The 288,358-nt window shown below is 42.2% G+C and overlaps 2 protein-coding genes across 18 annotated transcripts in view; one reads left to right on the top strand and one right to left on the bottom strand.

The window, feature by feature from the left end:
* Nucleotides 1-107,964, bottom strand: part of AIG1 (androgen induced 1) — a 125,731-nt gene extending 17,767 nt beyond the window's left edge. The window contains exons 1-3 of one of the 2 annotated variants that reach the window (XM_030498947.1): nucleotides 107,597-107,964; nucleotides 70,123-70,278; nucleotides 61,697-61,798 (exon numbers count right to left, since the gene is read on the bottom strand). In XM_030498947.1, coding sequence (XP_030354807.1) covers nucleotides 61,697-61,798; nucleotides 70,123-70,278; nucleotides 107,597-107,737 — 399 coding nt within the window. In that variant the 5' untranslated portion in view covers nucleotides 107,738-107,964. Of the gene's footprint in view, nucleotides 1-61,696; nucleotides 61,799-70,122; nucleotides 70,279-107,313; nucleotides 107,514-107,596 lie in introns of those variants that run through there. The other variant, XM_030498948.1, reaches the window with a different exon arrangement.
* A 26,447-nt stretch (nucleotides 107,965-134,411) lies between these two features.
* HIVEP2 (HIVEP zinc finger 2) lies at nucleotides 134,412-276,655 on the top strand. 16 transcript variants are annotated; one of them, XM_030498943.1, is made up of 12 exons: nucleotides 134,762-134,846; nucleotides 170,954-171,059; nucleotides 198,671-198,732; nucleotides 223,899-223,996; nucleotides 251,045-251,089; nucleotides 251,285-251,972; nucleotides 252,387-257,996; nucleotides 258,751-258,905; nucleotides 263,274-263,449; nucleotides 266,065-266,166; nucleotides 266,703-267,613; nucleotides 274,157-275,841. In XM_030498943.1, exons 7-12 carry the CDS (start codon nucleotides 252,594-252,596, stop codon nucleotides 274,973-274,975), a joined length of 7,566 nt encoding a protein of 2,521 aa, XP_030354803.1. In that variant the 5' UTR covers nucleotides 134,762-134,846; nucleotides 170,954-171,059; nucleotides 198,671-198,732; nucleotides 223,899-223,996; nucleotides 251,045-251,089; nucleotides 251,285-251,972; nucleotides 252,387-252,593; the 3' UTR covers nucleotides 274,976-275,841. The 16 variants fall into 16 exon arrangements, with proteins under 16 accessions (XP_030354797.1, XP_030354787.1, XP_030354803.1 ...); XM_030498938.1 differs by lacking the exon at nucleotides 251,285-251,972 and adding an exon at nucleotides 229,069-229,137; XM_030498929.1 differs by lacking the exon at nucleotides 251,285-251,972 and adding an exon at nucleotides 211,712-211,890.
* The last annotated feature ends 11,703 nt before the right edge of the window (nucleotides 276,656-288,358 follow it).

Below are 288,358 nucleotides of genomic sequence, written 5' to 3'. Positions count from 1 at the left end.
GCCTCCTGGAAGTGCTGGCACTCTCTGCAACAAGGAGGCTGTAGATAAGTCTTCACCCCCAGTACCTGTGCAGCCAGGGAGCCGGAGGGCTCACCTCCCACCCAAAGCTGTGTCCGCATCAGAGCCTCTGCTCTGGCCGGGCAGCTGCTCCAACATCTGCTGAGGAAACTGCCCTGCAGCACACCACCCCTGTGCCCAAGACGTACGCTGGTACAGCTCTGATGGAGGCCCCCTTCTTTGCACCCTGCGGCGTGAACTGTTGCAAACTGCCGCATGTGCTGGCTGCCTCTGCTTTCTGCCTTTCTAACATTCCTCTAAAGAATCTAGCTTCCATCAGCAGGATGCTACCCTTCACTTTTTTTTTTTTTCCTCAGCTCACAGCCAGATTAGATGTCGTTAAACAGCTGCTGCATGTCAGAATGAGTGAAGCAATCTGTCTGCCTCTCGTTTTACCTTTCAGGTAAAAAGCACCTTGAGATTAAAGAAACAACCAGCAAAATGACCATTTCTCTTAATTTAAAATCACTACTGGTGTATTCACCTTAGAAACCGATGCTAATAGGCCTAAAAATCCCTACAGCTGTAGTCAGGGCCATTTGCAGAGTAATAGCAGTAGTAAAGCTGCATTTTCTGCATGCTCCTAGAAGAATAACATGGAGAACCAGATCAGAAACTAGTAAACCAAGAGCACCACTATGATTTACTCGTTGAGAAACTTCTGGGAAAGAACAGCTGGCAAGAGAGTATTTATGGGTCATCTGAAGGATGATACCTTCCACCAAGGCAGTCTAATCCATAAAGAGAGCAGCAGGATATCAGAGCTGGGTGCATAATAAATTGGAATCCTTGAGTGAGTCTGAGCCCTTCTGAGACTGAAAGCGCTAGTAGCACTTTTCCTCTTACAAATGAGAAATTATGACTATTAACTGAGACATGCTGATGCACAGGATGCACTCCAAGGCAGCCACAGATGGCTCGTTAATTGTTATTGTAGGTTGGAAGGAGGAAGAAGTATTGTATGAGCTAAACAAAGACCAATACCCTATAACGCCACAAAACACACAAGAGCCAGAGATAACCATTTTCAATCAATATAAGACTGCAATGTTCTTTGACAAGAAAATTAACACTTCTTTAATGTTACCCCTCTTTTCTGTACATAAATACAGTGGACATGGCATACCTTATTTAACAGGAACTGTACCACTTTCTCCACACATACCTAATGTTGATGGATTTGTTCTGGTTGTTTATGATGCCTGAAGTACATACTACATATTGAAATAGCAGTGTCAATCTGATCTCACCCCTGTGACTGTACTAGTGTCAGGGAGGTTATATATAGGTGTTTATCTATAGAATTTCCACAGTGCCAATCACTGAAGCACTTCAGCACCTCAGAAGCGTTGCTAAACATACCCTCACAGCAGCCCTGATCTGTAGGGGTAGGATATCCTATCCACATTTTGGAAGAGGGCAAGATGGAGATGAAATGCCTCACTTGAGGTCACGTAGGGTAGCTATGGAGGAATGGAGAATCACATCATATTCCTCAGTTCCATTCCTGGGTGTCAGCCTAAGATGAGCAAGCATCAAACTTGCAGTAGTAACAAAATTTGAAGTAACAAAGTTTTGGTATGAAAGCCTACCTCCTCATTCAAGTTTATAGTTTTGAGACATCTTGGCCCTTTCAGCACGTCTCAGCTTTTACCTTGATTGCCCCTCTGTCCTGGTTTCCCTCTGCTTTTGGAAGCTTCTTCACTTGCCTCCCTCTGAGATGTCTCTCTCCCATCTGAGCTCCTGCTGCTTCAAGCTGCTTCCTTGTAACTCCCATCCTACCAGCCCAAGTGACGCCTCTGTGCTCTCCTGGCCCTGATTCAGCAGCTCCCAGGGCAACACATCCTTGCTCCCGTGCTGGCCTCTTTCAATCACCACAGGTCTCCCCTCACATCCATCAGTACATTTGGCAGACACAGATAATGCCTTAACTCAACACATCAAAATCTTGGTCACTTGGACTTGAAACAAGATGATGGCAGGGATGGGACGGGATGGTATGAGGCATATCTGGAACAGCGAAACTGCAAAACCAGTGCTGCGTTGCCAAGTGTAACAGCATTGCTACATGTTTAATTTTCTTTAACTTTCAATTTTCTATTAACGTCAATATAACTGCTTTTAAAGCATGCCATACATCCAGATACCATTAAATACATGCCAAGTCCAATGTCACATAAGTCACCTCTCTCCTTTTGCTGGGATCCCTCAGCAAGGCTTTCTGTTCTTTCTGTGCCATGCCCAAAGTCCCCAGCCAGCTCCTGACAGCGAGCACTCGGGTTCTTTGCACTCAGCCATAGCTGAACAAACCCTGCGGACCCGAATTTACTTTCAAACTCAAGTCCTTATTTGTGCCACAAAATCCTTAGAAAAAACTCACCACTAACGGTATGGAACGCAGACACATGTACATCCTGTCCAAGGACCACTCATTAATCACAATGTTATACAAAGTAATTTTTCTATATATTTTGTTTAGCTTATTTGCTTCTTACCAGTTAAAAACCACTTGCACTAGAATTTCTCAAGCTACCATTTTGCAAAAAGGTTTATCTAGGCAAAGAAATACATTCTTGTCATTGTAATTATCCTTAAAATCAATGTTTATACACATGCACCTACATGTATCACCAAGATTTCATTCGCATGAATGAATGTTGAGTGTTTATGCAGGTCATGCTGAAAAAGTGCTAGTAAAGTTATTGAGCCTCATGGATTCCGAGCACAAAAATCTCTGAAGAAAGCTTGCAGATGTATTTTAGCAATGGTTCAGAACAATTTTACTCATATGGAAAACAGTATTGCTCTCCTTGAAAAGCCAACTCCTTCCATATCATGAACCCATATCTCAAAAGGAGAAAAAAATTTACACCAATATGTTTTCTAAATCTCTTTAACTGACTTGAAAAATATATCTGTACCTAATATGTGCCATGTTCAATTCTAGTATTGGCAATCTCCCAGGACTAGCACTAAGGCTTTTACAGAAGGACATTTTTGGCTTCCTGATAGCCAAAGTATACTCTTTCTAACCTGAAGACATTGGACTCTGAATCTGTCACTGGTCCAGGACTGAATATTGCTTGTCCTGGGCTTTGGGCCAGTATAATTTGAGGAAAGAAATTCCACATTTGGGAAAATCAAAAAACCATTATTTGGCAGTTTCCTTTTCAAATGGTGGCTCTTTGATGCTATTTGGAAATTTAAAATCTTGGAACTGGTTACTTGAGGAGATGGATTTATTGGGTGTTGCGCAGGTGAGGTAGCCAAAGGTCAAACTTTGATCTATCACGTGATGACTGCAACTATCTGCAACTTGATACAAACAATTTACCTCACAGATGTTGTCATTATCTTTATTTCTTTCTTTATATTATACAAGCAAACTCCTTTAATAAATAACTCCAGAGGATGTAACCTCCTAAGCTTTTTTGCCCTCATATTACAGAAAGCAGTAGCAGACTAACATGAGCATGCAGCCAGCGATCTGTCTGTAACCAGTTTTGCCTGAGGTGCATTGCCCTGTGTCTTCTAAACAGCATGTACTTCACTGCAAGGCAGAGGGGCATGAGGGAAGAGCTTCTTAAGCAACAGTGCACAAACCCCTGGACAAAGCGCTGCATGAGCATCAGCTCCGCACTCCTCCAGCCTGCACAACGGCGCAGGGCTACGCTGTGCGGCAGCAGGGACACCAGCAGCTACTGCCGCCTGACCTGATCACCATGGCCAGGCACCAGAGCAGCTCTCAGCTCTGCACTCAGCTTTGCTTACAGCACCTGCAGCAGGAAAAAAACCACTTCTGGTCTTGCGCTCTGTGCTCAGGATGCAAAAGCCAGGCCAAAGCAGGGTCTAGAGGCACCACAGTATTAGTAAGACCAGGAGTGATGTGCTTTCAGTGGGTGCGTAAGGCACTAACATGTGCTGGGGTGCAGGGAAGAGAAGGTATGTGGTGGGAGTACAGGGAAGGCAGGAGGCATGGGCTGCGGTCCTGCATTTGTGGAGGGGTAGATGGGGCAGCAGGTATGGTTAGAAAACTTGTTGAGGGGGAAAATGAGTTTGTGCAGGAAGGCAGGGGAAGAAAAACAAAGGTGCAGCCCTGCTTGTGTGTCTCCTAGAGCTGCTGCTTCTCTGAAAAGAAGGCATGTAAGCAAACAAGCCTGGGGAACATCCTGAACTTTTGGGACGTCTTCTGTCATGAAATCACAGACATTCCCTACTTGTTTTACCCGCTATATGACATACTTTATTTAGGAGAATCATTCTGCTTCAAATACAATTAGTTCTAAATGCTCTTGTTCATGTTAAAACAATTGTTATTTTGATTCATAGTAAATGCCTACACACCATAGTAAAGGCAGCAATGTCGGACACAAAGACATTACAAAATCTATAACCTGACCCTTTAAAGTCTGACTTGAACCATCAGATTTGACTTACGAGACTAGTTACAATAGTGCTTCATGCAAAAAGCATTAGTTTAATGCTGGATCAGGCAAAGTTGCCAAACACACCCTGGCATAATTAATCAAGAATATTTCAAAAACAGATCACCTCCAAGAGGTTATTGATTTCCTGTCACGACACGTTTTCCTCATGAGGTGCTACAATGCTATGTATCTGAGATGTGCTGGCGTGTATTCTTCAGTGACTAAGCCTTGATCTATCTTCCTGGATTCTTGCCACTGGTGCACTGACATCTGCAACTACTCATGTTTGACAGTCTCATGCATGAGCTATGTGGCTTCCAACTTGGATGGGATTAGTATAGGAGACTTTCTGAATACTTCAAATGTAATTGAAAGCAGATAAATACAAGGGTCTCAGGAGGGTGGCATACTTCTTACAAATGGAATCACATTAAATCACGCGTATACATGCTTAGACTGAGAAAGATCTCAGTGTTAACCAGTATAGTATGCAAGAAAGTGTTTGCCCTTGCTCTTAAATATGTATGAGTCCTGATAACATCACATCTTCCTAAAATCTAAATATACTGCATGGCTGAAGTGTGGTTTAGACAAGTGTGAAAAGGTACACGTGTGGGGAGAAGAGTTGGGGAAGAGGAACATATTCGGAGACTGTCAGGTGTTTTGCCTTTCACCCATGCTTGAACTACGATATTCATGTCTTCCGTGAACCATCTCTGCCAAGTGATGAGAGCTGAAGACAAAATATACATCATGTAACACAAGATTATGCGGTTCCAGTGTCAAATGTCAGAAAATAAGAAATAGTGTTTTGTTTTAGAGCAAAATTCAACAACATTCCTTACATAGAACACATTTCTATTTACCCATTTTTCTTGGTAAATGTGGACATTGATCACTGATATCGTAATCTGTAAATGTACTTCTGTACATATTTACTGAATACTGTAAAATAGAGGAGGTAAATAAAACTGACATTAACACTCCTTACAGTGCTGTACATTTCCTTAATTTTTTAGACTCTGAACTCTGCAAACATATGTAATCTTGCTTTAATGCAGATAATGCAGAGCTCGATAAATCTTTTAATGGGAAACGGCCTGCTATTTCCTGCTGTCAAATACCTGTTTGAGGATTGCAGTGATTGATGGGCAATATATGAGCATCACAAGAGGACAGTGATACTGAACATATGTCATATCAAAGGGCTCCAAGATGATCAGATGGCAGTGGAGCTGTGATACCCACACTATCAAAGCTATGGGCTTCTCTGGCTTGTCTTGCAGAGCCTGGCCTGATTTTTTTCTGTTCAGCTTAACTTTCATATGCCTGTCACTGCTTCCCTTACTAACAGCTCTTTCACCAGCTAGGCTGATTTCAGTGAACTACCAGTGACCTACATGGCTCTTCTATTTTGGATGTGAAAAAGGAAGAGCTGTAGATGAGATACGATTCTTCTTACCACATGGTAGCATTTTTCATAACAAGGAAGGGAGCAGAACTGTCACATGTGTAAGGTCAGTGGTTCCTGGCAGAGCAGTAGGTGAGTGGGAGGGTTGCAATGGGATGAGGTCTCATGTCTCCTATTCTGGAGAATCCTGAAGGAAAGAGGGCTTCTTACTCTGCCTGGTATCACAGCTCCTGTCATGGAATAAGGTCCTTGAGAACTTCTGCTGCAGCGTTCCAGCAACAGAAATCAGCTGAGATCTTAAGTAGTTAATATGAGGTACCCCTTGGTCTCCTTCTCAGGACCCTGACAAATGCGGTCTGAGAAGTTCATCAGTTTGGTGATACTTGTGTCATAATGCATTTTTCTGGTACTAGAAAATTTATCTGTATTTCCCTATTGCCACAGGGATTCAAGACAGAACCTCCTTTGCAGCACCTGCTCATAAAGCTGTACAATCAGCCATCTGTAAAATTTTGCCATGTATCCTTCAGCTGGTCTGATCTCTTCCATGCTGGGGGATGGATGCCAGTATTGAGGCTGAGGTCACCCACACATGCAAGTGGTTCATGACACTTTCTTTAAACACAAGAAACATCTTTGTTAACTGTGAGGGTGATCCAACAATGAAAGTGGTTGCCCAGAGAGGTTGTGAAGTCTCCAGCCTTGGTGATATTCAGACTTTGACTGGACGCTGTCCTAGGCCACTGGCTCTAGCTGACCCTGCTTGAGCATGGGAGTTGGACAAGATGATCTCCATAGTTGCCTTCCCACCTCAGCAATTCTGTGATTCTATGATCCTATGTCCCTAATAGCCTGGCTGCTACGGTCATCAGCCTTTAGAGTCAGTCTTGTCAGCGCTCAGTACCTCTTCTTCCATCTCCCCTCCCTGGCCAAGGCTGGTTCTGTAAAAAGTTGCTGCATTTTGTACTTAGCCTTTAATACTGTCCACTTGGTTCTCCGGGGTGAGAACGGAAAATGAAAGCTGAACCACCCTGACCTGCAGTATTTCCACCCTGTGCACTTCAGAAGTCTCTCTTGATCTCTGAGTATTTTCTAAATAGCCCTGTAACTGTCACCATTTGTAGCTGAGGAGCAGACAGATGACAGGACGGCCGCAGTTCTACATGTGGTTTCCTCATTGTTAATGATCCCATTGTGTGTCAACGTGTGTTTGAGGTGGAAGATTATGGAAATGCCTTTCAGATGGGAATGGACTGGACAGTCACTATTTCACACATTTCCTAGTGTTATCTATACCATTGTTCAGTTGCAACTAAAAGAGTGACTACAAGTGCAAGAATTGCAGAGTAAATGCTTACAAACAAGCAAGATCACTACATGTGTCGCTGAAGAGGGGTAACAGTGATCCTGAGACTACCTGATTGACAGAGGCCTTATACTGCAGAACGGCAGCTGTTGGGAAGGGGAAAATGCACATTTAATTAAGAGCAGTCCAGCTGCAGAGCAGTGATGTTTTCCACTGGTCTTTCCCTTGCTTGCTAAGGGAAAGACCAGAGAATCATCCCAAGCACACACGGTTGGAGTGCAGGTGTGGGAGCCAGCATGCTGGGCGCAGGAAGCTGGGGAAGAGAAGATCTCTTGAGAACAGCAGGTTAGCTGAGAAAGGCTGGTTAGGGCCTTCATAGCCAGCGCTAGAGCTGTGGTGGCTGAATGGCAGACTTGCTTAGATCTGAGCCTGCACCAAGCCAGGACAATGATATGGTGGAGTAAAGCAAGGACAGCAGCTACTCTCCCAGGCCTGGTGAGGAGGACTGAGTTAAGAGCATTGCAAAGGCATGCCAGAAGGAGAAAAGACTTATCTGATACTGCTGGTTTATTCATCATGGGCTTCCCCGGGGTCATTTTTTTTCCCCATCAATAGGGTTGTCTTTCCTGTAAGCCCTCGGAGCCGCTCACAAGCAGTTAAGCACTGCTGCCTAGGGGCACCCACGTGTGTAATTCTCTTCTGCAAGTTTCTAGGTGGGGTCTTGTGCCGGTGTTATTTTCAGCAAGAACAGCTAAGTGATCAAACCTGGCCCGCTTGACTGGCAGCAGCACTGGGTAGAAAGGGTACATAATGTACACCCACACCAGACTCCGTGCCCAGCACTCTTGGTTTTCCTCTGCTGCTGCTGCTGTAGGGCATTCTTAGTGGGTTACTAAACTTTGCATTGGTGTTTCTGCAGAAGGTACCTGGCAGTACACTGGTATTAGTATTTTAATACTTGACCTATTAGCCCACCTTGTTGAGCAGTCTTCTTTAGTCCTATAACCAACTTCTTAATGCTCCCTCCTATTGAACAAAATTAAAAACATAAAGAAAAGCCTGCTGCACTGGTGAAATGTCCAGGAGCAGTGGAACTACTATAAAAAGGCTTGACACTATATTATGGTCCTTAGATAAATCCTAAACTTTAAACAGCTCTCTAATACATTCTCCAGTGCATGAAACTGCTTCCTCATCTCAGGAATATCACTTACCATTTTGCCATTTCACTGCAAAAATAAAAATGGAGCAAAATAAAACCAAAACCCCAGACTTTTTAGCAAACTGGGAAAAAAAGTACGTGAAGAGACCCTTGATAACCCAGAGCCACTACAGAATGAGCAGGAATTGCCACAGTATATTTCCTTGATGGTGGTATGAACTTTAGTCTTATTAATAATTAAAATAACTTCTAATTGTCAGTATGCTTTATAAAAACTTCAGTTAACCCTCATAACATTTCTGTGAGACAGTGGAGAAAAAATAAAAGCACTTTACCAGTGAAGAAATGCACACAAAGCAAAAATAGCATCTTGTCTAAACCAGGGCAATAGGCAATCACTGATGGATTTTGTACTGGAACGCGGGTGTTGGTGATGCCTTTGGCGCTCAGCCCACGTCACCACACTGGCCCCCTGTCAGGAGGTCGAAGTCGGAACAGTCCTGGTGGGAAGTCCACAGCTACTTATAGGCTTGAATGTACTGACCTCATACATTCATGGCAGCAAGAGAAGAAAATTACGCAGATAAAATCCAATAGTTTAGGCCCCCAGTCAAAGCAGATTATTTCAAACCTTTTTATTAAATGTGAACCCATTTTCCTCTCTAAATGCCAATGTAGACATGCTAGAAGGAACACAAAAAGGCCACAGGAATACTTGGGCTGTTGCCTGTGAAATTTATTCTTGTTCTGACTCCTCTCTGCTGGTGAAAGCAGAGAACAACTGCGAGCTTAAAACTAATGGACTTCAGCTTCAAGGCAACTTTAGCCAGGGTCCATGAATTTGAGCCCAGGCTTAGCAGCATGCATCCCAGTGACTCATACAGTTGAGATTCAAGGATTCACGGCATGCCTTCAGCTAGGCATATCTTGGGAAGCAGAAAGGATGCAGGAGTAGGTTTGGGAGCCAGGAGCATCACAATAATATTTGGGAAGGAGTTCCTGTACAGTTTCCAATCTTCCCTTCCCAGGAAAAGTCAACAATACCTTTAGGAAAACATACAAGCTTCTTTAGTCTAAAGAAGCTAATAGAAACTGCATTTTGGTGTCCTCCTCCAGTCTGCCTTCAGATGGGATCAAGGGTCTGAAATGACTCTAGCCACATTAGTGGATGACCTCATGGTGGCTATGAACATACTACAAACCTCTATGCCACAACCGCTGTCTAAACAAATACTCACTCCATCTCTCCCACACAACAGCTGGGAACCTAGCAAACACCAGTAGGCCTCTAGCACTCCTGTAAGGCAGGAAAGCACTGCCTGTGTTTTAAAAAGAGAACTCAGCTATCAAAACTGTAAATTTACACAGTGGCGGCATTTAGAATTGCACCTGGATCCTTCAGGAAACCTCCTCTATGAATCCTTCTCCTCTTCTGGTAGCTGAGACACAAGCTCCTTCCCCGAGGCAGAAGGTTCTTCCTCTGTGTCAGGGAGAATGAGCTGGTGGTGGGGCATGAGGGCACCCTGCTTCACAGCTGGATGCTGGTGACCAGGGGGCATAATGCTGCAACCACTTCCTTCACCTGAGCAGGACTGAAAGAGCTCTCTGATGTACTTGCCCCAATGTACTTTACTGATGATGGATTGTTTTGGCCAAAAAGTGGAGAGGTCTCATCACTCTGCACCTGGGAGACGTCAACAGCTCCTCTAGCCAGTAAATCCTTGCCTGAGAGTTGAGAATTGCAGACATGGTATTAAATCAATTATTTACAGCTGCTTTTGTGGGGAGAGGGTTAAGACAAAAGTCTTTTATTTTTGAGAAATAAAATATGGATTTATTTAGGCTTTTTTTTTTTTTAATCTTTAAAGAAACCCACAATTCTAGTTTTTCCCCTTAAAATAAAAGATAGTGGAAGTATTTATTTGATTCCACCTGAAAAGCCATTTTTCTTTAAAAAGTAGTCTGAATTTAGTATATGACCAGCTCTGGTGGTAAAGTTATTGACCAGTGATGTTGAAAAAATGTCCTAATACCGACCGGTATTCCTTTGTGGAGAACAGATGCATCTAGTGAGACTGAAACATATGTGAAATAGGAGAAAATACTTGGAAGATCTTTCTAAAACTCATTTTTCATCAAGGACATTAGCACTCTATTTGTCAAAGCATTTAGAAAGCTCCTTAATTCTACTGGACTCATTGCTAATGCTGCTGCCTATACTGGGGCAGTAATAATCTCCCATTTAATAGGAAGCGACATTCTTTCATTTTGTGTGAGGATTTGCAAATGGCAGTCTATTCATTCATCTATCAATTCCAGATGTATTTAATAGTCTTTCAAACTGAAAGTGGGAAAACAAAAATTAGATTAATTGTAATATGGCAACAGTCTTCAGCATATTATGCGATGCTTTCCGCCCTCTAAGGACTCCTAAATCACTTCAACTACCATTTTGGTGCCTTGTTTGTGTTGAGTTCAGGGAAACCTCCAGTCCTGACTTTATTCAGGATGAGCCACCACCACCTGAAGGGCTCCCTCTTTTCCTGTTTTTCACCTGTCTTTTCTCTACAAAATCTCTCTTTCCATTTCTGCTTCCAGCCTCATATTGCCTGGATGTTACGCTGCTTCTCCATTCTCACTTCATTTGGACTGCACAGCCCAAAGATGGTGTTAACAAAGGCTTCATCAGTGCATGTCCTGCCTGGCTTTTGGTAGGGAAGAAATTCCCTGTCCTGTCCTGTCTTCCTTCTCCATGTTCTATTCCAGTACCAGACACAGGAGAAGCTACTGCTTCATTCATATCCACAGCGAAAAGCAGGCTTTCCAGAGACAGTGCCGCTATGAAGTCCTCCAAGGTGGATAGATCATGGAAGTTGGAGAAAAAGCATTCTTGGTTAAGGATACTTAAGTTTAAAATGTGGAGTGGGAGAAAAGTAAATGAACCACGTCATTTATTTTTTTAACACTGTGAAAGGCAGTATTTTCCCAGTCTTCCAAGGACAGGAAAAAAGAAAAAGGAAGCAGTGGCAAAAACCAAACCAACCGACCACCCAGAGCTCAGGGAATATAAAGGGCAAGGCAAAGAGCAGAAACCACGTAGAGACAACGCACTGCACATCACAAATGCTGTGCATTGCAGTTAATATGGCAGAAATACGCAGTTAATAGAGCATTGCAGTTAATATGGCAGTTCTTGCAATTAATATGGCAGAAACTATTTCTGCTCCCTGTTTGCTTCTCAGTGAGAGATGGGCACCTTACCTTGTATCTCAAGCGGGTGTATGTGAGGCAAAAGCATACAGACAGACATAACAGAACAGATGGAGAACATATGAGTCAAAGCAGGCTCTGTAAACAGACGTTACAGAAGAGGATAGGTGGAAGAAGACTTTTTTTATTAAGTGCTCTTAGCATTTCCTTAGGAGCTTATTCCTTTAGCATACGAAAACAGTCCTTCTTGTAAGGAACTGAAAAATATTTGTTATACTGATCGCTTTGGGAGGGATGTTAAGTTTTGGGAACCTGATAAGATGAAAGCTCCGCACTGCTAATGATATTTGCGTAGGATGTATCTTAGCCTGGAGGCTGACACAGGCTGAATACGTAACATACAAGCTGTATATTTCGAAGAGAAGATATACAGATTTCCAGCATTTTCTCATTTCTGTTTCAGCTCCTCATTCTTTTTTAATGTCTTTTTAAGAAAGAATGAGTAAAGTCCATGGATATCACTTTTTTTTTTTTTTTGCATTTGCAGATATGAAAAAGGGAAAATCATGAGCAGAAGGATAAAACGGGAGGAAAACACCCCATAATTGTAAAAATCCAAACCACTGAAGTTTAAGTTTTGATCAAAAAACAGATTTAGACAACAGTTAAGAAAAAGAAGGTTCTAGCTAAAGACAGAAGTTCATTTTTTGTTGGAATAGCTTTTAATTATTGTATTCAGCTTTTGATACCTTACACCTATAAAGTGCTATTCAGTACAAAATTTTAAAACTCATCATGTTACATAATGAACTTTAATGATGTACCTTATAAATGCACTTTAATAACGTCCATACAGAAATACATTGGTGTATCTTCCACATATAAAACTCCTACCATTTTAAACCTAAGATAGCAGCAATCTTAAAACGTCATGCGCCTGCAAATAGCTTATGTTGTTGTTTTCACTATAAGCATGTATGTGAGAGAGCTACATGGATCTTCTTAAGATCCTGATGAAGTATTTTGGTTTCTTGAGGTACAACACCTCTTTGTAATATTTTCAGAAAGAAATGTGATGTAAGTTTTTGTTAAAGCCTCCACGCAACCACACAGTAAATATATGTGCCTCCTGGCAGGTCAATTATTCTCAAGGTTTTCACTCAAAGATGAAGTCCTCTAAGATTTACTCACCTTTCCCTCCTGTCTCTTCATCATGTTTGAATTCTGACATTTGCTTGCTGAAAGGATGAGTTAACTCAGAGGCAGTGTTGCTATATTTTACCTACCTAAGGAATGGCCAGCAAGGAAGGCTTTCTTTCTTTCTTTCCCTCAAAGCCATGTTGCCACAATATTGTATTGCATTTGGTACAGTCAGATAACTCTTACAGTCCACATACACATGGAAAAGATGATGCCTCTTCTCAAATCATCTTTTTCACAATGGCTGGATTACCTAAAACCACTTAGATAACCTTGGTGCAGTTTAGCTATACAAGAGAATTCAGCACAGCAAGTGTTTTTTGCCAAATGTTATTTTTTAACACTTCCTCCTATGAATCCTAAACCAATTTTTGTTATTCATCTCACTAACCATTCATGGATGAATGGCAATTGCTGAATGTCTTAGAAACAACACCTTGAAAATGTCATTCAAATCAATTTTTCAACAGCATGAGAGGCTAGGAGGTAATTCACACTTCTTTTATAATAACATTCTATAAGAGGTACTGTAGTCATCTGCCTTCCCGCCACCCCCTCCAAAAGTAAAGGATTATAAATTCACTCTGATTTAGCACAGCCAAATGTACCAGGCACAGAAAAACACTGCAGACGGAATATGCTATTAAGACCGGTAAATTACGAGAACAGCCACCTCCATTATTGCCCCCAAACTAACCTGTGCCTCCCAGCTCAGCAAAAGCATGGGAGAAGAATTCTGCAAGCCAAATCCAGAAGATGTCTTTCCTTCTGTAAAGGGCATTTATCCATGGCCAGCAACTCCAGAAGCATCCAAGCCCAGCATCTTCAACACTTCTTTCTAGTACAAGGAGCTCAGAACCCTGCTTTGGCCTCCTAAATACCAGCTACTGATTAATGCCAGTATAGTCCCTTTTCCTGAAGTGGTGTATACACCTTAGGGTTTGCTGAACCTCTCCTGATCCTTAGATGTCAAGACAGCATTATTCCAGCATTTCCTCATATCCAACTCTGCCATGACTCTAAAACCAGCAGCAACTCAAGCCCCAAAGCTGAGACAAAGGAACTAGAGACCCTGCGGCTAAAAGGCTGTTTCATCTTTTCAAGCGGCAAATGGTGAATAAGGAGATACCGGCTAAGAAGATCATGGCACAAGATCCGTCCTGCATATGACACTTTAGATCAGTTTCTGCTGTTGTCACCTTGTCCCCAGAGCACCCTAAACCAAAGCAACAGCAGATTTGAACCATGGCTGAGGAATGCGTGAAGCAACCAAACCCAAACCATCTCTTTTCAAAGACTGCCTGTGTGACTGAAAGCATATATAAAAAAGCACCAGCACTGCTATTGCTAAGCTAATATCCACGGCATATGCTACGTACACAGAGTAAGACTAGGCCAAAGGAATAAAAAAAAGAAGGGGAAATATTGCCTCTTTTGTCTAATCAGACATGCAGACCAGGCATTTTCCTGTAAGTCAGTTCCTTTCAGGCAAAACCTCTGATAAATCTTACAGCTAAGGGCGAACCCACTTTTTAGCATAACATTTGAATCTAAGCTCATTGCTTCTAGTGACTTCATATGAAGGATGCTGGCACCACACAGTCAAGGACACCGTAGCTCAAAGTCCTCTCAAGGTGGACGCTGCATAATCTCTCTCTCTCGTTTGATGTACAGAACTAACGGCACTTGCTGTAAGCCTCAGCCTGACAGGGCTGCTGGCAAGGCTGCAAATACTCTGCTGTACAGAGGGCCTTCTCCAGCTCTCCTGGTCAGAACAGTCTAACACTGTCAGCCTGACCGGCGCCTCATGTAAGGAAAGATTCCTCTTCCCTTCCATCACACCTGGAAGCATGAAAGCTGACTTGAAGGCCAAAAAAAACCCCAGCCTGTTTCGATCTTTCTGGTTTTCAGCACATTCCAGACAATTCCCACAGTCTTCATCACGGGGCTGAGGAGCTCATCTCATGCTCACCTGAAGATACCCTATTCCTCATAGCTTATGTGTGAGCACTGTTGAGCATGACCACCACTCTGTGTGCCACCTCCCATGTGGTGGAAGACATACCCTGAGAGAGAAGGGGAGCTTCTATGGTGCCTAGTTTCTGGGCTGCTGCAGGGCCACACAGGTCCCTTGGGTAGGTCAGGGGAGCTTCAGAGCCTGCCCAGCCTGAAAGTGAAGCTATGATGTCTCAAGAGTCATCTTTAAAGTGAATTCCTCATATTGTTTATAGGTTTGGACCTCCCCATTTTTGAAGCAGTTGAAGGTTTAACCTCCCCATGGTGCTCCCTAGCAGCATTGCAGCAGCTATTGAGCTGCTCACACATTGTCTATCTGTCCCATCGGAGAACATTTCCTGTTAAAAGAATTTTTGGCACGGCTGCTTCATTCTGCACAGGGAGCAGAAAGTTGACGCACAGATTAGCAATCGATTTTCTAAGAAGTACCCCACAAATCAGGTCTCCTCTCTCTGCTTGCCTTCACATTTCTGCCGGAGCCTCTATAATTAATTTAAACAGATACAAGCACTTCTCCTCCTCCTCTCCTTTTTGATGAGAGCTGTTCCAACAGTCTGTGCAGTGAAGCTGCAGCAATTTCAAAGGCTTCCGCTCCCTGCGCAGAAGGGAGCAGCTGCAGGAATAGCTCTTTGAAGAGGAAATGGCACCCAATGGGACTGGCAAGCGGCTCTGAGCTGAGCTCAAACAGCCCCCAAAGTCCTTGGGAGCATCTAAGGACATCAAAAGAGGAAAGATGGAGGCTGGGAGAAGCCTGAGGAATTAATTTAAAAGACTTCCCCCCCCAGCACTGAAGCTTTCTCCTATGCAAGCAGCAGGGTCTAAGAGGAAGAGTCTTCCTCACGTTTGGCTCAGATGATCCTACTCATATTGAAACGCTGGAAATGAGAGCTGAATATGAGGGGTGGCTGCATTCCTGGTTTATTTATTAAACTATAAGTGTATAAATATGTATACAAACACAAACATATCTTTAAAAATTTTGTATTCCTGTGCATTATTAAAAAGCTGCTATATACCTATTAATATAAATAACCATACTACCATATTTCAAAGTGACTATAAACCACTCACAGGGCTTCATGCATGTTTAACTGGTTAACTGATGGACTCACTGATGTGATTTATCTCAATGAAACGGTACTCTTTTATGATGATTGCAAATATATCCCTCTGTTACTTACAGCGCAGGACACACTTTCCTACTATTCTATTTAAGTGATTGATAGCAAATCCAGTAGACAAAATAAATAAATAAATCTTTATTTCATATATATGAAATTGTGCACTGGTACATATGGACCCTCTCTGTCCCCAAAGTGTGTAACATCACTGACTTAGAGCTGAATTTTGTAATTGATGGAAATTTCTAGTGCTGATTTAACAGGCTTCAGATCTAATGGGGATATATCGAGTGAAGCCTGCGCCGCTCCTGCTGGACTACCCCAGCTGAGGGGTAGTTCAAAGAGCAGTCAGTTTTTAGCGGCAGGATCACAACAACAGTATGAGACTAAATGCATGTTCTTTTCTGAAAGTTGCATGCTTCCCTAATTACTTACATATAAATAGATGCCATTTTACTACACTCTGCTACCGTGTGTAACCAACATGTTGTCTAGAAAAAGGACTGACAACACATCCTGCAAATGCTGCTTCTTTGTCAGATTGCACTATTTATATACCCATGGCATCAAACTTCTCCATCTTTGTCCTCCTAACTGGCAAATTCTGCCTTTCCCTATCAATTTCACACTGCTTTTCTCTCTTCACTTTTAAATGTTGCTTTTGGAAGAATTTAGGTTCATAGACACACAAGCCTGAGTTAAGCTGTGCACAGGCCTACTGTGCATGCCTGTTTATGCTCCCATTTCTGTACATCCACTGGCAGAGATGTGGAAAGCCTTTTTTTTGAGACCACGCTGAGTTTGGCAGGACAACCCTGCATCCTGGCAGGAACTGCCCTCAAACAATTTTGCTCTATTAACAGTTTTGCTTTGCTATTAACATTATGCCTCATTGTTCTGATATCACCCAAGAAATTATGATAAAGCATTGCATTGTGGCTATTTTATTATATATTGGAATGAACTGAATAATGAACTTTATTAAAACACTTCACTTTTCCTAAGCGTATAGGCTACTTAACTGAGTTACTAGATGAAGTGGAAAATAATATAGGGAACTGAGATGAGATGGGTGGAGTAATTCTCGTTTGCACTTTTCTCTAAAGCACAAGGTTTGCTGATAATGCTTGACACCTCACATCTTAGTTGTACTTTTGACTTCTGACAGGGGTAGTTGTTAAGAGACAAAAACTCCACAGCCAGTTGTTTATACTTCTGACAGCAAAATTAAAATGCAGAGCAGGAAATAAACTGAAATGGTCTCATACTTGAATAGAATATAAACATTCTGCTTAATTAGGTCACTAAGCATATGTTTGTTTACTTGGATATTTTCTCTCTGGCAGTTAATTTCTGGGTAACACAACCACCTCACTGGAGATAGTGGAATTCCCATGGCAGATAACATGAAGTTGGTAATTTTGGGGTCATGATTATTAGCAGTATTTCAAGTACCTCATAATGAAGAGAGCTAGAGTGCGAGAGCAATACATGACTTCCATGTCAGGTTGGTATCTGCACAAAAGACAGCAGAGCCATTAGAGAGCTCGTTACAGCTCTCTGAATTTCTGCATGTCCCTGATTTACCTTAGTTGATTGCAATGCAGAGGAGGGTGTAGAAGCTAGTGAGGCCTCTTCCATACATATGGAAAATCTTCCCGTGTTGCAAACCAAGAGGCACAAGCAATATTGCCGCCTACATTCACCTCAATCACTGCATATTTTTTTTTGGAAGGGCTGGGGGGGAGAAGCTGGAAAGTCTTGTGTTGTTCCCCAAAAGCCGACCAGGGAATTAGAAAACAATTACAGCTTTTAAAGAATTCAGTGCAGTTGATCTGAAGAGAAATGGTACCAACAGCTTGGAGTGCCAGTCTGAGTTCAGAGTGACCCTTTCCCTAAAGCTGCCCAGAAGCAGAGTTCCTAGTTTTATTTCAGCTGACTCCAGTTAGTCCACTGTGCCCTGAAGGCATGAAAGCCACCTCCCAGTTTCTCACTGCTGGTGCATGGGGCCTAGAAATCCCTGTATCAGTAGGGCACAAGCTATCTAACGCAGAGCCTTTATTCTAAGAGGTGAAGAAGGCTGGTTACTAGGAAGAGCTGAAGAGGCACACTTTTCTGCTGTGATTCACAGCTATTTGCTACTGTTGAGGCTGAGGAAGGAAATGCTGAATCCTGGGATTCAGTCCCAGAAACTCTGGAAACCCTAAGCTTGACCCCTTCTGCCTCTCACCTTGTTGCCAGTCTGTTCACAGGCTTCAATCCTCACCTCCTTTTTGGCTCTCTGTCAGAGACTGCCCTCTCCACTGCCCTTTTCTTCCTTGCATGTTCCAAGATCCTCCAGCCAGTCTTTTCCTCCCCCAACAACTCACAGGGTACTCTAGATCCATCCCTTAAAAATCTCTGTGCTGCACCCTTATCTACCTGCTTCCATGCAGTTGTTCCTTTCCTGTCTTCCAGAGTCACTGGGTATCACCAAGGAAAAGGTTAAGGACACAGAAGAACCAGGTTTGCAACAATTCAAAAGCAACAGATTGTCATGTGTCCACCTCTAAAAGTTCTAGATTTTGGGTCCTATGTTTAAGCTTGGCTTTCCCAAGGAATATGGGACCAACACTCTGGCATGTCTCAGTGCCACAAAGGCATGAAATGACTTGAGTCCTGCCTGGGAAGAGATGCCTCTTGCCCAAGGTTCACAAGAAAATCACTTGATATTGATATTTCACTTGTCATAGGCAACAAAGCTGGTTGCCTATGCACACATCACATCAGTTTAACCTGCTGCATGTTGCAACAAAGTTGCAAATAACTTTTTAGAAAAGCATGCTATTTTAAAATTCTGTAGATGTATTCGACCTCTGCTACTCTGAGATGCTACAAGGAAAAATGTGGAGATAAAAAGGGAGAAAAAATGGACCATTAACTCAAGAATAGCATTGGTCACCTTGCAAAGAAGACAAATCCGTGTTGCTTAATGCAAGGTCTTGAGCTAAATTACTGAAAGGCATGCCTATACAGACAAATGCACTACTTGCAGTTCCTGTACACCCACAGAAATCCCCAGCAGTCTGGAGAGCAATGTCATCAAAAGTTGCCCTTCCTTCTCAGTCCTTCTGAGGACTGGATGCATGTGCACCTTGGTCCTCATCGAGGCTGGGGCTGGGGTGGCGTTACCTCTGCAGGACAGATGGAACCAGTTGCCCACTTCTAACAAGCCTGCCCAGAGTCTGGGGCAACTAAGGACTTCAGAAGCTTGCAGCTTAGCCAAACCTCTATAGCTTGAAAATAAAAGACCAGCAAAAGACATAACCCTGTACAACACTATCTCTTTGCCCAAATGCGGCCCCTTGTTCTAAGGATGAAGGTGTTGGAATAATTCTGATGTCAAAAGATATGGTTTCTGATGATCCAGATTTTTATACATGGCTGATCTGTGGTTCCACAGTTACGTCCTGAAAAATTCAGATAGGAAGGTAACTCCTCACATGGAAAATTGCAGGCTATAGTTTTTATCATGATTAAGTTAGAAGTAATGGAAATTGTTAGGCAAACTTAACTAAAAGCATTTTTCCATACAAAATCTATCTTTATAAAAAAAACCCTGCATTTTTCTTGCTTTGATTTTGCTCATATCTCATTTTCTTCTACATCCATCTATGCTCTATTTTTCTTGTTTGTTTTAAGAGCACAGGCTGCTTGGAACATGTATCTGGCCTTTTTTTGCCTTCAGAGGTCCAAGCACGCTTCTGGTGGTGCATTAAAAAGTCCAATGGTTTCCATTTCTATTTGCATTATAGGCCCAAGCTGCAACTGAGAGTTAAAAAAGACCTTCTGAGATGGGCACAGTACAGACAAGTCAGCACAGGCACCGTGGAGGCAGCAGGTCGCTACTGCAGACCCTCCTTTTATGGGCCTGTGAAGAAAGCAGGATGGGGCTTTCAGAAAGCTATCTCTGGTGTTCCCCCTGCTCCCAGTTCCAGGACACGGGGCTTTAAGGACAGGCGTGTTTTTCACAAATAGCCAGCGTATGACTCCGCTATCAGTCTCACGTCATCTCCTGGGATGAGTTTTTCTGATTTCTCAATAGAGATTACTTGCACCTGGATGGGAATGATAGGGTGTTGGCAGAGGCACAGAGCAGACAGAGCAGAGGGGAGAAACGTTGCCAGCCTTTGTGTGTGCAACTGCTGAGTCAGTCCAACAGCCTCAGATATGCCCACCCCCACAAATGCAGGTGCAGATGGCCATATAAAAGTAATCTTAATTTGGCTGCTACCCAAATTCCACATTCCTCTTGGCTCCACCGGACCCGTTTTCCCACATGACCTCATCCCCCATGCCCTCGCGGCGGACAGCCAGGCAGGCAACGTGCAGTTGATTCCCCAAACATCCAGGAGTTGTTGTGGAAGTGGGAAGGAGATGAGAGTCCGATACGGGCGAGAGGAAGAGCGAATTAGCATGCCTGGGTCTGAGCCTTTGACCCACAGACTTCCCCCACACCCGCGGAAGTCTGGGAGCCAGATCCTCGGAGCTACCAGGCTGCCTTTGTGTTCTTCCGCTCCTGCAGTAACGCTCAGGCTGCAGGAGATCCCTCCATGTGAAGGATTCTGCCGGTGTAAAGCTGCTTTGCACAGAGCCCAGCAGTCCCTGCTCTGCTCCTGTCCAGGACAGGATCAGAGGCTGCTCGGTGGTGTCAGGATGCCCTTGTGGGAGGCTCAAGTTGCTGCAAGCCAGCCTCAGCTGCTGATGGAACCGGCCAGGCCCCGTCCCTCTCCATACTCGGCTCCAGTAGCCGAGGTCTGAGATGTAGTGACATCAGCAACTTCAGCGCCAGCTTGAGGACGGAGGGCTAATTCCTGCACCCATGTTACAGTCAGTTAACACTGAGTATAGCTACAGCATCTGGAGCTGATAGACATACTGAAACACAACCACTGAAGATTAAGAAAGTGAAGTTTAACTTATGCAACCCTTAAGAATGCTCTTGACTACCATGCAAGGTTTTCCTACAGTGACTGTATTCACTCTAAGAAGAGTAAATCATAGAGTCACAGAATGGTTTGGGTTGGAAGGAACCTTAAAAACCATCTAGTTCCAACCCCCCTGCCACGGGAAAGGACACCTTCCACTAGAGCAGGTTGTTAACTTCAGCAAAACAATCAGCAAGTCCACACATTGACCATTTGCCAGGGAGACTAATGAAGCCAAAGCCAGTGACAATGAAACACATGACGTCTGACCAAAGGTTGTTTCCATGCTGTGTTTCAGTTTCTAAAATGAAGCCACTCTGCACGCACAGCTAAAAAACTTTGTAATTTGCCTGATTTGCTTTTGAGAGACTCTTATTTTTTCCCCTCTTCAGCAATTTTTCAAAGAAAAGTGGGAATAAGAAAACTGGTTGATTTTTTTTTTACAGTAAACCAGACACAAAGCCTGGAGTATTTCAGATAGCAAAAGTTTCAGGAATTCACAAGCAGTTTGAAAGAGGAAAGTGGACTGGAAACCATGACACTTCACTGGAGGGACCACTGCTTCAGCTGCTATGATTTGTGAAGGAAAATCAAAATCTGTATGTGTATCATATTTCATGACGCATATCTAAGAACCACCCATTCTCTCATCTCATGTTTAGCATATCCCATGTGTTAGTGCAAAAAATAAAAGCCTGAGCAGTAGGCAAGAGAATGACAACACCATCGGGAGCCTCCTGCTGTTAGAGGCTATATCGAGGGGAACTTTGACTGTCAGCTTGGCAGAGCTTCAAATTTGCCCTAAATATGGTGCAACTGGCTGAGAAGAGCTGGGACAACAGGGTGAGAAAGCTTGCCACTGGACAACTATCAACATAAGTGGGTGACTACCTTCCTCTTTGCTGGGCTCTCACACAGCCTGATCACAAAGGGAACACTAATAAATACTACCAAGTGTTAGGCACAGTGTACGCCAAGCTCAAGCAAGGCTGTTAACGGAGAGCAGGAGCTGCAGCCTCGCAGATTGGGGTAGAGGCATGGAGGAGCACAGAGGTGTCTGCACGGGCACTGTGGAGCTTGTGGTGGGAAGGAAAAAATGAATTGCAGGAGGCATCCCGTTTTTAACAAGTTGCTAAGAGGCACTCTGTGCCTATTTAAATCTGAACTGTGTCAGCAGTGGAAACAGAAAGGGAAGGGTTAGCAAGGTTAGGACTGCCCATTAAATTTCCTGGATTGGCTGGGAAAGAATCCTATTTGGCATCTGAATATGCTGCAGGAAGCACTCTTGACGTTGTGCTACACTTTAGCCTCCTTTAGGGCTATGACCATATGGCAGAGACCTTCTTCCCATGGTAGCCATGAAGTTGCCTCACAATCTTTGCTGGATCCTCGGAGAAGTATTGAGTGGGAAGCTTTACTCTTTCTGCCAACCTGGATCACGGTCACTGCAACTTCCCATGGTTGCAAACTGCCTCCAGACATCCTACGGATGTCCTCTTGCACATGAGCTCTGGGCTAGGCTTTAGGTTGAAATCATGCTGTGAACCTGGGAGAAGGGAGGTGTGTGGGAAGGAAGAAATGAGAACAGAACGGAAGGACACTGCAAGCGCCAGCAGCAGGATGGAGAAATGGAGATTCACAGGAAACTTGTCCTTACCAGAAATGCAGAACAGAAAATCGTTGACATGATACCCTACACAAAATAGAGCTACACAAAATAGTGTTAGCAGATTTGGAGGTGTGCATGATCCGAGTAGCAAGGAAAAAGAAACATCCTGAATCTGAATCACTATGTGTCCCTGAAACAGCTAATTAATTTTTGGTTGTAAAAGTTGGAAGAGATCACTGATCATTTGAGCGTGTTTCAGCATGATTGAAAACAAGTAAGGAAAAACCCAGCTTACAAGTACCAGCAAGCCATGTTTGGGATGATTTGTTTTTATCAGAATTTTTTTAGAAAGAGCATTTATAAAAATCCAAATACAGATTTGTGGCTCCATATGCACAGTAAGTAGAACATTTGGTTGCACTGTGGTCATCTCAGTGGTATTAACCTGCAGCCTCATGATTCATTATTTATAACATCACTCTCTTTGTGAAGTTCTAGGTCATAATGATCATAAACCCCAGATTTTACGTCAGTCCTAAAATTTTCATCAGTCCATAAGAATGAAAAAGCAGGAGAAATTAAGTCACCCAAATGGGCAGTATAATTAGATTCTGTGGGAACACACAACAGGACAAGCAGATCATGTCAACAAGAATTTCAGCTGTAGTACGCTGAAGTGTGAATAGATGCTCTTATGTCATGCAACAGCTCGGCCATGTAAGCAATTACCATAACCTTTGGTGGACCTGTAAACAGCAAAATAATTCAAGCAGTGAACAGCACTACTGATCTCAGCTGGTAAAACTCAGCCCCGCTCCCCCTTCTGCAAGTTGTAGCAGTCCAAACTGTCATTAGACTGCAAGACTGTGGGGCAAGGATCATCCTCTACTGTGTGCCTTGTACAGTGCCAAGCATGAGCGGGTGGAGGACTCTAGCTGCCACACAATATAAATAATAGCAATTCATCTTTCTGGTGCCTCACTATTAGTTTGATTACCTGGCTTGATTCACTTGAGGTCTGTAATGGCTTCTGTGGGCTGTCAGAAACCTTATTTCCTTAAGTTGTTTATATTGGTGAAAAAGAACGCAAAACCAACAACACACCTGCCTCCTGAGAGGATGGGTTTGAGGCAGAACACAAGACAGCCTTTCCTCTTCGTGCCAGTGAATGCAAGCTTGCCCTAGCTGCTCTTCAGGTGATGAGGAAGGGTGGGAATCCAGGCTCTGTATCTGCAGCCAAGAGCAGCTTATCTGTAGCTCAGGTGAGAGTTATGTTTGGGGGAATCATATGTCCCACAGCTGGCTAACTCATTCTCACCTCTGCAAGGGACTGAAGGTTTCTTCTGTTCCCTGAGTGCACAGGGCACATGCAGGATGCAAGTCCTGGTGCCCTTGCTCCACTCTAAACCAAGTCCTTGGCTCACTTGCTGGTGCACAATTTTGGGGAAGCAGGTATTTGTTCATTTTAATAAAGACTTGTCTCTATTAATCTATCCTGTCCACATTCTCATCAAGATCCAGACTCTTACTGTCTGGGACTCTAAATGTCTGGGATGCTTGGAAAAAAAGCAATACTCTGTTACTCCAGTCATACTCATCTAGCATTTGTTTTTACAATGACCCATGCTACCTCCTTTGTTTCTCTGTGAGCCCTTGTCACAGCTTGATCAACCCCTATCTATTTATACCTGTCCTCTCTTTATTTAGGTTTAGGTATTGTGCTTTTACCTGCACCGGACTAGAATTCAGCAATTTTCAGCTTGTTCAGGGCCATGGTCTTTTCAGATTTTATTTTTATTTAGGCTAGAAGTCAGCCATGTGGTTTTTCAGCATGTCCCCCTGCAGCTGTTATTCCCGAGAGCTGATGATTGCGCTGACAGCAGCATCCTTAATCTAAGAATACTGTTCTTCTCAGTGCAATGAACAAACTGGTGAGGAAGAAGTAAAAATACCAAAAATTAAGATTTTTCAAACAGTCTCCATGCCTGCCTCTTCTCCCTAAATGCTAACAAACTACCCACCTCTGCAAGTCTAAGTTCTGAAACATTTTCTTTCAATAACTGGTCTGATTTCGCTGACCAACTCCTCCACGCCAAAACAAGATTCCCTTCTGATTCCTATATCGTTTCAATGGATGTTTTTCTCTTCATCCCTTCCTGGCATTGTTCTTTAAACATGCTTATGAAAAAATATTTGTGGAAACATCACACCTCTCTTTGGCCTCCACTATTTCCCTTCTCATCCCCTCAAGACCCATGACCAAACCCTTTCTGATTATTGAGAAGGCTTCTAAAGTGTACAAATAACCAAAGAAAGACAAAGACACCTTTTCAATTACACCACAAAATTAAATCTTGTAATCTACAGCAGTGACAGGCACAGTACCAACCTTAACTAATAATATAGTTATGAGCTGTTTCAAATGCCTTCTTTCAGTGCAAGTAATCTCTCACTGGTGGAGTTCAGTCAGTCACAGTACAAATTGCACCTCCAAAGAGCTGTTAAACATTGACAATGTGAGTTAGACAGGTTATATCGTGCACTCATGAAGAGTAAAGATCATAAATCTCTCGTGTAGCCAGTGAGAAGCAATTCCCCGTTAACAGACACAAAAGAGCAGATATGAAGATAACCTCTCCCTGTCTGTGTTGCAGTAGCCTCTGAAGGCTGTAAATCTCTCTAGAGTGGCCATTACAATGATGGTCATGCATGTTGTGCTTGAAGAATAGTGACATTTCATCATCTGCCTACTAGAGATGCTGAATCAGTGGAGAAGATTTCTACAGTTTTCCAAGGGCACACAGGGCCAGCAATGCATGCTGCTACTACATCTGCTAAAGCTTTTTCTACTGCCCACTCAATTATTAGTAATTTTCCCATGTGCTTATAATGAACTTTTCCTGACACCTCTGCCAGATGTACCTCTGCAACCTACCTAGATATGCTGCAGAACCTCTGCTCAAATAACCTTAGGTTAGCAAATGCACACATTGGCTTCTTGCTTTCCTGGGCTTGCAACAATGCTGATACTCACCACTTTTCTGCTTCTCCATGTCAGAAAAGAGCAAAAAGCCAAATGACAGCATTTTAGGTCATATGCAGTCAAGCAAAGGTCACCTTGAATCAGGCCTGATTTTAGCTACCACTTTGCTCTATGGTCTCCTGAAAGATCCATTTTCTAAGTCATAAGATAGACTTTTACAAAGCACTCTGTCCACATACCACTTCCACATGAGGGAAATACTTATGAGCCTAAGATTCACCCATGTTTGAACAGGTCACTTTTAAATCAGAGGATCACTGAGGTGGGAAGGGATCTCTGGAGGTCATCTAGTCCAAACTTGCTGGTCAGACAAGGTTTAACTAGAGCAGGTTGCACAGGGCAATGTCCAGTTGCACTATGAATATCAGTAAGGATGGAGACTCCACAGCCTCTCCAGGCAACCTGATCCGGTGTTCAGTCACCTTTACAGTAAAAAAGGTTTTTCTTAAGTAACCTTAGCTCAGTATACCATTGGAATATTTTTTTCTCCCCTCTCTGAGGAATCTGAGAAGTTGCCTACACGTCTGGGGAAACTTCCTGCACAGAGGGTGGGCTCCCTGCCATCCATCCATCCATCCATCCATCCATCCATCCATCCATCCATCCATCTAACTTAAGTTTTCAAGATACGAATTTACAGCATAAGTTGTTAACAATGAAAAGGGATATTTATTATTGCATCTATATTCTAGCTCAAAGCCAGGAGGAATTACACACACAACATGGAGTCAACCTTAAAGAGAGTCTATCACAGAGCAGTCACCATTTTTTCCCCCTTTGCCAGTTTCCTGTTACCACTGCTGATGAAGTTTAAGGGTGAAAGAAGATTTATATAGGATACCGATGATGCCATCTGTCTCTGAGGTTCATGAGCAGAATGAAAACAATGCTGTTACTTTATTCTTGGTGCCTAGTGTTCAGCCTATGCTCCGCATATCACAAGAGGAGCAGGGCTTTCAAATGAGAATTATCCACCAGAGTCGGCCACCAATGTCAGTGGGATTTTTCACCAGCTTGTCCATCACATCTCCACCCTCCTCCTCTAAGGTTATTTTTTTCAGCATGCTTACTAATAGCAGGATTGACGAGGAATCTTCCACATCATAGCTGGCATTTTCTTCATCAGTGGTGTTAACTTCAGGGACTTGTTGCTCTATTTTACAATACGTAGCAGTGCATTATTGGTCCCAGTTATGTTTCACGTTAAAACCAACCCAAACCAAAAAGCTGGGAAAGAAATCCTCTGAAGTTTGAAAGCAAAACTCCCAGGTATGTACAGGACCACTGCTAAAGAACCAACCGACGTGATCTGTATACTGGTAGGGTTGTTTGGCTGAAGTTGTATCACTTGTGTTGCCAGTATTCCCTGAACCCTAAAAAATACCTAATTATGAAACAAGCATAGAAAATGATGGGCTGGCATGAACATAACTAACTTCCAAGTAGTAATTAAGGTAATGCTACAAGATAGGCCATGGCCAGGGAGGGAATTATGGGTTTTAAGCTGGTAAAACTGAGAAGTGGATGTGTCAGATCAGCTATCCAGCACAGCAAAAATAAGACAGCTTCCAAAGTTAGTACAAAGTGTAATGGATGTAATAGGTTATTGTCTGAAAAGGTTGGAGACATCTGGGCTAGGACAGGATTCTCTTCTCTGAAATTTTATACTGAAATAAGAAAAAAAGTCAGCTGAAGTCAGCCTTGTCTGTGCCACAAAATTATTGTCTATTAATATGTATAAAATAACTCCACATGAAAAGATTAGGGCAGACAAAACCTACCACATTTAAAGGACCTTGATGCTAACTGGAACAACAGATGATGATATGAAGTTAAGGATGACAGTGCTACTTGCCATGTCAAATTTAGCTCATGTAAGCTAACATGATAGTTAAAGGATGTTCAAGTATAGCTTCCAGATGGAAAAGGGAAAGAAGTCAGAAAAAAACTTGCTTAAGATGATTTCTGGTGACTTTCTTACTGGAAGGACATAATCAGCCAGTTAAGGCTATGGTAAAAAGGGAACGTAGTCTCTTCCAGGAATTTTATCCCACCAAACAAAGCAATCTATTTCTACATGTATGCACAGAACTGATGGCAGATACTGTGACAGAATAAATATAAATACAGAAAGTTATCCCACATTTGTACCACTTTTAAAAATTCTGAAAAACTCAACTGATAAATGGGCATTATTGAACTAAAGCACAACTCGCCAGTTTCGCGGTCCGACCAGCAGTAGTTCCTGACTTCATGTGCTCTTTCATGTTCACTGTTGCTTTTTTGATAAGATTATGTTCCATACTGCTTTTCAAGTAGAGATTTCAGAAAATTTCTAATTGCAGAGGATGATACATTTACAATGTGTCTCAGTAAATCCAAAATACTATACATGAAAACAACTAGCACTAAGATATTAATGTTTGAGGTACAAAACTTCAGAATTACAACTTGTTGATCAAAAGATATGTGCTTTCATTACAGACAATTATATTTATGTCTGAGTCTTTAGATGGAATTTATCACATTACTCCAGCAATTGACATACAATAATATGATTGTCAAACATGTTATAAGTTAAAATATGTATACCAGAAACAATCTCACTTCCACAATATAGAGAACTCACTCCATAAGCAGGACAAAGTGGTTTTTAAGCACTTCAAGCACTAGAAATGGGTATTAGGTAATTTCTATCTTTGAGTATGGGTATTAATTTCTTTCAGATCACAGTTTTCCACTAATAAATGCCACTACTGTACCACCACCCTCATTACAAAGTAGAATTATAAGGGGAGGACAAGACCTATGAAGGAGAGGAAAACAGAAATGCTGTATCGAAACATTATGATGCCTGACCTTCTCTCATCAGGCTGAGAGATGTGTTTCAAGGCTGCTCATGTTACGGCCAAGCAGCTATGCTGAAGGTGAGAGTAACGGTGCTGTACTGAGTTTAAAGGTGATAGTAAGGGCTCAATTCTCACTCAAGCACTAGTCAGCATAAACACAGAGCAAAAGCTGGCGTGCAAACATACAAACCCTTCCCTTTGGCACTACCTAGTCATAACTAGAGCCACTAGTGTCAGCCTCCCAAAATGTAATGTAGACTAAGAGATGTATCTACACAGATACTCTACTAAACCCTAACTCTGCACAGACAGTTTATGTTGGCAGAAAGTTCCTTGACCAAAATACCCTGCAATGACAAAAATACTTTTGTAGTATAACCACATCCACTTCAGAATAGAAGGGAAGTGACATCAGTCAACCTAAACCAACACGGTCACAGCAGCAAGAGTTTCAGAGAGACAGCTTTCACATATGTCAGCTACCACAGATTCTGCCACATTTCTTCTAAATCAGTCTCAGACATAAACTGATGCTAGGGGCTGGCAAATGGTGGTTGTAGTGGAGAAAAGGTGTTTGTAATCCTCTGCCACAAGGTATTTCCTTGCTGCAGGAGGAATGCTCCAACAGCCTTGTCCATGTTCAGCTTCTCCCACTATTTGGCCATTACAGCTGAAAACAAGAGATCGAACTGGAGAATGCACACTCTCTTCCCTCTTTTTTCTCAACAAGCATTGGCTTGGGGCAGTGGGGAAAGAACAAAGGAACTATAAAAAACGCAGTAGTAACAGTAGCATTTTCTTGAAACTCTTCAGGAAAAAAGGCAAAGAAGAGCAGTGATTTTACCCTCTTTTTCATGTTCCTTTTCCACACATCCCATCCCCAAATGCAGCATACAGCAAAGCAATGAAACTAGTGAGCTATGGTTTCCCTCCCTCTGCCACACAGCCATGTGCTTACCCAGCTGGAAGTCCTGCACCTTGTTGAACTGCACTGGGCCCAGAGAGGCAAGGTCAAGCCCTTAACCAGCACTAGTGGTATGGGACATTTTAAAGGCAATTGCTTGAAACACTGCATAGGCATGTAAACAATTTTATTTTTTCTTTCAGAGGATACAGAACTGGCATATTATGATCTTCCCTTGTAGAACACTAAATACCCATTTTTTGTCTTTCCCAGATTCTTACACATTTTCAAAATCCACTAATGCAGTTTGCTTGAGGAAAAACTGAAAATGTGACTTTTATATTAATTATCAAGAGAAACTGACAGTTACACAAAGGTTTTCATTTTTGTTCTTGTTGGGTTTTGGTAATACCTTTGTGTGTTTTTGTTTCACGCACAATGGGAAGGAAATAATGTGTTTCCATAACTGGCCAGCGTTTTCTCTATCACATCAGAATACATTTTTGAAGCTTGCATAAAAAGAGTGTGATCAAATGTTTAACTAACTTTCCTGCCTCTCCTTGGCAAAATTGCAGGTATTTTTCTGGGACACCCCCTTCTCACCTCCCCTTTCCCACCCACCCCCCGATTTGCCGTTACTTTTAAAGAGCTGGCAGAGGCTTGGCCACAGATCTCCCATTAATATTAAGAAATAAACAGATGTGGGCAAACCTTTTTGTGCAGTTCTCTGAATATCTCAATCTTTGATAAAACAGAATGCCAAAACAAAAGTAGTAATAATGTGGTTGACACAGCTGGAATGGTTTAGTTGTTTAAGCTTTATCTGATTCTATGCTTGCTGAATATGGATAGTTTGGTTTCTGGGGTAATAGCAATTTGGATAGTTATTTAATTATTTCATCTCAACTGGGTTTTTGAGGAAATGTTAGTTGATTTGTGGGTATGTTGTTCCTATTTACCAATGAAATACTATATTCAATACAGAGAAGACTTTTCCCCATTTGTTTTATACAAAAATAATAACGATGCAGATGTATCCCTGGAGGATTTATAATTGACAAAATTCTTAAAAGGGTTACTTTATTTTCCCTTTTTTGTTCATGCTTCCAGTTTGTCAGCAACTGAATCAACAATTAACTGGGACTGTCGTATTTTCTGTAACATAAATAGAACATTTAAAATAACAACCCTGAAAAGCCCTATTTTCTTTAGGTTACACAGCATCTCAAAATAAGCAGGCAGCTGAAAACCACTATACAATTGATTTCAATGTTATGAGTCCCAGCAGAGAGCCAGCTGCAGGACATCCACATCTGTTTTTCAGAGGCCCAACGTGATCGAAAAGTGAGCACTCTTCACAGGTTTTCTAAACAAGTGTATGACAGTCCTCTTGCTTTTGCATTGCCTAGGAAAGCGGCAGGTTATCCACAGCCTTACAAACACCTTTGATCCGGGTAAGTGAGGACCCACCAAAGAATCTACTTTCTTAGGGGCTCGCAAAAGATGACAACAGACAGGAAGGCAGACAAGGCATCCAGAATGCAAATTCATGTTGACTGCTTTAGCAAATAAATATTCTATACAAATGTATACTTTATTAATTAAAAAAAAGAAAAAAAAAATCCTTACTCATGTCCCCTCCCTCCAAATCTCTGTAGCTATAATAGCTGTGCTACGCTGTTTCTTGAGAGAGTTGGGACAGTGTATGTCTTACTATTTTAATGAGACAGGAAGAACTGTGATGTGACATTAATGGATATAAATGCAGATGCAACTAAGATATTGTCAAAAACCTCTTGCCTTACAAAGACAGTTCTGCTCAGTTTCAGAAAGCTTGGATTATTGTGCCTCGTTATTCCTGGTATTTTTTTTTTGGGGAGGTGGGGGTGGGGGTAGGAAATACACTGAAACCAAGGAACCTGACAGAAATACTGGCCACAGTGCGCCGCATTTAAGTATGTGGCGAGGTGTGATCTTGTTTCTGGAGATATGCTGTGCTATTTGGTCGAAACCCAACGAGGTACCACTGTCAAAAAGACAACGAAATAGAATACCGAGAAGGCTCTTTTGCAAAGGATCACAGAAAGATAACATAAAAGCAGAAAAAAACTATTATTAGGCTTTCAGTTTTGTCACTATTTGCTTTTCTGTGCTGAATACAATTGACTACATTTCTTGCCCCTACAAGTTCTCAAAAAAAGAGGGGTGAAATTCTACTAAATCCACATTTCCTAGATTAAGAGACGAACAGCACAGCACACCACACTTCACCAACTCCAATGTGGTTCTAACAGTTTAATAATCCTTTCCCCAGGGCAAAACTAACACAGAAAAAGCACCAAAATGGAAACAACACTCTGATCCAGCTTGAGTTAGGGATTTTGCTGTTCATTTGGAACACAGGACATCAGTTTAGGGAAACCACCTTTTTATGAAGTAGCTGTTTAATAAATGGAAAAAAATGTTCCCTGCTGGAACTGCCTGTGCAAATATACACTTAAGACTTTAGTATCTGCAATATGTTGTCCTCACTACTGGGGACCTGGCTGCCCTCTCCACTCCCATCTCGAAAGAAGCAGCTATGCAGCCCAGCAATTTGATGAAGCTCTTTCTCATGACATTCTGGAAAATGATTCAACTAATGTCTTGGTGGGCAGGTCCAATTTTTTGCCTCATTGTCTGTGTTCTGACTCCAACTCTGTATAATATTTTGGAGAAAGTTTGCCTTTTCTGCACTGTACCGAGTAAATATTTTGTCAGTTGTTAGGGATGAGCTACAGAGTAAGACCCGGCAACGTATCCAAATTCAGCAGCAAGACTTGGAACCGTGTTAGAACTTTTTCCAGATTGTGATTTGTAATGCAGTTCAGAAGCCAGCAGAAAACCAACCACTTGAACTAGTACAGAAAGGCTGAATGAACCCTTTTCAGAACAGTGAAAATGTTTTTCCCCACAGCCGAAAAGAAAAGATAATTAAAAAATCATTAACACCAGCAGAAAGGGCTGAGTGACGAAGGGAAAAGTTTACTTCCTGCTCCATGGTGTGCCATGTCGCCCAGTGAAGAGCACTTATCTGTGCTGCACCAGAGAGAAAAACCTCACCGGGATGTGGCAAAAGGGCCAATGCTAATATGAGGCTGTGACACCAAACTGCCCATGTCAGAGACACATTCACATGACCTGCTGGGGAGGGATGAGCAAGGAAAACGCAGAGGCTGCCCTCCTCCCTGTTTCCACAGTGGAGCTATAGAAAAGGAGGCACAAATGAAGACTAAACAAAGAGTCGTTTCGGGAACATAATTATTTGATCTCTGCTGCAGCCAGGCAATTACTAGAAGTGATGATCACTAAAACTGAATTCCAGTACTTAAGCTAGAAAAACAGTCAGCCTATAAATTACTAAATAAAGAGAATGAAAAGTGAACACAACTATGCGGCTCAGCATAGATGTACAGCAACGTCATGGTAACCACTTGTTTGTATTTTTTATGTTATGCCTAACATAAAATCTCTACAGTAATAATCTGTAGAAGAAAGAAACAGATAGACTCATATACCTGGTGGTGTTGTTTGGACCAATGAAGAAATAAAATAAAAAAGCACCTTCCTTTCCAGTAAAAAGTCCTTCACATAATTTTGCTTGGAGTTGTATTAAAATAATCGGTACCTTGGGGCACTACGGCAGAAAGATTCCGTCTCCTTTTTAACTATTATGATTGAAGCTGAAAAATAATTTTTACAGTCTGCATGGCAAAGTACAAACCCCCTGAACTGCTGAGAAGAATGCAAAGGATGAAAAGGGCCACAAGGAAAGCAGAGACAGAGCAGGAAGACAGAAACTGAGAAATTATGCTGGTGTCCTCAGTGGTAGGTGTTCCTGAGGAAATCTCTGTCACTATCCCAGCTACACAATAGTAATAAAAATGGCAAGCAGTTTAATCCTGCTCCTTTCTCTCTCCTTCCCTTTCCTTCTCCATCTCCCTCCTTTTCCTCTTTCCCTCCCGTCCCTCCTCTACTTCTTTTTTTTGTTGATGCTTTTTTTTTTTTTTTTGAGGTACAGAATTTACATGGGAGATACTTGTAGATTTTTCTAGCAAAGGAGAGAGTACCACTTTCTCAACAAGGAAAACTTTTTGGACAGCCTTTACAATCAAGCCTGGCTAATGGTTCTAGTCCCTGACTGACCTCTGCTACTTCTGGCATGCTCAAAGCAAAGAAAGCCAGTCCTTGAAGGCAGGCCATACCAAAAAGATACTAGAAGGCCAGAAGGATTTAATTTTTGTTGCAGCTACACTTTGCTATTGGCAACAGCATCCAAAATGTCTGACTGAATCATCAGGCAATAAATTGAGGCATAAACTGATAAAATCTACAAATTTCAATTTGTAAGAAGAGTAATTCTTGACAAAATCTGCAATTTGCGCTACAAAAAACACTTCCAGTTTTCTTTATTTTGCACATTCATAAGCTTACCATCCCACTCTCCCTTTCAGCTTCAAGGACATCATGTCACACAAACATAAGCACAGGCTTCTTCTCCACACCAGCGTGTCATATGTACTTGTTTATCCCTGAAGTCCTTTATGTGCCACCCTCCCATCCCACACGATTTCAGAACCTTCCTGCCACACTCTTAGGCCAATGGCTCCTCTATATGACCACTCTCCTTCTCCCCATCTGCTGGGTTGGACACATGGCCTCTGCTCAGCTCTTCCCTGCAATGCCCCAAGATCTGGCTGCCCTCTCCCTGCCATTTCACAGCCCTCTCTTTCCCCTTGCCTGTGTCTTCCTATGCTCTTCTCCCCCACTCTCGTTTCTTTCCCTCCGGAGAACTGCTCATCTGTCAGTCTTCTCTCATTCATCAGATGTGAAGCAGAAGTGACACAACCAGCTGAAGAAGCCACAGGCAATGTGCATGGTTATGTCCTGCCTTTCTTCTGTATCCAGTGTATCAGGGCCTGCCCATGACTGGGGCTCTCCAGCACGGCCAAGGGCAACCCGTTGAGCAGAACACTGTTCAGGCATGGAGACACATGACGTGCAGGTCTGTAAACACTGGTCAAAAAAACTGCTGGAGGAATATGAAACTTCTGGGGCAAGTCTAGTGCAGAACATTTGGGTGCCTCATGACACATGCTGGTTTGTGGTTTCCGAAGGGCTTTTTAGTCACCTTTCAAAAGCATTCAAAACAACAGATAAAAAGAAAACTAGTAAGATTCTGACCAGACATTCCCTTTTTTCCCTCCCACTTCTCTTCTGGCTGTGCTTTACAACTCTGCTGCTGACCAACCAGAGAACAGAAAGTCAATACAGACTGGAAGATCCACCCAAGCCCCATGGTGCTTCAGCTCAGGACACTTGCTAAATCCCACTGGGTTCCTGGATAGAACAACACAAAAAAGAGGAAGGGACACATCTTGGAAAATGCTAACCCAATTAATTCCTGCATGACGAAGAGAAAACATGAGGTGTCATAAAGATCTCAGGCTGCTCTTTTAAGGACTGCTGAAGCAGGTGTGAAAAGAAGCTCTTTTAAGATGGTGATTTCCTCATCTAAGCAAATGCCACAACAGAGATGGGGCAAAGCGTTAAACCTGCAGACTCCTTTCAAGGTCTTGTCCGATTTTCAACCCATATTTACATCTACTGTCAACCTAACTTTGCCCACTTAGGGAGGTCCAGTCCCTCCCATGGGGCCATTTACCTTCTCTCAGCTGGTGGAATTCAGGACCACCACGCAATGGGACATGTTATTTTACATACACAATTGACCAAATCCAGGTGGCCTTTATCAGATGTTATTTTTACTCATTGCCTTCTCAGGCAAATGTCAATGTCGCTTCCTGAATGTAAAGAGAGTTTGCCTGAGGAAAAAATGAATAAGGATCTCATTTCCACCAACGTTGTACTCACTGGAAAACTCTACTGCTGCCTCAAATGATTACAAGAGGCATGACAATTTTGCAACTACTTCTTACATTTTAATTATTTGTTAGTCTTGAGGAACCATATTAACTCATATACCATCAGAAAGGAAGGGACGTGACATAAAAACCTGCCATTGCCTCTTCCTGGTATGCAGACAATAGCTTGGTGAGATTACAGGTGCAAATCTTTCAGCATTTCAACATCCAAAGTCCTTTCCTTTTGTGTCAAAATTGTTACATCAAGAAGAAACATCACTGAGCTCCTAAGCTCAGTGTTTATACACGTGTTTCTAACTATTTTCTTTCAGTCGGTTATCCCAAATTAGAAATTACATTAGTATAAGAACACAAGTTTTCTCTGTCATGGTTTATCTTTTCATCTTTCTGTTGGATCAAGGAATGAAGTCATAAGAACGTACTTATATATGTTAAAAATTATAGCCCTTACATGTATTTTTTTTTCACATAAAGCTAGTAACTATGCTTAAAAACTAAGTACAGTCCAAATAAAAGTTATTGTTTCAACAAAAAATAAACGGTGTTGCTTTCCTCAGTAGTCTGTCTCCATAAGGTGTTCCATATGTTTACCAAGTGTAAAACTTAACTGAGGTTAAGTGAATGAAGGGATAGAATCAGTGACTAAGTGAGGAGCTAGCAGTTAACAGAATCAGGAAATCAGGTATAAGCCAACACAGGATTAACTCTACAGACCCAGTCCTCCCACCTACTCCGTTTGGCACCTGGCCTAGAGGAATGCACCGTGTATGTGTGCTCCCTACCTACATCCAGTTTCAACTGTGTACATGCACTGCTTATCCTTCACTTCTGCCACATTTCTGAAAACATACCACAGACATCAATTTTTTCAGCATGTGCCATGTTCAAGTCACTTGCTTAGGAGAAATACATAATTTTGGGGGTATTTGGCAATTCAGACTGCAGTACTTACTTTTTTAAGCCCAGTGACTGAAAGCAAGTTTCTGCAATTTTGTTTACTGCCACAAAGAAATTCACACCGCATCTTGACAGCACAGAAGATGACATATGATGAGAAAAGAGCTTAATAAGGCAGGCAAATATCAAAGAGCAATTCAATACAACTTGAGAAAAACATTTTAAAATTTTGCTTAGAAAAGTTTAATTACATGTATTTTTAAATCTGTGAATGTGCTTCTTAAAAAACAAACCACTGGATAATTCCTCACTGCACTGAAAGGAATGGCCTAACTTGATGTCAAAGGGATAAGATTTCATTGCATGTATCAAAAAAAGAAGCTACATCAGATAATAAAATTAAATTGTAATATGTTTTGCAAGGTTGACAGAGTTCACATGCATAAGAAGGATAAAGACACAATTCAGTACCTTTCAGAGACAAGAACCAAATTTGTCCACTTTTGTAAGCAAGCCTTTCCTTGTTATGTCCATTATCTAGCATTTTGAAGGATGTATACTTGGCGCTGCTTAGGAAGAGAACTAACTTGAACTTTATTTCAAGAACAATCCAAGAGAACTAATGAGGCTTTCCTAATTTCACCAGAAGGAAGACAATATAGAAGATGTCCTTATTTATATTTTTGTGCTTTTATGCTATGTGAAAAGAAGTTAAGCAGTAAAAAAGGGATGCTAGAAGCAACTGGAGAAAAGATACCTCTAGCATAAAGCTCCATGAAGACAGCTGTATGACTATTCTTAACATAACGTATTCCAAAATAGAGGTGTATCTCACAGCCATGACTGGAACTTCGCATCACACTCAGCCCAGTAGGTAGCCCGTGTAAATCACTAATTCAGGGAACACAAATCACTGCACAAGTCTTTTCAGCATATGGTACAGAAAAAATGCGGGAGAGCCTTAGGAGGCACCCATCTGTCAGCCTGACCCTGGATTTGGAGAAGGCTGAGGTTCTCAATGACTTCTTTGCCTCAGTCTTCACTGGTAAATGCTCTGACCACATTGTCCAAGTCTTGGAAGGCAGATGCGGGGACTGTGAGAATGAAGACCTTAGGCCCACTGTAGGAGAGGATCAGGTTCAAGACCATCTTAAGAACCTGAACGTGCACAAGTCCATGTGACCTGATGAAATCCATCCGCGGGTCCTGAAGGAGCTGGTGAATGAAGTTGCTAAACCACTGTCCATCATATTTGAAAAATCCTGGCAGTCAGGTGAAGTTCCCGATGACTGGAAGAAGGGAAATATAACTCCCATTTTCAAGAAGGGGAAAACAGAAGACCCAGGGAACTACAGACCAGTCAGCCTCACCTCTGTGCCTGGCAAAATCTTGGAACAGTTTCTCCTGGAAAACATGCTCAGGCACATGAAAAACACCAACATGAGGTGGTTGGTGACAGCCAACATGGCTTCACTAAGGGGAAATCCTGACTGACCAATTTGGTGGCCGCCTATGATGGAGCCACGGAACTGATGGACAGGGGCAGAGCAGTTGACGTCATCTACCTGGACTTGTGCAAAGCGTTTGACACTGTCCCGCATGACATCCTTGTCTCTAAATTGGAGAGACATCAACTTCATAGATGGACCACTCGGTGGATAAAGAACTGGCTCGATGGCCGCACGCAAAGAGTTGTGGTCAACGGCTCAATGTCCAATTGGAGACCAGTAATGAGTGGTGTCCCTCAGGGATCGGTGTTGGGACCGGTCCTGTTCAACATCTTTGTCGGCGACATGGACAGTGGGATTGAGTGCGCCCTCAGCAAGTTTGCCGACAACACCAAGCTGTGTGGTTCGGTTGATACGCTGGAGGGAAGGGATGCCATCCAGAGGGACCTTGACACGCTTGTGAGGTGGGCCGATGCCAACCTTATGAAGTTTAACCAAGCCAAGTGTAAGGTCCTACACCTGGGTCAGGGCAATCCCAGGCACAGCTACAGGTTGGGCAGAGAAGAGATTCAGAGCAGCCCTGCAGAGAAGGACTTGGGGGTGTTGGTTGATAAGAAACTTATCAACACAGCTTCAGTGTGCGCTTGCAGTCTGGAAAGCCAACCGTATCCTGGGCTGCATCAAAAGAAGCGTGACCAGCAGGTCAAAGGAGGTGATCCTGCCCCTCTACTCTGCTCTTGTGAGACCTCACTTGGAGTACTCTGTGCAGTTCTGGTGTCCTCAACATAAAAAGGACATGGAGCTGTTGGAGCAAGTCCAGAGGAGGGCCATGAGGATGATAAGAGGGCTGGAGCACCTCCCGTATGAAGACAGGCTGAGAGAGTTGGGGCTGTTCAGCCTGGAGAAGAGAAGGCTGCGTGGAGACCTCAGAGCGGCCTTCCAGTATCTGAAGGGGGCCTATAAGGATGCTGGGGAGGGACTCTTCCTTAGGGACTGTAGTGGTAGGACAAGGGGTAATGGGTTCAAACTTAAACAGGGGAAGTTTAGGTTAGATATAAGGAAGAAGTTCTTTACAGTGAGGGTGGTGAGGCACTGGAATGCCCAAGTAAGTTGTGAATGCTCCATCCCTGGCAATGTTCAAGGCCAGGTTGGATGGAGTCTCGGGTGACATGGTTTAGTGTGTGGTGTCCTTGCCCATGGCAGGGGGGATGAAACTAGTTGATCTGAAGGTCCTTTCCAACCCAAACCATTCTATGATTCTATGATTCTATTATTTCACCCAAAGACCTACTAATCTGGAAGGACCAGAGTGTTGTGATTTTTTTGCTAGAAGATTGCATTTGGGAGGGATGAGAAACCAAAATTAACAGTGGTGTGAACTTTAAAAAAAAAAAATCAGTTCTATGTCTACTCTCTGCCCTTCATCTTGAGAACTGTAATGAATTAAAAGTCTATGGAGGCAAACCTGACAATATTGTAATCATTTTTTTCCTTTTAGAGTATAATTTATTATTGTTTCCAAAATTATCTTCCACAGACTAATGCAACAACAAATACAAGTCCATGCTGATCAGAACAGCATCTCACTGGTTGATCTAATCTCACTGAGAGAAAGGGAGGCTCATAAAAAATGTTTAAAAACTAAACAGTACAACTAGTGCCAAGTTTCGCTTGACTCACACGATATGGAAGCTGAGGCCCAAATAGCCTATGTTCTTGTCTGCCAGAGGCCCATGTTCTCAAGTTCAAACACATTTTATATTTGCCAGTAATACTTCCAGTAATCACCAAGTTTTCCTAAAGAAGACATTTAGTAACTTGTATGACACCATATACTACATTTAATTTTCTCTTTAAAAATGCATTAAGAAACATTTTGTAAAATACAAGTTCTTTATAAACAAAATGTAGTCAGTATGGTTGTGTGCACCCAGCTGTCTATGTGCGTGAAAGATTTTGGAAACTAAAGGCTCTAATTCATGTTTTCTGAAAGGCACTAGATTTTACAAGGTCAGACCAGGAACTTTCAAATAAAGAAAAAACCATGAATGCACAGAAGGAACACACATCTGTTGTGCTGCAGTTCATACTGCAATCCAAAAGCAACACAAGGAAAGGCATGCAAACAACAATTTTGGTGGTTCTGGCGGGATTTTAGATAACCAGGAAATTTTTGGTTAAGAGCAAACTAGAAAAAAAGACCTATGAGAACTCAGTGTATTCCAGCTCTATCCCCTCCAGCTGCATTGCTCTGAAGAGGCTGCTAAAAAAAAAGGCAGAAACCTCTGACATATCTAATTCTCCTTCTAGAGGGAAGCAGAGAATCTGTCAGTCTTCCTGTTCCAGTTCGGAGGCTGTGCAAGTATACACCGGTGAATAGGGTCGTACCATAGGCCAGAAAATCCCTTTCCATACGTTGTCCTATGGAAAGCAGAGCTGTGGGCTGAAGGCGAGAGGAAGCGGTCTAGGGTGGCAGCTCATGGTTTGGGATGGAATCCAGGCTGCTGAGCGCCTGCAGTGCCCCAGAGCGAAGACCACGGCATGGGCAGGGCATGGCTTCGCTCGATCTCATCTAGAAGGAATCCTGGAAAACATAATCCCAGATCTGCTGAGATTTGCAGACCTCCATCGAAAGTCATAGTTGGAAGGAGTGCAAGATAGAAGCAGCGTCCTTTCTAATAACTTAGGGAAGTGTGAAAGAAACTAGAGATGATGCTCATCTCTCCTGTAAGCAGGAAAAAAACCCCTCCTTGTTTGACTTGCAATGTCAAAGCTGAGGAGGCAGCCAGCGACTTAACCACAGCAACTCCTGGGATAGTTTTAAACTCTGTGAACAGGGTTGGGTTTTTTTTTAACTTACTAGAAGTGTTTTTAGTTGCTTGTTTGTTTAGAGTTCACCACTAGAGCTCTGGGGAGAAATCTCTCTTCAGAGAGAAGCTGTATTGTTTGTTTGTAATATCACTTGATAGGCAAAACCTGCAGGGAAGAAAGGAATATTGGACTGTAATGTGCCGCAAAAGAAAAGGAGTGGTAACGGATACAAAGGTTAATGCCAAGTCAGTGAGGAAATTCATCAGGTTATTGAACACCTTCAGCTACCCACTCACCCCTTCATCCAAATATAATGGCGTAGCTGTGCCCCAGCTCTGAGTACATCCTCAAGAGGGATGAGAATCAGATACAGCAAAACAGTGTGAGATGCTACATATGGGAACACTTGCAAACTCTGTGTAACCCTGGACAAGTGTACCTATGCATGTTAACGCTAGCCTGCAACACTAATACCTTGCGTATTGACTGACTTCAGACCAGGAGAGTCCCTGCCATTAGACATTCATTGAACAGGCCACAGAATTTTACTCTGCAATTGAAGGAAACCATTATTTTCAAACATGTGTGCGTCACTGAGCCCAATGGGGTAAGGTTGATCTGCAGACCATCGTTCAGGTGGAAGACTTACCCATTTCCCAACCTATCTTTCCCAACCTATCTTTATAGCTGGATTTTTTCACGCTAGCTCCTGAAAAGCTTACAAGGAGCTAAATTAACTTCTCAGCGCAGCTTAAATTTATGCAACATTTCAGATTCCTTCATTTCTGAAAGTGACTCCCCAACCTTATTTTCCCCAGTTTGGGATTTAACAAACTCCATCCTAAATTCCAGGTCACACTTGGTAACCAATTTACTGTGACTGGCTTATATAATATCAGCCCTTCTGTACTTCCCTTTTATCTTCAGGAACTACAATGAAACTGTAAGATGCTGTAAGGAGTGTTTATGTAAATACAACAGTAAAAGGCTGACAAGAAATTCTACAGTATGCTACCAAAATAAAACCTCAAGGTACTTCATATAACCCCCATAACCCCAAAGATGAGGCTGAAAAAGCATCACAGTTAAAATAGTCACAATTCTTTCAGAATGAATTTCTGACAGAAAACAGTTTGGGTATAATTGAAATTTTGTCATTTTCGATTTGACAAAAATTTTCCATGCTCATAAACAATCTAAAAGATCCATCAGGCTACTTCACCACAGCTGCACTGGGGGCATTCTGCCTTCTCCCAGCAGCTCTCCAGAACAACGTAGCCTTGGGGGAATTCTAGTTCTCAAGCACCCGATGGACAAGTTAGCAGCTGGTGGCTGAGCTTCTGGCTATACCATACCTCCCACAACACAGTTTTTCCTCCTCTCAGACTGACCACTTTGGAGAAACACAAGTGCAATCGTGAGGTACCACAGGAACATGCAGTTCAGGTTTGAACTGATTCAGAACAAACTATTTTGTGACTTCCAGATTTTAAATGTTTGAAATAGATGCAACAGTAAGATATCTTGGTACAAATAATGACCACCCCCGCCAAAAAAAAACCCCTACACCCATAATCCCACCCCCTCCCCCAACCATTACTCCTTTTTTTGCTTCTGTTAGTGATATAAAGACTAAATACAATCTATGGAGATATGAAAAACTGGTGAATAATGGCTATGCAGACTGCTGCATGTCTATAGAGTGAGTTTGGGTCTGTCAGATGTGAGACCTTGGAAAGCCCTACCTGTGCTGCATTTCTAAGTATATCCTATAAATCTCTGGTAAGCTCTACCATTCAATCCAAGTAAGAGAGAAACGGAGACTGGCTTGTTTGAGCTGAACAGGAAAAAAAAGATAATAATTAATGCAAACTTCCAGTCAGGTAAACTAAGCTGCAGAATTTGCTGCCCTTCCCGGGGGAGACATTTTTGAACGCAAGAAAAATAAGGGATTGGAGGACTTTAAAATGAGTGTACGGCCAGGGAACTGTACACAGACATAAAGTGGCATTAACAAGTGACAAACTCACGTCTGTCTCTAATAGCACCTTAAGTGGTTGAAGCGTTGTAGCTAGTCAGCCAGGTCAACTGCATGTAAATAGTATATAATACATGGCATATTTTCTCTGCCCAGCTTTGCTCCTAAAATAAACAGCACTGTGCTCCATGAAGGGTAGGTAGTGATCGTCTCATCTTGTGTGCATGATGATTTGCTAGGGATGATCAAAATGACCTTTGAGGGGATGCTGGACCGATGGGTCTGTGTAGATCACAGCATGCTGACAGCCCGGGTGCCCCCTGTTAAAAAAACACTGGAACAAGGGCAAGAAGAGCTACTAGTGCTACTGAGAGATTGCAGAGAATCTCCTGAGATGAGACTCTCAGGGGTCTTAACCTGATTGGTTTATCCAAAACAAGACACTCACAAGATCTCTGCCCACACAGTACACAGTGATAAAAACCAGCCAATAAAGGGCTCTTTAACGTAGCTGTGGAAAGCATAACAAGCTGAGGTTATTCAAGTCAGAAATTTGGAAAAGAATTAGCAGTGACAATGAATGATGACAGGAGCAAGCTGCTAAGGAAAACAGAAGATGTTTATCTCTTCAGATCACGACCAAATGCCTTTCTGGAAGATAAACTTCAGCAAAACAAAAATTACTGGGCTAACTACAGGTGCAAGCAAAATGTTATGGCCTGTGTTAAACAGGAGGTCAGATAAAATGACCTAATATTCTTTTCAGACCTTAAATGCCATGAACATCTGGGTTTGTCTGCATGGTGTTTTGCCGGTAGGTGAGGACTCACCCTGTTTCTGAGTCTGGATGAATCCATGCCAATAGTGAACCAGCAGCTGTGTAGCTGCGGTTAGCACAGTGCACAATCCAACCCAATAACTTGCTCCTGGCCTGGAGCTGGCTGATGCCTGGCCAGCTCATAACACAGAATGAAGTTGCATCTGTCTGCAAAATACCGTGCAGACACACCTACCCCTACCCAGAAAGCCAGCCACCCTAGCACATTTTTGCAGATAAGGACACAGGAGGCATGCCTGTGCCGTGTCCTGGAACACAGTGCAGGGATTTCCGACAGCACCCACAGTGCTCGTGCTGGAGGCAGCGACAGTACAGCCACCTCGAAAAAGAGCCTGGCCAAGGGGTAAGGCCTGTCCCCTGGGACCCAGTGCTAGCTAACTCGGCCATGCTGCCTTCAGGACCTTCAAGTCAGCATCTTGGTGCAAGGGCTGTACCACACCGTGCCAGGACTCAGCTGGGCATGGTGGACTACCCCTATGGCAGGGAAGATGAGGATAAGGTCCTCTTTCTGTATGTGGTTCTTAGAGGCAAATTGTATCATGGATTCTTGTCTTCTGTAGCAAGAACAAGGGCTCATGATGTGCTCACTGGTCATGGCTGGAGCTTAAATGCTCCAAAAGGACACCTTGCATTCCCTTCCATCAAGTTCTCAGCATCTGCTTGGTGACTTGTCTCTTTTTTCTCAGCATAAACTGAACCAAAGCAGTTCCAACTGCAAAAGAAGAGATGTGGTTACACTGCTCTCTGTATTCGACATTTAAGAGTAGAATAATGAGCAAGGTGATATGAATGTGGATTGGTCATACAAAGAAGGGCAAATAAAGTACATGGTGCTAATATCCTTGCCACCACATGGCTTGCATTTATACAAAGTAGAGTGAGTAACACACTAAAACCCTTAATTTCTCAACACAGAACTCTACGCTGACAAGAAAAGCACAGCTTTAGCAGTGAAGACAGAATGTGGTCCTGAAGGAAGAATGTTCTCCAAAAGGACTTATGCCACAGGACTGAATTAATGCTCTGAAGAAGGATTGAAGTAAAAGCGCAAACCAAAAGTGAAAGTCAAATGTTTACTCCACTCGCGACAACCTGACCCAAAATGGTAGGTGCTGGGAAGGAATTCATATGGGAGAAAGGATTTACCACTTCTCCAGAAACATAAATGCAGAAGGATACTTTTGAAAGTATCTTAGGATTTGAAAGAAGCAGAAGAAAAATAGTTTCTATTATACACAGAACTCAAAAATAAGAAAGACAAAGGTCTAAACAATAAATATAAGCTAATGTTTCAAGCAAAAACTCCTTCGTAGAAAGCTGTACTTACTGAGACACAGTCTCTTCCAAGAACGGCTGACACTCTCCCTTCCCCCTTTTTTTAAGGCATCAGATCCTCAGTTACAGGACTAGTTGATAATCTCAGCTTTTATCCAATAAAAAAGGTTTTCCTTTAAGATCCAAGACCTTCAAACTAAGGCCCTAAGGATTAAACTTCCAAGACAAAATTTCAAAACATATTTCTGAGCCTCTGCTCTTTTTAATCCTGCCCATTCATATGTTAATGCTTGCAGGCTTACTCACTGACACCTGGTGAAGAGCCCCAAAATACTGACACCAATGCAGGATGCTCAGGGTTTATCTATGTATTTCAAGGAGATTATGTAAAGAAATATACTCAATAAGAAGAGCTGGTGCATACGTAGTACTAGCACATATGACTTATTCCACAGGATAGCTCTGAAAGCATCCTGTGTCATTAGTTTCTGTGGGTAGACAGTTCCTTGAAAGAATAATGCCTGGCTGAATGGGCAGAGTATTTGGAAAGAGGCACTTGGGGTGGGATTTAAGCAGTATTGCAGCTACTGCCTATAAACCATACAACATGGTAAACATTTAAAAAATGTATGTTAATTGCAAACCAGAAACATTTAGGATGCTAACAATGCCCGTAAGTTTTTCTCTAATCATAGGTCCTTGAAAGTTGAAAACTCTCCTTCTCTCTTTATTGTGCACCATCAAGATTCTCACGAGCACAGCACTTCAGTTGCTGTACTAGGAACAAAAACAGGATGGATATTAGACATTGGAAACTCTCCATTTGCCTTTACCACAAGGGTTTTTTTCTTTTTTCCCATGGATCATAAGAAGGGCAGACGGGCATTCCCTTGAGGCAAACAGAGATGTTTTCAGAACATCATGCAATGGGAATACTCCCTGACAACATGTCTATAATAATATGTTCTAAGTACAACTTTCTGTACTGCACCTTAGGCTATTTGGTGGTGGATATATTTTTATGCCCATTCATTTTCCCTGAACTTCTGCAAGGACGAGCACAACTAAAACCCAGCCTTTTAAAAGCAGGACATCCCATTTAGCCACACAGATGCTCCCAACAAGTAAACAGGTCCACAAAGTTTTCTGAGAAAGGATCTGTGTATCATCATTATCCAGTTTCTCAATCAGCAAGGTGGAAAAGGTTACGATGAAAGAAATGCACTTAGTCACAGAGTATCTGGCAAGCGGACAGATTCCAACCCACTCCTTGCCCCAGCATCCAGTTTCCTTACAGAGCTTCTATGCGGCCAGAGCTTGATAAAGATGTGAAAAATGAGACAGTGCCAAATGTCATCCAAGGTTTCCCTGTGGATACACTTGCAAAAGAAAGGAAAGAAGATTCCAAGTTTGTTCCAGTCCCACGAGGCTTCGCTCAACACACAGCTAATGTAAATGCCACCCTAGGTTGCATATCCCCAAGCACCAACAACAGGTAAACACTGATCCTTGTCTCCAGGTGTGTGCTAGGCAGCTCAGCTTGGTTCTCGCTGCGTAGCTTCCCAGCTCCTTCCCTGCATTTTTAGTAGAACATCAGGTTTCGTAAATGCCCTGCCATGAACACAGGAAGAGGAAGATTGTTGACTCTCTCATGTTCTCAGAGCAGCAGCCTTCTCCTTGCATCTCCATCAATCCCAGCTCCAGTAGCCCTCCTCACTGAGAAAAGCATAATTTTTCTGTGCTGCTGATGGCCCTTTCTGTTTCACATCTGGAGATTGTTAACTGTTTCCCATGTGGTCTGAGTTTTAGCAGCAAAAACACTCCAACAAATTCTAGTAAAACTGATTTATTTGTATTAACTGGACACTGGATACCCAGATAATACCGCAAGGGAACTTTATTCTCCCTTCCTCTTCCCATTGACATTTCACCTCGACCTGTCCTCTGACATAAATACTAGGGAAACCTCATGTTTTAGTGGTTGGAAGTTCAGAATTGAAAAGGTCAAAAGCTGAAAATTATTTAAGCATGTCATCTCCTCTGTTTAGGAGAGCTTAAGTACGTATGAGTTGCAGAAGCCCTAGCTAAAACTCAAACTTGATGCTGTGAGGCTGCAACTTCCCCTTGGATACCAACAGCTTACAGCAACCTCTGTTTTTGCAAAGTCATAACTTGTGGCCATGGAAAGAATTGTATTAGTAGAAACTGAATGTATTGCTTCAAATCTTTGAGGGACAGAACACTGCAGGAGGGAAGAAGATACATACATGCATATGTATTTTTGCAACTGCATAAGAGAAGAAACCAGGGGGGACTGCTGAGTGGAGCTGGTAAAATGGTTTTAAGTTGCTAACATGGTGGAAAAATTACTCAAGTCTTGGATAGTAAAATTTACTACCTTTCTGGAAGGTGGCCAGTTACAAATTTATCAAAGCCTTATTTGGTGCAAAAACACTTCTGTGGAAATACCTTTGTTTAACATTCAAGCTACTCTTAGGTGAAAGCAAGACAGGTAAGTTAAATGCTCTTCGAAAGTAAACTAGAAGTAACTAAAGAAACCAAGATATTAATTAAAAAATCACCACTAGCAGGGAAAAGAAACTGTTTAATAGTGGCAGAATGCTTTCCACTCTATTCAAGCAGGAAAAACATTCTCCCATGAGATCACAAATGTACTTAAATCCTGTGGCAGGGAAATAATCTGCACTGAGAATGTGAGAATGAAAGAGATGATGGTTTATATCAAATACTTGTGCTGTTATTTTACTTTCTACTTTTATATAGTTTTGAGACCATTGCTGCAAATTTACCAGCTACCAGAACTTTTTGCTGCCCACAGTGCTATATCATTGTGCTGCGTGAGGTGGCAGAAGACATAAGGAACCCCAAGGCTGCAGCCTGAGTCTTGCTGCTACTGGTACTGTGTCAGAGGAGCGTGCTCTCACTCAGACTCTGCCAGGGAGTGTATTTCATTTCTGGATTTATGTTGTAGATAAAGGTGGTGTAGTGCAGGACGCAGAAAGGCTGGCTTGTACCTAATTTATGGATGGGTGTATGTAGGCATGAAGTGTTAAGAGAATGGTGCAGACCACACGAGGCTCCAGCCGTGCTGTGGCGCAGCGAACTTAAAACATTATCTCTGCCCCAAGCAAGGACTGGCTCTTGGGGAAAGGGTTTACTGCCCAGCATTCATCATCAGGAAAATGAAAGAGAACAGGTTTTATTTCTGCTATAAATCATGCACAGCACCAAAACACTCTGCTGCAGCAGAAGGAAACTACAAGTTTGCTGTGATCTCTGACAAAGAAGGACCTTTTTTTTGAACTGAGACAAGTTGTAGCTGTGAGATAATGGAATCAAATATTGTTTTTAAAGAGTTTATTATACCATTCTTACTTCGGAAAAGGAGGAAAAGATGTGAAAATCAAAAGATGATGGAGAGAGTCCTGTAGTGTAAGAAATATTTTTGAAGATTTTGAAAACACTGCAACCGAGCCTTCCAGCTTGTAGACTAATGCAGCAAGAGCTCTGGCAGGGAGACACCGCCTGCCAAATTCCTACTAATTGGTAATAAGGGCAGCTGAACAAACTGGCCTCTGAAAGAAAAAATAAGCTTGAAACCTCAGACTGACTTCTTCAGGAGCACAACTACTTCTGAGGAGAGTAGTAGATCTGTGTGCATGGATGGATATAGGCTAATGCCTATAAATAGCTCCAAGTTGGCAGTGCTACGGCAGTAACAGAAGCCAGACTGTGGTAACAGCCGGCTTCGCTATAGAAATTTTCATCTTAATGCCATCTTCCTTCTTGCTATGGGAGACGCACTGAAAACAGGTCTGGATAGTATATTTAAACTCTACCATGCTTTCAACAAGGTTTCATAAGGCTACGCGAGTAATTTTTAAATTTCACTTTAGAAATTTGGTTCAATCTCTATGCAATACCTATAAAACTCTTAGATTTCACTGTTCACATAAACTTGTCCAGGAACATGATCTTTCAATGCCATTTTTATGTTTAGTCCAGTCAGTTTTCTCTACAACAATAGCAACAGCAGTAAGGAACCTTATACTGAAAGCATTCAGATAAATTTGCCAGATTAAAGAAGCAAATATCCTTTATTCCTTTTGCTGCTGTAATTTATATGGAGATAGGTGATTTTATTCCTACAGAATGAATGCCACACCTCTCAATTACAAAAAGAATATATAAGCCTAAGTAAACTGCCTTTAATATTCTCGTAAAGTTTAATTCATTTGTTCGCAAAGTGACCTGAGTTATCTGGAAGGATTAACTACTGTTTTATTTTCTTAGTAAAGGTTAGAATATGGTTGAGAATTCTGCTGCAGTAATACTGAAGAGACTGGTTTCCACGAACATAATGAAAATACTGGATTCCCAAGCACATCATATCTGCATTGAGTTCACCGAGTTAGATAGACAAAAGAAAGGGGAAAGGAGTAAACTCTTAGCACTTTTCTACCCTTCTGATACCGCTGGATTGCTGGGCCTTGGCATTTACTGCAGGAGTAAATGAGAATAATTTGCTGTTCTAACCTGTACTGACAGGAACTGCCTGGTCCGTGTCACCTGTGACGGGACCAAGCATGGGCTAGTTCTATTTAAATGTTGTGCAGTTAGAACACTGTCAGGGACTTTTTAATGCCAAAGAATTTTACATATTCCTATTTAGATTTTGAAATTGCAGCCACAAGAGTGTTCAGACTCGCCTAGCAATGTATAGGTGGGATTTTCCATGTACAAGCCAATCTGATAGAATAGGCTTTCAGGTTTACCACAAAATGTTCTTCCTCACACTGTAAAACCTACCATGAGGCTGTACAGTATTATATTACATGGTAACGATATTTCCAGGGAAAAAAAAAGAATTACACATGAATCAGGCAATGAAAGTATGCAGGTAACCATGGCTACTGTTGTGAACCAAATAACATTTTTTATACAGCTGTGAATATTTGTGTTATTGCCAGTTAAGCTGCAGAGTTCAGATTTGAGACAGAGCCGGTAAACACTGAATTCTTGCCTGAAGAAAGGTACTTCCCAAAGTGGATGCAGGCCTCTACATCGTGCCACTGCACATTCTGGTGTAATTTTTTTGTCTAGTAAACACACAGTCAAAATAAACAAAGTACAACTCCTCATGGCCACTAGTTACACTTCACTTTCAGCGACACACTTTTGCACAAGCTATTTTCTGTCTTAAGGTATTTTTATTTCCTCTTGTCATATACCTGCAATTGTAACTCTTGACATAGCTTTTGAAATCACTTTGGCCCCATAAGAGAGACTTTTGAAAGATCTTTAAAAGATTTGCAAGCAAAACTCTCAGCTTCCCTTGATTTTCATTAGTGGTAACACCCCCCTCTCAGGTCCCAACAGCATTCCTGGACAACAAAAGAAAAAACAATTCCAAATGAGAGGGCAAATGAGAGGGACCTTTTCTCCTTTGACATCTTTTCAATTTCCAAGTTCATACCTCTTAAATCATCCTTCTGTTTACATGTCAGAGCCTCTGTTCTCAAATCAATCATCATCAGAGAAGGAGTGGAAACCTAAGGGATTTTTCTCCTTACAGAGAAAAGGTACGCCCAAAATCAAACTATTTGGAGTAAGTTGACACTAGTTGCTATACTAAAGGAAAATACAAACACAAAAGCAGTTAATGAGATGAACCTGTGCTTCCAGTAATATAAACAAAACAAAAATAATGAAACGCCTAGTGTAACTAAGTGAAGCAGGACTTAGAGCAACATCTCTCTATTCAAAAATTGAGTAGAGCATGAGTTTGAAACCCAAGTGAGTGCTTGTTCATTCACTGTGAATTTTTCCTCTTTGCCTGGTTTGGAGAGAAAGGATCATTTCTTAATAAAAGCACTGGCTAATGAAGCAAGCACAGATTCATTTTGCAGTTCGATCTTTAACAAACTGCCTCTAGCCTCGGGCAAACCACAAATTCCGTGTTTTAGTTTCTAGTCTCTAACAGGGGGAAAATAACAACTCTCTTCTGCCAGTCTTTACCTATGCAGTTCATATAGGCTAAAAAGAAATTGGAGGGCTAAATGTTTTGTATCTATCTGTATCAACAGTGCTTGGCTTAAATAAAATTATAGGAGAAGTTCTTTAAAATGGTACTAGGTACCAATATCATTATTAACATATGAATAGTAGCATATATTTTTATACATTACTATATATATACTGTATGTAGTGTATATATGCACACATTATACATACTGTACAATATATTATACATATGTATACAATATATATATTACAAAATATATAATATATAGGCTAATCCCACCACACTGCTGTCACGGAGAATAAAACTGGGGGTCTCACAGAAGCATAGTGCTCGGGCAGACAACTGTGAGGTCTAAAGATCCAGAAATGCTGGGGATTATTAGAGGCAATGAATGTACAAAGCAGTGCACTCTTCTGACATCTGCATAGACAAAAATGTTGGAAAATCAGTCTGCAAAGAGTGATCTTGCACAGTGGTCACAAGAAACCAAATGAAGACAAATTTACGCATGTTGGTGGGTCTAGAATAAATGAAGGGTCCTATTTTCAATATACATCGTGTGCTTTAAACTTCCTTTTCAAGCTTTTTCTCAGTGATGTACAGTACACACAATTATCACCTCCATGTTCTATAGCTCTCTCCAGCTGACTACTATTATCACCTCTTTATTTTGTTTCCTCTACTTTGCTCACTGTCTTCTCCTCCTTAACAACCTCTAAGGCTATCACTTTTTCTCTTAGCTTCTAACACATGCACTTCTTTCTCCTTCAAATTCCCTCTTCTTTTTCATCTTTTATTCCTCTGCTTCAGGAGCAAAGACCAAAATGCCATCCACCTTAGTCTCAGATCTAAGAATACATGTATTCACCTCCTAAAATGATTTGCAGCTGTATGCATTTTTAAACAACTTGCAGCCAACACAATTTTGTTCGTTAATGGAAACATCAGTAAATCTGTGTATTGGTAAAAAGACATTTTTGATGGATGTTTCCTTTATAGCAAATGATATCATTTCCCGTTTATTCATTTTAAAAAGTGCCTTAAAATACAAAGTTCAGTAGACTGACACACATATTTCATCTGTCCCATAAATAGTTCATAAAACAATTTCTACATTACATACTGTATTTGCAAAAGAAGCCGCAAAAATGTACATAGCAATGACTCAGCAAGTTGGAACCTGCATATAGGGTTTAGAGAGAGCTGGTAAAGCTTGAAGTAACAGAACAAAAAGCTAAAAATCCCATGATGCAAATAAAATTGCTTCCTGTTGCAAACAAACTTAAGGATGTAATTTGAATATTGTAGGCATTTTTTATAGAGAACTTCCTTTCTAATTATATTTGAACTTTCTATAGCGTGCACCATGTCAGCCTAGAGTATTTTATGAGATACCAGGAGCACTACATTTGGTATATAACCATAAGCAATGTCATTATTTGATGTGGAGGTCACTTCTGTTAAGCAGAAGAATGCACAGCAATATCAACTCTGTTACTTGCATTTGCATCCATGAACCTCACAGTAATTTGCAAAATGCAATTCACCTTTTCATTCCAGCTGAAGGAATGGGAACTGAGGCACATGAAAGGCAAATGCCTCTCAGCAGCCAACAAGGACCCAGCACGGTGAAGAGCAGAGCACCGGCACACGCAGTCTGGGTTGGCGCAGTAGCTGCCCTGCCTGGGACGCTTCATAAGCAGAATCTGGCACAGTGCTATAAGCCCAGTAACAGCTAGCACTGGTTTTTGAACCAGCATTACAAAACCCCACAAAATGCAGACATTAGCTAATTAAGACTTATAAAAAATTATTTCAATCGAACATTTCATAATTTCTTTCAAGACTAGGAATAAAACGGGAATTTAAAAACAGAGTTTAAACAGCACTTCAAATCTGCAGTGTTACTTGTTTTGAAGACAAAGCATGCTGTGAAGAGTTAAAGGGCACCAGTTAATACCGCAACGAAGACGTAAGAGCATACATTGGCCACTCGTCTGCCTTTTGCCATTTTGAGACACCTCCACGCCCTGTGCTATTTCTCCATGGCTGGAGATTCTTCCTGTTCAGATAACTGCGGTGTCAGAGGGAGGAAAAGCGTCACCTTAGTCATCCTTACGGTCTCTCTGAGAGAAAGAGACATCTCTGAAAGGTGACTGCTTTTCCTGAGTAGGGCACCAGCCTGGGACTTTGGTGATTTTGGTAAATGTCCAAAAGTAAAAGGGCTAACAGTAGACCTGCATGACTAATGGCAACGGCTTACACATCTGTCAAAAACATCCTTCATGCTACATCCTGAATTTGAGTCTCTTGTATTTGAGGAGTTACTAAAAATGGACACTGTTTTTACTTATTTTTATCTATGTGGGAAAATAAAAATATGGCGATTGAACTGAATGGCAGGGCAGATACCAGGTTATGTCAAAGCTCATAGCCCACCATGAGCAAAAGTAATTCCCAAGGTTGTCCCCAAATCCTTGATTTCCGCTGATCAGCATGTATAAAGCATTAGTGCTGTGGCACTACTTCAACATATTAATCATCTGAATATGAAATGATTTCTGCAGAAATGATATTTGTTTCCAAATACAAAGGCACGTAAGAAGACAGCAATTAACAAAGAAAAAAGTTACTTTTAAAAAGTGGTAATTTGTTACAAAAATAATGTCAAAATATTTCCCTGTATTAGTTTTCCTGTAGCAATAATGATCTCAGGATACAGGGAGAAGTAATATTTTTTATTCCATCAACTTCAAGGGCTGGAAAAAGCATATAAGCTTTTGGGCTTAGACTCCCTTCATCAGGTCTGCTGATTCTTCTGGTACTGTTTCCATGTGAAATAACCCACTTTCCAACAATGATAAATAGGTAAAAATCTGGTCACTGAGTTAGTGCATATGCCTTCAATTGAAGGAAAAGCTGTCCGCCAAGCTTCACCCAAGTAGATCATAGGTCTGTGAAAAAAGAATCTAAAAGGATGGAATCCAGTTGCTATAGCAGCAAATTAAACAAATAAATGAGATACCATGGAATGCTACAAAATATTTGTGGTCTGATTAAGTCATATTTGCCACATGTGTGAATACTAACAGCACAGTTTAGTAAAGTGGGTACGATATAGTACAATCCTACTTTTATTGTATGTACAGTCTGATTTTTATCTGAGTGCGAATGAGTGGTAACCAGCATGTCGAAAGGTACGTAACACTGCATTTTACTGTAATCACAAGGCATAGTCCCTTACACACACAAAGATAGACAATAAATGCATATTAAACTACTGTAACTTCAAAGAGATATTTGCATCCTTCCCTGTGTTTGCATTGCCTGCTAAAGACACAAAAGTTTTTCTAGTGGTCGCCTCTAGGATGACTTGCATATAGGGCGCTTTAAAGTACACATCCTGTAGCTGGCAGCTGACATATTAAACCTTCTTCAACATAAGCAATCCTCCCCGTAGTGCATTATTTTTTTCCAGTGAAAACTTCTCTTTTCTTCATAGAAGACACCATTTTAATATACTCATCATTAATCATAATGATATATCACTTACTGATTGATTCTACTATCTGCCTATGTTCTCTGGAAAAAAAAAAAAATCAGGAAACAACCACAAGTCTGTTATGCCAAAGGATAAAACAAATGTCTGATTTAACTGACAGACAAGAGAGGAAGGTACATAGATTTTTATCAAAAATGTGTACCAGTTATTAATGTATTTTGCACTGGTTTTAAAGTTGAACATTCATTTACATTTATAAGCTGCAAACCATGTATCTGATAAATTGCGCACTAGCGCCACAGAAATGTACCAGCTTAAGCTCTACAAAAGAGTTGTGCGTGACCCCAGCAGTGACTACAGTGAGCAGTATGAGCTGTACAGAAAGTTAATCTTAAAACAGGCATTCCTAATACTGTCAGAAACATGGGAATGAACCAAGTATGTTTCCATCCCACACCACTGCTGGTTTAACAAACAGACGTAGCAGTCCAGGACCAAACACAGCTCAGTATGTACTCCACACCCAGAGAAAGGCAGATAGTCTAAAGGCTCCCTTTGTATGTCTTTTTGGGGATTTTATTTGACCATTTGTTTTGTGCCCACTGTAATCACTTTACCAAACATTTGTATGAACGACTTCGGCTGAAAATCTGGCTTTGAGCTTTTTTTTTTATCAGTATTATTACTACTACCATAATTATTACTTCCCAAGTTACACCTAACTTTGTTAAAGCAGGGTGGTTTGAAATACAGACAGTGCACCTCCTTACCTCTGGTGCTTCAAATATGTGATCTTCCAGCACCCTCAGCAAGAAGCACATCTATTTGAATATGCAATGCAACTCACACTTCACAGCTGACATGAAAAAATAAGGCACACTCTGAACAGACCTGGTTTCAACAGCAGGACTGAAGTTTTGAGGTCAGTCAGTCAAGATAATGCACAGCATTGTCAGGTAAAAATAATGGCAGAGATGCAAAGACACCAATGCCATTCTACAGATATGACACAGACACAATTTGTATGAACACAGGCCTCATACTGTTGCATGGTTGCAGGTGGTTTTAATCCTAAACATTTTACAAGGATTTTAAGTTCCTGGCATGACACTGTGCAAATATTACTTTACATACCCTGTAAACCTACATCCAACAGGAACATAAGCAATTCTCCTCCTCTCACAGCAGCATCAGTAAGCCATCTCCTTGCTCTCGAACCTGCTAATTAATAGATTTCAGAGACGTCTTCCCAGAGAAGTGATGGAAATATGGTAAGAAAACATACTCTTCACTTCTTCTTTCTTACTTTTCCTTATCTCCTTACTTCCCCTTTCCTCATCCTTCACCTCCTCCAGGTCCTCTTTAGCATTTTGAGTCTCTTCCAGCTTGTCTGCATTATTCTGTGGCACTTTTTTTCATTCACTTACCTCATCTGTTTTGCCTTTTTTTTTTCCTTTTTTTAGGTAAGAGTTGGACCAGCATCAGCTGACTTTTTGGTTCCTCCCTTTCCTCCCAGCCATCTTTTCCTCTCATCCAACTATCTTTCCCTACCTCCCTTTTTGCGTGTCTGACTCTCTTCCCTTCTCCCCTGCTTTGTTGGTCACTCCCGCGGTCTGGTGTTGACACTACATGCTCTCATCCTCTGTGCTAACACACCGAGTTACGTGACCTTGTCAACAGAAGAAGGCAAAACATGAGAAAAAGATCTCATCTGGGGATTTCTGTTCTCAGAACTTTCATTTGCAATGCAGATGGCTAGAATAGGGCTTGCCTATTTAGCTGTTACTAAGTACTCAAAGATATTTTAGAAAAGGTCCCTCTTTACTAGGCACTGGGTTCGCTCGTACCAGGAGGAGCTTGTGTGTATGTTTTCTCCAGATTACTGGAAATAGCTAATAATCAGGAACATTCAGACCTGTATTAAGTTAGAAAGCTGTCTTCACCTTACCCTGATGAGTCTCCTCTGGCAGATACGTAACATGGTTAAGGCCAGCTTCCTACCACACGAAAACTGTAGCAGTAATTGTACTGTTACTGTATTAGGTAAAGGAGTTTTTCTAATGCTCCCAGAGGATGTCACTCAGATAATTCGGTCTTCTTCGCCTAGCAGCCTCTCTCAGTTTTCAGGTGCTATGCTATCAGAGGTTTTGATCCACTACCAATCTCCAAGCCCTTCACATAAGTAACAGAAAATCTTCTAAGCTGCTGCTGTTTTTCTCCCCAGAGCGGAGGGATAATTGGTACTACTGCATTCATGCTCCCGTGGCGGAACTGGTAGATAATGAGGAGAGGTACCAGACAGAGCCATGTAACTGCAGCATGCACATGCAATAAGTGTACAAATCCAACAACAATATTTTCATGGGTTTTGAAAATATTCTGAGCCCCCAGGCAGTCAGCTTTAGTTGCCATTCTCTCCATCAGACAGATGTTTAAATAATAGCCATCTAGGAGTGGGTATTCTGTAGGAAGTTAAATTACAAATTTTCCCTGATTTTTATCAAAAAACTTTTCAAGTTATGACAAGTGGTTCCTGGAGCACTGAAGATTTTATTCACCCCTAATATACGAAAACATTCACCCCTAATATACGATAAATTAAGAACATCCCTTGAGTTGGAATACCCTTGAAAGCCTTATATTGGATTTAGAAACAAATCTTAGAGAAGAGTACATATCTTCTAGACATAAGCATGAGGCATTACTAAGGTACAGTACATTGTACAAAAATAGCCCATACATGGGATGTTGCTGTATTAGGAAAGCATCTACAAGAAATATAACGCAGTGTTTCAAATGAGTCGCTTCTGAAAAGGATTTTTAGGGCAACATGCTAGATGGAAACACTTCGCTGACAGAAGGGACATCTCCTTGTTTGTACAGCAGAGCGAGTACTGTGCAGCGACTGACCCAACTAATGACGGAGAGACGGGTTGGTCAAAAAACTCATCAGTTTTGGACCGTCCAATCTTTATATGTCAGGTTACTAGGAATTTTGATCTTTACAGGGATTTTCTATTTTTCTGTTTGTCGACTCATCAAGGAAAAGTGCTTTCCACCAGAAAAACAAAGAAATAAACAAGCCAAGGCCACTGGACCTAAGGTAAGGCTGCCAGGAAGAACAACAATTGGAGAGATGGCCAGAGGGACTCTATACCACTCTCCAGTGAGCTGAGCTTTTCAGCTGACCCACCAGCAGTAAGAAAAGCAAGCCAACTTGTGAAGTAAGTAGAGATGTATCACTTGGACAGGCTCCTTCCTCTCCATAACTTGTCTTCGTCTGCTATTTGCCCCAGTTTTTATGCATTCTCTTGAACGCAGGGACAAAGGGTATGTCTTTCTAGGAACGACTTTGTTTCCCAAAAGCAGCATGAAAAGAATAAAGTACAAAACTGGAAGAGCTCATATAGATTGTAGTGGCACAGAACCCATACAATAATCAATTTTCCAACTCCACAGAGGCAGAGTGTATTCCCCTTTCCCCTTCCCTGACCTCTCCTCTGGAGTTTTCATATGAAGACAATGCTTTGTTTCTGACCTCCAAAGCCATTAAACTCCTCGGTAAGTAACTTCTCTCTCTGTATTTTACTTTCCTTGCCACAAACAAAAGAAGATTAACATTTTTAAAAGGAATTTGGGACAGTGTCTGTGAAAAACAAAGGAGGACTCTTGCTGAAATGGTATGCTAACTTGGACAGATACTGCATGCAGTCCTGCCATGTAACCTGGCTCAAAATCAGCAATGCTCAAGCTTAAATTAATTCAGTCTACAGATCTGTTTATGTGGGCATCGGTTAAAGTAGGGACAACCTCTAGTTTTATAGTCTGTGCTAATATTGAAGAGAGTATAACTTCTGGAAACAAATGTAATCCATGTATCATCCTGTCCAGTCCCAACACAGAAAGGTGCAATGAATGATCTGATAAAAATCCTATTACTATGACACACTAGTTTTAAACACTAAAGGGTAGCCTTTAATTAAAAATTCCTAATACTGACAGAGATCAGCTAGACAGCCATCAGAATATAGGGACAAATATTTCCCATGGAAAATATGCCTGCGGAATGACAAGTTGATATGGATCCAAAGTGCAGGACAGTATGAAGAACATAAACAACATCTCTGATAGAAGAGTTCAGTAATTTGGCAACTAAACCTGTAGCCAGCAAAGATGAATTCATCTGCATAACTAATAAATACAGGAAGTGCACTCAACACTTCAGAAACAGGCCAAGGCTGAGACACATTCCTCTTCTTCAACAGCTCTCTTTAGAAAGGTAGTTATTTCTACCGACAGAAGCTTAACCTCAGCTACTCAGATGTGCTCCTTCATACAATATACAGAGATGAAATCCTTGCCCTACTGAAATAGACAGCAACCCTGCCATTGATTTCCCCACGTCATTTCTCGAGCTATAGTGATACTGTTGGTTATGAATGAATTGACTGACCGAGATGATGAAATATATCAGTTTTATGGCACAGTACAACTCTATTAGTGATGCTTTTCACAGGTGTATGAATCTGTACGTATGAGATACCATCTGGCACCACAAGGCACTGCATACTACACAGATATTTCTGTAGACAGGAATTATATCTTCAACTATAATGGGGGGTGTGTGTCTATATATATATGTAAAATAGAAATACAGTTCTTGACACTATATGCACTTTTATGGCAAACAGTTTGTGGCTTTTATCTTTGTGCACAATTATGAGCCTCTTTCTGTTTCTACAAAACTTTATAAACAATATTAAGACTGAATTGGTAATGGGATTGTGTAGCTCTGAGGTTCATTTCCCTCATGTTTTCCATTTATAGAGAAGAATTTTTTTTATAACTAGGAATTTTTTAGATGTTGAAAAAGTGTTGCTATGAAAGAATGATATCTCAGAGTATTGGCAAGACATTCTTACGCATTCAAGAAAACGGGGGTTTTTAACTATAGATAAGATCGTAACTGCAGAAAAGGGATGGAAAAGGGTGAGAAGGAAATGGGGAATGAGAACTGATTATTGTAACCTTACAAAGCAGCAGACACTGCTGTCCAAACCACTTCTGCTTAAGCTAATGCACTGAACTGCACCAACCCTTCAAACAACTTCTCCGTACGGCCTTCTAGACAGCCACCTTGAAATGCTTCTGAAGTATGAATACTCCCAAATATTTTGACACATGCCCCTATTACTAATGGAAATATGATTGCTATTATTACAGCTAGATTTCAGGACTTTTCATTCCTTTTCTACATGTGGATTTTGCAGACTGACGTTGACAGTTGAGCAAGTTGTTACAGCTGGCCATAATACATCTGTCAGGAACTTTTTAAAATACGACTTTTCAGTAAAAGAAGGGCATTTTTTTTACTGTGGAAAATGTACAGTTTAAATTTTCCACTTTTCTGTGGCTTTTTTGGTGGTAAATACATTTTTAGGGAAACTGCTGTGAAAACAACTGGACAAAAGGTTCACAGGTGAAGTAGCACTTGAACTCAGATCCTTAGGAGCTGAACCAGGCACTGCAGGGGAAGCTCACAGAGAAGAGGGATTCATCAGCAATGCTGCAGAAGCAAAAGGACCCGCCTCTCACTGATAGATTTCACTCTGACAAGGGTGATGAATCTCTTGTGTGAGTTTTGTTTTACTAGGTTAGGCTCCAGCACAGCCACCCTTGCATTCTGAGAAATCACCACCGAACGTGCACAGCTGCTGTCAAAATGTGCAGGGAAAAATAGGAATCAATGTTTATTCAACAGAAAACAGCAGTCAGGATCCGGACTTTTCTAGAACTGTATTCCCAGAGGTCCCACCCTTTCACCAAGGGGACCTCTATCATATTCTCTAAAATCTGCCAAATCAAAATTGTAACTACTACTAAGTGAGATGCTAGCATCCTCAAGGTAGTTTAAGAACCCCTTCATATTACAATAGGCAATGCATCAGAATTAATAAGTATGAAAACTGGTAAGGACAAAACGATGGCTAAAACATCAGAAAGAATTAGACCGAAAGGTCCTGAAAAGCCCAACAGCCGTAAACTTCCTCTGAGTGACTGAGGTAAAGGAACACTTGGATAAAGGGAGACTGACACAGCAAACAGTTCCTTTACAAAAGACTTTCAAAAATGCCTTCTACAATATTTCAAGTTGAAAAAAAAGTCTAAGATGCTTGCACACAATTCATTTCAGCAAACTCTATTATGTCAAAAAGTCCCAAACAAAAGCCCTCTTCAAATATTTCAGTAAGTATACATTTCTACAGAGCAACCTGAGCTTGAATTGCCTTTCAGTTATGGCACAGAGGAGACTTCCTGAATGCATAGGGCTGTTTGTTGTCAACTGCTTCACAGTGTACATTCATGAAAAATGTTATAGGTTAGGCACTTTCAGTATGTGGAATGTCACCTGGAAGAAATGTCATCAGAGCTGGCACTGATGTGGTGTGGGGTAAAAATCAATGTATGCATGGCTTGGCACTGTTTGCAAGTGTTCAGTTTGTAACCTCAAAACCCCAGGGAGGACAGTCTGAACAAACGCAGCAGGAGTCGTTAGGCCTTTTCCTCAGCTCTACACACACATAATATAATGCTGCTCCTTTCAAAACCTTGTAAACCAGTACAATATCTAGCAGAAGCTGACGCTCCTCTTGTCAGTAGTAACTCTCATACTGCTTCTTTAACACACAAGGAATAAACAAATAGCAATGCCATCTGCCCCGCACCACAAAGGACCAATTTATCAAGCCCAGCAGCAGTGGACAAATCTTAGTCTGCTGTGGTGATACAGTATCCACGCCCTGAAGGATGAGCTCTGCTGTCATCTACTGAAGAACAGCAGTGCCAAATGGTTTGCCATGCCTTGATGTGGAAAACAAAGTAATAATGAAACATTTTTCACATATGCAACTACAGAAGCAAACATGATGCTTTTCAGCTCCAAATGCTGCATAAACAACAGTAAGCGCTTGATGGCAAAGTGTGGCCTTCTTTCCCTTAGTATGTAGACATATAGTCGAGAGAAAGAATGTTCGACTTGTCATACCAGAGAGGGATAAAAAGGTCAGGTTTATTCTCAAGAAACTACTTTTATGATTACCAACTCAGCAATTTTGAAACTTTGTGCTGATGCACATAGTACAACATTATTAAAAATACTCAGATACAGGTTCTGCTATACAAGTTTGGTGTGCTTGAGAAATGAGTAATTATTTAATTGTTTTTCTAAAAACATACAAGTCCAAAAAGCATAGGGAGATTTTCTGAAAAAGCATTTTAACCGAAAGGTTTTCATTACAAATTCCACTTCGGTAGAATGGTAAAGAGCCATTCAATTAAGTGTTTCTGTCCTTTTAGAGCAAGATTTGTTGAAGTAGGAACTTCTGTTTTGTGGAAGAGTCTCTTTTGATTAAATTTCTTCAGGACCAGGGTGACACTGCTCTGACAAAAGTACCTTATCACAGAAATCAGCCGATCCCCACAACCAGCCTGGGATGTAGGAAACACATGTTCCTAACAGCGATTCAAATATGACTCAAGGAGTCAAAGAAGAAAAGATGTTACTGCTTGCAAACAATGTTCCTTAATCACTTCGGAGGGGATTAGCTGTAAGTGTACACAGAGTCATGCACAGGGAAATCAGTGTCTTCTTACACTTTTGTTAATGGCAGGAAGTGTTTGTATTACTTTACTCACCATTCCATGATTTAGCCATGCTGGTATAAAATTATCGAGCAGCTTTGGGTAAACCAGTTCCCTGTCATAGATATAGATGCTCCAAAACATCGTCACAACAAACTAAGAAGGAAAAATAAGGAAAGACAACACATTTCAAAATACACGCTTCTGACCAATTAGCATACATTTTAATAACATTTTAACAAAATTTTAGATAGCAAAATGGGGCATTTAGCTAATGATCTATGGACAGACACAAACATTATTGTTCTTTGACCGAATCCTGCTTTAATCAACAGTGTGAATCTGGGTTATTCTTTGCATTGACAGGAGTTTTAACTTTTCTTCTTTTTTTCTTTTTTTTTTTGTCTTTCAGACTGGAAAAAATCTCATTTTTGGACTTACAAGCCTATGGCCAAATTACAACTGAGCAGTATACTTTCGTAGCAGATGTGGCACATAAGTAATACTTCACCACTTACAGGACAAAAAACCAAATGGAGAATCAGGTCAAATATCACTCGGAATTCATAGAACATATAAACATGAAACATTTATCTCTGAACAGAAGCCTATAAACTCATCTTTGCACTTTGTCATGTCAGACATCAAAATAGCATTGCTTAAAACCAAAACCTTTAACCCTTTAACAACTACTCTGCAAACAATTCATGGACTGGGATCCACAGAAAAGAGATCTAGTATCCTGCTCATTTGTCAGTATGAAATTTGGCTTGGTTCTTGTCAGAGACTATTTACCAGGAGCTCAGAGAAAGACCATTATTTTCTCTAGACTGAGGACAGGACACACATCCCAGATAAAGTTTGCACTAGGTTAAATTTTTGCCAAAGTGTGCACAAATTCTTTAAATAAAGACCCTGATATCTGAAAAGCAAAGACAACATAAAACCTCAAAAATTTACAGAAATAGTAGTTTCAGCTTACCTTAGCTGGGGAAAAAACAAAGTAAGCAATCTTCTAATTAAAACTCAGTTGCTTTCTTACCTTGAGTTTGAGTCATAGTTTTCTAGTAATAAAAGGCTTATTGTTTAGATCAGTAATACCCAGTACTTGGGCCAGGAGCTTTTCAATGACCATTTTCAAGGGATTTTTACATGGTAGCGACAAGTCCAAATTTAAAAATTGAGAAGCAACAGATAGGACTTTCACTGAGATCAGCAGGGAAGTATTCAGTTACACTTAAACTGATGTGACCCATTAGCCATCTTATGGCTAATTTGGGGGGTCAGTAAAAGAAAGTGCAAGAAATATGAGGTGAGCATAGCAAGGTCAGCAAATTACTAGTGTGTGTGACAGTGTAGGCATAAGTTGTTTCATATGCTTCTGACTGGAAAGTTAAAACTGAGGTTGCAGTTTATCAATGGCACCTTGTTCTAACCACAGACATGTAGACTTTGGCCAGCCAGTTATGTGAATGACCTGAACTAGTACACTGTTCCCTCCGTGTGCATACAGTACATAGTTTCTTGGTTTCCAACACACTTGTCCATCTGCTATGATAGCTATTGGTGCCCGCTCAGAATAAGCTTGGACTATTTGACTAGAGCACAGAGGCTAGGATGAAAAAAAAAGGAGATATGATGGACAGTCTGAAAAACATTGCAAGTGTAAAGTATCCCACAAGAAGTCTTGCTGCTGGGCCAGTCTTGGCATTGGCACAGCACAGCTCTTTACGCATCTGCTGACACGTAAGTGCCAAGATACGAATAGCTGAACAGCAGGGAAAATGGAAGCAAAGTATCCTCTTCTCTATAGGCTTCCTAGAAGTCATGTATTATCACAGTGGGTCTCTGAGAACCTGCTAAGACCAACTGGGACATAAAAACATATTCTCGGACGCATGAAGAGCAAGACTGATAGTGCTTTTTTCCAAGGAAGTCTTACAGCAAGAAAAATCACCCAGGATTAGGTTGAACCTTATCACATCATGGAATACAACAGAGCTGTCATGTTTTGATCTTTGATTTTTGTGTGGAGCAGAATAAAACAATAGACTTTGCCAAGGAGGTAAAGATAAGAAAAGAGAGGACGTGCCATCTGTCCCTTAACCAAAGTCAGCCAATGGATGGAATGGTATCAGCCTAGCTGGTTGCAACCATCTGGAGCTACAGACGGCAAAGGCTGCTTAGCAAAGCACTATCACAAGGCAGACATAAGGTAAAGGAAGTGCGCAAACCCCAAGGTGTTACAGAACTGACCTGTCCCAGAGGACAGCCGACATGAGACTAATGCAACACCCTGGGGAAGATCCCTTCATGTGGCTGAACGGTTCACCTCAACTTCCCTTTCAATTAGTTCATTTGCATAAAATGAACTATAAAGATTAATGTACTATCAACTAAAATGAACTATGAAAATGAACTACTTAGATAAAAAGAGCTATAACGAGGACTTGCTGCTTAGCTACCTTGGCTCCTTCCAAATCTGTTTACATTGATTAATGAGCAACTGTTGGTCTGATAGTTTTAAATCACCTCTACTATGCTTACATTTGGTACAGGTAGACTTGTATTTGGGCTGGGCTTTGCCAAGATCATACATGGTCATGCAGTGCCAGATCACGACACAACCGAGCTGCTGCTTTACACTGCCTATGTAAGGCTCAGTCAGAATTGCAGCCCTTATGCTCATGCTGCCTTCCTTGTGGCATAATTCATCACTACTGTGGAGACAGCCATGGTACTACCCTCACATGCCAGGCTGAACAGGCTGTTCATATGCAGCAGACACATTTCAGGGAGACAAATACTTTTATTTTCTTTTGTTCCCAAAGCAAAATGTCACAAATGTCACCCTTCCACTTCCTCTTTAGACAAACTCGAGGCCTGGAATTCAAGGAAGAAAATAGACACCAGCAATTGCATTCCCAGGAGTCTCCTAAGATTGCCAACTTTCCAAAGACAGCGATTACTTAGTTAAGCATAAGGTTAAGCAACATATAAAAGAACAGATGAGTCCTCCATGTGCTACTTATCCTATCTATGGTCACTGCAGATCAAAGGGAACCTCAAATTTGCAAGTAGACCTTGGAAACTGCTTGAAAATACAGAGTAGCCCACTTGTCACAGGCATCTAAAGTATTGCTAAACAACTACAGAGAGAAAAAAAGTAAGGCTGAAAACTCCTCTGTTTTCCCACTAAAGGAGATATTCCTTGAGGTTTTGTCCTCTGTCTCTGAAGCTTCAGACGACATGAGAAAAGCATGTGGTGCTGCCAAGGGAAAAAATTTAAAGGACAAGATGGGAAATGGTTGGTGATTTGAAAGGGAAAACAAGTGGCTTTATCAAAACACCACAAATGGAAGCAAAGAGAAACTAAGAGAGGAAGGCCGGTGAAAAGAATTGCATAATTGGCTGTTTCACATAAGCCCAACCAAGAAATGTTATGCAAATGAAGAATGAACTCAGTGGAACTTTATTTTCCTGCATTATGTGTTTTTGTTTTTGGCTGGGCTGCACAGTTCAGTTCACTCATTTCCTGGATGGCCTGACGACAAAGGGGAAAAAAACTCCAACAACTCGTTGACCTTGACAAAATTTCTTCTATGTACAGTCAAAGGTAAGCTTTCAGGCTAGCTCCCAAGACATTTGCGGTTAACCGAGAGTATAAATATATTGTTCGTGAGCATCTTTGAGGGCTGAAGGCATTACATATAGAAGCAAAGTGTTATTAAAGGCAGACCACAGTAGGCACATCTGGCATAGTTCTGGCTTCAGGTGGGATCTAATGCTAGCACTGCATCACACCAAATGAATTTGAACATTGAAGGCCAATGAAGGCCAATGAAGGAAATCACAAAGGGTAGGAAGTGAAAATCAGGGACAACTGCCCTTGGAGAACAGAGCTCAGGAGGCAATTGCACCACTGCTCGCCAGCCACCACATCACCACAGATGTGTGCAAAATCTAGAATAGAGCGATTTTGGCATCATTGAATCAGTCATGCAAATAACCCCTTTCCTCTCTCTTCCTGATATTGGCTTTTCTCTGTATAGCTCTGGAAACCTTCTGCATAGGGCCCTCCCTATACCCTGATATGGTCCAGGAGCACTTTCCAAGTGAGATATCCATTAGTAATAAGAAAGAAGAAGGTACACCTATTTGGAGGCCTTGCCTGAGCAGGACAAAATGAACTTGAAAAGATGCTTTTAAACTGCCAGAGGGGAGATTCAGATTAGACATTAGGAAAAAAGGCTTCACTCTGAGGGTGTTGAGACACTGGCACAGGTTGCTCAGAGAAGTTGTGGATGCCCCATCCCTGGAAGCGTTCAAGGCCAGGTTGGATGGGGCTTTGGTCAACCTGGTCTAGTGAAAGGTGTTCCTGCCCGTGGCAGGGGGGATTGGAACCACACGATCTTTAAGGTCCCTTCCAACCCAAACCATTCTGTGATTCTGTGATTCAATAAAAGTATTTTGTAGTCTGGTCAAATAACAAGGTAAGTAGGAGACTGCAGCAAATGCCTATGCATCTTTTCTTTGGAATAAGATCCTACAACAGTATTACTGATGATCTACAGAAGAGGGGTGATCGACTTTTCTTTTGACTATACCAGTACAAAGAAATGGGAGATAAGAAAACATGCCTGGCTTTCTCTCTTTTGTATCATGGGTTCTTAAAAAGATAAAAGTATAATATAAAGAATATGAGATCATTCTAGCCAGTTTAGACTCAGACCCCAACAGGGCTATTAGAGCTACATGATATAAAATATGAGCGGTAGAGTTTGTGATTTTCTATGCAGCAATCTCTTTCCTAATATGTAAGAATATCAATTTTCTTTCTTCTTCCCATTTCTATTAAACACAGTCTTAAACAACTACAAATGCCTGTTTTATCTCTTCTTCGCCTTGTTTGGTACAAATTACAAGAAACATATTGATAAAACTATATACAGTTTACACAAAACACTAATTAACCACAGAAACTTGGCAACTTTATCATCTGTGTCAAACAAAGAAAAAAGTAGGCATAGTCTAAACCACTGGTGTAGTCTCTGACTTTTAAGTGTCTCACATTTCTCTAGCAGTGTAAATTATTCCCAATATGAATCTCCTTTACACTGATAAATGGGAAACAAGCGCAGCCCCAATATAGATGAAAATTGGTAATGAACTTCTAAAAGGTCTGTGCAAGCATTTTTCTTCAGTGGATGATTCCTGATCTCTCAGGCATTTGAATAGCACCCCAGGATTATAATAAACCAAGAAAAGAAGGACTAGGAAGTGTTGCCCACAGACTTGTTGTGGAATAAGGCTTTACTGCATAGAAAATTGGTCTATTGATTTCTAATTTCATTCTCTTAAGAGTCGTATTAAAAAGAGCAACAATAGGTAAACAGTAGTCATTATGTCCTTCAAAGAGGTTCATGTTTATTTCTTTATGCTACTAAACAACATGGTAGGTTCGCAATTCGGCTTTATCTGAGCACCCTAAAGATACACAATGCAAAACACAACACTGGAGAGATCTGATTTGCTGCAAAGATTTTGCAAGATTTGATTTGTTGCAAAGCCACCCAAGGAGTTTGTTTGCACTTGGGCTGGTTCTTTCCCCTCCTTTAGAAGGTGGGAGGAGGTTGGTGGTCAGACTTCCCAGGTGGTTTATATGCAGTGTTTTTTTAGGAAGTACTAAAAATGAAATACTTTATTATTTTGTTACTTTTTTTTTTTTCCCCCACACATTATTGTTTGACTTGGGAGTGAAAACCCCTTTTCTCATCTGTTTTTCAGAACAAGTCATCTCAAGGGCTTCAGTAAGCAGGAAATACAGAAAAAATTCTGTTGAATTGCTCCTGAAAAACTACCGTTACTGGGCTTTAAAATGTTCCCCTAGTATTTTCATTATTCCCTAAACATGCCCTGTGTAAAACACTGAGCAGTAAAAACAATTTAGATGTTAAGGTAACTGACAAGTTACATTAGAATCCCAACAAGGATTTTATTCACATCCATCCACTTTTTACGTGTGAAGTTTCCCTTGTGTTGCTACTGAGAACCACTGAGAAGCTCCATGGAGAGCTAGGTGAGTCTCAGAAAGAAAGTCTGCATTTGAACTTCTTTTGTTCTTTCAGTTGTTTTTTCTTTGGAGCGAGGAAGCTGTTGAGAGAATATGGGAAACGAGGGAACTTTAACTTTTTTTGTCCTCAGACACTCTGGTGTTTAATAACTTCCTTCTAACAAGCACCTCCGGCATACAAAAATTTCACTGGGTATTTTCTTACACATAAATAGCTCTTTAGAGAATAAAGCCAGCCTTAGACATGTGCTACTTTTGGGCCCTGAACTCAAGCACTGGACAAGGCTCTGGCAAGTGGTAGCTGCGGTGTGGTGGATGCTGCTGGAGAGGATCAGCTTTCAGGAAGGAGCTGAGACCAGTGTTAAGTTATGATGTGCTGCTGTTTGTCTCCCACTAGCCAGAAGAAACAATGAAAACAACCTTTTCAGGCTTTCTTTGTCAGAAGCGAAGCAATATGTAGCAATCAATTGCTCCCCCTCACCACTTGAAAGGTTACCTTTGGAAATGGAAAGCATCTGTCCAATGAGCATGGCCATTTCTTACTATTTTTTGGTATGTTTGTGTTTTTTTTGTTTAAGACAGAAGTGTTTCTGTATGAAACCCTTGGGAAAGCAGCTAGCTCCAGGTATACGTGTCTCTTGCGAACTGATAACTTGTAGAAGTTTCAACAGTACATCTAGTGCAGGCAATGGCTTGCTGGGATTGCTTGCTTACTGGTGGCAAGAGAAACAGCACCTAAAAGAAATGCATAGAGTTGCCAAGACAAAGTGAAGCTGAAATTCTCCAAGATCTTGAAAAGTTTCGAGGCCGGGAACACTGCAGGGGTGGAGGAGCACAGAGCCAACAGTATGGAGCTATAACAATGGTAGGAGAGAATCCCTGAATCCTGAGTGGTGCAAGAGAGCGAAGGAGGATGTGGTTTGATGCATGTGAAGGCTTACACTTCTAGACTGAAAAAGGCACCTAAAATCTTTAAATAAAGACTAATAATAATGTGATGATGTTCTCCTTCTTCACTTCTCCTATCAACACAGCAGGAAAAGGGTCTGCTGCCAGCCACAGTCACAACTACTTTTAATTCCCAATCTTCCGTAAAATACAAATGTAACATACAAATCTCTGGTCCCATAAAATACATATATGCAAGCCTCTTTATGCACAGATTTTTTAAAAACTATCAGTTGATCCAGTTTTTTCTACCATGGCTGGAGAACTGCAGTCTGTTACCCTAACAGGAATTGTGGCAGCTCCAAAGAGGCAAGCCAGCAAGTACAGTAAGGGAAGGCTACCAGCTGGGTTTTTATGAAAGAAATACCTTCACACATGCTTTGCATCTTCTAACTTTGCAAAAGCATTCTGCATTTCTTCACGTATTGTGAAATCCCACGTAAATGGTGCAATCACATTTTAATGAAGCATCTCTGAATATATAAAATTATAAATGGTAGATCGATGTGTTAACTGCTGTTAATTGACAGTAAGTGATTAGCTTTTGTGAAACAGTACAACCTTAGAGGCCTCACAGTTTTGTAGGAGTCCTACCATGAGAAAAGATTTTGCTTCTAGTGAATTTATTTTGAACTACAATTTCTAAAGCTGAAGGTTGATCCTGAATTACAATAAAAGTGATACTTTAATGAAAGGTTCACCTTTTTTTTTTTAATGTAACCTAAACTTAGAACTGGACTGACACAGATCACACTTTCATGTAAAAACCCACGAAATTCTGGATTTTCAGCTGCTTTCAGAGTGTGGTATGAGACATGTAAAGACACTCAGCACCTTTCACCATTGAAAACGATGTTAAATGTCCCTGTGGAGCAGGACCTGATCCAAAGAAGAGTTTCCTTTAAAAAGGACATTGTAAACCCCCAATTTTTCGCTACCTCTGTGTGCTTTTTTACATTACTGACACACCTCTTTTTCTCCTACTTCATTTATTCTGTCAGCACTGAATGCCCCATGGGATCAAGAGGGAGTAACCTGGACTTTTGCTTCCCTTCTTGCCCATGACAAAATGGCTTACCGCCTGAACTCTGGTCATGACATTAAAGTGTGAAACATGCCACAGTCAGCACACTATGCCTGATGATGACACATGGTGCATGCAGAGGAAGTGAAATTCACTCTCAAGATGCTGCTGGTACAATTCACATTTGAAATCACTTGTACAATCAAGTTCCTATTGTAAAGTACATTTTTTGTAATGGACCAAAAATTATTTCAGCAACACCAGTGCTCCCTTACACCTGTGAAAAACAAGAGAGTAGCAAAATCACCTCTACCATTTTCTCTTTCTGCATAGTCTTTTGCACAGAGGGCAGAAAGCCTCTCAACCAGAAAACAATCAGTAAACACCACCACTCACCCAGTTTGCAAAGACATGCCAGATTAACACCGTACTTACCACTCCAACAGGGAAAGCTAGAACAGCCATCATCCAGTCACGGAGGGAAATGAGTTTTTTCAGCTGCCTCTCTTGCTCTTGACTGTCATTTCCTTTAGTCAGCAGACTGGACAGGTCTGTCAAGACGCATATCCCAAAGAAGACTGCCTGGATAACCTGCAAGGAAGGGGAACACACTCTTGAGCACAGAGAAGACTAGTCCTTTGTCAGAGAGCAGGTTGGACACAGGCAGGTGTAAAGAATATTTGCTATGGAATTGACATGGGAATGGGTAAACATCAGTCCCTTAAATATGGATGGAGTTTGTTCACAAAGAAGTCACCTGTGCTCCTAGACTGAAAGCCCTGCATACACCTTGCTCCTTACATGGGGGGAATCAGTGCGAGTTCCAGAGGTGGGACTTCCCACCTCAGACATGTGCCACCCACCCGCTGGGGACTGAACTTCAGCAGTCCGTTCCTCCTTCACTCCACACAACCCAGGTCCAAAGCCATAGCATTTGCCTCTGAGGCAGAAAAAATGAGTGCTCCCTGTAAAAAGAAAAGAAAGAAAAAAGATGAGCGTTTCTTTCCCTTGCACCAGGAGGTCTTCCTTGGAGACCCTGCCTGCCCCAAACACTCCATCTTCTTCATCAGGCAACAAAGGCTCCTGAAACTTCCTGAGTCATGGCCTGGACTTTGCAAATCTGTCACTACTTCATCTCAGGTAGCAAACAACAGAACAAGGAAGCTGCAGGAGTTATTTGAGCTTTCTTCTTGTGATGGTAGACTGGCATGTACCTGCCTTTTCCTTTTTTTGCACTTACGTGTTTGTGTGCAGTATCGTAAGATTACCTGTTACATTAAGTTGGTAGTTTAATCACCCGAACCCACTGATTTGGTGCCAACTTGACTTGATCTTGGTTTGATTACTGCATTTTCCTTCCTTAATTAGCTTAGTAAAATTGCAGTACATTAGCTCAGGAATGCTCTTGCCTGAGGACCTGCGCATCCTTTCTCGTACAGTTCAGAGGAAGTGCATGCAGCTTGTTTACTCCCCGAGCTGGAAGCCCAGGTCACAAACCCACACGCATCAGGTAATCTCAGGTAAAAAATTAACAAAAGACGGGCTTGGCTCCCAAATTGCACAGTGATTCATCAAAAATCATAAACATATGCTTAAAATACATACTACATGTTTTTCAAAGACAGCATGGAGTACTAGTGTAGAAGCCTTGTTTGTACATCTAAGTGTTGCTCTGACTAGGAGTCTCTGACTAAGCAGCAGACCATCCATAAGAACCCAGATTTTGCAAAATGCAATTTATTATGTGCACACAACTTTGCACAATTTAGACTATAATAAGTAATATTAAAAAAACCCACCTTAGGCTAGGGGACACTGATTGGGAGGGAGGAAGAGAGGCCGAAGGAAAGGCAGGAAGGCAGGAAAGAAGGAAAAACCAAACAGATGTTGGCTACTAGAAAGAAATCCAGAGATGTGTAATGGCTGGATGGGTTAAACCACATTCCCTTCCTCAACAATCCTTATATGACCCAAATTCTTGTAAATTCTGGTTGTAAAGCTGTGAACAACAGACATTCAAATGGCCCCTGGATCTGCTTGCAATTCTGCTGCCGTTGCTCTCCCCTCTCCAGACTGTAGCTACATATCCCTTGCTTGATAAATAGATGAAGCAACATTATAAAACATTCCCTGAAGCCATGAAATGTGGCAGACTACTAGTGCTAGAGCTGTATATTGTGCTAGAAAAAGGTATTACCACTTCAAATGACTGCCTGGAAAAGTTACCGTCTTTTACAAAATTTCTGAAAAACTTTTTATATGGAAGTTGTTTCTCCTTAGAGCTACATAATCATGAACTCCTAATGCACTTTTTCATATTATTTGTTTGAAACAAGCACTTACTAGAAAAAAATGGTCCCATACTCAGCCCTGTTTTCCACCAAACAGATGGCCTATTTGGAGAGAAGGAATAGGAAAACTAATCATCCATTTGTTTGACTTGAGAGGAGATATGATACCATCTACTATTCACTCAAGAATGTGAATGCCAAAGAAGGAAAGTATTTAAGATGACTGGAAAGAAAAAAAAAGTATACCTAACAGTAATGAGATCAATCTGGGTGTCAAAAAGTTTAGGCTGAGTACCAGGAAATATTTCCTAACAGTGAGCTCTGTCAGACCATAAAATAGTTTCTCAGAGGAAGTGGTGGAAGCCTCGTGGCTTGAGTCACTCAAACCGATATTGGACAAAACACTCAATAATGTACTGCAGGGAACAGTATTACACTGGCAGGGCTTGGACCAGTGACTAATGGATTGTTTGCAGCTCTAACTATGATTCCCTGAAATGGTCTCTCTCCAAAGAAACACAGATTCAAACAATTACACACCCACTTTCCAAGGGAATTGAGATTGTATATCCACTAATCAATCACAAACGGAACAGCTTCTCTCCCCATTATCCTGTTATGAACACACCACTTCCAGGGAAAATATAATGGTATTGTCAGGAGTAGCTGAAAACTCCTAAAGGGAAAGAAAGTACCCAAAGATTTCAAGAGCAGGTATAAAGTAAACTATTCCACAAAAAGATTAACAAATAAAAATCCATATAGGAAAGAGAAAATTACATATTTATTGAGAAGGTTCAGAGCCAATGAAAAAATCATACAGTATTCAGGGAGGAACAGTTCCAGCTTATTGATGCAAATAATGCCCATACATTCATTCTAATACTTCCTTTTCTTCCTAGTGCAAGACAACTCTTCTGACACCTAGTAGCCATTAGGATCAGACTGGGGACCTCCAGAGTTGCATGAGTCTCTAGCAGAAACCGAAGAACAGAGTCAGTAATGATTTACGCCCTTTGTTGGTCTGGCATCGGAAAAGTGTAGCATGCAACTACTGGTGGTTTATGGTACGAAATGAATTCCTGAAATCCATGCTTCTCAGTGTGAATGCTGCCTAACAGATGCAAAAAGTTCACAGCAAGGGAGTAGAAACTCTCTCTAACCATTTTCTCCAAAGTGCCCTGGTGTTATCTCAGATTTAGGATCACATTTTTAAAACAAGGACCTTCTTTTGAAAATCTGCAGGTGGTGAATCTGCAAGTGAAACATCCCCGAGATGTTAAACAGTTAACTTCCCCCCACCCCCGCCTTGGAAATGTAAGCAATAACAGCATTTCAGAGGAAATACCTTCTAATTTTGCCTCTAACTACTGTTTGAAGGAGAACAGTGATTTACAAGACGACAAATACGAATTTGACAGAAAACAGCCATACCATCTTTATACCATGTAACAGTGATAGAGTATGCAAAACCAAGAAAATCATTAAAACAGGTATAAAATACTAGCTTACTGCTGACCCCATTTTCTCCATTGAAGCCTGGAGAGGCTGCTGCTACTACAGTACCCATAAGCTGTGGTAATGTAATGACAAGTAATGGAAATGGCCATCTGCAGGTATTTTTGTAATGTAAAACTCTGAGCAGAAAAAAGACTTGTGAAGCTGCTGCAGGAGAAAACAGCTATGAACAGAAGATGAATCCTAGCAGCCCAGAAACCTTCTCAAACAGTGAGACCTATTCAGATTACATGTCAGAAAAGATTGTTCCTTATGAGCGATTAGAATAAAGTAAACTAATTGTACATGTCTGTGTCCTACAAGAAAATAAAAACTTGCTTCAGTAGAACACTTTTTCCACAAGGTGCAGCTAAGCATAGCAGCTAACGACTTCCTGTACTCCCCCTCATTCAATTTCTTAGAGTCAGACAGAAAACGTATTTCCTCATGAATCTTTCTTCAGGGCACAGAAATCCCTTCTCCTCCATGCCATGGGGCTCCACTGTGCACACAAAATCTCTGCACAACTGAGGTCAATGGAAATTCTGTCACTACTCTTACCAAGGCAGAAAATTCCCATTAAATTCACTGAATCTAGGATTCACCTGCTCGTGGACTCTATCTCTTTCAAGCTTCCTCTCCTAATCTTAAGTATTCCTTAAAGCTCAGGGCAGAAAAACTGGAAGTATCTGTGCAAGCACTAGTATTACTCGGAGGTATTTTTTCCTCTAAAAACCTCTGAAAATGAAGAATTGACTGTCCTCAAGTGATCGGTTTCAAGATCAGGAGCACTCACAAATTATTTCAAGTACCCCTCTATGAAAAACGGCATCTAAATAGGCTGGCAAGTAGACAGCACTGCCAGAATAAAACACGGAAGTAACACTCATGAAATTAACAAGAAATAACAAAAGAACATAAAAAAATAAGTAACTTCTACATATTCCAAAATGCCATGTTTGCACACGAAGTGCCTACACATGGCTGTGTGTGCAGGTGCACATGTATTAAGTACCTGTACTTCACTAATCAGTTAACTTCCGCTGTTTAAAGGTAAGACTGCATTTAAGAAAGAGACAAGGGAGTCTCTTAGGAAGACTAATTCTCAGTCAGGTGTCAGGAGGCCTGCCTGATTCCTGGGGGCTGGGGAGCAGCAGGGTGACAGCCAGGCCCCATCCCACCCCAGCCAGGAGCAGGGCAGCCAGGGGCACTGGGGCAGTCCTAGCCCTGGGCATTGGGCACCTCCCAGGGGACAGGCCATCGGCCCACAGTGCGGGGCAGACGGAACCTGGTTCATCAAAGCAACACTCATGGTTAAGACAACCCATGGCTTTCCACAGGAAGATGAAAGCTGAGCTCCACCAGCATGCAAAATCAAACTGCTGAAAGTTGCAATTTCTCATGTATTTCAGATTTTACAATCTGCCATGTACAGAACGTGATCTGATTTTCCTTTTCAAACAACAGGAATATGATTTATAACCTCAAGAGTATCTGTTACTACTCCTTGTCACCTTGTGTCACTTTAGCTTTCATTCCTCCAGTCTCTAGACATTATTATTTGACGTACAAATGTACTATGCTTCAGCAATTAAGATGACTGTATTTTAAGAAACTCTGAAGTAATTTAAGTCAGATTTTTGCCTCTTTGCCCACTGTAAACACAACTGATTGGATTGTTTTGGGACCGTGCTTGATTGGGTTGTAGTGTAGCAGGCTGTATGCAAGCCCATGTGGGCGGCCTGCATCCTGTAACAACAGTTCAGTTATCTATAGTTGGAATACACAGAGCAAGTCCAAGGTTAAGTTGAGAATAAAAGGTATTTTTGATAGAAAACGCACTGTGTTTACAGAATGAAGCCATGGGCTGCAGCTGTTTATTAAATGTTACTGCTCTTGACTGCACGGAGCTACTGATTCTTCTTGTCCATCGCCATTCCAGCATTACTCACAGGCACACTGCTTTATTCTTATTGTTTCTCCTCCTCTCACTGTATCTTAGTTATAATAGCAAGCAGAAGCTGGACAGCACATAATCAACTGCTAAATCTTTGTATCAGAAAAGCTACTGAATTCAGAGAAGCTACTGACTTCAGACAAAGAAAAGGCAAATTATTTGTGTCTACAGACAAATGAGAGACATAAGGAAATAGAAGAAAGAAGCATTAAGTACTAAAGTACAAGCTCGTGTAACATGTCTAATCACCAAATCTACAATTAATTAAAGTTGAAGTGCAAACACCATGAAAAAATACAGTTTGCTACACAGAATTGTTACTTCTCTGTAAGGAATAGGGAAGACTCGTATTTTAAAGGCCAGAGGTAAAAGAGCAGCATCATCCCAGGAGATTCATTGACAGACGTTCAGTTGGGCATGCAGTCAGACCTCATACCACAGCTTCTTCCACACCGGCTGCAGTGCCACAGCTGTTTTAGTTTGTTTTGTTTGCTGAAGCAGGTTTCAACATTATAGGCCACTTCAACACAGAAAAGGAACACAGCCTCTGCCCATCAAAAGCTAGTAGCTTGAGAAACCAAGTACAGAACATACAGTAGAAAAGTAAGAGACAAGGGAATGAAAACAGAATAAGCCAAAGGAACACTTAATGGAAATGGCATCTATTTTACATTGAGCTGTTTGCTGGTTAGGAATCTTGAAATATATATTCATCCTATTTCTCCTTTCTCTTTCACTTACACAAATTAGAACTTCTCCGGTAGTAAAACATGATACTTATTTCTATCAGAAGAGCCATTAGAAATTCGGTAAGCGCATAGATGGGTCCCCTTATAAATACCTAGCACTGCCCTCATCCAAAACAATGACTCATGTCTCCCTTTACAGCCTTCAGTGGGGAAAAAGCTCCTCTAACCAGGATGTTGCACACGACGACTAGTCCTTATGAGGAACTTTAACTTCATTTTCATGGTTCAGTTGTATGACATGAATTAGCTTATAAAACATACCTAAGCCCTTACCATATGATCTAAGTTCAGGGACTCCTTTAAATATCACAGAATCACAGAATTGTTAGGGTTGGAAGGGACCTCTGGAGATCATCTAGTCCTTAGCATCTATTACAATTAACAATTTTCAGCATATGAAATAATAACACCACCCCCCCCCGATAAATAATATAACCATACTGCTTGTACCTCTTCCCTTCTTTATCCATCTTTCCTCCACTTAACCCAGGAAAAACCTTACTGTTTTACACTTAATGGAGAGGTTAAGTCTCAGCACATTCTGTCTTAACATGATTCTTGACTGTTTTGTAATGGTTTTCAAAAATGTGCAGCACAGTTCTTGGAAAGGTAATGTGGTTGTGCTAACATAGTTTTAAAAGCAGTTAATATTTTTAGTACTTCCATAACGACATTCCTTCCTACATCAAGCTAAGCTGAAATTCAGTAAACTATCAAAAGTGTTGTAATTTTTAAAGGCAAAAAAAAGGCATATAGGGTTCTTTTAACATGGGTAAAATACCACCACCAAAAACACTGCTGTAGTGGACAACAACTCAGAAATCCGTTTTAAAGTGCTACTGTATCTCAGCTGTGTTGCATGGATGGTATTTCCAACATGATCTCAGCATGACAGAGTGTATGCCACCTGGCTCAGAAGTGCCAGGAGCATAGAATCCACTACCACATATCAAATGAAGAGATGGAGTGGACAAACACAGAATATATCAAAGCAATATGGACAAAAAATTGACCAGATGCTGAGAAAGTGTTAAATTTTCTCAAATCTTTCGTGTTCTTTTCAGCTGTGTCTCCAACACCACGTCAACCCAGCCCTCCTTCTTCCTCGAAAAGCTACAGTTATTTTCTGGATACTTTTGAGTTATAGACATCTGGATATCCTACTTTGATCTCAGCTAATACACTCAAAGAAGCACTAAGCTCATTGTTGCATTATTTAAGAAATTATTATTCTATTTTTATCTTTTGGATTTTAAATTGTTTTGACTAAACTCATTTTCTAACAATCCCATCTTCTTCCTTACTCTCTTCCATTGTGTATAGAAAAGCTGCCACTTTCTGTATCCTGCATATAAGACAGTGTAATTTCATTAAACTTATATAATCCATTCAGCAAACATGTATAATACAGTTTCTTCAGAATAGATTATGATTTTATTAGGTTATATCTTTTATGTTTTTCTCTGCTGATGCTTAATCTTATTAGGATTATACACTGCACAGAAGGTTATGTCATTATTTGGCTTAAACGCTAATTTTACACATTTCAGCATGATTGGTACGCTCTATGCAGCAGTGGCCTTGCAGTCAACCAGGCAGGAATGGCAGCTCTCTAGACAATGTTTGAGATAGCTAGCTAAGAAGGTAAGACTTGTTCTGCAGCTGTCTGTGCTAAACTGAGCTTTAGGATAGGGTTTCCAATGCTGGAAAGTCCCTAGCACTTTGGAAGTTAATTAACTCCAAAAGAAATTACATTTTACTAAATACAGAACTTTCTCCAAGAAATGGCCTTCTTCAAACCTCAGAAACTTCTGCATTGCACCAACTTTTTCATGTTTAGAAATACAGTTTGAAAACCACTAGAGGGAAGCAATTCTGCCACCACATTTGAAAACGAAACTACATACAAGTTTTTCAAAGTCAGAGTGACTGGGTTTGCTTTTTGTTTCTTTCCTTTTTAATGAATAAGGTAACAGCTGCCTTCTAAATTGATGAATTTAGAAAAGGCCATGGCAGATGTATCTCAGCCATATGGTGACAGAGCTGGAAATGCAAGTAAGAAAGGCACTACAATCTTCTGAGACGCACAGCAGCTTCAGCGCTGCCCTACCATAGCTGCACAAAATAAAAGGTTTTAATCCATTTCCCGAGCACAGTGAAAGCAGTAATGAATGACTCCTCACACCAGTCCAGCAAGACAGGCTATTAAGTGATATTATTGCTCTCTACAACTACCTGAAAGAAGGATGGAGCAAAGAGGTGGCTGGTCTCTTCTCCAAGAAGTAAAAAGTGATAGGACAAGAGGTAACGGCCTCAAGCTCCACTAGGGGAGGTTTAATTGGATATTAGGAACAATTTTCTTCACTGAAAGGGTAGTCAGGCATTGGAACAGGCTTTCCAGGGAAGTGGTGGAATCACTGTCCCTGGAAGCGTTCAAAACCTGTGTAGATGAGGCCCTCAGTGACATGGTTTGGTGGTGGAATTGGCAGTCCTGGGGTACAGTTGGACTTCATCATCTTAAAGGTCTCTTCCCACCTAGTTGATTCTGTGATTCTATAATCGTCTCAATTGGGCAATTCTCCCTCTCCCCAGGAAGGGGAGGAAGGGAACGAAAGGTAAGGGAAGGAAACAGTGAGAGCTTTATCCTGTCTCTTGAGCCATCCAGCCTACCAACAACACACAAACCAAGTCAGCTGCAAACCCACGCTGTGAAAAATAGCTCAAGTCTCCAATCGGGCTCATCTTCAACATTTGCTTAAAGCAACTTTTCTTCCTCAGCTCACTGTGGCAGCAGCTGGAGGATAATTTATGAGGGCCAGGTAAAGTATATTCATAATTACTAAGATAAGGATGTTCTGTAATTAGACCACAGCAAAGGATGCTGCTATTCAAGATTGAAAAAAAGAGAGGGCATAATTTCATACATTAATTATAAAGCACGTGGTTCAATGAAAGCTGATCTAACATGTTGTACTGTCCTCAAAACAAGGCTGTTCTTTACACAACATTTCAAGCAAGGCACTGCGTGTTACAGAGTTGCAGTTCATGAGGGAAAGAAAAAAAATGTTCTCATTATCTTACATCTGTAAAGAAAACTTGGGAAAAACCCTGATAGAAGCTAACTGCATTTAAATTACATAATACAAGGGGGGTTGAGAATTCACTAGGTGTGTGGCATTTCAACCCCAGATGATGACACTTCCCTGCTTTCACTGCCCTCCTCATGAATAAATCTCAAAGGGAATTAAGGATTTATTTCCTGATTGCTGTGGGTGAAAGCGAGGCAGGGAGAAACAAGCTGTCTGAGGTCAGGCAGCAAGGCAGCAGGAGACCGAGGGACAAACTCAAATGCCCTGATCCCTAGGCATTCTCTAGGCATAAGATCTGACTGTTCTCCACACATCTGCACTCACTCTAACTGTGATAGCCATTTCTACTGCTGACTAAGGAAACATTCCTGGCTTTCTCAAACAGCACAGACCTTTTCATTCCCTCCAGATGCAGCCATATCACTATTAGCATAAATCCAAAGATTTTTCCTCTTGTATAGCTCATATTGATCATAGTTGCCAAAGACCGTGCTTGTTTTACTGTGTCTAAGTTTTCTAATGGTTAGATACTGCTATTCTGACTAACTGATCTATTTGTGCCAACTGACTTAAGTTACCAAGGTCTCAAATATAATAGTTTTGGAGAACTTGTCTATTATGCCATTTCCACCTTCACTTAGTGAAGTTACACCTTAGTTCATAACAGCAAATATTGATTTTGAGCAACACTAGCACTGAATAAATATTTTAAGTTTTTCCATCACTTTTTCTACCCTGTATGAATAAGTTCAATGAGCTGCAATTTCAGTGTGCTGCACACTTGGCTTCCCAGCATCCCTGTAGGACAGAGCACTGGGTGGAACAAGCACAACCATCCCATCTGCTACCAGAAGACTGTCTTTGGAGAGGGTGGCTTGAAAAAGAAATGGCATGGAGCCCTGTGTTGCATTACGTGCTCATGAAGGCAGACACAGCTCAATCCTCTCTCACTCTTTCTTACTCTAACCAACATTTAACCATTTATTGAGTTTCCAAATTAATCTTTCAGACATTTCTGTTTACTGCATTTCTGTTTTGCTCACTACTTTTCATTTCACTCGCAAAAGGAAGAAAGAGATTAACTGTAAGGAAGTTCAAATTTACAAACCCCTCCATATTGTGGGAAGCCACTTTACGACATCTACCTGGCATCACACCAAGTTCCAAACCCATTAGATTTAGATGCTCTCCATCAGGCCATTGCACACTGGCTGCCAAACAGTAAATATATTTATTTAATCAGTAAACACCACAAGTTCAGTAATAAGCTGTCCTTTCTTCTCAAGAGACAGGAGGCTTAAACAAAACCTGTTGTAGCAGTTAACAAAGTAGCAGATGATGACTTCTGAAGAGAGACCTTTGCTTAAGTGTGGTACTGATGACCAGTACTGTTGATGGTGAGCATGCTGTTTTGGATTCTCCATGGCAGGAAAAGCATTTTGCAAGTAGTAGCTTTTAGATGTGGCAGTCCAACCCCCCCAAGCCCCCTTCCCAAAAAAAGCATCTGTGCCTATCAAGGGACATAGCCTACTGGTCAGCTGGGCAGATCACATCAGAAATGCCTAAGTATCAACTGTCCTCTGCTAAACCTGTGGACAGGCTGAAGAGACTATAGAGAAGGGCCACAAAGATGATTAAAGGACTGGGAAACCTGGCATATGAGGAAAGGCTGAGAGAAGCGGGTGTGTTTGGCCTAGAGAAAAGAAGGCTCATGAGAGACCTTATCACCATGTTCCAGTATTTAAAGGGTGGCTGCGAAGAAGACAGACTCCCTTTATGCAGTCACATGGAAAAGACAAGGCAAGGGTACATGGAAAAGACAAAGGGACAATGGGTACAAGTTATTCCTGAGGAGATTCCAACTGGACGCAAAAGGAAAATTGTTCACAATGAGAACAATCAGCCATTGGAATACTCTCCCCACAGAAGTGGTGGATTCCCCAACACTGGACACTTTTAAGATTCGGCTGGACAGGGTGCTGGGCCATCTAGTCTAGCTCATGCTTTGCCAAGAAAGGTTGGACCAGATGATCCTTGAGCTCCCTTCCAAGCCGGTGTTCTGTGATTCTATGAAACCTCTTAGTGCTCCAACCCTACAGCCTCCGTGCACGGGGCGGGTGCGCACACGTGTGCTCTGAACTAACCCTGTGGCTGTACTGGTAACGCAGCTGGGGACGAGGGCCGTGCCCCTGCACGAGCTCCGCGTGCTGAGTCACCCCAGGAACTCCCAGGGCAGTCCCGGGAACTCCTCAGCCAGTTTCTGCCGAGAGGAGATAATTGACTGATAGCCACGGGAACCCGCCCATGGCAGTCCCGGCTCCTCCAGAGCCGTCCCAGGGATCGATGGCAGAACTCCCCAGGCAGTCCCGGTCCCTGTTAACAATAATAATCGACTGTGCTAGCAGGACTGGGGAGGAAGGGAGCTCCCAGCAGCCCTGGGAGCAACCCAGGCACGTCCTGCTTGTACACATGAAGTAAATGTGAATTGATAGACACTGTGTATCTATTTGGATATATGTTCATCACAGGATAGGACAATTTTTTGCACATAGTTGAGACGATTTTACATAGAAACTCGTCGTACACACACTGGAGTGTTGACACGGGACTGCAGGCCAGCTGGATAGTAAGAATTCACCAAACCACAGTTAGGGGAGCCTGATCCAAACCAGCTGAAAATGCTGTTACAAGGACATTTGCAACGGAGACTCCTATTACCACTTGGACAGAAACTGGCCATACTGACACAACAGTGACAACAGTAACAGAGGAGTGTTACCTCATGCAGAACATCCAAACAAATCTGTTTCTTTAGCTTACGCTTGAGCCAGTGTGTGTATAACACGGACCAGACCGGTCTCTTAAGACAGTGAGAGCATACCACCAAGTAAGCTGGCAACAATGAAATCACACACAGATTTAAAACATTACCCAGAGTATAAGGACACTGTATCCAACACCACCATCAGATTTAATGTAAGGTACCTCTAATTCTGACTTGCAGAATACATACTCTTTTCCCAAAATAGTTAGCAAATAAATTCATTCCAGTATTCTGCCCTGTTCCTCTCAATACAAAAATGCTGGTTACACAGACAGCGTTCATAAATGTTGGTGGTATCTGGGCCATGCTCACTCACTTATGATCTGGCTGTAGCCCACTGCAGCTCTAGGCACAAACACCACTGCAACAGAACAAAGACCTTTCCTGTCCTGGTCATCTGTAACCATGCAACACGAAACCTCACACCAGAGTCCCGGAGCAGAGCCAGTGACCAGCTCTGCTGGCATGCCTGTCCCGAGACATTCAGTTCTGACTAACAGTGAGACCAGGTCACGTTCAGCCTCTAGCTTTGTATCAGCCAGAAATCCCGTCTCAGAAACCTGTCACAAATTTCACATGACACAGCCTGAGCAGGGATCTGGACCCCTCCACTCCCCTATCATGAGAGCAAGGGCCACTACCGGATGCAGAGCTGAGATGAGTCCCACCTGGATGCTGCTCTATATTACCGGCAAAGCCAAAGTGTAGGATGTCCACATGTTAAGTTGGGCTAGCATAGGGGAGAGCCCACAGATGTCTTTGGAGGCTTATACTGAGGCTCCAGTCCTTTGCTTAGATTTCACAGAGGAAAACTATCTGCTAAAATACTTCATCTGGAGCAAGAAATAGGAACCAGAAACCAGGACTACCGCCCACTGTCCCATTCGCCTCCACACAACATGCAAGCTGGACAGCCACTCTTTTAAGTACAGCTTTGTGGATGCTCGGTCTCCTATTCTGCTTTTAAAATAATTGTTTTTATTGGCAGAAACCCAATATATATTTCAGGTCTCACTGTAGAGCTCAGATATATCACATTTCTTCATGTAGTACTGCAACCTCAAGGAAGACACATGCCAGAGGTGTTTTCAGGTTCCACTTGGCTCCATCAGTTTACCTTGTTCTACTCACTCCACTGAAAGGAGGCAGCACATGTGAGCTCTGGGCATATCCAAAGCTCTGTATTATACTGCTGTCAAGACCTAACCATTTGACTTCTTCATTTCTATTTATAAACACAGATAGGTATTACAAGAGTCAGACTATTTAACCATGAAGACTGTCAAAGTTGATAGTGTATTGTGTCTCACTGAATTACAAACTGGCTGAGCGCCTGGCCTTTTGACTGCAAAGGTCCACTCCATCATAGCTCCAGCAACATCTCCTATCTACTTCAAAATTTTTGAAAAACAGACAACTGTGAAATGTCTATGTGGATCATACAAATTATTTGCTAATCTTTCTATTGGTTAACTGCACCTAGTTACTAGATCTGATGCCAACTTAGGAAGAGTAATACTTTACTGGAAAATGTAACTGATGACCTTCATTATAACGAGATACCACTTAGCAGTGATCTTTCATGATATCCACATGGATGTATGCTCAGAGTAGTAAGGGTGTCAACTTACTCTACTGGAAGTAGTTCTCTTGTAAATTGTTCTCCTTACGCACTGTTCTGGTTTAATCCCAGCTGGTAACTTAGAACCACGCAGCTGCTCGCTCACCACCCCCCCTTCCCTTCTCCTCCAGGCGGGATGGGGAGGGGAATTGAAAGAATGTAAGCCCAGGACATGTATTCAGGGAGCACATGTGCATCCACAGTATGATCAAAATTAGTATTACATTTCAAAGATCCGAGTACTTAGTGTAGTAGCAGCTACAACACAGTGACTGTTTTTATGAGGACCATGACATTTTATTTCATTCAGTGAAGGCAATGCTTGTATCTGCTTCCAAAATACCCAAATCAGAAAACTAATGGCATTTAAATGAGTTAATACTGGTTAATAAACTCATTTAAAAAACTGTAATAAAACCTACACCAAGTATGGCAAATCTAATATGAGTACAAAAACATCCTTTTTTGAGAGGAGAACACTGAAGCAAAACAGTAACCTAGAAAATGCACATTGATTCCAAGTTAAAATACCACAGCTCGCTTTCCTATGAAATTGTATTAGCTAATCTTTTGGAGGAAAATATAAATTAAATACTGCTTTGATTTACAAAATGCTTGACATTCAATCATTAACCTGCACACATGCACTAAGTAAAGTAAAAGCACATTCTGTTTCCCTAGGAAGAGATTTCTTTTAAAGAGGCAGGGTTTACCCAGCTATGGGTGTGGTGAAAGCATATGCTTCATTTAAAAGCAAAATACGATAGATCATCTCAATACAACAGTACTGTCATTAACATAAAATTATAACTTCAGGAATTTCATGTCTGTAGTTAAAACATTTGTGCTGATGCCAGGATAAGGACAATACACCAATGCATGGTCAATTTGAAAAGTAAGTGCGAAAAAAATGAACAGCAGAAATGGTCATATTCTAATCAAGCTTCTATCAACCATGTATGCTAGAAGGTAAACCACCATATCATGCCTTCCTTATTGTCTTTAACTTAGAAAAATTAATCAATTTGCATATGGCGGTATTATTACAGCATTATAATTGTTTCTCTACAGACATTTTCCTACCCTTATTTTGCTTTTTGCCATTCCTACTTTCCAAGTTTTCAGACTGAAGATGGAGAGAGTATTAGAGGGCCTCTTGCCTTTCTAGGCAACTACTCAAAAAATCAGAGGAGAGACCTGAAAGGATCTCACATACTTCGTTCTGGGTTTGCCTTCACTTTATAGCACCTAGACACTTTGCATTTATTTTGCTGCTAGAGGCAAAGACAGCCAGCTTCAGATAGGGGCTTCCTCTTTGGCATTAGCAGATCTTTACCACCTTTTGGAGAAATATGAAACTGCTAAGGGATCACAGAGATGATCTAATTGTTTCTTATCCATCTCTTATTTATATGATTCTAAACGTCATACAGAAAGGGGAGTTTACATGGAACTGCCATAAACCAGTCAATTTAATGGTATCATTATACATAACTTGGCAACATAAATTGATTGTATACCATAACACTTATATTGAGCTATAATTTAAAAAAAAAAAAACCAAGAGAAAATCATAAAGCAGATACCAACTGATTGCTGGCTATATTTAATAAAATTTGGCTCTGTCCTAAAAAGAACATGTTGTGTTACCCTGGTTTTAATGTCTTTATTGTTCTTAATAGTAATCTTTTTTAAATCACTAATAAAAGAGGTTTTCCTTACAACATATTTATTCGGATCAAAGAGAGGAGTTCCCTCATGTTCCCTATCAGTGGCTATTTCATCAGAAGGCAGAAGAGTACATCTGTTAACTTCAGTGTTGCATAATAGCACAGGACGAGCAACCCAGAGCAAAGCAGGCAAATCCACAGCAATTTGCTGCTTTGTAACTCAAACCAGCACTTCAAATTCAGCTTGAAAAAAACACAGGAAATGCTCCTGTAGCTGGACAAAACAAAAACAAAAACAAAAGTAAATTCTTTGTGGCCAGATACACTTAGTAAGCAGACTGCTACATTCTGCAGGACTTTCCACTTTTGGATGAAGCCCCTGCTGAAGAAAACTGCAGAGAAATAAGGCCTAAGGCGTTACTGCCATGTGAGCATCACAAAAACATCACACTGAATGCATCACACCGAATGCATCACACCTAGTCAGCTACAGGCAGAAAAAAGGACTCGGTAGTATTCTGGAGCGTACCCAGGTTTGTAAGGGCCAAAATCAAGTAACAGAATGGCAAACATTCTCCCTGAAGAAATAAAATCATGTCTTTTTTAACTATACTCCTTATGTTTTATTATATCAGAAAATGGTGAATAAAATGGTGCATTTATTTTATCTCTGATAAGATAATTATCATGACTGGCGACATGCTGGAATATGCAAAAATTTCTCCAAGCAGAATTTTGAAGAGTTTTAACTAAATAAATGAACTTATTTAAATGAGTTGCACATGTAAAGGAAAGCTTAGAAGACCACATTATGTATTTAAATCTGACATACTGAACACATGAAATGTTTTCTGTAGTATGTAAAAGAAGATTTAGTATTTCTTTTCACCATGCCCTACAAGATTTTAGAGGTAGTAGATATTATCCTCCCACACCTCATTGTTATTTGTGGGTGAAGAGGAGAAAAACCAGCTTTCCCACTTCTCGACTCCCAGTTGGTTTCTCAGTGAATTGATTTCTCTTCAGTCTGTGTGAATGAAATAGTTATTGAACTAAACTAATGAATAACAGGAAGAAATACTTTCTCTGCATCTGCAGAGACTAGTGTTGTCCAAAACCACCAACTAATACCGAAGCAAACTCTATTCCCTTCGGTAGTTCTGTGGTGTGGCTTCTCTTAAAAACTTTGTAACACTCCAGCTAGATGTAATAAGAGTTATTGAAAAACCTGCATGTGTAGGCCATGCGGATAAAAGAAACCAAAATTGGGTTACATGAATTGGGACACATGACAGAATATGATATTGGGATACATGACAGATAATGACTGTGTTACATTACCACAGATCCAGCAAACAGGATTACCACCAGTGAGATCCTTAACTGACAACGTGATTGAGCAGTTCCACAATACAACAGAAAGAGGTGGATTCATAACTGTAGAAGAGTATTAACGTGCCAAAGAGGTTTTCAACCTATTAGTCAGGACTCCGGTGGACAAAGTCCTAGGAAACCCGGGTCAGTGTTGAGCGTGATCTGGGCAAGGGCTGGACTAGATGACCTCCTGGCTTACCTTCCAACCTGAGTGATGCTATGATTACATCAAGCCTGGGGCTTCACGTAAGGGGAAGTGTTTAGTCTTGTCAAGGATCGTGAAATCTCTTCCTTGTTTGCAAAACACAGGTATCTCTGGAACAACTCCAGCTGATCACAAAATCTTAAACACTTCTGAAGTGTTCTCACGATTTACTGAAGGACTTTTCTTATAGTTGTTATACGTTTAAGCTTCACATGAGAGTACTGGTGCATAAACACTGCAGCAATAGTACTTGCTCTTGTACAAGTGCCTCCCTGCTGCTAAGACTTCAAACATGTTACTCGATTTGTGGGGGAAAAAAGGAGTCAGGGGACACAAGCCCCTGATTTGAAGATTTTAACTGAAATTTGCATAATAGACTAACTAATATGTACTCGGTAGCGTCTGATTGCTATTTCACATGTTCATATAGAAATAACCCCCTACTCAAATTTTGTCATCCATCTAAAATTGGAGATCACTCTGTGAATGCAACATCTGCAAAGACCAGCTAGGCTCAGCTCACCCATTCGAATAAAGACAAGCTATTTGTGCACATTTAGGCATGTATCTGTTACTGACAGAAAGAGTGAAGAAAAGTAGCTGGTTATTTCATTGCCATTTGCTGTCTGAAGAGGTCAGGAAGTTCTTACAAACACACTTACACACCAGAACTGCCTTTTAAAGCTCCTGTTCCATTTTTCAAATGTAATCACAGATTGATCTCTCACCTCAAAAACTGTTTTTATCTCCATGAAACCAAAAGACATTGAAACCAACAGTTCTGTCTTTTACATGTAATTTTACAGATCACTGTTTCCCAGGCATATAAAGAATTCTTACTCATATCCTGTGTCCAACTTTCAGTTCATGTTAAAGTGATGCTATGCATTCTCTGGTGAGGTCCTCATCATGGCATTTTTTTTCCTGGATCTTTCCAAGTCTTGGTGTCAAGCAAACTAACACCAATTCAGCTCTTAACCAAGATGCACAGTGTTGATAAAAAATTGTCACTTAACTATCTGTAAGGCAAGTTGCATGTGAAATGCAGCACTAATGTATTTTCCTGAAAAGGCTTATTAAAGTTTTGCAGGTAGTCTTTCCAGTGGCTAATGGTATATTATTAATGAACTTAACAACTGCAGGAATGTTTTAAGGACCTGAATTTCCATAGGTTGTTGTTGGCATCTGTGTGCTATGTATGCATGACACGAACAAACTAGGATGACAATGGTTTTTTTCACTTTGTGGAGTCTTCAGTCAAAACATAAGAGCAAGATGTAGATATAGTTGCAGAGTCATTTTCTCTGTTGCTGTAAAGGCTGAAATCAAAGCTTCAGTTTGTCTTGGGATATTGGAGTCTTCCAAGTTAACACCTTCAAAAATTGGCTAGCCTCAAAAGGAGTCTACTATTCCTCACCATCACTCCTTAAAACTAGAGATAGAACCCTGAATCTTAGCAACTGTTTATGGTACTATAATCCCATCTATTGTGGTCTGCAGAGATATATTCAGCTAGGAGAGAACAAGGAGGCTGTGGTAGGAGGGATTGTTGCTACCTCCCCCTTACAGTAAATCCTGCCCTACATATCCTACACATACTCCACAAAAAAGCTTCAGCCATTCTCATTGCACGCCAGTACCTTCTCAGTGGGCTATTACAAGTATGCAATGTTCTTTGAGCTTTCTACTTGTGCTGGTTTTGGCTGAGGTAGAGCTAATTTTCTTCAAAGCAGCTAGTACGGGATTTGTGCTGACAACACTGTTGATAACACAGGGATGTTTCAGTTATTGCTGGACAGTGCTTGCACAGTCAAGGCCATTTCTGCTTCTCACACCACCCCACCAGCGAACAGGCTGGTGGTGCATGGGAAGCTGGGAGAGGACACAGCTGGGACAGCTGACCCCAACTGACCAAAGGGGTATTCCACACCGTATGGCATCATGCTCAGTATATACAGCTGGGGGAAGAAGAAGGAAAGGGGTACATTCAGAGTGATGGCGTCTGGAACCGTCACCCGTGATGGAGCATTGCTTTCCTGGGGATGGCTGAACACATGCCTGCCAGTGCGAAGTAGTCAATGAATTCTTTGCTTTGTTTGCATGTGCAGCTTTTTATCTGTTAAAACTGTCTTTATCTGAAGCCATGTGTTTTCTCACTTTTATTGTTCTAATTCTCTCCCCCATCCCACCGGGGAGAAGTGAGCAAGCGGCTGCATGGTGCTTAACGGCTAGCTGGGGTTAAAGCACATCACCACTCCACTAACGCTGGGGGCTACCTAACTATATCCACAGCAAAGATTTGGAAAGATCTCACTTTTTCTAACCATATGTGGCATGAAATGAATATGCAAAGCCTATATGAACTACTTTCAGGTAAGTCACACTGAAGATCCATAACCAAGTCTTATATCCACTGTCAGGTGAAATCTGGTTGCTGTTTTGTTTTCTTTTGTTTTAATTTTTCCCTGATGTTCAGAACATTTGATAAATACACGGGTGCTAGCTTCATATCCTACATTTAAATGAAAAATATCCTCTAGTGCAAGTAAGCAAAATTGTATTATCAGTTCATTTGAAGAAACTGAAGAAAAATTTCAGCTAGTAAGTATTACAGGTAAGTCTGTACAGCCTTTAACATTTGCAGCAAGGACTTCAAAATAAACTGAAAAGGAAACCTGCTAGAATCCATAGCACAAGTTACAAAGCACTGGAAAGTCATATTTTATTATACCTCATGGCATCATCGAGTGAAGCAACAACAGCTAATTTTATTGTCACGTTTTATAGATAAACTGAAGCCCACTGAGTTTACTAACTCTCCTGTGATGACATGTTAAAGCTTGGGACATTCTGGAACAAGAAGACAATCCAAACTCGACTGAACAAGACCCACTAAATAATCCTTTTGCTCTTGATAGAAGACGGTTGGCAGAAATTCTTCAAGATTCGAATTCCTCCCTCCATTATAGACATCTTTGAAAGGTCACACTTAAATATAGATGTACACATTTCAAAATAAACACAACTTGCATCTTCCTCTTGCTAATAAAGCTATGCCCATATGATAACTTGCAGATCCTGGCAACGAGCGGAAAAGTTGCACTACAAATTTAAAAGTCATCTCCGTGCTTCTGCTTGTCTATCTATCGGATTAAACATGCATTTCTAATTGGCATCTGCCTCATGGAAGAAAGCTTTCATTCAGCCTTGGTCTAATTTTCTATGCCTTGAACCTTCAATCTCATCTACATCTACATACAAACTGAAGATGCTAGCAATACCAAATGATAATGATGTGCATTCATATTACTAAGATGCAAATGGCAATACAGGATGCAAGCTAGAGGCCTTAAAACTGGATGAAGAATGCACAGAAGCTCAAGCACTATCGAACCTAAATCCTCACTTGGAAGAGAGTAGGACAACAATAAAACTAGCATAACTTTCAAAGTAAAACCGTCAAAAGCAAATTTGGACTACGATTAATCAAGAATATAAACACCTAAAATTCTTTTGCTGCCATGATTGTTTACTACTAATTAAGCAGATAATTTTTTTCGCACTCCATTTGCAGCAACATCTTCTGTTTGAAGTGTTGTAAAGATGTTGTGTTTGTCCTACACAGAAACAAACACTTGTAAATTTCTTTTTGATGGTTCTATACTTTGATCAATTCAGTTCCTTTTATGACTTCAGGAAAACTGGCATTTAGAGATTTATTCAATTTCCTGAGAACTGGACACATGAAACATTTGATGACCACTAACTTTGGCTCTTTGCATTGTTGTCCTGTGTCACAGTAAAGGCAAGAAAAAAAAAAATAAAGCTGTAGAAAAGTCAAATTAAGGATGAGTATCCATATTGCTTCCTTTTGTTGCTGCGGTTCTTTATAAAATATTTGGACACACTTGGTGAATGGAAAAGGTCTGAAGCACGGTTTGTGCATAGACCTGCCAGAAAATGAAGAGGGAAGGAAGATGGAAGCAGATCTGACTGCTGTAAGCTTAAAGCTCAAATCAGAAATCACTTAGGATGTAGATTTTCAAATGATAAAGGTTTGGAAGTCGTTGCCATAAAATTACAGATGAAAATGGCAGCTACTCTCAAAATTAGGTGTGTCTGGGAGCTATCTACTATCTGCGGAAGCAGATACACAACCTTATCTGAGTGTAAAGAGCAAAGGTAGCCTTCCAGTGCTGAGTCCAGTGCCAAACGAACCAAGCAGTAGCACAGAGTAAAACAGCAGACACCAAAACTGACTCCTGACTCTACAAGGTTGTTATTAAGGTTCACTCGTGCCTTTTTGCTATTCTTCTAATAAATGACTCTGTACCTTCAGACTTTCTTTTTAGACCCGTTTTCTTTAATAAAGTCAAAGACCTTTTTAGACCAGATTCATAGTAGGGAATTACGCAGAAAAGATTAATGTCATGCTCTTGGATGGGAATGCGAAAAATGTGCTCATAATAAAACACATTTGGAAAACATTCTTGTGAGAAAAAGAATAAGCCATAAACCCTTATTGTCCCCAAAGAAAAGTGTTAATTAATGAGATTACTGAAAACCATAAACACAAATCTAAAGAAATATAAAACCCCAAAGAGGTCGTGAATTAATCAGACACAAGTTCCACTTCACCACATGAACACAATACTCTTTGTTGTATATGCCATGTCATTCTTTCCTGTATATTTAATTGTAAGTACCTATACACATACTCTCTCATGTATCTCACTGGGCTAGAGCTGGCATTGCCTTTTTTCCTGAGGGAAGGCGATGCACCCCACAGCTATGAAAGCTGGACCTCCTCATGGGCTGCCCTGGCCCAGGGACCACAGGCTGCCTTTACAAACAGGGAGAGGAAGACCTGCGCAGCCTGACCCCTGCGCAAAGGCTGGTGCCCAGGAACCTGTAGGGTTTGGCTGTGAGGCCTCATCGATCTGCCCACTACTGCCCCATCGCACCCACAAAGAAGAGGGTGAGCTGCAAATGCCCCTCTGGCCAAGTCGTGCCTGTGGGCTACTCCTCAAGCATTGCTGTCAAACAGCAACAACAGGGACCCAACACACAAATGCCAATGGAACACAGGCTTAAGTGTTTATGTAACTGCAGACTACAAAATACACTAATAAATAAGGGCACACACAAAATTCAGGCTCAGGAAGGCTGCCAGAATGATTAGTTCCTCTCCAAAGCATGCATGCAGCCACCTTAGCCCAGCTTTCGAGAAAGACCCTCCAGGCTCAGGAGAACAGGGCCTTGATCTTTAAGTGTCCAGAACTGTTGAAGCATACTTCCTTGCCATCTCCCTCAGTGCAACTCACTGATGCTCTATGAATTTTCAAACAACGAGTACTGGAGGAAAAGCTGTCCAGCACAGCAAAGCAATAATACACGGACACAAAACGCATTCCTCATCTCTCCCCATTCAACTCTGCAGCTACATGAAGACAGTAGCACAGTAAACAAGCCTCCTCCTCCTCAACACACTTCAAGTCATTCTTCCCACACACAGCTGCCACTATCATACATATTTCAAAGCCTCCATCTGGGCTTGACAACTGTACCTTCCTTTCTTCCAGCCAACAGAAATACACTTCCTACTCAAACAGGCATGGATGATATCGCGCTGTTTATTTCAGAAAAGAAGCTGTTCCACAAGTAGGTCATGTGGGTGGAAGCCCCTATGCTAACCTACATGTTCACCGTGGAGGTTAGAGCTACCCTACATTCATTTTTCCCTCTTTCCACTTAGAATGAGGATTCGTGGTACTTGTCCAGACTCCTGAATGCCTGATACTTCTGGATAAACACCTACTGCTCACACAGGGATTAACTTCACAGTATACACCCAGCAGGTTCAATATTTCACAGATTCTTCATTTAAGCTGCATGTGCTACACAGTGCAGGTACACCTCCTTCTGTTCAGAAATACAGCAATAACCCCCACAGCTGTTGCAGTCTGAGGTCATCCTGAACTCGGCATACACAGGGGCCAGCCTGAGGCCTCCTCTTTTTCTCCTGAAGGTCAACTCTCCCTGCTGCAGCTATCCCTCTTGATGCTCTGCTGCAGTACCGCCTACCCTGCACCCACAGCAGCAGCCTACATTCTACCATTTAAATAGCTGTGTCTCTTCCTTCCTTCCTCCCTCCCTCATCAGCAGCCTGAACTCAGCTCACTCTTCCTGTATTATCAAATACACCTTCCTACATCCATGATGCAAACAAGCACCCTGTCTCCTCCCATCTCTTGCTCTACAGCAGCTTGGTAGGCACAGGCTGAGGACAGCATCTGCTGCAACAGGAGGAAGGGCTGAGGCCAAGCCAGGCTAGGGCTCTTGGAGAGCAGAAGAAGGTGGAGCCAGAGCCAGCGTGGAGCCGGATTGCTCCTGCTCCACCAAGGGGGATAGCATGTGCCTTCATCACCTGATGGCAATGTCCACACACTTCCCATCTCTTTGCAGATAGCAGTTGCAGCAGGTGAGTCGCTGGGTGAGATGGGACAGACTGGAGGTGATGCCTGATTATCTCGACAATGCTGCTTCAATGGCCAGTCTCAACTCCAGCCCCATGCCACACTGCAAAAAAACCCCAAAAGCTGAATAGGAGTAATCTATGGGCAGCCTCCTGTCTCACAAATCATCTCCTGGATCACCTCAGATTAACGATGTTTTAACATACAGATTACACAACTAAGATAATTCCTTAAGGATTTTAGTGACTATATTGTCCAGCCAATTTCAGTGTCTTGCATGCTGGGCTGGCATTAGGTCTGAATCATGCCTCTCTGCAGAGATATTGTGAGGCTTAGTTATCTAATATTTCCTAAGTCCTTTGAGATCTTGTAATAAAGGATCTCAATATGCAATGGTACTACAAAGCAATTTTACTCTTCGTATGATACTTGCTACCAGAATTTATTATTTTTGTCCTAAAGAGAAATCAGAAGATCTCCATCTACATGTGCATTGCTTCTTTCTTGGAAGATGGGAAACGAAGGAGACGGTACAAAAATAAGTATCCATAAAAAGATGGACAAGAGCAGCTGTTCGTAATAGGCAGTCTTCAGTGCTTTCTCCTGGGAAGACCACCAAGGAAGAAAATTCCAAACTCCAGTGCAAAGATTCTTTCTGCCTAGAGTACTTATTCATTTTAGGTTGTATGGAAAGAGATGTGGCCTAGATCTTCCTCCCCTTTGCAGCTACTACCTGTCTTCCTGCTTTAACAGCATTTCCAACAAACTGAGATATGGCCTTAATTTTCCTTTAGCTGATCATACAGGTTTTAAATTTTTTCTTTGATATTTGTCATAGTACTTTGGAGGTCACCCAGGCATTTTATGCAGACCTCTGGTACACTTAATCATTTCAGTGGCTTCCTGCAGTAAATCAGGAGACATTATATTAACAAAAGATGGGGCTGTTCCAGGTCTGATTCATAATGCTGAATCCCTGTCTACCTGGCTTTAAAAGAGTCCTTTAAAAAGGTCAGTTTACTCTATGGAATTCTAAATATCAAAGATATGTCTTCTCTCACACAAGATATATACACTTGAGACTAGCACCCTGAAAGGTACAAAAGACACTGGAGTGATTCAGAATGAGAGCTCACGGCTGTCTGCACCATAACCTAGCCAAAGAGACCTTGTCTGAAAACACACCACTGAGATACAGGCACACCACACAAACAAGCATCTCAGGTTTACCTCCATCACTGCACTTCGTTGTCTGGCAAACACTGTTTAGTCACATTCATAGAGCACAAGACCCATGACAGGCAAAATACCAGGTCTAAGAGGAAAAGACAGGCCAAAAGTAGATTTTGCTTGTACCATCTTATTAATATTTGGTTAGTTCTTCAAAATACTTATTAATTCCTGCAGTCGGCATGTACGTAATAAAAATTAATAAATAAATAAAAGATAGATTAACCAGTTGTTTTCTGGATTTGACTTATCGCACGCCCTCCTGGCTTTCACTTTCATATTTTGAATTCAAGTTTGCCTGCACTACCTCACACAGCACAGCTACAATGCCTAGTAAATAAGGGTAGCATTTATGAGTAAGTAAGTCGCAACTTTCAGTATTATGTTACTCTGGTGTCACTGATCTTGCCCTTGCTAAAGGAAAATAAAACAAGTTTTCAATTAATACAGCTGGCAAAACATTTCTGAATAGCAATTTTTCACTGCAACAGCTGATTCCTTTGTAATGTAATTTTGCCCAAGTATCTCAATGAAGACAATAGAATGTTTTGTTTTCACTTGCTCAGTCCAACTGCACTGAAACCACTAATTTGAAATACTTTCTCTAAATCTTTTATTTTTTTTGCCCCACAAGAAATTGTGAGATTGACTTTTCTTCCCATCTGGAACAAATTCATAATTTCTAAATAGATAATCACACCAGAAGATGCATTAAAAAAAAAAAAAAAAAGCCCCGCCCCCCCCCCCCCCCCCCCCCCAAAAAAAAAACACCAAACCAAAACCAAAAAAAAAACCAACCCAAACCAAACCCTTCAATACCTTAGGGTCTTATCTTGCAAGACACCGAAAACTCTCATATTTCTAACTCACATGTAGTATGTTGTGGGTGCTGAGTATCACCCAGAAAAGGAAGTCTGACCTCAGCTCCTGTGCAAACTAAGCACAATGAATATGGATAATACACAGAGAATACCTTCCCATTAGCTGCCAGAAGTTAATGCCAAAATACTTCTGTAGATCAAGATCTTTGCAAGATCCACAGGCCTTATGTGACATTTTATCACAAGGCAGTTGTGAGCATTCCAACGACACAGATCAAACCCCAGCAAAAAGTGCCACTGAGACCAGAGCGCTGCCATCAGAACACTGCACCTAGCCTGCAGCCCTCCCCTGTGCTGGGCACAGGAAGGCTAACAAGGCAGGCTACAGACCCTAGATGAGTTGTATGTTGAGCATTCTTTGTTTCAGTCACCACTTGATTATTCGGCTGATGTATCTTAAAAGACATTCTTGAACATAAATCAACCCGGTCCAGTCAGAATTTTATTTGTAGTGACTTACATTTTAGCAACCTGATTTTACAGTTCTGTTTTTGTATGTGCCTGCTGGACATGTGTTCAGCCCTGCTACTGGGCATGGGGGAACAGAGCCCTGGCACGCTCATCTCTGACAGACAACCCCTAGTAATAATGAATATGCTTCCATAGAGGTTTGAGTAGAAAGTTACCCCTGTGAAATGCAGCTCTCTCTCTTCCCCTACTTCTACATTGCAACAGGTGTGTCTGCATGCACTCCCAATCCACGCATACAAATATATAGAACTTACATACTTTCACATGAAAAAAACCCAGAAAGCTGCTTCTATTAATCGTGGTAATAGCCAACAAACTCAACAATGTTTAAAAATATTTTTGTTCATCTCACTGAATGCAGTAGATTTCAAAACTCGCAATGATTGTTACGAAATGAGGGTTTTCATTCATAAATATAAAATACAACTTAAAATCATTTCAGCATCTCATTTAAAATATATAAATTACAAAACAAACCAACCAACAAAAGATGGAACGTGTATGAATAAATACTGATTGCTAATTCCATATATTATTTTGATTTTTCAACTTCAACATCAATTGCTGTCAAGGACCTGCTTCTGAGTTGGAAAAATTTATCATAAAAATTTGAATGGCAGACCACCAACAAGTGACAAGATTTTAAGACCATAATAAATATTAGGACCATGATCCATTATGCTTAACACTTATGGGAGGTTTTTTTTCCTGTAACCAGGATGCTTAAAAACTTGTTCTAAAACACAAAGCAAAGCTAAGAGTCTTATGTAACAACATTACTTCAAAGTGGCTTATTTAAGGCTATTACCACACCAAAATCAGTCTTTCCTGATGGAAGATGACTGATTCCTCATTGTTTTGGGTCTACACAAGGTGTTTTAAACACTGACACTGAGTAGGCCTGGTATTTGGGAAGGACAGGGTGAGGAAGACAATATAAGACAGTGATTGCACTGGGTAAAAAGACAGTATGTGTGAATAGTGGGAAAAGAGTATAGGGAGTACTGTGGGGATAAGAAAAGCAGCACTAGACAGGAAAACACAGGCTTCTGTAAGAGGACTGGGTGTGCAACTGGGATACAGAGCTGCAAGATCAAGGAGACTATGGTAAGAAGAGATGGGTAAGAAGAGATTAGAAGGAACAGGGAAAGAGATATTGCACAGGTGGGTTCCTATAGGGAAAAAGGGCAGAAAATGTAGTGATAGCTAACAGCAACCTGTAACTGAGGAGCCTGACTGGGTGCACAAATGGGTCAGGGCAAAGCAGGAACACCTTCACTCACAAAGCCAACACTGGAAGAACAGAATCATCCCTTGCATACCCTCAAACACATTAGCGTTTTGCTTATATTATGCTGTAGGTTAAATTTTCAAATCAAAAAGTTCAGATCTCACTGGCTCAAATCCCCAAAGTAACAAGAGGTCACTCCACCCTCTTCTAAAATACATCTCATAATTTTAACACAGCCTTATAATTAATAGAAAAGAAAACAGCTTTGAATTAATTTGGCAATAGCATTTTAGTAGCTTCTGCCCCAAAGGTTGACAGAATGAAAATAAAACAACCTGAAATGCCATATGACTTAATAGTACAGAATACAATCTCTGGAAATTCTGAGGTGGTTAGCTTCTGAAATTATACTGGCATTGAGTCAGGGAGGTGTGAATACTAATCTTCTGTAATCATATGTTAGAATTAGAAACATCATTAGCTTCTTAATAAATACAGGAATATCCCTTTCTAGCCATGGTAGGTCATGAGACAGCTGACCAGAAAGCTGTCTGCTCTCTCTTGTTAGCTAGAGGTCTTTGACACTCAAAAACTTAACTGCGTCTGGTATCTCAAACCACTGTAACCTTCTATCTGTGGTTCATTAATTGGTCACCTAAATTGACTTCAGTAGTAAAAGGCCAATTTACTCTTAGATGTGCACAGCATATGAGGAGACTACAGAACAGAGTAGCTTTTATGAACATTTGATATTTTCAAATTATGTGCAGCATAGTAAATAACTATCATGTCAAGCATGCACACAAAGATGCATGGTTGGAGGTACACCTCCAAACACCCCAAATCCCTTTCAGCTTCCTGAATGTCCAGTTTAAAAGTACAGTGCTGTGCAGCAGGTCCACACAGCAGAGGTTTCCTTCGTGACTCACTCATTCTCAGGACTCACTTCCTAGGACCTATAGGAATGCACATAATTGTGTGTAATGCACACACAGATTCACAGTTCTTGGAACACAGCTATAACAAGTAAACTTGGGTCAAGGAAGTTTTCACAGCATGGAGTTTCAATTTGTTTGCAAGCTTAAGTGAACAGCAAATGGGGACCTCTGCATCTGTCAGTGCATATGGCTTCTAAGGACAAAGTTTTGCAAGCACCCTACACTGACAAGAAGCCTGCTAAGCCAAACAAGCTCTGTGCAGGGAAGTAGTGCCATGGCACAAGTGTTCAGGGGTTGTGTGTGGGGAAATTGAGTAGGAGGAAGAAATGAGGGAGAGGACAAGGAAGGAGAGGAAGTCTGAGGGAGCTAATACATGCTGGTTTAGCCCAGAAACACCAGCCACTTTGCATCTCCACCCTTCTGTTCCCTCACTTTGTCCTATTTACCCGGCAGACAAATATCTAAATATCAGTTTGTCACAACAAAAGGATGATGAGCATGGTGCACTCCCTCACCTACACACCCCAGGCACAAAGTGCTGTCATTTATGGATCTTCCTTTTCTCTTCCACCTTCTTTGCTTGCAACCTTTACAGAGCTGAGCCTGTGCAAGCACTGGCCATGAACAACCTGTGTCTTCTCTAGGGTGAGGCGTCCTGCTGCAATGCCTCAGGATCACACAGAGATGCTACTCTGAACATCACCTGTATGAAATGCTTCCACCACTTAAGCCACAAGCTGGTTAAGCATCTCAGAGAAAACATCCCTTTTGCATTCACACATTTTATCAAATTATATAGCAGCATTTAAAGTCAGTGGTTTCTTTTTCTTCCTTTTGCATCTGATCAAGAACATCAGGAACATATGCCACCTGTGCTCTGCATGTGGAACTCCCACTCCTACTGAATTCTAATAATATTAGCAATAATAATAAATAACAATTTGTTACTTATGTGCTGCCAGGACCAGAAGGCTTCAAGGTAAAATAGATGCAAATAAAGGAATAATAAAATAATAATTAAAAAAATAATTACCCTCAGGTACACAAAGGACCAGGTTAAAAAAAAAAAAAATACAAACACAGGCAGAACTGCCCAAAACAAAAAATGAGCCAATCAATTCCTAACAGAATAAAACTGAAATTCTCCAAGTCCCTGCACAAGCAACTCAAACAGTCTGAAGTGTCTAGCAGCGTTTGTAGAGGTAAGATTCAGCTTCTGAAACTGTTTCAGTTAAACTAATCCGTTGCAAAAACCCACCACTCTTTGTGCTTTGCTTTACAAGTCAGCAAGGAATTAGCAAAGGATTTGACATTCTGCTCTTCCACACATTCTACTGTAGTTTATCTTTCCCAGGACACCTAATATTCAGCTAGTAAAAACCCAGTGGAATTAGCTTTGTTTTAAGCTATACTGTAGGGAGTCCTCAAGCACTTTGAAAAAAATAACCTGACAGACAACTGTAGCAAAAATATCTGACCCATGCCAGTTGTACACAGAATCAAGTGAAAATTAATATATAATTGCACCCTTTGGCAAGTATTTGTTTGGAAATCCTACTGTAAACAGGATGCTTTCAAGGGCAGTGGCAAGACAAGGTGCTCTGGAATGAAACTAGAGGCATTCAAGTCTTGCTTTCAAACTCTTGAAGGAAAAATCACATGGACTTAACTAAGTTGCCAGAAAGAGCCTTCATACAAATGAAAATCAAGCTCTGATTTTCTCCTACCATTTCACAGGAACTTAACCTTTTTCCAACCAACAGAATCTCTGAATTCTGCAGTATAGTACAAAATAACCCAACAAGCGACACCAACAATATTTCATGAGAGTGTAAAATAGCCTGAGATAACTGGCAAAATGCTGATGAAAAGCCTCTAAATGCTTATTCACAGTTCTAATTGGGGATGGACTTGTTTTTAAGTCTTACCAAAACATGCTTATAAATTTACTTTAGTTTCTTCCTCTCTGAAAAGGCTAGAAGTTTTACTTCAGCTTCCAACTGATTTTGTTTTTTCTCTAGACTTCAGTTAACTTTTGCTTCCAGTAAACACAGCTTTTTCAGTGGTAGCAAACTTATCTGTGCTGAATTGAAAAAATATTGCATCATACATGGTAAGTGTAATAGAAGAAATGCTGTAAGGTTTTGCAGACTAATAACAAATTCAGAGCTCTGGAAAATATGGTATGGGGAAAATGCAGTTATTCAAATAAATTCAGGCAAGTAAGGCAAAATTTGAAAAAGCTTTAATTAGAAGGAAGAAAGCTTTTCGTATTCACCCAGTCAAAGAGTTAACAAGGAGTTTCTCCATCACTTTGGTCTTCAAAATAAGCCAAGGCATTGTCAATTTTATTTCTACCTCATATGGTATATATAACCTGAACATGCAAGGTCAGAAGAGCAGGCCTCAGATTCAGACACTTAAAAGAAAAGACCTACAACGAGAGGAAATTGATGTTTATTTAAAATGTGTATTGCGAGCAATAACATCACGTTTGTTTCAAATACAGAAATGTCCAATGTGAACTTATTATACACCAGTATTTGTTTCACTCTTGAATTCTGTGGACAACATACAAACCTGCCGCTGGTGTTGGTCTTTTTAACATATACTGACCAGAGCTGCATTAGTAATTAAAACTCCAAATGTCAAGGAATTCCCCACCCATGCTGAGCTCCTCCCAACATCAGAGTCTGTATTAAAGTAGCACAATTAGAAAAATGTGTCCTAAATACTGCATTAGGATAGGCAGGCCCTGACAACTCCAGTTGTTAGATACGGAAAGTTGCGGCACAGAAAAAACTGCATGAAATGGAAGGAATCAGATATTTTTCTTCCATTGTTTTGTTCAGGTAAACACACACTTGGCGTAATTCCTTGTGATGAATCTACATTACACCATGTTTAAGATACTGCAAAATTGCCTATTTTTTCAATTTTGTTTTATTGCATTTTATTGTGGTTTTACTTTGTTCAAATCTGCAAACTTCTGTGGAATGTCAGAGTTTTTCATAAAGGGTTTTATTTTTATTCACAGGTTTAAACAACTTCATATTTCATTGCACGGTAGCATACTGGCACATTTGAAATTTCCATCACGCCGATAATAAAAGATGTTTACCATGTGAGTTTTCCCATTTTCAGATAAGAGCGATCAAGTTCCTTGGGGTTTTTTTTCAGCCTAAGGACAAAACAAGCATCTACCCACATGGATTTCTACCCTACAAGTCTTTGCACATCCTCAGTTTAATGTAACTGCAAAGATTCAAGTGAAATTTTATTTTTATTAAAAATATTTTTAATTTAAAACACTAAGGTTGCAATTTTCTATATTAGTTAAGAATACCATTTGACAGATCTTTACTACAACTTAAAACGATCGATCTCGCAAAATTAGTTTCTTGTATAAGCTTACATGGCCTCATTAAGATAATACAGCTATACTTACAAGGTCAAAAACACATCGATGTGTTATACACTAACATTCATAATAAATTAGGCAGCTTAGAACCCCAACTTTGACTTCAGCATAGAACTACATGTGTTGTTCTTGTTTAAACTAATGGTCTAAAGTATTTAACAATTTCGTTATATGGGGGCATATAAGATTATCCGAGTTATCCTTATCACTATAATAAAATTGTGAGGAAAACCATTCAACTATAATACAACATAAACAGGATTTTTTTCAAAGGGGAACAGAAAGACTACTAAACCAACTTGTTGAAGTTGTCATCATCTGAAACTGTTCTGGCAAAACTCTGCAGACTTTCACTGGCTTAAAACACAGCACTGTTACCTATCACTTACATACTTACGTACTCCAAGTTATAAAAGAATATTACTGACATTAGTTAAATCTATCATCATAGTAAGTGATCCCAATTTGTCCTCTCTTCCACTCTCCTCCTTTCCCCTGCCAACCCTACTGCCAACACAAATATTTCAAGGCAGCCATAACTTTCATGAGAATTCCCCAATTAAATGTTCAACATATTCAAGTCCAATTGTAAAATAAAGACATGCTAATGCAACGTGAAAATGGAACTCTTCAATGTAGTGCTCAAATTCCACTCAATTTGTAATAGCGCTACCAAAAGCAAATGGAAAGCATTGGGTCTATGATGAAGAAACAGTGATACTATTACATTTTTAGCACTGCATTGATGGCACTATACATAACTGTTTCTCTGACATGTTTACAGCCTAAGAGGGAAAAAGAAAGCTCTATAACACACGCTTATTAAAAGGCTCCCCTACATGTACTGTTGCCTTTTCTCCTGAATACATTAAGCACCATTTAGAAACCTCACCTTGTTATTCCTCAAAAAGCAATCCCTTTCTTTCTCCGTAAACTGATAAACACCCCATTGACTGTATTCTCTGTTATAGTACAAACACTGAGATATTTAGACATGCTGATGAATTACTTCTGGAAATAATACACGATAATATTTCACACTTCTGTAATCTTTCACCCAGAAGTCATAAAACACTTGAATGCCAGGTAACTTTACAGATGATGAAAGACGACAGCAGAAGGTGAAATTCGTTTTACTAAAGGAAATCCTGGAAAAGAGTCATAGTTCTATTCAACACAGCGTGGAACATGTTTTCACTTTTGTCCTGTGTTGCGGCAAGTTTAACATATGCAGTTAACAAAACTTGCCCAACTTCAGCTACTGCACCAATGGCACAGTTTATTATTCCTTAATTTCGAATCTGCTAGCCTCTGACATTTTTTGGTCATTTTATTTCCTATCAGCATGACTAAATCCAAATTGGGCACAAATCACCTATAATTTTTAGCCATGTTTTGCTAAGCTGCTATCCTTTTTTGTTGTCTAGTAACTGCATCTTACATAATTTAATAACTGATTACTCTAAATAAGTAAAGGACAAATTACAAATTCTAGTTTCTAGTCCTATTGCTAACATGCCCTCTGAAATTTTCCAAAGACAAGAAATGAACTAAGTTCTGATGACACATTTAAACCTAACGAAACTAAATCTAAAAGCATTTTCTGCTAAACAAATGCAACATGTACCTGCAAAAAATGTGCTGGGAACAGAGTTTATACCTGCTTTTTGTAGAACTCTATCTGCCAGACAACATATAAAAGTTCATACGCAGACATCCTGCTATTTCTTTCAAGAGAATAATAAAAGTATAAGGTCAGACAGATTTATATATGAGCAAAATCAATTCCTCTCTGGCTTTGGCTGCCCTGAGTCAAGTCATATTAATACCCGCATTCACATTCAGTTATTCAAAATAGGACCATTAAACATAATCATAAAACATTACACTTGAGACTGCTTCCAAAAATCTAGCCTTGCTTTTTGTCTCTGTAACTACCCCGTTCAGCCCACCAGAGAGACTTTAAGATTAAACAAACAAACGAACAAACCAGCATTTTGTTAATGCATGTGTATGTATGTGCAATAGCATCTTGGTTTACTCTAGCTTCTTTGAGAAGTAAGGTTTTCTCAGAAACTGCACAATGGAAACTAGAAGCTATTTAGACCAGCACACCCCTTATTAAGGAGATACATACTTATTTTAACTCTAAGCTACTTTTCTGTTAATTATTACACACAACCAAACACAAAAAGTAGAACTGGTCATTTTAGGACACCCACAGGCTCTGCTATATTCCAGAATACAAATCCTATTTATTTTTGCCTCCTCTCACAACAACAGAAGGAGAGCCAAGAGAAACTGAGGAACAAAACTTAACCCCTGCAACAGAAAAGATCCTGCCATTTTAGACAAGTTGGTGCAACAGATCCCTCAACACAGGCATATTTATTTATAAAGGCAGGTGTGTGATTGCAATGATATGCAGGATGACCTAGTTATCTTTAGTTCAAGTACCAGCATCTTTAATTCAGCTACTTCAAGTACTTACAGAACTGAACAAAGAGTGGTACAAGTAGGAAAAATTTCTGAGAGGCTTACATGGCTGACAAACTTGTTGCAAAGAATCATTTTGCACTGGTACCATTTTCACTGTAATTTAACTTTCAACTCTGAGGCTCAGCAATGAATTTATGTGGTGTGGTGCAGGACAGTGCAGTCCTGCAGCAGTCCACTACTTAAGCAGGAAATGGTGAATCTAACAAAGGCAGGTATACATGAAATTTTAGGCACATCTCTTAAAATATCCCATCTGAATCCAGTTCTTTGCCATTTTCACAAGAACTAGCTTTGGGGCTTGGTTTGTGTTGTGAGGCTAAATGAAAGCAACACATTGTAGTTTTGAACTAGCCTGAATGTTCAGTGCAATGATTTTATCTGCTGGGCTCACCAACTGATCTTGGCAGCAACTCTTTACCTCTTTTCCCCTCAGTTTCCCACTCTATAAATGACCAAAAGGATACTGCCTTCTTTTCTGAAGTGTTCTGGAATCCATGGGTACTAGGCAGATATCTTTACCATGTTTTGAATAACTTTGGTAAGTATCTACCACTTCTACATACCAGGGAGAAAGTCCGAAGTGGAGAAATGATTGTTAGTAGCAACAGTAAGGAGCATCACCAGTGTAGCGGCAAAACATACTGCCAGTATATTGCTTCATAAACCAAAAAATATTCCATTGACATGGGCATTTTAGAGAATGTTGAACCACATTCACAACTGGGAAAAAAAGTCAGTCATCAGAGTGACAGCAGTTAAAAGAAGTCATCAGTTGTGCTTGTTTTCTTTCTTAATTCAAGGACAGGTGAGATTAAACATGAATACTGGCATCCAAGAAAGTCTAACTTAGGTATGAACATCCAAAATGTTATGGATGGACAGGACCGTTACAGTCTGCAGCTCAGTATTAAACAAATTCCTCATCATGCTCACCTTCTGTAAACAGTGTGAGGGCTGCAAATCTACTGTTCAGATTAATGCATACATTTAGAATACTTTACTGTGTCTTAAGTTTTAGAGTGCAAACAGCTAGTTTTTCATAATTCAATTCAAAATTCTATTACCTGCAGGTAACTGTAAGTCATTTCACACAGCATCTCTGCAATGCCAGCTACCTGAATCTCCAAGACATTTACTGATACTGAAAAGCAATGTCCCTTTACAAATGGACAAAAGAAAAAAAAATCCAAATTACTTTTCAGATTCATAAACTCACTTTTCTCAAAAACTGATAGCAGGCTTTGGAAATAGAATTTCTACGTGCTTCTGTGATGTCAAAGATGAAAATTCTGCTTATGGTGGTACAATCTGTAGCAGGAACACCCATCTGCCAAGACTCTGGCATTGACAGTATTTTGTCTAGACAGCCTTTGAATGTGACTGACACAGGAGCACTGCACATGGCTGAGGAAACTGAAACTTACGGAAGAGCTTTTGAAGACTTTGTCAACATAGAGTATTTTGGAAATGTGCCTATCACTCTCCAACCAGGCCTCCTGGTTTCATCCTCAGGAACCAAACAGCTTTTGGTTCTTCAAGTCTCCCATTTGTCCCAGGAGACAGAAAGACAGACTTGCTTAGATAAGATGCTACAAGTGCCATTTGGATGTAAGTAAATATTGTCAAAAAGCGGAGAGGTCTCTGTGCTGACCAGTCACTGAGAAAGGCATCTAAGTCATTTAAATGTGTGTTATTTGGAAGGATTGAAGACTGCAAGGAATTGCTAACCTCTTCTCAACGACCGGACTTGACTATGAGAAACACGTGACAACTATTAGCTAAAGGACAGAAATGACTAGCTGCAGTTGATAACTCTTCCAGACATTTTAAAAAGCACTATGTATTCACCCCGACCTTTTGGGCCATGATAGAAGTAGCCTGAACCATGTGCGTGCTTAGCTGAGAAAGTCCACGTGAACTTGCCAGAGACGGCAGGCTGTAAATTTTGGGAAATGATAAATATCATGTACTGTCAAATGTTATTTTCATTGTATGACAGCCATAGTTCAGCTAATCCTCAAGCAACTGTCAGGGCTAGGATAACAGAGAAAAAAAGTGAAGAGAACTCAAAGACAAGATGATGGACTTTTAGCTTTAGTTGGTTCACTTCCAATTCGACTGCCACTAAAGTCAACAGCTCCCCCCGAACGTACTGGGACCTGACACTAACTTCTATCAACTAATGTTACCGACAGTACTGCTCTGCAGCCCAAAAGGAAGAAAAAAATGTAGATTCTAGTTTGCTTCCCAGAAAAACATCAGGCCATAAGATGCCCTTTCACAAACTGCAGTAAAAACACTAGTTATGGCTGTGGATCCTCAGAGATCCAGCAATTTTTTGGCACCCAACACAAAAATTATCCCGACTAAATGCAGAACGTGATAAGTACTTCTTCTCTTCAAATAAAATATGGACCTCAGTGAACCTCAGCTTAACCCCGGTAAAGAAATTTGCACACTTGACCTGCCAGGTTAATAGTGTCTGGGTTTGGTCTCCAAACTCACACACTCAACCTACTGACTGAATACAAAGTCTGTAGGCAACAGTAGCAAAACTTATGACTCTGAAATGAGGTTCTGAGAGAGGTTTTATCACTGAGAAGCACTGAAATACTGGCATTTTGGGACTTTTTCTGTCACTCGATAGGAACTGCAAAATTTCTCACCTATCTACACTGTGGACTAAAAGAAAACCTGGTTTGTTCTAAGTACAAGGTCAAAGTTGGCTATCCTATTGCTAAACCAGAAACCAAGTTTCTCTTCCCACCTCCTGTCTTCCTCCCGCCCCCTCTCCTCCCACCGGCACTATGGGATCTCTGCCGTGGAGGCGGTAAGGCTAGGAAGCTCCAGGCAAAAGCAGCCCCTGGCCGGTGCCTGGTGTTTTCCAGCAGGCCAGCATGCTCCTCACTGTCCCAGATCTGGATCCTTACGAAAAGTGAAATGAAACATGTTTTGTTTCGAGGCTCGGTTATGGATTGCAACCAAAACTAACTGGGTCCGGCAAGTTGAGTTGCCCAACACTTTTTGTGTCACTCTCGCACACTTGCACCTGCAGGGGATGGATTCCAGCGGGAGCGAGGCATGTTTTCTATGACGGCACACGGGAGCCAAACACTAGGACCAGCAGGTTCTGGTGTTTACTGTCAGCCATTTAAAAAGGCGAAACCCAGCATGAGCGCTGCGGTGACGGCGTCGGGCGCACCTTACCCACGGCCGCTCACAGGCAGCAGCAGCCCTTCGGCTTTGTCTGTGTCTTTCTCCGTTCAAACCACCCGGCTCCGCTGCCGCAGCGTCACGGCCGGCCCTGGAGTCACAACCTGCCGCCGTCCCCGCTTTAAGGTCACTTCATGGCGCTGCCGTCGAGCAGGGCCGCCGCCGCGGCCCGCGGTGCGCCCGGCCCGCTCCCGCGCGGTGCCGCGGTCGCTCAACGGGCAGCCTGAGGGAGGGGGCAGGGCCTCGGGCGCCGGGAGCGAGGGGGCACTTACCAGGTCTATGAAGGTCAGAAATTTCCAGCTGCCTCCATAGGTCTGATGCGCGGGCATGTCAATGGCCTTGTAATTGCACAGGATGGAGCAATAGGACAGGAGGATGGCGGCGCGCAGCACCTGGCAGGGGACCAGCGCCATGTTGCAGGCTGCGCCGGGGCGGCCTCGGCGGCTGGCTGCGAGCCAGCGCGGGATGCGGTTCCGCGTGTGTGCGTATGTGCGCGCCGGTGTGTGCGCGACCGCGCGGGCGGGACTCCGGGCACCCCCGCGCCGCGTTTGGCCCCGGACGGGGCGGGGCGGAGCGGAGCGCAGGGGCCGCGCCGTGCGGCGGCGGGTGGCAGCGGCGCGGGGCAGGCCGGGTTGGCGGCGCGGCTGGCGGCGGCGGTGCCGGCAGCAGCGTGGCTGGCGGGCTCGGCGCGCTCCCGAGCCGCAGCTCCGCGGCCGGGCCGGACGGGAGGAGGCCGTGCCGTTCCCCAGGGAGCGGAGGGGCATGTCGTCCCCCCCACCCCCCAGTCGCCCTCAGCTCCGGCGGCGGTAGTGCCGGGGGCTGCGGCGCGGCTGTGCCCAAGGGTCCCGCGTCCCTCCGGCGCGCTGTCCCCGGGGGGACACGAGGATGAGCGCGGGCAGTAGGTTACTCGCAGGACTTGTTTGCCTGCATTTTCGCGCAAAAACCACAACGCACCAGCAGTGACGGTTTTTAATCGGTGTATGGTGGAACCCTGTGAACCCGCCTCCGTGGCCGCCCCGCCCGCCCGTCCGCCAGCCGGTCCGGCCGGGGGTAACGGGGGGAGATGGCGGGCGAGGCACGGGGCCCGGCGGCCGTTGCCGCGGCCCGAGGCGCGCAGCCCCCCGCGCTACCAGCTGTCCGCGCCGGAGCCAACGGGCTGCGGGCCGGCGGCGCACGGCGGCCGTTGGAGCAGGTGTCACCGCGCCGCGGGGTCGTGTGGGGCCGGGCGCGGCGGGAGGCTGTGGGGCGGCCGCCGGGGTGAGCGAAGGCTCTGGCCGTACCCCTCCGCGGTTACCGTGCGCTGCCCCGCCGGGGAGAGAGAGCGTTTGTCCTTCCACCTATTTCTGAGGTACGGTGACGTCCTCGGTGTTCCCTTCCATCACGCCATTGCTACAAGCGCGCTTTGCAATATCTCCAACCGCTGTAAGGAGGGGACCACGTTATCCCTGGCTTAAAGCGTTGGGTGGAGTATCAACACTGTGAGGAATGGCCGTTTCTGTCAGCGGGGGGTTGGTCACCGAAGGGATCTTGAGGCTAGGAGCAACTGGGGGGGGGGGGGGGTGTGCTTGGACTTCCACACCCTGAAAAGGACAGGGTCTCAAAGTGCTGGACTGCAGGGTAAATATTAAGTTACTCCATCATCTGGAAAAGTTAGTTTAAAAGGGAAAAGCAAAACCAAACACCAGCAGTGATGTCTGCGCTTGGACAGACAAACCACTTCTATAAACACCATCTCCATACATCTGCCTTCTGGAATAAATATTTGAAAAATAAGGTGCTTCATCATAGTTAAGCTACTGGAAGGCAAAAGGAATCTATGACTGTGCAACACGTGTGCTGCTTTTATTCCATTACATGGAGTCAAAACCTCTTCATCTGGTATCCACTGTGCTCAAGTTCTGCAAAAAAGGGCTTTTAAGAGAACACGTACTAGCAGCTATTCTAGATGAAATTAGTGCAGTTTAAGATATCTGCTTATGCAAAGAAATAGTATGTGAGGCATGGACAAAGAAACCTTTAGAAGCATGAATTTCCTACTGGATCCTTCAGCTTATCTTACCTATCAGTTCACAGCCCCAGCAAGCACCTGGGGCAATCAGACCCTTGTGTTGTTTTTGGCACATATTTAACTTAATATTTACGTTATCTATGTGTCTATCTATTTAGATTAGACAGTTAGGAAGAAATTCTTTATTGTGAGGGTGGTGAGGCACTGGAACAGGTTGCTCAGAGAAGTTGTGGATCCCTGGCAGTGTTCAAGGCCAGGCTGGATGGGGCTTCAAGCAACCTGGTCTAGTGGAAAGTGTCCCTGCCCATGGCAGGGGGATTAGACCTAAATGATCATTAAGGTCCCTTCCAACCCAAACCATTCCATGATTCTAAATCTTACAGGTTAAAAGGGTTTGGTCTCATTGAAGTCTCAAGGTTCAGTGTAAGAGGTATGTGAGTGAAATGCAATGGTCTGCAACACAGTAAGAGACCAGACTAACAACATTAACAATATGACCCCATACAAGTGGATCTGTAAAGCAGCACAGTTGCTGCTGAGGACCTGATGTCTGTATGGCATGTATTGCAGAAGATTTCAAATCAGAATAGTTCTTCTCTGTACCTGTGGACTGAATATTCATTAGTAGCTGGTGTGCATTGAGTGAGACAGTGGAGCACATCTTCTGCTTTGGTTTTATTCAAAAGGAGTTCAGCTTGCTCTCTGAAACTGTGTCAAGTTATTAACAAGAGCACAGTATCAGTCCAGATGATCAGGAGGTTTATTTCTAAAATACACTCATCATCTGCACCTTAGTGCTACTGTAGAGGCAGCCTTAGTGTGCAAATCTGGCTGGACTTGAGCTTTGTAAGCTCTCAAAAGCAAATTACCCTGTGTAGAGCTCATCAGCATGACTGACTACACACCCATGCACACCCTTGTGTCTTGTGATCAGCCTCCAACAGGAAGAATTTGGGACTATGCCTTAGGCAGTCTGTCCCCTACTTTTCTAACTGCACCTCCTCCTATGATGTACAGGAGCTCCTTGGGTCGCCTCTAAGCTAGTAATAAGGCACTACAGACATTAACACTCACTGAATATAATAATAACCACCATTCTTGGTTTGCCTTTTAGTCACATGTATTCAAACATGTGACATTCTTCCAGGGTTATGGTATCCTCAAAACTTTAAAAAAGTGAAAAACTACCCAGGCTTTTGGGAGACCCATTTGAGCTCTCTTCAGTTCTACTCTCCAGTCTTCCACAGAAATCTCAGCAAAGCTCACAGAAAATCTCAATCTCATACAAAGAAAAACTTTCACTCGGCCTTGTAAGCCAAGGCGAAAGTCTAAATGAAGCAGAATGTATAAACACTCTTGGTCCCTGTTCTTTTTTCTTTCAGTCAAGACAATCTCAAGGCAGGCTATCTAACAAGCCAGGCTCAGCCAAGCTTCTTCCTGGTCAAAGACTCTTCTTTATTACACATTTCTAGACCTTTGAAAGGAAATGTAACTCCTTTGTGGGTGGGTTCTTTGTGCCTGTGTCCTTTCTAAAGAAGTACCTGTTGAATCTCTGCACAGTATTATAATAAGGGCTAATTAGATTGTAGGCTGCCATTAGCCTTATGTGCTGCTGTGGACTTTGTACTCCCTGTTTATTGAGAGACAAGCAGCAAAGTCTTTTGTGACTGGTTGAAATGGGTTTGCAGAGGATTTTATTTTCCTTTGGATTTGGTCTTAATTTTTTTTCAGCAAAGTAAAAATGAGATGTTTACAAATCTGTCCTTTATAATGCTATATGAATGCAAATTTTTGGTACTTAGTAAAATGTTTACATTTTGTGGTTTTGATTAAATGCATAAATCATAGTAAGGTAGATTATAAACATGTAAAACATGATGTTCAGTGTTAGCCTGTGATTTTTCAGATCCTGATGTTCAAATATTTGTATGTGCATTGTGGAAAGCCTCAACTCAATTTCCATTAGTCACATATTGTGAATTTGTTTGATAGTGAGAGTTTGACATGGGTAATACTTGTCATTCAGTAGAGATGAGACATGGCTTTAGACAGGAGAGCCCAAAGCACTGGTGCGTCTGGGATGGGAGATGTTAAATGCTACTGGAGCTGGGAGGAAGCAAGATGCCTAAAAACCCGTGAGAGAACCGAGTGCCAAAAAAGAACTAAAAAGGCAGCCCTTCCATCCAGTTGTTGATATAAAATGAGTTGCATGATGGTTTTGCTACTTGACACCTTAGCAGAATAAAGGGTAACATCTTGGAGTCCAAGTTTTAATCTTTTCTATGCAGGCTAGCAGATGAGAATACTTAAGAGTTTTGTGGTGGTGTGTCTCATTTTTGGTTTGCTTGTTTGTTTTTCTTTTTTCTTTTTTAAGGAATAACATTTGAATTTCTCAACATCACTGTATTTTGTGAATATCAAAGATATTGGTGAATATTGGTGAATGATCTTTGAGAGATGTTTTGAGACTTGTGAGGTGCCTTTTCTTAAGCAATTGCTTTAAATGCAACTGTGTTGTTTAGAAGGAATTATGCCACAGGCAGTTGCCTCCAAGTCAATAATAATAAGCATAATAACATGTGCTTGAAGTCATAGGAAATGGGTAATACTGCCTCATCACAATGTATTCATGGTGTTGCACCTCATACTGCAATTTCTAATATCTGAGGCAGAGTGCACATGCTGTGCCAAGGTAAGTGTACTTGGATGTGTGGGAGTGTGACTCCCACATAAGGAGACATGCAAAATTAAGCTTTCTTGCAATGAACGTAAGTGAAATTATTGAAACATTGCAAGTTAAAAATCAACAGGAAATTATTGAAGAAAAGCTTGCCTGTGCCTAAGAAAAGTTTTTAGAAATGTTCTCAGTTAATATGTATTTATTTAATATATAGATCTTCAGCCAGATGAACTGTCACTAGGGTAGTAAATAGCCCCATATATCAGAAGAGGATTCCACTCAAAATCTTTGGCAAAGACAATTATCTATCTGCTTAGCTGGGCCCATTGTTAATGCTACTAATAAAGTTTAGGCAAGCTTTTATTTCTCCATTTACATTGAAGAGATATAAATGATAAAAATTGAAGGATTGAGAAAAATAAGATAATAATTTACAATAAGGATTTTATATCTTAATTTCGTATGCTTTCTGCTGATTACATCAGCCAGTGTTAGGGCAGGAAGGGAAGGAAGGTAACAGGACTCTGAAGTGCAGAAGAGCAATACTGGCTGGGAGTATTCTACCTGTCCACAGATGATGCGCCCTTTGTAAGCCAGAGCAAACATTCTTCTGCTGTAGCATGCAATCTTTCAGAGGGATATAGCCTTTGGGAAAGGGCTTAGGTACGTGCAGTACACGATTATACCTTACCTGCTCTCCTGTTTTAAAAGCTTACCCCTAACACTGCATCTACCTATCATCAAATTCTTGAACAGGTTGGATATGCAGTATTGTTTAGGATTATCGGTGAACAGTAAGAAAGCAGAACTGCTTGACATGGGGAAATCTGAGTCAGCTTCTTATTCATTAAAAATGTGCAGAAGAAGACAAACTGAATTTTCACAAATAATTAGAAAGCCGGAAAATTTAACCCTGTGTCTAAGTGTGTACTGAGTGTTTGCCTTCTCTTAGGCCCTCTTGATGGATGACAGTCATGACCTAACAGTTGTAACCAGGTACCTTTGGAACACATGAAGTTCCATCTAAACAAAAGAAAGCAGTGTTTGGTGTCAGGATGGTTAAACATGGGAACAGGTTGCCCAGAGATTCTGTGGACTCTACATCTGCTGAGATATTCAAACCCCATCCAGACACAGTCCTGGGCAACCTGCTGTAGCCGACCCTGCTTGAGCAGGGGGATTCAACTAGGTGATCTCAAGAGGTCCCTTCCATCTGTAATGCTGTAGTGTAAAGGGAGGTTCATAGCTGACTAACATATAACCGGACAAGTCTGCCACAACTTTCTAGATCACCTTGTTAAAATCAGCTCTCTGGTGGCTTAAATCCTCTGAGTGCATCACCCTGCTACCCTTCTCTGAACACCTGGGCAAAGGGGTTAGAGGCGGGATGAGAAACACAAAATAGGAACAATGTAGGTGCTCCACACCACTTTTATAGCACTGCTTACATAAAAGAATTGTGTAGTCGCTAATTGGTGTTGGAGACTTAATATGTGCATTTTAGGAACTGAATTGGAACAAATCTCTATCCCTAAATCACCAATCAGAAGTTATAGCATTATATATCTGCACCCTATCTCTATGCCAAATTCTCATCCACAAAACTGGGCTAGTATAACTTCCTGTCTTGTTTCCTGACTGAAAGTGCATCTCAGCAAGAACGATTTCTTTACTTATTTTGAAATTATAAATATGTAATTATATTTCACCCAGTTACATCATGGACTTCTGAGGAAAACTGAAATACTAAAACATACAGTATTTTCTTACACAACAGATTCTTTCCTGTGACAACTAACTCTAATGGGCAGCACTGGAAAACATAGTAAACGTGAAGTATCTCCTATTGTGAATGGGTGAATAATTTTCTGGTTCAGCTGCAGTAAGGTTTAACTATTCAGGGGAGAGCAGTAATATGCATCTAATACAACAGCCAGAATACAGAGTGTGTTTCATTCAGCAGCAGAGAGACAGCACTGGCTAGCAAGGACAATAGGAATTAAATATCCATCTCAAAGATTTGGCATAGCCAGTTTTTTTAACTAGTTTGGCTTTGATGACTTTGCAGAAGCTTGCATTGTGTTTGGGCTGCCAAGCAAACCTAGTGGTGCCTACCGTCATCTGCTAGCCCCCTGCAGGAGATGCTTATCATTGCCAACTCCTCCTCGCTTGGTAGGAGTGACTCTCAGCAGAATGCTACGCTTCTGGCTTTTTACTATCTGCCAGACAATACAGCAGTAACCAGGCTCTCTCTGTCACCAGCTGGAAGCTGTTGTTCTATCTAATTTTTTATTCTAGTGCTCATCCTCAAAATGTCTTTTACATCACTTGTAGAAACTGCCATTTTCAGTATGTGTCTTTCCCTTTGATACAATTTCTCTGGGCTAACAGTGGCAGGGGGTCTCTACCATACTGTGATGATATTGCACTACAGATGGATGCATAGGATGATTTTCCTGGACACTGATGCCTTTTGTTTCTTTTTTGTTGTTGTTGTTGTTGGTTTTGGTTTTGTTTTGTTTTGTTTTGTTCCTCCACATATCAAAAATATTTGGTCAAAGCTGATTCATATTCTGGAAAAGTAGAACATGAACAAGAAATCTTCGGAGTATCCTTTTTCCCCCTGATTCTCCCTTTTTAGTTCAGTCCATGGCTATGCTGATGAATTAAATCCCTTCTTCACTCATTTACACTCTTCCTGCCTCCTTTCAAATCTTGTTCTTAGACACAGAAAGCCACTGTGGTGTAGTAGATAGAAAACTATTCCTGTAATTTCCTCACTTATTAATCTGCCATGTGTCTATATTTCCATAACTAAAAGCCTCTTTTAAAGTCATCTTGGAGAAAAAAAAGAAAACCTGCAATAAGAACCTGAAAATGTAAGTGAAAAGGGAGGCAAACACACATATTGATGTGGTACGAAAACTGAATTGTAAACTGGGTTTAGGGAAACAACCATGAATAACTTTCTCTATTGTTTGTTCAGCTTTGTATATTTTTATAGTCTGATGATCATTTGAGATTAATTACAGAGGATAGAATGATAACATGCTTTAAAGGAGAAAAGTAAGGGAGAAGCAGGAGGTGTAGATCAACCTTCAGAAAGAAGCCAGCTGTAGAGTATTGCATATTTGAGCTCTTAGATAAATCACCACAAATGCATATGTGAATAAATGAACACACTGAAATGACTTCGGACTTTCTCACAAGCACCTTTTTCTGTATTAGGATTATTGCTACCCACTTTCTGAAATAAAAATTAATATCAAAATATTTTGAGACAGCTACGTCATGGGAATTTCTCTACAAGTGAATGAAATAGTCGTAATCCTTGCTTTCTTGAATGACAGTGCTGTTGCACAATATACATAACCACTGCAGACGACACACTGGAATAATGGGTGTTTGCAAAATAAAACTAGTGCTTAATATCCTTGGGACAAGTTTGGCTGCTACAGCTCCTGCCCCTGGATCTCAGATTCACTAAGCCAATGGACCAAGAGCAAGCCACCTTGCCATTGCTTTCTGTTTAGAGAAGGACCACAACTCTACACGCTTCAGAGATACATCGTGAAGAGATGGCAGTTTAAGTAGATGTGAAGCAGCATTAGGACAATTCTTAGCAGTATTATTACTAGCTAATAAAGTGCAATTGAATAAACCAGAAGAGGAGCTTGAATTTGGATTATTTTGCTGGAACCTCAGAGACTGTAAATATGATAATTAGGATACCTTTGAAAGCCTTTGGTGCCTTTTTGGAGTGTATTAGCTGGTGAATCTGACTATTGCTAGGGATAATTGAAAATGCACAAGATTTCAATTTTTTTGCCAAAACGTTCGTGTGAACAGGGGTGGAAGAAATCCTGTTGATGAACATTTTGCAGAAAATATAGCCTATTGTCAAGCATTTTCAAGTCTTGCATGTACTTGTGCATCCACTGACCTAGCAGTTCTATCATTTGCGAGCAGCCCAGATGGCACACTGGGATTCAGAACGCGATCTACGTCCTTGGAAGATTCCATTTAATTTTGGCTGGTTTAGATGAATCACAAAACTGTCCCCTCTCTTTATGTTTCTGAACCTAAGCAGTCCAAGATTTGAGAGGTTTTTTATTTTGGTTTTGTTCATTTGTTGTTGGCATCCTAATATGTCCTCCTTATCAGAGTAAATGATTTCATCAATGTTTGCAGCATTCCACTGGAAAGAGGGATTTTTTAAATTTCAGGCATTCCTGATGTAAGATGAGGAAATTTTGGGGGTTTTTCCCCCCTTGTCACTGAAAACGTATCCAAACGTGTATTATCCTGGTAAGATATTCACTTTGGGACAACAGCTTGCTGATGATGATAGAACTGAACAGATATGATGGATTTAGATGGAAGAAGCCCACAAATCTCTTTCAGGGCCAATATAGTTAAAACCTTATCAACTGCAATATAATGACGTGTCTCTTGGGAATTACTGGTCTATGGTGAGGATAGGGTGAACGCAGGTGCAGGCGAATGCAAACTACTAACATTCAGCATTAGTATAAATTTTAAATGGTTACCTAAGTCTCTATAAACTGAATGATCTTAATGTAGAAGTCAGTTTTAAAAAATATTTAATACACTGGGAACCTTTAAGTATTACATCTTTTCTACTTATTTGAAATAGCTTTTCTATCCCTCACGAATAAAAAAGCATGCCTAAGTAGCCCTGTGCTACTTTTATTAGAATTAGTCTATAAACTGTTCCCTGATTCAACTAACCGTCTAAATTTGTGTCCAGTTTTAACTTGGACCCTTCAGTGGGTCACAGGTGAAAATTTGACCCTTCTTCTTCTGAATTTAATGATGCAGCTGCCATTGACAATGATGCATGATCAAGCTTCTGCTCATGTAACTTATTTATTCAAGGCCAGTGTTCTGGCATCATTAAAACATTAAAACCAATGCACAGAGCGTAGTTTCTATGCTACCACTGGAACACAATACATTTTGAGTAACATTATTCTTCTCTCAGTATGAGCAGATATTCTTAGTTTTCACTAATGTGCCAGTAAGTTGAATGGGAAAAGAACTAAATGAGCAGAATATTAAAGGAAAACAAAAAGCAGCTCAGAATGAAAGTGTGCATGCAAATGAAAGCATATGATAGTGGCAGGAGTGATTGCATCCTAAGTTCTCTGCCTTTTTTCCAGGTTTTGCATTATGCTCTAAAATTACAGCGATGGATCAAATAATTTTCATAAAACCAAAACAAACCCCAGTGTTACTAGGTTGAGCAAATATGCCATGTGGAGTTGGTTACCATTTGCTAATTTTCTATTCATTTATTAAGATCAGCTCTCATTTTTTAATTTTCAGTAATCAGTGTTACTCTGTTATGAAAGCACCTCTGCAGTCTAGACAGTACATACTCATTTATGTGATAAATAATGGATAAACACTGAGTGTGCCATTAGCCATTAATGCAGTAGATTGATTCCCTGCAGCACATACTCTCCATCCTTGTTTTAGCACTTATGCCACCTGTCTCTTGCACTTACTGTATGGTGCTTCAATAATGAGAATGGGGTTCCCTGATCATTCTTAATTTGGCTCATTTTTATCATAAGTAGGTTGGCGTTGCTAGGACAGATGTGCAAATCAAAAGGTGCCTCACTACTATCTTTATGATTGCTTTCACTACTCTATTCAATGATTTTAGCACAATGCAGATTACTTGTAGATAACCAGACAGAATTAGTAGACCTATCTTCTTTCCACAGATTTCCATTTTAACATAACACTACTGCTTTGGCCAAGTGGCTGGGACAAAGACAAGTTATTTCAAGTCTCTGTTCCCATTTCCTTCAGCTGGAGGAACAGGGATTCAAATTGAACAAAATGAAATAGACAAATTAGATATCAGTAAGTACCCAGGGCAGGTTGGCGTTCCACCAAGATTTTGAAGGAACTCAAATTTGAAATTGCAGAACTGCTGGCCAAGTTGTCTCACAAATCTATAGGAACAGGCACTATGCCAGACTGCCAGTGAAACTTCCACCTACAAAAAGGGCTCTAAAAGAGATCTGGGTCACTACAGGCCAATAAATTACTCCATTCCTGATTAGATAGTAAAGTACATCTTGCAGGGTAAGATACTTGATCATATGGATAAACATTTCCTGTTTGGAAGAAGTCAGCATGGCTTCTGAGAAAGGAAAGGCCATCTCAGTCACCTGCTGAAGTGCTGCGAGGGCAGGCAATAAGCACATAGATAAAGGGCATACAGGAGACAATGGTTTTTTATTTTCAAAAGATCTTTGACATTCCCCACAACTGGTTACTACAAAAGGTAATTTTCCATGGGGATGGAGGAGATGTTCTTTTATGGACTGAAAGCTGGTGAAAGGATTGGACAAATGTAAGAGTTTGATATTCACTACTAAGGGTGGGGTCAGTTACCAGGGTTCAGAGATTTAAAGTTTTATTCAACACCTTCATCAGTGTCATGGAGTAGGATGTATGCAGTAAATTCTCACGGATTTCTCTTGGGGCAATGAAATGCAATGCTTATAATAAGGAACACCAGAAACAAAGTCCTAAGTTGGGTGAGCAGGCAAGCAGGTGTCATACTAGCTTCAGTGCACATTCACAGAAAAATAACCTATGAATATGTTTACTGCATGACACAGCACTACACCTCAGTGTTGTCAATGCACAGTAGTTGGCTTATATGAGCGTTGTTATTCTAGGTGTTTTGGGTGTTTTTGACTCATGGCAATGTGTTAGATGTGGCACAGTGATAGATCAGGGCAAGAATGTCCATGACAGATGCATGATTACTCATATGTATGTAGAACTTAGTGATTTTAGTGCAGTTCATTATGTACTGATTGACAGTATTTACATGTACATTTGTTACAAGAATGTGTATATGGTTCAGTGAAACAAAATTCTTCCATTGTGGATTTCATTGTGGATTTCATTGTGAATTAACAATGAATTAACATTGTAAATTAACAATTTCATTGTGAATTAACAATTTATTTGTTCCTTACATAGATCCTTTGTATTTACTGGGTGATGTTCCTAAGATGCTTCTGACTTTTGATAGCCCATTGCATCTCATCTTTTTATGGGTATTACAACATTCAAGTCCTGCTGTCCTGTTTTGCATGGTTCCCACGGTTCCTAGTGTTCAAAGTGAGAGGTCTGTGGCTGAAAGAGACTGGTGAATTACCATCTAACTGTTGGACTGTACAGGGATATGCAAATAACTTAAATGTGTAAAACCTTTTTGTTTGATCTGAAATATTATATTGTAGGAAAGATGGGTAGAGAGGGAGCAGAGGAAAGGACGGATACAAGCAACCAAATGATGTACTCTTTTCTTGAAATAATCCTGGGGTTAAAGCAATCACAAAGTATATGAGAAAGTTTGGTTTAGTTTTTCCCAGTAGCGGAACAGACTAGAATTGGCAATTCCCACTTCTTACTCTTTCCAACATGCTAGAGGATATGTTTGGGTGGGAAAGGATTCTTTAAATTATTTTTTGTGACTGTATATTTTGTATAAATAATAAAATACTGTTTATTTTGATAAGTGTTCAGGTTTCACCTCTGAAGCAGGGCTGAGGGCTTATTGTAGCTGCAGCAGAAAATTCAATTACCCTATAGCTTAGCCATTAAGGCACTCACATAAAGATAGTGGGAGAATTAGTCTGAATCTTCTCTCTGCCTCATTCATGTATACCTAGGACTTTTTAGCCTTATAGTTAGGCTATTCTCCCAGGCAAAGAACTGAACTTGCTCATATCTTGGGTAAGCATTTTAACCCTTAAGTTATTAACTAAAAAAGAGGGAAAGAAGAATGCAGGGAAAACCTCCATTGTTCCAGTTCTGTGAATAGAATCCTCCCCACTTCTCCGAAGCACCTTGCATTCAAAAGTATTCAAGCATTTGAAAAAATATTTTCAAATCATTTCAAGACTATTAAAAACACATTTTCCTGAATTCAATATTCCTTTTTTACTTGCTTAATTCTACACAGGCATAGCTTGCTCATTTTTCCCCTGAATGGGCACATGTGATTTTCCTGATTGTAGCAGAGAAAACAGCCTTTAAAAAATAGCTCTACTGAGAATATAGCATAAGCTCACTCGTGTCTTAGTATGAAACCAGGACACTACACTAGAGCCAAGAACAATACGGATTGTTCAGGAAGTCTCCACCACTTATATCTGTAGTCCAAAGGAGCTAAGCATGTAAACCAGTTAGGTTAGTGTGACTATATATGCGAAATACAGGGATCCAATTTGAAACATCTTTTGAGTTCCATAGACCCTAAGACAGTTCTTCCACATTCGATTCCTCACAGGGAAAATTGCTACTAGAAGGTATTCATTCAGGAGAAATTACTGCACCTTCTTCCAAGCCCATTTGTCTTTTCTATGGACACAACTGAAAATTAAGCTTTTTGAAGGGCTGTTAGTCAGAAACCTGACTCTTCTTTGCTTCTCCTCCCCCCGCTCCAGCATTCACATTTTGCAGAACTACCAATGTAAGAATATTAGATTTTAAAACTGAAATGCATAAGGAAGATTTCAAAGTGGTAGCACTGGATCTAAACCAAACATTGGGATGAATGTTGTTACTGAAAATTAGACAACTATTGCTGGCCAGAAGAACATAATTCACCAGCAGTACCAGCAAGTTCCCAGTGTGTATGGCTAAAGCTTGACTGGCAGTGCTTAAACAAAAGTTCAGAAAGAAATTGAAAACTTTGCTAAAGCCATGTAGATACAGGGAAGCTACCTTTGTCTACTGACATGTCACATCATTACTTTTTTATGCAAAATAAAGGCTGCCTTGGTTGAAGATACAGGTCGCGTTAGTCACACTGGTCACTTGCATTAAGCCATGTAAGCAAAGATTTGGGTTCCCATTAATGATAATGTTCTTCCTTGGTTAAGAGGAGCCCCCAGACATGGCTGGTGGAACTGACACTTGACACTATCTCTTCCCTTGGTAACAAAAACCTCCTTATTCAGAGGAAGTTTCCCTTCTTGTGAAAACATAGACTGAACTGACTGGAAAATATGCTCCATCAGGACACCAAGAGCAAAATCTCTGCCTGTTCAGATGAGCCAGAAGGTTCCTGCTCTGGTCGCAGCACAGTTCTCCTGCAAGAGACGTTTCCCCTCCAACAGGTCAGGCCCACAACCAGCTGAGTTGGTCTGTCCCAGCCTATACTCCTGCTGCTCAGCCATGGTCCTGCATGGCTAGGGCTGCAAGCATGGCTGGAGCCAGCCCTGGGAGCACGTGGTGCTCTGCCTGCCAGGGGATAACAAACGGGCACAGATCATAAAGTATATTTTTAATAACGTAATTCAGTTAATCACTGAATGTGCTTTTTGCTTTAAAGGAGGACTAAAATGTGGAACAGTAAATGAAGTAGGCATGTCTCTGCCTCTGTAGATGCACAAACTGATTTCATGGTAGTAAAACCATAGCCAAAAAGGTGAGAATGTAAGTCCATTCAGTTTAACCAACGAAACTATTTCCTCAAAGAACTGTCAGAAAAGGATTTGCTTTTATTTAATCTATTAATTTTGTGGGAGAAAGACACACCTCTTATCCTCAAAATATATTTATTTACCCATGCGTAAGGGAAAAAAAAGTGAGTCTGAGAGATGCCCTGAGATGTAAAATTCAGTAGATTTTGGTTCCATTAGATTTTTATCTTGAATTTCAAAGACTTTTAAGCAACTGAGTCATGCTACATAGCAAAATTACACAAAACAATCTGACTTTCAGAAGAATGAAACCTTGGAAAAAGCGATGAGAAGCCAGCTTAAAGTACTAGGCGTTTCTTATTGTCAGTCTTGTAACACTGAGCTAAGTTCAGCTGTGATAGTCTATTTTTCTTGGCAGGTTTTCAAATTGCATTCAGCGGAGCAAAGTTATTTCAGGCTGAACAACAGCAACAACTATTCATGTCCTTCAAACAATACATCCCATGTATCTTTGCTGTCAACTAATCCAATTCATGTACATAAGTTATTGCCCTGTCAGTTTATCGGAAAGGACCCAGTCAAATACCCTCTTACTGCAGGGGAAAATCTTACTAAGAAAAAAACTTGTGTTGAGTATCAAGATGTGGCTGATACCAGAAAATTGGGAACACTTGGCAAATGAAAGTGGCGCACTCCCTTCCTCCCCATGCCAGCCCATCAGTGCTGCAACTTAGTTTACCCCAGTGGACTCCTGATGTCCTGGGGCCTTGGGCATTTGTTCTGGTTCCTTGTCTCTAATGGAGTAAGATATTGGACTGAGACTAGGGGCCAGTTAAACTTGATGCTCTACTCAAAAGTGAGCCTAATACTACTGCCCTAGGAACATCACTGGGAAATAATCACATGTATCGATATCTATGTGTGAGGCAATCACTGGCAATGACAGCAATTTTTTGACATCTGACTTATGATAAATAAGAATCTTGCTTCCGCTTGCTGTCCTACATAAAAACCCCATCAAAACATGTGTGGTGGAAATACACCAAAAAGGAAGACATTGCATCCACTCTGTAAGAAAGGTCACAGAAAGCACCAGGGAGGTCTGCTCCTCCTCATTTTCTTACCTGCCAGCACAAAGTGAAGTCATAACCTTTTAGCTTCAGCTTCCCATCTGTAGAAAAGGCCTATTTTCTTGCTTACATGGAAGGCTTGGGAGAATAATCTTTTTAGGGGCAGTCACACTACAGTGAGAGTAGCCACAAGTAAAAGAGAGCCTCCACTAGCAAAATCTTTGGGGGAGCTTAGAGTTGACTTTTAACTGAATCCTACATTTTACCATACATTGCATAAACATATGTACAATATTTGGCATATGTAGCACTTAGAAGAAGTAGCAGGCTTTTAAAATAGTCATTTAAATGATTAAAAAAACAACCAAAAACCAACTGTGTCCTTAGAAAGATAAAAATGCATGTTTCTGTTAAATAAGTAATAAAACTGCCTTTTTTCTTAAAATTCTCCTTAGTAAATCCCTGACTTTATTCTGTCCCTTCTAAATATCTGAAGTCTGTTTTGAAGAGCAGTCTGAATCCCAGTCTGTCCCAACAGACTAGCACACGCATGTTCAGTCAGCACTAGCAGGGCTCTGACTCTGTGGGAACAATGACAACATGATAGTCTTGTCATCTGGAATATCCATTTAGCATCCTATTTTTTTCAAATATTTAGTGTTTGGTCTTAGTTGCTCTTTCCTTCAACCTAAGTCCTGTAAAATTTGAAGGCAAAAATACATTGATATGGTTTAGTGGTGGTCTTGGCAGTCCTGAGGTAATGGTTGGACTTGATTATCTTAAAGATCTTTTCCAACCTAGCTGATTCTATGATTCTATGGAGTTAAGTTTCAGTGATCAAGGATTATCTGCCTGATGGAAGTGTGATATATTAGAAACTATATTGTAGCCCCTAAAGAGAAAAGAAAAATCAATCTCAGAAACTACGAAAACATTCTAACCGTTGTTCCATTAAATGTTTAACTTTTTTACACACTATAAAAGTCAGTTTATATCAGAGTTATAATTAACAGTACAGCACACTAAAAGTCAGATTAATGTATAGCAATACCAAATGTGTTCCATCAAGCAGTACAGTCATTCATGTAGCCAGTTTTAGTCAGTTTATTACTAACCTGATTGGATACTCAGTGTACTTATAATGGATTTAATTTGGTAATAATAAAGTATTGCTTATGCTAATGGGGCTATCCAGATTAATAGCTTTTAAGTGGTTAGTGCTGTTTTGTTGTCTCTTCCTGACTAATGAACTAGTCCTTATATGCACTGTACATTGAATAATTGAGACCAATAACTTAAGCAGTATCATTCCAGTGGTATCAATATGAAACATCTGAATGAGGTTTTTTTCTTTCTATGTTAAAAGGTAAAGTTGAAGTTTATGAAAGAGAAGTGCTCTCTATGTTTAGCGTGTGCAAGAGAAGCTGTAAATAGCTGAAAGTACACTAGGAAATTGGTACTGTTTGAGTGCCTCACCACTCCTCACTCAAACCATCTGTCAGGCGCTTCCTCAGGAAAGAAAAAATACACAATTTTTAGAAATGTTTGTTCTGAAAATGCAAATTAATATTTTTTTATTTATTTCCAGTCACGTAGATGGATCTGTTTCTTACACCACGTCTGCATGCAGATATCGTGCTTATTTAACTAAAAGAAAAAGGTTGTGAAGGCTCAGGCAGCCCATCCAAGGTAAGTTTGAAGGAGGAGTGGAGTGGCTGAGGACACACAGAGCGTGGTTTGACAAGTGGCTTCAGCTTGTGTCCAGCTCAGTTGCAGGTGGTGAAAAAGCCCGTTTTGCTCTTGCCTCTCCTGCTTATGTCCTCCAGCCCCCATTGCAGTTCATTGCTGGTGTCGCTGACACTGCAGCTTGCACAAGTATAAGTAATGCCAGCAGAAGAGAGGTGGTGGAACAACAGGGCTAGGGACACGAGGAAGGGGAAGCTTATCTCTCTCAGTGACTTATAGAACTTTTAGCAGCTTGTGAAACTTCACCGCAAAGCCCCAGCTCAGCAAGCTGCTCAAATATGTGCCTAACTTGAGCCTCAGAGACTATTGGTAAGAAAATACTGAAGCATATGCTTTAACTTAAAAGATATTATTAAGTGCTTCCTGAATTGAGATTACTTCCTTCTCAGTATTTCTTCTCTTTCCATCCAGCATAAGTTTATTTTTTCACTCCCTACCAATACGCACTTCACTTCCCTCTTCGGATATTGCCAGCTACCCCTTGACTTTCTGATTGTACATTTTTCATGCCTTTAGGCTTCCTCTGTCTTGATGTGCAACACAGGCACAGGTCATGGTTTTAGCCCTTTGCTTGTTAGCCCGTTGTTTGGCAGTGAACAAGTTTCCTGGCAGGGTTTTGTCTTGTGCCAAACAGCAGCCTGTCAGATACACCAGAGCACAGCCTGGGGAATACCATGGGCTCAGGGCTGTTCCTGCCAGGTAGTGTGCGTGCGTGATGCTGCTCTGCTTTGGGAGGACAGTAAAGATGAAACACATTAAAGATATAAGTCCTCAAGGACAGAGAATGGGCTCTAGCCTGTTTCATTGACTAGCATAGGTGTAACTTTGTTATCTGCCATGTTGTATGAGTCTGGTTGAAAAGTAGTAAGAAACAAACTCAAAAGTCCAAATATCTTGGATTCAGATTTCCATAACAGCCTATGCAGGCATCAGAAACTCTGGTGTGGAGGGAAAATCCGCTTCTGTATCATTTCTAATTGCCACACTCTCTCCTGTGGACTTGGAGAGGCTGTAGTGTCCAGCCACGTCAAAAATCCAATAATTCTCAAAAAGTAAGAAAACTGTGTACGTGTGTAATACTGGAGATGGGAAAGTGTCGTCTTAGTGTACTGATTTGGACCAAATCGTGCTTCTTCTCCTAGGGGTGTGTAAGAAATGTCACTGTCTATGAGAAATGATGCAGGGCACAGGATTGTAATGTCTGTGATGCTTAAGCATTTGTTTAACCTTAAGCCCAAGAGAACATCACTGAAATCACTAGCTTTATTCCTGCACTTAACAGCAAGTATAGCTTTACATACCAGCTTGACTTCAGGCTTGACTGTACCATACTGACTCTATGCAATTTTACCCAGCTCCCATTGATGTAAGAATCATTGTGCAGTCATTAGTGGGTCTTAAGTGATATTAAATATTCCATTAGAGAAATGTTGTTACCATTACAGTTTACAATTTTAACATTTAAAGACTATCATTAAAATAGGTAGCTTTATAACATACTCGTTTCCATGTATGTAGCAGATTGCTACTTAGTGGCAACTGGTCATGTATTAATTTTTCAGATATATGTTTCCGGAGTATGACTAATGACTGACATACCTTTCATATCTCTTTATTATAGACAGATGGTATATAGATTCTTCAATGCAAAACGTATGCTGAACACCAGATTGGGCTGACAATGGCTCAAAAATATTAGAAGTTCAAAAAAATCAGTTAATACGAAGATTGCTGTCTGGGCATTTCACATTTATAAACCTGTGGTATTCAGAAAATAGAGTTTATATTGATCTTTTAGCTATTAGAATTGGTTACATCATGACAAATCAGTATCCTGCTGGAGATCTTTTAATGCATTTCTGTTTTCAAAGCAGAAAATGTAACAGGCTCTGCCATGTCTCTTTCGTTATGCTTTTCAAAATGTTTTTCTTCATTATGAAGAAGAAAAACAGTTCAAGGATGAACCAAAATTTTCATTAAATGATTCTTCATATAATCTTTGAAACTGAAAATCATGAAAAAGCCCAAAAGTAGTCACACATTTGTAGAAAGAGAAGCTAATTGTGACTAAAAGAAAACCCCAAAACCAAAACATAAATTGGTAGGAAGATAAGAGCTGCTACTACTGCAGACAGATGAAAGCTCTGTGTAATTCGTTGTCCTCACACTGTGGTCAGTTACATCGCCTAGGGAAAGAATTTTCCCTTTTTGCCTCCTATATTTCTCCATGATACACCCACCTCTGCCAGTCAGCAAGTGGTTTAGGGACTGAACCCCTGAGCATCTGCATACATATGGACTGTTGTTTTAATAGCCCATAATGGACTATCTCACAGCTAATGAGGTGTATCTTGTTTTGAAGATGTTCATACTCTGACACCCCATTCTTCTGCGGCAGGTCCACGCTTTAACCATGTGCTATGTCAAGAAGTGGTCCTTTTTGCTTGTTTTAAACCTGGTAGTTTTCTTGGAATAAGGGAGGGAAAGAGGGTCAGCACCCTATTATTTTTTAGATTTTGAGAACATCAAAGTGAGTGTTCACTTCTGGTTCACCCTCTCGTCACGACTAATAATTTAATAGATACTACCAAAGGGATGGCCACCTTTCGTAATCCACAAAACCTTTCCTGCACCGGAGAGCCCTGGCAGCTGGAATGTGTGCCTTGGGAGCTGAAGGGCAGGGAGCTCGAGGAGGTGTTCGCAGCTAGGGAAAGCCTGCTCCCAAAGGGCTGCCACCACGGCAGCCACCGCCAGCTTGTGCTCTGCCTGCCTGAGGATTTAGCCAGCTGAGTGGTCCCGCTGGGAGCACGGCGGGCAGAAAATGAACAGAAGTGCTTTTGGTATGTACCACCCTACAGCCTGTTTATCCCTTTCATTTCTGAATAACTCCCAATAATTTTTCTGTTGTCTTGGCCACTGCTGAACACTGAGCAGAACTGCCCTCAATGACTTCCAGACGTTTTCTTGCTTGGTGATAGCTAGTATAGACCCCATGACTGTGATGGTGAGTCCAGAATTCTCTCCCTGTTTTGTGCTTGCTGTCTCCTACATATGTGAAACCTTGAATTGTACAGTTTCAGATATTACAGAGATTTTATTGTACTGTATGACGGGTTGGTTAAGACTGTAACAAAACTGGCAGAAACACTTCAAATTCATATTGTACACATTTTCAAACTATAAATACATTAAAAGATGTTTGTTTTAAACCATATTATTTTATTTCTCTACTTTCCAGCTGAAATTTTGATGAAATTGTTCACGAGAAGTTTTGAGAACAGTATTTCTTAGGCACGAACAAGTTCAATACAGAAGACATATATTATCTGCTAATTTCAGTGAATCACAACTTTAGATGTTTTGATTATCTACTGTAATGTATGAGCATGTACATGAGCAGAATTTACATCACTGACTCCAATCTGAAAGGCTCTGATGAGCCTCAAAGTGGAAAGTTTTTCAGTTACCCAGGCTTGTTAAAACATTTATTTATGATCCACTATTACAACAGTTGAAACAACATTGAAATCTGTTTCAACTTTTTTGATAGCAAAAATGTTGCATTACTATGCATGAATAACCCAGTGGCATGAGACACAGGTAACTAAAGGACACTCTCTAGGTGTGTCAAACAAGTTACGACAACAACTGTGTAAAGTTTCCTTTGAGCTTAAAGTTTCCTTAATCAACCGAATGATTAACTGAACAAAGTGCACTGTCAAAGGTAACTACTGTCTGACAGTAAAGGAAGTTGTTCACTTATTTGGTAGCAAACTGTAGCTAATACCTAAACTGCAATCACTGTCTGTGTCAGTATTGCCACCACATCCATGTGGTGTACTGATTATCCCCAAATCTAATCTTTTTTTACAGTTACAGAAATAAATCTTGATATTTATCCCACTTTTGGCAAAAGGGGTGACGAGGGTAAGTTAGTCACCCTGCATCACCCTACTTTTGATAATGTAGGGGTGACACTTATACTTGCTTTCAGACAGAGGATTTATTTTTATCTCAAATGACACTGCATTTGCTCATGTCTATCTTCACGACCTTCCAATTGCTGAGTTTACAAACTTTCATAAACCAAAGACTGATTTATAATTCAAATCAGTAGCATGAAGGCCTGGAAAGTTCAGTAACGGGAAAGAACTTAGAAAGTCCAAGACATATAGAAAGTGGCTGAGGTCCTTCAGTAGGTGGCACACTTCCCTCTGCATCAGCTGTGAAGGAAGGTATTTGCAGGATGCTCGGGGCGCTGGCCTGTGGGAAGATTCCTAAGATGCAAAACCAGGAGGGCAACCAATGTGGTTAGGAAGGTTCCCATGAGATGTGCCAGAAGGGTAAAGGAGATAGGGTAATATGCTCAAATTCTAGATAGGTGCAACTTGGTTAATGTCATTTTTTTCTTATTGAAAGTGCCCTCTGCCATTTTGAGATGCCAAGATACTCTCCTTTACTCTGTTTGCAAGTGGTTGCTACTCACCACTCACTACTAAGGGTGGTCTGCCCCTCTGTCTCTCCCTAGCCCACACGTGAAGTTCTCTGCACATGAAGCACTCGAGGTTTCTTTGAATTGGAAGATGATGCAAAATTGAAAGTTGCCTATTTGAGAAGAATGCTAAACGAAAGGCTATCAGGTCTAATGAGAATATAAATAGGTAAGCTTTTAGAAAATTGAGTTGCTTAATTGTTCAGGTTATATATAACTCGGAAGTTGCTAAATCACACCATGTCTTTGGCAGGCTTTTACTTCAGCTCTTCCTAGAAAAATTGGGGCAAGGTGGGGGAGAGAACCGAGTACAGGATACAAAATACAGAGGAGCTATTACTTTTGATTTGAAGAGAAATAACCAGTGCCTGATAACATGGCCCACTTGTTAGCAAGGCAAAATAGTTTTAAAAATGTCCCAAAGTAAGGGTCTTTCAAAAACTTAACTGGGTTGAGATATTAAAAAGGATGATCAAAGAGAATATGGCTATAGCACTCAGAGGGTTCATTAAACTCACATGAGAAGTGCACAAAATCACTTGGCTGAGTTTCTGGTCAGCATTGTAGATTTTCCTATTTAGGTGGCTAACTAGCTGTGAAAAAAATGCAAATGAGTAAAAATCGTACAATTTTATTTGAAAATATTTTCCCAGAATTCATGGACTTTAAAAAGTGTTCCCATGAAAGGGCATAATTTCAGAAAATTCTGCCTTTTTCATTTTTCTCCCCCTTCCAACGTCAAGTGATGACATGTTATTATCAAGCTGTTGATACACACAGCGTGTTAGTTCTGCATCTGGAAATACTTTATGTGGAGAAAAATCACTTCTTTTTTCTTTTCTTTTTTTTTTTTAATTTTTTTTTTCCTTAGGAAAAGCTCAATATAGCAGCAAAAATATTTTTCCTTCAGGAAATAGAGCCATTTGTTCCTTACCAGGCAAATAGTACTCCCCTTCCTTTGGGCCCTCTGCCAGAGTTATTTACACACAGGCTTGCTCAAGCTAACCACCTTGGCTTCAGGCTCCTTTGCACCACTTGATACTGTATGAGCTTGAATCTGTTGTGGATAAAGAAGTGCTTCACTGTGACTTCTTTGTGTTCTGTGGAGGACTCATGGGCACACTCCCTTATGAGGAAAGACTGCCTTTGTTTATGTAGGAGAGTAGACAAACAAGATACAGCAGCCTGGATTCAAGGAACGCACAGGGAGAGGTGTTGGGAGGCTGAATCGGGAATGTCTTTTTCTCTGTTCTCATAAGGTAAGACAGCACTTGAGCAGAATGAAAGCAATGTGAACAAATGGGAAAGTGGGATGCTGTGGCGGCAAATGCATTTTATGGTGTTAAATGACTAAATGATATGTGAAACTCATAGCTGCTAGTTATCCCTGAGAAGAAGAGCTTGAGATTGTCAGTAGAAGGTATCTCTCAAAATAAAAATCCTCTCAGTTACCCAAATTAATACCGCTCTACAAGCCAATTTTTTAATGTGTCCAGCATCCAAAGTAAAGCAGGAGACAAATGCAGTCCTTTCAGGGCTCTCACCAAGTCTTCTGATGTAGCTTGGTTTCCCTTCTCACCCTCCTTCCCAGCCCCATTGCTGCTGGGGGTGCCCCTCAGGCTTTCTGGGAGCCCCTGAGGAGGGGCTGGTGTCAGGAACCCTCACCCTTGCCGGCTGTTCATTGCCCCAGCATCAAGCTCAAGGCCCTTTTCTCACTCATGCGAGGAGAAAGAGCAGGTCCTTCAAAGGGGAAGAGGACAGAGGAGGCAGTACACCCCTCCTCCAGCACTGGAAAGCCACCTCTGAGTGTCTCGCAGCTTTACTAGTAAGTGCAAGGAGCTGTGAATGTAACCGGGGAGTTAGAAAAGGCAGTGGCGGGGGCAGAAGGTGCGAGGGCAGCAAGAGACATTGCGGTCCAGGCAGCTGGAAAAAGGAGTGAAAGAAAGTGGAAGGAAGCTCCTACACAAATCAGCACAATGTGTTTTAAACAACATCGATAGGAAACTATTAGTATTTGTTTATTTATGAGGAAAGCCATTCCCGGATAGTTTCCCATAGATTTTCTCACTTAATCAAACCTTAAGGATACTAAACAGCAAAATAACACTGCCAATTTTGATTTGCACTCCTACCCTCTGAGACTTTCAGAAAATCAGATACATTTAGTCTATTCTGCCTTACACTACTCACATTGAAAGTAATAGATAGTATCAATCCCTTTATATAAAAGAATTTTCTCTTTTGGTGCAGCTCTATCTGCAACAACTTTGTGAAGAAATAGTAAAGAGCTCCTGGGTACAGGTTTAGGGACCAAGTAATTTTTTCACAAGAAAGAAAAGGTGAATTGTTTAAAAATTGTTAGCTACTTTATGAATAGTTATTTAACATTTCAACTCAACTGTGCTATTATAGAAAAACTATGTAATGCTCTCTGTCATCTACTTCGGGAGCGGCACAGCTTACAAAACCAATGGATTCTGTATGTTCTAAGATCAAACCAAGTTTTCAGAATAATTTGTAGTGTTTCATAAACTGTGAACATATTGCTGAATATTATCATTCTGCATTGCGCTTGCTACTAGTGGCAGCTGTGATGGCTAAGGTGCTTTCCAAGCAGCAAGAATGACTTCTTTTCTGATGAATCTACAAAATCCGTACTTAAATAACCGCTGCAAATATCACACCCAAGATTTAAATCTCAGTTTAGTTAGAGTGATAGCTTTATTAAATGCTGGATGTACACGAATCATAGAATGGTTTAGGTTGGAAGGGACCTTAAAAAAATCCCAGCTGCGACCCCCCTGCAGGACAGTCCTCCTGCCTCATGCTCCCCGTGGGAAGGGAAAGGGGGATTGGTTGGGGACAAAAGTTAAGTCTATGCTCAGTTACACCCATTCCCCTACAGCCGTGCACAAAGCAGGAGAGGGCTGCAGGAACCACACAAAGACCTCTCGGCCTCTTTGGCTGCGAGTTTCTACTCCAAGCTAAGGACACTTGTGGCTGCAAGTGTCCAGGGGTTTGAGCCAAACAAATTACATACAACAGTGGAGGTCTCTGAGCACGTGTGGCTTCAGCCTCTGCCTTGGGAACACAAAGGTGCTCAAGAGCTGTAACTCCAGTATGTATGTTGTAGAGCCACAGTGAAGGAAATGGCCATGGCTCAGATGCTGCAATACTAAGATAAAGAATGTGGGAAAGGACACAAAGTAAAACTTTCTGAGATAACCAACATAATTGGAAAAAAACCCCCTTATTTTGAAAAGCATTGTGGAAAAACATTTTTTACTTTGCTTTGAGAAAAACTGTCAGTAAATATTTTCTTTACAATTATTCAGAACATTGAACCTTCTTGCAGAAGCTTCTGTGGGCTGGTCTCTGTGACAATAAAAATGGACTTCTGAAGCCTTGTGAGAGGCAGGAGAGAAGCAGAACATACATCAAGGAGTCAACGGTGCTGGGCAGAACCCTGCAGCTTCCCAGAGGGAAAGTACTGGCAGCCATCATTTGGGGCAGAGGTAAACACAGTTGCTGTGGAATGTGGCAGGGTGGAAAAACCTCAGTTTAAAGAAAATCCTAAGCACTCCTGTCTTCCACTGACTTATTCTGACATGACATCAAATAAAGACCACAAGCCTAAGGTCAATATGTTTATTCAGACAGAATAATTCCAGCCAAACAATACTGGATGTCAGCAATGACAGTATCATGCTGAAAATCAGGAAAACAAAGAGCAGCATGCTCACAGACTTAACAAGGAGGAAGCGACCGTCAGCTGTGGTTCAGTCCTCTTAGCATTGAACCAGCTTGCAGGAGCAAGCCTTTTATGTGACAGGAGTCATGTTATCCTAAAATTACGATCGTGCCCGATGCTCGTGCCTGCACCACTTGAGGCACGTCCCAAGAATCCCTGAGACTCTCCTGCACCGCCTGGGTTGTGCACGGTGGAGCCTGTGAGCCTGAGACAGGGGCCACCAAGGCCAACAGGGGCCACGGGCCATGCCAGGACAACAGGATATTTATTAATAGATTCTGTGCCCTGCATTACTGACCACAAGCACAGAATTTTTACTAGTCCCTAACAGCTGCGGGAGTTCTCAGCCACTAAAATTATGAAATACTGGTTTTATTTGCCATGGCATCTGTTGCAAGAACTACTGCTTTCGGGATTTATACGTACACTCTTTCCCTTTCATCCACGAGGCTATTTTTTTTTTTTCATGATGTGAACCGAATAATCTCAGGTGCTGGTACGACTTCCGATGTCACGGTGCCAGCACCGAGAGCTGGCATCACATCGGGTCAACTCATGATAGCCTTCAAATGCGATTGAGTGGCTTTCTCAACAGAAGACTATTTTGCTCTGGAAATTAAAGGCAGACCCTCTTTCGCAAACGCAGCGCGCCCCTGCGCCCAGCGAGGCCGCAGCCCGGGCACGGACCCCTGCGCTGCCCGGGCTTCCCCGCTGCGGAAACACAGCCGCTGTTCCCCACGGCTTTACGCAACTCGCAGCCGCTGCCAGCGGGGCGTGCGGGGCCGCGGGACCTGCCCCGGGTCCGGGTTCAGCCGCGGTCGGTCAGCCGGTTGCCGGGCTGCCAGCCGCTGGGGGAGCGGTGGGACGCTCCCAGGAAGCGCACGCCCCGCCCCGCCGGGAGGGTATTCCCCCTGCGGCGCCCCGGCCCTGCCCCGCGGCCGGCGGGGGGGTGGCGGCTGCTGCGGGAGACCGGCCCCGCCACCGGCCCCGGCCCCGCCCCGTCGCCGGACGTTGCGGGTGCTCATTGGCTGCGGGCGGCCCCGTGAGCGGCGGCGGCGGCGGGGGGAAGTGGGGCCGCGGGCGCCGGGCGGCCGTTAGCCGGCGTGCGGTGGTGGCGGCGGCGGCTGTAGCTGTCCGCATCCCCCACCGGCACTGTCCTCCCGGTGACACGGGGCCGCGCTGGCGGCGAGAGGCTGTTAAAATAAATCCGTGTGTCTGCGGCAGAGCCGGGCGCGGGCGGGCACGGCTCTCTGCCCTCCGCGGGCCACTTGCATGGGCCGTGTACTAAGGGGTGAGAGAGGGACGGGTGCCCGCCTGCCCAGCGGGCAGAACTGTGCCCGGCTTCGGGGGCGCCGGCGGCAGGCGGGTGGTGAAGCCGGCACCGGGAGCCCCGGTGCGGTATTGTTCTCCCTGACAGATAGCGCGATCCCGGGCAGGCGGGAGCGGGGCGTGGAGGAACGAGGAAGCGCAGGGAGGGGAGCGGGCAGGAGGATCCCGCGTCCTCCTCCTCGCAGGAGGAGGGAGGAAATTCTCGGGCCGGGAGGACGCGCGGCAAGTCGGGACCGGCTCTCCTGGGAGTTCCCTCGGCGGGGAGGGGGAGGGGGAGCGGCGATCTCCGCCGGCGGGGAGAGGCCGCGGCTTCGCCCTCCGAAGCCCTGCCTCCTCCCTCCCCTCCCCGGCCGCACGGCTCACCTCGCCCCTCGCCGCCTCACACGCGCGCACACACACACACACCCGCACGCACACTCACACGCGGGCGGGCAGCGCCCATCACCCCGCGGCCGGGCGCTGCCGGTCGCGCCCCGCTCGCTCGCTCCCCCGCCGGCGCGCGGGGGGACCCGGTGACGTCACGGGCGGCGCGCTCCCCGCGCTCGCTCCGCGCTCGCCTCCCCGTAAGTTGTGTTCTGGGAAGTGGTGCCAGGAATAGCCCGGCAAGATCTGCCCGCAGCGCCAGCGCTCCCCCCGCCCCGGGCAGGGCGGGCTGCGGCTCCCGGGCCGCCGCCTCTCCCCCGAGTGCAACACCAGCCCCTCCGCCGCTGCCAGGGCGATGGTGGTGATCCTGCCCAAAGAGAGGGAGAGGAATGACCTGCCTGCAGACAAATGCGTGAAGCGGGCGCCCCTCGGCCGCTGGAATATCGCTGTCTGTCCTTACATATAAAGAAGCACCGCGAGCCACCTCACTCCTCCAGGCAAGCCCTTAGCAAAGGAGCAACAAGAGCGCCCGGCGGGATCCGCAGCGGCAGCAAGGGCACCGGGAGGGCTTCCCTCCTTCCCCTCCGTGACTCTCCAGGTGAGCAGCAGCGGCTACTGCGGGCAGCCCCCTCCTCCCCGCCCGCCGCTCGTCCCCTGTCACCGGCACCAGCTGACAGCCGCGCCGAGCTGCCGGCGGGGGGCACGCCGGCGGCGGGGCTGGGTGCGGGGCGCCGCGGGGCCGGGGTTCGGGCCGCGGCAGAGAGGACGGCTGCCGAGCCGGGGGGTCCGACGCTGGCGCTCCCGAGTGCCGCCCGAGCAGCGGGCGGCAGCAGCCGCCGCCGGGCGCCCCCGGCCCCGGGGCTGCGGGGGTAAATGGAGGGCAGGCGGCGGGAGGCGCGGGGGAGGGCGCCGGCGGGGCTGTAAAACCGCCGGACCGGTAAGTCACCTCTGTGGCGGCGGCTTGGGGCGCTGGCAGCCGCCGGCACCGGCCCTGGGGCACCACGGCCGGCGGCCCTTCCCTCGGCCCGGCGCCCCGAGGAGCCGGCGCGGCAGGGGGCCGGGGCCCGGCCTTTGTCGGTGTCACGCCGTTAGGAAATGCGGGGAATACCCAGCTTGTGAGCGTATGCAGATGAGGAGCAGGCTGCCTTGCGTAATCCCCTCCTGTGGCGGGGAATGGGCATGGTCACCACCGGGGAGAAGCGCCTGCTGGGGGGGGCCGACCCGCCGGGGCTCTCCGCGGCCTCCGGCGCCCTCCGGGGGTGTTGAGGGGGTGCCCTGCGGGGGGGCGCCCGGGGCCACCCGGCGCGGCGGCGGCGGCGGGCAAAGCGCCGGGGACAGCGGGGCATGGTGGTGGGGTGGCTCCCGCTGCCATCACGTCCCTGGGGGGCGCGGCGAGGGGCCGGCGAGCACAGGGGGTGTGCGTGTGTGCGGGGAGACCCGCCGCCGCGCCGGGGTGCGCGTGTGAGCGAGTGCGTGTGCGCGCTGCGCCGCGGTGACTGTTCCCTGAAGTGGGTGGGACGTTGGCCCGTTCCGGGAATGTTCCATGACGTGTAAACGCCACAGGAAGGGGGTTAACGAGGGGCTCGGCCGGGGCCGCCGCCGGGGCCCTCCCTGCCTCCTTCCCCCGGCCCGCCCGCCGCTGCCCCCGCGGTAGCCCCACGGGCGGGTGGGGGCCGGCGGCGCGGGGGCTGCCGGGCGCACGGTCCCTTATGTAACGCGGGGTACGTGTGCGGCCGGCGGTGATTATGTAAGCGGCACGTCTGCGCCTGTCGCATAGGATACCTCACGCCGGCACCGCGGCGGGAGGCGCGCAGGGACGGGCGCCGCGGGCTGCCTCGCCTTGTCCCCGCCGCTGGGGGCAAGCGGCGCGGCGCGGGGAGGGGAGGGGAGGGGAGGGGAGGGGAGGGGAGGCGCGGGGAAAGCCCCGGGTGATGCCCCGCAGCCGGCTCCGACCTCCCTTCCCTGCCTCCCTCCCTTCCTCCCTGCCGGGCGGCACGGCATTACCCGCTGTGCGAGGGAGGGGAAGGAGGGGATGTCTGTGCGCCAGGTGCTGCCCCGGGAGCCCCGACCCGCGCGGGGGGGCCGGGCGGGAGGCCCCGTCGCATCAGCACGTCCGGCCCGGGGTCTCGGCCGGCCGCCGGCCAACACGGCTTGTCTCTGTGGGCAGGCGGCCGGGGCTCGCCCCGGGACAACGATAAAAGTCTTTCGAGCTTAATTTCCCAGAAAAAAAGGTTATCTGTTTTTCTTATTAGTTGGCAGTAGTGGTCAAACGTTGTTTATTTTCGGGTTGTTTTTTTTTCCCTTCACCTTCATATGGTAATTGCAGAAATTAAACTTATCATCAAATATTAAAAGGTTTTTTAATGACACTAATTAATAAATGCCCTTTTAAATTAAGCTAATAGAAACACTAATGAGTTTCAGCATAAATACTCAGCCAAATAATTTCCCTTCTCATTTTAAAATGAAGTCAACTTCAGTATAAAACCTGTCTGGTTTTGTACATTATGAAATCCTATAGAAAACATTTTATGCCTGCTTAGTCAAGGGTGTTACTTTTGGGTTTTTTTGTTCTTCTAATGAATCTTTACTGTCAATTACTACGGAAGAAGTAGATGAAGTGGTCAGGGCGGCAAAAGCAAACCATTAATGGATAGGTTTGTGTTACTGTGTGCCATGGAGCTGTGCGTAGAGCCGGTGCCTTCTGTTCTGTGCCTGTGCAGCTCCCAGCACAAGGGGGCTCCGGTCATCGGCAGGAGTTCTGGGGACAGCGGGTAATTGCGGTAATTACTGGATTAAAACAACTGCTGGTTTAACAGAGTACAAATTCGGTGGGCCCAGTTTTTAAATCCTGTTGTTGTGAATTACCACTGACCACCAGAGGAGTTTGATCCTCAGGTTACGAGGACGTGGTGCAGAATCCTCAGTATTTTGATAGTGAAAATGATACGCAGACGTGCTAAAGAAGTGCATCTGTTTTTAAAGATAGGAGGGTCTCTGCCTGTTAGGTTCGCAGTATGTGCACGTATTTAGATAGATGCAAAATAACCTGTGGGTTATTTTTATTTACAGTTAGGTGTTAAATCTTTCCTTATCCTTTCCGTCAGGAGATACTTCTGAAACTTCAGGTATGGATTATCTGAAACTTTCTTCACTATTTTTTTGCTTTGCCTCATAAAAAAATAAATGTTAGCGTTGTAGAGGAAGCTGAGAGGTTTTTTTCCGTGTGAATTTAAAAAAGTTACTACTGTCATCTGTAAGTACATTTAAGGTTACTCTGGCTTTCAGCAGGCAGCAGTGATATGGTAAGGGTGTCATTATGTCTGTTGATAGAACAATCCAATTTTTTTATGCTATATAGGCTGTTGTGTTGGCATTATTTTCCAGTGGCTATTGGGCACAGCAATTACTTACATCCTGAGGTGGCATGTTGAAACATCACTGCTATGCATAGGAATAAAATTGAGCAGCACTTGTCCCAAAAAGCACAGATGTAGAGGACTTTTAATTGTGTATCTAAGTCCAATTGTGTGGCAACAGTGCAGAATGCTTCTTTACAAAGGCAGATTTTTAGATTCTCAAGTGACTAGATTGCCTCATATGTGTGATCTGTTTACAAACGTTCTTGTTACTATGAAGACAAAACAGAGAGCCATATGCATTCATGTGGTCCTTGCTGAATAATGGTACATGTGTCTGCTTGAGTGTTTGGCAGTATATCTTGTTTAGTTTATGTGGTGGCACCCTACAAGGCCATTCTTTTTTGACTTTTAACTATTTCTAATACCATTGGCTGGACTTGGTTTTATGAGTAAACTTATGACGCTGGTCCACGTGTTTGTAACCAAAGCTGGAAATTTTTAAAGCAGCATATTGATCGTGGAGCATTTTGCCAAACTTCTTTGCTTATTCATTTATTTAGGTTGCTTTTAAAAGAATTAAGGTGAGTTGGGTTTAAACAAAAGTGAAAGTAGCGAGTTCCATTTTGCATGATCCTCTCCTCATCATTTTGGAGTCATCAGCGGGGGCAGTTACTGCTACTACTTTTGAAATTTAACTGTATCGGTAAGGGAATGGGAATACAGGAGCTGGGTAGCTGGCAGAAGTGGTTTACTAGGGAAATAAGGCAATACTTGCCCATCACAGAAAAAAAAAAAAGCTTGCTATTGAAGAGTATTACTGTAGAGTATACAAGTCACATAACTGTGACTTGTATTATGAAATATGGCAAGCTGTCTCTTAAATTTGAGCATGATTGTAAAAAACTGTGGTCAGTCATATTGATAGCTGTTTGTCCAGCTCTGTAAGTAGAGCTCAGCAAGTACTACTTCCACGTAGTTCTCACTGGAGTCTGTGAAAGAATTCCAGGTAAATTGCCAGAGCTAAGTACTAACTTTCTCTGTCTTCTTAGGTCCTAACATAAATCAGGCCCAGCAGAAGTTGGTTCTTTGTGTCAATGGACTTCACCCAGGGTGAAGAGAGGAAAATGTTTTACCCATCTTACCTCAGTCATTGAGAAGTAGTGAACCTGACAGTGTGTGGTTTTAAATCATTGGTCCTCCTAGCAGGAGGAATACATAATTATTACTAGATCTGATGGGGTATAGTCTTTAGCAAGAGTTAATTACTAATACTGCTGGGAGCTCCACAGGAGTGTTAGTGCAGAGGCTGCATACTTTTGGTATTTGAAAAAGGTCCGATAAGTTATGAGGAAACTGGTTTAAAAATTCTTTTATTTAAAGAGGCAGGTTATCTTTTTCTTTACAGATTTCTTAAACAGCATCTCTGCGGTGGTGTGTTACAGATTAAAATAAGTATTTTGGTAGTTATTTGGTTTTCTCCTCTGATTCAACTGGGTTTTTTTGTTCCTTCAGTAGAAGGAACTATCTAGCAGTTCCTGAAGAAGTGAAGAAACAGCAAGGGGAAGCGTAAGCTAGGTGGAGAATGGAGAACAGTGTTTTTCACAGGTTTCAATCAGTAATTTTGAATGCTAAGTAACACAGAATTATTACAGAAGAATGAACGTTTCAAGCTGGCTGTGCCATTTTAGCAGGAAATAGCTGCTTTGTACAGTTTTGTTTCTCTTTTTGGAGCTTAAGCATTTTTTTATGAGACTTTGCAGCAACTGTTCTGTTTCAGCAGGAAATATTAAAAAGCAATTCATGAGGGGCAGATTTTTAATTCTCAAGTAAAATTAGGACTTGTAAAGGGGCTGGTCTGTGACAGCCTGAGAGAAAAAATTCATTATAATAGAAGTATTAGAAGTTTTTCCATGATAACCAACTAGTGAGCACCTACTTGGATCTTAAATCATGAGTCAATTTAAAAAATATGTTAATCTCTGGAAGCATCAGATTATTTTTTTTCTTTAAGGAGCAAGTGGGAGGCACCAATATTTTAGCATTTTGAGCATTTGTTCATAAATTAAACAACTGACTTTACCCTAACCACTCATTTTTATTAGGTTATGCCCAGTAAGATTTGTCCCCAGGAGTCTCTCCCACAAAGCTGGAGCATGGAAAAGGTGTGAGAGGGTATGAGTAGAGGAAACAATCTGATGCGGTGTTTCCAAATCCCCAGTATGAAATAATCAGAAGAGATACAGGTATCATATGCAGTTTTGCCTGTCAAATTAAAAGTCTCTTGCCTTTTAATAATAAGACTTTTTTGTGATTGATTTCTCACCATCAGAGGTGTTTCTCCTTGCTCTGAGGAAGTTTTGTGCATTCTGTGTGCTCACTTTAGTTTTTCAGGCACATTTTGTACATCTGCAGAATGGTCACTCAGAACGGTGTGCCAGGGTAATAGCAGCGGAGTGTGGACTGCAACTGTTCATGGTCACAACATTGCTTGTGTTTCTGTATTTCCTCGGTCTGCTCTGGGCAGACGTCTTTTACTGTTTCTTGAAACTGAATAGCGCTTTTTACTTTTTCATAGATTTATATATGAGTAAGCAAAAACCTATATGTATTTTTTTTCTCTACTTTCTCTGGATGTGGGTCTCACCTGCCAAAAACATACCACCTTGATGGTAGTATTCTTAAAAGTAATACAGTGTACCAATGTGAATGTAATTATCTGATATAAATTCCCCTGGTACATGGTTATGCTAGTATGACAATTCTGTATAGTGATAATATAATTTTTTTTCTGAGTTTGCATATGGACATTCTACCTCCGTCAGTGTAGACTTGGTCTCAATAAAAAAGTTCTTTCTAAAAGTGACACAGAAACCAGAAGTGATGTAATAACGAAGCTGGCAGTGGGTTTATGGCCACTTCATGCACACATGGGTTTGTTTTGTTGCACCTCAGTTTGTGTTTTACAGTAAATTATTTCATTGTCTTGTTTTTTTTTCTTGTGATTGACAGTTCTGTCAGTCTGAAAAATGCAACTGTACAAGAAATTTCATCCAGCACAAAAACAGTTGTAAAGAATCTCTGTTCTTAAGAATGTAAATAAGTTCACTTCACTGCAATTACATCAGTTGTAATGAACTGCTGCAGCTAAAATCTCTGATTTATGTAAGCTGCTGAGGGGTGGGGGAAGGATGTACATCATTTTTTGAAAGGTATGCTTTAATTGCTGTTGTGTCATACAGGAGAAACTCAAGGTGTGATTGCTACAGAAAGTTTCATTTTTAGATAGCTGTTTATAGGAAATTCCATACAAAGGAAAGCAATTAGATAATCTGTATTTATAGTTCAGTTTAATAGCAAAGTGAAAACTGGAGGAGCCCAAGGAAATGGAAATTACAGTGCCAGGTGGCTTAAACGTAATGCAGTAAAGTAGGGTTTGACCCTCTTCATAAGAAAATGCTCATTAAAAAACAAAGCGTAACACCCTTCCCCTTCCACATCCCCCCCCCGCCGATTATTTTCCATAATATGTAGTGAAATTTAGACTCTTTTGGCCACAAAGGCTGGTACTGCTGCTGGCCTGATCACCTTAACTTAATCCTCCCCACCTTCCCAAATGCTAAGAGCGTGCTTGGAATTTTCCTCTACTGGGCTTGGTGGTGGACTGGTGGAGCCTGGGTGCACTCTTTATCAAGTGATTTATGAATATGGAATAATACTGGATGTTTTCTAATACGCAATTTAAAAAGCTGAAAGAAATTTCTAATTACATGTGGTAGGACATGATATTATCTCAGAGAATTTAGTAGAGCAGAATGCTTAATTTTGTTGAAATAGTATTATTTAATGAACAGTTTCCCCATAGAGTAATATCTGTGCTTAGGCAGAACAGAGCTTTATGTTTAAAAAAAATCTAACAGGACAGGATCAAGATTATCACAATTAGTTTTATTAGTCAGTGGGATTTTCTTGCATATTGGGGTTTCTTTTGGTTTGTTTAAGTAAGATACATGGACCAATCCATTTATGTATTTTGTATTTGTGGTTTGCATTAAACCAAAACATGTGTAGGGTGTCAAGAAAGATAATAACTGGGGTTACCCTTCCTTGACAACAAGATGTCATGCTATTTAGTTAGAACAAAACCCATTTAATTTAGACCAAAGTCAGTATTCAACAGAGGCTAAGTTGCTGGCATCTCTTAACAGTATTGCTCAGTGTAGTTCATTTTGAGCATAGACTGTTCACAGAAGTCCTAAAAGTATGTGGAGTTTCATGTCCCTTGTCTTTCAGAGGCTGCTAAAATAAATAGTACAGTTAGCTGGAAAATGTATCTCTATTTGCTCTAACTGCTGTCAATTTATGTGGGGTTTGAAAGTGATTTTCTTTCTTTCTGTACAAGCATAAGCAATGAAAAAGAGATGCTCTAGAGACTATTGCAGGCCCCTGGTTCACTGACATTTGTGCATGCTGACAGTCCTCTGTGACACCTGTGAACACTGCTTCATATTGAGAGTCGAATTTATAAAACTATTTTGCGAATGTTGTAGAAGAGAAAATTAAGTACAATTCATGATCTTCTGTAACAATATAGATAGACTAGTTTTTACTTTTTCCCATTTAAAACCAGTTATGTTTATGAACGTAGTTGCTGAAGCTGCTTATGAAAGGTTTTTTGTCCTTGCATTTGTCTGAGATAAAATGGTTCTCTAGTGTAAAAGGTATTTATTTCTGGCTGGACATTCCTAGACTCTTACAACCAAATTCCCTATCCTGGTTAGGTCAGTAAATGTTTCTACACTTTGGTAAAGGTAGAATTTAACTATGAACTTTGAGACCATGAAGGTGGACATCTCGATGCTGCGTAACACGATAGTCTGTTTTGGTCACCAGGAGAGGTCATGATACTAGGCTCTTAAAGAGAGTTGGCTTTAAAATCTCTTCAAAGTTATGTGAATATTATTTCTTCCAACATTCTTAGCAAAATTGTGTCAAACAGAACTTGCATCCTGTTCCATTATTTTGTGTTTGGTCCTACAACAGTAGCAAAATTCCTCTAAAAGTTAGTGAATATTTTCACAGTACAGCTCAGCTAGAATCCTTGTTTTCTTAAGACTTAAATAATGGATAAGCTACACGTATTTAATTTTGTAAGGTACAGTTGAATTTCAGTACAGGCTTAGCAAAATGTTACTAATATACCTGAAGAAATTTGTGGTAAGTGTAAGGGTAGGAGTCATTTATATAATATGCTTGAGTAGGAAATGATGTTGGTGATGTTAGTGTGATCTTAGTGAAGTACAAACCCATAGAAAGGTGTTTGTTACAGAGCTACAGTGATGCCATGTGCAGTGTTGCTACCTCTGCAGTAGGTTGGTGTGGTGGCAAAATGTTCGGATGGAGAGGGCGATATAGTTGGTCTAGTAAGTTATCTGTCATATTTAATATATGACAGGCATATCTTTTTTATTGTTTTAATGTCTGATTTACTTAATTACTAATTAAAAAGATACGCAAATCGTACTCATCTTTCACCTAATTTATCATAGTGGGTAATGTTAATTATTTGTGAAAAACTTCAGAACCAACTATGCATTAGTAAAACTACCACGTAATTTGGAGTAATTAGTAGGGCAGCTTTGAGTCCTTTGTGTTTTTGTAAAGAAGTAAGTCTGTAAGTTGGAACTGATATACAGTAGTACGAAGGTTCCCATAGCACCTGTATTTGTTCTGATGTGTTATTGACAGGATGACAAGTCTGTGAAATGTTGGGAGACAAAAGGATGAAATACAGTTCCTTCATTTTCTCTGCTTTGTTTTTAGCTCAGCTCACTATTAGTTTAAAACTGTTACCACATAGCTGTGCAATGATTCCATTAAATTAGTTAGTGATCTCTTTGTGGACAAAAATTCATCACCTGTATGTTGCTTTTGTGAAGAGGCGTGGCAGAGAGGTGAGAAAGTAATAGACAAGGAAAAGGAATTGTATCAGATCCCACAAAACTTCTTTTCTGGAGCTAGAACAAGCTACATTTATACAGCACTTTGGAAATGCTTGTTTTGCTTCATGGTTGTACAGATTTCAGCATCCAGAGTTGATAAACCTGAAACTTCCATGTCAGGTTGGCCCGGACACATGCACTTTTAAAACATAAGTGTACGAGAAGAAAAACCTCTGCCTTAGTTTTGGTCTGTGTCCTCTATGCGATGCTTTATAGCAGTGTGTCTGGCGTCTTTGCTTGTTCTTCTGTAGTAATGGCGAAGTAGCTTTCAGTAGATATACCCTGACTTTCCTTCCCTTGCTCCCCAGATCACGCTCTACATGGCAGGAAAGAGAAAGACACATGGGACGGAGTTCCTTTACGCACACCTCTGCAAGGCTTCAATGCAGCACATGTTCCACAAATGGAGTGACTATGAGAGAAACCTTTTAATTTTCTTTCTCTCTCAGAGCCTTAGTAATTAAAGAAGAAAACGAGGATGCTAAACACACTTTTCTGGATGTGTGCTGGTTGAGAATGTGGCCCAGAGAGGAAGATAAATAAGCTGGGGAGGGAGGGTTCCAATGAAACTGGCAGTGGATTGTAATTGCCTACAAGCAGTTATTTTTATCAGATCAAGTCTCCCTCTAACATTAAGACCTCAACCTAAAGAATTCGAGTACTTATTTAGCCTTTAAAATCCCTGTCCAGCCGCAAGTTGTACAAGCATATCTCGAGTAACTAAGATCCTATAGAAGGCAACATCTTGGATACAGTGTAACATCCTCTAACCTTCATTGTTTGACATCTCCACTGATCATTTACACACAGGATACAATGCCTCCTTATCTTGCTCAGTGCTTGCAGGTATTTCTCTTTACGTTTTGCCTATGCACTGTTTTGATTTAATTTAGTTGCCGTATCATTTGATCCTGGTCAATAGTTCAACCCACTTAACTAGCAAGCAGGGAAATAAATGAAACCAATTTTAACTAACTCATTCTCGGTCAAGTGGGTTGTCTGGCAAGCCAAGAGTGTAATAAATAGATTTTGTGGCTATTTACCGACTCACACACTAGAAAACAGCCGTGTTTCCCAGTTTCATTACATAATCCAGTGTTACATCCAGACGATGAGATTACACCTGTGTTTTTATCTCAGCCAAAAATGCATTTTTTGGCCCCTGCTATGATGTTTCCCATAAAAATAGACAGATTTCACCAGAAATTTCAGGGAGGTTTCTATATTGCATGAAGAAATACTTTAGCGTGCATGTATAAGTATGTGCATATATACTATACATTTATGTGATCATAGCTTTTGCCTCCAGTCAAGTTCTGTCTCATTCACAGTACCATATACTGGAATAACTTAATGAGAGCTCGTGGTTGCACGTCTGGCTTGTTTGTCACTGACAGGAAGATTTGCCCTAGATTCAGTGTAGGTTTAACTTCTGGTATTATTTAAATATCAAAGAAAATATTTTAAATAAAGAAGTTCATTTGCAGTATTTATGTGTGAGTATTGGCATTTATTTCACAAGTGTGTATATAAATGTATATGCCCAGGTGATCTTTCTAAAGCATTATTCACTGTTCCTGATACACTGCTGGTGCAATGATGCCAACAGAGTCAGTAACTGAGCATGGCCCATTTTATTGCCTGTGACTGATGGAGCTAAGGTCATGTCTTGTTGGACTCTGAAGATGTTTGTCTTCTAAGTTGGAGCACTTTGAATTCCTTTTGTATCCTTTTGTTTCTGAAGGGCATAATCACGCCACTCTTGCTCTAGTTAGAAGGTTAAAGGATCGTTTCTGAGGCCCTGTCATTGGTGGTGCATGACAGTCAGCTTGTGCGTGGTGCTCATGACCCTTCACTCCTCTGTTAGGACACCCATTTCAGCACCGTGGCTGAACTAGTGGTGCCAGGTCTCATGGCTGTGGGAACGTGATCAGAAAGTCAATCCATGAACAGATTACCTGTGTAAATAGATTTTGTAGACAAAAGATATCATAAAAAAATAAACCACTTGCATCATGCCAACATTTGTTATCTTCTTGCTTGACCTTCACTTTCTCTGGTGGCAAGCCCAAAACCATCTTGCCCTCATCTCACAGTTTTCTAATCAGTGCCCCACAGCTGAGAAGATGACACCAAACTGTGCTTGGCACAGCTTGTGTTACTGTGTGAACTGTCTTGTTTCTTGTGAGTATAATGAAAACTCTGTCATTTTGGATCCAATCCTGACTTCAATAAAAGTGCAGAATAGGAAGTTGTTATTGATTTTATTATTTCTTTTTTTTTCCATGAGGCCAGGATTTTGCCATCAGCTGTAGATAGGACTTGTACTGCTGAAATAGTGCTCCTCGTGACTGTCTCAGCCTATAAATGGAAACCTTCAGCATGCTCTGAAGGTCTGCTCTTCTATTGGATATAGTAACACTAGGTGAGAATATTGGAAGAACTATCTGTATGGAAACAGCCTCTGGATACTTCAGGCAGAGGAGACATAAAACAAAAGGCACTCTCAACAGAAATGATTGTTACATTGCTAGATGGTAGAAGGTAATTTGGAAAGAAAAAGATATATTATCTACCCCAAGGTGCTTTCATTGTGATTTGAATATAAAATGCGTGAAGTCTTAGGTACAAGTGTTGGAACTGACAGTGGCTTAGAGCTGTGGTTTTAGCGTATTTTTTTTGTAGTTATAACCCATTTGAGAGAGGAACTTGCTGGGTTCCTGAGGGCATCATAGTTCTGTCAGAATTTGTGAGCTTGGAGCCTTCACTGTACCTTGCCTGTCCTGTACACTTGTTTTCCTAGTGAAATCCCATTGTCTGGGTTTAGAACTGCTTATTAAGATGTGAGAAACTTCCATTTCATTTCAGCTTGTGCATGATGTCATTTATATATACATATATTTATTTATTGGGGTTTTTTTAAACGAGGTCTGCTACCTTTTTGTTTAAAGTGGCATAATTTCAGCCCAGCATAAAAAGATACAAGAGAACAATATTTACAATAGGTTTGCAAGGTTCTAGTGTGATGTTTCATTCTAGTGTAACCTACCTGTCCTGTGTATGTAGTCCTCCATCTGAAGACCAGTCACCATGAACTGAATTAGTTTATCACTGATAGCTGGGTTTCTCTTTGCACTTCCCCATTTCTAGATGTAATTTTGAAAGAATCTTGCACCTGATGGGTTGATTAGAAGGGAGATGAGCTAGTTTCTTTTCTTAAATACTACAAACAAAATGAAGAAAGAGGAAAAACCCAGATCAACCAAAGCTTATGACATGATTTTAGAATGTGTAACCTTGGGCAAAAAGGGCCACTTATTGGAGTAATTCTTGAGTAACCTAATTGTTTGATAAGGATCCTTGCCTTTTTAAGTTGTTGGTTGTTGGAAACATTCCATTTCTAAATTTGTGCCTTACTGCATACCCTGAGGTATGTGTACAACCGGCTGTAATTGCACAGTTTATTATTTTATTAATGAGAGCTATGATAATGTGTTGGCTCATGAATTCCCTCCAGTCCAGGTATGGTCTCCTAATTGCCCAGGGTTCTGCAGTTCCAACGTTTGTTCCAGAGATGGTGACCGGGAGCAAAAGCAAAGCCTTTACAAGCACAGTTTGAAGAACTTAGACCTTGCCCCAACACCTGTATTTGGTGTGATATTGCAACCAAAGGCTTGAAGAGTAGGATATCTTTTTAACACACAGCTAATGAATAGTAATAGCAGCAGAAGTAAATTCTTACTACTTAATCCTGAGTGCCTGAGACTTTGCCAGCTGGAAGGAGAGGGACGCGCAGCTTATTTGGCCTTCCTAACCATAACAGAGCACCCCTTAGTACTTCTTTGATCTGGGTTTCTCCTGCTTGCCTCTTTGCCTGAGTGGCTGGAAGACTTGCACTTCGTTTGCTGCAAGGCACACAACAGTGAGCAAGCATCTGGCATGCAACAGCAGCTCCTATTTTTAATGAGCCTCAGGGGTAGCAGGCATACTAGGGTGCCCGTTCCCATATTCCAGAAACTATTTCTGTGCGCACACATTCGAGTCATAGTACAAGAGCAGGGAGCAGCATCAGGAGGTGTGGACTGTGGAGGAGTTGGGGAAATCCAGTTTATTGCGTCTGTAACTCTGGAGACAAAACTTTCCCGTAAAAAGCAATGTCAAAACACCACAACCCCAAACAACTAGCGCTTGCGTCTCAGCGCTTCCCAGCTTTACTGGTACATGTAAACCTCTGACCCTGGGTTTGCAAGATCCAGGCAACTCTCTGAGGACGTTGTGGGCGGCCTGGGTCCCCCCAGCCCATGGGACATGGGATGGTGAGTTCCCACTGAGCGTGTCTCAGGCTGCCTCCCTACTGTGGTGGCTGGTACGGCTTTCCACTGCTCCTGAAACTGCTCATTACAGCACTTGGCTCTTCTACAAGGGCTTTTCATAGCTGTAGCCCCTGTGGCTTGCTGCAGCATGGTTTTCTGGTGGAACAGATGGGATATTACGTAGAAAGTTACTGTATTTTTGTATCACTGATTTTTTTTTTATTTATTTCACTGTTTGTTTTTTTTTTTTTAAGTGGGTTTATAGCATAAGTAGAAAACTTGGGATTGGCATTGGATTTGCCTTTGATATATTAAACTTTATATTTGTGCACTCGTGCAGTATTTTACACTGGTTAGCATGTGCTTTCTGAAATTTTAGTGGACGGATTTTCATCATTTGGATTGAAATTAGTTCAAAATACTGTAAGGGAAAAAAAGCCTATGAAAGAAGATCTTTGAAAGAAAAAGTAAATGTCTTCTTAAACAAGCTTTGTACTCACTGGATTACAGTTTCGTTTTTAAGTCAGTAGAAGTGTTTTCTGTATTCTAACCTTTGCTTTCTTTTAATTGATATCATCTGGTCAATTTGAGTGAAAATGCTATTCCCATAAGAAAAATATTTACTCTAAATATTATTGTTGCCTAGGATCTTGTTGAATTCATAAGATACAGAAGCAGTCAAGTTGATTTAATATTTTTAACGTTTTTATAATGTTTTCTCATTGTTTCCATGAAAGCAATTTCAATAATATTTTAGCAATTGCTTTTGGTTTCTTGAAATTACGTTACCTATTGTTGAAAACTGCAGGATCTTAACATGATTTTCAGATCTGTTTTGTCTTGATTAGACATTTGAAATAAAATATAAGTACTTGAGCAAGCCCCAAAATAAGGGCTTGCCTTTTCCTCCACTTAGCTTCCAGGACTTAATGTATTTTCTCCAGAGAATCTCCCTAAGTTGTTACTTACAAAAGATAGTTACAATCACAGGGTTTTGGTTCCACTTAGCCTGATCACTTTCATATATTAACTTTGATTTTTATGTGTACGTACGTGTTATAATATATGCATACATGTATATTATTTTATAAACTCACACATGTAAGAGTGTATGTATGTACATATGTACACACATATACACTCTTCACATTGTACCCTTATGGACACTCGCACACACCTGCAATGTATGGGATCATCCCATTTGAAATTTAACGTTTTATGTTTTTATCCTAAATCCAATCCTTACCACATAATCACAGTAGTGTTTTTCCCTTTGCAGTGTAGTGTTTTTTCAGCAGCTTATGAATGGGAGGTTGTGCATCCCTGTGTCTGGAGAGCCCCTGAGGTACATGAGGGGAAGGACCAGTGCTGGTGGCAGGGTCCTCCTGGGGCAGGAGAGCATGGTGTGGGGCAGCCAAGTGCAGTAGATGAGAAGACAGATGATGGGGAATACTTCAGGATTTCTGATTGCTGCCACTTCACTGGTGGTTGGATTGTGTCCTTCTCAGTGAGGGCACATACTGCCATGTTTAGGCTGGGTGCCAGGTTCCCAGTGAAAAACAAGCCCCCCACTTCTGTTTTCTGCCACATATATTCTGAAGATAGATAAACAATCACCTGCCATCAGGTGTTTGGCAGCTTGGACCTTGTCATCTTTAGTTGCCTTGTTTTCCTCAGAACAGTGGCACAGGATGTTTTAATTATCCGTTTATAGGATTTCTTGAGGGAATTCCTTTAGTGATGATACAGTTCAACAAAAAAATCTCAAGATAATGTTTTTCCCGCTTGCACTTCTCAAACATCTCTTCAAAGTGGAAGAATTGTAAACGTGGTATGTAGTTTAAATTCTCGAGTGATATGATAGAGTGGCTTTGTTCTAAGTATTACATAGATGGGTTGTAAAGGATAAAAGCTTAACTTGTTTTGTGGGAATCTGTAAAGGTGTTAAATATTTTGTAGGTAGCCAACTTTAAGAGTTGCTTTCCATATGTATTTGTACTTATGATAACCAACTTCTATTTTGGAGTGGAAAAGCATGTGTTTTCAGCATACGAGGAGCACTGACAGTGAGGCCAGTTCGCAATTTGCATCTGTCCCTTTGCTTTAAGTTTCAAACTTTAAATGGATAAAACCAACACAACAAATCCAGCTCTTAAAAATAGTAGGGTCATATTTGGATGCAAAGTATACTGCAGAGAACACATGGCACCTTCTAACCTCAAGCTATGGTAGAGATGGTTTAATACCATTCTTCAAGTAACGGAACAGTAAGTTGTAATTACCTGAAAATCAACTCTCAGGACATCGATGGCTGAGTGAAAACACTGTTGTTCCATGTTACATTCTCTGGTTTTTAACAGACACTACATTGCAGCAGGCAGCCATATATGTATGAAAAGTGCCTATTGCGATACCATGTGCCAGTGCTGAATGGTTACACAGCCTGGCCACGTGCTGCAGTTGTGCCATGCGACAATTGTCTCAGCACAGTCAAAAGTACAAATTGTGGGTGCATTTCTTTCATTGTCAGATATTGGGCTAAAAATAGTTGACCAAACTTATCCTGAGATTCATTTGTCTGCTTTTTTTATATTGAGAACAGTCCTGATGATGACTAGTGCCAGACTGACAACCTTCAGGATTAAGTCTTCATGCTAATGTCAGAACAAGAAGCATTAGAGGTTTCTTCATGCTAACTGGGCAGTGGATCTTCAAGATAAGCTGTCTTTGAAAAATTTAAGGAAAGGGTAGAGAACAACCAAACCAGCTCATATCCTTGTAGAAGAATATGTTTTGAAAAGTATCCAGAATATTTACTTTATAAATAGTTAAAAATACTATATTTGTTTGTTTTTTTTTTTTTTTTTAAATAGTCAAGTGAGCAGTTTTGGTAAGCCGGTGGCATTGCATATGTCCCACAAAAGATACGATTTATTATGACTCCAAGATGCAGCCTGGTGGTTCCGTAGTTTCAGCTCTAATACTCAAAATTACCAGGGCTGAAAGGCTGGCTTCAGTTGTTGGTGTGACCACAGGGTGGTTATTGCAGAAACACAGCAAAAATACTCTTCTTCAGCTAGTGATGGTCAAGTGAGTTGAGAATCCCAAAGAGCATTTTCCACTCATTTTCACTGAAGTTCATTAAATTAAGTGCCTCTCTTGGAAAATCAGCTTCTGTCAAGGGGAACACTGCTACCCAATCTGTCTCATTCAGCGTACAGAGGAAAAGTCTAGTGTCCTGGACATCAGAGGTTGTTGTGGGACATGCTTACTGTGGAATGACTGTATTTATCACTGTATTTTGCAATGTTGTTCAGCAACTAACAAAAATGGGTCTAGAATGTGTCTCATGATGAGTGGGAGTGTACTATAAGCCTCTGCCCCGGAGGAGAATCAGCTATAACCAAACCGTTTCCTATGGGTGGTTGTTTAGACAGCTCTTTAAAGCTTCTGGTGGTGGAGACTCTGAAACCTCCCAGCTGATCCCATTTGGATTCTTAACGATGCTTTGCATTAAAAAAGTCTTTCTAATGTTTAACTTAAGCAGGTAGTAATGGTGAGTAAGACTGCAATCCAGGTTCTCCCTATGCTTGCCAGGTAAGTATACTGAAGGTTTACTTAGGGTCAGATGGACAGCCTGTGAGACAATCAATGACTAGATGCTGAACTCCAGCATGCCACTAACCAACTCCTGTGCCTTCACCCCTTTGCTTAAATTTGGCCCTTATCTGCTTCAGAAAGGCAGAGGTGAAATTGAAAAGAAGCATCTGTATTCACTTTGCTAGGTCGTCAGCCATATCTGACAAGGGAATCCTGTAGTTTTACACTCTATTTGTGCCCCAGATGCATTCACAAAACATGTTTTACTCCATGGGATCAAAAAATATGTAAGGCTTGATTTCCAGATGTTTGCAGAAGTATGGGCTGTAGCAAGAGCTTAGTGCACTTCTATATCGTAGTAATACTCTTACACAAGAAAAACAAGAGCAGCACAGCTCCAGAGCAAATATTGTTTCTAGTCACATACGATACTTTGCAGCTGAGCCTGGTAACACGCTGCTTAGCTGTTTTGCTATGCAAGTGCAGAGAACGCTGTTAGCAATAAAGCCACTGCTGGTTTCTCCTCCAAAACCTCCCTCCTTGCAGTGCATTGGGAATGACTGAACTTTGGCCCTCAATCTGCTGACACCCTGAGGGAGTGTAAATGTAATGACGTCTTTGCTTGTTTCAGCTGCACAACAGGAAACGCTCATGGCCTCCCCTTCTTCCTGCTCTGAGAAAGTGCTGCCTTTTTTTTTCTCTCCCCTCCCTTCCCCTGCAGTCAAGCGGGCTGAGACCTAGTTTCAGGTCTGGGCTCGGCAGGCAGCCGGTGCTCGCACAAGGCCCCCATTGCTGCTGCCTCCTCGCCAGCGCAGCCAGTTGCCCCCCTATTGCTGTGCTGTGGTGGTGGTGCCAGAAATACAAGCAGTTTAATTTTATGTTTTATTTTTTTCTTTCCCCCCGGAGAAGTGACTGAGAAGAGAATACAGTTATGTGGCAATGGCTTGCTCCACGGAGCATGTCGCTGGATACTGGCTCAGCTGCAAAGACCAGGATGGTCAGGTGATGATTTGCCTTGGGGAGACCACATCACTTGCATAATATAGAGGACACACTGTCAGGTGGGCCTTCAGGGATGCCGGCATACGGTCCCAATAGTGCTGAATATACAGGGCCTGAACAGATTTCTTTGCCTTGCTGGAATACAGAGGCTTGCTTCTTGCAGAGCATTGACAGGAAACCTGTTTAACCCTCTCTGGCTGCTGCTTTTACACTTCATAACCAAAACAGGGACATGAGTAAGAATGGTTGTTTGAGAAACACAAGCATTTTGCAGCTAACTCAGGGAGGAGGATTTTGTCTCATCAAAGTCAGCCAAAACGGTAAAGCAGCACAGTGTTCTTGCGAGTGAAATTAATTGATTCAGTCTTCAACTGTTAATTCTCTAATGATGGGGGGGGTGTGGGGTGGGCGGGTCGCTCTTTAAAGAACATCAAGCACATATGCGCTAGGGAGTTTGCATATTGTGGCGTGAGAAGAGGCACTGAGTAGTCTATAGAGTACAGGATCCTGAATTTGGAAGATCTAATTAATTTTGAACGTAAACAGTGCTGGTGCGGTTGCTTATTCATTTGTTTAATGTTGCATGGGCATATTATTTGAGGAGCAGCTTTTGTCTGCGTCTGCAATAAGCAAATTCTGGATTTACCTCATTAATCTATCACACTACCTAGCTAAATAACTGCTGTTTTTAACAAGCTGGAGTTATGTAACATGAATCATGCCTGGCGAGATGCTTGCAAGCAGGGAAAGGCAAGACAGGCAAAGAAATAACAGCACCCAACCTTTTGTGGAATAGGATATGACTGGGTTTTGAAATTAAATACTGTGTGTTGGTACTCTCAGCCGTACAGACAAGGTCCAGCTGTTCATCATGAAGATGTGGCTTGAAACAGTCTTGGGATGGGAATGTTTAACAGACAGAAGAGTGAAATTGCTCAGGCATGTACAGTCCTTGGAAGGTTTTATATATGTGCATGCCAAATTCCACCTCCCACCACTCCCCCCACCATTGTTTTTCCTCTGGAAAACTGCTATAGAGTAATAAATGGGGTAAGTCTCTTAATTTGAACTGTTTTCATGTGTAAAAGAGAATAACCTGATGAGCTGTGATTGCCCCTATAAAGCGTTATATAAATCTCTTCTCTTCTTTTTAATATGCCCCTATAGGGTCATTAGGCATGTATACAACACAACAGTCCTCTGTCTCAAGAGATTTTATAACCAGTTTATGGAAAGGGGAAGCGAGTGATTATATGAGTGCATTAGAATAAAAGCAATTGATTTTAAGTTAAATCTTCCCTTAATAATATTTCTTGGACAATTTTCTCTGCTGTTATTCAGTTTTGATCTTCAAAGTCATGCTGATTTGTTAAGCCTGGGATGACTTTTTGCTTTAGTGGCATGGATACAAATATCAAACAATAATGTTAGGAAATAAAGTCATGAAAATAACAGGTCTTTAGGAAAGGTGTGGGAATAATGACTTTTTAGGAAAGGAATGATTTAGTGCTCCCGAATTCTCCTTCAAATTGTCCTGCTCCCTCAGATTTTCACCAAAAAAAAAAAAATCAATCTATATTTTTCCTTCATCTGTAAATGAAATAGCTCTAAACTGTGGCATAGGCTTATTAACTACTGTATTTTGAGATTTTATTGTTACTAACAACAAATACTCAAAAACGAGTGCTGGTATTTGTGGTCTTATCTTGTATACTACCATACGTGCATTATGTACACGGTGGCTGATTATGCTTAGGGACAGATAACAGCTGAGATGTTATAATGAGAAACAGTTACATCTGTAAGCTGCTTCTGTAGCTAGCACCATTGCTGGTAATCTCAGCGCAGAGAGGAGGAGATGAACAAGCACAGATGGAAACGTGTCTTTTCTCACACAGGAAAGTATTTTCTCACACATTCAGGTCATGGCCAAGGGATGTCGAAAAGGCGCTATAAGGAAGTGGACCGTGTTGCTCTCATTACGTCCTTATTTTCCAAACAAATGCAGGATTTCTTGTGCACTGTCAGTACAACATCCTTCAGAAGGAACTTGCTTTTTTATGAAAACTTGCAAGAAATTTTAGTCTTCAGGAGAATTTTCATGTATTGTGCTGAATTGACTTAGTTTTGTGTAGTCATGTGTTACTGTTGCAGCAGCAGAAGCTTAAGAGCTGGGGATCTGAGTAGTGGCACGTAAGGACACCAAGATGTTGTAGGTGGAGAAAGACCTTTTCCTAAATCTGCCTGATCATAACCAAATATCAAGTTCATCAAATGCTTTCTGTTTGTACTGACTCCAGTATTCTTTACTTTTGTCCCTGAAGTGGGTTTTGCCTAACTAATAGTTAAGTCCTTTCTGCAACTCCATGATATTTGTAATGCAGATGAATATTATGTAGGGGCATCATGTAAAATTGTTGAAATTTCTGTGCATGCTGTCAGTAGTAGCATGGGCACAATTTTCCTGTGTGATTAATTAGGAGATTTTGAGTGTCCTTTACTTGAATTTCTCTTACTCTTTTGGATGAGAGGTTCTCATGGTTTTGTTAGGAGCCAGGACTTGTAAGGCCAGGAGGGTAGAAGGGACCACCGTGGGGCCCATGGGAGTTTTCACCCCACATTTTGGTGGAGAATGGCTGCAGAGGGAGTTGTGGTGGCTGCCTGCTTTGTCACATTGTCTGGTGAGAGCCTGTGCCTGAGGCCTTGGCTGAGAGGGGAACAGGGGTGAGCTGAGGGCTGCTGGGGTCTGAGCCGTGGCTGTGTGGGTACGGGCTGGAGCAAGAGCAGACGGGCGCTGCTGGGCTCAGCGCCCATAATGAGTGAGGGCTGTTCACCATCTGCCATGGGAGGTGTGGGCCGGCCTTGATTTCGGGTGGAATTTCTGTTGAAATCAGTGTGATTGGAGTGAGCAGAGTAGGGCGAGGATGTGGCTGCCGATGAAAGTAATTGCTGCAAGTGGTACTGGTGCACGGACAGGGAGGGGGTGTGCAGTGTGTCTGCAGGCAGTGGCTTGCTCAGGAGTAAACTCTCACATCTTGAGGTCCTTGAATAGATCTTCAGAGGTTAATAGTCCCAGTCACAAGGCTCTGCAGAGAGGGACTTCTTGCCCTGCAAGTTGCTCTACATGGTTGTTCTGTTTTCCTTGCTTTTGTTAAAAGGCCATGTATCTTGTCCGTTCAAACCCGTAAATGTCTTTGGGTGATCGAGTTGTTCTGATATTGCAGCAAAACTTGAAGTAATTACCAATGCACATTCACCATTTTTGCCCGTTAAAAAGAGGTGAAATTTAATTTACACTAATTATTTAACTACGTGAGGTGCTCGGCATGAAAGTGACCAGGTGCAAATTACAATTAAATAAGTAAAGGGAAGAAAAAATATGCTGCACATCACATTTTTCATATTTAACGTTCTATTTGTATTTCATTACCAGTCCATCTGCAAGAAGACTGTCATAGCAGACTGAAGCATTTTTTCAAGAAAAAAACCCCCCAAATGTGCGGTTAGACCGATAAAAGCAAAGTTTTAGTCTGAATAGATTAAGACAGGAGAGTTTTAATGAAATCTTCTCATTATTGCAGGCTCACTTTCTCTTAACTCTGGTTACACTGCATGCCTTGGTATGATCTCTGGATGTGCAAGGGCCATGCTTTCTTCAGGCTGCATTGCTCAAACACAAACATTTTGTAGCCTCCCCGAAGCTATTGTGTGTGTGTAATCAGCCTCTAGGAAATACTGAAATCTGTATAACGTAACCTGAGTGGGTACGTGCTCCTAGCTCCTTGTCACATGTATGGATTTGAGAATGTTTGCCTGGTTCCTGTAGTTGTGCTTGTTGCAGTCTTGCTACCCCACAGCCTGTCCCATGTGAACATGCTGCTGCTTTGGAGAGACAGAACACCAGTCACGATGGCTCTGCTGTTTGTGGGGATGAGAAGCAAAAGCTTTTATGCAGTCATAGACAAGGCTAGCTGTGGGGGTGCGTTGAATGCACCATCAGTCTTACCAAGGTGAGTTGAAGACCACAGTGGTGTTGCCATGGTACATGTTTCTTTGGGAGCATCAATACAAAACACTTCTGTATTGTAGAGAACTTGTTTCACCATCCAAAAATCTGTGTGCTGTCTTTTTTTACCTCAGCTGAACCTTTCCACACCTCGGAGATGTTTGTAGTGAAACCTTGCTTTGTGCATGGAATTTGTTTTTCGAAGTGCAGCATGGAAGATTTGGTTTATCTGCATGGAGCATGCTTGTTTGAGCAGTTGCTTTCCAGACTGCAGTGCTTGTAGATGAAAACCCTTTCTGTTGTGGTTGTGCCAGTTCAATTCCTTCAGCAGCGAGGCTGTTTTGCTGGTGTACTGCAGTAAGGTGCCTGGGTGTGTTAGTGAGAGAGAAATATTTTTGTTTCTACTGATGTGTCATTGTTGTAGATTTGAAATGGTAATGATGACTTTTTATAACCGTTCTTTAAAGATACTCTGAAAACTAGAATAACAGTCCCTGCTTCAATGTATATTTTATTTCACCTGTAAAACTGCTTTTAGTGCTTGCGTTTACACTTGGAATTTGAACGCTTTGCAATGAAACTAGAAATGATAGTGTCATATGCATGGAATATCCGTTTTAGTTTATGGTGGCATGTTTTACTGTCTGTGATGTGCGATCACACAAGCTCAACGGTACACAGCTGACGATGTATTTACTGTAAGGCTCTACCTAAGGAAATACGGTCTAGTGACAAGCAGGCTAGGTGGGGACTGAATACCCATAGGTTCAGTTCCTGGTTCTGCTACACAGTTCATGAGTTTGGGGTAAAATTCACACCACCTTACACTGAATGATTTTTATGTGAATTTTATTCATTAATATGAGTTAGGCACAAAAATACCATTGTTGTGCTGTGTTACTTATCTTATGGACATGTATTGTAGACAGATGCTGTATTCTGCTATCGATCCATAGGGAGACAATAGGGGTTTTGTACTAAAACTGACTGCAGGATTTGAACCTTGTCTTTTGTTTGTTTGTGTGCCTGTTTTTAAGTGACCATTCTCAGAGCGATCAATAGTTGCACTACTTACTGTGAGCACCTCTGCTCATAGTATCTGTGCTATTTAAGATCATACAAGTCAGCGCAGAACTCAGGCTGCATGCTGCTTTGGACTCCAGTTCAGTCTCCTTTACTTAAGAGAGGAAATAGCCCAACTAAGGTACAGTCAGCAGCTAAAGCACTAGAGAAGGGCAGCATGCATAGACTTGCATCCAGATGTTAAATGCTGTGTTTAGAAGAAGAAAGCGTAAATTTTCCTCCCAAACAAATTGGTAAAATTCAAGATGGAAACTTGTGATTTAAGGCATTTTACTGTGGTAAGTGTTAGAGTGAGTAGCAGCTCTGCAGAGCGGAGGGAAGAGATACTTCTCTTGAGCGGGTGCATGTGGGCAGTGCGGAACCTGCCAGTTTTACTCTGGCTTCGTGCAACTTTGTGAAATTTGGATTTGAAGTACCTGGGCAATTCCAAGGGTAACTGCCTGAGCAAAATCTTGCTTAAGATAGTTATTGGGAACACTACAAAATGTTTTGGGGTCTATAGGGCACACCAGTGCTTCCTAAACCAGCATAGTGCCCTCAGGGACACCCTCGGACTCATTTGCGCTAAACCTTTGGGGGGCATGAATCCACTTGGTTCCATGGGCAGCTTGAAAGTCCCCTGATTTGTGCCAAGTGGTGTCTGTCCCTCTGCATCTGCAGTCAGCACAGTTGCTCTGTTTTCCCTTTTAATATGGGATGTTGCGACTCAGCTCTGTAAATGTCTGTGAGAGAATCAGAGGGAACAGTGATGAGGCTGTTGAGGAGACCCGCGAATGGGGCTGGTTTTATGCTATACCATAACCTTTACCATGTCCACTTGTTAGCAACACACACTTGTCACTAGTGGACGCTTCTTAGAAAATGTTAGTCATCATTGCTATGTGCACAGAGCTCATAGTCCTTCACAACCCTGCTCTGGCTCCCAGACCACAGTGATCAAGGCTTGGACCTCATCAGTGAGAGAAAGCAGACCATGAGTGGCCTTGGCTTCTCTCTCCCACAGTTCCCCCCCCCCCCCCCCCGTTTGCTAGTTTAAGATATAAACTGGAAGAATTTAAGTAATTAAAGTGATTAACCTTATGCTTTTGATACTGCTTGCTTGTTTTAATCTGTGCTGTCAGTGATGCTTCTAGTGTACTTGGGAGGATATCCTGTATGTTCACAGTCCTTTCTGCTTCTCTTGTCCTTTGTTGCTTGGATGCCTCGTACATGCAGCTAGGCTCATCTTGGGCAGTTTGGTGAGTGTATCGCTTAACACATGAAGAAAATGCTACGGCGGGTGGAAAACATAACATACAGGCACAGTGAAAAGTGAAGCCCATGAATATCTGCCTGGCGTATCTGGTGCTCAATTAGCAAAACCCCCACGTGAAACTTTAATTTCAGGCAGACTCCGAAGACATAGTGAAGTCACTGGGTCCTACACGTGCTCCTGAAGTTAAGTATATGCTTTTATTGGGGGTGTTTCAACCTTTGGTTGAAAATTGGTCCTTTCCAACCCTAATCATTCTATGTTTCTATATACTTTGTGAATAGAAACGGCTTATTGAGCTGGAGCCAGTGTAGGGAATTTTGGGACTCCTGCTGTTCTGCTTACAGTATTTTGCAGGAGAGTTTAAGGCTGTAGAATGACACCAACTGGATCCATAGAACAATCTGCTCTTGTTCCCGTGAACTCCAAATTATTTTCCTTCTCACATGCAAAGTTGTACCAAGAGCTGTGTTTAAAAACCCATCTGTTGTCCATATTATATCAATTGGAAGAAAAATTTTAGACTTCTAAAATATTCTGGTTACGTGTTCCATCCTGCTGTCATCTGTCTTTCAACTACAAGCCGTTTCTTGTAGTTGCACTTATTTCTAGCTGTTCAAATCTTTTCCCTCCCACCAACAGATGAAACTCTGAGTTGCCTAAATTGCAAAAGTGGAAGTACTGGTAGTGGAAAGAAATGACCGCTTTCAAAATAAGATGCTTTTGATAGTATAAAATAAATAAATTGATATAATAGTTTTTTCATATGGAGTGTGGGGAAAAAGTAATACATCACTTTAGAAGTTGTTTAGTCATATTTTTCATTACACAGTATATTTGAAGTGTCATTAGTATCTGTATGTTTTTAATATAATTTGTGACACAAATATGTGATGTGTAACAGAATATAGCAATTTTTTAAAATTATTTTTGCAGCAAAATAAGATTATAATTCCAGTGCTGCTGGTTACAATTCACCTGATAATGATCACGCTCTTCTGTGTTGCAATGGTGATAGCACAAGCATATTTCTTGACTGATACACTGCTTTTCCACAGGGCAGTAGTGAAGTTCATCTGTCTTAATTTAGGTTTGTTGTTACATTTTAATAAAACAGCCAATTGTGACAGAACCAGACAATATTGTATCATTTCAGGTTTGCAAGGTTTTCGTTGCAATTGTGATGAATACTTGGGGGGGGTGTGTGTGTATTTGCATGTGTTACAGGTTTGTAGTTTTCTCCCACCATTTTCAAAGCAATAGCTTCTCACTGAGGGCTTCAGGATTTCTTAAATACTGCACTGTGTCCTCCCTGGAAAACTCCGTGGGAGACATGCAGGTGATGGAAGCTTTGTAGCCTTTTGCCAGTGAGATACAGATCACAAACTCAGACTGTCTCATGGTGGTTGGATAGCTAGGCCACAGTCCTCTGTTCATGAGAAACTCAGTGCTGATACCTGTCTCTGTAAGGATTCTTCCTCAATATTAGAGCAGCATCTGTAAGCAGTTGACCAGCCTTGTTCAGTTGTTCCCCAGCGTGAAGAACACAAAAGCCTTCACTATGTGTGGTGCTGAACAGCTCATTTTACCAGGAGTTCTGTTTCCATGACCTAAACCCTAGACTTTTATCCCAGTCTCTCTTTAACAATTTAGTATTTCCAAAGATCCCTTAAAATCTTGAAACCATCCCCTTGGAAATTGAAGGTCCTTGGAGTAGGAGCAGGAGCTGTTCCTTAACAGATTAGCCTGTGGCTCAAGAGAATCCCGTTGATGTCCATTCCAATTCCCGATCTTACAGGCATCTCTGATATGAAAGGTTTCTCCCCATAGAAATATTTTGAGGACAAGATTTGGGCTAGGGATAATCCCACAGAGAATGACTGACTGATTTCAGACTTCAGCGAGGGAATAACTAGCTCCTGAATTTAAGTGCTTGGGTCAGAGGGCAACACTGGTTTCGTCTGTTTGTCAGGACATTAAATAAGAGTAGGTCCATTTCAGACAAGCAGTTGGTAAGACCCTTCTTGTGATGCTGCTGGGATGTGGGAGGAAGGTCTCTGGATAAAGCGTTGGTGGAACCAGTGGATAAACAAGACTTAAAGCAGACCACTTAAAGGAAGATATAATTAATATAGCCATGGAGTTCTGGTACTGTAGTATGTTGTCCAGTATTTACCTGATACTTTAAAAGAAGCATAGAGATGTCACAGGCTTTTCTCTTGCCAAATTTCAGTCTAGAACAGTTGTGTGTAGAGAACTGTAAAGCAGTGAGCATCTTCACAACTCTTTCTGGGTGATATATGTTTCTATTAAATGAACTGTATGTGCTGCTTATTGATTTTGCCCTTGAAAGTAAAGGCTCTAAAGTTTGGAAGTATGCACAGGTTACTAGTTTTAAATATATAATGAGTACTGGATATAGGATGAATAGGGAACAAACCAGTGTCTGCAGTAGTAGATTTTTGTGGCAGTCGTACGAGACTGAGAAACTGCACAGCGTGTGTGCAGCATGGGGACATGGAAGCAGGCAGGGGCTGTGGGGAGGGCTGGGCACTTGTTCCAAAGCAGCTGTATGCTGGGCAGCAAATCTCAGCTCCAGAAACAGCTCTAGCAGGGATATCTCCCAGTCAGTGCTTTTATACATCTTGACTTACTGACATACAAATTCTGGTGAAACGTGGAACAGTGGTGGGACAGGAGGTTGGCGAGGCGTCGCTGTGAGGCAGTGGTACGTGTGTGTATTAAAGAACTTTCTCACTCCGCTGGTTTTCTGCTCCTTCAGTGCTGCACCCACCAGAAGTGCTGGAAAATGCCTCCAATTTTTCAATATGCAGCAGAAATCATGGACCCCAGCTTCCTGTTTTTTGGATGTTGTCCCTGGCTGTGTTTGAGCTGTTGTGTAAAAGGGGGCAAAGGACTGGCCCCTGAGCTGATGGCCAGGTCACACTGACCAGGTCATATCTGCACTGCTGAGACAGCCCTCCTGACAGCAGGCTTGTCTTGTGAGGAGATGGTTGAAGTGGTCCAAGAACACGCAGAAGGCAAGCTAATTGAGCAGTGTGCTGCGGTGCTCAAACTTGCTTCCTTTCCCACTTTTATTTAGCCATACGGGTTCACTCCGCTTTCAGCAGTTTTGCTTCTCTGTACATCTATTTTACCTGCAGATTCTGTGCTGTCTTATGAATCAACATGGAAGGATTTTCCCTTAATGCAGACACTGACCATCTCTGGTCTGTTTCAGCACAAGCTGAAATCGGAAGGAACTTCTGGCAACTGAGTGTTTTTGAGATTGCTACCTCTTTGTTAAATGTCTTGAGAGAAGTTGTTAGGGGAAGACAGACAGACAGAGGCGTGACATTACACACACTGTGGATTGCGGGTTTTTTTACGTAGGAAACAAGGATACAAAAGAGGTCTTGGGAGGAAGACAGAACTTGCTCCTTTGGGAATACTTTCCAAATAGGAAGCTGTGTGAAAATAGTAAAATGTTGGTATTGTGTGACATAAGTGATTTTTTTTATTTGGTTGACTATTACTTTCGCTGTAGTAATGTTTAAAGGTTTTTGCGAAGATGCAGGCTTCCTTGTCTTTATGTCTTCAGATACATTGAATTTACAATGTAAGTATCTGATAGATGAAGAGAGGAAAGAAATGTTACCGTCGGGATCAAAGACAGAGACAGATTGTGAGATGCCCTCCATGGTCCGATATGAAATCTGTGGCAGCTAAGAGCTCAGTCTGTTTCTCAAGTCCTGTGATTTGGTAGCACTCCCAGCACCATACATTGCTTAGCAGCACAGAGGTCAATCTAGCGATGCTGTGCAAGCCTTTAGCTCCGTGATAAACTTTCAGCAAACCTTTTTCCAGTGAAGCTTTTGACATATTTAAAGTTTATTACATGTATCTTTGTGTTGTGATTCAGACCTAAATTTGTTTTATTCTGAAGTTTAAAGTTTCCCATCTGACAAAAAACACATTGATTTTGGGGAAGATTTATGGAATAATATCAGATGCCGCTATTTAAAAAAAAAAAGTTACTGCCTTGCAAAAGTGAATTTCTTGTTTCTTTGTTTAGTAACGTGTTCAGAGCACTTGAAAGGAAGTTTTGGAATAAAGAGATTTCTACCCTGGGGGAGTAGTATCCTGTGCTTTCGTTAGGTCATGTCAGGCCATTGTTTTGCTTTTCTTATCATAGAGATCTTGTGTCTTTATTCGTGCTCAGCTGTGGACTTGAGTTTCCTGGAGGAGAGTGAAATAATTAAGAATTAATACTACAAAATCATATGTTCTCTGTTTGTAGCTATGTTTGCTTAGTTGAAGGCCATTGTTATCTGTAGTTACATATAGTAATAGGTAGTGTAGATACATACCAGTAGTAAGTAGTATCTTGTACCTCTGATTCTCAGTATAGCTGAAAAGAAATACGACTGTTCTCTGTAACTATGAGAAAACATAGACTGAGAGATTCAAGGTCACCCATCAAATGGCTGGTAAAACTGGGGTCTTTTGATCCCTGCTGTTTTCATCCCTAACTGCTAGCTGATGTTCTCAATGGCTTCATTTCTGCTAGCGGATTATACGGTAGCAGGGTGTGGGAAAGGACATGTTTAATTTATAGCTCCAGATACAGCCGCTGGGGAGGACGGTTAGGTGCACAGAGTGGTTTATCAGTAGAAGTCATCATTAATGTAGGGTGATTAATGTGGTGCCAGAGAAGGGCATGGGGTGTGTTCTTCTTGCTCTTAAAATATGTGAACTGCTTCAAAAGGTCACACAGCCTGAATACGGTCTTGGTGAGAGGAGTCATGGGAGGAAGAGGGGCATTGGCAGCCTAGATTGAGAGCTTATATGGCTGTGCAGTTGTGTCATGTGGTGGAGGAACACCTCCCTAATGACTAGCTAAATGATGGCCAAAGCCTCTCTGTCTTGACTGGTAAATCTGACTTGTTTCTGGTGTGACAGAGCTGACATACTTATTAACGTAAGTGATGTGAGCAATAGCTTTCCTGGTCGCAGCCTGGGATGCATGTGCCTGCTTTGCAAATAAGCAGAATTTCTGGCATTGACAGTGAGATGCCTTTCCTCAGAACTAAATTTGCTAAATAGAAGGAGGCATGAGAAGGCGAGGCTTGTTAAGTCTCATATGCATGGGACTCTTGCTTTGAAGTGTGTTACTTCATTTCCTTCAAGTCTTCCTCAGGGAAACCATTTGGATTTCGTATGCATTTTACCATCAATTCTTCAGTTGTCACTATCTGCCTCTAGATTATGGCCGTAGTTTCTGTCTACCTTATTTCCTGTCAACCACTGCCACTCTGCTTGCAGGCTGCATTGTGATGTATGCCATGTAGAGAAGAAGGCAGAAGTCTGGGTAGGTGGTGGTAGCAGAGCAGGGGTGTCATGGGTGACCCCATGAAACATGCAATAGGTTTGCAGCCCACCAGGTTAGCACAGAAACTGCCTCCTGCACAGACCTCGTTTTTACAACTAAGGACCAACATGCTCCCTTACAAACAAAGATAAATAGATTTCACCTAGGGTAGTGCAGTTTTTCCAGGGGACAAATCGACTGAGAGAAACTGGAGAAGAAACTCCTGGCAGAGGTTATGCTGAGGCTCTCTTCTTCACAAACCAGAAAGAGAGAAAGATGCACAGCCAATGAATAAATGTGCAGAATCTGAAACTCGCAGTTCTAGCTCATCTATCACATACCATCCTTTTATAGAGCAAGATGAAATCACAGAGTCATAGAATCATAGAATGATTTGGATTGGAAAGGACCTTAAGATCATCTAGTTCCAACCCACCTGCCATGGGCAGGAACGCTTCACACTAGACCGTGTCACCCAAGGCTTTGTACAGCCTGGCCTTGAACACTGCTGGGGATGGAGCATTTACCACTTCTTTGGGCAGCCTGTTGCAGTGCCTCACCACCCTCACAGTAAAGAACTTCCTCCTTATATCTAACCTGAACTTCCCCTGTTTAAGTTTGAACCCATTACCCCTTGTCCTACTACTACAGTCCCTGATGAAGAGTCCCTCCCCAGCATCCTTGTAGGCCCCCTTCAGATAGATACTGGAAGGCCGCTCTGAGGTCTCCACGCAGCCTTCTCTTCTCCAGGCTGAACAGCCCCAACTTTCTCAGCCTGTCTTCATACGGGAGGTGCTCCAGCCCCCTTATCATCCTCGTGGCCTCCTCTGGACTCGCTCCAACAGCTCCATGTCCTTTTTATGTCGAGGACACCAGAACTGTACACAATACTCCAAGTGGGGTCTCATGAGAGCAGAGCAGAGGGGCAGGATCACCTCCTTTGACCTGCTGGTCACGCTTCTTTTGATGCAGCCCAGGATACGGTTGGCTTTCTGGGCTGCAAGCGCACACTGAAGCTGGCTCATGTTAAGTTTCTCATCACCCAACACCCCCAAGTCCTTCTCTGCAGGGCTGCTCTGAATCTCTTCTCCGCCCAACCTGTAGCAGTGCCTGGGATTGCCCTGACCCAGGTGTAGGACCTTGCACTTGGCTTGGTTAAACTTTATAAGGTTGGCATTGGCCCACCTCACAAGCGTGTCAAGGTCCCTCTGGATGGCATCCCTTCCCTCCAGCGTATCAACCGAACCACACAGCTTGGAGTCGTCGGCAAACTTGCTGAGGGCGCACTCAATCCAACTGTCCATGACGCTGATGAAGATGTTGAACAGGATCGGTCCCAGGTGCACACTGAAGCCGGCTCATGTTTAGTTTCTAATCGACCAACAGCCCCAAGCCCTTCTCTGCAGGGCTGCTCTGAATCTCTTCTCCGCCCAACCTGTAGCAGTGCCTGGGATTGCCCTGACTCAGGTGTAGGACCTTGCACTTGGCTTGGTTGATCTTCATGAGGCTGGGATCAGCCCGCCTCACAAGCGTGTCATGGTCCCTCTGGATGGCCAGCGCCAACTTTAAGCCACCCTCATCAGACGTGCCATTGTTGTCTGTCTCAGTGCTTGGACATAATCTCATCTTGAAAAACAAGATTTCACCTTCTGCTTACCCTTCTGGAGACAGCTTGAGAGAGCAACATGGTGCCGCAAACTTATCCTGCTTAATGTCAGCTAATTAAATTCAGTTTTGAATATAGTACTAAGCCAATTTAATTCTGTCTTTCAGAGCCTGCAGAGATGGTTGTGACTCTTGGATGGGTTTCCGTCTCTGATTAGTGATCAAATCTCTCTGTGCTTTTTAAGACCGACTCTCTGTCTGTCTTTTTTTGCTTGTCTCTCACCTGTACTTGGGATGTTTAGGGAACAGAGGGGTTTTTTTCCCCATGCTTTTATAGCCCCAGCATCTACTGTCACATTTGACAACATACTCTGTTTAATGTCATTTATTCTCTGAAATGAAAGTTTCATTCCTGTGTCGGGAACAGAAATAGACGTTACTGTGAAACACTCTTGGGTTTAGATCTTGATTTGGGAGGTTGTTTTTCAAAAGTGTTGATCTTCAGAGGGATGGGTATTTGAGTGACCTTCTAGCTCTGAGCTCATACACCCGCCTCTGGATGATCATCCACATCACAAGTCCAAGTGCAACAGCCTCCAGTAATGTTTACTGTCTATCACTCTCAATGTATTCTGTGATCACTAACATCCGTGAAAATGAGGGGTAGAATTAAAAAAGGGATAAAATTAGTCCAAAAAAAGGTAAATGTCAAAGGAAGTTGTAGTGTGGAGAAGAACAATACACGTGATTAATTAAGTAGTACTGGTGGAGTGTGTCATGCCAGAGATAATCCAGCAAGTATTTTTGATTCTAAATGCCCTCTGTGCAGGTTATCAAAGAAAATCAAAGAAAAAATACTGGTTTTCTGGGGATTTTAATGCATTATTTTCCCTACAGCTCTGGCACGTCCCTCACTCCTGTGCGGCTTTGTGCCAGTGAGTGCCTTTGCTCTGCTCTTTTTAAAGTCCGTGTTGCCATCAGATGGGAGATTGGTGTGCATCGCTGTGGAACCCCCCTGCTGCAGCTTACTCCCTGTTTGCAGTTGTGTTTCTTTTCTCTCATTCTCTTCCCGCTTCCCCTCCCACTTGTTGATGTGGCTTATTTGTGTTCAGACATTAGAAGAACGGAATTGCTGTTATCAGCAACGTAATTCCCGGTTACTGAGAAACTACTGCTGGTGTTCCTTCCAGAGAATAGCTGGAGTGTATGGGGAGACATGGTTTGAGAAGAAACTTGTATTGTCATTGTGCTTGTTCTGTATTTTTCCTTAATTCCTTAAATTTATTGAGAGGAAAAGAGAGGAAAGTTTTTTTTATGGATCAGTAATCACATTTTTTCTTTCATTTAAGATATATTTTTCTGAAAGTTTATTCACAGCTATATTTTTTTTAAGTTAGAAGCTATAGCTTTTTAAAAAATTCATAAGAAAATATGTATCTGGGGAGTTTTTGAGGATTAATACTTAGACCTGATTTTAGTAAACAATTCAATGCCTATATGTAATCAATCTAAGCATTTGGTTTAGATACTTTGTCCATTTTGTAAGTCCTTATTAATTTTTCAAATGAGCAAATAGTATTTATTGAAGGTGGCAAAAGAATTGCCAAAATCCTGAGAAGTCCTAGAGCACAGCAGTGGTTTTATAGGCATTTTCTAAATACCCATGTTTGTAAGGCCTCTTCAGCTCTGTTGTTGAGAATATGCTGTGTGCATTAATATGAATATTTATAATGCAAAAGATTGCATATTGCTTCTTCACTGTTGTATTTTGTTGTAATGCTGTGTGTCTTTGGGATGTGAGAGTAACTTATCTGTAGTTTAGTATGTATAAATGCAGTTTTAGGATTGTCTTAAGACCAGTAGACTCATTTTTGAGAAGTAATGGCACATTTATGTGCAAGCAAGTTGGCAGCAAAAATTATGTTTCAGCTTCCATTAATTTTTCTAACTGTGCCTAATTTTTGCATTTCCTTAAAACATTGCTTGTGAAAATGAGGGTCTTAATTGATGGCACTGGAGATTACACTGTCTAACCATAGAAAATAAACAGTTTGCACAAGAACTGTGTGTCTTTTCTTACAGTTCTCTCTTTCTGTAGAGACTGTGTTGATTTATATGTTTAGTTCCCAATCTTTCTCCCACCGAGATTTTAAGTGCTTGATCCCTAGTGTATTTATTTCTGTCAACACTAGCCATTTCCATAATTGCCAGAATCATGTAGTTAAATACCTTCAATACAATTTCCATTTTCAGATTTTACCACATCTTCCATGATTCTGTTTCACCTGGAAAGACTTTGCCTTTGCCTTCAAGAGGCTCTTCTAGGACTTACAATGTCTAAGTGTATTTTTGAGACTTCGGTGTTTCTTTCTCACTAGGAAGTCTCTGCCAGAAAGATGTTTGTGAAAGCTCTTGAAAATTGTCAGGTTCACAAGTAGCGCGGTTGACTTTTAATAGTTGCCTCTTAGACCCTCATGCTCCACCAGACGTGGTTTCTTATGAGCAGTTTTGGCTTTCTGCGACATGGTCTCCGAGATCGCTCCATCTCAACTGTGAGCAGAGAGGCAGTGAGAGCATTACCTGTGTCCTTGAAAATCTGGACCATGGCTTTGGACTGGTCAAGGAAGACTCAGTGAAAGAATCTGAGCAAAAGGAGTCAAATGGAGAATTAAAACCTCATTTCCAACAGGACACAGAACAGCAGGAAGCCAATGGTAGCTGGTGACGGCCACCAACATGAATTAGGTTTGAACTGATTCACTAGAGATGAAGGACTGTTTCACTTGGTTCCATGTGTTGCAATATATTTCTGTTCACAATGTAGGTACTTCATGGACATCATTGTTTTCAATTCATGTGGTGATTTAGGACTTTTGGTTTAGAGTGTTTATTTTCCAAGAGTACTGTTAACAGGCAGCAAGAAAAAATGAAGGAAAAACGTTTAAGTAGATTATTCACCTGAAAAGTTCTGATAGTTTTTTAGAAGGTAAATGAAGTGATGCAAGGTGAACGATTAGGTGTAGTCATTAGGGGCAGTTTGAATAAATGACTCCAAAGAAATCCGCAACCAGGAAAAGAATGAGTTGCATGTCTTACTGTATTTTCCCTTTGAAGACAGCTGGCCATATTTAGCAGCATCGTTTTTTAGGGAGGATGCTACAAATGATTTTTCCATGAGGGAAGATTCTCTTTAAGCCTTCAATGGGTTGAGAAAGAATTGCATTTGTAGGTAAACCAGGGTTATTAGAAAGTAAAATTAAAGCAGTTTAATAGGATGGATCTAGCTAACACTCAGAAAAATGTCTCTTTTAGGGAATTTACTTTATAACATCAAGCCTGGATATGAAGAATTAGGGATATACGCTCTTTAGAAGTTCTAAGTGTACTTTGTAAGTTAAAGCTGTCCACCAAATCTAGATAATGCTGTCTCATTCTTTTGTACTGTGTGTCTGGGAATGCAGATACCTGGTTGTCTTTTGGCGTTTCTGAAAATGAGGGACTGGTGAGCCCTCTTCATGTGCTTTCTGGCAAAACTCCCCAGGCAGGTTCATGCTCTGAAGCCTCTGTTTGTTATGTCAAAAGTGCTGCCAGTTTGGTGGTGTTTCAGCCATCCTGCGAGCTCTCACAGCCAGTCAGTTCGATTCATGCTGGGTCCCATGCCTGTCTGGGGCTGCAGTCCTGCCAGTGTGCATTTGTTTGGTCCTCACGATGTCAGCCAATGTGTGCACTTACTTACCGGCAGCCCTAAGCTGGGTTCACGTACATCAGACCTCCATGAGTTTCCTGGTGGGCCATCCATAGCTTGAGCAGAGGGGGCTGTGAGTGAAGGGGAAAAAGCCACTGCTGGGGTTACAGAGGGGAGGCGGGTGAGTGAATGAGATGGTGCCTCAGCCAGTGTATTGCAGCTGGACAGTGTGGGAACCCCCCCAGCCCCAGCACAGAGCTGGAGGAGCTGCCTGCCTGCTGGGAAGGATGGGGCTCTCCCCAGTGAAGGGGAGTGATGCTGAAATCCTGATGATAGAGCAGCTGCAGCTGCCTTTGGACACTGTTAGCAGTCACTGCTCCGCCGTCTTGCTTACTACTGCTGGATGCTGTGGCTCAGCAACTCACCTCAGCCTGTCATTTAAGTATGTGTATACTGAAATATGTATGTCCACTACTCTGTGTTGATTGTGTTTGCCAACATGTATTTATACTGTTTAAGAGCAGGCAAACATTAGATATTACATATTAGCATCATACTTATGGGAAATGCACCCTTTACCAATAATTTTTTGAGGGTTTTTTTTTTGGATCAGGGAGTATGTTCTTTACATACTTAATATAAATCTTTACATGGTTTTACACTTTTGAAGACCAAGTAGAGAGTATAGAAGACTTTATCTGATGGCAGCTTCTCATCTCCATGGGTGTGTCTGTACATGAGTTTGTCTGGATATATTTATGAGTATCCTGTAAGTCATATTATTTACATTTTCAAAATAAAGAGAACCCAATTAATCTGCCTTTTGTATCAATAACTGTGTTTTGTTGCTTTATCCACACCCTCATGGCATCACTGATGAGTCAATACAATTAACAAGCAAGAGTTTCTTAATTCTTGTTTCAAACACTTACTTACAGGGATATGTCGTCCAAGCGAGTTTTCTTTGTTTAATGCTGTAGACTTTTAGGTTGCCTGAACCTGTGTTTGTTTCAATCAATCAGTTGTGATTTTACTATTTGTTTTAGTAAGAAATAACTTCTTCAGCTTTTAAATTGGAAAGTTTGTTTTTTTGCTGCCATGTGTCTTGTCATTGGAGACAACACTGCTAGTACAAGTTCATTTTCCATATCTGCACTAGCTACCTACACTATACATCAAAACTAGTTTCCATTGCTTTGATAGCATGCCTGAAATTTGGTCTGGGGCAGTGGGCCTTTTGTTTGGCTACAGCAGGACATTTTTTACTTGCCATCATGAACAGCAAAATGTTCTCTGTAAGCTTGGGAAGAGCACAGACCCTGTCAATGCAGAGAAGGAATATGTGAGAACACACAAATGCATTAGCAGAGCTTGATGTAAATGTCTGAACATGATGAGCTTAGTATCTGGATTTGTTGTGCTTGCAGGTGGGACCCTCTTCTGATATGTGATCTACAACGAGCTACTCTGAATCGTACGATGACAATGTTATCACTGCCACATCTCTGGGAACCAGTTATTCATAAGTATACGGTATGTGAATGTCTGTGTCTTACATTAACCGTTGCTTGTTGGAACAACGCAGAAACAATAACATCAAGGTGCTAAAAGTCATTGAAGTAAATGTTAAGCCTCATGTACAATCAATTACACCGAGCTGTTCCAGCAGATGTTTATCTGCTAGGCCTGGTCTGTATGCAGAATAGTGAACTGTTTTAACTTGAAAATGTATTAATTTACAGAAACTGGTAGAAACATTCCACCAATGTTTCCTTTGGATGAAGTTATACTGGTACAGTGGTGATATGTAGATACGCAGTCTATTATTCTCTTCCTCAAGCAGAAGGGGGTGGTAGCAGTAGCATGAAGGTTCTGTACTTTGGCTGTATTGCTGCACTTAAAGCGATACTATTTTTGCATTTAGGAAAGGTCTTTAATTGCTTTTCTCCTTCATTCCATTTTCAATTTCTGGTCAATCTAAATTAGATTAATTTCACACACCAGTGAATCTCTAAAGAAGTGTAAATTAACTCCATTTTACCAAACTCAGCCAGATGATGGCAGTTATTTCCTTGATGCTTGCTTTACATCACCCACCATCTTTGACCAAGATTTCAATAGGAATTAAATCCATATATCGAGCCTTTTTTCCTCACCCTGAAAAAGGAATTAGAGACTGACACCCACATCTAGTGAAGGGAGGCTATTTAGTTTCTGTCCTACAAGGCCAAAAACGTAAGGTCACTGGTAGCTGGCGTGTTTTTCTCTTCTACTGTTCTGGCTTGAAACTGTTAACACACTCAGGTCCTGTAAAACCATGAGCAAACTGGTTTTATGAGAGTGATTACATCATTGTTTTATGTTCTGAAGCAGTTTGTAGCAGACCACATAACTGTTAGCATGGAGCATCTTCATCTGATTTATAGCCCCAATGCAACTCCCACTGAGGCTGGTGGAAAAACATTTCTTCCTGCTGATGGGAGTTGAATTGCACTGCACATAACATCTGAGACTTTTGTTTAAGTAGGGTTCCCTGCATGGAATTTTTTCTTACTGATTAGCGACTTTGTAAAGATGAAGTGTTGAAGATACAAGCATAAAACAGAATTACAAGGAAATGGATTCTCCAAATAAGCTAGAAAAGGATTCAATTGTTGAAAATGCTTGTCTAGCTTCAGGAGTTATAAATTGATGGGGACACATGAGTGTTTGCTCTAAAAGTGTATATCTGTGTAACGTGCTGTATTTTTATATGTAATTTGGAAGACAATATGTGTTGTAAGTGATTTGCTGCTACATCAGTGATGTGAGAGTGGGAAAGGAAGATGAAAGTCTTACAGGGAACAGGAAGGGAAAGGTCACGCTTCATCGGTCAATTCAGTGTGTTTTGGGAGGGTGGTTCACAACTTGGGTAGCTTGTGTGCTGAATGGTGAAGAGGTTTCCAAGTCTGGCTGGACTCTGGGTTGGTTCAAAGAGAAGCTCCCGGAGGCAACATCTGCCGCTGAAGTGAGAGAGCGTTGATCCTGCTTTGCTAGGCTGGCCTGTGCAGCCACCCTCAGTAACTGCTGCTGGCCAAATACCATTAGCACGACCTTTTGCAGACTTTTGTGCATTTGTTCTGATGTCTCCTTCATCATCCACGTCCAAGCACCTTTTCAGGAAGGATATACAAATAATAATCTCTGTTGCTCTTGTTTCTTCTGAATGGATGAATTTCTAAACATTCAGAATTGTTTGTTGATACACGTTTTTGTAAATAAGTTGGTTTGGTGTGTGTGGGAGCATTGGTAATGGAAAGCTGGTTTGAAGAGGACGAGTTTTATGTTCGGCAGGGGCAGAGGTCTGGAAAGGACCCAGCAGGCCAGCTGGTCTGCTTTCCTGCCACCGCAGCTATCTCGTCACAAAAAGCATGACTGCGTCTTGGTTGACATTTTCACTTTTTAATGGAATGTGGCTTTTCGCCGGCGGAGGGGACCTGTCAGAGAGCCAAGGGCAGGTGGCAGGGAGAGGCGGTTGTCCGAGTGGTGACCCCTTGAAGCTTTCCGTGTTCCCTGGGCACAAAGAGCAAGCAGCCGTCTTGCTGCCATGCTTTTAATGAGCTGTAGAGCAAGGGATACTGTGTCTCACACCTTGTGGGGCTTCTTCTGATACGCATTAATAACCTTCATGGATTTGCCATCTACCCAAATCAAAATGAAATTTCCTTTCACCGCTGAATGCAGGAGTAAGAGGAAAGCAAGGTTTTTCACATTTGTTTTTCCTTTTGGGTGTTATTTTGTTTTTCCTCTTTTGCCAGTTCTCATACAGCATTGCAAACATTTCAGGAAACTAATCTGCAGGAGCACAGCTCATAAAAGCTCGTCCTGCCGGAGGACGAGGCTCTGCTTATTGCAGAAAAGCTTCTGAGACAGTCACAGCTGAAAAGATTACACACCTCCACAGGAAATTAAATTTGATGTAATATAGCAAAAGAATGACAAAATGGAAAGAGCATATATAATATATTTGTGATTATTAAGTGGTAGAAAAATGAAAACTTGAGAGCCAATAAAGTGCATGTAATTCGGATATGGATATAAAATTCCCAATAGTTGTTTAAAAATTTGGCTCTCTACTTTCCTCTGCCCTCTCCCGGTGCTGTTATCTCAGTGTGGAAAATCATTAACATCTTGTAAAATTGTGTGAACTTTTGGGCATGTGAGACTATAAAATGTTTAAGACAAGTTTCAGAGCAGTCCTGTGGAGTTCAGTTAGGTTGCATTCTTCAGCAGAAAGTGCATACGTGACACCAGACTGGGAATGAGAAGCAAGAGCTTCCTTCTTTGCTTCATCCTTCCACATGGATGTGCAGTGCTGACAGAGGAGGAAGCTCTCCTCCCCTGTCTGCCCATGCCCCTCACCGAGGCGCAGTGAGTGCTTGGGCTGGAAGTGGTGGATGAAGTCCCAGCCCTGTCCTAGCCACCAGCCAGAGGCTGATGTGGCAGACATGGTCAGGCTGGGGACCCGCTGGGGACCATTCAGTTGACACACATGCTGAAGAGATCTGTTTGGTTCTGAGGTCCTTGCAGCTTGCCTGGGGTGCAGGGAGATGATGTCTTCCCTATTCTTCTCCAACTCAGGGTCAGTGTAGGTGCCATGATGAGCCAGGCTTTCTCCTGACCAGGTGCTTCATGGCAAAATGTAGGTTTCCTTTCAAAGGAAACAGTAATAACTTGCAAAGTTTTAATGTTTTTTCCTATAAGATCTGGTTACCTGCAGTTGGAAAGAATAAGCAGAACTCTGGCAGATTTAACTTTATTAACCATCATAAATCCTTTCCCTTTTGACTGTAATCAGTCCCTGGAGTCCTTTTAATGCTCTTGACATTGCGCTGGCCTTTCATCACAGCACAATATACATTTTCCTGTAACTAGGAAACTGATGGCGGGAGCCTTACATGAACCTGAGGTAATGGATGCAGCAATGGGGATGTGCGACTGTCAGAGGGAGGAGGAGAGGGAGCTTATTCTGCCAGCACAGCCCTTCCCTTAGCGGAGGGTGGGAGAGGGGACCTGAAGGCTCAGGCACCCATAGGGTCTAGCATGCACCCGCTAGCACCTGGAAACGGGGGACCAGCTGTTTTGCTTTGGCCCAGACAGATAGACAGAGAGACAGTGGTGCTTTTGTGTCTTCTGCTGGTGAATGGAGTGTGCCAGGGGCCAAGCCCAGTCTCAGGAGGCCCCTCTGTGAGCTGCCCCCAGTCCATGTCCCCAGGGCAGTGAGCTGCCAGAGCTCGCTGACAGCCACGGGGCTGACTCAGCCATCGGGAGCTGCTGGCCAGGAGGAGGTCACTTGTGGCACAGGGACCAGGCAAACCTGCTCGGATGGAGGTGCTGGGTGAATGGATCTTTTCTGTGACAGGGACAGTGCTAAAAGGAAGGAGTGTTACCAGGTGGTCGAGGGGCAGGCACCTCAGCAACAAACACCGCCTTCATAAAATAACTACCTGGGTTATTGCCTTTCTGTCCAGCCTGCACACAAAATCCTCCGGAAAGCGAGAGGGGAATTCCCTGGTTGGTAGTCTGTCTGTCTCTCTGCTGTCCAGGAATTCATGGGATGGAGAAGGCATCCCAAGAATCTGCCCCCGTGTGCAGGGAAGCTAAATTCCCTCTTGTTTTTCCGTATACACAAGTCAGCAAGTTTCTTCAGCGAATGCTTTAATTTTAAGCTTAATACTATGCAAATATTTAACTTTGGACAAAAAAGCCTCAAGCTGGCTTCAGACCATGGACTGGCTTCCAGCTGTTTCTGCAGGTACAGATCCAATGTTTACGTACACGAAGGAGTATTTGTTTATTTATTATGGTAATCTTTTTATAATGAACCTGGATATTTGTGTACCCTGGTATTGCTTTGAACATGAAAATCTATGTATTCGCAATGTGTGTACAGCCATTTTCAGAAGCTTTGGCAAAAAGCTCAGGCCTGCTGAAAATAATCACTGTAGGCTGAATTTTGAGATGACGGAGTTGTACCGACTAATTTTTTCTGTAACTGAAGCGCCCAGAGCTGTGCTCGCCATGGAAAGCCCACCAGCCTAGGTTATGCAAAAAAGCTGTGGAAAGATCTGGTGCCTGCTGCAGGAGCTTTATACTGTAATTTGTTTGTTTGGACAAATGGGTACAAAATGATATTCAGAGGAGTGTAAAGAGCGTTAGTAATAAATATGATAACTAGGTTTCCAAAATCTGCTTAAGTGCTGCCTTGATATATAATACTTTACTGTATCCACATATATTTCATATACGTATGTGTTCTCTAGCCCTCATCTCAGCTGCTGCATGCCTGCAAACAGCCACTTATTAAAAAGGGAACGTCCGCGGTCTTGTGGACCTTCTATAATGTCCTCAGTGTGTGAGCTATTGACTTCACAAAGATGAGAATAGCTGTGTCAAATGTGTTCCATTTGCATGAGGCAAGACGGAAAAAGCAAACTCTGTGTGAAGACGAGCAGACAAGAAAGATACCGAATGCCTTAAATACTGAGGGAGTTAATGCTATGCAGTGATTTTGCTTCTGTTATAGGAAGTGTAAGAACAGTATGCTTCCTGGCGTACATCACCATCTAAACTGCAAAGGTTTCAATTCCATGGCAACACGAAGAGCCTGATTGTGCTGAAGGTGTCTGTATTAATGCATTCAGAGTGAGGGGTTGGGAGTGAGCTGGGAAAAAATAAAACATGCCAAATGTTTCCCATTTATTTATTTATATGCAAAGTAAAGCCTTTGTTCACAGAAAATCAGAACCGACGTGAATACACACCTGCACTCCCCTCATTCTTCCTGATTCTTCTTTACATGTGTTTTTCTCAGGCAGAAAGCAAATGAAGAGACTGGTTTTTGGTTGGTTTTGGTGGGTTTCTTATTTTTTATTTTATTTAAGAAGACCGTGAGTGCAGCAGCACTTGAATGTTGCAAGAGGAATGCTATTAATTCCTGAGACTGTTGTGTATCCCTGGAGAGGAAGACTGGAGGGAGAGTATTTTTTCCAAGATGTACTGCTTCACAGAGCAGAGAGAAGCAGAGTTTGAGGGTTTTTATTATTACTATTTTTCTTGATCTTTTAGATCTGCCCTCTTTCTGCCTTTTTCTCTAAATCCACCTGAAGTTTCCCCCAACTCTCCTAGTTGAGAAGCAGGAAACAAGACTGAGCTCTGTTTCCTGACATCCAAAGAAATATAAAAGTACAAGGAAACAGTGTATTTCGTTTTGCCAGCCGACTCGGATTCTCAGACCTGCACTAGGAAGGCACCTGCTCCCAGACAGGGTCAGGAGTCACCCCCTGGGCAATTGGCCAGGGAATAACCAAGAGCTGATCATTGCGTGGATTTTATTCGATCTGCTTGGTTGGCTGTGTGAATGTAGGATGGGGGATTGTGACAAACGTATTTTGCTCCGGGTGAAGAACTACCTAAGGCTAAGTTCAGTGTCAAGACTGGTTCTGCCGGTTGTGCTGATGGGGAGATGAATTGCAGATTTCCAAAGTCAGACTGGGCAGTGGGGGAACCTCCAGATGTTGGTGTTTCTGAAGCTAACAGCAGTGCTAATCTGGTATGGTAAAGATGACAGAAACTGGCAAGTTAAACTGGATTTACAGCTGCTCTGCGTTGCTGAAACAGGCAAAGGAGCCAGAACGTATCAGTGGATCTGGCCTATAGATTTCAGCAAGGTTTCTCTGTTTTAACTGGGAGAGAATATAGCTCTGCAGTTGGAAGTTGGTCAACTGCTCTCTTGCTGTGCCAGAAGTAATAAAATTCGTCTCTCTCCTCTCTCTTATCTATATCCTTTTCTTTTTCTTCTTTCTTGACTAGCAACAGGATTTTTTTTTTCCCCTTAAAAACAAGACTTGCTTTCATTGAAGTGGGAATCCTATCTTTGAGATTCTAGTTGGGGGAAATTTGTCCCTGTTCAGGAGACCGGTGCAACATGGGTAAATCTTTTCTAAGGAAATAAATGGAATTGAAATGATTAAATGACCCTGTCTTGGCATTCTACAAAGGGGTGGGTTTCACCCTCAAGGCAGCAGAACTGCAAAGAAAAAAGGTGTCATTTTTAATCAGCCACTTTCTGAGGATGAGCAGCACTGGTAAGCCGGAGCCGCTTGTTAATACTGCATTTGACACTCTCCCAAATTTGTTGTCATTGTGGCTTCTAGTTTCTGCACATCCCCCAAAACAAAAAACCGGACATAGCTCATTAAGTACTAGCATATGCTTCCCAAATTATGTGGCACCTTCATTTTCTTGACTTTTGACAAAGGGTCTGTGCATACAACCCTGAATGAAGTGTAGTACGGGGAAATGAAGGATTCCTCTGTAGGTGTTCGACCTGGCATAACCCTCCAAACAGGCGAGTTGCTGTTTGCCAGCACCTTCCCAGTGGAGCACCTCATTCAGCTTGGCAGGAAGGATGAAGAGAAAGCACAAAGAGGAACATCAAAGAAAGAAGGAGGAGAGAAATCAAGGACAGGAAGAGTGAGGAAACAGAGCAAAGGCAGAAGGGCGAGCAGAGAAACAACAGGGGGCTGGGAAGAGCACAACACAGGAAAGAGATGATGCTCTGGTCCCTATGAGGGAAAAGTTGTTTTTCAGATGTAGTGTAGACCAAAAAAAAAAAGAAAAAAAGGGCAAGAGAATTAAAATACATGAAGCGGGAAGGGAGGATATCACAGTGATGAGGGAGGGCAACGCTGATTGACGCGAACAGAAAAATACAGAAAACATATAGATTAATTTCATATACTGGTCCAGTTGATTTTGAATAGTAGCTGCTAAGTTTATAGCATCAAAAGCTTGTGACTTTGTCCATGTGGAGGTTTTGAAGGCCAGTGGGGAGCAGCTGGGGTGCCTTGGGCGGCTGCTGCAGGCATCAGAGTGGGTGGTTGGAGGCAGACGTTTTCTGTGCACCTTGGCTGGAAGCTTAAAGCCAGTATGAATATACCTGAGGAAAACTGCCCATCCTGCATCTGAAGACTGGTGGTCAGAAAAATATGTCCCGTTCTCTCTGAAGGTACCTGAGGAAGGGCTGTTGCAGTTCTGTCAGGGATAAGGGCTCCCTCTAGATCGCTGCTCTTCCGCTTGTTCAAGCTATCTAGGCTACCAGAAATAAACAGCTGAATGGAAATTTTAGTTCTGGCTGTGAAAAGAAGCTTTTGAATGAATTCCGCATCAAATAATGAAAGTCTTCTTTCCGCCTCCTCTCCACCTACCTTGTTCCTAAACATTAACATTTCATGTCACTTGAGCTAAGTTCAGTGTCAGACTCACCAGATACTGCTGAAAAATACACCCCTCTTTTGTGGCAAGCTGGAGAAGATGAGAGGCTTGTGGTGTTTTTCCTTTTCAATCTCTACTCCGCTGGGAGAAGCAGCTAAGGCTGTGTGAAGCTGTCTCCTTCCCACTCTCCTAAACTTCGCTCCTAAAAATGCTTCTTCCTCAATGGCTTTGCTGCTTCTCTGAAGGAGGCATGGCTTGGCCTACTTAGGGCCGCCATTTGTTATGGGATGTTTTCTCAGGTTGTGGTGACTTCTGTCATGATAGGAGCCTGAAGAAGGTTGCTGTGGAAGAACTCATGGGCACTGCTAGCTGTGCCATTTGAAAATCATTACTTAAGCATGAAAGAGAAGAAAAGGATCAGGAATGATGAGATGTAAACCCTGCCCAAAGCCCTAAACCTCCAAATGATTTCTTCCATTTCTGCTTCTTGTTTTCTAAACATTTGGGCTGTACTGAAATAGGTTGTTTTGTGGGAAGTGGTACTAGTATGTGTTTTCCCACGGCCATTGCCCCTCCGTGGACTTCTCACCCACCTCCTTCATGTCGCTGTCAGCACTCCCTTGGTGGCTGTGCAACACCTGAGGGCTGAGGGTGAGGCATTGCTCTGGCTTTCCTTCTCAGAGCCAGCTACTGATTTTCTCTAGACTTGTGAGAATGAAATGAAGGAAATTTAGTAGAAATTTGTTGTCTAAGAGGGAAGATATGAATGTCTGCAGAAGTGGAGAAATGTGCATTCCAATAGTGGCTTTGTGGTACAAGAAGAGGAATGGTTCTCATGGTCATGTCTGAAATACTCTGCAGTATGTGGCAGTATTTACGATAAAGATGAATGTTTCTATGATAAAAGCATAGGGACCTGAGCATACCTAATAAGAATTTTTCCTCGTGTAAAGAAAACTAATGGTGAACTGGCACAAGAAGGAAATGGTGAAAACAAAGCTTTTGACAGTGAGCAGAGTCTCACTGCCTTTGGTGGAGTAAGTAGGGATGTTCCTGTGTTGCACTGTAGTTATGCAGGGATGTGCTGATACTTGCTTATTTTGATCAGTGCTGGAAAACAGAAGCAAAAAATTGAATGTGGCTTTGGGGTGCTGTAGTACAAGGCTGAATCACCTGCAATCAAAGCCCATTCGAGGTTGAAATATGACAGCTGATGTTTGTCTAACCCCAAATTTCTCAACCTATATCTGAATTTACTTCTCAGCTGTTAGAGAAAAGTCACCCTTTCCACAGATGCTGTGTGAGAAGGCATTTCTGCACTCCAGGAGGAGGTTTTTTCTCTTCCCTTACCTTGGTGTCCAGTCCAGCCATCAGGAATCAGGTTTAACCCTCAGTGTTTGTTTCAGGCCCTGTGAGTTCTTTTCCAGCAGTAAAACAATTATTTTTGATAGACGCACTAGTTGTTTGTTAATTTGTTTATAATCAGTTTTCCAAGAGGTTTCTTTGATGTGGGAGGAACTGATTTCTTTGGGTGCAAATGCTTGTTGCTGACTCTCTTCTTAGTCATTAAGAGATGTTTTTCACATTAAGTCGCCTTTACTTTTAAGGGAAAATGTCAAGCATCTTCTGATACCAGACATACGAAATGTGTGGTTGCCTAAACAGAAACCATTTGCTAAGCAGCAGCATGTGAGGGAAGGAAGAGCCAAGAGCAGCCCAAGCCTTTGCTGGCCTCCCAAGGAGAGGCCAGACAGCCCCCTGTTCCCTCTGGCTGCTCTGCTGCTGCAGCCCCTAGGACCTGAGACCCCATGGATGCTGGTTCCAGCTACCGACCTACATCCCTGCTGATATGCCTCCATGCTAAAGATGTCACTGTTCTTTTCAAAAAAAAAAAAGAAAAAAGGGTCTTTTTTTTTTTTTTTAATTCCCTTGCCAGCTTTTTATATTTTCCCACTGCAGCTCTTTTAAGGCTCCCTGCCTCTGCAGTTCTTGCCTTTGTGTAGGTTATTTTTGGAAACTGGGGAACCAGGAGGAGGGATGAAATTTAGGGGAGTTAACTGCAGTAGAAGTAGAAAGCTCTTTCCGTTGGTGTGATCTTCCCTCTCCTTTCTTCTTGTGACCTCCATGGTCCGATCCCCATCTTACTGCTTGTTCCAGGGCAAGCCATAGCTGTTGCTCTTTGTGCCCAGTTGAGTGACCTCTTCTGGCATGGAAGCATGCCGGTTTTGCAGGCTGTACTTACTGCTTCCTCCCTGCAGTGGACATAGTTTCTCTTCTGCTTTTCTGGGTCAGCCAGTTGGCCAAGAAGTGGTAGGTGGTCGAGCAGAGTTTTGAGAGCGGTGAAATACTGATAGCACTTCGAAGGTTATGTGCCTTACAGTAAGTTGTATGCAGAGAAGAACGCGTCTCCTTCGTTATTTTCTCAGTGGGGCAGCCCCACCAAGGTAGTTGGCTTTTTCTTGAAACGTTGGCATGTTTTTGCATCGGAAGTGCTACACACAAAGTTACCAAACTTTGCAAGAAAAACAAATTTTTTTTGGAAGACTGGGGAGCAGTGACTGAAGCCTGACCTAGCGGTGAAACTTGGAGCTCACCTTTTGCCTCTGGGACATGGGGTAGGTGTTGGTGAGCCTGGACCCTCAAACCATCTGAGCTCTTCTGCACTCACTTTGCATCATTCATTTTGAATGCAAAAATATAAAGAGAAATTTTCTGTGAAGGAGCACCCAAAGAGTGCTCTTCCTTTTTTTTCTGCGTAGGTTTTCTAAAATCACTAGCGCATAGAAAGACATTGATGATACAGTAGGTCAGGCTGCCCTTTTGATAACTGCGACAGTATTGGGATAATTGAGATGCCTGTCATTGCTTGTGAAAATTTGCTGATGTTTACACTGCTGTCAAGCATTGAAGTCACACCATAATATTTATTGTGGGATCTTGCAATGGATTTTAAAACAGATCAATATCGCAGCACAAAGTGAGAATTTTCCTCGTTTTTTCAGCGGTTATGAAAATGCCTAAATAGCAGTATAGTGCAGTAAATGTTAAACATTAAAAGCTGGTTTTGTGTGTACTGATAAGAGTAGATTGGTAGAGCAGGGAGTAACTTGATTTTGGTTGGTAAAGGTGATAGGAGTATGGTGGGAATCAAAGCAGAGGAGGATTGTAGACTCAAAGCATCTTTGAAGGCTGGGTTTGGATCAGCAACATAACAGGAAGCAATAAGCCTAACTTAAAAAAAAAAAGCCATGAGGCAGATGATTCTGTACAAGAAGCTGCACAACTGATGGAAAAAGTCAGCCAAATATAGAGAGAATGAAATCAAGAGAACATGAAGTACCGTTTTGAAGCTACCATGCTATGGCAGAGATCAATTAAAATGTGCGGAGTGGTTATGCAAAATGTTCACTGTAGGGAAATCGCTGTTTTCCGTAGATTCTAGGAAGGAGTACTGGCACACTGCCGGCAGGGATTTATTTTCACCCAGCCCTGGTGCTCGTGGCTGGCACTCAATGAAATCTTCCAGGGTAAATTATTTATTTAGTTAAGAATGGCCACAGTTGCACCGAGAGACTGGCAGCACAGCGGCAGGAAATCTGTTGGAGATTAAGTCTAACTTCTTACAGATAGCCTGCTTACATATACTATAAATAATCAAAATCATAAATAAGCGTATGTTGGCATTTTTGTTTAAGCTTATTAACAGCAGTTCATGATATTGAATGCAGTGTATGTACTGATGTGTAGTGTAATTAGCTAGCCCAGAGGCTTGTGCAGCAGGGTAAGACATCAGATTGCTGCTAACTGAACTTCTGAACTTTTCATAAGAAAAGGAGACGTCAGGAAGAGAAGAGTCAAATTTACAAGTGCGTAAGCATGAGCAACCCAAAAACTTTCATTTCAGTAGGCATTCCCATAAGAGCGAAGAGAGAAATCCCTCTCTTCTTATGCCAACTAGGCAAGATAATGCTTTCTTCTTAGTTTAACATATTCCAGAGATAACAGTTATAGCTGTTGGTTTGAGGGAGTCCCAGGAAGACAGGAATTTGAGTATAACTAATGAATCTGTCATTTGAGGAGAAATCCCTGCAGAGTCTCTACCAGATTTCATAGTTGTTCTCTGTGTTGCATTTTTTTTAAAGGTGAGGCAGTGTGATTTAATAATTGTGCTTTTATCAATAAATCTGATTTTTGAAGAATTCATTCTGAGTTTGATCGTTGCTTTCTTTCCATGATTGTTGAGTATTAAGAAAAAAAAAGTCTTGCAAGGGGAAAAGGAAACCACTCAGGGATTTAAGCTGCGTAGTTTAGCTTGAAGGAAGAATAAGGGCAAATGTTTTGAAATACACCAGAAATGCACAGTTTTTAAACATTGGACTTTTTGGATTTGGGACTGGCTGAGTAAGCAAATCATCACAGAGCTAAATTTACCTTCTGGGGGCAAGCTCCCCTTTTGGTGGGGGCCAGCCGGCAGGCTGCCAGCAGCCGACGTGGGGCTCTTTCCTTTGCATGGGGTGGGTTTGACCTTCCATGCTCCTCCACCTGCACTTCATCTCCAGTCCTGCTGGCTGCCTGATGGTCCTCACTGAAGCTGTTGGCAGCAATGTCTGAAGCACCCCTTGACTTTGAGAGGTCAGCTTTTCTATCTCCAGCGCTGCCAAAACTTGGAGCGAGTGGACGGATGAGGTTTGAGGAAGGGTTTCCCACTGTCCTGGCTCTGGTATCATGTCCTGGAGGGGCTGCTTCTGCTACCTGTCCTCTGCAGCTGCCTTCCTGAGCTCATGCTGGGCTTGTTTGGCAGCTTGTTTGGGCTGGCTGAGCTGTTGGGTGGCCAGGAGTTTCTGATGGGTTAGTACCTTAGATTGGTTCCTCATGGGCACAGACACTCTAGAGCTGGCTCCTGAGCTTGGAGGAGGTGATCTTTGAATATTGATGAGCTTTCTTGGGCCCCTCTTCCCTCCAGGGCTTTAACCCGTGATACTCTACCAAGCACATCCCTGAAGAGGCCAAAGTCTGCTCTCCTGAAGTCCAGGGTAGCGAGTTTGCTGTGTGCCCTCCTCACTGCCCTAACGATCTTGAACTCCACCATTTCATAGTCACTGCAGCCAAGGCTGCCCTCAAGCTTCACATTCTCTACCAGCCCCTCCTTGTTGGTGAAGACAGGGTCCAGCATAGCCCCTCTCCTTGTTGGTTCCTCTATCACTTGGAGAAGGAAGTTATCATCAGTGCATTCCAGGAACCTCCTAGATTGCTTGTGCCCTGCTGTGTTGTCCCTCCAACAGATACTGGGGTGGTTGATGTTCCCCATGAGGACCAGGGCTTGTGAACATGAGGCCGCACCTATCTGTCTATAGAGGGCCTCATCCACTAGGTCTGCCTGGTTGGGTGGCCTGTAGCAGATCACTGTAATGTCACCTGTCCTTGCCCTTCCTTTAACCCTGACCCATAAGCTCATAGTTGGCTTCTCATTCATCCCCAAGCAGAGCTCTGCACACTCCAGCTATCATGGACACAGTGACACCCCCTCCTTGTCTCCCCTTCCTGTCCCTCCTGAAAAGCCTGTATCCTTAGGTCCAACACTCCAGCCATAGGAGCCATCCCACCATGTCTCTGTGTTGCCAGTAAGACCATAGCCATGCAGGTGTGCGCACGTCTCTAACTTCTCTTGTTTATTCCACATGCACTGTGCATTTGCATACAGGCATTTCAGTTGGGTCCCTGGTGAAGCTGGATTGCTTAGGAAAGATATTGAACAGTATCAGTCCCAATATGGACCCTGAGGGATATCACTTGATGATGATCTGCATTTGGACACTGAGCTGTTGTCTGCAACTCTCTGGGTATGGCCATCCAGCCAATTCCTTATCTATCATCCATCCATCAAATCCATATCTCTGCAATGTAGAAAGATAGGGATGTTGTGTGAGATTGTGTTAAAGACCTTATAGAAATCAAGGTAGATGACATCAGTTTCTTTAGCCACCAATGCAGTAAGTGTAGAATAATATATGTAATAAACCTGTCATGTTTTGATGGTTAACTATTTGGTCCCTTCAACTCAAGTGGCATACATAGGATGTGAACAGACTGCTGAGATTACTATTATTCTAAAAATACTTTTAAAGAGTTTTGGTAAAGAATAGATAACAAAAGTATTTTTGATTAATATATTGGAATAGGAAAGTATGCTTTCCTCAACTTACACTTACTCAGCTGTAAATGAGCTAGTTATTTAACAGGCCCAGACTGGGTAAAGTGAAATGAAGAATCGCCAGATCCTTTTGCTGCAGTTGTGGAAGAGCCTATTGCTATCGAATGCTAATTTCTTATTTCAAGAAGTTGTTTTTTACATTAAATAACTAAAATATTAGCATAACTCCCACCACTAGCACCCATTGTTACTCATCTTAGATTTCCTCAGGGGTGTTTGCATGCGCAAGGAAGTTTCAGATTCCTACTTCCAAATAGAAAAAAAATCATTATGTAGTCTTAGAAGCCTCTACTAGTATTTTGATTTTGCTTTTCAATTATAATCAATATTACCTGTTTTGTCAATGCTAGCATTGGGAGAAAAGCCCTAAGAGATTGATGTGCAGGCAGAATGAGAATAGCATGACTATTTTTATGTTTCTGACATCAGTGTCCTGGTTTATCTAATGTTGTATTGCACAGTGACTAAATGTTCCATACTATTCCATCCTCAGCAAGCCGCATACCTTTTTCTAATATTGCCCCTTGTTTCAAAAGTTGTAGAAACTTTAAAAAAATAATTTGCTAATCTGGGGTGTTCTCTTACTGTCTGGAAAACTGATAGTCTCTTTACTTTTCTTAAACAATATTCCTACACTGCAATAATGTATATTCCTAACTGGATATCTTGGGTCAGTAAGAGATAATGCATCAGCTTCCTACTTCAAATATGGCATTTTAAAAACTATCATGAAGCTTTGTTCTGACAGGACATCTCTGCACTCTTTTATACTTTATTTAGATGGGTATATTTAGTTACCATCAAGATTCCTGTTCTGTCCTTTACCTGTTTTCATTATATTTTCTGTTTTGAAAAGCAATACCTTTTTAGCGGGAACAGTAGAAGCTGCTCCTCCTACCAGATCCTCATTTTTCCACATCTCCTTTTACTCAGTATTTTACCACCTTCATGGCCCATCTGTCACATTCCTACGTTTGTACCTATTCTGTACAAGGGTTTGCTCAGTTCCTTTATGTTTTAAGAAAACAGGCTTTTGAAAAGTCTGTTGGCTTCCAGAAGTAGTTGCCCAAACCAGCCTTGTGCTAGGTCTCTTGTATGAGAACTGACAGAACCGACAGCTGGTAGTAAGACAAAAAAGAAAAAGAAGGAGGAAAAGTGAACTATGCCAAAAATTTCACTTTCCACATGGAGTAAAATGCCCGTTTTATGTGAACTATTCCTTTTGACTATTCCTTGTGCAACCAACCCCTTGGTCTTTTAATAATGTAGAGATTTGGATTGCATCCCCTCATTGCAATGAGTATTGACTGAGTCTGTTGTGTCCTTTTCCAGGGGTCATGTGTGAAAGTAGCGTTAGCTAAATGTTGTAGTAAGGTGCTAGAGAAAGGAAGCCCCAGGTCCCTTCCAAAATGCCTGGCCACTGTGATTAACCCTTTCTCTCTTTCAACAGGCAAATGGTATGTGGGAGGTTAACTTTCCAAGCACAGCTGGATATTGCAGGAACAGCCTGGTGCTTCCAAAGCATCTGAGCAGTTATTGCTTTACAACTGCTATTCAGACACAGCAATAAGAAAGTGTATGCTGCACCTTTCCTTTTCCCAATCAAGGTATAAACAGACCTTTTGAGAATTACGAACACAGCCCTAAAAGTTAGTCAGTCTCGCCGTATTTATGTTGAGCTTCAGATCATGGTCTCCTTTCTACGTTTACTTTGATTAATGGTTGATACAGTGCTATGGACCTCTCTGTGGCTTTGACCAAATGCACAGAGACAGCCAGCTCCAGCCAGCCTCTGCTTCCTGCAGCTGGGCAAGGAGGAAGAGAACAGAGCCTTAACCCTGCTTTCCACATGTTCTCCCCACCTCTCATATCCTTGGAGTGGCCAGTGCCCAGCGGTGTGACTCAGAGCAGGCGCGCCCGCTGGTGGAGTTGCCAAAGAGCTGTCCTGGCAGCCTGCGCTCGGGGAGCACCTCGTGCTGCTCCTCCCTTGGTGCCGGCGCTGGGGCCACCACAGGCACGGTGTCTCCTGGGCAGGTGTTCCTCAGCGGGGGTTTCCTTCCAGCCTGGGCATCTCCTGCTTGGGCTTTGGACACCATCTCGTTTGCCTCACCTGTCGCACTAGAGGTGGTGTCCAGGGTATGCGTTAGCATCTCTGCCGTGTGGCTTTTACAGCTTTGAAGACGCAGGAGTGCTCCAGGCACGTCCCTGCCACAGGCATGAAATGGTGCGGTGATGGGGCTGTGTGCCTCAGTCATTCCTGATACAGCCTGCATGGAGAGGGCCTAAAGGGAGAGGGGACAGGAGCATGGTGGTTGGAACAGGGAGTGTGTCCCTTCGCCGGATGTCAGAGTGAAAGAAGTAAGCTCCCTCCACTCGCTTAGGCTTGCGTGGTGGCAAAAGGGCGGTCCCAGGCTGCAAGTTGTGAAACTGTCTGATCCGTCACTGACTAACGTTACATGAATTTCAGAGTGTGTGGCAAAGGATAATATATGGCTTATAAGCTGTTTAAAGGTGGTGGTGGGGTGGTGGGGATTATAATACTTCTGAATAGGTGAGGGGCTTTGTGTGTTTCATGTGTTCTCCCATGGAATTTGCAAACTTGCTACAAAGTATATTTAGGTACTTCCCAGGTTCTTGGTGATGTGGTATTGTTCATATTTACACCTCTCCTATTTTTCATGGCACTTTTGTTATTCTAAGAGGTCCTACAGTTGAGAGCACATGGGGATTGGAATGTTTTGACTCCCACATCTTCCGTAGGAAGCAAATTGTTTTATTCCAGGGCGTTGCATTGAGTGGGCACCAGCGAAAGATCCAGGAATGATGGAAGAAGAAAAGAGAGACTGGTGCCAGGTGTCTGCAGCAGATTGGTTGGGATAATCAGCTAGAGGGCACCAATGATATTCTTCTTTGGCTGTTAAATTAGGCCATGTGGACTGCCAGCATATAGAGATGCATGAGAGAAACGTGAGGGCTTTGGCGAAACAGTTGTTCTAAAATAATTTTCGATGTTATTTTTGATAATGTTATCACAGATGAAGAAAGTGGGGTAGACATTTGTAGTCTGGGACATTTCTTTCTCTTGCTTTACAGGGTAAACACTATAAATCTTTGAGTGTTTGTTTGGCTAGCTAATGCTTTCCAAAAGTATGTCAATGAAGTAGGCATCGGAATCATAAAATACTTTCCTATATTTAGATTTCAAATATGCAATAGAAAGTCATTAACTTTTAGACTCTTAAGCACCAAAATTGCTTCTGAAAAGGGGGATTGGATCTTAAAATCAGTTAATTAAAAAAACCTAAGATTTTAATATTGCCAAAAATGCATAGTCAGTGTTTCGCCATCAGCAGTTTTAGTAATCTGTTACAGCCTAGTAAGACTGATTGCTGGGAGGGCATGAAAAGGATCCTGAAACTGTTGAAGGGGGCAGTATTGTGGGATTACCATCTTACTGGTTAATTTAGAGGATTATGTTTTAAACTTGATATTAATGCCAAAAAAATCCAGTTGCACAGAATCATGGAGCAGTTTAGGCTAGAAGGGATCTCTGGGGGTCATCTTTCCACTTCCTGCTCAGAGCAGGTACATAGTACATAGTTTTGCATGTCATTGGTAACTTACTTTTACATAGTTTTGATTTGTGTGAGAAAGATTAACTATTCAGGTCTTTTTTTTGAGTAGGTGAAGAGGCAATTGTCAAAAGAGGGGTAAAAATGAAGCCAGAATTATTGTGCAAAGAGTTTATCGAGATAGCATTGAAGCATCAACCAAAATATCCCACACCATTTCACATATTATTTATAATTTTTTTAGAAACAAACATTGCTCTTGGGTGGCACAAGGGACTTAGTTTGAAGACTTGTGAATCAATTTTAAAATTGTTCTTTTCATTGCTGGTTCATAATCAGAAGGAATTTGTAAATAAGTAAAAGCAAAGGCTATACAGCGTTTTAAGGCCAGTGGTTCTGTTTAGACTTAATCCCTATAATGCAGGTGTTAAAATTTACAAAAACAGCTTGTAATTGCCAGTAGCTTACTTAAAACCAGCTATTTGTGGTTGTGTCTGCTGAGGAAACTTAAACTTCAACGTTCCCTAGCCATCTAATAGCAGCAGATTGACTGCGGGTCTCTTGTAAGAATATCTAAATGTAGGCTGTTGAATAATCCCTTTGGGGGCCCTGTAACTATTTTTGTGCCTGGATATGCGTCATCAGTGGGTATTTTCTCTGGTGACTAGCTTACATCAGTAGGTCTCCTACCATCCACTCTATCAGTGAGTGACTTATGATTGATGGGAGTCACGGCTGCTGTTTAGCTTTTATCTGTGACCTCAAATAATGGACAACAGGAATTTCCAGGCTGTTAAATTCCTTGAATGACTGAAGGCACGGGATGGCTCTGCTGATAAACGCAGGTAGTACCCAGATACTGGCTGTTCACCGGGGGCCGAGGCGGGGAGGAAGGAGAGGGGGGTTCCTCGGCTGCAAGGCGGTGAATCCGGCTCCGACGTGTAGCCATAAGGTACGCTTCCCGGCGTCCCGAGAAGCGGCTGCACCAGAGCACTGCCGAGCGACCGTGATGCTCTGATGAACTCTCCCGAGGTCTCCAGCCCGACGTGTCTGCCGGTGGCAGCGGCATTTCACTGTGTTTAACTGACTGATCTTTAAGGCAGTTTGTCGGTCTGTGTTATCCCAGGGCGACGCAGTTTGCAGCTCTGTGGAGGGAAGTGCTGTGGAATTTTCAGCTGCAGCCTGGTTGGTTTTTTTAACCCTTTTTGTTACTGCCGATGAGCAGCGAGCAGATCTGTTGGAGTGCTTAACCCAGGTGCTATCTGGGCTAAATCTAAAGGTGCAGTAGGCTACATGGTTTTAAGGTTAAGTTGCACCTGCCACAGTGACCCACTGAGCGTGTGGTCATAGTTCATTACCTGGTGTTCAGTACTTCTTAGTATGAAAATAAGGACTGCAGATGCTAAGTTATCCCCTCTTTCTCCTTTCACTGTGTCTTTCTGTCAGAAGCTGGCATGTGAAATGGGGCTGCAAGACAGCTATGAGATTTTTGTGAGTGTTACCTGTGATGAATTTAGCAGCTTGAGTGAGCCCTACAGCGAGGCACTTTGTCATTTCTTGTTCTTCCCCCCTTACTCTTCCCATTTCTCCTGGGCTCAGTCCCTTTGATACAGCTGTGATAGGAAACAGATCAGCTCTCTGAACTCAAGCTTAAGAAGTCTCTTAAGCCCTTCTGGCAATCAGGGAGTAAAAATGACAGACATGGATGCTCTCAGTGTGATTGATGATCAAAAAAAGTCCTTAATGCTGTTTATTGTGCGGCATTGTTTGGCTGAGGGAGGATAGCAGCTGGATCCAAATTCCTCCTCACCACGTCTTCCTGTTGGCAGGTGGCCCTCTGCATGGGCTGGGCTTGCAAACTCTCACGCGGGTCTTACTTATTTAAGTGCCTACTATTGTTTTTCACTCAGGTGACAGCAGATTGGGTTTTGTGCAGGATTTTGAGACTTGAAAACTTTCAGAGAGAGAACAGGAGCTTCGTTTTAACTTGCCTGTGTTTCTCCTCCTCCGCACGTACTAGCCCAGAGGTCGTAGTTAATGAATGAAACCAGGCTTCCTGCAGGAGGCAGTTAACCCATCTCTGTGCGTTTGTTGACACAGTGCTTACATAAAGCTGCCTCAGTAGCAATGCATGTGCTGTCACAGTGTGGATGCCCTCGCTCTGAGTGATACAGGTTATGTATACCTTTACATTCCTTGCAGACAGGTGCCTAGTACAACACGTGCACTGGGTCTGAAGCAAGTTCCCTCATCTGCTCTCTGGCTGGTTGAGTGCTGGTTAAGAATTGCATTCAATAGAAGTAGTCGAAAGAGAAGTGGCAATTAAAAATAGGCTTGGAAAATCAAGGGAGAGGACAGAATGAAAAGGTTTTGGTTGAACTGTGATTTACAAGTATACTCTGGCTTTGCTTCTGTATTTTATTTTAGTTTTCAGTCACTTCAATAAGACTTTGCAATTCATGACAAACTGGTTATATAATACAAAATCTATAAAAAGTTTAGCACAAAAAGCTTGATGAATCTCGAATAATCTGCATTAAAATTCAGTGAATTTTCCAGGGGTACTGTGCTTAGAAAATGTTAAACTTGCTAACTGGTTAATGTTGCTGTATGTATTATTTGCCATAGCTTTATAGGAATCATTATGCCCAGTTTGACTAACACTGACCTCATTTCGCCTCATTTTTAGAGTAATTTTAGAGTAATTTAGGGAAATTTCAGAGTAGTGGTAGTATTTTAGGGTAGCTTTCACTTACTGCGTTTGTGCGAGAGCGCAGCATCACCAACCTTCCAGTAAGACTATGTCAGGCCTTCAGAACATTTCAGAAAGGGTTGTCATTTGCTAGGGAGAAGCATTGGCAAGTTGTCTGCTATTTCCTGATGCTTGGCACTGGGGCTGTCTGCGAGGGCGAGGGATAAAGTCCAAACTGACAAGTGGCAGCGTGTGTAGGTACCTCCCTGTGTGCTGTGACAGAGGTGTCATGTTGGGGACAAACTAATTTAGGTGCTGACCTTGCAGTGAAGGCATGCCAGGTGGATGCCTGGGTCCATACACCTATGCCCTGTTGACTTCAGTGACTAAGTGCAGGCACCAAGTTCTGCTTGCATAGCTTGCCTTGAGGAATGATGACCGCGGTGGCTAAGGCCTTGTTTTTCCGGAAGAGCCTTCGCCTGTTCAGTGGCCAACTTTAAAATCTTGTCTGTCGCCCTGGACAACGGCTAACCAGATATTTCATCTTGAAAGTTAAAATAATAAGATGCTGTGGGCAAGAGATACTGCACATTCCCTGGAAGTCAAAGCATCCGCTGCTGCATCTTGTAATAACTACATCAGCAAACCTCTCCCTCCTCCAGCGAAGTGTGTTGGTGTTTCAGTGTGCAGCTAGTTCCCAGTGGGCACAGGACTGTAATTACCATGCTTGGGAGGCGGAAACGGAGACTGAATCTGACATGGGAATATCAGGGGCTTCATTTTGAATTTTTTTTAAAGATTAAATACAGTTCATTTCTCTCCTACCTGTTAAATCTATTACCGTGTGCGCTGTACAGCTGCTGTAGTGTCAGATGTTTGTTGAGGGTCATAACAATGTTTTTGGTATTTAGTAGTTTTGTATCATTTTGGCAAAGTACTCTCAGTGATTAAATACTCTTGAGAATAAAGAGGTGCCCTGGGATGGGAAGAGAAGCAAATGTAATACGTAGTTCACCCTGCCCATGGACATCCCTTCTGAGAGCACCGTTTTGTTTGAAGAGTGACTGTATGGAGCAGTCAGTGCTGCTCATTCATTAACAAAATCATTAACACAAGTAGAGATATGTTGCTACTATGAGCCGGCTAAAAGTTGTAGAAGTATTCTGAAATGTGAGGCAAAGTAGTGATTTCACTACTTCAGGCTGTAGGGTATCTTTTCATTGTGTTAGTTCAAAATCATCTTCTTATAGTTCTAAATACTTGACCCCTGAAGGTGATCTTTTTGTTTCCATAAAGTCCCATTGAAATCATTGTATCAGTTCCTAGATACAAGAAAACTCCAATTTTGGTCAGATTGCGTGAGGAATGGCTTGGATAGTTTCATTGGTTTGTTTTGGGTTTTGTTTCTTCAGGTATTGTGAAGGAAATATGGGTGAGCCATTGCCTCATTTAGACACTATTTTGCTGCAGGGAAGAATAAGGAGTTACTTTAAGTGTTGTTGGTGTTTGTAGTGAGTGGAGGAATCAAGAGCAAAGAGGAAGAAAAGCAGTGCACTGAAATAGTATAAGGAAAATACAGCATAAAAAAAAAGGTTGAAAAAGTGAAAAAAGGTATTAGTATTTCACTTTTGTGGTAATTCAGTTTTTTAAATTGAATTGATAAGATAAATGAAGAGCCTTCCACCTTTTTGATGCTAGCGAGTGCAATAATGTGAATGAATAGGGTCAGATAACACTTCAGCTCATCCTGCACACTGTGGGCCTGATGACCTTGGTCCTGAAACCTTTGCTCATCAGCTCAGCCCTTCCTGTAAGCGACTGGTGACTTCCATAAGGCTGTTGGGCCTCCAAGACCAGGCTGTGCATAAGTTAACACATTCGTAAGTAAGTGTTACCCTCGCATGGAGTTAGTTTGAAAGGAATCCACCCATTTGTTTGCGCATGGGAAGAAGAGAGAAGGAAGATATTGCAGGTGAAGCCACTGTACTCTGACAGACAAGTACTCCGGCAGGGAAGGTATCTCCTTTATGTCAGTAGCCTGGCACCAATTCCTGTGCACTGTGGCAGAGTCTTTTCTTTGTCTCCTTTTTTGTTTCCTGTATATACACAGTGTGGTAATTCCTGTAGGGATTTTTGCTCTTGGCAGTTTTTCTCTTCAGTGCCACAAAGTGAGCATTTTTCCTGCAGGACCTCAAACAGCTCAACAAGCGGTGTGCTGCCAGTGACTCAGTGCAGACTCCCTGTCCATCTGCTCACAGCCACAAGCGCTCCCTACCAGCCTCCTACTTTCAGTTGCAAAGCAGTACGTGAATCCTGAGATAAGAGAGGGTAAGGGACAGGGTTATCCTGGGTAAGGATTCCATGAAAGAGGTCCTGTACCCCAAGGAGACAGCGAGGGAAGAAGCTCACTTCCAATCCGGGTTAAAACCACCTGGAGTCAGATTGTGGCTGTTTGCAGGGTGTTCAGATTGGCTTGGAAACTTTTTGTAAAAGAAGTGAGAAAGAAGTGCCACACACTGATATCCCCAGGAGCCTTGATAATGTCAGGACACCTGACAGTACAGTGGTACTTCAGAAATATCACTGTCCTGAAGGATTTACATGATAGTGCAGTAGCGTATAACATGAGTGCAGTACAAGGCACCAATTCAAGATTGTTGAGTTTGCCAAGCATCTGTAGTTTCATGTTGTGACTTTGTCCCTCTTCAGGCAGGCCTTTAGCATGGAGGAGTTTTCCAGGAACTCGTCCAGCCTTTCTTTTTCTCAAGCACAATTGCCAGTTGCTACCCTGCTAGTTAGAAATAATAGCAACTAAGTTGAAAAATTAAATTTCTTATCAGGTAGTCATTTTGTTTTCACAAACGTATTCCAACATGCTCAAGGATGGGCTCTGCAGCTTTCCTTCTTGTACACTTATTTATACTTGTAGGCAGTGAAGTGAATGTACATTTGGGGATTGCTCTGCATGCTGCCTGTGACTGTCTTTGTTCAGGGACAGAGGAGAAATAAAGTCAGTCTGTGAGGTTCTGACATCTGCTGTCCCTTGCTTGAGAGCTAGGATGTCAATCTGCAGTGTGAAACTCCTTCCCTCCACCTCCAGGGAGTTTCTATTTCCATATAAAAAGGCCAGCCAGAAATCGTAATCTGAAAGTCTGTAATTTGGGAATGAGAAAGAAATGATGTTATGACAACTAGGAGACACAAAACTCTTTAAACCCTCTTTCCCTAGTTGGCAGGGAGAAGTAATAGTAACCAAATTTTCTTAATGTGACCAAATCATTGAATGTCACATTGAATAAAGAGAAGAGGAACATTTGAGATTGCTTTGCTAGCAGATCTCCATCCTTCATAAAGCTCAGGGCTGTGTGCTAATGAAATACAGCATGTCTTTAAATGTGAATGGTGGTGATTTTTCACCCTCTTGACTCTTGACCAGGAGCTCAAGTTTTGTTCCACCAGAAGCTCGTCGCTGGTTACAGGGGAAGAAAGGTTGCAAATCAGAAGCTCAGTTGCTCTTTTTAGTTTAGCATTTTCTACCTTGATTGCTATTAAATTAGATATCACAGTGATGAAAGCACCAAAGCCAAGATCACCTAGAAGGGAATAGTAGTCTCAAAGAGGTGTAAAGGAATAAAATAGTGCAAATGAGCAAAAGGAATAGGAGGTTAACTACCAGGAAGAAAAAAACCCGTTACAGTGAAGGTCTGTTCTCCTGATGGAAACCAGAAGAGCTGGTGAGTTTGAGTGACTCAAGAGTGACCTGGGAAAAACACTGTAAAATACGTTACGTAGATTTTTCTTATTTGGATATGAGATGATCTAATAGACTTTGGCCATTTCCTTTTTGATCTAATTTCTGGGATTCTATGATCACTTTTTAAAACGGTAATTTTTTTGCCTGAAATCTTCCTGAAAGTTTTTGGCACATTTTGCCATAAAGGGAGGCATTTGCAGAAATCCAAGATGGTGATATTTTGAGGACTCTAAACAGATTTTTCATGGTCATATCTTGCCATTGTTCCATTGTAAAATTCCCAGAATACTTGGTGGGAGTTTTGCATTAAAATTGTATGGTATTTATATGTAGGTACTCTTCAGAGGCCCGAGTCATATCCATGCTCTAATCCCAGAGTAGCCAGAGAAGCCAGCTCTTTAAAACTACAGTTTGGCTTCACAGGAAATAATAGTCATGCCTACCATACTGTAACTAAAATATTCAGACACATGAATCTTTTTCTTGACTTCCTATAAAAATGTCATTTGTAGCTTTATTTTGTTTGTTCTGGTTTGACTATAACATAAACAAGAGTTTATTAAAGCATTAGTTCTAAGTTGCAGTTCTTTCTTGAGACTGCAAGGGCTTACAAAAAATATTATTGAAACTGCAGGGCAAAAACCACATATTAAAAGAAAAATGAATAATGAGTCTGTTTTCGTATGGATTTTTTAAAAAGTACAGCTTGTAGTTGAACTAAATGTACTATTTCTTCCACTGCAGCCAGGAAGCCCTCATAGACTTTTGACAGTGCCGCCAAAAAATTAATGCTTCAGCTGTTTAAAAGATATCAAAAGCTTGTTTGACAATTGTAATCTCTTCCAGGAATTCCCTTTCCCATTTTCCCTCCCTATAAAAACTGATAACAAGATGCTTATATGGCAGAAACAGAAAGTCAGAGGTATGTTACAAAGCGTTGTGCATTCCTTCCAGCCTCACGAGATGAGGCACGACATCTCCACAGCAGGCTAGGAAATGTGAGCATTCCACTGTGTAAGTAGCGTTTGCTTCAAGGATTAGCTGCGTGCCAAGATAGTGCAGATTTAAATGTTTCCTGAGCCAGTTTTGAGTTTTTACATAACGTGGCAGCCAACAGGAGAGCTGTTGAGAGATGGCTGGGTAGGAATTTGAAGCAGTGACCAAGGAAAGACAAAAAGAAAGAAAGCAGAGAAATACACTGCATGTGTCAGCATCAGTTGACACAGCAAAACTGAAGGCAAGGGCAAGCAGTGCCAGCCTGGCTTCTCTTTAATTTCTGTCCTCACTTCTACATGCAACAAGATGCCACAAACTGAAGTGAGACGCAGCTTGAACTTTTGTTCTAAAGCGTATCAAAAAGGCACTACTGAAACATGGACTTCGAGGTCAGAATAGTTCCCGTTTCTCTAACAAATTCCCAGGACAGCTGTTAATACTACTCTGTCTTTTAAGGCTGATCTTTAATAGTATTCACTGATACGCAATATAAAATATATAGTATTACCGTGGCTGTGGTGAGGAGCGGTTTGTTCTTCTCTAATGATAGAGAGGAGATTTTATGTTAGGAAGAGTGAGATAATTAAAGAGGTTGCCAATAAAAAAGCCACTGTGTTTGCGGAGGGTGCCCTTGTGTTCATCAAATGCCAATTAGAGAAATGTCACTTTATGTGTACAATGGGTTATTACTGCACTAACACTTGTACAATTACGTGCTGGGTCAGAAGGGCAAGTTACTTTCGCCTCACAGCCATTATTTTAAAGTAAAAACAACTATCAGGCACACAAATATCAGGCGTTGCAGAAGGGGAACAGTAGAATAATGACTTTGAAAATGCAGGCTAAAAAGAAGAAGAGTCAATGTGACAAGCCTTGGTGTTGCAGGGCGTAATTTTTACCATGTCTGCAGTACATGGTTTAGAAACATCATCTTTATGTAATGGAGAAGTGAATGCTTCCTTCCACTAAAATAAAGTTAATATACTGTTATGTTGTTCTGATGCTTGGAAATGGGAAGGGAATATATTTTTCTGTCAGTCACCTTTTTTGATACTGAAATGTTTGCAGTCCATGTGCCTTTGTAAATGAGTTTGTGTACTTCCTTCCATTCTGCTAGCAAGATCTGGTCTCACCAGTATCTTCCTGGTACACCCTGCTCTCAGTTCTTGTGTGGCTCTGGCTGACTTCAGTAAATGGGATAAAAGGAAGTTCTGCAAGCGACTTGGTGCAGGACATGGCCTTGGGTGTTTATTACTCGCACCTGTTTGTAGGTTTTCTACTTGGTATTTTATTTTGCATGTTTTGCCTGAAGCTTCATTAGATTCAAGTCTAAAGAGGCAGAAGGCTCTGTGGATGCTGTGACCATCTTGGGTATGTACAGGATAGCTGTGCTATATGTGGATTCATAAGTTTTCCTCTAAGGCTGTCAGGTTTGTCTTCCTTTATAATGTGGTTGCCATCTGTGCTTTTGCTGGCTTTGTTCTGGGTCATAAGAAAGAGCACACTTCAGCAGGGCTTGTGTTATCATCGGTGGCCTGAATCTTTGTGCTCACTTGACCTCATACCTCTAGGAAGCTCAGCTGGCAAATGTAGCACAGACCTTTGTGGCAACACGCTCTGGGGTGCGTGGGTTGCTGGGTAGGTTGGCCTGCTTCCATATATGCCGAGGTATTTTCACTGACATGCTCTTTTCACAGGTTTGAAATTGCTGCAGCTTTAAAGTACCAGCTTTCCCTAAAGAGGAAGCACTGCGCTCGCCCGAGGACCTGCTCGAACCCAGCGTCTTCTGGGGCAGGACGGGGTGCCAGAAGTTAAATGGAGAGCGTTAGTTTGAAAAATCTTATGAGGTCACCATCCTTTTAAATTGGTTTACACAGATGGCTGTCTGGTTTGTTGCTTTGTCCTTGCTTAATAGTAACTGTTTATGGAAAAACGAATTGCTTTGCAGAAGGAGGTCCAAAAGCTCATGCTGTTGTTTCCCTCACTGAAGATCTTCATGTTATTATGGGCATGCAAAGATTTGGCCTGAAACTGAGATTAATTATGAAGCACACAGTGAATAATTAACTGTTTGACTTGTTCCTAAGCTGTGTAGTCACCGGGTTAGAAATTATTTCCCAAGCTGCAGGAGATAAGGTTATTTCTGCTTTCACAATGTCCATATTGTTAGGGCTTTGTGCTGTGTGTACTCTGACATCAGCTGATACCTATGCAAGTCAGGTCCAGCTTCTCATCCAAACCACTTCCTGGGGTTTTCTTGGGTAATGGCAGTGATTCAGAAGACACCACAGTGTCTCAGAAAGCTGTTTCTTACATGTTGCACCCAGACTGTGTGACTGGAAAGGGATGAGATTCTTATGGAAGTTTTGATCTTAAAAATACCTACTTTTTTTCATTTGTTCTGCATTCATATTTAGATGTCATTGCTTGGCTTGTGTCCTACTGACCTGTTCATAGACTTGTGGTATGTATTGTGTAAGATGTAGGAATATGATGTACATGTATGCGTGAGGCCCGAGCCTGAGACCAGCTTCCAGGTAGAGGTGTTGATTCTGCATCCACAATTGTTCCTACCTGGAAAAAAAAAACCAACCAAGAAATAGACAGAATTAATTTTTTTTTAAGGAAATAAAATCTAAATAATGGTACTCTGCACTTTTGCAGGACTGTCTACTTAAGAAGCTGAGAGTGAGTTAGAAACTTTGATGAAGCCTCTATTCTGTGAGGTGGGTATGTGTTTTTATTACTATTTTGAAAAAGCATAGAAAATTCAAACCATTTGCCTGGAGTCCAGATGCAGGGCTACTTAAGAGCCATGAATAGAGGCCAGAAGTTTTCTGCCACAGGATGTGTTCTGATCAATACTTACAAATAAGGTCTTTTGCCCTCCTCAGAAAGGAAGTGATGCGTTTTTGCATTCTGTTAGCATTTGAAATGGCTCTTTTAATTTTCAATTTCTGACAAATGGAATAAATAACTCTCAGATACTTCTGCTCCACTGTCCTTCTGCTCTTGGAGCCTCAGATCAGAGTTGTGTGGGAGCCTCAGATCAGAGTTTGGCGAGATAAAAGTCCGTGATAGGAGAGTCATTGGAAATCAAACCTGCCCACTGGATCCATGCCAAACATAATCTGGTTCAGAAATGTTCAGTGTGTTTTCATGAGACCTCACTTGGAGTACTCTGTGCAGTTCTGGTGTCCTCAACATAAGAAGGACATGGAGCTGTTGGAGCAAGTCCAGAGGAGGGCCACGAGGATGATCAGAGGGCTGGAGCACCTCCTGTATGAAGACAGGCTGAGAAAGTTGGGGCTGTTCAGCCTGGAGAAGAGAAGGCTGAGTGGAGACCTCAGAGCAGCCTTCCAGTGTCTGAAGGGGGCCTACAAGGATGCTGGAGAGGGACTCTTCATTAGGGACTGTAGTAGTAGGACAAGGGGTAATGGGTTCAAACTTAAACAGGGGAAGTTCAGATTAGATATAAGGAGGAAGTTCTTTACTGTGAGGTTGGTGAGGCACTGGAACAAGTTGCCCAAAGAAGTGGTAAATGCTCCATCCCCAGCAGTGTTCAAGGCCAGGTTAGACGTGGCTTTGAGCAACCTGGTCCAGTGGAAGGCGTTCCTGCCCCTGGCAGGTGGGTTGGAACTAGATGATCTTAAGATCCTTTCCAGCCCTAACCATTCTATGATTTCTGTGATTCTATTACTTACTTATTTTAGCATTTTGTCACAGTCAGATGCACAAGCAGTCTTTTAATAAATCCCCTTTCACGTTGAGACTTGCAGCTCAGGTTCGCAGACCCATGAGGGCTGGATAATTTGAATAAGTCTGAGAAGTGAAACTGAACATTTGTAGGTGCAGCAACTACAGGCAGCAAAACTAGTGAATCCTTCTCATTTTGATAGCGTTTGTCATTATGAGATATTGTCAGCTGCAATTGCAACTCTGCATGAGCAACTTGGACATGGACCCTCAGAGCTTCCGTGCACTGGGCTGGTTGCCCACCCCTGCTCCTGGGACACTTGTTATGGTAGTGGCTTGGAGAAACTCTCTCTTGGGTTCTTGATTATTTGCACCAGTTTTCTTTTTAACTTTGGGAGATAAACTCTGTGAGTGAGCTTCTGCCTCCTGCTGCATGCCATCGGGATCGTGGACTTGCTGTGGCAAGGAATAAGTCAGGATTGCAATGTGTCTCTTTAAGGATTTGGGTTTTTCTTTAAACTGGTGTTTGCTTTTAAAAGCCTTTTTTGAATAAATTACTGTGACAGTAAGTACCAGAATAGGTATCAATAAAATATGAATTTATGCATGCCAGCATTTATCTCTTTTGTGTCTATTCACAAATACATACCGAAAATTGACTCTAGTTCCATATGGCTCCCAATCTCTTCCCTCCCCCGGCTGTCAGCTTCTCCTTACCTGGATGAATAAAAGGGAGCAGAGTGCTGGGCTAGGTGGGTGTAGCAGAAAAGTTATATTCCAAATGTTTTTCTCTGGGACATCACTGTGGCTCCTCAAGTGCCTCTCAGTTCAGATGGAAAACACATTAAGAAAACAATGCAGTTTGGTGTCAATCTTAACTTCACGCTCTGAAAAAGGAATGAAAATACTCAGAGGGTGAGTGCAGGTTGCACCTATGTGCAGATTTACTTTCTGGCTGACAGAGGCTGTGCAAAAGTTTTTGTGGCATTAGCAGCTTTTCAGTACACATTATAGCTATTAATTAAAATAATTTATTTTTAAAATTTTTTAATGTCAAGCATTGGAACAGGCTGCCCAGGAAAGTGGTTGAGTCACCACCCCTGGAGGTATTTAAAAGAAGTATAGAACATGACGCTTAGGGACATGGTTTGGTGATGGACTTGAAAATGCTGGGTTAATAGTTGGTCTTTATGACCTTAAAGGTCTTTTCCAACCTGAAAGATTCTATGATTAATCTAAAATTTAGACTTTGTTGAATTAGACACAAAGGCCTCCTTGTAATAGGGCTATTAGAAAGTTGAGATACCTCCACCCCAAGACCTTCCATTTTCTGAACAAGAACACCATTTATTTTGCTCAGTTCTGAAGCGTTTAAATTCAAAGCCTATTGTGAGATTGGTAATACATCATTTGATTGAAATTATGCAAATCCATTGCTGTAGCGTAAAACACTGTAAGATCTTTGGGAGGAGATCACTCATTTCTTCTGCCTTAACGCACCCAGAGCAGAAGGTGCATGTTTCCCATGTTGCTGCAAGGCGCACAGTGGGACGGCACAGCTCGCTGCCTGCACTGCACTGCTGGAAAACCCTCCCCGGTCACTTCAACACTTTGATGTGAATGGACTCCTCAGAGTCTCTAAAATGGGGAAGTTATGAGCCGATATTAGGTTGTTGCCATTAATCAATGATTCCATTATTACACCATCGCCTCTGCTCCTGGGGCCATGTGGGTGGGCAGCTATGTGGTTGTCTTCTGTTGGTGATGCTCTAGTCAGCTGGTAAGGGTGCTGAAATGGTAACAGCTGGTTTGGAGGTTTCTGTGGAGATTCCTTTGATTCCTTTCTGCTGTTGGCTTGAGAATCGTAGAATCATAGAATGGTTAGAGTTGGAAAGGACCTTAAAGATCATCTAGTTCCAACCCCCCTGCCATGGGCAAGGACACCTTCCACTAGGCCAGGTTGCTCAAAGCCCCATCCAACCTGGCTTTGAACACTGCCAGGGATGGAGCATTCACAACTTTCTTGGGCAGCCTGTGCCAGTGCCTCATCACTCTCACAGTAAAGAATTTCTTCCTTATATCTAACCTAAATGTCCTGTGGTTTTAAGTTTTGCCTCTTGTCCTAGCACTACAGTCCCTGATTGAGGAGTCCCTCTCCAGCATCCTTGTAGGCCCCCTTCATATACTGGAAGGCTGCTATAAGAAACCAAACACAAGGCCACAGCTTTCTGCTTAATGCTGGAGCATTAAGTTCTGTTGTGAAATTCAGAGCGGTTAGGTCAAGTTTTAAAGATATCTAGGGCGATAAACAGAGAGAGAAGCAGCTAAGGAGGAACAGAAGACCAGACTGGTTGGAAGAACATTTAAATGGCAGAAGGTTCTAAAATACTTTACCTTTGCTCTAAACTGGGACACATCCTTTACAACTCTTATACAATGTCTTCCTTCAGGACATTTTAAATGTTACTTCAGTTTTATTTTATATGAAGATACTTTGATGACATGAAGGTATTCCAACTCATCATTTAACAAGACATCTTGTATGTCTTGTTAAATGATAATTGACTGGGTAGCACAACAATACCGTTAAACTGTTAGTATTAAAGTATCTTGTAATATCACAAGGCCTATTACTTCTATTAAACTTCATTTAAACCAAGGACAAGATTTCTAATTTTTTATGGAACTTTTCACTTCTGTCAAATCAATATGATTTTCTTTCAGGAAATCCTTTCAGTATGAAAAGCTGGGATGAGTTACACGTTTTTAAATTTTACCAATTCTTAGTATGCGGTTTCATTTTTCAAAATGAGTGAAACGTTCCTTCTTTTATTGTCTATAAACCCCATAAATCCCTATAACTGCATATTTATGACTGCATAGGATTTCAGCACAGATAGAGCTGACTTTTCATTTCTGTGAGAATGTTTACAATTGAACGATCTCAGGAATAAAAGTGCAGCTTTTTTACATGTATGTTTTGTGAATATAGAAGTTGCACACGCTCCGAGCCGTGAACCAAAAGCTTCAAATTTAGCCAGTGGAGAGGAAGGAATTTGTCTGCTCTACAGCAAAAGGAAGTATTTGCTGTGTTATTGTAGTACATGGCCTTTTGCCATCGTTGATAAAGTATTTAAGGGTTGTGCACCCAAAGTCTGCTGCCCTCTTGACCCATCATCCATCACTGGCTGTAGATGAGGTAGATGAGACGCAGCTCCATAGGACAGCCATTGTTTCAGCCCTGTGCAGCTCCTCTGAGAACGGAAGCTGCAGACAAAGCAGCTCCCTGTGATTCACAGTGCTGCTCAGCATCCTGGTGTTTTCTCTTTTACCTATATCTTTTCTGGCCCAGCTCTGTGCTGGCCAAGGTGGACAGACACATGAGGAAGCAGAGGGATTGGTTTGTTCATCTGCGAATGAGACGAGCATCTGGGATTTTTTTTACTGTGTTAAAAAGGAAAATCAGAGGCAGTTATCACAGCACTGTGCCTTGGCGATATATTTAAATTTATTTCCCTTTTGACTATTCAACACTGTTGATAGATGATGCTTAAAACACTGAATTGCCCATTGTTTTTCTAGTGTACTGTGAATTGCCCAGTCTTTCTTTTTTCTCCCCTCTCTGAAAGCAGTTCTGGTTACAGAGATGCCAGCATCCCCAGTAAGTATGCCAAGAATGTACAGTTATACTTTATACTGCTAAATTAACAGACAGGAATAGTCACACCAAACCAGATTCAGCTCCCAGATGGGAAAGCGTCTCCTCTAGCCCAAATTTTAATGACTTCTTTACATGAGAAAGTTTCACCAATATAGCATACAGTGTGATTTAAAACAAATGCTGTCGTCTGTCTAAGTCGGTGGCAGGTAACTTGTAGAAAATAGTGGTGGTTTCTTGGTTTTTAATAACCAACTATGGTTTTGGAAATGTCTGGACACTGAGGTAGGTTAAGTCTCCTCTTAGTATGTTAAACTCTTTAAATTTAAAAAATTTTTTTAGTTTATCATCACTTGTACTTCTCTGAGCTCTGGTTTTAAGTGAAAACCAGGGTCTGATTCTTACTTGATTTATTATATATGCAATTCTCTTAGCTTTGTTAATTTAGTTATAATTTACATTCCTGTAAGTGACAGAGGAATGAGTCCTAGATGGCATAACAAAAATATGAGAAGAGCTAACTTTGCTTGTTGCAGTATGTGGTGCTGATGGCATGAAATATTCTCAGACATTCTGTCTCCTAACTAGGAAGGGTCTGTCCATGAAATTAGGAAATCCATGGTCTTTGACGACTTGCCTGTGCCAGCTGGAATACCACGGCACAGGTATTTCAGCCCCCTGCAAATTTTAACAATGACTGCGTTATGATGAAATGAGGCAGTTTTACAATTTGTTTAAAAGAAGGAAAATGGTCTTCCACTTTTTATGAGCACTTTACCTAAGAGATGCTGAAGTCTGTACCCTGACTTCTCCTGAGAACCTCCTTAGGTTTCTGTCGTGAAGCCGAGTGGGATATCCAGGTGCTATAAGGAGCATTTGGATAGAAGTACAGAATTCTCTGTAGTTGTACCAGACACTGTAAATACCCTATGTCCCAGTCATTGCAGGTGCTCAGGCACTGCAGAGATATTCTAGATAGGATTACTTCGTGCTGTTCTCCAGTTCACAGTATTTCTAGTTTTCAGTGCACTGGACTACTCTATTCCTGTTTATAAATCTTTTAAGTGTGCACATTAAAAAAGTAATTAAATTGTCATTATAATTTATAGTACGCCTGAAGTCAATCACCTAATTAAACGGAAAGAGCAAAGAGGTAGTAGGTTCATAAGCATTTATTAAGTACTACAGTATTAATTATGCAGGACTTTTGAACCAAGCAAAAGAGGAAAGAATGGAAACACCAATCTAAAAAGACTTTCCATTGCTGCCCTTCTCAATTTAATAATGTGACACACCCCCTACCCCCAGTTGGCAGGACAGTACTAATGCTTTCTTTTGTTAATTTTTAATGAGATTATGATGGAGGGTTTTTTATGACAATCACTTGCAACGTTTTCCTGTAATGTTTTTGAAAGAATAATATGTCCCCATGCAGAGGCCTATAAATACATGAGTAGAATTGGAAGATCCATTTAGTTATGGTTTGGGGTGGATTGTGCAGAAACAGGCTCTTGGTCATCACTCCTCAGCATCTCAGGCAGGGAACAGAGCCTATGCCAGTCCCAGAAAAAGGGCTTGGGGGTCAGTGGAGGTGGGCACTGTGCCCAGTAGAGTAGGCTCTGGGCGGCACTGGAAAGGTGATGGAGATGGGTAGGGACACTGTGGTCCTCACATTTGCTCTTTCTTCGCAACCTTTTTCCTACCTCTAGTCTCTTGGATAAAAGGAGGGTGCTAGCTGCTAGCTCTCCCTGCGGGGACCAGGGTCGGGAGGAGGCTCTGCAAGGCAGCAGGTTATGGTTTGGAGCCTAAGAAAAGGAAGTATATTATATTAGTGAGCTTGTGAAACAAGGCTGTCATACTGTGTCTGGTTTGTATTTTGCTGCATCAGATGAACTGCCTCAATACAAAAAGGTGATGAGGGTGGAGCAGAAGCCTTAAATTTAGCATTTCTTATTTTTTTCTGGATTTTTACTTATTTAAAATACTGATAACATGCTGAAATAGACTTACCTGCATTACGTTTTGTTTCTGGGGTTTTCATCTCAGCCTCAGTGGCTGTTATATTTGAACGTTAGACACTGAAACATCTCTTCTAGGTAGCAGAGGAATCTGATCCTGCAGCCCAGGCTTCAAGCTCTGGCTGTAATGCAGCAGCCAGTGGGCTTTAGGGAAGAGAGCAAGTCAGCAGGCAAACAGTCAGCTGCCGGAGCATCTCAGAGGTCTCTGGTCTTGCACTGATCCATCAGCCTGTAGTGAGCAGGGCCTCCTGGTGCTTGGGGATACAAGGGGATACAAATGCAGCCAGTAGGCAAACAACTGTAATAAACCAGGATGAAGACCAGTAAAAGTTTGAACAGAATTCGGGGGTATACTTTGCAACTCAGCATTGTTGATGTAAGGACTAAACTGAAATCCTGGGAAAGGAACACCTTTGCTTTTTTCCTACAAGAACTTGCAACAACAAAAGCCTCTCTCCCAGTTTACCAGAGGGGAGGTCTTTGAAAGACCTTTAGATCAGAGGTCTTAAAACAAACAAAAAAAAGGCTAAAAAACCTTCTGTATAAATGAACAGGAAGGTGTTAGAGACTTACCTACTTGTACTATCTTTATCAAATTGATGTATCATGTTTAGAACCTAACTGCACAAGTATCAGTTTATCTTGCAGTATACTAAATAGGAATTCATTTGGCAATATATAATCACAACATAGGGGCAACATCTGAAAATTGGACCTGACTTATCTGAAAACTGGAGAACCAGTTCAATAGCTCTTTTTCTGTAAGAAATTGAGATTGTATGATTGGAATATAAAACCCTGCTGAAGGCCGTTTCTTTTCACAGCCTTTAATAGGTTGCACTGAATTGACAGCAAAAACAACAAAAAAGAAAAGCTAGACTAAACAATCAAGAGAAATTACTGTGTATAGGTTTTTCATTTATACAGAAAAGATGTAATCTATTTGGACATGAGCACTGCACTGTTCTGTACCATCTTCTGTCATGCAAGGATGCAGAGGATTGTACACTAAGGCCTGATCCAGCATTTTAGATTGCAGCAGCCCGTCTCCTTGTCCCGCGCACCCGCTGAGACATGGGCTTGCATGCTTTGCTGCAGGGAGACCTGCGGTTACCACGCTTAATCTGTTTATTACTGTAATTACTGTTTCAAAAAGATATAATTGGGATCCCCTTTACAACAAAGACAGTGTTTTACCTTATATGGAGCAAATCACATTATTGACAGCTCTTCATCCCAGAACTCATAATAAGCCTATAATGAGCACAGTCATTATGCTTCAGGTTAGCACTGCAGCAGCATGACATAAGGAATGGAACTTGACAGTTGTCTGGGGAAAAAAATAAACTGATATATGCATATATAAAAAAGGTGGTGACCTCACCAAGGTCTCAGGTGACATAATGCAAGTTGGGTTATACAATTTATTTTATGGTCAATAAGCCTGTCTTCTGAGCTGCATATTGGAAAACGTAACGCTTGTCTGTTTGTATCAGACTTTACTGCTGTCTCTTTAATATAGAAATTGCTCGTGCCATGTTCTTGTCGGGCGTGTTTTCAGCTTCTCAAACTGGTGATAGGCAGAGGCAGTCCCGGCAGCAGTGTCCTCTCTTGGTTCAAACAGTGAAAAACTAGAAAACCCAAACCTTCCTTGTGTTGATTTTGAAAACAAGTTGGAGGAGTACTATATTGCAGCTATTTGAAGCAACTGTGGAGCAAGCCATTTGGATACCCCCTGCCAATTTTTTTGTCAAAACAGAGAAAAATGAATCTCCTCTTCATGTGTGAGAGCCCCTTATTTACCACTTTCTTTAGGCATGTATTTTCATTGGGAAATGGACTTGTTTTATGTTATAGGCAAATAATTGATTTAATGTCCCAGATTCTACTTCAGTGCATGTGCATTATGATACAACGATACACCAGTTAAATATTGTACTTTAAATCCATGACTGTGGAAATGTTTGTGAATCCTCAGGTATTGAAACTGATGCAGGTGTTCTGTCATGGGTGGGGAACTTGACCACTCAAGTCTGTCCTTCTGCATTGCTCAGAAAATCACAGCGGCCAGGGGCGTGCGAGGCCTCCACTCAGAGGGGGCTGCGTTAGGCACTGGTAGAGTTAACACGGGTGGGTGCTTGGTAGAACATGCCTTGCATGCTTAGCGTGTGACTCCAGGCAGCTCAGCCAAAGACAAAGCATGAACAGGCCACCAGCTTCTCCTGTGCTCCTGGACCTCCTCTGTGTTGGGAGCATGGGGTGTCACAGTCATTGATATGTATCAAGTGAAGGGTGTTATTTAAAATCGAAGTATATGGTGCTCTTGCCATGACTGCAGCCCAACCAGGCTTATCTGAAGCAGCTTTTAAGTTCCTGCTAGTAGAACTTAGTGTGGCCTCAACAGCCTCCAGATGCTCAGGTACTCTTGGAGCTGATGTGGCTTCACTCCTAGCAATGCCTAATGGACGCGACATACATTTATATAAGGAGGTAACACTCCTTGTTCAAGTTTGGGTGGAAGCTCTCTGGAATTACAGAGCACATCCTGAAGAACAGCAGTATTAAATTACAGTGATGTCATTAATGTGCATATTCATCTTGTATGTGTGATTTCTCAAGGTGTTTCTTGGGATAACAATATTAAATTTGAAAGAACAAATGCCACTATAAGGCAGAGAGATGCACGATGACATATTTGTAACTTCAAGCCTCATAAAATAAATTCATAACTAGCCCTGCTGCAAATATATCAAATCCTCTTCAGTCCACAAAATCAAAGAGCCAAAAGGTAACCTCAATTCACAGGACTCTTCAGGAAGATGGAAAAGCCCAAAGTCAAGACAAAAGAGATTCGAGACAAGAAATCTAGGTACACTGAGTCTGGAGAGAGCTTTAACTGCATATATATATGTATGCAAAAGGGCTTGAAAGAACAGAGAAGGGTATTTTCACATATTACTAAAGAGCAAAGGGGTAAAAATACTGTGGTTAAGCTGCAGCAGCGAATACGTTGCTAGACCGTTCGATATTGGAAAGGGGTTACTACTATGCAACATTTAGGTCAGTGGAGCAAACTGCCATGAGAGGGTGTGGAGTCAGTCATGGCTAGACGAGATAAGTGTCTGTTATAGATGATCCAGGATGACCCATTTAGAGGTGGCTTCCAATCCAAATGTTTCTGTGATTTTTGTTCTTTTCAGGTACAGAATTTGTCAGATTGACTTGTTCTTCCAGTTAGTGTGTGAATTATTACAGCCCCATTGACGAATGTCCTCTGTGCTAAGAACACATGTAAGCTAGAAATATTACCAATATTACTTTGCATGTTATAGCAGATGTAAAATGCCAAATAATTATTACATAAACTCAAGAGTGTGTATTTATGAATAATCTCTTGAAATCTATGTTAAAATTAAAATATCTTATAAATATTTAAACTATCATTAAAACATTTTTTCTTGCTTAGAAGAAAAGGGTTTTTTTCCACAGAAATGGCTCCATATTTTAAAGATGGGAAATGTATTACATTTTGGAGAATAATATTACACAATAGGTGAGATAGATACACTCTCGTGTCTCCACGACCACATGAACTACATCTTTTCTCCTACAGATGTTCATTAGAATGCTAGTTCTGAGGGAAGGGTTTAGAGGACCTACAGATCAGTAAGCGTGTGTGTGTACGTACATATGTGCATACGTTTAGGTAGTGGTGTGATAGTCTTACTCGATAGTTACTGTAGTCAGCAGAATTTTTAATTGATCCCAGGGCACAGAAGACATGTTTTCTCTATTTCAGGTTATTATTTCTTTCTTAGCACTGTGGTGTTCAAAAGTATGCCCTATTGGTAAGTAATTAAAATCAGTGCTTGGGGAAAGATTCACTTTTAATAACAGAAGCAGCATAACGTATAGCTATAGTTACAGCTATGTATAGCTACTTTCCCATAGCAGGGAAAATAATTTCTCTTTGGTCTCAATCCAGGTTCCATTGTCTTTTACGATACTTGGATCAAGCTTTCTAATCACGTTGCTGTGATGATCTGCAAACCCCCTGGGGACTTTATTGCTTATTGCCAGGACTGGTCGTAATGAATGATCTGAAAAACACTGGAATGTAGGTGCCAAAATGTAGATCTGCAGTTCAAGTTAAGGATTTCTTCAACTTGTCAGAATGAAAGAAAAGGAGTAGCCCCAGCAGAAGTAATTCTGTCTCTATTTACTTATCCTCTTTAAATCCCATTCGAAACTACTGTAGGATTGGTGTATTAGTAAGCAATCCTCAGAGAAGGGCTGAGAAGTGCCTACATGTCCTAAGGCATGCTAGGTAGATCAGTATAGTGAGCCTGCTGGAGCCTATTCCTGGGGTCTCCTATTTCTGCTTGTCTCCTACAATAGTTCTGATAGAAAAATAGCTTTGTTTTCTTGAGTGCTTGCTCGTTTATCAATTTGAAGTGGTTTCTGGTGATTACAAAAGGTCTGGAACAATGTGATAGCAGTTTGGGAATATTAATTGACTGAATTTAATATATCTGTTGTAACGTCCTGAATCGAATCAGTGGTATTCAATCTCTGGGAAACACTCAAGTGGGAATTTGAATAACTCTTCGGAGATGTAAGAATCAGTAGAAGGTCTTTTTTGTCCTTTTTTTCTCTAACTTATCATTTAGTCTTTAATTGTGTCTGAGTTTCTGAATGATCACTGTTGTTCGCTGCGCCTTTTATTCATCACAAGAAGCCTTTAACTTGATTTCTTACGTTTCTTAGCAGTGGCATTGTGTTTTCCTGGCAGAAACATTTTTGCTGCCTAGCATGTTGACTGTGTTATCTGAAAGTGGTTTTAGGTCCCATGCACTTTTTTGGCTTCTTTCCTAGGGCAGTTTTTCCTCAGTTGGACTTTCTACAGTCAGTGTGGCCTCTCACCATTTCCCTGTTTTTATTAATTTTTGAGCAGAAGCCCTAACACAGAATCAAACCTTGAGGTTTTAAGAGGACAAGTCTTGGTACCTTGCAGTCCTTAGTCTTTTGCTTTCAGCTGTACTAAATCTCTAGCTGAATGTAACTGAAAGCACAGGAGGCTTAAACCCCGTCTTTCTGTTTGTCTGGTTCCTGGGGCAACCGCGCCTTGAACATACTCCACTTTAATAAGAAACACCCTCAGGAACCAGGTTTAGCTAATTCCCTGCCAGTCTCCTTAAGTTCAGCACATAAGTCATCTTTCTGTCATTTAGTGATAGCGGTATCCGTGTGAGCTGGGCACATGACTTTTGGACACAGGCATCGAATAGAATTCAAGTGCGAGGCTCTGCTCACCTTTGTTGCCATTTGTGTTTCAAAGGTCCGTATTTTATTCTTTAAAAATATAATTGCTTTTTAGTGACCTTTCTGGGGATAGTAAATAAAGGTAATTTAGAGAGGGATCACTTAGTACACTGTAATGGAATCTCTATTTTATTCTGACTCGGTTGTCTTGACATCCACAAAAGGATATGAGAGTAGTACTTTGCCACAACAACATTCACAAGTACCCTGAAAATTCAGGATAAAACCTGTATATCTACCCAAAGTAAAAAGCATTCTGTCAAGTAGTGCATCATGGATAATTGTTACTTAGGCCTTTAAGTTCAGTGGGGTTGCTGGTTACCTTATTTCTTCAGCTAGTACTGTAGTATTACAGAAATTGAAACTTCCCCATTTGCCTTTTCAATAATTATTCATTTATGCTGCAAGAGCTCAGATATTGGACAGGTGCTGCTTTTGCAAGGGGCTGCAAAAGGTTGAAGCCCCACTTTTGCCTATGGATCATCATTGCTTGCTAGCTAGAAATTACTACTACACCATTCTACTGTGGGGAGAGCTGTGGAAGTGCTCTGTTTCTTAATCCAGGTAAAGCATCTGGGTTGGCTTTGGTTGAAGGTCAGTGGCGGGGTCACATTGACTGAGGTAGGAAACATGAGCCCTCCAGCCAGCAGGAGCACCTTCAGCTTCCACAGTAGAGGAAGAAGAGGGCTGTCTATCACAGGGCTTAGCCAGCAGCACTTTTGTTTTAAATGAGACATGCTTGAGTAGATCGAATATCTACAAGCTTTTGTATTGTGGTGTTTTCCTACGTGATGCTGTGAGAACTGGGTTGAAATGCACAAGCAAAAGTGTACCAGAACCTGTCTTTTTAACTGTACTTGCAGGAGCTTTTCACTGTCCTCCAAAACCTATCCTTTATCTGAGATTATTCTCCAGGCTGTTGATTACATTTTTCAGAGCTGCAGTGTTCTCGATGATGATTGCGTCAGGACTGATCAGTTGTTATTTCCAGGTCCTCAATTTTCTTTTCAGCCTCCTGCCCGTTTTAATCCCAAACCTTCAAGCTTCCTGTCCGTGGAAACCATAGTAGCCTGGAGTAGGTTCCAACCTTCTAGAAGTACGTACTTCATGCCTTTGTAAAGAAATTAGATAATACTGGGTGGCCAAGTACCACAGCTCTAGACCTTGCCAAACCAAAGGCAGGTAAGCAGGTAAGCCCTTTTAACAGGCTGAAAGCCATATATGAATATGCTGCCAGATCCCTCACTGATCTTTCATTTCCTCAAGGGCATGGTTAAAGTCACTGCCTATTCTCTTATGAAAATCACAGACACAGTGTTAAAATCTTAACTCACTTGGATGATTAGTGACCAGTAGGTCATACCATATAGCACACCTGGAAAATATCTTTTCACACAGCTCCTGAAAGCACATCCACAAAATTCCTTTACAAATGCATCTTAAATAAGCTGTGGTTTTCATCATCTTAGTGAACTTGGTGTTTTTCTTAAAGCTGCCCACCTAGTCCCAGGCACTTGGTTTGGCATTATTATTCCCATGTCGCTGTACATCAATGGTCCTCCCCTGCACCGAACCCACTGTCTGCTTCTTCCTTCCCGCAGCTCTGGGAAGGACACTCAGCCTGGGGCTGAGACTCACTGCTGTGGGCAGGGCTGGGTGGCTGAGCTCCTCCTCCGAAACGTGGTGGGAAATAGCGGCTGGGGTCAGTGGTAGGCATGCTGAAGACTTCTTTTGCTTGTGGAAATACTGTAACCTTTCCAATCAGGGCACACTGGTGTGACATTTTATCTCTGCATTTCTGCAAAAGTGAATGAGAAGATTCCTGTTTGTGGCAGAAGCCCAATATTGAAGTCTTTGCAAAGGACTTCTCACTCCAGTCCAAAGGAAGAAAATGCCTATTTTACAGATTTTTGCTGTCATAGCTGCCTTGGCCAAAGGTGTAAAGAGGCTTGATCCTTGACTTGATCCCAGACTGGACACAAAGCTCTTATGGTAGATACACGTAGGACAAACCTTTACTTTTTGCTTGCTGGATGAGGGAAGAGACACCTCAGGAAAAAGCTGTGCCAGCATATAGCACGATTTTGCTGGTATGAATGAAGGCTGTGCTGGGAACACACTGTCAGTACAGTTTGCTAGGACAGCTGCACCAGCAGAGCTATCCTATTCTGGTTACAGCCTTGTCTTCTGTTCCAGTTTGTCATGCATGATTTATCTTTCTGTCACCTCTTCGGGTCCCTAGGTACCTCTCAGCGTAAAAAGAAATTAAAACACCATACAGATGAGTCTGCTCTGTATTGGAGTCTTGACCTTTAATATATCAGCTTTCATAACTTTCCCAGCAAATAGGCTATCCTGCAAGAACTGAGGTTGCTTTAGTTTACAAAAGCGGTCCCACCTCAGCCATGCTTCACTTTTATTTGCTTCCACCTACAAACTCTCGAGCTGCCTGAAATGCCTTTAAGAGGAGATAAGGTTTTCAGATTGCCTGGGAGATCATAACCATGAACTCCAGCAGTCCAAGGAGGAAAAAAATTATCATCAAAAATCAGAGAAAACAGCCTGGCAACCCAGGTGTCAGAGGGATTGCTTAATGTTTTGTCCTGTTATACCAGTTTACTTTTTTTCAGACTTTAGGGTTTGGGTTTTCCCCTTGATGCTCTCATTACATTTTCCTTCCTTTATTAAAGAAAGCATTTGCATCTTGCTCTGTGCTTTTGTGCAGCATTCCTCATGAGCAGACCGGTATGTTGCTGCGATGGCAGGTTTGCAGTCAGACTCCTTAGATCAATAAACCATCTTAGTTGTTGAGTATACCAGATTCAAATTTTTAAAATCCACAGTCGCACTTAAAATACCACAGAAGCCGAAACCTGATGTAAATTTTAAGAGGCATCCAAAGAATTGCTTTATATTTCAGTCATAAAGCTTTGCCAGCATTACCTTTTGAGCAGATCACCATTTGACTGGGTTTCAATCTCATGTTTTTCATGTTTTTCTCTGCAACTATGGAAGGTGTGTTGGGTGTTTTTTTCCCTCCAAGAGACAGACAACTGTGTCTTTAAAGAAACAAAACAACTGTGTCAACAGATGGGAGAGAAAAGGCTGTGTCTGAAATAGTGCTAGGAATAAACTGTGTTAAAAATAGGTAGTCTTGCCACAACTGCTTCTTTGGCCAATGTGGAAATCCTTCTTTTCCATACTAGCATGTTATCAAAACTATGCTAAAGCCCTTCTAGAAAACTGCCAAATTATTCTATAAAAAACATTGCCAGAACAATAACTACCCTTTTCCTGCTTAGTTTTAACAGTCATGCTAGTAAAGGAGAAAGGCTAAGGAAGCTGCACTGCTATGGGAAAGCTCTGAACAATTCCTGTGACAGACCCCTGGCCAGCAGCAACTAAAACACAGCTCTTGCACTTGTGGATATATATTTTAATGATGTGACTCCCCTCTTCATCCCCAACAGTACCAGGACAGCTAGGACACCAGAGGGTGTCAGAATTTTGCCCTTCCTAGAAGTGTTGTTTCACTCCCAGGTGTAGAGAGAAATAATTTTCCTGTCCCACAAACCTATCTGGGGAGAACCCACAGCAGTTGGCATTACAAGTTGGGTTTTTAGAAAGGAAACTCTTGCCCCTTTCCAAAATAGGAAAGCAGGCCGAACTATGCTTAACGTGCTTGTTTACTAGCAGAATTACAGCTGCAGTTTAGACATTGTATTTCTGCTTTCCATCTGTTGTCTCACTTATTTTTGCTGTCTGTCTCCTTGCTTTCAATTGTCTCTTCTGTGTCTCAGTTTATCCAATTTTCAGGGCTGGCCAGCCATTTCAGCATTATCACTGTCGTAATGGCTGTAAGGAGAGCAGAGAAGCTCTTTGCTAAATGATTCTTCCCCCCCCCCCCCCCCAACAAAGCCTCTGTGCTTTGTTTGGTTGGTTTTTGTTTGTGCTTGGTGCTCCATGTTGTGTCATCTGGGAAGAGAGGAGATGTTTGCATAATGTGTATTTTGCTGGAGTTGTTTAATTTCTGCAAACAAATTTATACTCTTACAGCTTGCAGTGCCTTTGGGGCAGGGACAGATTGTAATCTCAAACAGAGAACAAATCAGAGGGTTGACCCCACACTAGCCATCTCAGCAGCCTGGAGGAGCTGGCGAACAGGTAGAGCCTGGCCCCCAGTGCTCCTCTCCCCACGTTCCCCCCAGCCTTCAGCCTGGGGGGAGCAGTTTGGGAGGAAGCAGCCTGAGGCAGCTGAGCATAATTTAGGGCAGCCCTGTGGGGTTTGTGATTGATTCCTGATCTCTGAGATGAAATGCAAAGGTAGATAAGGCCCTTTCATCTGGGGAGAAGGGCAGAGGTAGGCAAGCGGAGCAGCCTGCTGCTGAGCGTAAATTCCCAGTGACTAGTTACAGCCCTGCTGTTTGCAATGAGCTTTTCTTTTCCCACTTGTCTGCAGTCGAGGAATGCTCTGGGGATTCATGCTTGCCTGGCAGTTATCTCTTGCTTGGTAAGACTAAAAGAAATTTAAAGGAAAAGTTTCAGATGACTTTAGAGACTGCCCGGTTACTTCAATGCATCAAGGAAAGAGCAACATTCCTTATCAAAGCAGTGTGTTCGTTATCCCTACTCTTTCCTCATTCCCACGGGAGGGAAATGGAAACAAAGGAGTTGAAGCACCCATCATTTTCCACTCTTTCCAGTGGATGAGAAAGCTCCTAATTAACTCTGTGAAAAGGCTCCGAGAGACTCATCAGCAGTTCTGGGTGTACGGGATTTCCTGTGGTAGCTCCTTACCTCATCTTTTATGTGTTACCTCTTTCCACTTCTGTGGTCCATACAGACATACATACGTGAGTAGTGTGTATGTCTGTGTCCACTCCAAAGATATGTCCCATGCCTTTTTTTTTTTTTTTAATTTGTTTTTGAGTAACCAGTCTATGGATAAGTTACAAATACTAGTTTACATGCATAAGTGGCAGTTTGATTAACAGCTGAATTCTACCCTCTTGAGCATGATGAGCTCTAAAGGAAATCAAGGGAAGTTTTGTGCAACATCCTCAATCTGTGAAAAACCCCTGTTCAGAAAGATGCATGTTCCCTATTCACTTCTGACTTGAGCACACACTTTGCTTTGCTGAATTGGCTTAGCTGATGAGAGAAAGAATTAAGCATATGCTTAAATGACTTGCTTAGCTGTGGCTGAGGCTGCATAATTTGTCTGCTGGAGCTTTCCTGTTGAATCCAGCGAGAGCAGATTCAGGCTGCAGTGACAGAGGTGATGCAGTTGTAATTGGCAGGATATGCCGATAAAAAATTATTCGCTTTGTAATGTAAGGTGAGGTTTTGCTTTCTCATTACTGCCAGTTTCAAATTATGGTTGTGAATTGTGGTCAAGTCAGTATGATTTCATGGGACCACTACAGCAAAATATTTTTGCTTCAGCTATAGGAATATACAGCTAAAAGCTCTCCTATAGCTGTATCCAGGCTAACTGTTTGCATTGCCTCATTTTCTGACTGTTTCGTTCTTGTGTTGGACACCAAAATCACTAGAAAACATTCATTGGCAGCATTTAATAGCATATATTTAGACCATGAAATAAAGAAACCAGACATTTGTGATGCACCACTTATCTATTAGTAATTTGTTTAACTCCACTCCTCCACACATGCAAGAGAATAAAATAGAAGGTATTAAAATAAAAGTGATTTTTAAAGTATCTTATTTTTATGACCATTTGGGGTTATTTTCTTTAACATACCAGCTCACTTGATTTTTGGGAGAGTCTGTGGTGATTGCAGAAGATGAAAAATTGTGAACAAAACTAAGGAGAAGTTCAAGTTAGCTGTGGAGCCAGAAGTGTGATTCAGGAGCTGAAAATATCTCTGCGCTTCATGCATCAAACTCAAACACTGTGTTTTGGCAACGCCCCCTGGATTAGAAGTGCAGTTTGAGGTCATTCCTCCTCCAGCCTGCCATGTATGGGTAGGACCCACGCTCATGACACTGACTTACTGAGCATACACCAAGAGCAGAGTGACATCAGTGCAGAGGGATCTTGCCTCACTGAAGAGGACCAAAGACTCCACTGCTGCTTTTCTTGTGTGTCTTTAGACGTGGAGGACCAGTGTGGAGGTGCTGGGAAGGAAGACACTTTAAACAGTCCGTTTCTAGATGTGGCAATAATAAAGGGATAGTGAGGTAGGACACTTACCTCTTTGTAAAGGAGTCACACAGCACCCAGCAAAAGTGCTAATGAGGTGTGTGTTCAGAGGTGTTTTGGTGGCCCATCCAGATTTTTAAGACAATCAGCTACCAGTGATGGGGCTTCGTTGTAGCTGCCGACCTGAAATGACAGTAGCGTATCCCATGCTGTACAAGCTGTCTCTTCAAGCAGGAGCATAGCATCAATAGACTGATCTCAGCTTATCTGATATAAACCCAGAGTGCCTTGAATAAAGTCTGTGCTTTGACTTAATGCCAGTCTCACTGAGGTCGTAGTTTTATTTTATAGAGAACATTGGCTTAGATTTTGCAGGTAACAATAACCAAAACTCTGTAAACAGACACCAAGTCCTTAGATTGTTGTTCACAGGCATCACACTTCCCTCCTGGTGTCCTGCACATCTGACTAGTTGCCAGCTTGTTGTGGTTTGAGCCCAGCCGGTAACTCAGAACCACACAGCCGCTCGCTCACTCCCCCCCTTCCTCCCCCCCGCTCCCGGAGGGATGGGGAGGAGAATCGGAAGAATGTAACTCCCACGGGTTGAGATAAGAGCAGTCCCACAACTAAGGTATAACACAAAACCACTACTGCTACCACCAGTGATAATAATGATTAGTGAAATAACAAGGGGAGAGGATACAATTGCTCACCACCCGCCGACCGATACCCAGCCCGACCCGAGCAGTGATCTGGGCCTTCCGGGTAACTCCCCCCGGTTTATATACTGGGCATGACGTGCTGTGGTATGGAATACCCCTTTGGCCAGTTTGGGTCAGGTGTCCTGTCTCTGCTTCCTCCCGGCTTCCCCTCCTCCCTGGCAAAGCATGAGACTGAGAAAGTCCTTGGTTGGAATAAACATTACTTAGCAACAACTGAGAACATCAGTGTTATCAGCGTTGTTCCCAGGCTGAAAGTTAAAAAACACAGCACTGCACCAGCTACTAAGAAGGAGAAAAATGACTGCTATAGCTGAACCCAGGACACAGCTTCTCAGGGGCAAGTTAGCTTTCATCTACCACTGAGATTGTCCTGTGCTGCTGCCATTTCTCTGCCATGAGCTTGGACTTGTGGCAGTTTTTCCATGGAGATGTAGATAATTCTGACAGCTCAAGTGAACGTCATGGGCTTGTAGGACACCTGCCGCATTGCAGCCTGCCTGCTTGGCAGCTGCGAGTGACTCTGCCTCAGTTTCTTCACTGTGCGCCTGGCTGTTTTGGTTTTTCCCAGTGCACAGCAGGATAGTCATTCAAAGAGGGAAGGAAAGCCAAGACACTTGGTGTAGGAGTTTCCTCGTGGTGATTTTGCTGGATCGCGTAGAGCATGAGCTTTACCTGGAATCGTATCTTGGGTTTGGCTGAGACCTGATGTTTTTGCCTTCTCTGCCCACTCTCAGAGGATGGCCAGATGTTCTCTCATCTTGCTGCCAGCTGCCTGCACAAACAGCCCTCTTCTCTTGGCAACCGCAGGCTAGGCAAATGGGTTGAGCAATGTGTGTATATGGACACTGTGTCAATTGTCAGCCTGACCATTGTCTAAAAGCATCAAACCTGGTTAGTGAGGGCACTGATCTCAGTTGGCAGTGTCTAAACTGTTATTTGCAGTGAGGTTATGGCCCTATACTTAGGGGGATGTACTTTTGCTTCTTTAGCTCCTGGCTAAAGTGAAAAAAAAGTAACCCAAAATCATAGTTCTAGCGGTGGCAGCAAAATAAGCTCCGGTGCAGAGTGGGCTCTGGGATAAAGGAAATAATGTAGGGAGGATCCAAAGAAGAAATTATGTACTTGATTTTAATGAAGTGAATCACCTATGTGTAAAGTAAACAAACAAAGATCACAGGTGATGTTCCAAAAGTCATTTGGCATGACACATCTTTTACGTAAATTTTGTTCTGATTGCTAACTTTCTGCAGAGCCTGAGACAATAAAACCGGATCTACTAACACGCATGTGTTGGTAAATATGGCTATTTTTATTTATATTATGTGTATACATATGCACATATGCATACACACGTGTGCATATATACATACATATATTTATGTATGTACACACGTGCATGTATGCATATTAATTCACACTTTTATAAGTTTCAACAAGTTAAAATTTTACAAAGTTACCTTGGTGCTCTTTACATCCAGATCTGCAATGTGGTGCTAGCATGCAGGATGCACAAATGTAAAATAGCTGCTAATAAATAAAACTTAAATGGGCTCTCATACTCCTATTGAGAAAAATGTGGAAAACAAAAAAAGCATGAAACCTGGAAAAATAAATTAGGCTCCAAGTGTCTTTCTGTTTTAGTAATGAAGACAAAAATTTTCACAGCGTAGATACATTTGACTAAAAAAAATAAATTATATCCCTTTAACTTTTGATGTAGTTCAAGATTTAATCCATTAATTTCATCAAGCTGCTTGTAGGAAAACATATTTCTGCAGTATTGAGAGCTGCCAGAATGACCTGGAATGAAGAGGGCAAAGGTAGAGGCACTGTAAGTATTTTAATTCCTCTGTTCACAGATGATTTGTGTGAACACATTAAGAACACGAGTAAAGTAATGGGAACAATTTTTTTCCACTTTTTCCAAATTCAATTGCATATGGTATGATTGCATTTGATCAGGACATAAATGTCATTTCTCAGATGGTTGTGTTCTGCCATTGATCATATGAAGTCAATTTAAAGTATGACATTGCTTTTACCTTCCTCAAGTAGGAAGACATTTTTGCTTCTAGTCTTAGCTGCTATAGCTATCAAATTGTGTGTATAATAAATTGTGCTTTGTTTAGAAAGTCATAACTGTAAAATATTGCCCATTCAGAGAAAAAGTACTGAGATTGAGATTGATGCCTGGAGCTTAATGCATCATAGCTGCAATCAAGCAAATTTTAGACTTCTTACTTCTCCAATTATAGACTATAATTCACAGAGTTCTCCAGACTTTCTGTGTTTGGAAGGGAGAAAGGGGACAAAGAGAGCATTAGAAATCCACACAGACTGGATTCACAGTCTCTAAATACTACAGTGCAGAAGCTTGCATGGTCAATCCATTGTATTTAGTAAGAAAACATTGATAAAGGGGGATTTGAACCCATGGAGAAGTGGGAGATTTGCGTAAATTCAAGCCCCTGGGTGGTACGCTGCAGAAGCGTGCACATCTTTCTACCTGTGTTGCCTGGCTCCTCTTCAGTACTAATTATCCTATACAATCCTGGATCCTAGCTGTAATTTGAATGGCACTGGGGTTTCTTATATACCTGGGCAAACTGAGGCTTTAGATAAATTCCCAAACCATGGTAAGGTTCAGTCTGTGCTGGAATGCTATCCGCTGGAAGCCAGTTAGCTAATTAGCAGTAAAATAAATACTATCCCATTGCTTTCTTTAAACTTCGATTTCTCATTAAAATACACATGAGATTTCTGATGTTTTTTACCTTGTACAGGGCACAGGAATCTCCCTATCACTTCCCTACTCCCAAGTGACCTTACAGTGTTGGTGTAACAGGTATATAGGAAGTAACATAAAACAAAGTCCTTCTTGTTGATCCATGAAATGAATTAATCTTTATGGTCAGATGATGCCGATGCCTATTGCTACATTTTTGTTTCACCACTGAAGGTGTAGTTTTACGATTACAAAATGATTACGGGAGTTGCCAAGGGAGAAGCTAGCAGTCTTTCAAAAGCAGATGGTGTAAGAGTCATTATCAGAGCACTTCTGCCTGTGTGTTTCCAGGTCCCGTGTAAAAGGCTAATCCCTGGGTGCCTGAGATACAAAGTTCAAATTGAAAAAAAACTCTTCCAAGCAGTAAAGCGTGCCATGCTCCTCATACTCTCACTTCCCTTCTGATGTGCTTGTTTAATCTTAGACTCCATGGCTGTCAAAAAAGTGCAGCAAATGAGGAGAGCCATGACCTGATATGACCAAATACCAGCAGTTGCTCAGCAGTGGTGGTTGCATTGCATTCTGTCTTTGGTGGGCAGTTGCTGAAGGCACGCTCGTTTTCTTTTGCTGCCAAAGAGCCAAGGATTGCACATATTTTTACTAACGCGGTGATAAAAACAAATTAGAAGTTCCTGGTTTTAGTATCACTACAATGCCTCTGGGAGCTTTAATTGGCAGTAAAATCCTGTTTGATGACACATGCATTATTTGGGGTTGTTAGGGACTCTGTAGCTTGGCTATTCCTTCAGACCACGTCCTGTTTGCTAGCACCAGTGCTGCTGTAAGATGGTAGGTTAGTAAGGAGATGCAGTAGTACTGCCTGGACAAAATCGTAGAATTGCTCTGGATAGTATTTGCCTAATAGTAGGCAAAAAAGTAGTGATTAAGTAGTGATTAAGTAACTTCTTAAAGACTCAGAAACTGATCCAGTCTTCACTGAAATCAGGGAGAGTCTTTCGCACTTGGATCAGATGCTAAGGTATCCTTTGAGAAATGCTGTGGAAGACAACAAGGTTACCAAAGAGAGAGGGAAGATGCCGGCTCCCATCAGTTAAGAGCTAAAAAAGAAAATTAGGGAAAATGGAATATAATGTTCCTCATGGATTTCAGTTTAAATACTCTTTATGAAGCTGGAGCAGCAGCAGTGTGATTTTGTTTCATAAATGACATCTTCTGCTTATGGCTTTATTCTCTTTTCATGAAAGTCCCTTCTGCTCCTGCCAGCGTGCTGTAGAGAGGATTTACTGTAAATGGAAATAAAGACCCTTGTCTTTGGGTTGAGGATTAGATAAACCAATTCACAATGCATGTTAATTAAAAATGACTGTGTGCAAGTGTAGCCAGCATCACTAAAGCCAGTTAGGCCTGTGAAGGCACCCGGTGACTTGCTTGAGGTCTGGAAGGTATCCATGCCACACCAGGGAGAGGATGCTGCAATCCAGAGCTCCCCTAGCTCCTACTGAAGGATGGGACAGTAAGGACTCGTCAGTTCTCTATTGCTATTGCTTTTGCTTTGTTCTTTGACTGGAACTTTTCTTAGGCCAGTTGTAGAAGTAGTGAGTGAAATACTGGTCCTGCTAAAAACAGAATTTTGCCCTTGAGTCCAGCCATGCCAAGGTTTCACCCACAGATTAAAACCGTATTGGGCCCTGTCTGCTCAAAGGTTCTAATGTGGTTCCTGGCTCCACACCAAGCTCATTTCCTAGAAAGCTGTATATTTATGTGATAAAGTGTCGGGGTCTGGAGCCAGATCATATGTTGTTTCATGTACTCAGATGCCTGTATAGACCACTGTTGACATTGCCGATCAGTAACACATTATCATTTGCTATTTGGTTTTGTTGCCGATAGCAAACATTACAGGGGGAAAAAAAAAAGTGTAAGCATATGCCCTTTATTACTAACTGCTTCCAGGCCTGTGTTATCCTTCAGCTTTTGGCACCCTCTTTTCAGCAGCTCACATCTGCACCCTGCTAGCAGTGGAAGTGCTGTGCGTTACCCACCCCATGGTGGACAGGTTTTGCCCTGTGCATGGGGCAGTATGGGCAGCAATTGCACTTGCTGGCAGCAGAGGGAGGTTTGCTGTTGGCTTCAGTGCTGGTATGGTCAGGCCGTGAGCACGGATCTGCAAATCTAGTGTGCTACATTTGAGATTTTCCTGTCCTCTGGCATGCTCCTCTGCTGTGACACTTGTAAACCCTTGAGAGGCAGGTACCTTCTCCTGCTGCAGTAACCCAACTGCCCTGAGATGGTGGCCACCCAGGGCTCAGCATCATGGCCAGGGCGAAGAGCAAGAGAAGGGGCAACACGAGCTGCACTTCTTGCTGGAGCCCTGTGCTCCCCTGTGATGCTGCACATCAGCCCTGGGATGCCCACACATAGCCCCTCCATGTCATGTCACCTGGGCTGGCGTCTCACATGTGGGCATTCAAGGACACAGGGAAACCTGAAAGAAAGTGCCCTGGGCAAAATGCACAGGTTTTCTGTGCGTTCATACCGCTCTTCAGTGGAATCAGAATAGCCAGAGCCTTCGAGCATGTGGTCGCTAGGGCATCACTGAAGGTTTGTTGTCTCGGTGTTAATGAGGTAGGCATTTCAGCTCTATTATATGCATATTAGATATGAGTTTCCAGTTCTTGATGCATTGTCTATATGGCCTGATTAAGAATAGCCTCCAGAACTCCGCTCTTGCAGGTGCAAATAGGGCAGCCTGTAGCTGTCTAATGCATTTGACACATTAATGAACATTTCCTGGTGCTCTGGGCCTCGGACGCACTGGTGTACATCTGCTCCTGTATAGATGCCTACAGAAGGTCTTTTGTATATAGAAAGTGCCTTTTTTCTGGTCTTTCCCAGAGAACCATCACATATAAGGAGAGATGTAAGGCGTATGAGTGATTTTCACAGTGTACACTAATAACTTACTTTCTAAAACAGACTTGCACCATATGAAAAGGGAATTTTTAGAGGTGATCTCACTTTTAAAGCATAGTGCTAGACAGAAAAGCAGAATGAAAGACAATTGCACTGCTCTGATTTAGTAACAGGAGAGTATTTGCATTTAATTACGAAAAAGTGTTCTTAAATTCTGATTTGGGCATGATGTTTTCAAAATTAGGCAGAACACCTGAAACTGCAAGCCCTAAGGGTAAACAGACTACAAAGCCACTTCCACATGCTTTGTGTATTTACACTGCTTGTTGTATATATCATGTTTGAAAATACATCATTGTATGTACCTTTTGGTCTTGTATGTCTATTGTTTTCACCGCAGAATATATTAGTTACTGATGTGTATTCTAGCCCACGGTAAATTGGATACCACAGGACAGCTGATGATAGCTGATGCCACATTACTCTGAGGGAAAAAAGACCTGAGCAGCATGAAGGACTGTGACTGAATTTCCGAGGTTTTTACATATATTGATGTAGGCAACACCATAATGTCAATTAGGTTATAACATCAAACAGCAGACTGAATTGACCACAATCCTTAAAAATCTTTCCTGTTTGTTTTCCAAATAGGTGGAAGAGAGAGTCAACAGCCATATTCGCTGGAGCAGTGAACCAAATTGCCTTGACTGGAACCATTACTCACTTGCACCTTTGACAGCAGCAGCCAGGTAGGAGAACAAAGAGTGGGTTTGAGTGAACTGAGGGAGTGGGCCTGAGTGAATAGTTTTGCATTCTCAGAAGGGTTAACATGGAAGTCACTATTGTTTAAATACTGGTTACATGTGCTTTTGTTACAACTGAAGTTAGCTCTTGCTGAAATCAGAAGCATTTCTCTTCTGGGACAGGGTATGCTTTTATTCATTTGAAGGTGCTGTCTTTGCTTTGTCCACATACTTGGTTTGCCCCTTTCCCTTCTCTATGCAGTTCTTCCATCAAGCATTCAGGGAATGTACTTGTTGAACCAAATAAACAGAAAAATGTACTTGTAAAAATACAAGAAGAAATGGTGGATGGGGTTTTGATATCTGAAATGTTTTGTTGGGGTTTTTTGTTCTATTTGTAAATTGTCCTAAAGTGTAAGTTGGTGATTTCTCTTGACCATCTTGCCATTTCAAGTGCACCATTGACAGTACGGTTCGAAATTTATTTTTTCCTCTGGGTCTTGAACATTTGGGCACACAGAAACTGCAATTATGAAGGTACTGATGCTGTAGTATAATGACACCCAAGATACCTTAAAGTTAGTGGATCCCCAACAGCAGTAACTATAGCATTGGGTAGGTAGTTTAGAAGCCAGTTTATCTTGTCAAGAAAAGCTCTGTTTTGAGCAACTCATGTTTATTTGGAGTGGTAATCGCAGGTTGGACAGGTTTTACGTTGACTTTGTCTCAAAAACTGTGCCTGTTTGCAGGACAGTTATTTTCGTTGCTGTAGGAGACCTGAGAATCTCCTCTAATCTGCTCTGTACAGGAATTGTTAGCCCTCAGAATTTAATGAGACTTGTTTGAAATAGCGACAAGAAAAAGTTTAATCCTTCTCATTGGCCTTCTATTTTATTTTGTTTTTAATTATCCAATGTTTATGTGCAACCATAGCAGCTAGGCATATAAGGAAGACACCGGAGATTCTCGTTTGGTACCATGACCACAGGAGAAGGTGTTCAAAGAAAATGCGGAACATATTTTGAGATGGACCACCGAGATTGTTCAGAACTATGTAAATGGTGTTGGACCTATGTTTCATTCTTTATATGAAGGAAAGAATGGAGAGGGTTAAATTGAGATGGGCTATCCCTTGAGCCTTGGCTCAAACCTGGAGCTGGTCCCAAATATTCTGCAGTCAGGGTGGTGCTATATGGGGTATCTCTTCTTATGGATTCCTCTCCCAAGTCCCTGCAATGGAAGCTGCCTATCTACATGGCAGTCATTCCCCTCTGCAGTGTCGGAGAGCTGACTGAGATTTTTCCACGCAGCCTGGGATCAGAGCTGGGTGGGTGAGAGGGGTGCAAACTGATGGCTGTCAGCAGGAGTGTTACCAACAAACATGTCAGCAAAAAAAGGAGGCATCATCCCCACTAGAGGTCCTGTGGAATTTATGTTGAAAGTTCAGCATGAAAACAAACTGTCCTCATGCACCCCTGAGCTCTGTTGCCGGTTTGGGAAGCATTAACAGCGTGTGAAATTTATAAGCAGGAGTAATGGAATACTTACTCCTGCAGTACAAAAACCTAGCCACGTACTGACTCACCAGGCAGGATTTAAGTGGAAAACTGAGAACTTTGGTACACAAGAGCATGGTGGCCATCCTCTCGAATGGGGTTTTAGCATAAATTTTTCAGGTTTCATTAGCGTGTAACTTAATGGTACTTCTGTGCATTGGGCCCTTCTTGCTGTGGCTCTCTCATACGCTGCGAACTCTCCCTGGTAGTGTGTCAGCCACGTAATGGCATGCTTTACTTTTTTGTTTGGAACAATTTGATTTTAGAATAGATGCTCTCAATTAACATCGTTCAGACCAAAGTTATTGTAACTATGATAATATGTACTGCTACCTTGTGTACTAAGGATATTAAGGCAAGCACTTAATACTGGTAGGGTAGTAAATACACTGTGTGAGCTAATAAAAGGCTCCCATTAAGAAACTGAACCCTATCACTGCCTACTTTACAGGTGAAAGCTCTCAGTCTGATTCCACCACTAGATATGGGGTGGTAGGAAGACACATTTTCTCTGAAGACTAGGGCACGCAATGCTGCCAAACCAGCAGTCCCAGGCGCCCTGCAGGGAATGATTCTTGCAGCAGAGTGAGATTGCACAAGCTGTGGTGTGGAGGACTAGCTGCTTTATTTTAACTGAGAATGCTTTGAAGATACTGGTGCCGATTCTCTACTGCCTGAAACCTTTTGCTATTTATACTTGGGTAAAGTGAATGCAGAGCGAGCATAAAATGCCACTACCCTAGTGTTAAAGGAGCTGTTACCCACTTTGCCCAAATATAAATGACTATGCAAAGGGTAAAGAAAGTTCAAGGTCTCTCTTTTTGTTACAACGTTGCCCCCAGATACTGCGGCTTGTTGCTGACGGTGTGAACAGGAGGCGGCTGTCTTTGCGGCAGTTTAAGCTCAAGATGTGGAAACTCAGGGGGAAGCAAGAGCACTCATTTCTTGTCCCACTATTAGTCAGAGAGAGGAAAAACATGTTTCTTCCTCCACGTCCAAGAGGTGGCCGGGCAGGGTGGTGAGACAACGGATTCATTTGCTACCCTGACAGCGTGGGGGCGGGAAGAAAGACACTCGAAAACATCCGGAGGCGTCAGAAACGGGCGCTGCGACTCCGATGCTCCGAGTCTCCTTCCCAGCCCCTGGGCACGAAACGCCGCCGAGGCTGCGCTGCTTCTGCCCGGCGGCGGAGCGGTGCGCGCTTCTGCCGGTGCGCGCCTGCGGGGCGGCCGGTGGAGGGGGGGGGGCCGCGGGCCAGTGTCTGCCGTAGCTGCCGGCTTGCGGCCCTTGTCTCTCGGGCAGCAGCGGCACTCCATCCCCCAGAAACCCCAGTCAGGGCTTGGTTAATGAAACCTAACAACTTCGCTTCGGTTTTCCCCCGTACACACACCCACAGCCACACACAGCCACAGACACACAGGCTGTGTGGTAGCTGGCAGCACATTGACGTGCCGTGTGTTGGAAGGACACGGCCCTTGAAATCCTCTGGCACCGCAAGCTGCTGCTTTCAAGCTAGAACAGAGACAGATAAGGATAACGTGAAAGAGAAACTCAGCGTTGCGTGTTGTAAAATTGAATCCTTAAAAACCCTGGACACTTCTGGCAGTATTTCATGTCTTGTAAATAGAACGCATATATATTTATGCGTATTTTAAGTAGAATATAGTGTACTACAATTTCTGCTATCTAAGCAAATATCGTGGTAGACTAATTTAAAAATGTGGGGGTTTTGTAGCCAGCACTGCACCAATTAAATAGCAATGTGATCCATGCTGGGTGTGCTGTGCTGAGATCTGCCGGCTGCATGTCTGTATACCTGCTGGAGGCCCTAAGGGCACGCAGGAGCTGCCCTGGGACAGGGTGAGCTCCTCGGCAGCTGGCTCTGAGCAGAGCTGCATGTGGATTGTGTGCTGCAGTGCACGTAAATGGGACCTATTGAAAAAGCAAGAAATGCAAATCATTTTGAATCACAGAATGGTTTAGGTCAAAAGGGACCTTAAAGATCATTTAGTTCCAACCCCACTGCCATAGGCAGGGGCAATAATACCTAGATGAACCTCTGTTTATGTGACTATAGTTTCTTCAAGTAATTTACCTTTTGGTAGGGATGGGAGGTCATAACAGTATTAACACTGAATCGCACTTGATGGATTAATTTTACATAACTTCCAATACGTGTATATACTTCTTCACATCTATATTTCCCTCTGTCTGAAAATAACCTAACCCTAAGATTCAAGGCTTACAGCTTTAATGAAGACAAGAGCGAACAATTGCAGTTTTAAAGCTGATAGTGCCATCCATATATGCAGAATTATTGTAACATGCCATGCTGTAAGAAGGAAATGTTACAATGTTATGAGGGTGGTGAGGCACTGGCACAGGTTGCCCAGAGAAGCTGTGGCTGCCCCATCCCTGGCAGTGTTCAAGGCCAGGTTGGATGGGTCTTTGAGCAACCTGGTCTAATGTAAGGTGTCCCTGCCCATGGGAGGGGGGTTGGAACTAGATGATCTTAAGGTCTTTCCAACCCAAACATTCTCTGATTCTATGATTCTATGATGTCAGTCTTTAAAAGTAATCCTGTGAACCTTGCGTTTTGTTGCTATGTTCTTATCAGAAATCTGAAGAATCTGCATTTTTGAAAAATTGCATAATACCCAGTGCCCAGTGCAAATCCATGTGAGCAGAGCCTCGTGCTCACGGACGCTTTGCTAAACAGTTCTGAGGCTGCAAAGGCTCAGCCAGCTGGGAATCTCAGATCCACGCTAGCAGTTATCTCCAGATGGCTGCACTCTTACTTTGTACCAAGCCTTCTAGCATCTCAGCGTTTGCATGTTTGGAATGATGATGTATACTGTTCCACTTGTTTTTGCCAGAAAATGTACAGGGCATTGTATGAGAAGTTTTGACACATGGTATAGCTCAAAGGAGAGGTGAGAGGGAGAGTGTGGGGGGAGAAAAAGGGAAAGGAAAAGAGTAGGACAGGAAAGGAAAGAAATAAGAAAATGCAGCAACAAGAGTTTGTCAGAGTAATGAATTCAGTCTGACTGGCAAATACAATTTGACTGCAAGTTGTGAATTTCATTGAATTTGATCCAAGAAAGACACAGCTGAGCAATCTGCAGGAAGCAATCTTTTCCTAGAAGTATGCAGCTCCAAACTGTACAAATTCTTCCACTGGTCGTAAAATGTCTGTGCTCCGCTGAACCTGTGTAATCAGATACTTTTGAGGAGAAAGTAATGTATTGAGACAGTCAACTGAAGAATAACAAAAGCCATCACTGAATGCAGAGTTTTGAAAGAAGAAAACCTATGCAATTTGAAGTTGGCCAATGAAGCCCTAGTGATAAGGACAGTTAATCATTTCTGGTGCAGCTGTTTCCTGACATTTCTGCAAAATGTTTTGGAAAATTAATGAAGGTTGGTTCAGTAATGGTTTCAAGCTTGGCTAGTGGAAAATATGACAGTATTTCCATCGTCAATTAAGAACAAGCAAGGCTCTTTTTTTTTTTTTTTCCATAGGGGAAGTGGTATGCAGTTTGTACTGCACAGGAAACTGTAGACTTGAGAGCAGCTGTGTGATAGAAACAGGTATGCAGAGAATATGGAGAAGAGTGTGGGCCCTCTTCTCTTATCACGTGTGTTTCAATGTAGTAGAACTATCTCTGTTATATACTAGAAAAAGCTATAGCATGTGGAGTATTCCTTCAAGTGTCCGACTCTGAAAATAAATGCCCTTCTTGAAAATAAAAAACCTTGTATCAATGAGTTTTTCACTGTGATTGTATTTTATTGCTGCGATGTCCCAAAAGAATAACTTCTCTAGGTGGAGAGACACAGGGTTTTTAAGCTGATGTCTGAAGTTCACATTGCTTGCAGTTCGATCTCGGTGTGTATGATTTTCACAGCCATGCAGCACGCCGTGGTGAGCACGTGTGGTCGCTGCGCTCCCTGGGCAGACGCTACAGCAGTAGCGTCTCTGCTGTAACCGGCTGGCCACTGTGTAGTAGACGGGAACTCGTTGACCTCATGTGCAATATAGACATGGGCTTTGCATGTGTGCAAGCTCTCGATCATACCTGTGACTGTAGTGTCAGTGACAGATAGCCAAGCAAGCATGCAGTTTAGAATCATGAGCATGGCCAGAGGCTACATTCCCATCACAGATCAGCATAGCTGAAGGTCACTATAGCAGCTGAGCAGTGGCATTTGTCCACTCCTTCACCTCATAGCCTCCAGTGCCTGGCAGGCAGCCAGCTGCCGACAGCTTCCTCAGTGGCACCTTGGGGCTCCCGCTCCCGCCACAGCTCCGCTGTGCTTGAGCTCCTCCAGCTCAGCACAGCTTTGGGGATGCTGGATCCACTCTTCTTTAGATAGGCTGTATGGGACAGAAGGTAGGCGGGAAAGAGGTAACTACTACTCTTGAGAGTAAGTTGTGAAAAGCAGTCCCACACTATCAGTAGAATTAACTTCTTTGCTCACAGGGATCTATGTTTTATTTTGTGTTTAAAATGCATTAGGATGAAAATACAGGGCTGGTGTAGAAATACTGTAAGTCACTGCAGATGTTTAGGTGGACAATTTAGGTGCTCAGTACCTTTCTGGACTGTGAGGAGTTGTACAAACCTGCCTACTTTAATAGCTTTTTTGTTCCTCTGAGTTTCTGAGATACTTTGAGCCCTGCCGTAAATACAATTTGTAGCCTGTTTACTCAGTATGATGATTCATGCTAAAGTGGTTGATAGAAAGAAGATGCATTATAATGAATGGTTTACACTTTTCTAATATCACTATGTAAAGGAGACGCTTACTCAGTGCTCCTCCTGCAAATTTAGAAGACCCTTAGTAAGCTCACTAAAAATGTTCGTCTTTCTTACTCTCTCTAATGTTAGCTGTGAAGTGTGTAGTTCTTATTGATGGATTTAAGCCAATGTAAAGCAGTAACAATGGAGCTACATCCATGATTTGTGACCATTCACGTAATCACATAAAAGTCAGCCCCACGTTCTGTCTTCCTGGTGCAGGTCTTCTATGAGAAGTTTGTTTAAGACTCTCTCAAGCCTGCAGTCCCTAGAGCACGTAAACCTGTTGCTGAAGTCAATGACAGCTTTACCAGTATCAGAGCATTAGGGACAGCTCGTATGTAAGAGTTACAGATAGCTCGTATGTAATTAATCTTGATTCGGGACATTAAAAGATTAATCCTTCAAGCATCCCATCTGTAACCACGTGTGTGTTGCCGCTGCAGTCCATATACTGTTGTGCCTGCAGTGGGGCAGCTTGTGTGCTGCAGAGTATGCATGGGAGCGAGGGAAAGATGAGGGCTCTGCTCTTGCTGTTTATCTGATGTGGGAAATCTGAGGGCTCTGGCACAGACATGAGCTGCTTTTAAAGTTCTCAGCATGAGGGCTGTGCCTACAACTGCTTAGGAATTTCCCATAAAAGCAATTTGTCAATTGAAAGCGGAATTTCCACAAGAACAAGTTTTCCACTGGAAAATCTCCATATTACTATTTTTATTTTTTTGGTTTTGTTTTCCCATGGAAATCTCTGAATGAAATACTTCCCTTTAAGTCACCTTACTCCATGAAGATCTTTGATAAGCTGAACGGAGCTAAAATGGTTTCAGTTGCCATTAAGTTTCATGTGCCCATTATACACATCACATTCACCTCATGGCAAATGGCAGTACAAAAACTTGCGGCCGAAGAAGTTCCTGTGGGCAGGGCACCTTGACAATTCTCCATGTTTCACGCTGTATTGTGATCACCCGTGTGAAAAAGTCTACTAACTACTGAAAAGACAATGTCATTAGTGAAACAGATTCTAAAATGGAGGCCCCAAACCCTGGAAAACCAGAGGAACGTAGGCCATTTGTGAGCTTATATCTTTGCTGTTCAAACCCAGTTTCCCAATTTTTCATGTATTTTTTACTGGTTAATTTAAAATGTCTGTGGGGGCTGTAAAACTCTCAGATTCTGTTTGAGATTAATGGGGAATAAAAAGTAAGTACACTTAAGTGATTGTAAAATTGGCTAAGGTGACATGATCAAAGTGAAGGACTCCCACACACGTCTTGCTTTATTGCCTGCCCTAACAGTCCCTATGAAAGACAGCTGTGCAATGGCTGGGACACTACTGTAGGTGCCTGGACACCTGCTGCTGAGCATATGGGAAGGGTGCTGACACCAAGGTGTTCGTTGTATCACACAGTGACTTCTTATGGGTCGATATTAAAAAAGAATGAATGCACGTATCACTTTTACTTTTTAAGATAATGGTTTGAATAGTTCACCAAGATTTGTAATAGATTCTGTGTTCTCCTTATGGCGCCATATCTCCAGACTTCTACGAATATTTTTCTTTGTCTTGCTATCCCTCATTGGTTGTTCATCCTGTTCTCATTCAGACATGAGGCAGTTCTACTTAAAGGACTAAAACTTTGGCTATATTGCATGGTGACCAGCTGGCAGATTTGGCGGTGGTGGCCAGTGGCATGCACAGAGGACTATTCTTTTTTTCCTGTGCAGCTTCAAATAAGCCAGTCTCTGTTTCCCTCTTACTTGGATTGAATGATAGAGCTTCTGAGAGATATATTGGATATGCTCATAAATGTCCCTGAGGGAAACATCCCCCAGAAGGAAATGGACCATACTAGAAAGCACACTGTATGACAGCTACTGCACCAGAGGAAACTCACTATCTACATGAGGCTGATGGTGCAGATTTTTTCACCTCGTGCACACAGGAAGCAGCATGGCAGATGTCTGACTTTCCTTCAGGCAGCCTCCTCTGTGCTTCTCAGAAAGGCACGGGAGTTGTGGTTAAATATTACAGTCTAACCTTTTACTTGCTCGCTTTAAACCATTAGCTCCATTTTAAGTATCTCTTCCACAGGACGAAGGGCAGTTGACTCTCAGTCATATCTTCCAAATGAATGACTCAGAGTGAAAATCCCAGGCTACCCTCATCTATAGCAGAGCCTAGTGCTAGTGTATCTAGTGAAATAGATAAGTGCAAAGGTCCTCCTCTGTCCCTTGTTCTCTCATAGGATACTTTCTATTTCCCTCTTTATTCTGTCACTGGTTTGGTTTGTCCGTTGTAGTTTTCATTGGGTAGTGTGAATCAGGTTTCTGAATGCTGGCTGCTAGATCTGAAGCTTCTTGCTTCTGGGAGGATGGGAGCAACAGCTTATGAAGAACTTGCTTGCCTGTGAAGTCAGGAGAGCTTTTTGAAAGCTGCCTTATCGATTAGCCCTGCCAATATCCCCATTCTCACCAGAGGGTGCTGGGAGCCCTCCCGGCTCTGAACCTTTCTGCTTCCCCATTGCTCAGCTGCTCCAGTGGTGCTGAGGACAAAGGTGACAGATCTGAATCAGAAGAAGAGGTGGCACGTAAGGACTGGTCATTTATTCTTTACTTAAATATGTCAAAATTGCCTCTATGAGACACCAACATAACTCACTTAAATTCAGGGGAACACCCAATAGGCTTTCCATGCTAACAGTAAAGACTGAATTGTACCTGAAAAGCTGAACACAGCTTCAAAGATAACACAATGTGATAACCCCATTTCCACCTGTGTGTACTGTCCTTTGGAGAAAAAAATAAGGCCCACCTCAGTTTTAATCTGCTATACTAAGAGAAAAGGTGTTCTTCAGTTATAACTGAAACTGGAGTTTTCATTCACCTGTTAGAACTTAAAAACTTAAGTGAAGGAGGGATCATAGCAATTATTCAGACCATTTGGCAAGAAAAAAGGATTAGCAAAACCTACATTGGTGACAATCAGTCAGTTGTATTTCACAGTTGCATTGCAAAAGCTATAAGTGGCCTCAGTTCTAAATTTAAGATAGGCAGAAATTGTTCTGTTTAGTGTGTCCTAAAATTATCCAGCACAGAAATACTTTGGGGAAGTGTAAAAATGAATTCTCAAATTTTCGAAAGGCAGCTTAAAGGGGAAGGAATGCTGATGTGGAAGTATTAGATAAATGCCATCTTGGTAACAATTTTACCAAATGTAGGGAAGAGTCATACACTTTATGTCCTTGTTATAAGATTCTTGGAGAAAATACTCCCACTCAGATAGAAAGTCACTGTAAACAGCTCTCCTGCTGTTAGAGTTGATGTACTTTTGAGGATGCAGTGACTCTTAGAAGGAGCGGAGCGCATTGTGCAATAACGTGACCTTATGTTGCATAGACACTTCCAGTTTTGGAATGCGAAATGTCTGAAACTGGGAGTGGGTGGACAAGAGGTGGAGCCAGCCAGGAGCCTGGGTGGCTGCGTTTCTGAGAAACTTTCTTCTGTTGGTGAGTACTGCTAATTTGCCAAGCATATGGCTAAAGCCCTGAATAGTGCTGAGTGGAACCACTAAACAACATTGGGTCGCTAACAGACGTGGAGCTATAGGGTGATATTTTGGAAGTTCAACCCGTAAACCTTAGTTGAAAACAAGGCTGAATTCTTTCAGACCCGAAACCACAGCCTCCCAAAATGCGTCAGAGGCTCTTGATGCTGCAGCAAGGTCAGCTTCCCTCCCCCCGCTACCTGTGAGTCAGGACAACTATTAAAGGAAGCTTTTATTGGAAGCTGTCAATAGAGAGGTAGACAACATGCAGATGGGGAGGACACAGTGGGAAACAGTTTGGATCCTGTGCCTGCATAAATGGTCACCAACAAGGAGAAGACCATTTTTCTGGAGAGCAGAGGGATGCTGAGGAAAGAGTAGTATTTGAGCAAGAGGTAGGTTTGCCTGATTTCACCTTCTCCCTAATTGTAACTAGGATTCAGAGTCCACTCAAACTGGCATTGTATCCATTTTTCAACGGGACAAAGGCTAAGTCTCCTGCGGGCTAGATGCCCTCGGTGCTTGTTCACAGTTTCTTATGTATCTACTTTTGATGAAAATCACAGAAAAATAATCTGAGAGCAGCTCAGTTCACCATAGATAGAAAAAGAAAACCAAGGAGGAAACAGAAAATATTGGATGGGTGGTAATTTCAGCAGTGTGATCTTCATTTTCAGGCAATGCAGGCGCTTTCTGAAATAGAAACTTTCTGTGGGGTAGTCAGGCGCTTACTCTTTCCTTTGCTATAAATCCAGACCTGCTCATGAGTGGATCAACACTATTGGGACTTAAAAATGTCAGTGAACCATTCATGTTAGTGTTCTATTTGTAAAAGTGTTCCTTTAACTTTTTCCTTGTTGTTCGTTATTGCTGCTGTTACCTGGACTGCTCTAGCAGAGTGTTAGCATAGATGAAATTCCTGTAACAGGCAGCATTGTAACAACTGGGACCTGTGGTTTTAGGTGTGCTCTTCTTCTAATGCTGGCAGGTGCTCTTTGCTTCCGGAGTTCACTGTTACTGCTGCTGGAGAAGAAATACCTTGCAGCAGCTTTGTGATTAAAAAGATACTTCTAGAACTAATTTACAGTGTCAGTACTTTCATTGTTTTGCTGTGAGATTGCTAGCAAAAGGAAAGAGATCCTAGAAACCAGCTATAGTTATTTAATTCATGACCTGTCAGAAAAGAAGGTTTTGGTTTCCAATCCCGATGAGCACCTTAGGTGAAAAGCAGGACATGGTCCTGGCTATGAAAAAAGCTGACCTACCCGAGTCCTCAGCTCACTGGGTAACACAGCATTTGAATGATTTTTCTGAGAGCATCCCATATGAAGTTTTCTGCTATATTAAAGGCATATGTCGTACCGGTTTGATCCACTTTCCATTTCACTGGTGAAATATTTATATTAACTTTCCCACACGCTGACTCAAACTGCATAAAAAGGTGAGGAAAAAGTTACTCTTCTTTGCACCTTTAATTTTTATATCAATGTTAATATTTAAATTTAAATCTGTGGGTGGTGCATTTCATAAGCACTCTCAGCAACACTTTGTTCATGGAGATGTAAGTATCCTTTTCTCTAAAAAGTTAAAAACAACTGGATGCGCTTGTGGTGTTGCTCTGACTGCCAAGCCGTTCATTAGCAGTCAGGCAAATGGACCTCTTAATGCAGATATGCCTAAGCCCATATGTGGATGTATTCAAGTGTGGAGTCTGAGTTGGAGAAAGTAAGCTGCTCCTGATCGACTTGCTGAGGCAGGTATCTGCCTGAAATTAGATTTATGTTTTCCATCCAGAAAGTGTTTGTTCTGAAGATGGTTGCGAAGGAAAAAGAAATACATGTTCTTAAAGCATAAATCAAAGCAGTGGTTTATCTGAGCTGTATGATGAGTGAAGGAGGGAGTGGACAGGCAATCCTGAGCACAGCAGTGTGGGCTCCCAGGAGGGGCAGAGAACTGTACCTGGGGGCTACTGCAACAGGCAAAGGGAGATCTTGGACATCTCAGCCCGGCTAGCTGCCACATTGCCTTTTAGTGTGATTCAGCAAATCATTTCCTCATTGAACAAGATGCTTCCTCTGCCATCTGCCCGGTTGCCTGTCGTCTAAACCTGCTGTGAGCAGCCAGCAGGAAGCGTGGCTGTCTTTCACCTCTGCTGGCCTTTTTCTGGCCTTCCTCTGCCCTTTGCCCTCTCTGGCAAGTTCCTGTTGCAGTTAGGCTGCAGGGTAGCACATAACTGGCAGCATCTTCCAGATGTCATGTGAAACTGCAATTCGGTTCACATCAGTTCTGTTCTTGGTTTTTTGGTTTTTTGGTTTTTTTGCTAAGGAGGTTTACGTAGAATATAAAAGTCCAAGTTGTATTTTAGGATTATATTTGACATCCTTGAACAGATCAAGGAGAAAAATAAATAGTTACCCTGAAGAAAGCTATGAAAAAAAAAATCAGACTGATAGCTTTTTTGCTTTTAAGTTTTACTGATCAGGAATCAGAGGCTGAATTTTGGATCAAACATCCGTAGCAGTTTTGCAATAACATACTCCCAGCTTGTGAAGATGCAAAGAGCAGCTCCTCCAGCTCTCTCTAATGAGCCAGCAGCCCTTTGTTGGTGCTCACAGGGCAATTAGGCTCCCTGCTAGAAGAGCAGTGCTTGTTGCACACTTGCATCCAAGTGATTGGGGTTATTTTACTCAAGCAGACCTCACTGATCCACAATTAAAACGGCATTTTCATCTCACACATAGAGGTTGAGAAAAAGCTTTTGAAGATTTTAGTTGCTCTGATGATGAGCTTAGTAGAGGAACAAAATTGAAAAAGGGTCTTCTGTTGTAGCAGTTGGGTCGTGACGGAGACCGTTGGCTACTTCATTATAGCAAACCTGTAGGTGGCCTTACTCATGTTATAAAATCCAAGAGAGGAGCTGTGACTTTACTGACACCTTGGAGGGGAGCAGAGTCAATCCTTTGCAGAAGCAAGGTCATATCAGCTGTGCCATGTGCAATACACGCTGACAGTGAGCCCTTTCCTCTCAGCTGCTTTGAAGTTACAGGCTCTCTCTTTCTGACAGGATCAAATCTGAGTGATGAGGTCACCCTGGGTTCGGGCAACTTAAAATCTGTCTGTAATTTTTTGCACCCGTTTGCTTGTGGTATTTATAGCTCATTTACACCTGCGCTTTCTCTTCAGATTAATAGTTACCAGCAGCCTTCCTTGCTGGTAATGGTTCAGCTCTGAGGGAAACACTGGATGTAATTTGGAGGGTGATTAGGATGAGATCAGCTCTTGAAACCCGAGTTAGGTTAATAATGAAACCTGAGTTTTGTTAATAATACATTGTAATTATTACTGCTGGCAGGGCAGATCTCTCGTATTTCCCATCTTTTAAATTGAGGATCCTAGTTACGGTGGTCCGTTCGACTTCTCAGCCATTCCGCACCTTGCTCGGGTCTGCAGAAGGACAGTGTCCCAACTCCTCCACCAGATTTCCACTCGTGTTTTCCCGGGTAGAGCAGTGCCTCTGCAAATGTTGGTGCATTACACAAGTTGGGGTGCAGAGAGGCCGAGAGGAGGATACATGATCAACAGCGGAACGTTAATAATACAACACACCTAATTGGACCTGCCCTTTTGCCCAGCAGTGAGGACATATGTCAGCACATAGCAGGCGCCAGGCCATTGGCAAGCTGCTCCCACCTCCTACAGGTCTTCACAAGCATAAAAATTGCATTATGAGCTGAGCAACTTGCCTACTGTAATTGCCAATAAAGCATTAATCCTCACCTTTCGTGGTCTGCATCTATTGCTCGCACCTCAGCGATGCCAGGCCAGGCTGGAGAGGTGACATAAATCATAGTGTGTGTTACACGTTGGTGACTGGGAGGGGAGCACATGCCGGTGAAAGCGGCGCTGCACAGGGACGGGAGAGGACTGGGCAGGAAAAGCAACCTGTGGCAGGATGTAGGGAGATGTGAGATAGCGCAGCCCCTTGTTACTTAATGCCATATCTTCTTACTGCCTCCCATGACTCCCGTTGCAATCTCCCTTGCTATCATCCCATGCTGGTGCCCACTGCTTCCATTTATTTGCCTGTGGTGACATGTCCCTACCCAGGGAGCAAAGTCAGCGGTGCTGTCGCCAACTGTAAACTTTCATTGTGTGAAAAGTGCCACTGTGGCAGTGCTGTCCCACATGAGGTGCAGGCAGACTGCGTGTCTGGTCTCCCACCTCACTTGAGCCACGTGCTTGTGGAGGCCCAAGTTAGGGATGGGTTTGCATTTGGGACAATAACTTCCCAACACCTGCAGTTTAAACACTGGCTGATGAGGTAATGGCCTGAAACTGCTTCAGAGGAGGTTTAGACTGGATATTAGGAAAAATTTCATCACCATAAGGGTAGTCAGGCATTGGAACAGGCTTCCCAGGGAAATGGTGGAATCATTGATCATGGAAGTGTTCAAGAACCATGTAGACAAGGCCCTTAGTGACATGGTTTAGTGGCGGGCTTGGCAGTCCTGGCACAATGGTTGGACCTGATGATCTTGAAGGCCTTTTCCAACCTAGTTGATTCTGTGATTCTATGGAGAAAGTCCATAGCAGGAACTTAATGAAAAGAGCTATTACCCTATTATGTTATACTTCTGCTCATTTTGGTCGAAGGTGTCCCGGCTCATTGCAGGGGGGTTGGACTAGATGACCTTTGAAGGTCCCTTCCAACCCAAACTATTCTATGATTCTGTGATTATCTTACCTGTATTGGGACCAAGTGTTGTAAAAACAGAAAACAAAGGTTTTGTACTCTTGAACCCCTGATGGGTGGGCTTTGTACCAGTCCAGCAGATCCTCATCAAGGCTTGGGCAGCAGAGAAGGCAAGGCAAAGGTGAGCTGGCAGCCCTGGAGCCCTGGGAAGGAGAGAGGTGGCACTGAATAGGGCTGGCTGGATGTGGTCATGCAGCACCGTGCCCTGCTCTGCCGTGATATGTGACTGCCCCTTCCTGCCCCGTCTGCCAGCTGTGCCAACCCACCAGGGCATGGAGCTGACTGAAAAATGACCATTTCTTTCCCTCAGTTTATTCTTGAGTGAGCCCGTTTCTTGGTTTTAAATTGAATTTATGCACGGGTGAAGCTGTTTCTTGTGGGGGTGCTGAAAGCCCAGAGGCCAAAGGCCCATGTGGGTGTAAGGGGCTGAGGTGGGCCCTCACTGTGTTGCAGCCCCTTTGTGACAGTGCTCCCAGCCCATGGGGAGCCAGAGAGGCAGCTGCCAGGCTCTGAAGTTGGATAATACACTACTGTTACTTGAACAGAATTTCTGGGTGGCGGGGATAGGCTGAGGTTCTGATCACTATGCTTTTAGCCTTATAACTCAAGAATGCCACAGTGGTTGAGGGAATGTGGTCCTGTCTCATTAACTTTATGTAAACATACTGCCAGAGTATGGTCTTCAGTATTTAAACCTATTAATAATTATTTTTACATCCATATTTCCTCCAATATAATAACATCTACTCTTCATTTCAGATGAAAATTAAATTGTCTGAAGAATAATATCGTCAGCTGATTTGTCTTGCATCACAGTGTTTATCTATTCTAGCAAAAAATCAGTGACTATTAAATTTGCTGCTAAGGCATAGGATGAAAAGACAAAACTATGATGCTGAACAAAGAATGGTTGCATCAATGGGAATTAATCACAGCATATCAAGAAAGAGCATACTCTCGATTTCCCACTGGATTTAATGTTACAAATACAATCTTATTAACTGAAATTACTTTTTTTTCAATCTTAAAATCAGAAGAAAATAAAAATTGTAATGTCAGGATGATCATTTTAATTGAATCATGCATGTGAAGTTGGCAATATCCTACAGTGGGCTTTTTTAATTCTTGTAAGTGAGAGAAAAGGTCTGGTATAAACCTGTGCATTTTTGTTTAACCCCAGCCCCAGAACGATTGATGTGAGGTATATGGAGCCACACAGGAAGGCTGCATAATAATGAACAAACCCCTCATTTAACCATCAGCCAAAGGAGTCACAATATTAAATAGGAAAACCATAATTGTGGAAAAGACCATTTCCTTACACAGCTCGTGGGGAGCACTAGAAAGTTGGCATGTGTATTACTTCCAGTAGTAATAGTGCAGTTATGTTCTTTAAACAGTTGCAGACATCCTTTAGAGTCCTTGGGACCTGGCTTGCTTTCTCGCTTTTCTTAGAGGGAGCGAGAGAGAGATTGCTGAGCATCTCTGAACATCTATGCTGAACACAGCTGTGGCTCATCCTGTTATAATTAGATCTGTGAAAGCTGCAGGACTCCTGACACAGTTAAGGTGGGGTGAGCAGAGGGCTCAAAGTGTGGTCAGCACCATGGGCAAGGCTGGCAAGAGCCAGTGGCGTGAGCCCTCCTGTTCGTGGGTGGGAGGCAACCCCTTGGCTGCAGCCAAGAGGAGCAGATAGATAGCCCGTGGTGTCTGAGCACTGATCTCCACACACTGTGGTGACATACACAGGGTACGTTCATTAATTCCTCTAAGTACAGGTAATTGGGAATCAGAAATTCAAATGTCTGGTTGGAAGCACTTCTCAATACTGCTCATAAGATACTAAACTGTATCACTTGGCCAGACTGTCATTTATGCTCATGTCACCTTATTAGACAGCATAAGAGTGTCTTAAATGAGAGTAAATGATATTCACACCCTTCCTAAAAACTCCTTTGTGCTGGTAAATTGACGTGAACTGGCTTCAGAGTGGGTGACGCTTGCAGAACAGGGCTGTAAAAGTGCAACTGCATCTTATGAGTTGCATTTGCACTTCGTGTCTGTTATGTGTGAAGCACACACCATTGCGTGCACATGACTTGCAGTTGCACATGTGTCTACTTCTGGTGGGGCACAGCCTTCTTACAAGGGCAGTGCTGGCTCAGGCAGCAGAGGTGGCATAGGGCTTGTCCCCCTTCCTTCAGCTCTGAGAGTCTCATTTCAGGTCCCTGGAGAAGTTTGCTTTCTTTTTGAGAAGAAGCTTTTGTTTTTTCTTCTGAATCTGTTACCTAGTCTGATAAGTTGTATTAGGATGTCTTAATAGCAAATTCTAGTCTATTTGTTACGTGATATCAGGACGCAAAAGCCATGTGGAATATCTACCTGGTCTTTTCACATTCAATCTTTTCATAACCTCAGTGAGAAAGGGACAATTTCAGAATCTGAATTTTCCCCTGTTCTTGTTTCTCAAGTTATGTTTAGAAACAGGAAGTTGTTTTGCATAAAGGTAAGATTGTGTTTTTGACAAGAAAAGTTGGTGTTAGACCAGCTAAATATACCCACACAGTAATACTCAGTGGATAGTCCTAGCTATTTTTAGGCTTTATTTTTGCTTGTCTTTATTTATTTATTTTGTTTTTAGTGACACCTCGTCTGTACCTTCAGCTCGTAGTGAGGCACCACTTCCTGCACCGGTATGAAACTTGCAATTACAGGAGGAGTCAATCTTGTCAGGTGTCATTTACCAGGCATTGCAGAGGGCTGGTTTCAGTGAAGGAAGAACAAGGCTTAATAAAAAGAGAGAGAGGGAGAAGCATTCTCTTAATAATTTGCCCTTTGCAACAACAGAACCTTATCTGATCACCCACGCTCATCTGGCTGCTGACGCTGTACTTGCTTCATTAGCACGAGCTATTTTTACACCTTTTGTGTCTTTTGAGGAACCGAGTGGGCCTGCTGGCTTGTAATGATTCACCAGCTCCAGGCGAACAGGGTGTCCTCAAATCCTGCGAGGGGGAGAGGAAGAGAGAAGTAGGGGGGAGAGTTCAATTGAATAAGCAAGTTGATTAATTGTCTTAGGTGGTCTGAGAGCTAAAATGTTGCACTTTAGTCTGAAGGAAAACAGTCCGTGTACTTTTGGTTTGCCATGCAGTTTTTCAGATTGTTAGCAGCTATCCCAAGGAACATTTAGTAATTAATTAGTTTTAAGCGTAGCTTTTCAAACATGAAGTCCTATATGCTTGTGCGTGTACTCTATGTGTTCATTTCCCTGTCTGTAAAGGGGATGTGGATGTTTGGGTTTTGAACTGTATGATCCTTAAACGTCCTTTCCAACACAAACCATTCTATGATTATATGTTGGTGATGCTTTCTTTTGTCTGTAGGGTAGAAGTGTTGTTGGTGTATCACAAGCACCCAAGGGACTTGTGGGCCAGATCGTTAGCTGACTTCACTTCCACTACTAATAATGGAAAGAAAACTAATTTTGGTGGAATCTGACAAGCATGATGCAGAGAAGGAGAACCCTGTATGGAGCTGCCTGGAGTTTTCTAGAGCTGAGCATCTGTTACTTTCGCTTTCAATAGATCATCAGCCCTCAAAATGTCCTCTTAGAGCCTGCTGAGCTCTTGTCTGGTGGGTGAAATTAGGATTTTTGCTGTCCTTATTTTGACTTTTCCTAGGTAGGAGTGATTTGGCATCCAGTTGTGCCACTCATTGAGTACAGGATAATGGTTTCATGTTGCGGGTTTCCTTGGAGTAGTTTCCAAAGTTGGTGAGATGTTGGATATGCATATGAAACTTACATATGTATGAAACTTTCGTACATATATGAAAAGGTGCTGTTTGTATTAGGAATGTCCCGTAATACTGCACCCTGGTCTAACCTAGTCTGATATAAAATCATCGTGAAACCTGAGCAGTGTCTTTCCCAAGAAATGTTTTGTGTTTTATTGTGTTGTGCTTCTTGAGAATCTGTAACTGAGCTGTCAGCTTGGCCTGTCCCTCAAATATCAACACAGCCCTGTGGAAAAACACAGGTTTTATGTGCAGATTCAGGCATTTTGGTAGACCTTAATCTTTTCAGAGATGTTTGCTCAGGAGAGTGATGCTTTTGTTAATAAACACAGTTGCTTTGTGTTTTGTAGAAAGAAACCTAACCGCAAAGAGTGAAATTCATGTATACCTACAAAATGCAGCAGAAAATATATGCATATTTTAGTGACTTTCTAAAGACATGTTCTGATGCAATTGAATATTATGCATACTGACTTCCAATGCTTCATACAATAAAAAGTAGTATTGTAAATTATGGCCAGCATAATTTTAAAGGGCTTTTTCTTTTCTATCTTTTTTTTTTTTTCCCCGTTAGGCATCCTGAGGGTTGTAAAGAAAGCAGTGTCCTTAAACGTGCAGTCATGGAAATGTATCTTACATTACCACTGTAGTGGTCAGAATTACAGAATGGTTGGGTTGGAAGGGACTTTAAAGATCATCCAGTTCCAACCCCCTGCCATGGACAGGGACACCTTCCAGTAGAGCAGGTTGCTCAAAGCCATGTCCAACCTGGCCTTGAACACTGCCAGGGATGGAGCATCTTTAGGCAACTCTAAAGTATCTTTAGGTAATACTAAGTGACTAGATTTGCTACAACAAAATGCCTGTATTGAGTCACTAGTTAAAATGAAACATTTGGGTTGCAGAGTTGCGACTGTTGTGACATCTGTGCAATATATAGGATTTAGGTCTTGTTACCTGATCTCAGCTTAACTTTAACAAAGCATTCAGATTGGATTGTAATAAAACTGCTGTGAATGCCTGTTCTACTTTGGGTGCAAAAAAATGGAAAAAAAAATATGGTAAGAGCATGCTACCGATGTTTAGCATACCTCTGTTTTTGTTTCGACATGTGGTGACCACAGGCCTTAGTAAACAATCACAGGTTTTAAAATAAGCTTGTATAATAATCAGTGTGAGTGAAAAACAAACGCAAGCTCAGATACTATAAATGTCTTCCTATGTAATTCTTCCTGGGGTGAGGGCATCTGTCAGAGACAGTGCATTTGCTCATTCAAGAAAGTGTTTGAAAGACACTGATATTTTCATGTGGCATGCAAGTGGCTTCTTCTGACATGGTGTGAAAGGAGGCATAGCTGTTCGCAAAATCTGCCATGGTTGCATAATTAGGATTGTGTAACTTCTAAACTAAAAAAGCCTCACTTCCCAGAAAATTCAGCAATATTTTCACCCTAAGATGAAAATGCTAGGCAAAGCCCTGCTATTTGTCCAATATTTCCATTTGGCAGCAGAATAATAATTACTTTGTACCTAAAAATGATGCAATGTTTACACAAAATTTGATAATCTTTTTTCCTGGGAAAACCTGGGGGAAAGCTGTATGTCTTAGCAGGGACTTACCAGCATAGGTCTGTTCTTCCTAGCAGCTGCCTAAGGTTGCAGTTTTTGTGTGAAAACAAAGAGGCATTTCAGCCTTCGCATATAATTTCAGTTAGGAAAGTTGTTATATCTGACAACTGTAGCAGTTTGAACTCTCCAGTGACACTGTTCCTACCCTTCTTACTGTAGATGATAGATGATGTTTTATAAATCTAGAAATTACTACAAACCTTGTCTACATGGGAGTCTTGCTCTTTGCATACACTTTGTCTTTCACAAGTGCTGCTAAATTCATAGTTTAATTAATTGTCCTTTATAAAGTGAGAAATTTCCCTTTCTGATTAACCTGTTTCTTTGTGTTGAATTGAGAAAAAATTCTTTAATCTCAGTAATTTTCACCACTTCTTGCAAATGCAAAACTTTCATTCCAATCCCAATGGCATCATATAGCATCATTCGTTAGTGTCTGAGCCTCTGCTTGTCACAGATTTTAGGTATTTAGCTTTGGCGGGGCTACATAATGCCCATTCGTTTACATTGCAATAGTTTGGGGCCATAAGCAGGGCCAAAAGCTCAATTTCTTTTCTACACTGAAGGTGTGAAAAAAAGTAATCCTACAAATAGTGATTAGAAACTATTTCACACTTTTATAATTTGGCATGGTATCCTTATGTTCAAATGCTGTCACTTATAAGAAAGTGAGATAGAGTTTCTGCTGATGAAAAGAGCAGCCCAAGAATTAAGACCTCATTTGTATCTCAGCACTGCTTTGAATACTACTATACATTGTTAATGGGTATTTAGTTAATACTGTTTGTTTACTACTTAACTCACCCTTGGGAGGAACTCATTCTTCTGCAGGTTAGGACCAATGGGATTAGGCATCATATAAACCTAACTTCAGCCATCAAAATAGTGTTTAAAGAGGACCTTAGTGGTGGGCATCTGTTTCTCACTGTTCTCTGCACGGGAGACGCTCTCACTCTTCTAAGTCACTGTGTTCTATGATTCAAGAGAAACTGGGGGGGGTGATGGTGCAAAATGACTGTGAAATTTTTGTTGCCGTCTGAAATTTTAATAACACTGGAAGTCCTGTCTGTCAGATCTGCCATTGCTCTGCCATCGCTCTGCCATCACATTTTAAGGTCCACGTGGGAAATGATATTTTGGTATTTTACTCACCCATTTTCATTTTTTAACTTGCTCCCCAAGGAAATAAATAACGGTGTGAGATTAGCAGTGTACATAATTGTCTTGTTTAGTTTCATATCTGAATAATCCCATTCCTCTGCTTTTGTATAGAGAGATATTCAGGACGTCCTCATTGGAAGAAGCCAGTCAGAACAGCTAAATTTTGTATTATCTGACAAGCTTAAGCACCTCTGACAAACTCTTATGTTCAACTCAAGGAGTAGAACTGTGATTTGTTTGAAAGCTTCAACCTATAAAGGAAGTGTTTAAGATTAATTTGATTCCTGTGTAGCTTTTTGTCTCTTTCTTTTTTTGTCTCTCTCTCTTTTTTTTTTTTTATGCACATATATAGAGTCATCCTGTGGAAATAAGTGTGTTTAGGTGTTTAGTTGGACTTTGGTGACATGAAAGCTTTTTTTATACATTTTTTCCATCTGGTAGTAGTGTGTACATTGCGTATGATGCTGAAATAGGAAATAGTGATGTACTTTAAGTGAGCAATCCTTGTCATTATAGTGAAAAGGTCACTGTTAAAGCATTTCTGCTGTAGGCTTCTTCTATAGCTTCTTAAAATACATTCAACTTGAATTTAAGTTTTTTGGGGGGTGCTATTTTTCCATAGAGAGTGGCAATTTAAAATTATATTTGAGATACTTAACATAGCAAAAACCGAGTGTTTTGCTGCAGCTGTGCTCTAAGCATTTATGATGCAAGCCAGCATCTCTTAAAGAAAATTGCCCTTGTTTTCTTACTAACATGTAATTGAACATATATTGTGATATATGTTACAAATTTCTCTGTAGACCTCTTAGAGGTGTTGGATTAGTTTATTTTCACTTTGTAACAAATAACCTCAGATATCTACTATGCAGGAGGCAAGAGCCTAAACCTAAGTGATGTCTCATTTTGTTGTTTCCTATGAGAAATAGATCTGGAATTATGTTCTTGGATTTGCAACTCATTGCTTCAGATTCATATCAGGGTAATGTAGAGCAGAATTTAGCTCTTACTTGCTGTTGGAATAATTTGTCTCCTTTTAGTTGCTCTGAGTCAAGCCTCATATCAGTTTAAAGCTCTTTGAAGTCAAATGAGAGACTCTTCATACAATTCTGATTTTTCTGTAAGGTCACCTCAGAAGGGACAGTGTGTGCCTGACCTCTGGTTAGGTAGAATCACATTCAGAGGAAAGGAGAGTCTTGTTCTTCACAGCATGTATCCATTGACATTTATATGAAATGTCTGAGGAAGGTAGAAGTTCCTACAGTTAAGGTAAATGGCTGTTAGAGTACAACCGATATGATTATTTTTTTTGTTTTTTAGTTGGCTTCAGTGTGTTTTTAAGCAAACGGGTTCCCATTATTTTCTTCAACATACTCAGATAATGGTCGCAGATAATAGTTTGAATTAACTGAATTAACAAGATTAAGGTGAGTTTGGTAAAGCTTGAAATGAATTAAATAATCAATACTAGTACAGCTAACTAAAAGGTGCTGCTATATGTCATCTCTCAATGGCTGAGATTCTGGAATAGTTCTCAGGGGGTAATGGGTTCAAACTTAAACAGGGAGATTTCGATTAGATATAAGGAAGAAATTTACTGTGAGAGTGCTGAGGCACTGGAACAGGTTGCCCATGGAAGTTGTGGATGCTCCACCCCTTGCAGTGTTCAGGGCCAGGTTGGATGGGTCCGTGAGCAACCTGGTCTGGTGTGAGGCAGAGGTGTTGGAATTAGATGATCTTAAGGTCCTTTCTAACCCTAACCATTCTATGATCCTGTGAATATGAGAATATTGAATAAATATGAGCCAGATTTAGTGCAAGCTCTAAAATAGTAATTACATAAATCAGGATGCCAGTTTTTATACCACTCCTAGTTTTATGTGCACAGATTCTGTCCTTTGAAACCTGCAACTACCAGGAACACAGATGTGAGTTTATAGAAACCTGAGAGTAAAGCCTGAAGTTGGTGTTCGGTCGCAGTGAGCTCGCGGTCTATCCTTGATGCGTCTGTAACTGGATCCTCTCAGTCAGTCCTCTCAGTTCCTGGCTTGTGGGGGAATCCGTGTGAGCACAAGTGTTTACCCAACATAGCTATGGAGAACAGATCCTGCCCTGTAGCTTCTCCTCAAGGAAGCTTAGTACAGTTTGTTTGATCGTTTGATAGTAAATTCACAGTGTGCTATGTGTACTTGCACAGCAGTATTTGGTTTTGTATTGATTAGCACTTTTAAATTACATTTTAAAAATTACATTGTGATGATTAGTGCAGCTGCCTAAATTTAAAAAACGTGTGTCATTCTAAATGTTTCAGAGTATTTTCAAAACTGTAATTCTCTGGCTGGTTTTGGAGAGTGACAATATATTCAATAAAGCACTGAAACCCAGAGGGCAGGTAGAACATCTGGGGTGGAATTAAATGAACAAATTAATGTCTTAAAATGTGAAGAGTTAACAACAACAATTACAATATAGAAAGCAGTAAATTAAAATAAATACACCTAATGTGTTTTTAAAGGGCTGCCTTCTTGGAATTCCATGTGTGAAAGGATGTCTTACAACTCCTGCCAAACTGCACAAAAGCACAGGCATCCTTGCGTTCCCCAGGAATTCAAGACTGCCAAGTGCCAGTGGTTGACATAGGAATTTACAGTCATTCCTAGAGGTGTTCAAATAGGCAGGTAGAAGGCCAGCTACAAAACCACAGTCATATGGGACCCCTAGCCAGGGGCTGTTGGAAATGCAAAGAGAATCTCTCTGGTCAAGAATGGGAAGCCCTTTTTACAAAACTGGGAAATTTAAGAAGTATTTCTTCTGCCTTCTCTCTTTAGTAAGTACAGTTCAAAGATGGTAAGTGTGGTGTCAAGTAGTATGAAAAAGCTTTCAATTGATTGTGTAAATGCCAAAAATATATACCCCAGGGACTGCATTTCTTTTGTCATGTTGGTATATAGCATTCTCAGTTGAGGAATGAATATGTAATCTTGCAAAGAATGATGAACAAATGCTTACCAACCTTCATGCCTATTAAAGCCTTCAGTTCAGAGATGCACACTGAATGCTGGTTGAGTGGCCTTGTTCAGGCTTAGCTCACCTATGACTTTACCTAGGTAGAAGAAGTTGTAAATCCACGTTTTATTAGGGTTCTCAGTCTTTTGCTTGTTTTGGGGTTTTTTTTTTCCCACTGGGATGTCAACACCAAACAGCTCTTTGGGGAATATCATTAGCGTGACAGAGGAAAATGTGGGGTAGGACAACAAGCCAGAGGTGTGCTGCCTTTCTTCCCAAAAGGCCAAGGCAATTTTCTTCTCAGTGGCAGGTGGGGAAGAGCTCAGAGGTGGCCTCTTTGTTGTAAGGCTGCTTGACTGCTGGGCTTATCCCAGCCATAAAGTAGACTTGCCTAATAAGGGTCTTGGCAGAGGTCTGTGCATGAGTGTAAGGATTTCATAGGGGCCACTGCAGGTCGTCTGTGCTAACGCTTGCCCTATAGAATACAAATTCTTCAGGGGCCAATTACTGTGGGTTTGTGCTGGCTTTGTGCTGGCAGAGCTGGGCAGAAAAGATTTAAAACAGGGCTGGATCTGACCCTTAGTCCTCACACTAGAGTCAATATTTATTCTGTATGGTGCACTCAGGATTTAGCCTGGAAGACATAAGCTTCCAATTTGTTCACTTGCAAGAGTTGTAATATGAGCTACAAATTGAGAAGTAGTAAAAGTTGTATTTTGCCAAATTTTATTTTAAAGCTGTTGAGTGTAACCATTTTAATGGTCTGAAAAAAAGAAGGAAAAAAGAAAAAAAAGAAGGAATAATCTTGGAGCAGTCAACCAGATATACATCCGCTGCATGCAGCTCACAAAGGCACCTTAGGAAAAGGAGCAACAGGGTAATGCTCCTTTCTAGAAAGTTTTAAAAGTCTTGATTTAGTAGGTGCATTTGACATAAATATAGCTTCTGGTTTCCTAGTAATCTCATGTTCAAAGTTTTCACAGAAGTAAAATATCCTGGTTTAAAGCGGGCAGATAGTGCAGTTAGTGTGGCTGGGGAAGCTGGCTCCTGGACCACATTCCTACTAGGAAACCTGGCTTTGGCCCCCAGCCAGGCAGGACTTTGCACCTCCTGTCAAATGATGTGCTCAACGCAACTCCCATCCGGCTTCTGATCCGTGTAGGTGGGCTCTTCTTAGTCATTACAGTGGAGCTGAACCTTGCCAAAGGTATTAAAGAAAACATGCCTTTTTATCATCCTTAGTTCCTTAGTTTGAAATATGTAGTACTTGAAAGATAGGGCATTTCTCTGTGTTGAATAGTATATGTTTCATGGAAAGCAATATACAAAACTATATGTACAGTGTTTTCTAAAGGAGAAACATTAATTGGTGAAAGGTGGAAGTCTGTTGTTGACTTAAGCTAGGCTGTGGATACAGATAGATGATACGGGGGCTTGACTGGAAACAGACAGAATGCACACTAGCTTTGCAGTGCCTTAGATTTCTCCAGGTAGGCCAATCTCCCATTGGTGAGGGAAGTGGGGTGAGAAGAGAGAGAGAAACCAAGAGAATAATATTAAAGCCATCTTTGACAGGATGGATGGCAGCTCAAACCAAACCAGAAATTATTATGTTGGTTCTGGAAAGGGATTTATTTTCCCCAGGAGAGTGACTCTGACCAAACCTAAGCCATCAATAATCCCTGTAATTAGTCTATATGTGTTTTTCGTAGTGTAGGTTGAAAATTATATAGAATGTTCCAAAAATATCAGGACCACAGAATGGCTTGAACTCTGTAATGGACGTCTCTGTCCAGAACAGAAAATTGTTGGAAGTATATTAGCATCATCTTTCACTCACAAAAAACAGAGTGCTGTCACATTTCCATGACTGGCAGATTTCTTCCCTAAAGGTGCTCTCAGTAGATGGTGTATGGAACAGAAAGGATACTCCCATCTTCTAGAAGTTTCTTCTTCGCCATTTGCAAAAAGTTGTCTATTAAGGAGAAAAGTATTTTCCTTTGAAGATGGCTAATAACTTTATGCTCTGTCAGTGAGGAACATTCCCTCTCATCCTTGCTTCTGCTTCTCAAGCCACACATTTTCCTTTACATCCGTGCTTGTATATTGGCATCATTACTGACCTTGATGATGATGTTCATGCTCCCTGTTCTCTGTGCCAGTCTTTTTGGTGATACTGAGATTAGCCTGCAGTCTGGTGATGGTCAGAGAGGTGGCAAATCGTGGCAGTCATGAAAGTCTTTTAACCATCTATTTGGTATGTAAATCTACTCTTCGAGAAGGCAGCCATACATTCTTGAGCAGCATCCCACTGGTGTTAACTGATTTGGAGATCTACTTGCGTTTTAGTACATTTTCTTGTACCTAAGTGGTGACACCCTGTCCAAGATTTTGTTCTGGTCCCTGAAACATTTAATGAGAGGCCTGCAGTATAAAAGCATTAGTTGGAGAGAGGCATTGAAAGGGGATTTGCCAATGGGATTCAGGGATAATCCAGGCTTAACAAAGGCGTAGGAATGAAGAGAGACATCAGCAGCTCTCTTTTTACTGATTCAGGAAGGTGAGACTGCATTAGTTTAGATTTGCAGTTATTCATCTGTGCACTAGAAACCTAAGTACTTTGAAAAGACTTATGCTCATATTCTTCAAAATGTGGTTGCTCAGAACTCATAAGACACAACATAAATTTTTTCCAGTGGATGGATAAGTGAAATTTTCAGGTCTCTACTGTAAAGAGAAAACTTCAACATCTGTACTTAAAATCAAGAATTTCTTCTGACTCCTGGTTTTTTTTTTTTCCTACAGGAAAACTGAAGATAGTCATGCCTATTAGATACCTAGAAGATGCAGGTAATTGTTTTATTCTAAAAAAACCCCAAACCCGACACCAAAACATATATTCCCATTACGTGTATGTTTTCCTGCACTTTGCTTATGTTTCTTCAAGCCAAATTCAGTTTTTCTATTGTAGGAATGAAAAATATTCCAATGTCTCTATCATTACTCTCTTTTATCCTTTTCCTTGCTATTTTAAAATCATGACAGTCTTTATAATTCTCACAGTTTCATCCAGAAAATTTCATGTGTTTGGATAATATGCAAGCAGGAAACCTACATGGTTCTTCAAATTCAAACACTGTACTTTTGTATGAAAATCATACCTCTGAGCTTTTCTTATTTATAATAGAGCTGTGGAAACCTGTTGCATTTAAACATAGAAAGTGCATGTGTAACCGGGTGGAAATGTTTTAACATAGAAACTTTAAATGCTAAAGTCACATAAACACAGTCATAGCTCATTTCTCTAATACATGTTTTACCTGTAGCAAGACCTTCTCACTAAAATTTAATTTGTGATTGGAAGATGAAGGTGTGGAAAGGTACCAACAGTGCTGTTTTGGGAAAGCTTATTTGATATCTCTTTTGACTATTTAAAAGTAGTTTAAAAGGGTGATCAACACCTTTTTGTAAATACAGTTAGATGATCTAAGGTAAGAAGTGCCTCACTTTAGCCATCTTATAAGTTAGGTATATACTCCAAGGTAGTTGTCTAGGATTTCTGCCTAGCTGACAGTGAGAAACAGGCATCTCCATCATGAAGGGCCATGTGCATAAACATCCCCTGTGTTTGAAGCACCCATCACAATATGAAAAGATTCCTCTGGAAGTACTGATCACTCTCCTCTGGCTTTAGAGGAGGGCCAGGCGACTAAAGTACATGTCTGAACTGTAGGTGAGTAATACTGAATAAGGTAATTCCCACCCACGGTGTTAGGACTCTATTCTCAGCAGTGATTTGCTGAAAGAGCTGTCAAAGTAGGTGGTGGACTTTCTGAGAATCGAGCCCTTAAACTGTCCCCAGAAAGCCTTCCAAAGCTACTGTTTAATTTGGAAAGTGTAGAACTCTGTTTTCTATTCCTAGGGCTTTTATTGAGTAGTGATTATGCTTGTGTGCAATCTCTGGAGCCAAACTTTACTGTGTTTGCTCACAAAAGGGAGTTTTGTGAAATGTAGTTACCTTTGCTTAAGTCCCTCAATACTTTTCATGTAAGGCTCAATAAAAGAGCAACTGACTGCATCAATGTTATTTAGCATGGCTGTATTAATTGGTGTGTGGGGTTTCTTTGTTTTTGATTTTTCCATACAGATAGCTGTGTCAACATGGAGGAGATGAAGAGAACTTTGCTCTAGTAGATCACAAATATTTCTAGGTCATTCTGCATCTCAATATTTAATAACAATGGAAAATGTCCAAATGCTATAGCAAGTCTTTGCAAATGTATAATAAACTGTTTAGGAAAGTTCCTGCCATGAACAGAACTGTATAATACATTAGTGTACAGACACAAATCTAATGCCTATAGACTACTGCGTGGAAAGTTCCAAAGAGAAAGAAAAGTCTGTGAATTTGCAACAGCCCTGGAAAAATGGCAGAAACAAAACTTTAAAAAGCACAGCTTTGGACACACTCCATGTGTCTGCACAGCTTTCAAGTGAACTAGCACTTAAGACCTTGTGTAACAAAATGGACTCTGGGGACACAGCTATAGGGCAAAAAGCTACCTCAAGGTCTGGAGAAACTGCTAAAGTACCAAGTAGATGGAGGCAAGAACATTCAGCTGTTATTAAAATGAGCACTTTTGGCAATCAAGAAGTACAGAGGCAACCACAAATAGATCACGAGCAAATAGGAAACACAGCATCAGCACAACTTTTTGGTTCTGGGAAACTGGTATCATCAAATGAAGCTGCACAGCAAGTCACAGAGAAGCAATATCCACAGCATCGTCCAAGTCCTTACTCATGTCAACATTCACTTTCTTTCCCACAGCATTCATTGCCACAAGGCTTCTTGCACAATATAAAGCCACATCAGAGCTTGGAAGGCCCTCCGTGGCAGTATCCTAGCCACTTGCAATCAGTTGCCTCAGAGGACTTGTTTCCTTTTCATATGCATAGCCATAGCGGAGGTTTCTCCAGGAAGAAGATCTCAAGTTTGAACCCTGCATACAGCCAATATTCACAGAAATCTTTAGAACAAACAGAAGATGCTCACAAAAAGGAACACAAACCCAAAAAGCCTGGCAAGTACATTTGTCCTTACTGTAATCGGGCTTGTGCCAAACCTAGTGTACTTAAAAAGCATATTAGATCTCATACTGGGGAGCGACCCTACCCTTGTGTTCCTTGCGGTTTCTCCTTCAAGACAAAGAGCAACCTTTACAAGCACAGGAAGTCACATGCCCACGCAATCAAGGCAGGATTAGTACCTTTCACAGAGTCCGCAGTCTCTAAATTGGACCTAGATGCCAGTTACATTGATGTGGAGGCTGAAATACATTCAGATGGTGAGCAGAGCACGGATACTGATGAGGAGACCCCTCTCCTAATGGAAGGATCCGACAAACTGAGCCCTGTCCCACAGCTCCCCCTGGACATTGCTAGCAGGAGCAGTTTTCACTCCTCCATGGAAGAGTCCTTGGTGGGGCCAATGAAAGTGCCCATTTTGATTATCCCTAAAAGTGGAATTCAGTTACCCAGTGAGAGTTCACCATATATTGGCTCTGATATGTTGCAAAACCCGTCCTTAAGTACCAAGTCTGATGACTCTCATACAGTTAAACAGCGACTTGCACTAAGACTGTCAGAGAAAAAAGGGCAAGATTCCGAGCAGTCATTAAACCTCCTGAGCCCACACAGTAAAGGAAGCACTGACTCTGGTTATTTTTCCCGCTCAGAAAGTGCTGAGCAGCAAATTAGCCCACCAAATACTAATGCAAAGTCTTATGAAGAGATCATCTTTGGGAAGTTCTATAGGATTAATCAAAGGACAGCACTAACAGTAGCCACAACAAATCAGGAACATAGTTTAATGGGCAGAAAGGGCAAAGCAGAGCCATTACCTCTTTTAAATAACAGATTAGATATCAAGATGCTTGAGGAACATATTTCTCAGCTGACTCCAAATAAAGAAGAACTCATTGACTCCAGTAATTTGAGCACTATTAAATCTACACAAATTTATCCAGGCAGCAATACAGAATCTAGACAATCCCAGACCACCACATCATCCATCAAAAACGAATGCAGTTTGTACCAGGTCAGTCAGCAGGGTGACATGCCTGTCCTTCTAGAGCCCCCAGTAGATTCCTCTCCTCTTATTAGAAGTAACTCCATGCCAACCTCTTCTGCAAACAACCTAAGTATTCCTCCATCTCTGAGAGGAAGCCATTCATTTGATGAGAAGATGGCTGGCTCAGATGATGTATTTTACCCTGGGACAGTGGGAATATCCCACCAAAGGATGTTGAGAAGGCAAGCTGCCTTTGAACTGCCTTCTGTGCAGGAGGGGCACTCAGATTCAGACTATCATGGAAGACCAGGGAAAAATATCGTTATTGCTTCCAGTAGACAGACAACAGGTGACAAAGGACCATCCTTAAAAGACAAGACCTTTTATGACTATGATGCCAGTGGAAAGCACTACAGAAAGTGGGAAGAATTTGAAGCTCAGAAGCAGAACTACAGGGACTCGCCATCCTTAGGTGGGATCAACAAGGTGGGAGAGTACTTTGTTGATCCAATCGGACAATGCCAGGCAGTGCCATCCATGCTTGGAACAACTTTTGAAAACAGAAAGCGCAGGAAAGAAGAGAGTGTTGGAGATGAGGAAGACAGCCCCATGCTTTGCAGCAGTGCTACTGGCACCACTGGGGGAATTCAGCCTTTGGACTTGGATCCCAAATCCCAAATTCAGGAAGTGCCAAGGAGCGGATTTGCCCTTCAAAGCCTGGACAACGCTGCCCATTGCCATGCAGAGCGTTTTGAAATCTGCAGGCCTTACTTGCAGTCTGGAAGCCCGGCCGCTTCTCTGGAAGACTCATCCTTAACTGCAGAACAAGAAAAGACTGCAGAATCACTGGCCAGAAAGCCCCCTGGAAATGTCATCTCTGTCATTCAGCACACAAATTCATTGAGCAGGCCAAACTCATTTGAAAGGTCTGAATCTACAGAACATATTGCATGCCAGCAGGAAAAGATCTATTCACCACCTGAAACATGCGAAAGCGAGATTTGTGAGTCCCCAATGAGCCCAGACCGAGCCCCACAAACAGAAACTGCTGACACCAGTAAGCCATCTCCATCCCAGCAGCCTCAGCCGTATCATATGCAGCCCAGATTGGTTCGCCAGCACAACATCCAGGTACCTGAAATTCGTGTCACAGAGGAGCCAGATAAGCCTGAGAAAGATAAAGAAGTGCAGAGTAAAGAGCAGGAGAGACCCACCGAAGAGTTCCAGTGGCCTCAGAGAAGTGAAACCCTTTCTCAACTTCCAGCTGAAAAGCTACCACCCAAAAAGAAGCGTTTACGACTGGCTGACATGGAGCACTCTTCTGGAGAATCCAGCTTTGAGTCCACAGGTACAAGCCTCTCTCGCAGCCCTAGCCAAGAAAGTAATTTGTCCCACAGTTCGAGTTTTTCAATGTCATTTGAAAGAGAAGAGAACATGAAGTTCATCACACCTCCCAAACAAGATGAGTTTGGGAAACAGTCTGAGTTTTTAACAGTTCCAGCAGGTGCTTACTCACTTTCCGTCCCTGGGCATCACCATCAGAGGGAAATGAGACGCTGCTCATCTGAACAGATGCCCTGTCCTCATGCTGCTGAAATCCCAGAGATCCGAAGTAAATCCTTTGATTATGGGAACCTGTCTCACGCTTCTTCAGCTGGGACTCCCACTACGGCACTGTCTCCATCCCGAGAAAGGAAGAAATGCTTCTTGGTTCGCCAGGCTTCCTTCAGTGGTTTTCCAGAGATTTCCCAGACTGATCAGAGCACAGAACAAAGTATAAAGCAAGAGCAGATGGAACATGCACAGGCTGGTCTTCGCTCCTCCCAGCTCACCTGGCATCACTCTCCTTCCTCTGTACTTCAGCCCATTCAGGTAGATGACTCTGGAAAACAGGCTATTGGCTCCTGTGCTCAACTTAGTAATAGCTCATCCCACCTTGCCCAGCAACAGGCTCTTCTTGCAGACAGCTCAGAAATGTTAAGGACTTCCTTGATCCAACAAGCACCTTATATTCCTAGCAAACATTCATCAGAGCAACAGCAGCTATTTGCACATCAGGAAAAAGTCCCATTTGCCCCTATTCATAGCACCTTGTTTCAGTTCTCCTATCCAGCTGTCTGCATGGTTCATTTACCACCATCTCAGCAGCCTGTCTTGTGGCAGTCATGCACAGAACCTCTACACTTCCAGCATCCTTTTGTACAACAGCTGCAGAAATCTTATGTCAAACAGCCTTTCCAGACAGATGTTCCTCCAAGCTATCACCTGGAACATGCGCCAGAGTATATTAGCAAGAAACCAGCTGATTATGTGCATGCTAAAGAGCAAGCATACCAGCATTACTCAGGAGCATCTGGGCAGTATTCAAAAAATACTCTTGCTAAGTACCAGTCAGACCATAGCATTAAACCAACAGATACCTCCTCTGAGCAGCATCTCCAGACAGATTTTGACTCCCCAAGTGATGGATCTGTACAGTCTTTGCCAGGAACAGTTGTTCCTGTCAGAATTCAAACCCATGTGCCATCTTACGGTAGTGTCATGTACACAAGCATTTCTCAGATCCTTGGACAGAGTAACAGTCCTGCAATTGTAATTTGTAAAGTTGATGAGACTGTTTCTCAAAGAACATTGGCAACTAATGCAACCATGCAAGGAATTGGATTTAATATAGCTCAGATGTTGGGTCAGCATGGAGGGCTAGAAAAATATCCATTGTGGAAAGTGCCACAGACACTACCACTCGGACTGGAGCCACGAATTCCCCTGTGTTTGCCTTCCAGTTCAGACATGGCTTCTACCTTGGGAGGAGGCAAACGAATGCTTTCACCTGCCAGCAGCTTGGAGCTCTTCATGGAGACTAAGCAGCAGAAACGAGTCAAAGAAGAAAAAATGTATGGGCAGATAGTTGAGGAGCTAAGTGCAGTTGAGTTAACTAACTCAGATATAAAGAAAGATTTTCCAAGAGTGCAGAAGCCTCAGCTAGTACGGCAGAGCTGTGCTACCGAGCCAAAAGAAAGTCTGCCATCCATGTCATCCACATCACCGCTGTCGTCCTCATCATCTCAAGATTTCCCACCTGTCAGCATGCCAACAGCTGATGCTTTCCCACCGAGCAGGGAGAAACTTTCCAGTTTTGATTCCGCGTCACCAGGGCAGAAGTCCAGTGGCCCTTCGGAAGGAAGAGACTCACCAGAAGAACTGGATGTGGATGAAACAGCTTCAGATATGAGCATGAGTCCACAGAGGTCTTCATTGCCACCAGGAGAACTTCAGCCAGAAGACCAACTGAAACATCAAAAATTGCCTGTTGGGATGTTAGTCCAGGTGTCATCCAATGCCAGTGGGAAAGTCACAGGCTCAACCATTCTCCTGACAGACGTAGCAGATTTTCAGCAGATCCTTCAGTTCCCAAGTCTGCGCACTACTACTACTGTGAGCTGGTGTTTCTTAAACTATACGAAGCCCAATTACATACAGCAACCAACCCTCAAATCTTCAGTTTATGCTTCATGGTGTATAAGTTCATGTAACCCAAACCCATCTGGCCTAAGTACAAAGACCACTTTAGCACTTTTAAGGTCCAAGCAAAAAAACACCACGGAAATCTACACTCTGGCTGCTATGCATAGACCTGGAGCTGGTAAACTGACATCATCAAGTGCATGGAAGCAGTTTGCTCAGGTAAATAAGAGGGTTTAATAAAATTAAATTTGTATATCTTTATTTGAGAAAATATTAGTAAACTATGAAATGTAAGCTAGTGATTTTTATAAAAAAAAAAAAAGATTCCTCGTTGGGAAATCAGACATTGGCATCTTCCCATGACAACTTTTGAGCTTCAATTTACCTTTCTGCAAGCTCTGCTACTTCTGCTGTCTCTGTCTCCATTTTCAAAGTCGGATGTAAAAAGTGAGGCTTTTAAAGGCCTCCATGTGTGCCAGAGCCTGGTTAATTATCTCCTTTTATTTTGTCCTTTGTTTTTGCCATGTCCTGATTCAAACAGCATCAAACACAAACATTCATTTGCATTTGTAATTAAAGATTAAGTTAAAAATTGGTAGGAATCTTCAGTTCCGTTTAATGTCTTTTACATACTTACTCTTCCTCACGAACTAAGCATTAGATAATGGTGCCAGGGAAAATTCTGTAATGGCAATAAATTACTTTCTAAGGTTTTTCCATCTCTATTTTCCAAGATTTCTCTTCTGAGGAAAGATATGGTGCTGTCTTTTCTGTCAAGACTCTCGTAAAAATTTGCCCATGCTGCCCCTTATCTTATTCTCAGTCAAATTAAATGGGACAAATTAATTCATTTTATATAGTTCCATCAAAATGAGAGTTTGGCTTTTACCTGGAATGTTAAAAGTACTTGAAATGAAGTGTGCGTTTATTGTATGCTCCAGCAGTAACACCCTTCCTTGACTTTGTTCTACAGATGAAACACGAGCCATTCTTCTTGTTTGGCAGCAAGCTTGAAAAGAAAGTAGTGGGGAATATTATAAAAGAAAGAGTAAAAGGAGACATTCATGGAGATAAAGACATTACATCCAAACAAACTGAGCCGATACGAATTAAAATCTTTGAAGGAGGGTAAGAAAATACAACTGGAAATTTCAAGCTCAGCCTGTCATTTTAAAGAGATTTGAAAATTAAAATGAATGAGTTCCGATGTGAACAGTCTCCTGTATTCCTGCCATGTCTTGTAGCTCCCAAGTCTCTTCTTTTTCGTGTACATGTCAGTCTTAAAATAAACTGCAGGGTACCTGTATACTTACTCTTGGCTCTACTTTGCTATTAGGACAGTTATATTTTCTGTCTGTGTGAGAGCACTCACTCAAAATTGTTACTTTCATTCCTTAGGTCATAAAGAAATGGATAAACAGTTAACATTTTGATGTTTTCTATACCATTTCTTGTACTGGCTTCCATGAGGTTGTCTTTCCATTTTGAGGCTGTGTACTTCCACTCATTTGAATGGATTAGCTAGGCATACTTACTGTTATTCTTGTAATTTTTTATTATTTACTGAAGTTGGATTTTGGAGATAAGATGTAAGATGACAATGAAATCTATGGTATCCAAGCCTAATCCATAGATCTGTCATGCATGGTTGATAAAATAATGTTTAATTTTACCATGGCCATCTGTCACTCAAGTGATAACAGAAACAACTAACAGAGAGGGAGAAAGGAGACCCAAAAGCCCATGAACATTGTTTTGAGGCTTATGAAGCTTGTTATAAAAAGCAAATGAAATGGACACTTGTTTGCCTCAGCAGTATAGTCTAAAATAGAAGATACTATTTAATTTCTTTTGCAGAATTCTGACACAATGCAATTAATTTGCCAGTTGTTAGTAGTGAATAGTCAGGTGGCTGAACAAGATGTGTTTTTCAGCCTTACCAAACTCAGATGGTCTTACAGCACTGTTTTATTGAGGTAACTAAATAGGTCAGGATGGAGAAGTGAGAAATTTGTACATCCATTTCCTTCTCCTGTCAGTTTGTACCCTTTAAAAATCTCAGTTGTCTTTCATTAACATTATGTGTTTTGGCTGTGCTTGAATAGTTGAATGAATTAAATTAACGTTGGCATTTCTCTGTAGTCTGCAACACTGGAGGAGGATAGCCTGAAAGACTGAAAATTTTATTTTGGGGATTGTTGTAGGTATGCTGACCCAGACACCCTGATCCTGGCTGTTCTCTGTAGTTGTACATTGTCCCAGTACCCAAGCCAGTAGTCTGGCTACACAAGAGTGACCCAAATTCAGGGGTGAGCCTAAGTTTATGAGAAATTTAAAGAGCTGTTGCTGCAACTCATACTCACTTCTGAGTATAAAATTTGCCTGTTTCCCACTACGTATCATTTCTGAATTTGAATCACCCAGCTGAAGACAGTCTGCACTATGTAAGCTGAGTGATGAGAGGTCAGAAGAGTAAAAGTGTGTTAAGAAAAGCAACTTAAGGGAGGATTCAGATCTATGCGAGCTGCTACAGATCACTCTATAAAATGTATTCTATCTAATACCTTCTTTAAGAAACTTTGTATGTTACTTACACCATCTCAAGTTTCCCTGCACACCAATAAGGTCTATGAAACTACTTGTGTAAAGTCATGTAATTCACATCTCACTTAGAAATGCCTTCTAGTAATACATGGCTTTGTTTAGATATCCTTTCAAGTAAAACAAAACTTAAGAAACCTTGATGTGCACATTAATTTTGGGGGGAGGGGGACACGGACACACAAATAATCTGGAGTAGACTGGGACTTCATCAGTACAAGCATACGACCTGCAAAGTGAATGAAATGATGTAGTATTAATCATAGAATCATAGAATAGTTTGGATTGGAAGGAACCTTCAAAGGTGATCTAGTCCAGCCCCCCTGCAGTGAGCAAGGACATGATGGGTCCACTCTTTCCTTATACATCGTAATTTTATCGTAGATTTTATAGGAACTATTTGTGGAAGGGTAGAATCATTCTTTTCATTAGTTTGGCTATTTTTAAAATGGATTTAATATTCTTTAGATATTATAACCATGTCTTTCATTGTTTCCTGTCCTGACCATTGAATTTGTCTTCCTCTTTAGGTTTTTGTTTATGACTTCTAACAGCTAGTTTTTAACATGCTTGTTTGCTCTTGGCTGTTTGTAGAGCTGTTCTGTTTTCCTCTATTCTGCTCTAGTCCAGCCAAGCTCATCTTCGTCTCATCTCAGCACGCACTGAAGTAGTGCTCTGAACTACGCAGCAAATGTCTGTCGTCTTTGTTTCATGTTTTCTCCCCTGGACAGACAAGTGTGCGTGGTGATATCTTGTTTCGGCAGAGTGTTTTCATTTTGCTTTTCATTTGACTTGGGGAGTGGATTTGCTTAAGCTTCTTGACTGCTTTCGTTTTGTAAGTGTGAAGAAGGCAATTCAGAATCCATAGCTGAGAAAGATCTGCGGTTGTCAGTTTTCCGTTGGTGGGAAAACCTGTCCACCAGGCAGGGAAATGCAGCGGTGCAGCTACCTTTTGCCAGGGAAGCGGAGCGCTCATATGGCAGGTGGGCAGAAAGCAAATAGATGTGGCTGGGGATGAGTGAGAGGCTGAAGGAATGAAATGAATGGGGTTGAGGTGAAAAGTGTAAATGTCACAGCACACCACCACCTTGCTGCACCAAAGCCTGTCGTGTGCATCCCAGCAAAATTGGACTGTAAAGAGAGATGAAAAGAAGATAAAATGGCAGTCTTTCAAACAATATTGGACATTTTTTCTGTCCATGGGAGAAAGCCTGGAAGTAGCTGATGAAGCAGTGGATAGAGAAGTGACTATGAGTTATTAGCATGTGTATATGAAGGAGAACCCTTCATATACAGGGCAGACAGAAAAGCAGAATCACAGAAATGTTAAACAAAAAATCCTGCTAGAGAGATGGCTAGATATTAAGTGACATTGGACTGTGCCAGTTTTGCCCAATGAAGGAAAAGGGAAAGGGCCAACTTTATTGGGAAGGAGATTTAAAAAATGAATGTAGGCATTCACGTTTCAAAGAGGAGCTGATGTGTTTAGATGTTTTCCAACTATGTTGGAAGAGACCTTAAAGATCATCCAGTGCAACCTTTACCGCAGGACTGCCAAGTCCACCACTAAACCACGTCACTAAGGGCCTCATCTCAACGTTTTTTGAACACTTCCAGGGACGGTGATTCCACCACTTCCCTGGGAAGCCGGTTCCAATACCTGACCACCCTGTTTAATAGATAACAAGATGGACATAAGAACAGGACAGTGTTTTATGTATTTCTAAGATATTAGTTTCAGTATTTATATTGCCAGCGATATAGCTGAACATATGGAAGAAGTGTTCATCTAAGAAAAGCACACTTGAAAAAAGTTTCAGCTCTGTAACCCAAAAATTTCCACTTACTTCTTGTAGAGTTATCATCACATTAACAGAATCTTTCACACAGTCTCTTATTTATTTAAAGCACTGACTGTCAGTACCAACGATATGTTGTGGGCTGTGCATCCACAGGGTGACTGCAAGTACTTTGTGCTTCTTAGGGAGAGGGCAATGGAGGACACAGGGCAGAAAAAATATTATTTCTCAGTTCTCGCAATTTCTGGGTTTTATTTAGGGTGAGTGAGGATGAAATTCTCCCCCTAGGGAATGCCCTGTGCTCTCCAAACCTCAGAACAGCTCCCCTGGGCCCTTTTAGATCTCATTATTAACAATTTATCGTGGTAGTAAAGGCAATGTACAGCTTCACATAGATTTCCGTATCTTATTTATTATCTAACTTCATACTATGTAATCAGTAAAAATAGCATGGAACGCTTAGCACATGCCTGTGCTAAGAAAATTTCTTTTAACAACTTTCTGCTAAGTATGCAGGTTGGAAGTTTCCCATTTTATTTCTGAAGCAGCACGTACCTGAGTGAACTCAACTTCGTGTCCCTTAGGGAGGGATCCATCTTCGGGAACTTCAGGCATCTGTAGTGTGAATGCATACATCTTTGCTAGACATCTGCATTCCCTTTATGCTTAATGGGGAGAAACCGGCATTTCCAGGATGTGATTTATCTGATCCCAAGGGATAAATACACTAAAATAGTTAAATGGACCGTGATACAAAACACTGTTTTCAGTGGTGGTAGATACCTGCATTGTACAGGACTACAGTTAACTGGAGTTGTACTGTCTGTAGGAATGGTAGCTAATCTGTGTCCTGACAAGGTGTTTATACTATTCTTATACTGCAACTCTTTGGTCTCATGTTGTTAAAACAGACTGGGACCAGTGCATTCCCTGAAAGGCAAATACTTTGTGAGTTGCAGACTGAAAGTTCAGTGTTTCCTGTGGATTCATTGTGATGAGATGTATACAGAATCAGGATCTGATGCATAGAGGTGATGTTTATGCATGTATGTGACCTGGAGTCTCTGTGATTTAAGTGCTTGCTCTCTTCCAACAGGTATAAGTCAAATGAGGATTACGTCTATGTCAGAGGTCGTGGCCGAGGAAAGTACATTTGTGAAGAATGTGGAATTCGTTGCAAAAAGCCAAGCATGCTCAAGAAACATATCCGCACTCATACTGATGTCCGGCCTTACGTATGCAAGTTGTGCAATTTTGCCTTCAAAACTAAAGGTACTTGACCCTTTCTGCTGAACTCTTATCACTTCCCAAACAAATCTTGAGCTGTTTTGCCATCTGTGATCCAAGCACCTTTTGCAATCCAGGAGAGAATTTTCTTCGGAACAAAATTATTGAGTTTATGTATACAGGACTTCATCAGAGAGGTTCTTCTGTTTAATTGATCCAGGGATTTTGTGAGACTCAGACTCCTTGGATAGCTTCATTAAGAGCTATAGGCTCTTGACTGGTCCATATGTCTGCAGAGAAAATGTAGTAGCATAAGAAGCACCCTTACAAATAATACTTTCTGCCAAAAATGTTACATGGTGCAAATTTTAATTGCAACAACACTTAAATGCTACCAGGAGAGTACTCTTGTTATGACATAATGTAGAAGCAGAGCATCAGCTGCTGAGGAAAACATGCCTTCACGGGCTTTACAGTGGGTCAGTTTCAAGTTTATAAATAATGTATGTCTCCCAGATGGGCCACTCCATCCACTGTGGCATTAATTATGAATAGAGATCTGATAGCTTGTGTTCACATGTATTTATCAGCACAGAAAAAAGCTTCCATTTGTCACCCTGAGGCCACAGATAATTATATTCTTTGGAATCTGGATTTGTGTTGCAACTATCTCCATAAGAGAAAAAAATATTTTTCTTTGGTAGCATTTCTTTGTAGCACAGCCCAAATGAGCCTTATATTCTCAGTATCTTCACTTCCCTTTGGTAGACAAGGGAAACAGATTCTGGTCCCAGTGCGATGAACTTCCTTGAAGAGGAGAGAGAAAACTGAAGGAAATTTCTCCCAAGATCCCAGTGCAGCTTCATGGCTGTTTTGAGGATTGAGAATTGTAATAGTTTCCATGACTCCAGCACTTCTTCCTCTGCCAAAGATGGGAATAGCTGATGGATGGTAGTAGACCCATCAACCTAATTTAAGATGAGAACTTTCATGGGGGTGTAGAGGCAAAGACAAGGAGCTGCTCGTTTGTTGTCCCAGTAGACCATTTGGTGAGCTGTTCTTGGATCATTGTTTACATTTGACATTGCTGGAGGAATGGGTCTTGAGGAGGGACTTGAAGGAGGATTGTGGTTTTGCAGCTGTGTTCAGAGAGGGCATTCCAGGCAGAAGAGATGGCATGGAAAGAAATGTGAAATTGCTTGCTGAGGCTGGCATTTCTGGCAGAGAAGAAGAAATAGGGAGGAGGTGGTATGCTGTTGCACAAGAAGGGCATGAGTAGGAAGAGACAAAGTTTGCCTTGAAGTACAAGAAGCGTTTAAACCAGTGGATTACTGCTTACAAGCAGTTATCAGCCTCATAACTATTGCTGCTATCTTGCTGAGAACAGTGGGGTTCAGTCCTTCAGAGGTACTTCGGTTTTCAGTGTACACCCTGAGCACTTTTAGCCATCCAGAGGCATCAGTGGCCAAGTTAGACTTTTCATGCAGTGCACAGGCACAGTAAAAAACTCCTATTGGGAAGGCAATTATTGAACTAGCTGAGACTGAAAGTCAGAGGAGAAGAGCCTGGCTTGTGAGCTTCTAAGCACACCACTATCCAACAGAGTGGTGCAGTGTTCCTGCTCCCAGGTTTCACATGCCACATGCACCATCTGGGGATGCTGGTTGGAATCCTAAAAGCAGCACAGGTACATTCACAGAGTGCTTTCCTTGAGCTAAGAAGCACCATGTCATGGTAATGGGTTGGGTTTGCTTTTGCCATGCTTTCCCTGTTGGGTGTTGCAAATGTGACTGAAATGGCTAATCGATTAGAGCGATATTCTTGTATCTCCAGCTTGTGCTCAAGATTCTTTGCCATGAAATGTCTCTCGGGGCCAGTCTCAGCCCAGTTTTCTTATCTGTGAAAAAACAGACCAAGACAGGCACTCCAGAAAGTCAATAGTCTAGTGTTAGATTGCTCCCTCAGGGGAATGGGAGATCTGATTTCAAATCCCAGCTGTGTCTGGTTCAGATTCGTACTCCAAAGCAGGGAGCTGAACCTGAATTTCCCACATCCCCGGGTGAATGCTGTAAGTACAGCTCCGCCAAGTTCAGAGATTGCAGCTACATGGTAAACTTGCATAGAGAAGTCTCCCATAAATGTCTTTTTTGGTGGGTACTTTTCCTTCAAAATCTTTGAACATGCTGAACATTTGGAACTTACATAAGAAGTAAATGGGAGAGCCCTTAGCTTGAAAGTACCACTGTGAAACTAGGAGTGTGAGTCCTGAATGGCTGGTGTGCCTTGGACTTACTTTGATGTCCAGGCAGTCTGTGCGTATCACCAACACTGAGCCCAGGGATAGATAACATCAAAAAGAGAGTTTTTAGCTTGCTGGGGTGCCTAAATGTCATGTGGAAAATTGGAGAGATGCCTATATACCTCTCAGGCCCTGAGTTTAAGTTTATTTGATTTTTTTCTTCTTAATATAAAAACCCACTCTCATTAAAACAGGCTCTGAGGGCAATGGGCTGGATGAGTCAGCCCTGTCTGTTGGGGTTTTTTTTTTCTTAAACTAAAAACCCCTATCTGCAGCCTAACGAACTTAGAATACACCAAAACCTGACTTGGAGAGTGATCTTTGCTCTTGTCCGTTAATTAGATTAATCTCTGACCCATAGGAAATCTGACAAAACATATGAAGTCTAAAGCGCATATGAAAAAATGCCTGGAGCTTGGAGTATCAATGACATCCGTAGATGATGGTGAAACTGAAGAAGCAGGTATGTCAGAATGATTTAATTTAGTTGGAATGGCCTCTGGAGTATGCAAATGATTCACTGCACTTTAGCACAGTGGCTGGCATGGGAAAATATATTAAGAGTATTTGGGGTATTTTTTAATTAAGAGGCATCTTTTTAATAAACAGGAAGTATAAAAAATAAATCCAATCTATTTGTCTGAATTCCATTTTTTATTAAGATACATGAGGAGGAGCTAGAAATAAAAGTATGACCTGTCATCTTCTGTCGCATACAAAGTTCCCAGTCTTTTTGATACAGCTGTGACAGGTGACAACATTTAGTGAAGTTGCAAGATGGAGTAGGGTGAATTTGCTTTTTATCCTTCAAATATAGATTATAAAGTTATTGCTATGAAAAATTATGGTTTGAGACTATGAGGAATGGCTTTATGCAGCCATCCCAGATGAAGAGCACCCAGCGATGGCAGCGCGTGTACTGGGTGGGGAATGAATGTGGTGGAAGGCGTAAAAGGCGGGGTGTGTGCTCACCATTTTGACTTGCCGTGGCTGTTTCAGAAAACATGGAGGACATGCAGCAGGAGGCAGAGAAGAGTAGCAACCTGGCAGGCCTGTCAGCAGAGCACCAGTTTTCTGACGCGGAGGAGTCAGACGGCGAGGATGGCGATGACAATGATGATGATGATGAAGATGAGGATGATTTTGATGATACTCAGGGAGACTCAACACCAAAAACCAGATCAAGAAGCACCAGCCCTCAGCCCCCTCGGTTCTCCTCCCTGTCGGTGAACTCGGCTGGGGCATCACAGGGGGCTTCCCCCGAAGGCTCCCTTTCTGTGGGACACTCCTCCCTCATCAGTTACTTGGTCACCTTACCTAGCATTCAGGTTACTCAGCTTGTAACACCAAGCGACTCCTGTGAAGACTCACAGATGACAGAGTATCAGAGGTTCTTCCAGAGTAAGAGTACCGATTCAGAGCCCGATAAAGACAGGTTGGACATACCTAGCTGCATGGATGAGGATTATGTGGTTTCGTTAGACCCCAGTTCATCTCCAAGGGACCTCTCGCCTTCCAGTCAACAGTCATCACCTGGCTACGATTCTTCACCATATAGAGATAACTCACCAAAGAGGTATTTAATGCCAAAAGGGGATTTGTCACCCAGAAGGCATCTGTCACCCCGAAGAGATATTTCACCCATGAGGCACCTTTCCCCACGGAAGGAGGCTGTGCTGAGGAGAGAGTTATCACCAAGACGGGACGTGTCACCAAGACGTCACTTATCACCAAGGAGACCAATGTCACCAGGGAAAGATGCATCTGTTCGAAGAGATTTGTCTCCTAGGCGAGAGAGGAGATACATGGCCTCTGTTAGAGCAGCATCTCCACGGAGGGGCTTATACCATAATCCAGCATTGTCCATGGGTCAATATTTACAGTCTGAATCTATTCCAGTGGGGCATTCAGTAAGTATGAAAGAATATTTTCACTCCTGTTGTCAGAAACAGTACTCTTTCCTAATTTGTGCACAGTATTTTAAAAAAACTTTTCAGCTTTTTAGAAGAAGGCGGCATAAGCTTTGAGCCCTGGCAGGATGTCCTGGAACAAATACAAGAAGTTTGGAATAGACAGGGACCATGTAAGGCTGTTGATTTGGTTAGATGCAATAGAGTCAGTCTAAGGGTTAAATCTTCACTTGGTTCAAACCTGAGTAGCTCCATTACCTTCAAGGAAATTAAGCTGGCTTACCTTAATTGCCCCATCTTTATTATATTTAGTATATATATTGTATTATATTATGTTATTTTTGAATGGCCCAGGAAGCTTATATGGCATTTGGGGCTTGTTTCTGCACTGTAAAACCTTTTACATAGACTGTCAGATGGGATCGAGCCCAGAGCAAGGCTTGAAGCCCTGATACTGCAGTACAGTGCCCATCACTGGGTATTGTTTAATGGAATAAAAATGCTAAAATAAATGGAACCTCTGGGGAAACAGGGTGCCCATCAAAATCAGGATCTGGAGTTTAAAGGATACTATTGTGTAAGGATACAGGAGCAGGCAGCTGTCTGCCCCGCAGAAAGTGCTGTCACAAACTGTCCCTGTTTCGGCAGGGACGCAACCGTCTGGGTGGAAAGGGAGATATGCAAAACTTGCACAGCTGTTGTCTGTGCTGTTCGCTTTTGGTAAATCAGCCCTCTGAAACTGCCGTCTTGGCACTTTTGGCTGGTCCTAGCATTCACAAAATACTCTGTCCACAAATAGATTTGGTCTTTAGAGTTAAGGAGTGGTCTCACTATGTATTATTTAGTTGGTTATTTATTTAGTATGCTCTCCTCACCATGTTTGATGTTGCTCCTGCTCTCTCACTGCCTGCCTCATCACCCTGTATGTGTGGGTTCAACCTGGGCGAGCTGTGAGAGGCTCACACTGCCTCAGGGCTCCTGCTTCCCTGCTCTCCTCCTGGCAGGTCTCTCTCATCCCTGCTTCCCCACTGACAGTCTTCCCGGCTCTTTGTGTAGTGCTTCTCAGACACAAGATGCCGCCAGCCTGGAATATCCAAAAGTCGCTTCCCAGCTTTTCAGGGGGAAAAGGGAAAGCTGCAATGTGAGCAGCCATATGTGTAGATACTCTCCCACATCCTGGACATGGGCCCATGACCTAGTGAGTTGTTGGAGAGAGCAGCAGAGGGGGGTGGTGGCTAAGTGGTCCTTGAGGAAGGGCATGCTGAAACCCTGCTGCACTCTCATAGGGGTGATTACTGAGTAACAGAGAGGATACAAATCCCGCCAGCAGTTCTACCAACAGAGTAGGAAAGCACAACAGAGGATAAAGAGCCACCAGTTTGACAGTCATGATGTCTTAGTATCAAATGGAAGGGATTATGTGCAGTGGTACAGCTGACATTGTGCAGGGAGTCCCAGTCCCTAACATCCACATGACACACTTTCACTGGTATCCTGCAGTAGAAATTTTGGATGTGTCATGATACCGGCAAAAGGGTATGTAACAGTCACCCTTGGCCATCTGACAGTTCTTGCTGTAATGTTTGCCTTGTGTGTTATACACACCTTCCAGCAAGGCGTTTAACACATTGTAAGGACTCTTTTAGCACCCTTAGCTCCTTCTTTTGGGAAGTCCACCGTGCCAGATGGGCTTTTAACACTTGTTTTTGAGGTTGGATGAGCCATGTGGCAGTGAAAAACCCAATATAAAAATCATTTGTCTTACAAAAAAGCGTTGGTAACTCAGTGGCATTTTGAGTATTTTGAAAGAGAAGTCCAGACCTCAGTACGGCCACCTGAATACAGGCATGACTGTAAGCAGAGCCCAGGCAAATTTAAATGAAGAAATGACAAGTGAGGATGATTGCCCATCTTAACAAACAACTGCAAGGAAGGAAAAACTGATTCCTCACCTCTTGATGCCTTTCTGGAAGACATACTTTAGCCGAAGAGTAGTTGAGTTTAGGTGAAACACAAGTTATTATACACAGTGTGTGGGAAGACATATAACACCTGAGCTTGCTATAAATGAAAGCTGTCACAGAAGAAAAAGGAATAAAGGCTGTTTTTCACTTTCAGAGAAGTGAAATCCAGCAGATCAGAACATGATTAGCAACTGCATCAGTGATGCATGGGCCAGCTTACAGTCCTGCTTCCTCTTTCAGAGCCGTATTGGGTTCCCAGTCCTTGCAGGAATGAGAGTGGTTTTGTGCTTCTGGTGCCTGCAGTTCCCGGAAGAGGCCAGTTTTCTTTGTTCTCCACTGAAATCAATGTATTTGTTCTAGTCTCTTTGGCCAGTGCTGATATAGTTTCCCTTCATGTTGTTTCCCCTTGAATGTTTATGCGCTTTGGTGGTCTTGTGCAAAGAGCTTGTAAAGTGCTCCAACATTGAAAGCACCACATAGAAAGCAATTGAAATAATTTCTTCAGGAAGTGGAAAAGAGCATAGGGAAAGTAACTGGGTTTATTGGTTGTACAAAAATACAAAAAACCATACCTCTTTGGCAGTTAATAACAGGATACACTCTTGCAGCAGGATACTCTCTGCAAAGCAGCCTGAGGCTCTGGTTGATGCTGGTGCACATTTGGCTTTGGCAAGTTAAATTGGCATCTTTAAATCTAAAGGCAGATCCCCATTGCTCTCTAGATACATTCAGGACCTTCTCTTCTGTCAATGCCAGAGGTTTCTTGCCTTTCTGAGGAGGCTGGTGTCATTATTGAAGGGCTCTGATTCTTCTTGCCAGTCATTTTATGCCAGTCCTGAGAAAAGAGATGGGAAAGCTGGTTTTGTTCACCATGAATGCCTTTCTGTTTCCATTTTAGTTTAGATCAGGCATGTCTCTTGTCACATTTATGGTGCTTTGACCCACATTGCAGATCAGTCTTGGAATAAGTGATCTGGATTGTTTTCAGCTGAAATTAAATGGAAAAATGTGCTCCAGGTGCGCAGCAGGTACACTTAAACTTAGAGTAGGCATTCAAGTGAGTGAGAAGAGACCATGTCAGGTTGGTCTGAAGCAACCTTCCCCTCCAATCCTACAACATTTATATTGTTAGCCTGGGATCCAGCACCAACAGTTTTACTCTGTTCCTGGTTGTCCCCACTCCTAGTGCACCCCTCTACTTCCTAGGACACACCAGAGGTTTTGCCTGTTCTTCCAGTCCCAGAGCTAGACAAAATGAGACTTTGAATATATCTTACTGTGAGCAGTACAAACTTGTCTGTAGGAGGTAGCTTCTAGGAGGCAGTGCATTTTAGCTTGTGTTGCTGTTGCAGCTCTCATTTGTTTTGAAGTCTGAAATATTCAGGAGGGCTGAAGGGCACCTCCATATCCACTTGAAAGTCGATAGTACTAAAGGTCCTTTGATCATCCCAGACCTAAGGATATTAAATCCCTTTCGAAGCACTCAATAGTTTATCATCTTGAGTGAAATGCATTCCTGTACAGAGAGCCAGTGTAAAACTTTTAAAGTCCAGGTGAACTGTAAATAGGTCCACTGGTGTATGTGGGCTGTGATGGTGCATTCTTAGGACTGAAGATTGAGCTGATCCTGAAGCTGAAGTCCACGCTGATTTATAGTCATTATATCAGTAATATGATATGTTATTGAATTTCACAATACAGTTCAACATTTTCTGGTTTTTAACCTTAAAAAGCCTCTATTATGTTATGATCTAGTAATCAAAGAGATTGTTTTCCACCCGCCGTCTTTTTGTAGGCTGTGGTCTGGGGCTGCCAGGAGGACATCTGTGAAGGGTGTTTGGCTTTGAAAAGCAATATTCCTCTTAATCCCCCATGGCCTGTTTTGGGTAATGTACCAGATACAGGGTAAACCTACCTCATCCCTGGGACCTGTGAAGCTGGATATGGTTTTGCTCAGGGGTGTGATGTGGCAGTCTGGCCTTATGACCAGGTCAGAGAGTTTAGTGAAAAGCTGCTACAGAATATGGTTGCTTGGGAAATTACATGTCACGTGGAGTTGGAGGGAAATAGGCTAAACTGCAACAAATGAGAATGCATAGGAAACAAACTATATTCCCATCACCTGACAAAGAGAGTAACTTGTCTCACTGCGCTGGCGGCAACCCATTCTGACTGTGCTGCAAAAAGATACTGTGACTTTCTGCACTGTGCTCAGTGGTGGGATCGAACACTCGCCTTGTCAACAGAATAAAATCTTTGGATTTTCAGGATGTTTGTTAAAAGTAGGCAACTCCTCTAATACTCAGTCTTTCCCCATGAATATGTATATGTGTGTCTGCTTGTAGGTATAAAAGTGCTGGCTCTTGGTAAAGGAAATAAAAGCAGAGCAAGAGCTATGAACAGTTATTATTGCCTGTAACCACTTATGTTGGCCATTTCCAAACTCATCTGCCAGAGCTAGAGAAAGATAATCCGATACGTGCTTAGCCAGGCTTGGAGGGCATCCAGTGGACATGCACACACTGTCACTGTCTATGTGAAAATGAGGCATATGAGACATATATTGGATGATACTGCTGATCTTGAAGCATGTAGCAGTTTCTATCATATTAACCACCTATATCCGACAAGGACAGACTGTTGTCCTGTTCCCTTTTGAAACTGTGGCAGGATACAACATGAAGCCAGTGTCTTCCTCAGTTAGAGATTTTTGTGTGACTAAGTTTGTTCTTTGATGAGTTTTGCTCTCTTTTTTTTTTTTTTTGGTTGCTTTTGCTCTATTTCCCTTAGCCCAAGTTCACATCAGATGCAATAGTGATAAATGTCATGGCTTAGGAAACAGCCGAGAGGACAGTATGACTGAGAAACAGCTTGACAGACCAAAGATGGAAAAAAAAGGGGGCAAGCAGCTGTGCAGAGGTGAGGTTAGCGATAGGAAGGACTGACAGGGTAGGTGAACTATGCCTTGTGGCTTGGCAACTGCAGTTTATTCTGTAAATTTTTCCCCATTCAGCTGTGTAATGTGCTGTCACTGTGCTTTCTTATGACAGTTTCTCTTTTATGAGACTCAAGTGTCTCACTTTCTGAATAGGACAATTCCCAACATAGATTAGCCTCTGAATAATAGCATCTCTTAAGTTCTAGTCTGATGATTATGGGTCACCCTTCCTGTCTCAGTGTTGATTTATATCAAACTGGACAAAGCATCTGAGCACAGTGAGATTGAGCCCCTGGGTAGCACAGAAACTGAATCTTTAATTGCCCCCTAAACCAGTTTCTCAGGATGGGGTCAAGAGGTTGCTTAATGCCTGGAGAGCTAGGATTTCCCAGCAGTGAAGTGCTGCCACTTAAATGCATTGGCATTTAGCAGTGCAGTCCTCGGGCTGCCACACCAAGTCTGTGGTAGCAATGCGGCTATGGGGCAATTGATAGGTGTCTGGACAGTTTACAGAGCAGAGATAAGCATTTTCATTCATTTAATTTCCTATGGGAGTCCCTGAGAGTTATGTGGCCAAATCCCACACACAATTATGAAGAAGTCGTCCTGCACTTCTGTCATCATTATTCCTCCGGTCAGCGGTAAATGATACTTATTCATCAGATGGAAAACAAATTTTAAAAGTTAAGAATGAAAAAAAGAGAAACCCCAAAGCCCAGGGCATATTTAATACTGGGTGGAGATGGAGCTATTTGTTCTTCCAAGGCAGGAACTAATGGGAAGGCACTGAGAATGTTAATATTGTGAGATTGGTTTTTATTAGCCATCACAAAATCCCTCATTCTTCTCAATCCCATTATGAGTGGTGAGTCTCCCTGCCACAGAATCATCATTTTTACTCACAGCTAATGTCTGTGCTTTTGTTATTACTTATTGTTTACACTACAGACAGGCCCAGAATGGTGCTCCTTTGTCATAATGGCTATAAAAATTTGGTCCTGAACTTCCATGGAAATGCCTGTTCCCTTTCATCAAGGATTGGGTAAAGCTCACAGGGAGGAAGTGCCTTCTCTGGGGCTCCAGAACAGGGTCTTTCAGCAGGCAGAAAGTACATACATGCAGTCAGACTTTTCTCATCCTGCCCAGCAGCAGTGATGAGCAGGGAGTGTTTGGATGTATATTTCTCTGCAACAAGGTCTTGATACCCCGTGTGGGCTGCCAATACCAGCACAGTTTGCACAGTTTGCTAAAAGAGAGGACCAGATGGATCTCCTGGCCAAATTTCTCCCAGGGAATGAAACTCTATCTATCTACCCCAAATTCTCTCTACAGTTTCAGTTGAATATAATGCTCTTCACTTCCTGACCTAAATTGCTGCATTGTATTGCTGAACACTTAACTAGCTGCTGCCTTTCACCTCAGAGGTATGAGCCCTGTAGGGCTGAGCTAAGCAAAGCCACCTCTGTTTTTTGGATAAGCAATTAGTGGAGTTTTCCAAATGCTTTGGGATCCATCTGGATGAAAGGTGCTGCATGAATGGGAGGTTGTGTTAGACAGGAAAGCAGATAGGTGGTTTGGCAGCTGGACAGGAATTTTGCTAGTAGCAGTGCTGACATTTCTGTTGTTTTTTTCTGGTTACAGAGAAGGGGGTTGTCTCAGGGGCCTTACTTCAGTGCATATGGAGAAAAAGGAGGCATGGAGCACCGCAGGTCTAGCCAGTTCCCTGAAGGTCCGAGCGACTACATCTTCAGTCATCTTCCACTACACTCCCAGCAACAGATCCGAGCACCCATCCCCATGATGCCTATTGGGGGTATCCAGATGGTCCATTCAGTACCAGTGGCCCTTTCAGGTTTACATTCTCCGTCCACTCTGGCCCTGCAGAGGGAGGGCTCTGAGGAGAAGCAAAGAGGAACTGCGGAAATCCTTACAAAAGAATCATATAGTATTTCTAAGCACCATGAGAAACGTACCTCTCCGCACAGCTTGCACCTCACCGCTCCCTCCAGCGTGCCCTCCTCTTCGCTGCTGTTGCTGACGCAGAGCACGTCAGAGGACAGTGTTGTAGCTACCGAGAGGGAGCAGGAGGAGAACATACAGACTTGTACAAAAGCCATAGCCTCTCTGCGAATCGCCACAGAAGAAGCCGTTCTGCATGGGGCGGAGCAGCTGCAGAGGCCTTCTGAGCCTCACCAGAAACCCTTAGAAAGTGCACATTTTAGCATTAAACACTTTAGTGGATCTGAGCCAGGCCAGCCCTGTGCCTCAGCCACCCATCCTGACTTGCACGGTGGTGAACAGGACAGTTTTGGTACATCACAGACTGCGTTAGCACATCCCACCTTTTACAGCAAGAGCTTTGTGGACGTCCGGCAGTTGGGCTTTCACAGCAGGAGCGACCCCTCATCAAGCACACAGGAAAGAAAAGAGCTGCCATCTGAGAAGAGCAAGCCGCATTGATCTGAGATGCATGGAGACTTTCACCCATACATTTACCCCACTTTCTTCTTTTTTTTTTTTCTAGAGATAGAAGAAGTATTCAACTTTACAGCATGCCTGTTCTAAGTTACAGTAGTTTGCTATTATATATACTTTTGTTATATCAAAAGAATTAGATAAAATAACAAGTCATCATGAGCCTGACCAAAACTAAATTTGAAATTCTTATTGGGTCTGGTACTTTTAAATTGTACAGATGTTTGTGCCTTTTCTTTACTTTGCTTATATTCTTATAAGCATTTTTTTAGCAGTAATTTGTACATATTTTAGAATTTGTGTATCTGCTTTGTAATAAATGTAATTTCTTTCCTTTTTTGGACACTTGGATCTAAATGATGTAAAGCAAAACGGCATCAATATATGTGAGGTTGCACTAAAACATATTTTTATATGATTAAAACTGAACAGCTTTTATGTACAGCTCTGATTCTGTAATACTAATATTTATTTACTTTGTTTCATAAATTGTAAATTTTTTTCTTAATGTTGTGGATTGCTTTTCTATGTGAAGCATGGGATTTACTGTTGCGTAATTAGAACAAAATGTATATTGTAAAACAAGATATTTAAACTAGAGTATCTTATCTTATTCTGCACTTATGCATTAGTTAAAAAAAAAAAAGATAAAGGATGTATCAGTCAGTTCTTAACTCTTGTAATTTTTTTTTGTCTCGTTTGCCGGATTGACTATAACTTAAGTGCTGATTGTGATTTTAAACTGATAGTACCGTAAAGCATTAAAGTAAAACAATGTGCTATTGTGAGTTTTTTCAAAGCTTTATAAAACAGTTATAAATATATTAAAAGTATTTGGTCTTATGTGAACATGTTGATCTATATATTCCTTTAAAAAGCTATGGGAAAACATTCCACCCCATGTAAATATGTGCATCACTGGTGCTGTCTGTGTAACTCACCGGGACAGGCAAGGTTCGCTGTGCTGCCGGGCATGGGGCCGGTGCACCGCTGGCTGCCGGGAGGAAGAGTCTGGCAGCAGGGTGGCGAGGCCCCTATGGCCGCATGGGGCTGGGTGAGGAGCCAGCCCGCTGGCTGGACAAGTGGCACCCCGCCAAGCCCCAGCAGTCCCCTGCTCGCCAGGGCTGACCGTGGGGAGCAGGTGTCATGCAGAGGTTCCCTGAAATGTCAGAGAGGGGTTGGAGTGGGAAGAAAAGGTGTTTTCTTGCACTTGAGCACCACAGCTGGTCACTCCCTATGGCAGTACCTGTGTCAGCTTCAGGGGAGGCTCCCATTCCATCCCACTGATGGAGGACCATGGCCCTGCCGGTGAGGCAGAGAGCTCCGCCACCCCGCCTCTTCAAGGAGTGGGATTCACGGGCAAGAAAGTCGCAGTCTTCCAGAACAGGGTGTCCATCTGGGTTGGGCTTGCTCCAGGGGAAAGTCAGGAGGAGCCCAGGCTTGTGTTTGAACACGCGTGGTGGGTTACCACTACCACCAGCAGCATGCGTGCGTGCACGCGCGCACACGCACTCACACACACACGGAGATGAAAGAAACCAACGACCTGGATTATATTTTGTGCTATTTAGTGGATTATAAATCTGTGAAACCAAGTTTGTATATTGACTTACAATACATTTAAGGAGTGTTCTTTAAAAAGAAATAAATATACAGTTACATGCATGAGGTGTCTAGTCTTTATGTGTTCTTTGAGTTTTCCAAGTTTATTGGCATTCCAGTATACTGTCGGAACCTTTTTATTCCCAAGTGTTGCTTTCCTGCACAAGGAGCGCCCTTAAGAATGTGAGCAGCAGCAAAAAATGTGGATCGTATTTTGTCCTCAGATACTATCAAACTAAACCGGTTTATTTCTTCAACAATACCATGTGGGGGCAGAACCACAGCTGGTGCGTTGTCGTAATTCTAGCACGATGGCATATGACTAGTGTAATACCACAGTGGACACTGACTGCTTCTAACCATTAAAGGTTAGTTTCTCATGTCCATTGCAGTGTTCCTACCTTTATTCCAGATCATTATGGTAACCTTGCCAAGATAAGTGCATGCCAGAAAACTGGCTCATCTCAGGCTGGGGAGAGAAGCAGCAGTATATGTAGTTGGAGGTCAGCAGCTTGCTGGATCATGCATCCATAAAAAAAGGAGAAGTCAATTGTAAATTTTAAATAAATAAGCCTTATCTGATAAAAGCCTCTCTCTTCTCCTTGGCTGTCTGGCCGTATTGAGAACAAAATGCTCTGCACAATGATCAGCTAATCAGGTAATCACAGATGTTTTATTAAAAGGGAATCAAGCAACCCCTGATGGTAAATGCTGTATTAACATTGCCTTTATAAGCAACCCCCTTACAATGGGAGTTATCTTTGGCTCGTTTGATTATTTTAATTAATTTGCAGCTGCAATTTACCACCCACCTTTTCAGCCTTAGGGCATTATTTTTTTTAATAATCATTGAGCAAGTATCACTGAAATTGCATGTGATATTTTTGGGTTACAATGGAGCAGTCCTAAAGAGGTTCCAGGTACTTAAAATCATAATTGTATTTCCTTAATGAGTTCATGTTTATACAATGCTTTGAAAAAAACATATCCTCATACAAGGCCTAGGCATCAATAATGACCACTTTCCATTCTTTGGAAAGGGTGTGGAGAAGGAAGGCAAACACATCTCACAAAATCTTCCCAGGCATGCGCAGTTTTTGGACCCAAGGTAGCAGGTACAGCAACCAGGACCAGGGAGGGGAAGATGGCAGGTAATTTCCTCAGCTCTCTACTTGCTCTCCTCAGTGCAGCCTGCTCCGAGCCATCAGCTGTAGCAACGGCGTGGGGCTGTGTTTGCGCTGAGCTGACACACTGTGCCGCGAGCCTAGGGGCTCGGGCTCAGGGCTGTGGGAATGCAGCCGCATGGCTCCTGGATGGGGCTGGTGGTCTCTGAGGGTGATGGGGAGGGGGTTCCTCCAAAATATGTGGTGCAGTGGGTGCACATAGGTCTGATGGGACCAAGAAGAGTTAACTCAGGTCGCTGATGTAAAAGTTCTGTGTTTTTAAAAGGGATGAAAGGAAGAGATTTAACAGAGCACTCTAGAAAACTGCAGCATCAAATGAGAGTTTTTATATGCAGTGTGCTATAGAATTTCTAAGTCAGGAATATAATTACCTATTATATTGTTCAAGGAGGTTATAATTTTCTATGAAGATCCATATGTCTTTTCTGTAAAGCACAAGGGAAATACAGATGCTCTGGCAAGCTCTCTTTATTCCCTTCTCACAGAATACTGTCACCAGAGTCACTTCAGGATTTATTTGCGTCAGCAAAACAGCGAGCATATTGGTCTCCTATAACTGCCTGCACAATCCTCTTACGAAGCTTCAGATTCTGACTCAGGGTAGTAACTCCTTCGCATGTTAAATACCTTTATGTGGACTTCCCTGCTGCAGGACACATTGCCAGCAGTGGATAAGAAATAGCACCAATAAAGGACATCTTTAGCTATATCAGGCCCAAATGGAGTCAAGTGACTTAAGCGCAAAAATTTCAGTCCAAGAATGCTGCAGTCAGCTCCCGTTTAGCCCCAGTGGCACCTAGAATTACAAGGTGCCTCCTTGTTTTGAGGCTGTCTCCTGCTTTGGGGCATGAGCCGAACTTCTCTCTACGTCATTGCTTCATGCCTTTTCCCCTCCCAACCTGACCTGGACAGCAGAAACTATGTATTTCTTAGCCTAGATCCTCGACGGGGCCTACCCTACCGAGTGGGTCTTTGAAAATACCTGACATGTGATGAAATGTGCCTCCCTGTTGAATTACAATTCTGGCAAGTGCTGTCACCACCTCTTACAGATTAGCCTAATGACTTAGTCCCCCTCCCTGGTTATCTAATAAAACCTCCTACGTCTGTGTTAAAACTGGCTAGATCAACATCTCCAGTCTTCTAGGAGGGAGCCCTAAGTACACCACTAGGAGCAGAAAAGTCTTTTCTTTCCTGCTGAAGTTCTGCTACTGTGAAGCAAAAAACTCAAGATGCACCGGATCATCAAGATTGTAGCCTATTGTGCCCAAGAAGAAAAGCTGTTTGGATGTGCCCTGCTCAACAGGGAGAGAGCCACCTGGAAGGCCAGTGAGTAGGGTGGTGTGGCAGAGACTTAGAAGGACAAGGGCTGAGCTCAAGCAATGTCCTGCCTTTGACAGCTTGGAGCATGGTTTCAAACATATTTCCTACATAGCATCCATCTCCTTTCTGAGGTGGCTGACTCTCCCATGTCCAAGGAGGGGGGCCAGGTAACAGACTTACAGTTACAGGTTTCAGAGTGAGAACCAAGCCCCAAAAGTTAGGTGCTGCAGTTCCTGAATACGTTATTGGGTTTTGCTCTAAATAGCTCAGGGAGAACAAGCCTTATTGATTTATTCCATTGCACAGTAGAACAAGTCAATGGGAGTTATCCTTTTAAGTCATTTAGCCACCCCTGAAAATCCCAATCAATATTCTCTAAAGAATGTCCTTAAAGTAAATCCAGGATACCCAATGCAAAACCTGCACAGCGTATCACATATTTAAGTCTGGCCTCTATTTCTTTTTTTTGTTTTTGGAGTTAAATTGCCTGCATGAAAAAAATCATCAGTCTGTATACTAATTGAGTTTATTACTGTGATGATGTCCCTGTGCCCTTTTCTCATACAGAGATTACATACACTAAACACAGACCCTGAACATAGGCTTAGTGTAGACACAGTTTAAAATGAAAGTGCTGGATAGTTTGACTTGTTCTGCAATTATTCTTGGGGACTTTGCATATGCTGCATCTGTCACGTGTGTCTGTGCTATCTTTAATATATGCCTGCTTTTAACTGGATTCGGTACCTCCAACAGCACCGGGAGTGTGGGAAACAGCTTTCACTTGGCTTTTGCCCCTGTGTGATGCCTACATGAGCTATAATCAGCTGATTTCTTGTTCGTATATAAGTCTTCCAAATGATTGCGCTTGGTGAGGAAAACTCTTTTTAAGAGTTTCTTTAATTTGCAAGTAAAGATGTGCCCTGTACATATGATTCCTATGTGTAGGGGGCTTTATTAGGAATGTGACTGAATTTAAGCAAAAGAGAAACGTCTCTGTCTACAAGATAATCTTGATCTGGACCACTGTGGAGGCAGAGCTGGGTTAAACTCATCCATGGGAGCAGACCCCTGCAAGGACCATGAACCACTGGCATGCCCATAAAGGATTAACTGGCATTCAGGGACTGCTGGCTCTCCATTCTGGCAGCTGGCAGCACATGGTGCCTTGGTGTCATTTTCCCTGTAGCTTTAAGAAACACAAGGGTCTCCTACTGCTCTGTGCATTGCTGTGTATTGTAAAATATATAAGCAAGCTTTGCACCCAACGCACATCAAGCTAGCTCCAGTGGTGCCAGCGCACCTCTGCTGTAGAGCAGCCAAGGGCCTCTGGGAGCCTAACACCTCTGAGGTCTGTTCAAGCATACAAATAGCCTGCGAGATCTTGGCTGTTTACAGGCTGGACTGCAGGCTGGTGGGAGCAGTGGTAGAAGAAAACAACGGTTTTTTTGAAAACCAGTAAAAATTTCTGCTCTAGTGAGTTTCCCTGCTTTTCTGCATTGTATGAATATTGATTCTGAGGCTGACATGAGGAGGGGAGCTAGATTAGCAGCAGGCTTAATCAAAACCAAAAACAATATTAGCACATAAACTGCCTTTTCGCATTCTTTCCTCATGAGTGACATCTCTTAACTGACAGGAGTATTGCTAAGCAAAGCAGCCAGGATGAATATGCATGGCAGTGCACAGCCCCATGAATGCCCAGCAAGGTGGAGAAAACCAGTGGAGGCAGATCCGGCTCCGTACTGGAGAACAGCATTTCCTTTCCCTCTCCCCTGCCAGGATATAAGAGGCTGACACCATGCCATAGAAACTAATGGAGTTTCCACATTCACTTTAACAGCAGGAGATGCAGTCTCTGAAGGCTTGTTTCCATGAGGTGATGAGAAATCTCGCTGCTAAAGTTGCAGAGATGTCAGAGTACTTGGCATTTTGCCTTTTCAACTTCTTTCATTCCCATCTGCTCCTAGAGAAGCGAAGGTCTTTGCCTTGTTCAGCTGCACTCTGCTGGTGCAGGGGGGCCATGGGGGGCAGCTCCGGGCCATAGAAGGAGCTGATTCCTGAATATCCTCAGTGCTGGTGTAAATGCCCTGAATCCTCTGGGCATATTAGCACTGGCCCTCTAAACAGTGGCATTGTATATTCTTCAAGGCAAATGAAGGCTTGGGGGAGGACCCGTGTGCTTATTCTCTTCAATAGACATACACTTGTAATCTCCAAAGGGTTACTTAGAAAGAGTGACTATTTGAAAAGCGAGTCTTTCTGAAGAGCTGGACTCTTGGGCTGAGGCACTTAGATGAAGTGGTCAGGAGTTTTTGAAAGTGCTGAGCACTTGTTCTCACTAGAAACTGATGGCTTCTGGGCACATTGTGAAAATCTAGCCCTTAAAAACTTCTTACTGACTAACTTAATGACTGCTAGCACTTCACATCCATTTGCTGTTTCTCACAATCTTTCTTCCCTCCACAACATCCACACTTAGCCAGAAAGATAGAAGGAAAAAAGCAAATGAAGGAAACAATAAGCAAACATTCATGGTTGAAATAGCCTGTTCCTTTTTACTGCCAGGAAAAACGAAAATGATAAAGAGGAGGCTTCGATCAGTTTTGTGACAAAGTTTTTCCTCTCCGTTTCATATTTCTTGATGTCATTTTAACTCATGGGACTGGCACAGAGAGACATGTTGGACTCATCTTAAATCTTGCAGGAGTTTTCTTTGGATACTCAGTAGAGAGGGGGGCTTTTAACTTTGGGGAAAATAAAAGGCATGGTGTACTGCAGGGAGCAGTCTTTCTCTGGCAGAAGATGAGCTAAATAGTCTAATAGTTTTTTCCATCTGTATTTCCTCTGGCCCTACTGCAAGCAGAAGGGATTCAGATCCAGCTGATCTCTCAGGGTGGAGGTGATTAGGTGATACTACAAGCTGAGCCCTGCTGCCTGCTCCATCAATTAACACAGGCAGCAGGAAGAAGCTGAGGGGGATAACACCCCTGTGGTGTCACCCCTGCTCTGTGGGATCCTGTAAAACATATTTGCTGGCTCTCTGCAGAGCTGGATCTTTACCAGGCTGTGAGAGCAAAGGATCAGCCACTGTCTAGAGCATTGCCCTGCTCTAACCCGCTGGATTTCCATGCAGAAATCCAAGTGAGAGTTAATGCTGCTTTAACCAGCCTAAGCCTTGGCTGGGCTTGCTCTCTGCTGCTGCGCAGCCATGTGTTGCTTTGGCCATTGCCAGGAAAGCCACTGATGGGGCAGCACTGGCTGGGGGGCTCAGGGGCTCAGCCCAGTGGAACAGGGCAGGGGGCTGGGGTGGCCTCCATTCCTGGGGGATGCACCGCTCGAGGCTGCTCTGGCCAGTGTCCTGCGAGCTCCCGAAAAGTACTTGGAAATTCTGTATCCTGGAGCTTGCAAAGTTTCCTGGCTCCTGCAGTCTGATTTTCCAGGAAAGGGGACAAGCTAAACCCTCCAACGGTTCAGTTTGCTGTTTTTCTTAAAATTAAGGTATTCAAAATAATGCCAATGGTGTCAAATGTTACCCCTCCCTGGGGGAATAGGAGACAGGAGCCAAAAATATTTTGTCACAATGCTCATTACCTGAGAATTTAATTAAATTAAAAAGACAGTGAAGAAGAAAGTGTCTGACTGTTTCAAATAGGTAGGATAGAGTCTCTTCTCCCCCTCCCAAATTTGGCCTGGTAGTTTCAGAAACACCAGCAGTGACGATGATTTAGTCATCTCTATTCTGTGGGCTTTAATGGCATGCCAGCTTCTGATTTTGTACACAGGTTTCTTGATAGACTGTCTATTTCAGCAGAAATTACTATTGTCAGCTTGGTGTTCGGGGTATTAAAATCACCACTGTCGTGTGGTGGGTCGACCCTGGCTAGACATCAGGTGCCCACCAAAGCTGCTCTATCACTCACCTCCTCAGCTGGACAGGGGAGAGAAAATAGAAAGAGAGGCTCGTGCACCAAGATAAGGACAGGGAGAGATCACTCACCAGTTATCGCCATGAGCAAAACAGACTCGACTTGGGGAAAATAGTTTAATTTATTACCAATCAAATCAGAGTAGGACAGTGAGAAACCAAATCTTAAAAACACCTTGACCCATACCTTCCTTCTTTCCAGGCTTAACATCACTTCTGAATTCTCTATCCCCTTCCCCCCAGCAGCACAGGGGGATGGAGAAGTGGGGGTTGTATTCTGCCGCTCCTTCATCTTCAGCAGGAGGACTCCTCACACTCTTCCCCTCTGTCTCCTGTGGGTCCCTCCCACAGGAGACAGTCCTCCACAAACTTCTCCAACATGAGGCCTTCCCACGGGCTGCAGCTCTTCGCCAGGAGCCTGCTCCAGTGCGGGCTTTCCACAGGGTCACAGCCTCCTTCAGGCACCCGCCTGCTCTGGTGTGGGGTCCTCCGCAGGCTGCAGGTGGATTTCTGCTCCAGCATGGACCTCCGTTGGCTGCAGTGAGACAGCCTGTCTCACCATGGTCTGCACCACAGGCTGCAGGGGAACATCTACTCCTGTGCCTGGAGCACCTCCCCATCTCCTTCCTCACTGACCTTGGTGTCTGCAGAGCTGTTGCTCTCACATATTCTCACTCCTCTCTTTGGCTGAAGTTTTTTGTCCCCCTTTTTAACTATGTTATCGCAGAAGCACTACCACCATTGCTAATGGGCTCGGCTTTGGCCAGCAGTGGGTCTGTCGGAACTGGCTGGCATTAGCTTCATTGGGCACAGGGGGAACTTATAGCAGCTTCTCATAGAAGTCAGTCCTCTAGCCCTCCAGCTACCAAAACCTTGCCACGCAAAACCAATACATGTCACAATATTCTAAATAGGTGATGCAAAATGTGATCCAAAGAGAAGAGCTCAGAGGGTGTAACATTTTCCAAAATTTACCATCATTCAAATGCTACAGGATCTGCAATGAAATGAAGGCTGAGGCAGGGGGACAGGAAACCTTTCTGTATTATAACAAATAAAATGCTACAATGGAGTTTGAAGGTGCAAATCAGACTATAACAAAACATGAGTGTGCAGGCTTTCAACACCAAAATGACTTACTGGCTGCTAATTAAATCTCACTGCAAATGGGATTTCATTTTTATTTTTTGATGGAAAAAGTGGTTTTATTACATTTACTTGGCTGACAGCCAGGAATACAGCTCAATGCGAATCAGGCAAAGTTAAAGGCCTTCTGCAGCAACATATGGCTTGTTTGGGAAGTATGACTCATAAATGGAACCAGATGCAAAAAAAAAAAAAAAAAAGAGAGCCACAAAAAAATGGTTATAAGAAGGTAGCAACTGTCCTCAGGCAGATGCTGATATTGGTATTTCTGATGTTTCCATCTCCTTGTGAAAGATTTACATGTGCGTATTAGTAACAGCTTTTTCCAGCCATGGACTGCCTGTTTCAAAGCCTTTCAATGGCGTAGGTCCACTCGGTCTGCTCATATAGCTAGTTCACACCTTACACAAGCTATTTTCTTCTTGCTTCACAAGCAACTGGCAGCAGGTTCCCAATACTGCCTGTTTCTCTCCTGGTTTCTGTATATATTTCTTAACATATACAGGGTTGGCCTTTAGTTTGTTCTCTAAATCCTGTGTAAACACAGGTTAATAGAGGTATGCCCTTGCTTAAGAAGAAACCTTACGGATGCTTCATAACTGCTCCCTGCGCATGTCTCCAAGGAGGGTGTGCATGCATATGCCTATATACTCACAAGCCAACCCAAGTGCCAAGAAAACGGCAACTGATGTGGGAAGGGGGCCCATCAGGGGCTGTCTTCTGCGAAGAGTTTCAACTGCTTGTAGTGAGGCAACCACATAAAGAGCTACATGCTTGTGCACTCATTGCTGTGTTGTGCACCCCCAGCATAGCTGTGCTTTTAGCACAGAAGCCCTTAAGTTTCTAGGAGTTGTACTTCTGAGCCCTAGGTATCATTTTCTTTTTGCCAGTCTTGTGTCCATGTTTCACACTGCTCCCGTAGTTGTTCTCCTAACTCCCCCAGCCTTTCACTCCCTGTTTATCACATAGAATGTCAAGATCTTTGTCAGAATTTAAGTTGGTCCTTCCCTCCTACTACACGTAAGAAAGATCCACTGGGTTCCCTGCTGGGTAAAACCTAGCCAGCCTTGGTCTGAAAGGAAATAATGTCTTACACACTCAAGTCCTGTAAAGGAAAATGGTCATGTACCCTTGAACAGTGGCATGCTCCACTCAGTGCAAGCAGTGCAGGCACAAACACCAGTTGAAAATCTAGGCTATAAATCAGTCTATCATCTCCTTCACCCAGTGTCAGACACCAGATGGTGAGAAACAGTGAACACCTCACTCCACTCCAACACATTCCACTGCTTCATGCATCCTCCCAGCCCTGGCTCTCCTGGCATCCTATTGCAAAGCCTCCTCCAGGATGGGCCTGGAATGTTCGCAGAGTCCAGGGCTGTCATGTGGCTCAGCCTTGCCATATCTCTTTAGATGTGGACCCCCTGCTTGGTGGTGGAAGAGGTCCTTGGTGAACATCTGCTTTATGCTGTGCCATCTTCCAGCAGGATGTACAAAAGCTGCCCAGAGCCTTGTTCATGTCCCCCACCTGGAAAAATCAGTGCTTAAAACACAGCTCAAACCACTGCCCTTTTCTTGGCAGGCTTTCTCAGTAAAAGGTTGTTGTGTGAACTAAGTGGTTATCTGATCACACAGTATCTCACCTTGCTTGGTCTGCAAAGCTTAGTAAGCCACTTGCTTCTCTCAGTGGAAACGCATTTGGAGTCAATGTACGCGGCTACAGCTTGCCCAAAATGTTTAGCCACAGTCGTATCAGCTCCAGCCTCTCACTGCAGTTTAAACTACTGCTCGGCTTACTCTGAAAAATGAACAGGCTAGCTGAGCTGAAGAAGGGGAACTCGTCTCAACTCATAACTCAGATGTATGCTTACTCCCTCATTATCTTAGTGAAAAGTTGAACTACAGGAAAACATTACCTCCCAGTGTTTGCATTGCAGCATACATGCAACCCTTTGCACTTCAGGAATTCAGATTGCTTATCTGAGTTGGAAATGCTATTTCTTTCTTTTGCACTTTGTTTCTGCTGGTATCTGGGATTCTAATGGTAGAGGAGATTGTCAGCAATTTTGAAAGTGACAACAGGGACTGAAGCTAAGGAGAGAGTTGCTGCTAAGGCTATTGCTTTGTATCCACAGAAATCCTCTGGGAAGGTAGACGGAAGCTCAGGACACTCAATGGCTTCTGGGATGAACAAGAGTCTGTCACCTTGGTGGGGAACCCAGAAGTCAGCTGCATGATGAGACAGGTTGTGTAAGCTGAACGAATAAGAAGTTATGCCTGTGCTAAAACCAACCCTGTAACACACAATGCTACTTAAAAGCAGATAGATTTTGCAATTCTTGCTCATGCTGATGACATCAATAGGATTACTTAAGTGAGCGGGTGTTTATTAACATGAATAAGGGCTGTGCTATGTAGCGTTAAATGCGCCCCCCAGTTGGGCTGGTGGCTGGGAAGTTCATGTTCATGACTAATGCTTGGTGCTTGCTAAGAAAAGCTGGGAGTGCCAGCAAAAGAGCTTCCAGTTGCTGGGGGGGAAGGCTTTACTTTCTGTGCATTAACTGTACTTGCCTTGGTTGTTGTGAAATCAAAACTGAGCTCTCTAGCATACCCTCCAAAGGCTGCCCTCAGGAAAAGCTGCGGGAGGCTTTCTGTGCAAATGCTGCACAAGAAAAAAAGACCAAGAGGGTGGAAAAACTGTGTCCCCCTACCAAACTCCCACAGAGAGAAATTTCAGTGGGTTGGTCCTACAAGGCTGGAGGTATGTGCTTAGATTTACACACCCAGAGAGGCCCCATTGACTGAATATATCCAAAATCATTGTATGGTCTGTGCCTTAACTTGTACGCTCTTTTAGTCACAGATTTTGTCTGCCTCTTTGGCCAAGATTTTGTTTCAGACAGTGCATCCTTCCAAGCACAACACTTGTGGTAGCGTAATGGGTAACCCTGCTTCTATAGCACAGGAAACCCAGCAGCTGTTTCCACACTCCTGGTTTAGATAACCCTCTAGCGTATGCTGGAGGCCAAATTTCCTGGTGGACCGTGCCTCCTGGCCCCTGGGGGATAAGTGAACCTGTCCCATGCATACAGGGAGGCCTTGGGAGCACTCCACTCCTGTGCAGCCCTCCAGAGTGCCTCATCTCTGCTGACGTAGGTCTTATAACAGAGCTATCACAATTTAATTCAACAGAGGATTTGGCTTTTAATTTTGCATGATTTTGATGAGCAGCTGCGTGAAAAAAGCTGCCTGGGGCTGAGTTTTGCTTTGACTTTCTGAGGTTTCCAGGTGTATTAACAGCAACCAAAACCAGATCTGTGCTTTTGTGGACCAAATATATCTGTCCTTAGACTATACATGGCTTCAACAAACCATGCACAGTTGTATTTAAAAATCTATTTGTTTCCACCTCACTGAATATAACACTGTGAAAACTGTTGCTATCATAACCCTCAGTGCTGCAAAATCAGTGTCAGAGAAAGCTTGAGTTTTTCAAACATTTCCCTGTTGTTTCAGTGGCACAACTTTTCATGGTTCCCCTGCATCACTAGCCTGGTGACAGTTTGCTGACAGTAAGGTACAAGGTACAGCTGCAAGCTCTGGAGTGTTTGCTCCCATCAGCACAGAAATCTGGAGGCCATTCAGGGAGACATTGGGGGATCAAGCCCCAGGCTACAGACCCCCAGGCCAGAGAAAGGCTCTGAAAAAAGGGCAAAGCTTGATTTCGCAAGAGTCAGAGATAGGACACAGCTCTTTTTAAAATGCAAACTGATCACCAAAAGAGGAGGACATGACAACAAACAAAATAGCAAATCCCACCTAGAAATGCTGGAAGGATCTCTTCTTGTACCAAGTTACAATTTCCTATGGCATGATCTTGTTATGATGTTCCCATTCAGATATCAGTCCCTCACAGGAACAAAGAAATTACAACAGGTCTATGTGTGAGATCAAGTTCAATTATCCAAACATGCGAAGAGATATTTTGACAAAGAACTATACATAAGTAGCTGGTTGCTGCTGAGAAAGGGGCCAGGTAAAATATTTAAACCTGACTTCTAACTTGTAGTGAATTGCTTTTTGCAAACTTTGGTTTTACTGAACTTTCCTGATAGACAGAGGAGTCAGCTGCTCAAAAGTAAGCAAACATACCAGCTTTTGTTTAGAATATTTCATTTAAGATGC

This window comes from Strigops habroptila, chromosome 10 (assembly GCF_004027225.2).
Source record: "Strigops habroptila isolate Jane chromosome 10, bStrHab1.2.pri, whole genome shotgun sequence".
NCBI lineage: Eukaryota > Metazoa > Chordata > Aves > Psittaciformes > Psittacidae > Strigops > Strigops habroptila.
Note: the sequence above shows the minus strand (reverse complement) of the source record. Positions and strands in the feature narration are given on the sequence as shown.

What these genes read in the sequence shown, in the direction of transcription:
- HIVEP2 (XM_030498927.1), top strand. Translation starts at nt 252,594, where the DNA reads ATGCCTATAGACTACTGCGTGGAAAGTTCCAAAGAGAAAGAAAAGTCT. An exon ending in ATTAAAATCTTTGAAGGAGG is followed by an intron (nt 258,906 to 263,273) that starts GTAAGAAAATAC and finishes CTCTTCCAACAG; the next exon opens with GTATAAGTCAAATGAGGATT. An exon ending in TTTTGCCTTCAAAACTAAAG is followed by an intron (nt 263,450 to 266,064) that starts GTACTTGACCCT and finishes TCTGACCCATAG; the next exon opens with GAAATCTGACAAAACATATG.